The 274,568-nt window shown below is 51.6% G+C and overlaps 14 protein-coding genes, 4 long non-coding RNA genes and 1 pseudogene across 39 annotated transcripts; 9 read left to right on the forward strand and 10 right to left on the reverse strand.

Moving 5' to 3' along the window:
* The first annotated feature begins 1,287 nt into the window (after positions 1-1,287).
* Positions 1,288-12,159, forward strand: Rtn4rl2 (reticulon 4 receptor like 2). Of its 2 annotated transcripts, none has more exons than XM_003464320.5 (3): positions 1,288-1,702; positions 5,944-6,419; positions 10,928-12,159. In XM_003464320.5, exons 1-3 carry the CDS (start codon positions 1,303-1,305, stop codon positions 11,702-11,704), a joined length of 1,653 nt encoding a protein of 550 aa, XP_003464368.3. In that variant the 5' UTR covers positions 1,288-1,302; the 3' UTR covers positions 11,705-12,159. The 2 variants fall into 2 exon arrangements, with proteins under 2 accessions (XP_003464368.3, XP_063084199.1); XM_063228129.1 differs by lacking the exon at positions 1,288-1,702 and adding an exon at positions 2,600-5,147.
* Positions 12,160-15,647: 3,488 nt separating this feature from the next.
* On the reverse strand, positions 15,648-29,742 carry Slc43a1 (solute carrier family 43 member 1). 3 transcript variants are annotated; one of them, XM_063228131.1, is made up of 14 exons: positions 29,325-29,742; positions 24,396-24,573; positions 24,253-24,308; positions 24,081-24,157; positions 21,916-22,008; positions 20,946-21,079; positions 20,439-20,617; positions 19,566-19,733; positions 19,454-19,489; positions 19,203-19,341; positions 17,735-17,876; positions 17,382-17,455; positions 16,863-16,986; positions 15,648-16,252 (listed from the first exon to the last, which is right to left on the reverse strand). In XM_063228131.1, the coding sequence occupies exons 1-14, from the start codon at positions 29,476-29,478 to the stop codon at positions 16,106-16,108; spliced, it is 1,701 nt and encodes a 566-aa protein (XP_063084201.1). In that variant the 5' UTR covers positions 29,479-29,742; the 3' UTR covers positions 15,648-16,105. The 3 variants fall into 3 exon arrangements, with proteins under 3 accessions (XP_063084201.1, XP_013001934.1, XP_063084202.1); XM_013146480.3 differs by having other exon boundaries at positions 19,566-19,712; positions 29,325-29,735; XM_063228132.1 differs by lacking the exon at positions 29,325-29,742 and adding an exon at positions 25,377-25,599.
* A 6,521-nt stretch (positions 29,743-36,263) lies between these two features.
* On the reverse strand, positions 36,264-38,503 carry Timm10 (translocase of inner mitochondrial membrane 10). Of its 2 annotated transcripts, none has more exons than XM_003464223.5 (3): positions 38,367-38,503; positions 37,898-37,996; positions 36,264-36,548 (listed from the first exon to the last, which is right to left on the reverse strand). In XM_003464223.5, the coding sequence occupies exons 2-3, from the start codon at positions 37,966-37,968 to the stop codon at positions 36,347-36,349; spliced, it is 273 nt and encodes a 90-aa protein (XP_003464271.1). In that variant the 5' UTR covers positions 37,969-37,996; positions 38,367-38,503; the 3' UTR covers positions 36,264-36,346. The 2 variants fall into 2 exon arrangements, with proteins under 2 accessions (XP_003464271.1, XP_023418389.1); XM_023562621.2 differs by having other exon boundaries at positions 36,264-36,584.
* A 36-nt stretch (positions 38,504-38,539) lies between these two features.
* On the forward strand, positions 38,540-40,447 carry LOC111755303 (uncharacterized). The gene is made up of 2 exons (XR_002789874.2): positions 38,540-38,691; positions 38,852-40,447. It is a non-coding gene; the product is annotated as an uncharacterized LOC111755303 (long non-coding RNA).
* Positions 40,448-45,753: 5,306 nt separating this feature from the next.
* LOC134470972 (uncharacterized) lies at positions 45,754-47,519 on the reverse strand. The gene is made up of 2 exons (XR_010040266.1): positions 47,224-47,519; positions 45,754-46,583 (listed from the first exon to the last, which is right to left on the reverse strand). It is a non-coding gene; the product is annotated as an uncharacterized LOC134470972 (long non-coding RNA).
* On the forward strand, positions 46,912-54,823 carry Smtnl1 (smoothelin like 1). 6 transcript variants are annotated; one of them, XM_063228128.1, is made up of 8 exons: positions 46,912-47,059; positions 49,962-50,860; positions 51,084-51,231; positions 51,308-51,359; positions 51,855-52,010; positions 52,119-52,233; positions 52,310-52,461; positions 54,565-54,823. In XM_063228128.1, the coding sequence occupies exons 2-8, from the start codon at positions 49,964-49,966 to the stop codon at positions 54,707-54,709; spliced, it is 1,665 nt and encodes a 554-aa protein (XP_063084198.1). In that variant the 5' UTR covers positions 46,912-47,059; positions 49,962-49,963; the 3' UTR covers positions 54,710-54,823. The 6 variants fall into 6 exon arrangements, with proteins under 6 accessions (XP_063084198.1, XP_013001933.1, XP_013001929.1 ...); XM_013146479.3 differs by lacking the exon at positions 46,912-47,059 and adding an exon at positions 47,487-47,625 and having other exon boundaries at positions 54,527-54,700; XM_013146475.3 differs by lacking the exon at positions 46,912-47,059 and adding an exon at positions 47,488-47,625.
* A 1,708-nt stretch (positions 54,824-56,531) lies between these two features.
* On the reverse strand, positions 56,532-62,725 carry Ube2l6 (ubiquitin conjugating enzyme E2 L6). The gene is made up of 4 exons (XM_003464222.5): positions 62,571-62,725; positions 60,126-60,221; positions 58,116-58,302; positions 56,532-57,065 (listed from the first exon to the last, which is right to left on the reverse strand). The coding sequence occupies exons 1-4, from the start codon at positions 62,595-62,597 to the stop codon at positions 56,914-56,916; spliced, it is 462 nt and encodes a 153-aa protein (XP_003464270.1). The 5' UTR covers positions 62,598-62,725; the 3' UTR covers positions 56,532-56,913.
* Positions 62,726-72,221: 9,496 nt separating this feature from the next.
* Positions 72,222-86,491, forward strand: Serping1 (serpin family G member 1). Of its 2 annotated transcripts, none has more exons than XM_063228134.1 (8): positions 72,222-72,610; positions 72,982-73,060; positions 74,632-75,118; positions 77,255-77,389; positions 79,515-79,718; positions 79,825-79,961; positions 83,073-83,292; positions 86,015-86,491. In XM_063228134.1, the coding sequence occupies exons 1-8, from the start codon at positions 72,237-72,239 to the stop codon at positions 86,266-86,268; spliced, it is 1,890 nt and encodes a 629-aa protein (XP_063084204.1). In that variant the 5' UTR covers positions 72,222-72,236; the 3' UTR covers positions 86,269-86,491. The 2 variants fall into 2 exon arrangements, with proteins under 2 accessions (XP_063084204.1, XP_063084205.1); XM_063228135.1 differs by lacking the exon at positions 72,222-72,610 and adding an exon at positions 72,746-72,888.
* A 19,684-nt stretch (positions 86,492-106,175) lies between these two features.
* Ypel4 (yippee like 4) lies at positions 106,176-108,176 on the reverse strand. The gene is made up of 4 exons (XM_003464221.5): positions 107,811-108,176; positions 107,657-107,700; positions 107,137-107,245; positions 106,176-107,026 (listed from the first exon to the last, which is right to left on the reverse strand). The coding sequence occupies exons 1-4, from the start codon at positions 108,174-108,176 to the stop codon at positions 106,937-106,939; spliced, it is 609 nt and encodes a 202-aa protein (XP_003464269.2). The 3' UTR covers positions 106,176-106,936.
* Positions 108,177-114,094: 5,918 nt separating this feature from the next.
* On the forward strand, positions 114,095-117,338 carry Clp1 (cleavage factor polyribonucleotide kinase subunit 1). Its single transcript, XM_003464220.5, has 3 exons — positions 114,095-114,239; positions 114,846-115,473; positions 116,104-117,338. Exons 2-3 carry the CDS (start codon positions 114,868-114,870, stop codon positions 116,773-116,775), a joined length of 1,278 nt encoding a protein of 425 aa, XP_003464268.4. The 5' UTR covers positions 114,095-114,239; positions 114,846-114,867; the 3' UTR covers positions 116,776-117,338.
* Positions 117,339-121,547: 4,209 nt separating this feature from the next.
* Positions 121,548-125,702, reverse strand: LOC134470974 (uncharacterized). Its single transcript, XR_010040267.1, has 3 exons — positions 125,166-125,702; positions 123,641-123,792; positions 121,548-122,979 (listed from the first exon to the last, which is right to left on the reverse strand). It is a non-coding gene; the product is annotated as an uncharacterized LOC134470974 (long non-coding RNA).
* On the forward strand, positions 122,971-148,241 carry Zdhhc5 (zinc finger DHHC-type palmitoyltransferase 5). 2 transcript variants are annotated; one of them, XM_003464219.4, is made up of 12 exons: positions 122,971-123,298; positions 126,220-127,304; positions 134,454-134,575; positions 141,694-141,851; positions 142,246-142,418; positions 142,523-142,625; positions 143,140-143,231; positions 144,366-144,498; positions 145,397-145,520; positions 146,003-146,115; positions 146,188-147,050; positions 147,161-148,241. In XM_003464219.4, exons 2-12 carry the CDS (start codon positions 127,201-127,203, stop codon positions 147,324-147,326), a joined length of 2,151 nt encoding a protein of 716 aa, XP_003464267.1. In that variant the 5' UTR covers positions 122,971-123,298; positions 126,220-127,200; the 3' UTR covers positions 147,327-148,241. The 2 variants fall into 2 exon arrangements, with proteins under 2 accessions (XP_003464267.1, XP_013001922.1); XM_013146468.3 differs by having other exon boundaries at positions 126,220-127,007.
* A 1,227-nt stretch (positions 148,242-149,468) lies between these two features.
* Med19 (mediator complex subunit 19) lies at positions 149,469-154,505 on the reverse strand. Its single transcript, XM_003464218.5, has 5 exons — positions 154,241-154,505; positions 150,279-150,535; positions 150,085-150,178; positions 149,890-149,984; positions 149,469-149,758 (listed from the first exon to the last, which is right to left on the reverse strand). The coding sequence occupies exons 1-5, from the start codon at positions 154,455-154,457 to the stop codon at positions 149,690-149,692; spliced, it is 732 nt and encodes a 243-aa protein (XP_003464266.1). The 5' UTR covers positions 154,458-154,505; the 3' UTR covers positions 149,469-149,689.
* Positions 154,506-154,838: 333 nt separating this feature from the next.
* On the forward strand, positions 154,839-161,402 carry Tmx2 (thioredoxin related transmembrane protein 2). 2 transcript variants are annotated; one of them, XM_003464315.5, is made up of 8 exons: positions 154,847-155,092; positions 159,056-159,116; positions 159,322-159,435; positions 159,834-159,910; positions 160,011-160,117; positions 160,204-160,269; positions 160,370-160,499; positions 160,979-161,402. In XM_003464315.5, exons 1-8 carry the CDS (start codon positions 154,904-154,906, stop codon positions 161,105-161,107), a joined length of 873 nt encoding a protein of 290 aa, XP_003464363.1. In that variant the 5' UTR covers positions 154,847-154,903; the 3' UTR covers positions 161,108-161,402. The 2 variants fall into 2 exon arrangements, with proteins under 2 accessions (XP_023418387.1, XP_003464363.1); XM_023562619.2 differs by lacking the exon at positions 160,979-161,402 and having other exon boundaries at positions 154,839-155,092; positions 160,204-160,258; positions 160,370-160,462.
* A 221-nt stretch (positions 161,403-161,623) lies between these two features.
* Selenoh (selenoprotein H) lies at positions 161,624-162,316 on the forward strand. The gene is made up of 3 exons (NM_001257969.1): positions 161,624-161,745; positions 161,985-162,130; positions 162,216-162,316. Exons 1-3 carry the CDS (start codon positions 161,624-161,626, stop codon positions 162,314-162,316), a joined length of 369 nt encoding a protein of 122 aa, NP_001244898.1.
* Positions 162,317-163,386: 1,070 nt separating this feature from the next.
* Positions 163,387-170,620, reverse strand: Btbd18 (BTB domain containing 18). The gene is made up of 3 exons (XM_003464314.2): positions 170,480-170,620; positions 168,974-169,144; positions 163,387-165,755 (listed from the first exon to the last, which is right to left on the reverse strand). The coding sequence occupies exons 2-3, from the start codon at positions 169,095-169,097 to the stop codon at positions 163,852-163,854; spliced, it is 2,028 nt and encodes a 675-aa protein (XP_003464362.1). The 5' UTR covers positions 169,098-169,144; positions 170,480-170,620; the 3' UTR covers positions 163,387-163,851.
* Positions 170,621-180,520: 9,900 nt separating this feature from the next.
* Ctnnd1 (catenin delta 1) lies at positions 180,521-225,820 on the forward strand. 10 transcript variants are annotated; one of them, XM_013146459.3, is made up of 21 exons: positions 180,521-180,759; positions 202,693-202,809; positions 204,283-204,565; positions 206,884-206,955; positions 207,873-208,025; positions 208,270-208,805; positions 211,728-212,191; positions 213,622-213,805; positions 214,319-214,436; positions 215,015-215,168; positions 215,514-215,531; positions 215,954-216,022; positions 216,720-216,847; positions 216,943-217,093; positions 217,580-217,772; positions 218,291-218,405; positions 218,858-218,945; positions 222,129-222,191; positions 222,951-223,051; positions 223,416-223,502; positions 223,783-225,820. In XM_013146459.3, exons 3-21 carry the CDS (start codon positions 204,371-204,373, stop codon positions 223,792-223,794), a joined length of 2,901 nt encoding a protein of 966 aa, XP_013001913.2. In that variant the 5' UTR covers positions 180,521-180,759; positions 202,693-202,809; positions 204,283-204,370; the 3' UTR covers positions 223,795-225,820. The 10 variants fall into 10 exon arrangements, with proteins under 10 accessions (XP_013001913.2, XP_063084208.1, XP_013001916.2 ...); XM_063228136.1 differs by lacking the exon at positions 180,521-180,759 and adding an exon at positions 192,923-193,278; XM_063228138.1 differs by lacking the exon at positions 223,416-223,502.
* Positions 225,821-226,924: 1,104 nt separating this feature from the next.
* LOC134470975 (uncharacterized) lies at positions 226,925-229,088 on the reverse strand. The gene is made up of 2 exons (XR_010040268.1): positions 228,907-229,088; positions 226,925-228,128 (listed from the first exon to the last, which is right to left on the reverse strand). It is a non-coding gene; the product is annotated as an uncharacterized LOC134470975 (long non-coding RNA).
* A 28,696-nt stretch (positions 229,089-257,784) lies between these two features.
* Positions 257,785-274,568, reverse strand: part of LOC100734605 (olfactory receptor 2J1-like) — a 25,887-nt pseudogene continuing 9,103 nt past the window's right edge.

Below are 274,568 nucleotides of genomic sequence, written 5' to 3' on the forward strand. Positions count from 1 at the left end.
GCCCCCAGTTCCCACCGACCCAGGGACGCAGGAGGAGGAGGAGCCTAGACCAGCAGGGGGCGCCGGAGCGTGCCCGGCAGAGGCTTGGGAAACGGATCCAAAGGGGAAAGGAGGCCGAGACCGAGAGCCAGAGACAGCGCAGAGTCGGAGAAGCGCGAGAGGAGAAAGGAAGGGGCCGGAACTCTAGAGAGGCTGGGAAGACAGCAGCTGATGCAGGCAGGAGGAGCGGACCGAGCGCGGGAGCGGCCGGAGACGGAGATCATAAAATATGGATAAGCGGGGGGAGGGGGCGAGCGAGGGAGTGAGGACGCGCGCGGAGGACGCGGCCGCAAGCGCGTTTATAAAGCGCCGACTGTGTGCCCCGCCCGCCTGCGCCCCCTGGTGACCGTCCCCAAGCAGCCCCGACGGCTCCGCGCTTCTCCTGCGCCCGGGCCGCCCGGGCGGCTCCGAGAGCAGGGTCAACCCGTGTGAACCGCAGCGTGGCCCGGAAAGAGGGGCCGAAAGTGCCCAGGAAGAGGCCACGAAGGGCACGAGTCTTCGGAGACTACAGCCGTCCCTCCTAAAAAAGGGGGGAGCCTCCTCCCCACTGCGGGGTCCTCTCCTGTCCTGCTGCGTGGGGAGACTTGTCCTTGCCGCTGGGACCGACACGCACGCACAGAGCCTCACGTGCGCCGCGCTCTGTAAACGCCTAGGGGCGCACACTCGCCGCCCACCCCTCGAGCAGCCTCGTGTTCCCCATGGCGAGGACTCGAACGCCAGCAGGCACTCGGGGGTCCCCGCGCGCACACTCACGCACACCCGGTTGCCAAGACCGGAGTACAAGGCTGTGCGACATTGCCCAGCACTCCGGCAGGAGCGGCCGGCGCGTGCACGTTCACAGGCGCCCGCTCCTGCGTACAAGAACTCCTGCACCTACTTTTTTTTTTTCTTTCTTTCTTTCTTAAGCAAGGTCTCCTTGTTGTGTAGTCTAAGCCGGCCTTGAGCTCACTGTGTAGCCCAGGCTGGCCTCCATCTCATAGCTGTGCTCCTGACAGCCTCCAGGGTGCTGGGATTCCAGGTGTTTGCCATCACGCCCGCTTTCCTCTACTGTTCTAGGAGTCGCGCACTCCACGTGGGGCCTGGGTCTAGGAGAGTGACCTCCTGGGGCTTGCCCACCCGGGACACGGCCGAGAAGTGTGCGCGTGTTGGGGTGCCGCCCATCTGCTCGAGAAAGTCGGCAAGGGATACTAGATTAGCCCACGGGGCGCCCCAACCCTCCCTCCCCAGAAGGGGTTTTCTCAGTGGCGCCACCAGGGCGCTGGGATGGGGCGCGTGGCCGGTGGCCGTGGCGCCGCCCGCGGCCAGGAGAGGGTTAAGCGGGCGGTGCGCCGCGGGGGCGGAGCCACGGCGCGGGCGGGGCCCGGGAGCCGCGCGGTCCCCACTCTGGGCGCGAGCGGCGGGGCGCACGGACGGACTACACGTTCAGCACGGCGGCTCCCGCGCCGGCCCCGTCCCTGCCGTCGGGGCCCATGGCTCCTTCCGAGCCCCACGGCCCCGGGGGCGCAGGGTAGCGGCCCAGCCCGGCCTCGCCGCGCGGGGCACCCTGCCCCCCCCCGGCCTCGCGAGTCCTCGCCGTCCGGCCGCGCGCCGTGGGAGCGCGTGGGAGCCCCCGCCCTCGCTAGTCGGAACAAGATGCTGCCCGGGCGGCGGCATCGGCTGCAAGGTAGGGACCCCCGGGACCGGGGTGGGCCCCAAGATGGGACCGCCGGGCATCACCAGAGCGAGGACAGCAGCGGAGCGCCCGGCGCGCGCGGACCTCGTGACCGCGAGGGCCGGGGCGGCTGCCAGGCTCAGGTTCCCGGTCCCGGCGCCACCTGCTCGGGGACGCGGAGGACTCGGGTTGGCCGGGAAGCGCCGACTCAGCAAGTCCTCGGGCGCCTCAGCACTTTCGGGTCACCCGCGAGGACGAGCGCCGTGGGAGGGGGCTGCCCGGGGAGGAGTCCAGATGGCTCTGCCAGGGGCACCGGCGGAAGGGGCTTCCGCGGATGGAGCGACCCAGCAGGGCGTGGGCCGGTGGGGGTGGGGTGGGAAGGGGTCCGGGAGGGGGAGCTCGGATGGAGAAAGTGACAGGGGAGGTTGGGGGAGGGGACGCGGAGGAGGGGCAGTTGGACGGGGAGCTTCGAGGGCAGAGGATGCCCCGGTAAGGGAAGCCAAGCCGAGGGGAGGTTGGGCCGGGCCGGGATGCACAGCGGACAGGGATGGGGACCTGGCTCGGCTGGAGATGCCAGGAAAGGAGGAGGAGGAGCGCGCCTGGCGGGGATGGGGCAGAAGATCGGAACCGGAGCCTGGTGGCCTGGGCCGGTGTTGGAGACGGAAGGAGGAGCCCAGGGCTGGGACGAGGTTAGGGACACCTCCAGATGGTACGGGGGGCTGAAGCAGGGGGAGGGCAGAGGGAGGAGCACAGAGGGACGAGGTGGGGCTACCCGGGGTTGAGACAAAGGCTTGCTCCGCTGGGCTGGGCTGGGCTGCACGTGGGGAGCCCCGTTCCCACGGCGTAGAGTGAGGTCCCCTCCCGGGCCGGCTGTGTGGACCAGGAGTGAGGGACAGGGTGAGTACCCTCCAGCGAGGCGACGGCCGCCTGGGCACGCACCGCTGGCTCAGGGCTGCCGTTTATATCCCCCCACCCGGCCGGCGGGCGGCATCGTCGGTGCCACCCCACGGCGGCGGCTGCTTATTTTGGAGTGTCACATTCTGGCAGGGTGCGAAGCTGTCTGCAACGACTGTAAACCCCCCATTGCCGGCATCGGTGCCTCCCTGGCCCCTGCGTCACTGTCACCGGCATCTCCACCACCTCCACCCAGCTCCCCGGCCCCCTCAGCATCTGCCCATCTACTGGGCAGCCCCGGCTGGTCCCGTCCGGAAGCTGCCCAGGGAATGTGGAGACACCAGTGTCTCCCTGAAACCTGGGCACCCTGGCTCCTGCCCACCTCCCCAGTCCACCAGCCCCTGCCCATGTCCCTTCCAGTCCTCCACTTCAGGCCCACCGGGTAGCACAGGCCAGGATCCTATCTCAGAGCATGGGCTTCAGGCTTGGTGCCTGCAGTTCCCACGGTGGCCCAGGGGAAGGGACACTTCTTAGCTCAGCCTTCCGGTATCACCAGCCTGCCCTGCCCTCTCCACGCCCTCCCCTGGCCGGCTCCAGCCAGCTCGCTGGACACTGGTCACCTCTCCTTGATTCCCAAATGTGCTGACCCTCAGAGTGGCCACCATGGAGAACCCAGAAGAAGACAGCAGCAGCAGGACCCTGGGTCTCTCTCTGGTCTTGACAATAGCCAGCTGTGACCAGGCAGCTGGGTACCCATGGGCCCTCCCTGTCCCTCAAGTGCAGCTCTGCCTGTGTCTGGGTGCTTTCTTGGAGGGTGGGGAGAAGGCTCCCCAAGTGAGCTTCAGTTGTCTCCCTGGAGGACAGAGAAGCCTGGAGGGTTTCTGCTGCTCTAGAACCCCCAAACCATATTGCCATTCTCCGGCTTATAACCTCCCCTTGCCTGGCTCCAGCCCCTCGTTCTGCGCAGTGGCTGGGACATGAAACTGGCCGCCTCCAGCGGCATTGTGTGGCCAGCAGAGTTGCTGTGAATGCCCAGGGCGCCAGCACCCAGTCAGTCTCAGGGCCAACACGGGGCTAGGGCCACCTGCTGACCACGAGGGCCGCCTCTTCTTCCTCCTGGATGGAAGTGGAAGTGAGAGAGAGGCTCCCAAGAAAGCCACCATGTGGCCAGAGCTGGGCCGGGCCTGCTCCTCCTGGCTCACGTTACCCATGACATGAGGGCTGCTGAGGCGCCTGCCATTCAGCCCTGGCCTCACACCTCTCACCCCCAGTGCAGCAGAAGCTGGAGCCAAGGACACGGGCAGAGGCCAAGGTGGCAGGCTGTGCGAGAAGCTGGGCTGGGCTGGAGAGGGGATGCACAGGCAGGAGGCAGAGAGGGCCTGTGCCCACGGCTGTCAGGCTGGGGACAGCAGGCCGAGCCCTGCGGCCCCGCCTCCCGCCTCCAGCACGGAGCCGCAGCCTGAATTATGGATGAGGCTCCTTGGGTTACAGCTGCTTCACGCGGCCAGAAATGGCAACAGTCCCCAGCCAGCAGCAGCTGTCACAGAGGGGCCAGCAGGGTCCCCCTCTGCCTTTCAGGGGCAGCAGGATGGCTGAGATGCTGCGGCCAGCAGGGGCCCAGGGCAGCCAGGGAGGTCTGGGGAGGCGCCTCTGCCCGCCCTGGCACTTTGGCCCAGCGGCAGAGGAGCCCAGACCAGGGCCCCACTCTGGGGCACCTGGGCTGCCTCAGGGGGTGGCCGTCTGGCAGGAGCTGCAGGAGCTCAGGATCCTCGTCGTCGTAGCACCCCCGCACCGCGTGGGGATAAGGCCGGCATTAGGGGATCAGAGAAGGATTTGGCTTCCTTTGGTGTTGGTCTCGGGAAGGAGGAGCTGGAGGGCAGCTGGCAGGAAGGACAGTGCCCTGGCAGGGCACCAGGGGACGCTTCTCCTGGCCCCAGTCCTGCACCACTTTGCTGTGTGACCTTGGCAGGCCGCCTGCCCTCTCTGAGCTCCAGTTGTCCCTATGGAGAACAGAGAAGCCTGGAGGGTTTCTGCTGCTCTGGAACCCCCAAACCTCAGCACTCAGCACACCCACCCGCTCGGGGCTCGGGTGGGGACGAGTGATGAGAAATGCGCCCCTCCACCCCACGCGGGTCTGAGAAACTGGAGAACGCTCTCGGGAAACGCTCCGGGGGGAGGGGAGCGGCCGAGAAACGCAGAGGCGGTGTGAGGGGGGAGCAGGGCGCTGTGTCACCATGTATGACATCACACCCCACCCACACACACGGGGCCGCGGCGCACGCACACACGCACGCGCCCGCAGAACAGCAGGTGCCATCCACGCACTCACGGGTCTTGGGGTGGCACCGCGGGGTCACTGGCCTGTGCCCCAGAAGAGGCCTCCCGCGGGGTGTCCTTCCCCACGCGGCTCTCGCACTGCCCTGTGTCACGCAGAAGGGCACACAGTGCCACACACAGCCGGGGGGAGCAGGGTGCAGCCTCAGGTCTGGGGCTCACCGCGCGTCTCAGGATGGCTGCTGGCTCTGTGGTACGGCTTGGAGTCTACCAGGCATCAAGACAGAGGGTAAGGGTAAGGTCAAGCCAGGAGCAGGGCACTGCCCATGCACACCCTCCACTCACTCTGGGCACCTGCAGCCAAGGTGGCGTGAGGAGCGCGGGCACCGCTGGGGAGCTTCACTCTTGGGGCCATGGCAGTTGATGCTGTTTAGTCATGGCTGGTGGCCACAGGGGAGGCTCCTGGTCCCCGAGGCTGGTCCCCTCCCCGACGGTGACAGCACAGCAAAACGGGGGAGGACACCGTGGTCACGGTGCTGGCCTGGGCCACCCCAGCTCGAAGGGGCCTGAGCATGGCACTCTGGCGAGTGGGCTGCAGGGACATTTGTCGACGTCTGGAGACATTTTGATGGTGACAACGGGGGCTGCTGCTGAGTGGGGCACTGGGGCGGGGAGCCTGGAGCCATGTCTGACATTAATCTTTGAGTGGGGTCGCACCGACATGGTGAGGACAACAGCAACAGATGGCATTTGTCACCGCTCCAAATATGTCACCATGCTTCTGTGATACGCTCCTGGTGAAGGTTTTGGTTTCCTTGGGGTTTCATTGTTGTTGGTGTGGGGGGCAGCACTGGGGGCAGAACCAAGGGAACTTTTTGGGGGACCTGGGGAGTTGAGACGAGGTCTTGTGGCTTTGGACTCCAGGCAGTCCTCCGGCCTCAGCCTCCTGAAACCCAGGATTTCAGGAGTGCCCACCACGCCCAGTGCTACTTTTTAACATTGGGCCCCCCAAAGAGCCTCAAGGGAGAAGCAGGAGACTGGTGGGCCTCCCAGCCCGTATGCCCCTCAGCATGCTGTCCCCACAGGTCCCCCGGCCTGTCTGCTGCTGCTGCTGGCCCTGCCCACGGTGGCACCCAGCTGCCCCATGCTGTGCACCTGCTACACATCCCCGCCCACCGTCAGCTGCCAGGCCAACAACTTCTCATCCGTGCCCCTGTCGCTGCCGCCCGGCACGCAGCGCCTTTTTCTGCAGAACAACCTCATCCGCACGCTGCGGCCCGGCACCTTTGGGCCCCACCTGCTCACGCTGTGGCTCTTCTCCAACAACCTCTCCACCATCTACCCGGGCACCTTCCGCCACCTGCAGGCCCTGGAGGAGCTGGACCTCGGTGACAACCGGCACCTGCGCTCACTGGAGCCCGACACCTTCCGGGGCCTGGAGCGCCTGCAGTCGCTGCACCTGTACCGCTGTCAGCTCAGCAGCCTGCCCAGCACCATCTTCCGTGGCCTGGTCAGCCTGCAGTACCTCTACCTCCAGGACAACAGCCTGCTGCACCTGCAGGTGAGTGGAGCCCTCCGCCTCAGCCTCCCTGGCCCTCTTTCCCCACCCCTTCCTTGGGTTTCTGCCCCCCTTTGCTTCTCTGACTCCCCAGCCCCTGTGCCTTGGCCTGCCGGCCTGTCTGCCTGCCTTTCTGTCTGTTGTCTGTCCCTCCCTCCCCCTCCTGCCTGACCCCTTCTCTTCCCGTCTGTCTCTCTCCACACAGTATCATCTCCCCATCCCAGTGTGTGTCTGAGGTGGGCGTGTCTCTTTATTTTACTCATTTACTTTGAGACTGGGGTCTCCCTGTGGAGTTCAGGCTGATCTTAAGCTCACTATGTAGCCCAGGCTGACCTCGAACCTGTGGCAATTGATCCTCCTGCTTCGGCCACACCCGTGCTAGTGTGACAGGTGTGCGCCACCACACCCACCAGTGTGTGTCTTCCTGAAGTCTCTCCTTGTTTGCCTTCAGGGGATCCTGCCTTTCCTGGGAACCCCAGTCCAGAGCCCTCTGGAGCTCCTTTTGTCCCCACCCACCCCATAGCAGCTATCGGGGGCGGAAGGCAGAGGCATTGCTGCTGGGCTCTCCCTTTTTCCAAACCCCTGGGACCCGGTGTGGGAGACCCCACACTTTCGAGCGCCCTGTATCCCAAACCTGCCAGCTCCAGACCAGTCGGAAACAGATGCAACACAAGAAGGAGGCGATAATTGTTATTTATTATTATAATTATTGATTTGATTACTGTTTATCCTGGCTGTGATGCACAACAGGCCTCCATCCTACTTCCAGAGGAAGCACTCCTTCAGGAAGCCTTCCCAGCTGGCACAGCAGTGGCAGGGACAAAGACACAGCGCCCTCTCCAGCCGAGATGCGCTCCCCCCTCACACCTTGGGACCTGCTGGGTGGCCAATGGGATTCCTGACGCCATTGCCTGGGGTGCCAGCCATAGTGAAAATCACTTAGCAAGCACCCATGGAGCACTGAGCACCACCCTTCGATGCGGGGTGCTGAGAGTGCAGTAGCAGGACAGACATGGAGGCAGTGTGGTAGCATCCCAGCAGCAGGCTTCCTGTGTTGTCACTGCTTAAATCAGGACAGCCCTGTCGGGCTGGCAGCCCACACTGGAATCCCAGTACTTGAGAGGCTGAGGCAGGAGGATCCGTGTGAGTTTGCAGCCAGCCTGGACTCCGGAGCAAGAATCTGTCTCAGAAAAGCGTACCGATCACGATGACCGTGGTGGTTGGTGGTCACAGAGCCACCACTCCAGACCAGGCCCTGTGTGCTTTATGGAGCCGCAACCCTGCCATTCACAAGAGCATCCAGTTCCTTAACCTGGGCCTCAGTTTACCCTCCTGTGAACCAGGGACAGCAGAGATGCCCCCTCCCTGGGATCCCTGAGCATTCAACACATGAATAATTTGTAAACCACTTAGAATAGAGCTTGGCATCGAAGAGCACCAGATAAATGCTTGTTAGAGAGAGAGAGAGAGAGAGAGAGAGAGAGAGAGAGAGAGAGAGCGTTATTTACCTCTGGCCTTGAAGTGCCCTGTCCTTGTGGAGAGTGAGGGCCATGTCGGGGATCTTCCCGAGGCCGGGAGGGGGTGGAACACACCTCCTTTTTTTCTTACCAGATTTGCCTGGCACCACATGATTTACAAAACGCTCTTGGCGCCTCTCCTCACACCCACGGCTCTGTTGGGAGAGTGGTTTTTTTGGTTTTTTGTTATTTGGAATTTTTTTGAGATAGTGTCTGACTATGTAGTCCAGGCTGACTTTGAATTCACAGCAATGAACCCTCCTGCCTCAGCCTGCCGAATGCTGGGATGAGGGGTGGGTGGCTGGGTACAGCCCCAGCCTGCTTTGTTGGGGGAGCAGTTTCACTTTGTAGTGAACCAGGAGGAACCAGGGGCCAGCGCCTGCACATTTGCTGTGTGTGCCAGGGACCCTGCCTGAGCCTCATGGTGGCCCAGCCTCAGGGATGCTCTGGGATGTGGAGCTGACTCCAGTCCCCCAGGGGCTCCTTCTTGAAAGCATTACTCCAGAGCCCACCTAGTGGCCTAGTGGCCCAGTGCAGCTGGCCCAGCCCACACCTCAGCTTCCTTGTCCATCACCTGGGAATAGTGAAAGCCTTGCTTCCCTCGGGGATCTGACGGGATTGAGCAGTCATCTAGTGCCAAGCAGACCATGAGGGCATGGAGGACTTGACCTGGGTCAGCACTCGAGGCCAGGGCCTCAGCAGGACACAGGCGGGGGACCTCAGGAGTATGGGCTCCCACTCCAGGCCATGGGCACTGTGGGCAGCAGCCTCCACACCCAGGCCTGAGCAGAGGAAGCAGCCAGCTGGGCCCCTGAGCACTAGGGCAGGTGAGGGCTGCGTGGGCTGGGGTGTGATGTGGCAAGCGTGTGACCCACAGGCTGTAGCCGGCTCTGCTGCTGGAGTGCATCCAGAGGAGGAGTGGGGGCGGTTGTCATTGTCACAGGCATTGGGGTGTTGAGCTCTTCCTCCATGAGTCCTGCGAATGACCTTTGGCGGCCACAGGAGATCAGACTCACAGTGGGCCCAGCCGGTGTCTGACATGGGGTGGCCACTGTGGTTTAGTTTCACAGACTCAGCAAAGGCAGGCAGAGACCACCAGCTGTCAGGGACGCGGCTGGCACTGTCCCCAACCAAGCTGCTGAGGTCCATGGCCTGTCAGCTGCTGGCCCTGTCCCCCCACTGGCCTCTGGTCCTGGAATCCCTCCCAGGATTGTGAGGACCAAGCTGCTCCCACAGAGCCTGGTGAGAGACAGGCAAGGGGACACCCGCTGCACCGAGCCAGTGTGCTGTGCTAGGGGGTTCCTCGAGTCCACCACACACATTCACACACAGAAAGCCCAGGCCCAGAGAGGCCCTGGTGTGCCGGAGGAGGGGGCGCTGATTGCAGACTCGAGGGGACCAGCTGCAGGGGAGCGTGGGGAGGAGGATGCTACAGGCCCTGAGCCGAAGTGGCTGCTCACTAGCCTGGAGCTGGAGCTGGAGCTGAGGGAGGGCAAGGATGAGGCTGGCAAGCCAGGCTGTGAAAGTCGGGCTCATTAATGCACTGAGAACCACTCCTCCTGCTGGGGTGGAAGCTTGGAGGGGGAGGGGACATCCCAGTTTAGGGCTCAGAGGGGGCAGGGCTCTGCAGAGACACAGAGAGGAGTCCGAGGTCAGGGCACCTGGGGGCTGTGTGTGTGTCTTGCTGTGGGGACCAGGGCTCAGGGTGCCCTCTGTGTGGCCCACAGGATGGCAGCATGGCCAGGGGCACCATGGCAGGCTTGGCTCTGGACACCAGGTGAGCAACAGCCAGGCTGGAAGGGCAAGCACAGGAAGTAGGGGGCCCTCCCTGACCTGGCCAAGATGGCAGAGCACAGGCAGGCCTCCAGCCACCACCTGGCTCTTCAGGGCATCCAAGGACCGCAGGGGAGGCAGATCCTGCCTAGGCACCAGCTGCTCACTGCCACCCCCAGCCCACTGGCCTTACTGCAGGGCTCTGGACAATGGGTCCCCACAGCCACAGTGGTGCAGGCGATGCCACAGTGCCACCCAGCCCTGCAGCTTGGGCCCCTGTAACCCAGCCTGGCTGCAAACTTCTGGTCCCCGGGGATGCTCCCGGGAGGAGATGGGAGTGGGCTGATGACCAGGACGGGTGCACTCCTACACTGCTCAGGCTGCTTTCTAGTGCCAGGTGCAGCCCCACATGTCTCTCCCTGTCGGCCACACTGAGGCAGCTGAGACTGGATGAGTTTAAAATGTGCCCGAGTAACCTGATGTGGTAGTGGACGCCTGTCAGCCTAGCACTCGGGAGGCTGAGGCAGGAGGATTGAGTTTGAGACCAGCCTGGGTTACAAAATGAGGTCAAGGGCAGCCTGAACTACATAGCAAGATCCTTTCTCAAAAAGACAAAACACACACGGGGTGTGTTTAAAAGTAAAGGACATGTTGCCAACCTTCACCAGAATCCTCCACCTCCCCTCACACACTCCTCCCATCATCCTGGCCGCTTTCTGCAGCAGCTCTGGCATGCTCTTTCCTGAGGCCTGATTAAAAATGCAGCAACTGCCTCGCCATGCAGCAGGAGGGCAGCTGGGAACCAGTGCCTGCCCTCCCCCTCATGCACCAGACACAGAACTGCGGGGCTGCTGGGTCTTCCCCAAGGTCAAAGTGACCTCGAACAGAAAACATTTTGAACCAGTTGTGGATGTGCCGTGGCCACAACAGCTCAAGTGAAGACCCTCAGGAAAGAGGACTCCAGAGCTGCTGCAAACAGCACCGCAGCGAGGAGCTGGATGGAGGCAGAGGCAGGGTTCGTGGGGATTTCCTGGCGCTGCGTCTTGCTATCACTGTCTTCAGTGTAAAGAGCCTTCACGCAGGACTTTGTCATTACGCCTTGTAGTGGGCAGGGCAGACAGAGACAGTCCCAGACCCCCGTGTGGAGATCACCCCTTCCTGCCCCTTCCCTTCCCAGCCCATGCCCACCACGCTCAGCCCCCTCTCTGCCCTCGCCCCCAGGATGACCTGTTCGCGGACCTGGCCAACCTGAGCCACCTGTTTCTGCATGGGAACCGCCTGCGGCTGCTAACTGAACACGTATTCCGCGGCCTGGGCGGACTGGACCGGCTGCTGCTGCACGGGAACCGGCTGCAGGGCGTGCACCGCGCGGCCTTCCGCGGGCTGGGCCGCCTCACCATCCTCTACCTGTTCAACAACAGCCTGGCCTCGCTGCCAGGGGAGGCGCTGGCCGACCTGCCCGCGCTCGAGTTTCTGCGTCTCAACGCCAACCCCTGGGCCTGCGACTGTCGCGCGCGCCCCCTTTGGGCCTGGTTCCAGCGCGCGCGGGTGTCCAGCTCCGATGTCACCTGCGCCACCCCTCCCGAGCGCCGAGGTCGCGACTTGCGGTCACTGCGCGAGGCCGATTTCCGCGCGTGCCCGGCGGGGCCGCGGCCGGGTGGGAACGGCGCAGGCACGGGGAGTGGCGGGCGTGCGCGCGGCAACAGCTCCTCCAACCACCTGTATGGCGTGGCCGAGCCTGGCGCGCCCCCCGCCCCCCCAGCCACGCTGGCGCGGGACCTCCCAGCCGAGGATGCAGACGCTCGTGGGCGCCATGCCGGGAACGCCAACGAGGACGCGCCCACCGAGGACGACTACTGGGGCGGCTACGGCGGCGGGCGCACGTGCCCGGGACCCTCGTGCCGCGCGCCCCCGGGCTCGCGGGGGCCCGCGCGCACTCCCGTGCTGCTGCACGCCCCGCTGCTCTGCTTGCTGGCCCTGGCGCCACGGCACTTCTAATGGGCACGGGCCCGCGCCCCTGGCCTCGCTGCCTCAACTTTACTCTGCTGCGTCGCACTGCACCGCGTGGCCTTGCCAGGCCTCGCAGGCTGCTGACTCGGCGCGATGTGGACTTCAGCCATCCACTCTCCGTCCCCAAACCGGGGCTGGGCGTCTCCAGGCAGCCCTGACCCCCGCCCGGCGCCTGCCCGCAGGGTTCCCGGGGACTGCTGTCCGCAGAGCATCTTCCACCAGCACAGCCTTGGGCGTTCCCGGAGGGCCGGCCTGGACCTCGCTGCCTCGGCATCCTGCCGCCGCCGCCACCGCCGCCACCAGAGGAACGCTGTCCTCCTGAGTCTACCCAGGACACTGTCTAGGGTCCCCGTGAGAGCTTTCTTTTCCTCCACGGCCCCTGTGTGGTGACGACGATCAGAAGTTGTTTGAGAAAAAAGTTTATTAAAAATTCTATTATTTTACCTGGAAGACTGTTTTGGCTCAAGACGTCAGAAGCAGGAAATAAGCTTTGACCTGCAAGGACAAGGGGACTGGGGAGTTGGAGGAGAAGCCTCCTGGGCACGGAGCCCTGCTGGGGGTTCCCTCAAACCCAGGCCAGGGCAAATCTGGTAGCTGAACTTGGGGAGCAGAGTGTGCTTGGGCAGTGTGCAGCTTGCCCAACTGTCCTCAGCCACCCTGGGGACACCCACTCTGCCCTGGCTCCTGGGTGGGAGAAGCATTGCCCAGGCAAGGGAGAAGAAGCAGCTCGGGGGTGGAAAAACAGGCACCTTCCCAAGGGCCAGCAAGGATGACTTGCAGGCATGTGGCCAGCCCGGTCCCAGGACAGAGCAGCTGAAGTTTGGTAGTTTGCTTTAGGAATCCAGAATCTAGCTTGGGGCCAGGCATGGTGGCTCAGGCCTGTCCTCCCACCACACTAGGAGGCTGAAGCAGGAGGACGGCTAAGCTGCCCAAGCAGCTTAGCAGGAGCAGGTCTCAAAGTTAGAAAGCAGGGTGGGAGGTACAGCTCAACCAAAGTAACAGAAGTTGCCATCATGGGCCTCAAGCTCGGGAGGCAGGAAATGATGGGATGGAAGAATGGGAGACCTGGGGTGAGGCTGGAGGTGGCTGCTGAGGTCCCTGCTACCTACACATGGGAGTCCACCTTCCCTTTGTGTCCCTGGAAAAGCACCATCCCCACCTTTTTACATTTCGTTTTTAAATTGTGCAACAAGGCCTTGCTAAGTCATTACATGGCCATGGCTGGGCTGGAGCTTGCAACCCTCCTGCCTCAGCCTCCCAGAGTGCTGGGCTGACAGGCCCAGCGGCGGCAGGGGTGTGGGGTAGTCGCCAAGGCCAGGGTCTGCTGAGCTTGCCAATGGGACAGGGAGCCGAGGCAGGCAGAGCCCTGGCGGAGGAGGAGGGAGAAGAGAAGGAGGAAGGGCTGCTGGGAAACGCAGCCGTCCAGGTCACGGAATTAGCGCGTGAAATATTCATGGGCCGCGCGCGAGTCCAGATGCTATTTGGAGCAGCGGAGCGGGAGGCGCGCGCCAGTCGGGAGAGAGCCTCCGCCCCCAAACAGACCCGGTCGCCGGCACGTGCGCACCCACGCGTGGACACGCGCGCACACACACGCACGTGCGGGCCGCCCGCTCACGCCGGTGCACCGCCGGGCACGCACACCCCGCGCCCGAACCCATCCCAGCCCCTCCCCACCGACCCAGATTCCCAGTTTTGTGCCTGAATCCGCAGCAGCCGGCGTTCAAGGCCACTCAGCCGCGCCCGCCCGGCCCTGCGGGAAGGAGCGGGAACCCAGCCGCCACCGCCTCCTGCGCGCCCGCTGCCGCCAGACTCCGGGCGGTTGTAGCAGCGCCTCCCCCACCTCGCTTGCTTGCGCGGCTCCCGGCCTCCTCCTGGCCCCGGTCCATTCTCGGCTTCCCATCCCCTCCTCCTGCTCAGTTCCGCGCGCCTGTGGGAGTAAGGGAGCGGCAGGGATCGCGCGCCTGGCTTCCCGCTTCGGGCCCCGGCCTCCGTTAGCCGCGGTGTCGCTCCAGAAACCTCCGTGGCTCCGTTGTGCACGGGTGGAGGAGCATGGCCCGGGGCCAGGCACCCGGGACCTTCGTCTTCTCCTTAGCGTCCTCTCCAGCAATGTTGGGGTCCCCACGCCCCGCGAACACCCCGCGGGTGCTAACCGGAGTTGCTCAGTCTCCCCCAACTAGGAAGCCGCCCTGGGCCTCAGACCTCAGATCCCTGCCCCAGGACCGGGTGTCCCAGCTCGGGGTGTCACCCGCGCCCCCGCCCCAGCGCGCGGATCCCTGCGCCCCCTGCCCGCCGTGCTGGGAGTCGCAGCTGGGCTGAGCTGCGGGCGAGCATCGATCGGATCGGTCCGTGCGGGCGCCAGATGCCGGGCCTAAGCCCTTAAGCCGCTCGGGCCGTGGGGGTGGGGTGGGGCGATTGTGGCCCCTGCTTCCCAGCTGGCCTCTGCGCGCGACGGGACCACCCCCGCCGCGTGCTGCGGGGGTCTGGGCCGGGACCCTGCCTTCCTGGGACCCTGTCCGCCCAGTGCCGGCGGGGTCAGCGGGTCAGGTAGCCATGCATCTTTAATGCCCGGCCCGGCCGTCAGACGGCCCGAAACCCGAGCGCGGGGCTGTGCCCTGAGCGCGGAGTCCTTGCCAGCCCGTGGCCCCAGGGACAGCAGGCGGCAGGCAGCCGGGACTGCTCCCCAACGGCCTCCAGAGGGGCCTCGTTCCCTTCTGCTGACCCGGTTGTGTGTCCTCTTTGGTCATCGAGCAGTTTGTTTTCTGTTTTGTTTTGGAGACGCGCCCTCGCTGTGTCAGCCATGCTGGCCCTTAACTCGCGGTGATCCTCTTGCCTCAGCCTCCCAAGCACTGAGATTCTTACCTCTCCCTCGTCCATCCCTGTCCCTGTCCTGTGCCACGTGCCACCCTGCCAGAAGCCACCCTGAGCTGGGGACAGGATGGGTGGCCCCCAAAGCTAAGCTGCCCATAGGGGAGGACGCAGGCAGCCGAAGCCTCATGGAGACGTCTGCTGGACGGGAGGATGGAGAGGGGGAAATGAACCTCGAGAAGCCGGGCGCTGGGGACTCTTGCTGGCTGCACCCCACTGAAGCCCCCTGGAGGGCGCGGGGCCAGTCAGCCCTTTCTGGGGGAAGCCTGGACACGTGCTGGTCTCCCCTCCTTTTGACAAGCTGCTCCCTGCCCCCGACCCAGCTCATCTGCATAAGGTTCCATTTAACACATTTATCCTCCACTAACTGCGATCCCTGGACTCGCTTCGCGCCGCCCCTCACCCCAATTAACCAGTGAGACCCAAGGTCGTGACCCCCGGCAGCGCGGACCACGGTGGAGCCCAAGGGCACATGCCAGGGCTGCACACCGCTCAAGGAGGTCAGAGCGAGCGGCTGAGACGGGGAGGGAGGGGGCTTCTCCAGGGAGACTCGGGGCGTCGAAATTCCTGTTCCTCATCCTCGGGCCCCCGCCCCCCTCCGCCTCCTCCCCAGCCATCTGTTCCCTCCGCAGCGCCGCGACAAACACGGCTCGGCTCGCTTCCGCCATCCCTTCCCCCTTCTCCCTCCCCCTCGCCCCTCTCAGTCCCCGGGTGGGAGCGAGAGCCTGGTGTCAGTCTCGTCCCCGCACGCACGGGCCCAGCTGGCGGGGTCGTGGGGTCCCCGCCGTCCAGTTTGTCCCCGCGTTCCCGCAGCGCCACCTGCCGGACGCTCCGAGCTCCGCGCACCCCGACCTGCAGGTCTCGCGCCCCAGACTGTGGGGACAGCACTGGACAGGGGCTGGGAACGGGGGTCAGCAACCGCAGAGTCTGCGGGAGTGAGCGCAGCGCGGGCACGCAGGCTGTCCTGCAGCGCAGGGAGGCTGAGGCGGGAGGATCACCACCAGTGTGAGGTCAGCCTGGACGACGGTGAGAGACTGTGTCTCAAAAAGCAAACGTAAACCCAGTCTACCAGGAAGCTCAGTTTGTGTGGAGTTCGAACACAAAGTAGGAGGCGCTAAAAGGCGCGCCCAGCGGGGTCTGGGGCATCCAGTTTAGCGCCTTTGGGGCACCTGACACCCCCCTCCCCCAGCCCCGTGTGCCAAAGCACAGGCGCCCTCTGCCCAGGGCAGGGGACAGCCGGGCTGGATGCAAAGAACGGTGCCGCCCTGGCTCAGGCCCGCCTCAGCGTCCCTTTTCACTTCCTCCAAGACCAAGGAACAGCACCAGGAGGGAGCCTGCCTGGCCCCCTAGATCAGGACACTGCACCCACTGGAGGGGTGGCACAGTCTGGCCAGAGGGATGGGGACGTAGCTCCGTGAGGGCCCTGTGTGAGTCCTGCAGAAGCTCTGCCTGGGGCTCTGCGCCGGCATGGGACCCGGTGGCTCTGGTGGCCCCTGGCCTGAAGTCCTTGGCTGTGGATGGACATCAGGCTGCCACCTTGGGAACACAGGGAGCCGTAGGGGGTCCCGGGCCAGGCTTGGCCAGCTGCCTCTGGACCCGGGCTCGGTAGTGGAAGAGGTAGGCAGGCAGCAGGAAGCCCAGCAGCGAGCACAGCAGCAAGCCCAGGTTCACCTGTGGGCAGGGAGAGAAGCTGAGTCAGCGGCTGGGCCACCACACTGGGCCTCCCTGAGGTGGGCCTGGCCCGTGATGGCCCAGTGTCCCACTCAGCCTGGGAACAGGAGGTCTCTGACCACACAGAGACAGCAGCCAGGCCCAGGACGGCAGCCCCCAAGGACCACACTGCTTTCGAAGAACCAGGCATGTGTCCATCTCAGGAAGAAGCTGCCAGGCATGGTGGCCACTGTGAGCCCAACACTTGGGAGGCTGAGGCAGGAAGGCAGCCCCGAGATCAAGGCCAGCCTGGGCTCCAATAGTGAGCTCAAGGCCAAACCATACTGCACAGCAGGCCCTGTATTACAAAAAGGAGCAAACAAAATGCCGGACACCTGCTGAGAGAGGAGGGGAGTTTGGTTTGGTTTTCATGTTGCAACAGGCAGGACTAAACTCAGGGCCTTTGCACGGAGCTGCTGCACCCCCACCCCTTATATTTTTTATCTCAAGACAGGGTCTTGCTAATTTGCCCGTGCGGGGCTGTGGCTTGTGATCCTCCCACCTCAGGTTCCCAGAGTGTGGTGACGTGTAGGCCGCCTCCCCCACCCTGCCCCCTGGTCCCAGCTCTCACCCAAAAGGGCTTCCCGTGCAGCGGCCCCAGCATGACCATGAAGAGTGGCTGCTGCAGCAGGGCGAACACGGCACTGATGAGCGACTGCAGGCCGGTCAGTGTCCCGAAGTGGCTGGACGGGAACCTGCAGGCAGCCCAGCATTAGGACCCTCGCACCCCACACCCACCCTGTCCCTGCCCTGGCTCCTCACAGGGCCCAGCCCTGACCTTGGGATCTCTGGAGTGGGCCCTGTGGGGGCGGTACATGCCCATCATCAGCCCTCTGAGAGACTGAGGCAGGACAGTCCCAAGCATGAATGGCAACTCAGCAAGACCTTGCCTCAGATTCACAAAATACTTGGAAAGGGTTGGAAATATAAATAATTCTGTGCTAAGGCTCTGTGTTCAATCCATAGTACCAAAAAATAAAAATAAAGAAGGTCGCCGGGTCAAGAACAGGGTGGCCCAGACAGCACCCACAACCAGCATCTGGGGCAGGGAGTGGGGTTCAGGAGGCCCGGGCCCTGTGCGGCTACTCACACGGCGGCGTACAGGCCCCCACAGGCTGAGTGGAAGAAGCCACGGACCATGGTGTGCAGGATAAAGGTCACAAACTGAAACCAAAAGGAGAGGGGAACAGTCAGGAGACCCCAGGCTGTGGCTGGCGCTCACATCTGGGAGACTGAGGCGGGAGGATCCCGAGTTCGACCAGCCTGGCCTGAGCAATGAGGGGAGACCCTGTTTCAAAATAAGAAAGGGTTCCTGGTGTAGCTGAGTGCGCAGGCCCCAGTACCATTGAATGTGGCAAATCTAAAATGCTCCCCAAACCCCGCAGGGGTAGAAGGCCCGAGTCTGGCATATTTCCTCATGGCAACGGGGCCACAGAGGGCTACCTGTAGGGGCAAGCTGTCGATGAGGCAAGTGACCCCAAAGCCCACAAGCAGCAGGTTGGTCAGGACGAAGGCATTGATGGCATTGGTGAGCTTCTGAGTCCTGCAGTAGCGTGGCCTGGAGGACTTGGTGGCTGATGAGTCCCTGGGAAGAATCAGAGGTCACCCACTGCCTCAACCTCCCCTGGCTCCTAGCTCTGCCCCTGCCAGTGAGCAGAAAACCTTTCCTCTGACTGGCTCTCAACTACTAGCTACGAGCAGCACCCGGGGGCTCCTGAAAATGCAGATTCAGAGACCTCAGATTCTCTGGAGTGAGCCAGGCAGGTGACACACAGCTGTCATCAGCAGTCTGGGAGGCTGAGGCAGGAGGACCCCAAGTTCCAGCCCAGCCAGGGCAACTTAGACCTTACTGAGACCCTATCATAGAATAAAAAATAAGGCATGGTGGTGCATGCCTGCCATCCCAGCACTCAAGAGACTGAGGCATGAGGATCACTGTGGGTTCAAGGCCAGCCTGAACTACATAGCAAGACCCTGTCTCAAAAACATTAAAAAATAAAGTAAAACGGGCCAAGGCTGCAGTCCCATGCAGAGCTTGGGTTCAATTCCCAGAGAGAGGGAGACAGACAGACAGACAAACAGACTGTCACCCCAGAAGCCCACCTTTGTGAAGTCCCTCCTGGTGCCACCCAGGTCCTCTTGTGAGGGACAGTGTGCAGCCTTAAGTGGCCTGGGCTGCTGCAAAGACCATACTGTAAAAATCCCTGGCCTCTGCCTGCCCCACTGCAGCACCTAGGATCCCTGCAGCCCTCGCCCTGGCTGGGCACAATCTGAAGAGGGAAACTGAGGCAGAGATGCCTCAGTGACTGTGAGATGGAACGCAGCTATGTTTGGTTTTGTTCTGTGTGCTGGGGATGGAGCCCAGGGCCCCCACACACACTGAGCAGGAGCTCAGACCCACGCTCCTCCCAGCCTGGATGCCGGTGGACAGGGACACTTTTTATGTAGCAGTGCACAGCTGATGCAGCCCAGGAGGGCACTGCAGCCAACCCTGCGGGTGACTGGCTGAGGTCCTCACCCTTGTGACCTCTATCAGCTGCACAGTGAGGGCAGGATGGAGTAAGACCACCTGGGACCCCACCAGCACCACCACCAGCTCTTCTGCATTTTTTGTTTGTTTTTCCAGTTTTGGGTTTTGTTGTTTTTTGATATAGGGCCTCTATATGTTGTTCAGGTTGGCCTTGAACACACAGTGCTCCTCCTGCCTGGGCCTCCTGAGTGCTAGGATGACAGGAGTGTTCCACCACATCCAGCTCTTCTTATCCATAAGCAAACTGTGCCCCTCTGGCCTCAGTTTCCCCATCTGTAAAATGGGGAGAAAGCCCTGCCACCAGTGTCCAGGGAAATGAGAGCTGCATGTGCAAGCACAAAGGACATGAAAACCCCTCGAGGTCCCCAGCCCATGAGTCACCTGGCCTCTCCATGGCCAGAGCCTCTGGCTGGGGCATCCACACAGTCCTTGATCTGCCAGTCCATGACGTAGCCAATGAGGGGGCAGGTGACGAGGCAGAGCAGCTGCATGGCCCCGAAGACAGATGAGTAGAAGCTGACTGGGGGTGGGAAGAGTGGTTTGAACCACAGGCAGGGCCTTCCCACCCCGACTCTCTGCCCCAGGTCTTGGCCACAAGGGTGACAGCAGCCGTGGGCCTGGCCAGGTTCTACCTGTCTCAGTCGCCTTCTGTCGAAGCTCGCTGGTCTCTGTGGATTGGAAGGCAGGCACCGTGAGTGGTGGGAAGGGGACCCCAGCCCTGTCCTGGCCCAGCCCGTGGCTCACCATACTCCGGACCCCCGGTCACCAGGAACTCCAGCATCTTGTTCATGGCAGCCATGTAGAAGATGACACGCAGCTGCGTGATGCCCATGGTCAGCAGACTCCACAGGAAGATGGGGGAAAGCAGGCTCTTGCGAAAGGGGATGGCCTCTGGAGACAGCAGGGCTCCCCCTGAGCCCCAGAACTTTCCCTCTGCCTGTGCCAGCACTGAGCTACATCCTCAGGCCAGGTTCCAACCTGCAAACTTGAGCCCTTCCTGCTTCATCCTCCCGGGAAGACTGAATGACAGGTACGAACCACTGCACCTGGCTAGCTCGGCTCCTAACTGTCTCCACGGAGCATCTTTAAGGGCGTTGTGGATTCAAACCCTACGGGGCATGTGTAACAGCTCTCTGAGACAGGACTCAGCGATGTTCCCCAGGCTAGTGTGAACTCCCTAACCCCGGTGATCCTCCTGTCTCAGCCACCATCTTAGGGGTGGGGGTGGGGGTGACGGCCCTCAGGCCTGTGTTGCTCACCACCGCCTTCTCTCGGGCAGCCGCCTGTCGCGGGGGCAGGGCAGCCCATCCTCCCCGAAAGGCTTAACACATGGGCACAGTGCCTCTTGTGGGCAGCAGGGGGCGCTAAGCACCAGAGGCCGAGCCTGAGCATTCTAACCAGGTTACACCTGATTCCCTGCCTGGGGTCAGCAGCATCCCGGTTCCCCTCTCCACCTGGAGTGCTCCCTGTCCTGAGCCTGAGCCTGCACCTGATTCATGAACGTGGGGATCTCTGGTTCTTGACCTGTGGGCGGACAGTGCACCCCAGCCCCCAGCCACACGGGGGAGGGGGGGAGGGAGGCTGTGGGGACCACAGAGGGGCTAGAGGGACACTTACTCTCAGGCTGGCCGTGGGAGGCGCCCGTCCCGTCCCGGGGGACTAGAAAGGCATCAGTCCCCTTGTCCAGGCTGGGCACTTCCTGGCTCAGCCGCTGACCCACAGCGGTTGCGTGGCTGTAGAAGCGGTCGCCAGTGACCTTGTGGTCCAAGGCCAGCCCTGCGAGCTTGACCTTCTGCCTGCGGAGCAGAGCCTACCCTCAGCCACCAGCAGCCAACCCAGCCAGGAGTTCCTGTGTCCTCCTCCGGGCCGCTCCAGACCCACACACCCAAGGCGCTTGCACCCTCCGCTGAGGGTCCACGCAGCATCTGATGCCAGTGCAGGTGACCTCCTGTTCTGATCGCCACCAAACCCGGAAAGGAAAATCGCTAGGAGGCCAGCACTGCTCGGCCAACCACCTCCAGAAGGAGGGGGCCAGGCCCGCGGCACCCGGAGCTTCCACCGCTCTCCTGCCCGCAGCTCCCCTCCAGCAGGGGGCGCCCCTTCGCCCCCAGGCCCTACAGCCACCTGTAGTCCACTTCCTCGGGGGCGGGGAATGGCTCTGACGGCCAGTTGAGGGCGCAGTTGAGGAAGATCAGGCAGGCAAGGCCGGACCACGCGCACATGATGCCCACGAAGGGCACGCCAGCCTCGTAGATCAACTGCAGGGACAGAGAGGCCGTGCTGGAGGAGGCTGCCTGCCGCCCCCTGGAGGCAGAGCTCGGCCTGCAGGGCCTCTTCACCCCGCTGCCTTGGCCTGGAAACCAAAGCCAGAGACAAAGAGCCGCACCCCGCAACCCCACGCTGGCTCTTCCACCCGCACCAGGGCCCCCCAGGAAGGATGCACCAGGCCCCCGAGTGCTGGTATGGCTGCCCCTGCCCCAGGCGTCCTGATTTTTCTCATGATTTTGTTTTGTTTTGTTTTTTGAGACAGCGCCTCAGTGTGTAGTCCAGGCAGGCCTCCTGTCCACCCCACCATAATCCTCCCAGAACCCTAGGACCTGCCCCTGGACAGCTGTGAACCCCTCTTGCTGCCCACCGCAGCTCTGTGGAGCAAACCTCCACTTTTCCCTCTTCACTTCTTTTTTTTTTTTTTAGTCACTTTTTGCAGTGTAGCCCTGACTAGCCTCAAACTGCCAAGGATCCTCCTGCCTCAGCCTCCCCCCAAGCATTGGGATGATGGCTGTGCAACGTGACTGGCTCTTTTGTTTACTCTTGTCATTGCCTTTTGGACAAATCTGACTTCTGTTCTCTTTGAGTGTCCTGCTTAACTCTTTGCAACTCCTCCAAAGACTGCCCCCCAGAAACGTGAACACTGATTAGAGAGTGGGGAGCAGCAGATCAAATCGAGCCTTCAGCCCCAAGGGAGGAGGAGCTGTTCTGGGTACTCGGGGCAAGAAAGCAGCATGAGGACGAACGGACCTCACAGGAGGCTGCCCCTACCGGCCCCAGCCAGGTTCACCTCGGCCCAGGGACCTCACCGCCCCCAGCTCCACACCTTGATTCCCGGGAAGGTGATGGCAGAGGAGGCATAGGAGCCGATCATGAGTGCCATGAACGTGGAGCGCAGGTTCCCGAACATGTTGGGCAGCTGGGGAGGAAATGGCCATGAGCAGGGGATGGGGTGGGGTGCTCCCAGTGCCACCAGGGGCTCCCTCACCCAGTGCTTGGACACGGGTAACTGTTTCCTCCCAGGGCTTCCCCAGCAAGTTGTTTGTGGAGCACTTTACTTTCGGTGGGGGCCTGGGGACCGGACCCAGGGTCTCCTGACACTGCAGATGACCCCCGTCCCGGACCAAATGCCCTGATCATGTGACACCCCATTGCCACACCAGCTCAGATCAACACTGATCTGTCTGGCCCCAATCGTGCCCCCTCCAGCCCACTGTCCTTCCCTGGTAACTGCATCCCCCAGCTGGGTAGGACCGCAGATGCCACGCAGAACCCATCCCCTCCGCTAGAGGGATCTGAAGCTGAGTAGATGGAGCTCAAATAGCTCTGAGCAGCCGGGCCTGGTGGCATGTACCTGTAATCCTAACACTCAGGAGGCTGAGGCAGGAGAATCATCATGAGTTCGATGCCAGCCTGGGTTATATAATGAGCTCAAGGCCAGCCTGAACTACAGATCGAGACCCTGTCTCGAAAAATTAATTAACTAATTAATTTTTTAAAAATCAACTAGCTCAGGCTGGGGGTTTCGCTCAGCGGCATAAGCTCCTGCCTTGCAAGCAGGCAGTCGTGAGTTCGATCCCTGGTACCGATAAAAAAGGAAAAAGACCAAAAAAAAAAAAAAAATCAACTAGCTCTGAGAGAGTAGGTGATTAAACACGGATCAGAAAGGGAGAGAGGCCCCAGGCAGCAGTTGGCCTTCAGCCTCTGCCAAGGACAACAGGTAAGGGTGCCAGGCTGTGGATCTCTGCCCCCCAGGGTCCTTGGGTACAGTCTCAGGCCAGCATCCTGGGGAGGGTAAGGCTGGCCAGGCTAACAATGGGCTGACCGTGACTGGTATGCTAGGAACATGGAGGATGACAAGTGGCACCTACCCAGGTGGCACTGTTAACAATGACCAGCCTGCTGGAAAGGAGCAACTGGTGGGGGCGTGGCCTGCGAGGGGGTGTGGTGGGGCAGGGCTGGCACCAGGCCCTACTATTGGCTAGAGGTTACAGCCAGCTGCCAGCGGAGGTGGAGCCTCTGAGGGTGGGGTGGGGTGGGGCCAGCACCAGGCCTTACCATTGACTGCAGATTATAGCCCCTGGGGGTGGAGTTGACAGTGGGGGTGTGGCCTAAGACAGTTGGGCAGGGCCACGGAGGGGTGGGGCAGGGCGGGGCCGCCATGGGCCCCTATGGTTGGCTGGAGATTACAGCGGTGGGCGGAGCCCCTGTCATTGCAGCAGGGCAGTGTTCGAGGTCAAGCCTCTGGCCAGGGAGAAATGATTAGGGAACTGAGCCAAGTTACACAGCCGGAGCTGGCCGAGGAGAGGGACTGGTAGGAAAGGATGGCTTCCTTAGAATTGTGAAATGTCCCCAGCTGGAATTAAAGGCGGCTGCTGGGGTGAGGAGAAACCGCCAAACACCCAGTTTGGCCCCATCAGAGATAAACAACCTTGAACCTTCCCTCCTCCTACCCTGGCCACCCGCCTAGGCCTTTAACCCTTACACTCACACACATAAACACACACGCACAGAAAGACACACACGTGCACACCTGGGTAGATCAGCCCCGAGAAGAGCTCCAGCCACGGGCGGGCTGGGACATCACCACACACCCCTGCCCCAGGCGGCTGCCCCCGCCCCCCAGGACCCTGTGCAGGTCCTGGCCTGTTATCCAGTTCTCCCACACTTGGACTACTGACAAAACTTAGTTTACTGCTTCCAGGGCTGCCTGTGCTCCCTAACCCTGAAATGGGAGCTCCTGGAAGACAAGGACATGGTGACAGACCTGTTTGTACTGCAGAGTCCCAGTGTCTAGAGAGAGCTCAGCAGACACACGCAGGCTTGGTGTGTATGAGTACACACGCGTGTGCACACACAGTTTCATCCACAAGGGCACAGTCCACTCCCCTACCTTAGCTGCCACATGCAGATCTCACCCCTGCACCCCATCTGCACCTACGGATCCCCTCCCCCCCGTCCTCCCTCCTCTCTTGCCCCCCACACACTCACCGTGAGGGACGTGAATGTGAGGCAGATGCCAGCAAAGCCATTCAGGGACAGTGCCAGGAAGATCAGCTGGGACAGGGCTGCGAGGGGAGCAGGGCAGAGCAGGGTGTGGAGTTGAGGTCACCCTGCACCTCCACCCACCCGGCTCATCCAGCAGAGGCCCGAAGCAGCTCACCTTCTGGGTTCTGCGTGGCCAAGGCCATGAGGGCACAGGATGCTGCGAAGCAGGCACTACAGGAACACAGGAGGGGGTGGCACTGAGCCCCATGCTCCCCGTCCCCCACCCTGCCCGGCAGCTCAAAGACCCAACCACCTCACCTGCCCACCATCCGCAGGGGCCGAGGGCCGAAGCGGTCCATGAGGATTCCCAAGGGCAGGGTGGTGGCGCTCAGCAAGAAGGAGCCCACCGTGAAGCCCAGGTTGAGCATCTCGTCCTGCTGGTCACAGCTGGGCCACTGGCGCTCTGCCACCTGTGTGGCATTGGTGGTGTTCTCCGCTGAGAGAAGCAGGAGGGGTCAGCACAGTAGGGCATGGGAAGGGGCAGCCCAGCTTGGGGGCCTGAGGTCCACCCCAGCCTCACCCTGCAGCCTAGAGCCTAGCAATGTGGGTCGATGTGGGGCACTCTGTAAACAGGAGGATCACACACACCCTCGGCCCAAGCGCCAACACCACACAAGCGTGGGCTATGCTGCCACCACCCTCAAACCCAGCCTTGTGGGAGGCTGAGTGGGGAGGATTGAAACTTCCAGCCCAACCTGGCAGTTTAGCAATTTAGTGAGACCCTGTCTCAAAGTAAAAGGTTAAAACAGAGCTGAGATGCGGCTCAGTGCAAAGGCCCTGAGCTCAGTCCCAGCATCACATCAAAAGAACCTAACTCAAACAAAATAGTGGGCATTCAAGTGTAATAACACCTTTATGCCCAAGCTTGTGGGGGACGGAGGACCCCCAGCAGGGAGCACCCCCTCTTTGAAGGGCACAGTCCATGTGGTGCTTGTCACACTGACTCCTGGCAATCATGGGAGCTCGTGCCCACCAAGCACTTCACTGTCAGAAACGATCTCTGTCCTCAGTCACAGCAGCCCAGGCAAGAGCCAAGGATCAAGGTGTCCCCTGCCCTCCACCACCCTCGTGAACCCAGCCTCAAGGTAAGCCGCCAGCCTGCAGCAGTGGGACATAGGGAGTCTTGGCTGAGTCACTGTAGCTGTCCCCACCAATACCCTCTGTCTGCCCAGTACTACCCAGGACAAACTCAGGGCTTTCCCAGGAGGCAGGCAAACAGGGTCCCCGCTACCACCACACCTTAGGAGCTGTGTGTCCTGGGCCTGGAGCTGCCGGTTTGTGCCTCAGTCCCTCAGCCATCAAAGAGGGGCGAAGCCCAAGCCAGTGGACAGCAGTTCCTCAGGGGGCTGCCATAAGTGACCAACAGGAAACAGCAGGGTGATTGAGAGAGTGGGGCAGCTGGCACAGCCCCAGCGTCCATCACAGAGAGCACAGAGCCTGGCTGCCTGGAGCAGGATGCTGCACACAGACACCAGCCGCCACCTGGGGGAAGAGCCGGGGCTCAGATAGCACAGCTTTAGGGGCCACAGTGATGGCTAGGATGGCTGCTCCTCCCTCCATTGAGGTGTGTTCACACTCCACATACTCTTGGATGCTTGCTGGATTTAAGCTCGAGGCTGGGACAGGGGCAAATCAAGAGATGGAGAGAGAGGCACGACAGTGGCGGGCAGCACCCCCACCAGTGTGTGGCTTGGGGCAGGGTTGACCCTGGGGGCGCTGCTCATTGTAACTGAATACCAGTTTAAACTCAGCAGTCAGCACATAAAACCCGGATTGCTGCATCTTTACACAGTTAGCCAGGCCCGGCTGAGGCAGAGGGTCCCCCTAGTCCAGGAGTCCAAGGTCAGCCTGGACAGCGTAGTAAAACCCCATCTCAAAGACAGGGTTGGGAAGATCTGGCCTTGACAAGCTGGCAGAGCTCCCCCCACACCCTGGCCAGGCCCTGCCTTCTCCCATGGGATGACACCGCTCTCTTTGGCTCTGGGCCTGGGCTAGCTAACACCTGCCGGGTGGTCCTAACCTGCCTTTGGGTTCAGAGCCCCAGAACCAGACATCATCCCTCCCTCCAATTCTTAACACAGTCAAGCGACAGCGTCCCAGCAGCTCACAAGAACACCAGCCTCTTCCACGTGTTCCTTACCACACCCTAAACAGTGAATAGAACCCAAGCGTGGAGAGTGGCGCTGGGCTGAGGCAGGAGAACTGCAAGTGTGAGTCCTGCCTGGGCAACTCAGTGAGAGAGCTTCTCCCCTTCACTGGGTTTATCGTCTCCCCACAACGTTCTCCACCCCTCCCCCCAGGCAGAATCTAAAAACCTGCACTTCTATCTCTCTATTCACTGGCCACTAAGTAAACTGTAATCTCTTTTTAAAGCTCTGGCTGTGAGATACGGAAGGAAAACCGGTATCTCCACTGGGGCGCACTCTTGGGAGAGGGGCCAGCGAGCTGGGTGACACATTCGGCAGCTTAGTGCTGAGGTGGACTCCGAAGCAGAAGCCAGGCCATCCGGTGGACCTGAATGGCATAGGGGCAGCGAGTGCCTGCAGTGTAGGGCTAGGCACGCAGACAGGAGGGAGTGTGCAATGCACAGACACGAGGGCATGTGTAATGAGCATCCTCCCAAGAGCTCAAGGCCACTGTGCCTTAAACAACACCTGTGCACACAAAAATGGTTAAGCTGCGTCAGGGCCCCAGGTCTGAGAAGCTGCCAGGACTTGGGTCCGCCAAGCAGCCTCCTGGGGTCAGTGCCAAACCTGGCACCCATAGTTGCTCCAAGAGGTGCTGGAGCTCTGCGTAGCCCCTCTATGGGGGGAGGACAGTGTACTCTGCCACCGGGAGGCTGCTGAGCAGGTCTCTCTGCCAGCCTCCCTTCTGAGCCCCTGAACCTATGTCAATGACACCTCAATAGTGAGTTCCACACTTGTTGAGCCCATATAAGACCTGCTCGATGGCATCACTGAACTCTCGTTCTGTGCCAGTAAGGTGACAACTGTCTGCTCTGTTTTACAGACTGGGAAAGACACAGAGCTCCAAAGAGGGCACTGGGGCTGAAGCAACATCCCCACCCCCTCGGCGTTATCAGAGCTGTCCGTTCCCTCCATTCCTGTCCACAGCATCCCTGGGTGGTGGACACCAGGGGTCCCTGTGCCCACGCGTGGCAAGTGGCTCAAGTCACGAGACCAGCACATAGCAGAGCAGGAAGCCGAGCCACCTGCTCCCAGGACAGAGATTCCTGATCTGAATCTGTGTGCTGGGGTCACTGCAGAACGAGGCTCCAGAGAGCCCCCGTGCTTGGGCAGCATGGCCAGGAACATCACCCTGGATCTGCTGGGCACCCCAACAGGTGGAGAGGGCAAGAGCAGATGACAGCAGAGGCAGCTGCCAGCTGGGGAAACAAGCCCTGGGATGCTGCTGCCAGTGCCGGGGAGAAACCTGGCAAGATCCTGTGTCAGGCTTTAAAAACAGGATGCACATGCAACTCAGGCAAAGGTCTTGAAGGCCAGTAAGTAAACAAATATAAATAAAAAGAGCGGGGCATGGCGGGGCACTCAAGTGATCCTAGCAATCTGGAGTCTGAGGCAGGAGGATTGCTCTAAGTTCAAAACCAGCCTGGGCTACAAAGTGAGCTTGAGGTCAGCTTGAACCGCACAGCAAGACCCTGTCTCAAAAGGACCAAAATAAAGAAATAAATAAATAAAATAAACTTATCTGGACATAGTGGCACCCACATGTCCAATTCCAGTACATGGGAGACTGAGGCAGAAGGATTGACATGAGTTCAAGGCCAGCCTAAACTGCACAGCACCCTGTCTCCAAAAGAAAGCAAGGAAGTCAGTTGTCTACTGCTTTAAAAAGTGTAAGTGAAGGGATGTAGGTCAGGGGCATAGGTCCTGCCTGCCAGCATGAGGTTGGGAGTTTGATTCCTGGTAACAATAAAAACAAGTTACAGGTGAAGGAATGGGCCCTTAAAGAGGAGGCAGGAGTTTTGGAGTGACACAGCATGTTAAACAGTGACTGGTCCCTGTTCCTTGGGTGTGCTGACGGTTCAGCCCATCTCCAAAGGGATGATGTAAATTCCTCTGCAGCAAGGCCTTTAGGAAAACACCACCTCCTGCAGCTGGAAGAGGCAGGAAGGGGCCATCAGCCAGGTGCACACCAAGGCCATAGGGCCATTGGGCAGCAGAGGCCAGGTCCGTGGCCCACTCCAGGGACAGCTCAGGGCATCTGGGCCTCCTGTGGGTTCCCGGGGCCCTATCTAAGGCCCTCAGGCCTCACCTCTGGCGTCTGCCCCGCCTTCCTAGGCAGCCCAGCCCTGGAGTTGGGGCTGCAGGCATGGGCAGGAGGCCATCTCTCACTGCCACCTGTTGCCTCCCCACAGATGACCCTGACGGCCTGGGGAGCGGTTAGACCAAGACCTCCCGCCTCCGCACAGGGCAACTGGGTTTCCCCACACCACAGCCCAGCTGTCAGGCCAGCACTCGGGGCTTGCCCAAGCCCAGCCACAGAGGAGCAAAAGTTCAGCGCTTAGGGCAGAGTGGGTGGGATAGCCTGCCAGGGCAGGGGAGGGCACGATGGCCCTCTCCCGGGGAAAGCACAATGTCCATGGACTCAGGCAGCCCCTTCCTGCCTGGCCCTGCAGACAGCCCTCAGCTCATAGCCCGCTCCCTCCCGGTCAGGGCCATTCCCACAGGCCAAGGCCACTGGAGCGGGAAATCACAGTCCTTTTCATACCCAGCCTGCAGGAAAGGGGCTCCAAGTGCAAATGGGGGCCCAAGGAGGGCACTGCACATCCATCTTCTCTGGGGAGCCTCACAAGCACCCATCTCTTAATCCTGAGGCCAGGGCTAGGGCTGACCCACTGCAAAGAAATAAAGAAAAAACTTCTCAACCAGCAAGGTGCCCCACTTCTGTTTGGTTCTGCTTTCTGAGTTTTGAGTCAGGGTCTCAGTAGCCCAGGCTGGCCTTGAACTTGCAATCGACTTGCCTCAGCTTCCCCAGTGCTGGGAGTGCAGGTGCCCTGAGGAGGTGCAGCTGCACCCTGCTCTGACTGGAGGTTTTCACTGCAGGATCTGGGCGCCCAGTAGGATAGCTGTAGTCCCACGTGAATCAGAGCAGAGGTCAGGGCAGAGACCGCCCTTTGCCAGCACGCTGCCCGCCGGCTGCCCGCCCGGCTTTTCGACTCCCTACCTGGGCACAGGCTGGAGTAGACGCCCTCCTGCTTCAGCATGAGGAGCAGCGAGCCCCAGCCCAGCAGCACGGCGGAGAAGAAGAGGTTCTCCAGTACAGCGGTGCTAGCCATCCACCAGCGCCTGCGGTACGCCCGCGCCAGCGAGGGGGCCATGGTGCGGCCTGCGGGGACTCGCTCTCCGGCCGGGTGCTGCAGCCCCTCCGGTCGGGCGCTGCTGCCACGTGGAGCGCGCGCGGGCGGAGGAAGTAGCTGGCCCTAGCGGGCGGGGCGGCGCGCACACCCGGGGAAGGCGCCCTGGAGCTGCACCGGGGGCCGGGCTTGTGACCCGGCGGTGGAGGGTGACAAGTGTGCCCGCTCGGCTCCGTACGAGGAAGTGGCCTGGCAGGAGGAAGGGGAGGGCCGGGCGGGGCGCACCCCGCAGCGCAGTCCGTTCCCCTCGCGCCCTCCGCCTCTGCCGGCTCGGGTTTCGCGCGCACGTGACTTGCCGGCCAGGGGATGCTGTCCCCGGGCGCCCGCTCCCCGACCCGCCTCCCCTTCGGGTCAGAAAGAAGGCTGCCCTCTGGCGGGTGAGTTTGGGGGCTGGAATCCGGGGTGTCCGGGTTATAGCGGACCAGCCTGGGTCACTCTGGACTCCTGCCTTAACCTCTCTGAGCTCCTGTTTTTCTTCTCTGTAAATGCTGGGAGAGACGACGGTTACCGGCCAACCTGCTATGGGCATCGGGATGCAGGTAGGTGTGGCGCACGCCTGTGATCCCAGTACCGCGCAGGCTGAAGAGGAGGATCCCCATCATTTGCACCCCAGCCTGGGGGACACAGTGATTTCAACACCAGTTTGTACAGCGGAGTAAGCAGCATAAATGGTCACTGCTGGAGCACCTGTGTTATTTCAAACCTGGTGACTGGAGGATTCCAGCTGCTAAGTGACTGACTCGGGGTGATTTCAGTGTTGGCATCATGAGACATGGGAGGGTCCTTGAGGTGATGGCAAGTAATCTCAGGTACAGATGTGCATCTCCCGCCACACATCTGGAGAGCAATGGGCAGCCCTGAGTCCTGGAACCTGAGCAAAGGCACAGGAAGCTCCAAGGGGTCCTGAGACAGGAGGCAACAGCACAAGCAACCACTGTGTGGTTCCCCAAAATGTACACATTAAATCCAGAGGACTCTGGGCCTCACTGAAACACCAAGGACAGCCTTTGACAGTTTCACTTCTTAAAATCCAGCACTTGGTGGTTAAGATTAGATAGAGTCCAGACTAGGCGGCTTGCCCAGAGAGTGGAAAGCCCTGGGATGCATCCCCAGGACACAAAAAAGCCCCCAAAACTTCCAAGTCAAGATCAAACTCCTTGGCCAGGTGTGGTGGTGCATACCTGTAATCCTAGCACTTTGGGAGGCTGAGGCAGGAGGATCACAAACTTGAGCTCAGTCTGGGAAACTTAGCAAATGAGTGAGACTTCATTTAATAAAAGGGAATGAGAGCACTGCAGATGGAGCTCAATCCACAGCCCCAAGGGAAAAGAAAAAGACCTCTTCCTCAACACTGCTGCCCAGGTGGAATTCTCTGGGAATAAACAGCGCTGCTAATACGCTCTGAGCATGCACATGGGAACCTGCCACTGCACCACTGTGTGCCACTGCACACAGGCTTGGGTGGGGTCAGCCTTGCCCTTTACGCTCCGCTGCCTCTCCTATACCCCCCCTGCCTCTCCTATATCCCCCACCCCCACCCCGGCTGTGCACACAGGCTGTGTCCCCGGCACATGAGCAGGTGTGCAGTGCAGAGCTGGTGGGAGAGCTGGTGTGCAGCCGGCTGACAACCCGGCACCCTGCTCCGCACCTGCTCCAGATGACAGGAGCACCTGGCCGCCAGGCCTGAGTTGTTCCTGTCCTGAAACCTCAGGGGCTGGGCTGGGGCCTCTCATACCTGCCCTTCTGCCTGCATGGAGCCGCATGTTGATCTGGAAAGAGCCTTGGGTCCTCCCTGCCCAAACCTAGGAGCCGCTGCGTTACAGGTGACAGCGTGCCTGCTGCAGTCACAGGACCTGCCCTGAAGCAATCCATACATGGTGGTTGAGTGAATGGGAAGACAGTGGTGGCGACCAGGCTGAACTTGCTGGCCAGATCACCTGGGAATGAGCTGTGGGAGGCTTCAGACTCCTCCATTGGGAGGCAGGAGATGCAAATTCCTGAATTCCGACTTCTCCCTGCACCCCCACGCTAAGCTGTCACTCGTCCCTTCTCCTTCTTTGCACTTTGAGACAGAATCTTGCTGAACTGCCCAAGCTGACCTCGAATTTCCAACCCTCCTGTCTAGCCTCCTGAGCCACCAGGATTACAGGCATGCATTGGGGCACCCAGCTGGTCGTTTCTTTCTGACAAAGGGAGCAGATACGCTTGAGTTTGTGTTCCCTAAGCAGAGGAGACACTAGAAAGCAGCAACTGAAGCCGTTTAGGAGGACACTGATGTAGTTTCTACTTAGAATTTTAAAAAGAAGCTGAGCGTGCTGGCACACGCCTGTCATCCCACAAGGTAGACTGACAAGATGGTCAGCTTGTGACCCCAGCTGACCCGAATCAGTGTGCTGTTGGGTGTGGAGGGCCCAGACAAGGACTGTTGTCAGCATGAAAAGGAGACATGAGGAGAAGTTTGGGTTAGTTTTCCTGTTGCTGTAGGTTCTCACTTTGAGCATTGCTTTTTGGCCCAAGGGGAAGATGTGTGTTGTCCAGTCTCCAGGAGAAGCTTGTCACGGTGGCTTCTTGATAAGAACTGTTATCATCAGAGGAGCTCGGGATCTGGTTGTCACTGAGGATGGCTGTGGCACTTCTCAGTGGAGCCCTGGTCCTTATTTTGAGCATTGCCTTCTGACTCCAATAGAGAACCCTCAACCTAAGGGCACAGCTCCTTCACCCCAATGGCACAGACTTTCTGGCTTCCACTGCTGAACTTTGGGCTTGCCTTCCCAGTGCAGATGCATGAAACAGACTTGCATGAGTCCTTGTCGAGTGCTCTAGGCCTCCAGTTGGACTCAGGGTCACTGTTAAGAGCACTGGGTCTTAGGCTGGACTCTTGCAGGACACCACTATGGGCTCCAGGCCCTCAGCTGCATTCCTTGGGTCTTAGTGTATGGACAGATCTCCTGTACTTCTTGTATTTAATTCTTTGGTTATAAAGTGATTCTGTAAATTATGTGTCTTGTATTATATTGTTTGCCTTGCAAACCCTGACTACATCCCAGCACTTGGGAGGGTGAGGCATGAAGGTTACTGTGAGTTTAGCTGAGGGGTGGGGGGCTGGTGACTCCGAAGGAACTCCACAGCTTCCCACCTGGGCCCTCGCAGCCAGGCACTGCATCTCCTGCACCCACTCTCCAAGACCAGTGCCTGACTCTGGGCCGTGTAGTGGACCCAGTCCAACAATCACACGTCACATACCACACATGAAGAATGTAAGGTGGACTGCGGGCTGGGACGCCACTTGGCGCTCCTCACATAGGGACAAGAGACTGACCTCGAGGGCCTCCCAGCCCACGTCCCCAGCAGCACAGAATACAAGCAGCCAGTGTATTCATCTGCTGGGAGGGGACTCCGAGGCTGGCCCCAGGGAGAAATGAAGAGGGAGGACCTCAGAACTGCACGCTGATGCTGAGCCCACAGAGCGAGCTCCACACCTTTTGTCATGGTTTTTTTGGTTGATTGGTTGGTTGGGGTCTTTTTTTTTTTTTTTTTTTTTTTTTTTTTTTTGAGACAAAGTCTCACTGTGTAGCCGAGATTAGGCTTGAACTCATAGCAATCCTTCTCCCTCAACCTCCTTGGAGCTGGGAAGTCAGGAATGCACCACACCTGCAAGGGTCTTTTTTTTTCCTGGCAAGGGTCTTGAAACAACATTTTTAATCTCAGCTCTTCTGAGTCTCATGGGTTGGGTCTCTGCAGAAGTAGGTCAGGGGCCAGGGATCGGCCTCCCTCGAGCAGCAAGCAGGGTGGGCACTGATCTGCTCAGGCTGCGGCTGGAAAGCATCTGGGCTTTTGGCCTCAGTACTTGGAGCTCGCCTCAGTACTTGGCTCCTGCAGCAGGAGATGACAGAGCAGAGACCCTGCAGTCTTGGCTCCTATGGCTGCTGGACTCGTTCTCTCTGGTTGCCCTGGAGAATGCAGGGCCCCCAAGGCTGGCTGGGGCAGGCCCGCCTCTCGATGTGGGCACTCCCCACACACCCGCACGTGGCAGGCCGACAAGTCCTGCAGATGACAGGTGATGTGCTGGGACTGGGCCCCCCACCCCGGAGTGGTGGCCGAGGTGACCTTGGGTCCCTGGTGCCACTGCCTGCTTCCCACCTGACCTCAGGAAGCTTCGAACTTCCAACAGCTTCAGTTCTGCGTTTATGAAGTGAGGATTGTCAGGCCCACCTTGGTCGTGGTGGCACATGCCTGTCAACCCAACTCTGTGGGCAAGTTTGCCAGCCCCAGTCTGAAAACAGACTAAAAATAGACAAGTTACAGGGGGTAGCTCAGGACAAAGGCAGTGAGTTCATTGCCCGGTCCCGCTGGGTAAGTTACCCGAAACAGCCGTTAGCATTTAGCGTGCGACTGTGGCGCTAGCTCGATCTGCTCCTGCGAGCCCTCCCTTCCTCCTCCGCAGCTCCCCCTCCAGCCCCATCCTGGGCCACAGGCAGCAGGCTGTGATTTGAATCGGGCGGCGAGAAATGCTCTCCGCGTGCAGACCTGGGCAGACAGCGCCACCTGCTGGCCCCAGGTTGAACTTCGGGCTTGCACAGGGCCGTTCCTGTGGTCTGCCTCCTGGCTGGAGTTACCGCAGAAAGGCCTGACCTCTGCTCACTTTTTTGATCCTTGGGATTTGCATTGGGATACATCCTTAGGCGTTTAAAAAAAATTTTAAAACAAAGTGATAAAATGGCCCCAGCTGGGCTGGATTCTCCTGCCTCAGCCTCAAGGCTGGGATGACAAGCGGGCACCACCACGGGCACCACCACACCCAGATGAGCTGTCCTTATGGGTCAAGGCACTTTCCCAGGTGCTCTACTTAACCCTCCCAGCCAGCTAATGACAGGTACCTGGACTCTGATCTCACGGATAAAGAAACTGAGGCATGGAGCAGCCAAATGCCTCACCTGAGATCATACGGGAAGAAAATCTTGCTGGCGACTGTAGCCCACTTGTCTGGCTTGAACCTTCACTTGAGCCCAGAATAACCCCAAGTTACCCCATCACCATGCCCGCCTCCATGGCCACTTTGAAGGTTCAACTACCGGAACCCCAGGCGTACCCAGAGCCCATCAGGCGCAATCCCCATTGCATGCCAGGGTGGCAGGAGACCTCTCCCCCTCGGGACAGCGTGTGCAGGTGGCCGCTCCCCTCCTGAGACCCTGGCCAGCAGCCGAGGTTGGGAGCACAGGCTGTGATCACCTCAGTGCCAGATGCAGTGATGGGGTGGGGTTGAATGACAGCGGCAATGCTCCGGCCCTCTCTGGACTGTGTGCCTCAGAGCTGGGCCCCCAAACTGTGCTGACGTAGCACCATTTAGAGCCGGACTCCCGTCCACCTGCTGGGACCAAAAGAGCAGGAGTGCACCCAAAGCCCAGCTCAGCGGAAAACCAGTGCCTTGAGTCCTGCCAAAGTCATCCCCTCATTCTGGACACACTCAACCCACTGTGCTGGCCACCGTCTGCCACAGCTCTGAAGTCCTCTTTCCCAAGTTATTTTGTTTCTGAGGCAGAGTCTCACTGTGCAGCCCAGGCTGGCCCCAAACTCATGGTGAATCTCCTGCCTCAGCCTCCTGAGTGCTGGGATAACAAGCATGCACCACCATGTCCAGCTCAGTCTTTACAAGGTGTGAGGAGATCCGCTGCCACTGAGTGCCATGCAATGGCAAGACAGCTCCTAAAAACACAACCCTGTGTCCTCATCCACCCCGTCCCCAGATGAGACACCAAACGATTTCAGTTCTTCCCTAGAGTCAAAGTGACCCTGAAAGATCAACATTGGGAATCAACTCAGGGCAGCCCAGCTGAAGACACTCAGGAAAGAGGACACCAGAGCTACTGCAGAAAGTGGCCAGGACAGTGAGAGGCATGTGCTCCCACTGAGGGGAAGATCTGGAGAGGAACTAATGGCACCGCACCTTGTCTTACAACAAAACCTTTAAACACTTAACCATTCACTTTGCTTTCCAATCCCACATACAACTTTCCATCCCTCCTCTAAACTGCTCCTGTCATCTATGGAAATAGTCACCTACCTCCAAGCTGGTTGTTCGGTTGGTCTCACCATATAGTGCATGGTACAAAGTTGCAGTGATTCTCCTGCCTCAGCCTCCTAGGTCTTGGGGTGACAGGTATGCACCACCATACCCAGATCAAGTTTTTAAAAATATTTATTTAGTGCTGCCTATTATCCAGTCATTATGCTACACTCAGTAAATATTTTCATGTGCTTTACTAACTCATGTAATCCTAACAGCCCTGTAATTATACCCCATTTTACAGTTGAGGAGGCTGAGACACATAGAAAACCCACATTCAAGGCCACACAGCAAGCAGTGACCTCAGGTGCAAAAAGGAGGCTGTTGTACCAGTGTGTACTCTTAAAATACACTGGACTGGGGCTGGGGATTTAGCTCAGCGGCATAAGCGCCTGCCTTGCAAGCAGGCAGTCGTGAGTTCAATCCCCGGTACTGATAAAAAGGAAAAAGACAAAAAAAAAAAAAAAAAATACACTGGACTCCCTCTGCTGGTAGAGACTATGCCTGATTTTTTTCCTTTTTTGGAGACACGGTCTCACTATGCAGTCCAGGTTGGCCCTGAGCTCACTACGTGACCCTGGCTGGTCTCAGCCTCTCAAGAGCTGGGATTACAGCCTGCACCACCACACCAAGCTGTGTCTCACTTCTTTGTTCCCAAACGCCAAGCACAGTGCTTTGCACACACTAGGCATCAAAAGCACGTTTAATATATACACATATACACAGAAACTCGGCCACACTCAGGCCACCTGAAGCATACTGCTGGGCTCACGCGGGCCCTGAGCTCTGCTGCACCCTCTTCATCAGCTCCTCATCCTGCATGGACAGCTCGGTCAGCTTCTTGCCCATGCGCTCGTGGATGTCCAGGTACTTGGAGACACACCGGTCCAGGCACACGGACTCACCCTTGGACAGCTCTGCCTCCTTGTAGTGGGGTGGCACACACTTCCGGTGGCAGGCGTTGGTCATTCTGGGGGAGGCGGGGTGAGGTGGCATCAGCAGCATCCTAGGGTACCCCAAGACCCTCCAGTCATCCCAAACCCCTGCATGATTTCCATCCTTAAAAGTCTGTAGCCCTGCTGTCTTGGATGCATATGTGAGCAACAGGAGAGAAGCAGCAGGCACCCCCTGCTGTCCACCCAGGAACCCAGGCACTGCCCTTACCCTCCTTTCATGGCTGCAGAAATGAGCCTTGGGAACTCACCGAGGCCCATGCAGAGTCACAAGGTGACTTCACAGCTACCCAGGAGGCGTGTCCTGATTTAGATTTGTCAAGATAAAACAAGGGACACGGGGAGCTGAGCACAGATATCTGCTCCCCACTGGTGGAGCTCGCCTGCATTAGTATCTGTGTCCACAGGAGCTGAGATCCGCTAGGATGTCTTGTTTCCCAGATGAGGAAGACGCTCAAGGATATATTGCTGCTGCCTGGGGCAGACACAACTTGCTCCCAAACCTGCTCAGTGGTCACAAGTAGTCATGAGGGGTGACACTAGGTACTGCCCCACTCCTGCAGAGGTAACTGTGCTGTGGATGCGAGGAAGTTATTTAACCCCTATTTCTTCCTCTCAAAATGGCACAAAACCACCACAGTACCCTGAGGGTTGAAAAGGTAACACTATACATGGACTCCAGCCCTGCAATGTGAAAGGAGCCAAAGAGGGTGCTGGAGAGTGAAAATCATCCAAGTATGTTATGTGCCTGCACCAGTCTACCAAAATGAGACCCAGGAATCTGCATTGCTAACGTGCATTAATTAAAAAAACAAAAATAATGCTATGAATAGGTTAAATTTTAAAGCCAAGGGCAGTGACAGATGCCTGTAATCCCAACTCAGGAGGCTGAGGCAGGACTGCCACAAGTTTGAGGCCAGGCTGGGTTACATAGTGAGTTCAAGGTCATCCTGAGCTACAGTGAGACCCTGTCTCCAAAAAAAAAAAAAAAGAAGAAAAGACTCCATGTTTTACCTATTGCAGAAGTTCTACTATATTTCCCTGCATGTATCTCACATAAGACATGTTATCATTTCTGTTCTTGATGGACAAGTGTTGTTTCCATCTTGGAGCCAGTAAAACCACTGTTGCTATGTTTGAAAACAAAAACAAAGCATACAAAATGCTTGCCAAGGGTCCAAGTTTACAAAATGTTAACTACTAAACGGGTAGTGTCACAGGTAAACGCGCACCTGTAAATGGAAAGGAACAGAATACGGGCTGGCGTTGCTCGTCCGGCCCTGCTGGGCTCCTTCACGGCGGCAGCCCCTGTCCTGGGTCCACTCGGCCCCATCGCGGGCTCCCCCATGCCGGCTGCGCTGCTCACCTGTTGTACATGTCGGCCATCATCTCCACCTCCAGCTCCGCTGCCAGCTGCTGGGCCCGGAGCGGGTCCATCGAGCCCGGTCCCGCGGGAGACCTGGTTCTGGACAGACACTGCCGTGAGCAGCGCGCTCGTCCCCGGCTGGGCCACCGCCAAGGAGAGCGCCGGCCACGCGCTCAGTGGGAAACTGAGGCCGGGGCGCACTGCCCGGCCCAAGGTCACACGGGAAGTCCCGCGGGAGCAGCTGGGACTGGAGTCCCGGCGCCTGACTCCCGTTCCCCTCCAAGGCAGCCTCCGCCGGCAGATCGGGAAACCGAGGCTGCACACTGAAAGCCGCGCGCGTCGACCTCCGGGGGCCCCGAAATTCGACCCCGACTGAACAAAGGACCCCACAACCCGACGCAAGGTGGCACCGCTGCAGTGGAGATGTCGTCACTGGGTCCCCGGGAGGCCTGAAGCAGGGCTCACTCACCACAGCCTGGAGCGGGCCACCGCGCCCTGGGCACCACCGCGGGCAACGTGACTGTACCAACTCTTCAGGGGCCCTGGTACACCACGACGGAAGCACGTGGATCACTTCCGGGAGAGAAGTCCCGCCTCCTCTCTGACCCGGAAGGAAAGGCCAACGAGGCGGTGCTGAGAAGTCGGCTACCATAGAGAGGGTGCTGAGCGCCGGCCGAGGGAGAAACCGACGTTCAAATTGCTAGAGGGGATCCGATGTACCATAGAGGCCTTGGGTGGGGAGCGAGCGTCTCAGCTGGTCCGCTCTCTGGGCGCCAGGGTTGTCACGGAGATGGGTGAGCGTGACCGGCTGGGGCCGGGGTGTGGCCGAGGTGGGTGAGTTCACCCTCCCGGTGAGGGCGCGGGTGGAGCAGGCAGAGAGGACTGCCCCGGACGTGCGCTGCTCTCAGCTTGTGTTGCGCGTTAGATGCACTCCGAATGCTTTCACGCGTCTAGGGCTCAGACCTTGGCTCGCGGCGATGAAATCGGAATCTGCGAGCCGACCCGGCGGGCAGTGTCTGCGTGCCCGGGGATCCCGGCCTGCGGCTGCACTTGAGAACTGGTGCCCGCGGGACTCGGCGTGACGGCTGTCGGGCGTGGTCGCCGGCCCCACTTCGCAGTCCTGGGTGCCCTCCTGGGGTATCTGCGAGAGGAGCCAAAGGACTTTGGGACCCCTTTGGGTCCCTCCATCCGCACCATTGCCCGCAGGACGAAGAACCCTCAGACCTTGATTTTTCACGTAATTTATCAGTTAAACTAAATTTGCAACGTGTAGATTTATTTTTGAGACAGTCTTCTCTATGTAGTCTAGAGTGGCCTTGAATATTGGACCTTCCTGCTTCAGCCTCCAGAGCGTCGGGATTCCAGGCTTGCACCAGCACACCAAACCTGTAAGATGTAAATCGATGATGGGAGATTACACAGCCCAGCCCAGAGTGGTGGTACACACCTGTAACCCCAGCATTCAGGAGGCTGAGGCAGGAGGATAGTTGCGAGTTGGAAACCAGCCTGGGCTACAAAGTGAGCTCATAGTGAGACCCTGTCTCAAAAAGCCAAGTAATAATAATAAAATAACAATAATAATCGTAAGAGAGATAGCGCATGAGAGAAGGGGGCTGCATGTTTTATGAAGGGACATCGCTATTTTTTTGTAACCAAGCCACACCCCCACCCCTGCTGTCTCTGATCTGAAGCTTCAGGCCTTACTGCCCTAAGGACTTGTTTGTCAAAGCCTGTGTCCCGATTCTTTTAAGACTGGAGTGCAGGGTTGGGAAAATAGCTCAGTGGCACAGTGTCTACCTGGCAAGTGAAAGGTTGTGAGTTTGATCCCTGGTATCAAAGGGGGGAAAAAATGAAGTACATTTGTACAGTAAAGTGTGTAAAATACACAAATCTCGGGCTTAGTTTTAGTTTTGTGCTGGGGATTGAACCTAGGGCCCCATTCATGGTACACAAGTGTTTAACCATTAAACAACGACCCCAGCTCCATTAAAATTAATCTTTAAGGGCTCGGGATTTAGCTCAGCGGCATAAGTGCCTGCTTTGGAAGCAGGCAGTCGTGAGTTCGATCCCTGGTACCGAGAAAAAGACAAAAAAAAAATTAATCTTTAAGATACTTGCACATCAAGCTGGGCATGGTAGCTCACGCCTGTAAGCCCAGCACTCGGGAGGCTGAGGCAGGAGGATCATTGTGAGTTTGAGAACAGTCTAGGCTACAAAGTGAGCTTAAGGCCAGCCTGAACTGCTTATCAAGACCCTGTCTCAAAAAAGACAAAAAAAAAAAAAAAAAAAGATACTTGCACATTTGTAAATCATACCCACAGCAATTTATAACATGCTTCCTGCACTCCAAAAAAGTATTCCTTGTTTCTTTCCAGTTAATACCCCCTCTTGTGAAGTTACCACTCTCTGACTTCTGCCACTAACAGTTACTGTACTGTTGCCTGTTTGGGACGTTTATCTAAATGAAAATACGCTTTTTTGTTTTGTGCCTACCTCTTTAGCTCCAAGTACTGGCTGTAAGATTTCATCCATATTATTGTGTATATCTATTATTCGTCTTTATGTTTTTTGAGAGGGTATCGGTATGTAATTCAGGCTGAACTTGAACTGGTGATACTCCTGCCTCAGCCTCCTGAGTGATAGAATTACAAGTGTGCACCACCACACTCAGCTCTAATTTTTGCCATTGAAAATACAGTCACTATATTATGGAACTGCTCACTAATTAAGAAACGCCATGGGAAAAAGGAGGTATTGTTATGGGAGGAATCTACCCCTTAAATGGGGTATTTACTGAGTGTTATGAAAGGCTGAATACTATCTGAGTCTATAACAATCTCAAAATGACAAAATTATACAGACGGAGAGGAGATCAGTGGCTGCGTGGGTGAGGGCCGCTTGAGGGAAGAAGACATAGTCTTTGTGGTGTGAGATTGGAGCCATATTCTGATTGTGGTGGTGGTTACAAGAGTCTGCACATGGGATGGGATGTTACAGAACTAGCTGGACCTGGTGGCATTCTTAATCCCAGCTCTCTGGAAGGCCGAGGCAGGACAGTCACAGGTTGGAGCCCAGCCTGTGCAACTTAGCAAGAGCCTGTCTCAATAGAAAAAAAAAAAAAAATTTAGAACGGCTGGAGATGCAGCTCAGTGTGAAGGCCCTGGGTTCATTGCCCAGTGTGTCTCTCTGTGTCTCTCTCTGTCTGTCTCTAGCCACAGACCTGTAACCCGTATCGTACCAATGTGGGTTCCTTACTGCTTTGCCATCACCCGTGCTGTAGCTCTGTATGACTTCACCCTTAGAGAAAGTGAGTGACAGGCCATCCAGGGCCTCTCTGTAGTATACTTATTTCAAAATAAAATGCTTAAAAGCTCATTACAGAAAGGAAATCAAATCAAAAAGACAATGGGATAGAGCACCTACTCCATGATACACACTCAATAAAAAGCAGTCACTGTCCTATCTTTCCAAGGATTTGTAGGAATATTTAGAACATTCAGGAAAATGAAATGTACAGTCGATTGAGCGTCCTTAGATATAGCACCAGGACTGAACAATCATTCTCATCCGGCCACAGTCTGGGTCTATTTTTATCTCTAACAGATGGAGCGTTTTTATTCCCCCAAAACTACTATTTTCATACCCTCGAAATTATAGTAATTTCTTTCTTCCTTTTTTTTTTTCAATACTGATGACCAAACCCAGGGCTCGAGTACCTTGGCAAGCATCCTACCACTCAACTACACCTCAGCCCCAGAGTAATTTTGCAATGGAACTGAATACAGATTTCTCTGATCTCTGACCTCTCCAGAAGGTCTGTTTCTCACATTGTGGTAAGAATACTCAACATGATATCTGCCCACATAGCAAATCTATAAGCACACAATACAGTATTGTTGCCAGGCAAGATGGCATGTGCCTGTGGTTCTAGCACTTGGGAGGCTGAGGCAGGAGGATGGCCATGAGTTCAACGCCATCCTGGGCCATATAACAAGACTGTCTCAAACCAAAAACAAAAGTGAGCAATATAGTATTGTTACCTCTATGCATCGTGTTGTACAGCGGATATCTAGAACTTGTGCACCCTGGACACAAAGTGGCACACACTGGACAGCCAGCCATTTCCCTGCCCTCTGCCCCTGGAAATCACTGATTCATCTGCGATAGTGTCATTGTCACTACGACACTATGAGACCCTGTCTTACATGCCAGCATTGGGCAACCTATAAGGCAGAATCCCCAACTGTCCTTGTGAAGTTTTTGCTTGTTTTTGTTTGTTTTTTGAGACAGGGTCTCACTGTGCAGGTCAGGCTGCCTTTGAAGTCACCTTGAACTCACAGCAATCCTCTTGCCTCAGCCTCCCAGGTGCCCAGAAGATGGAAGACAGGTGTGCACTACCAGGTCCAGATAATTTCTTCTTTCAAAGCTTAGAGAGCAGCCGGGCGTGGTGGCTCATGCCTGTAATCCCAGCACTCAGGAGGCTAAGGCAGGAGGATCGTTGTGAGGTCGAGACCAGCGTGGGCTACAAAGTGAGCTCAAGGCAAGCCTGAACTGCATAGCGAGACCCTGTCTCAAAAAGACAAAAAAAAAAGCTTAGAGAGCTCCAGCTTTTGAAAACACCTTGGGCTTCCAGATCTGTGGCCCCCACTGCACATACCTGTCCCTCTGTGGTAATGGAGGTTTTGCCCTTCCTGCCTCACTGGGGCAGGTATGTGTATCACACAGTGTGTCAGTGCTTTGGACGGTGGCAGGTCGTCACCCTGGGGACCCGGCTGCTCACAAGAGATAGAGAAGGCAGAGCCAGGTGTCTCCCTGGACCACAGGTGCGTGAGTGTCTATGGCCTGAGAAAGCAGGCTAGCCACCCCACCCCACAAGGCCACCTACATGGTGCTCTGTGCATCTCCCACTGTCCCCTTCACATGCAACACAGCCAATAGCCATGTGGTCACCAGCCACAGGTGATGCCAAGCACCAGGGTCCAGCGTGGCTGAAGGCCCCACAGGATTCGTGACCCTGCGATGGCCTTTTCCCTGAAACCACTCTGCCCCTGCATGGCCCACCATGCCAGCCTCCTCCCCAGCCAAGCTCCAGCCAGCCTTACCCCCTGCAGTCATAGCTTCTGTCTTCTCTCCAGCACCGCCCCCTCATTGAGGCCTCCTATCGGGCCCCCCCATTACAACTATGTTAATCCATATTTGATTTTTCATGTCCACTAATACCTGTTTTATTTAGTTGGGTGCACTAGTATTTGGTGCATGTATATTTATGATGGTTTTCTCTTCCTCACGGACTGTTCCCTTTGCAAGGATGTAGTGATCTCTTCTCAATGTGTCTCGGCTTGAAATCCACTTTCTCTGCAAATAGGTTTTTTTTTTTTTTTTTTTTTTTGTCTTTTTCGTTTTTTTTATCGGTACCAGGGATCGAACTCACGACTGCCTGCTTGCAAGGCAGGCGCTTATGCCGCTGAGCTAAATCCCCAGCCCCCTTTCTCTGCAAATAGGATAGCTACTGGGCCTAGAATACTGCTCAGTGGTACAGCACCTGCCTGGCAAGCACAAGTGCTATAGTCAGGAGTCATACACAGAGAACAATTACGATTAAGGCATGGAGTTCATAATATAATTTTTATAATGGTCACCAGGAGTTAACACAGGAAAATGCAGGAAATCTATCCACAACACCAAAGACATAGATTATTTAGTCAAGAGCCTAAACCCCACAGCACATGTCCCACATGAGTCCAGATAAAAACCCAGAGCTCAGGAAAATGCCTCCCACGAGTCCAACTGGAGACCCAGAGCCCACAAGAAGGACTCATGCCAGTCTCTTTGACGGATCTGTGCTGGGAAGACCCAAGGGTCAGCGGTAGAAGCCAGAAAGTCTATACCAGCAGGATGAAGGAGCTGTGCTAGTGGGATGAGGGTTCTATGCTGGAGCTGAGAAGTCACACTCACAAAGACCAGGGATATCCTGAAAGGCACCACAGCGACATGGAGGCCCAGAGCTCCTCCAACAACAAGCACAGTTGGGTACATGCCAGGAAGCAGCGTGACGAGTTCATCCTGGAGACCAAGTAGCACACGTCTTCCCCTCCGGAGCCAGGAAGCAATGCTCAATGTGAGGACCAAAGTCTCTCCAGAACCAACAGCTCAAACAGCAACTCGTAGGACAACCCACAATACCTCCTTAACCCCTCAACACCTCCCTTCTTCTCCACCTAGTTATCCTGGCAACTTTCCTCAGGTGGAGCATCTTCACTCAATGCCATGCTGATATAATCCAGCTGGCATTAAGTTGACCACCAGTTCTCAATCCATAACAACAAGGTTGTGACTTTAATCCCCAGTACCAAAAAAGCCCTCAAATACAACAGCTTCCCCTTCTTTTCTCTGGATTTCTTGTCACATGGAGTATTGTTTTCTACCTTTTGACTTTTAGTATGTGAATTTCTTTTTGAGTTAAAAGTGCCTCTTGTATTCAGCATATGGTTGGATCTTGCTTCTTGATCCACTCTGCCAGTCTGTTTCTTTTCATTGAATTGAGACAATTGACATTGATGGTTATAGCTCATAGGAATTGACTCTCCTTGCTGTGTTATCTTGGTGTTGTTGGTTCCCTTTTCTCCCCTCTGTTTGTTTGTGTTGCCTCGTGGATTCATATTGTTGGGGTTCATGGGGTTTCTTTTAACATTCTGTTCTTGTGTTGAATTTCTGGAGTCTAGAGTTTTTTTTAAATCACAGCTAATGGGAGTTCTATATGCCTTGCTTATCTGTATATCAAGTTCTTTTTCCCTGCTTCAGAAGTTTTCTGCCATTACGTCTATGAACAGTTTTTTTTAATGTGGGTCACACTAGTTCCTGCTTTTTCACTGACTTCAATCAATCTTTGCATCATCTAGCAGCTGCTGGATTGATTTCTTGTGGTCCCTTGCTATTTTTAAGAAACCTTTCTTTTCATGATCACTAACCACAATCCCCTCTTCTATATCTGATACTTGGTCCTCACACTGGCTCCTTCTGCTGTGTATACTTTCACTGGAATTTTTAATCTCTTGCATATGTTTGGATCTGTTTCATGGATTCCATTTCTTTCCTGTGTTGGATGTTCATGGTTTCCCTCACTTGCCTAAAATCCTCTATTTTCTTATCTGTATCAGCTCTAAAGTCACTAAGCATACCTTTCATTATGGTTACCATCTCTGTAGTTATCTGAGAAATTCTTTCTGATTCAATTTTTTTCTAGAGCCTCATTGGTCTGCTTTGTTGCTTTGATTCTCACTTCGGAGACTCCAGCGGGGAGGCTCCTGGATTGCTCTGCCTCAATGACCCCTGGCTTTGCCTTTGGTGAGCTGGAAGTCCAGGGCTGCATCTTGCTATGGGTCTTCTCACTTTCTATTTTATTTTAGTTTAATTCCTGGGTTGAACCTGGGTAAATTTCTTATGACAGGTAACTTTATTATTGCTAATAGAACCCTTAGGAAATGATTACTTCCCAGAGATGCCTTCCAGGTGGAGCTGACTTTCGGGTTTTGAGTTTGTTGTAAGATGCTACCTCTTCAAGGGCCAGGGATATAGCTCAGTGGCACAGCGCCTGTCTGGCAATCGAGAAGTTGTGAGTTTGATCCCTGGAACCAAAAAGAAAGAAATCCTAGTTCTTCAATCTACTGGGGATGAGAAGCTGCTGTCTGGCCCAGCCCTTGGTTCTTTGGCACTGGCCTGTAGTATTTTTTTATGACGTTTAGGCAATCAGCCTTGACACACAGGAAGAGCAATTGATTGTCACCTTGGCTAAAGTAGTACAATCAGCAATCACAACAGCATCAAACAGCCTACAAAACGACAAACTGACAGAACTGTTAATCTGCTACCTTTAATGCTATGAACCAGATTTGTGGTTATAAACAAAATCTAAAACAAACCAGAAAATTGTACATAGTTAAATAAACTTTCAGTATGGCAATTTTATCCTCGGGGAAAAGTTTAAAAGGGGTTAAGGGGAGAAAAATAGAGAAACTGAGAGAAGAGGAAGAGATTAGAAGCAAAGCTGAGAACAAGGGAAGATGGTGCAGACTTTGGAAAACTGGAAAGAAGACGAGAGGGGAAAAGAAAGGGAAGAAGTAAGAGGAGAACAGAGCAACAACAAGAGAGCTAGAATCCATGTTCACACACACAGAAAAACAGGATCAAGAAAAAAGGAAAACAGAAGAACAATGTCCACCCGAGGCGAGTCTTTGCTGTCACTGGTGGGCGCCATGGGCAGACAGAGTCCAGACCAAGCTGATTAACCCGGCAGGCCACGGTTCCGCGGCGCTCAGGCGATTTCTGGTGGTGAGGCGGAATGCAATGTGCTCATCCGTGAAGCACCCCCACCCCCAGTGTCTCCTGCAGGCTTGCTGGGAGAGCCGCCACAGTGCTCTTGAGTTCCCAGCTCAGTTGCCCCCTCTCCTGGGGGATCCTGAACCCGAATAACTCGCCGGTCACTGCAGTCTGCCTCCTCTGCTGCTCCAGCCAACCGAGCATTTCTCCATAGAGGCCGCTTGGCCACCAGCAGTCACCATGCATCTGCAGGTTCAGGCCGCCCCTCCCAGGTAGCGAGTCTGACCCCTCTGTCTAAAAGTCTATCCTGTCATCCAGTACTTGGGAGGCCGAGGCAGGAAGATTGCTGGGGTTTGAGGCCCAACCTGGGCTACACAGGAAGACAAACAAGCAATCCTGGGTGAATGCAGAGTCCCAGCTCTGGAGGTGGCAGCAGGCATCAGTGTGTGGCTGTGGACGCTGGCACCAGGCCTGGCCGTGCACAATGATCTCCCCCAGGCCCTCCGGGCGCAGCCCCTGTCCCTGTGCTTTGTTTCTGTTGCTGGCTCACTTAGCAGTGTCTTGTCTAGCGGGACCCATGTGGGTGGCAACGTCCCGGGGCCTATAGAATTCGGGGCTGCCGGGGAGGGTGGGTGAGGAAGTTGAGCCTGATAAGCATATCACCTCTGACCGAGAGGGGGCAGCGCCACCACTGTACAGGTGGTGATCGGAGCAGGGGCTCTCAAAACAAGAAGGAGCCAGGCTACAAAGACAGCAAGGAGATGGAGGATCCCTGTCCTCCCAGCACTCCAGGCTGAGACAGGAGGATCACAAGTTCAAACCCAGTCTGAGCAACTGAGGGCCTAGGTGAGACCCTACCTCAAAATAGAAAATAAGACTGGGCTGGGGACTTGGTTCAGTGCCAAGGCCCTGGGTTCCTTGGATCCCAGTCCAGCCTGAAGAAAGCCATGTGTGCCCTGAGCCTTGGGGGACAAGTGTCTCCTAAGTGCCCATCACCCTCCATCACATACCTGCTCCGGGCCTGTAGGCCTGGTGTCCCTGCAGCTGCTTCAGGGAGATGAGCAGAGCTGGGCAGGGGCTAAGCACATGGGGTCCAGACTCTGGAGGGGTGGGGTGGCCCCAGGGCTGGGGCTATGGCTCCCTGAGGTTCACTGACTGCTGCCAGAGTTCAGGAAGGAGGACTCGGGGCCGGTGCGGCCAGGTCGGACGGGAAGGACATGGCGTGATTGAAAGGTGGCACCTGTCCCCACTGGGAAACCCAAGCTGGCTGGGCCAGGGGGGAGGGGGAAGTGTTGTACCAACAGGGCCATAAACAATGCTCAAGCAGGGCCAGGGGGTGGGGGGCCAGGGCCACAGCAGTGAGGCCACAGCTCACCACACAGAGGGACTTGAGGACGCCTGTGGAGGCCCAGGTAGGAGAAGCCTGCGGCCTTTGTTCCCGCACCCACCCCACCGACACCCTGCCTCCCACACCTCCCCTGCCCCGTGAGCCGAAAGCCCAGGCTCCTTGTGTATCTTTTTCTCTATAGAGACTGAACACAGGGTCTTTGCACTGAGCTGCACCCCCAGCCCTTTGTTCAGTTTTCATTTCAAGACAAGGTCTCACTGAACTGCTAAATTGCCCTGGTTGGGCTGGAACCTGTGACCCTGGGCCTTAGCCTCCCAGAGTACTTTCCGATTCCCTCCACCACTTGGTTAACTAACTCTGCTTTGATGCCCCAACAGTCCTTATGCTGAAGGTCATCTACAGAGTGGCCTGCAGGTGCACCTTCTGGGGCTCTGGGCACCTCACTTGTCTGAGGAATGGGGGCCGGGACTTGGGCTCCCAGCTTCTCCCTCCCGTGGGGATGTCACGGCATGACCAGAGGCTTCTTGGGCAGGGAGGGGGACAGATGCAGAGAGGGAGCTGGGAAGGAAGACAGAGGAACCTTTGTGAGGCTGGAGTGCACTCACAGGCCTCACCTCTGACACCTCCTGCGTGTCAGCAGGGTCCCCCATCCTGGCTGGAGTCTTCGAGGGACCTGGCCAGGAGCTCACAGCAGCCAGGTCTGGGTACCAACTCCAGATTAGTATGGTTTAGTTAGGAGAGCTCAACGCCCTGATCAACCCCTGACCTGTAACCTACCTGCTCTTTAGTTTATGTGCTTTGGGTTTCTCATAGAGGAGAACCCACGTGGTATCTAAGCGTGTGTCTGAGTTACTTCACTTGGCAGTGTGGTCCCAACCTGCATCCCTTTTCCTACAAATGACTCAGGTTTATCCTTCTTCACAGCTGTGTGGTATTCCATTGACAATAACGCCTTTTCAGGAGAGTCAGAGTGAGGTGGGGTGAATCTGCTTTCCTCATTTTTAAACTTCTCTCCTGGGTCTGTTGATCGAACACCTAGGGGATGGGTGGGTGAGGGGGTGGGCCTGCAGGAGCACCTGCCCTGCCTTTTACCCCCTAAGGGGGTACAGCTGAAGAACAGATGGGGAGCAGCACTGCCTCAGCTGGAGGTAGGAGGGGCTTTGCTAGCATCTCCCCAGTAAGTGTGTGGGTGGCTGGGTCAGGGAGGCCCTGTCGGGGGCTGGGCATGCACGGGCCTGACCCTGGGGCCCTCCCTTGTACCACAGCCGTCCCCTCGGGATGGGCTGCTTTCTGAGAGGTGATGGGGTGTAGATCAGCGAACACGGGGTGGTGCGTGGCCCTGCAGAGCCATGCAGGGAGGTGCAGCTGGGGCTGCCTCGGGATGAGGGCACCTGGGGTGCAGTCTGGGGAGTGGAAACCCCTCCTGGGCCTCCTCCCAGTCCCAGGTGGCCTGGGCACCATCCCCACAGTGCAGCCGAGGTCGGCAATATTTTTAGCTGGTGACAGGGGTGCACACCTTTCTGACCCTCTGAGTCATTCCCTCAGCCAGGCTAGGGTTGTTTTCTTTGTAACTGGACCCCAGGAGGGGCAAGGGAGGAAGAAGCTGCCTGAACCCCACCTGTTTGTAGATGCAGTACTTAAATCGGAGCACTTAAACACACTACTTACACTGGAGTACTTAACACAGTATTTAATAGCACCCCCCAGAGCTGGGTCCCAAACCTCCCAAGCCCTGCAGAGCCAGATGAGAGATGCCTGCTAGTCAGCAAAGCAGGGTCTCCCAGGTCCCCCTCTTTGAGGAACACAGGCCCGATGTGGGCGGCTCAGGGGCCCACGTGGCTGACTCCTTGCCCCACACTTGTCATTTGACCGCATTGGCCTGAGGCCGCCTGCCCCGCTGCCCTTGATGCCGCCTCTGAGTTACTTTGTTTTAAAATTCAATAACGTGGTCTTTAAAAAGAGGCTTTCTATCATGGCTGGAAATGGAAACTCAATATCACTCGCCAGAAATAGAAAGTAGCTGTAAAAATAAACTCTCGGGAGACAGCCATGCTGTGGGAGTCCACGCTGCTCCTCCAACCTGCTGTGGGTAGAGCAGGATTGCCCTCTCCTGCCCCAGCTGCCCGGGACCCTACTGTAAAGTAACCACCTTGAGGATGTCATCAAAGAGGCAAAAGCAGGGGGAGGCTGCGGTGTGGGTCCAAGCTTCTGGGGTCAGCTCAGCCGGCTGGGCAGCCTTCAGCCTGGCCCCCTTGCAAGTGCTGCCCCTTCCTATTGCCATGGCAACAGAGGATGCTGGGGTGTCCAGGTAGCGGCACAGGGGACCAGGGCGGGGTTTCTGAGGCTGTCTTCACCCCAGGCACAGACAGGGCATGACCAGGTCCTTGGTCTTCCTTCTAGACATGGACCCCAAGAAAGACCAGTTGTCCGAAGAGGGGACCACTGTCTCCCCAACCACAAAGGAGTCTGGGATGTCAGGGGCTGGAGCAGAGGAGACCAAAGACCAAGCAGAGAAGACACACACCAAGGACGGTGTCCCTGAGGAGGGTGTCCTCGAGGATAGTGTACCCAAAAATGGTGCCCCTGAGGATGGTGTAGCCAAGAATGCTGTCCCCGAGGACAGTGTCCCCAAGGAAGGTGTACCCAAGAATGGTGTCCCTGAGGATGGTGCACCCAAGAATGCTGTCCTAGAAGACAGTGTCCCTGAAGAGGGTGTACCCAAGAATGATGTCCCCAAGGATAGTGTACCCAAAAATAGTGTCCCTGAGGATGGTGGACCCAAGAATGCTGTCCCAGAAGACAGTGTCTCTGAGGAGGGTGTACCCAAGAATGGTGTCCCCAAGAATGGTATCCCTGAGGACAGTGTCCCCACAGGGCCAAGGGGGGAAGCCATTGGGCTAGCAGAGGGGGACCTGGGGAAGCCCCAGAAGGAAGCCGGGGGGAAGGAGGAAGCTGAGGCAGAACCTGGAAAGGAGAAAGGTGGGGAGGAAGAGGCCACAGCAGCTTCTTTGGAGGTGACAGCCAGGAAGGATGAGACCACATCTGAACCCAGGGAGACCGAGGACACGGAGGAGCCCACGCTGGCCTCACAGAGGCAGAAAGCTGACAAGGAGGCAGCCCCAGGGGAATCTGAGGAGAAAGATGGAGGGAACAGCAGAGATAAATCCATGCCCATGGAGGCCAGTGGGGACCAGGCTGCCAACCATGAGGCCGAGGCAGGATCTCAGAAGGCGGCTGTGGATGGTGAACCCCAGGAGGCTGATGGAAAGGAGGAGGCTGAAAGTGGTGCAGAGGAATCGGTGAGTGGGGCAGAGATGGGAAGAACACTGCACCCCCCCAGAGACAGACTCTATGCCCCTGTGTAATCCCAGCACATGGGAGGCTGAGGCAGGCTGGTCTCTGTGAGTTCCCTCAGGAAGGCCTGGTCTCCCTCCTCGGATCTCTTGAGCATGAGCAGGGTGGGGAGCTGGATGTCAGCCTCACAAGGCCTGGGCAGATGCTAGTGGGATTGGGAACCCACAGGCACCCTGTCCGCTCCAGAAGCCTGGAGACACTGAGGAAGACCAAGAGCAGGAAGATAAGGAGCCTGAGGACGGGGCTGTGGGGGTCCCCAGCTCCCCTGAGGAGTGGCCCGAGAGCCCCAGCGAAGAGGGCCCTGGCCTCAGCCCAGGTGAGCGGGGCAGGGTGCCCAGGCTGCTGGGGGGTAGAGAGTGACCAGGAGTCCAGCGTCCCCCTGTGTCCTGCAGATGGCGTGGGCCTGGAATCTGAAGCCTCAGGAGATGCCAGTACTTCTGCCAGGTGAGGGGGGTACAGCGCCCACTCCCAGCCTGCTGGCCACAGCCTCCCAGCCCCTGGTGTTGGGAAGGGAGTCGGGGTTCCTGGTGGGTAGTCCTTCCACCCACAGAGCCCAGGATGCCAGGAGATGAGAGGTGGAGCCCAGCTCACTCCACTCCTTCCCCAGGGGACCCCAGCCAGAAAGTCAGACCCCAGACCACAGCTCTGCTGGTTACCTCAGCCCTGTCCCTTAACCTCTTTTTCATTTTGTTTTTGGGGCCCAGCAGGACACAGCATCCCCCAGGGCAGCCATTCAGGGTCTGGCTGTGTAGTTCAGGCTGCCTTGGACTCATAGTGATCCTCCTGCCTCAGCCTCCCAAGTGCTGGGATGACAGGCGTGTGCCTGGCTCCTCTATGGGTGCTTTTGGGTGGCAGTGGCCCCTGCCCATGACCCCAGCTCCCTCTGAACCCCTGGCTGGGGTCCTGGCCCCTCTCATCCCATGCCCACCTCTCTTGTAGTGAGTCTTCACCTGGCAATGCACCCCAGGGTACCACAGAGCCCCCTCGCCTGAAAGAGAAGAAGGAGCCTGGCCCGGAGCGCAGGGTGTCGGCCACAGCCCGGCCCCGGGGTCCTCGGGCTCAGAACCGCAAAGCCATCATGGACAAGTTTGGCGGGTAGGGGTGGCAGGCTCCAGGCCAGGTGGGAGGCATGTATGATCTGGTGGGAACAGTGGGGGGGGCTGCAGCCTCCCAGGCCCAGCTGGACACAGTGGTGTCCCCCAGGGCGGCCACAGGCCCCACGGCACTGTTCCGGAACACGAAGGCAGCCGGGGCGGCCGTTGGGGGCGTGAGGAACATGCTGCTGGAGTGGTGCCGGGCCATGACCAGGAAGTATGAGGTGGGCATGGCAGGCACGGGGGCAGGGGCTGCGGGGCCATGGGGGGCATGGCGCTCAGCGGCCCCTCTGCCCATAGCATGTGGACATCCAGAACTTCTCATCCAGCTGGGGCAGCGGCATGGCCTTCTGTGCCCTCATCCACAAGTTCTTCCCTGATGCCTTCGACTACACAGCACTGGACCCTGCCCAGCGCAGGCACAACTTCACCCTGGCCTTCAGCACCGCAGAGTGAGCCGGGGCCCAGCAGGGAGGGCAGGAGCCAGGGCAGGACCCGGGTGGAGGCAGGGAGCCAGGTCCATTCGGGACCTTGGTCACTCGTCAGGCACTCTTTCCAAGAGCCGAGGCTTGAACATGCAAAGGACCCTGCTTATTTGGGGTCACCTTTTAAATGGACAGGCAGCAAGCATGGTGGCACACACCTGAGGTCCCAGCACTCAGGAGGCTGAGGCAGGAGGATCACTGTGAGTTTGAGGCCAGCCTGGGCTACACACTGAGTTCAAGGCCAGCCTGAATGGCATAGTGAGATCCTGTCTCAAAAAACACAAAACAAAACCAAAAAATGAATACCTGGAAAAACAGATCACGAATACACACAGAGGTGAAATACAAAGGGTGGTCAAAAATAAGGTGAATATTTACATGTTTTTCAAAAACGTGTCACAGTAAAAGCTAACTAGCCATGAAGTCCCTCCAACCCCATCCCCATTCCCACCCCCATCCCCATTGAACACACGCATCCCATCCCATCCTTCTTGCCCCAGCAGCTCTGGAACCCTCCTTCCTAGGGGTCTTTAGGAGGTGCGATCAAATGCACAGTGAGGGCCACTGCTGAGCACTTCACAGGGAGAGGCAGCTGGGAAACACCAGCGGATGTGGCAGCCTCATTCAAGGGCGCTGTGTGACCGCTGGCTCCTCTCGAGGGCCAAAGTGACAGTCAAAGTGGACCATTTAGCATTGATCAGGGACATGGAGGGGGCCATGCTACAGGCCAGGAGGAGGAAGATGAGAAGGAGGAGGAGTTGGCAGCGCAGGAGGAGCAGGAGCAGCTGCTACAGAAAGGGCCGGTGGGGGGATGAGCCTGCTGGAAGAGAAGGGAACATCCCATTGGCGTGGGATTCACGCCAATGGGCCTTTTACTGTAGTAGTCATTCTACCCACAGATCATGGTTGGTTTTGTTGTTGTTGTTGTTTTTATCAGTACTGGGGATCGAACTCACAACCATGCTCTTGCAAGGCAGGCGCTTATGCCCCTGAGCTAAATCCCCAGCCTCCAAGGCTATGCTTTTTAAAATCACACCTTGTGTTCTGTCAGGATGGTGGGCACAGAGGATCTCCACAGGGCTGGGGCATACCAAGGGGGCTGGGAGTTTTGGGGAGGGGTGCAGCAATCTGGGTCAGACTCCACCTGCACCATCTGCCAGCTGCGAGACCCCAGACAAGCTCCTTTACGCCCCTGAGCCCCTGGATTCCCCGAGGCTGCCTCAGGGGCCTAGAACTGGTTCCCTGCAGCAGTGGGGCACTGATGCTGCTGCCGGGTCAATGGATTCTGAGCTTGGGAGGGGGGACTGAGGACAACTGCTGGTCACTGGAACCTCCCCATTGGGGCCCCAGCCTGCCTGCTGGGCCTGCAGGTTCTTCGAAATCCTGCAGGGCCCGCCCTCCCCTGCCCTGGCCAGTGCGGCTTGGATGCTGGCCCAGCCTGTGGCCCAGGATGGCCTTTCCCACGGCACGCACCTCTTGTGCCCGTGCCCGCGGCTGCCTTTGGCACCAGGCAGGTCCTAGTTGTCCCTCACTGGGCAACCACCATTCTCCAAGGCTCGGCTCCTCCATGAATAAGCTCACGGCCTCAGCAAAGGGGGCACAGAGAAGTTAGAGGGAAAAGACTGGCTAAGTTCTCTGCAGGTCTGTATCACCCAGCACGGCTGCCCCAGGGCCATCCTCCCTGTAACTACACAGAGAACCTTGCTGGGTTTGTCCTTTTTCCGATTTTCCCTACAGAACTGGGGACAGAACCCAGGCTTTTCACACTGAGCTATATCTCCAGCCCTTTCTATTTTTTATTTTAAAACAAGTTGCTAGGTAGTCCAAGTTGGGCTCCACGTTGCGATCCTCCTGCCCTAGGCTCAGCCATGCACCACCAGAGTTAGGTTTCAATCCTGACTCCCAGCCGGGTCTCAGTTATCCATTCTAAGCAATGGGGTGATGGCTGAGCCACTCTCCTGCTCCCACACACGATCTCTCCCCACCCACCCTGGATGGGTGACCTACCCACTTCCTGACTCCACCTCCTCAGCTTTGCCACTCCCATCTGAATCCCACCCCGCCGCACAGGAAACTGGCAGACTGCGCCCAGCTGTTGGACGTGGAGGACATGGTGCGGCTGGCGGTGCCAGACTCCAAGTGTGTCTACACCTACATCCAGGAGCTGTACCGCAGCCTGGTGCAGAAAGGCCTGGTAAAGACAAAGAAGAAGTGAGGCTGAGACAGAAGGGTGCCCAGGGACTCACTGCTGCTCCTTGGGGACAACAGAGCTGGGGGCTGGGCTGGGACGGGGTCGCAGTCCTGACTGCATTAAAAGGACTTTTGCAAAGCCCTGTCTCAGAGCTCAGCACTCTTCCTCCTGGCCACAGGCACACTCCACAGGTGGTGGCCACAAATAAATGAGCCGGCATGGCTGGGGTCTCTAAAGCCCCCCAAAGGCTTCTGGGCCAGTGGTTTGGCCCCCAGTGCTGCCATGTTGAACGGTGGGGCACCTGGAAGACATTGGGTCAGGGATCCTAACTCCCAGATGGCACAGATGGGCTGGGGACTCGATGGGGTCACTGGGAAGACACAGCAAGGGAGTGAGGCTCACACAGGGTGGGGCCTTGAGAAGGCTCCCATCCTTGCTCCTTCCTCTCTGGTTCTCTGTCACCCCCTCTGCTTCCTGGTCCCCATGAGACAAGCAGCTCCACTTCCCAGATTCTCACGCCACGGAGGTTTTGCTAAGGCAGACACTGGGCTGAGTCTCTGAAGCAAGGACCCGGGTGAACCTTCCCTGCCCACACTGTCCCTTCAGTGTTAGCTCACAGTGGAGGGCAGCTGGCCAGCACCCAAGCTCTCATTTCCAGCCACCTGTGGCACGGTTCTCTCCAGTTCTATGCTTCCTCCTGCGAGAGGGCTCCGAGGCTGGAATGGGGTGAAAGGTTCCCCATTATCTCACTGTTGGGCTTGAATCCAGATGTCTTCCCAAAGGCCCGTGCACTCATAGGTGGGGCTTTTCAGAGCTGGCTGATCTAGGGGGTGTGATACTGGGGCTGTGGGTGGGTGGTACTGAATTGGCCCACTGGCTGGAATGAGCACCGTTGTGGCTGTGGCTGGATAGATTTCATGACCACAGAAGCCCAAGTGTGGGTGGCACCGTCTAAAAGCTTTGTAGTCTGGATAGAAAAAAAAGGGAAAGAGAGGCTGCTACTCATGGCCTTCTGCCAGCCCTGCCATGAACTGTTTCTCCTCCGTGATGCCTCTCTGCCACACCACCCTGCCTTGGGACCAGCTGCCTATGGGACTAAGTCTCTGCAAATTGTCAGCTAAATAAACCTCTCCCCCTTTAATTTTGGATGGCAGCACTGTCTCAGCAATGAGAAAAGCAGCTAAGATGCTCACCCAGACAAGGCCTGGGGCTAGGTGCTTCCGAGAGGCCCTGCGTCCTGTCTCTGAGACACTGGCATCTCTCAGCAGCTTCTGGCAGTAGCACCTACACAGCTGTTCCCTGCTTCCTTTGCTCAGAGCTAACCCTCCATCCCTGGTGGGAACTGAGGCCTCTTTCTGCTCCATGCATGACAGGACCTGTCCTGATCTGGTTGTACTGTCCTACAAACAACTCAGCTCAGCCAGGTACTGGTGACTGAACCCAGGGCCTTTGTATTGAGCTACATCTCCAGCTGTTTATTTTGTAACAGTCTTGCTAAGTTACCAGGGCTGGGCACAAATGTGGAATCTTCCTGCCTCAGCCTCCAAAGTGCTAGGACTACAGGCATGCCCAGCTATGATAGCATATTCTTTATTTTTTTTTTTTGATAGCATATTCTTTTATGGCCATTCATCCTTCCCATGCTCATGGGAAATGGGCCCAGTTAAATCCCAGCCCCTCACAGGGGATTTAGCCAACTCCAGGATTCTGTGATCATAATGGCCAGGCAGGTGCATTGCTCTGTGGATCTCCAGACTGGCTCTGGGGGGCACAAGCCATTCAGTCCACAGCCTGGTCCCTTGGAACCAGCAACCCATCAGGGAAGCAGGGAGGTCAGATTCCAGGATGGAGGTTGGAGTCTTTATTTTGTGATTTATTGGTGATTTGGTGCCAACATCTGCCTACACCTGAGGGCTTCGGGGACTTCAGTCCCTCACATGGAAACACAACACCACCATGCCTCTGCTCCCACCCAGACCCCTGACTTCCCCCTCCACCGCCCACCCTGGTGCCTCAGTCTAAACTGTGGGCTCAGTGGAGACCAGGGTGGGGGAAGCTCTGCATGCCTGGGGGGGGGGGGGCGAGTCCACACACCTCACACATGTCCTCCCACCTGTACATAGACTCCACATTGGTGGTGAGAGAGGAGCCTAGATGGACTGCCAGGGGACTGCCAGGGGCCTGCAGTCCATGAGGTTTGTAGCCCATCAAGTGCAGGATGGGTATGATCAGGAAGGCCGGTCCTCCCCAAACTGTAGCGTCATCTCCTCAGCCCTCCTCCAGAACAGATCCGGGCTCTGTGCCAGCAGCTCCGCCAGGTCCAGCTGCATGGGCTCTTCCAGGTTCGGCCTGTTCACCAGGAGACTGAGGGCCTCCAAGACTGGGGAGAAGGGTGGGCAGGACATCAGGGTGACCAGACGGGCGGGAGCAAGGCAATGGCTGCCCTGCCCCCCCTACCCTGCACATAATCTTCACTTATCAACAGTGATGAGCCAGCCAAGTGTGGAGGCTCATGCCTGTAATCCCAGCACTTGGGAGGCTGAAGCAGGAGGATCACCACAGGTTTGAGGCCAGCCTGGGATACATAATAAACTCAAGAGTAGCTTGAACTACATAGCCAGACCCTGTCTCAAAAAAATAATAATAATTCAGTTCCTCAGCCGCATTAGCCCCATGTGGCCTGTGACTGCTGGACTGGGCAGTGCTGTGGAAAGCTCTGTTGGACACTGTCTGCCACACGCTGCCCCCTGTCCCCCCACTCTTTGTGCCTCAGTGTTCCCTCCACTCCCTGGGACCAGAGAGGGCGCTGCCTCGGGGCTGGCGGAAGTGCAGGATGAAGTGATGGCGGTCATCACTGTGCTCTCACCCTTCTGGGCACTGAGTCCCAGGAAAGGGGCCAGGCCTCCTCCACCACATGCTCTGTGACGGCTCCTGTCTAGACATCCCCTAGGCTGGGTCGGAAAGGTGGCTGCAGGCTGCTCAGAGCTGATTTCCTGTTGGGGGTGGGTCCCGGGGGCGTGGCCTGGAAGGTTTCATCTCCCTGGCTCCGCCCTTGGGCCCTCTACTTCCGGTGAACCTAGTCCTGAGCAGCTCTTCACCTCCAGACCCCTCTGCCTTGGAGCCAGGCGACCATAGACTGAACCCTCTATAAACTGTGAGCCGAACAGGCCTCCTCCTTGAAGCCGTGGCTATCGGTACCGCCTCCCAGCACCACAAAACTAAGATGCATCTGCTCTGCAGCCGGGTGCTTGTTCTTCCCCAGGCCTACCTGAGTCCCCTACTCCCACCCCCACCCCAGCCTGCAGATCCACGTCCTCCTGCCTTGGCCTCTGAAAGCTGGGACTCAGGGTGTGCCGCCATGCCTCGCCGAGGCCCTTCCACCTCTGTCCTCTCCCTGAGGGGTCCCTAGCTCCGCAGCGGCCAGACTCACCCTGGCGCGCCTTGGTGTGAGGTTTCCAGTTCTGGCTGCTGAGCAGCGGCAGGCAGACCCGGCCCTGCTCATCCACGTTGGGGTGGTAGATCCTGGTGAGGAAGGTCACCGTGGGGGGCAGCAAGGGGTACTCCCTGGGGAAGTCAAGGCGCAGGTGGAAGGCTCTGAGGCTGTAGGGAGGCTGCTCCTGTGGGGTGGGAGCCATGGAGTGGAGACTTAGAGCGACTGCTGTCCCCAGCTGTCACCACCGTGCCCAGGGAGTGACCACGGGGCCCTCTTGAAGGACACAGACTCAGCTTCTCGGGGACTGTGGGTCCCCTGCACCTCCGTCTCACGCCCATCAATGGAGGGGGGGCTCTGACCTCCCATCACCCTTCTCCTGCCCTGTCTCCTCACTCCCTGGCTCAGAGCTGGTCTCCATGGTGACTGCATCCTTCAAGCTCTTCCCTGAGGCCCTGGCCCAGAGCCCAGTCCCTGAATTGCGACATCGGCCCCCTGCGGACCTGAGTCAAGCTTTTCTCCATGTGCCTGGACCACGGGTCAGCACAGACAGAAGGTGGTGGCCAGGCCACTCCGAGCAGGAGGACACCATTTCCTCCTCCCTCGTTCCTCTGAAGAGCTCCGGCTACACAAAGCCCAAAGGTCTTCACTGAATTCCCCAAGGAAAGTGAATTTAGTCCCTTATCCCCGGAGGACAAACTGGCCTGTGGGAGGACTACTTTCAGAGGGAGACTAACAAATACTGAGCAGAAGCCAGGGCAGTAGAGTCAGCGGTCTTGGCTGTCAACACGTAATGATGATTTCCCTGAAATAAGACCTTTAAAAGAAAATAGCCAGGGGCTGAGAATTTAGCTCAGCAGCATAAGCACCTGCCTTGCAAGCAGGCGGTCGTGAGTTCGATCCCCGGTACCGATAAAAATGAAAAAGACCAAAAAAAAAAGAAAGAAAGAAAGAAAATAGCCAGGCATGGTGATGCATGCCTATAATCTCTGCCTTGGGTGGCTAAGACAGGAGGATCACTGTGCACTCAAGGCCAGCCTGAACTACATAAAGAGACCTTGTCTAACCAAGGGAAAAAACATACATATAATGTGAGATGAATAAAAGTTCTCTGTGACAGAAGAGGAGATGTAAACCTATATATATATATATAGGTTTATATGAGTTTTTCTCTTTTTTTTTTTTTCAGTACTGGAAACTGAACTCAGGACCTTGTGCTTGCCAGGCAGGTTCTGTGCCTCTCAGCTATGTCCCCAGCCCAGGTTTATATGATTTAAAAGAGCAGAGTCTACCACCCAGGATAACCTAGAAGTTAGGCACTATTTCTTTAAAAATATTAAGATATATGGGGCTGGGGATTTAGCTCAGTGGTATAAGCACCTGCCTTGCAAGCAGGTGGTTGTGAGTTCAATCCCCGGTACCAATTAAAATATATATATATATATATATATATATATATATATATATGATGTGTTTCTTTTTCCTTTATTTTAATTAATTGATTAATTAATTAACTTTTGAGGCAAGATTTTGTTCCAGGCTCAGGGTGGCCTGGAACTTGTGGCTACTCTCCTGCCTCAGCCTCTAGAGTGCTGGGATTACGGGCATGCACCACCATGCCCAGATTTTTAATTCTTTCTTTTCTCTGGGTGAGACAGGTTCTTGATGTGTTGCTGTGGCCACCCTTCCACTCCTGAGCTCAAGAGATCCTCCTGCCTCAGCCTCTCAAAAACCCAAGGTTCCAGGAACTGGTCAGCATCCCGGCTCCTCCTCCTTAGACCTGGCTGCCCTGGACTTCTGTGGGGCTTAGTGGCTGTTGGTTTGTCTCCTACAAAGTCTATAACCTTTGGCATCATGATTTGCCTGCCTGGGCTTGGAAGCGAAGGTCCTCCCCAATGACAGCCTTGGTGAAGGGTGGTCCCCACTTGGGTCCCCACCCACACACCCTGCCCAAGTCACTGCCCAAGAGCACCCCCACCCCCGCCAAAGCCACAAGCCAGGGACACTCACAGGCAGGAGGAGTACGTGCCACACCAGGACGTTGGCATTCTCTCTGCGCAGGTTCCGCAAGTATGGGGGTGCCTCCTGCTGCAGGGCTTCCAGCTCCTGTGGGGTGCAGGGTCTCACTATGGAGCCAGGTGGGCCTCCATCTGGCAGAGATCCTCCTGCCTCAGCCTCCCAGATGCTGGGATTACAGGCCTGGGCCACCATGCCTGACTTCTCTCAGATTTTTTTTTTTTTTTTTTTTTGAGACAGGGTCTCACTGTGCAGTTCAGGCTCGCCTTTGGCTCACTTTGTAGCCCAGGCTGATCTTGAACTTTCAAATGATTCTCCTGCCTCAGCCTCCGAAATGCTGGGCCCAGCTCCTCTCAGATATAGATGGGGTATAAATGTGTAGGACCTTTGTTCCTGAAAGCAAAGTGCTTAGTGCTTTCTTCTTCCCATAAAGTCTCAAACCTCCACCTCCCAAAAACATCCGCTGTACTCACAGGCCATAAGCACCCCAAAGCAGGTGGCCCCTGCCCCTCCTCTCTGTGTACCAGGGATAGGGAAGGAGAGGTCTACACCACAGCCAGGACCTGAGGCCCCTTGCCCAGACACCACTGAACTCTCCAAACAGCCACACACAGCGCGTACTGTGCTGAACTCTGACTTGAGATCAAGTGCAGAGAACCTGGGGTGACTGTGTGGATAATGTGGGTCAGGTTAGGAGAAGGCAGCACAGGATGCACATTGGGAGCTGGGCCATGTGGGATGAATAGAAGTCCTCTGTGATACATAAGGAGAGGCATCCTGGTGCCCCTCATCAGTCACTACAAGGGAGGGTTCTATGGTCAACTATATTAGGGAAAAATGAAGCCGAATGCTGTCTTCCCAAAGGACTCCTCAGGGCCTGCCACAGCTGTGATGTGGAGGTCACCGGGTGGCACAGGGTCCCCTCTCAAACTCGAGGACCAAGGAATCGGTGCCCATTACTCCCTACCTGTCAGCTAGGAACAGAGCCTGCTCCGGGTGCATCAGGGTTCGGGGAGTTGGGGAGCCGTGGTCCTGGGACTGCTCCTGGTTCCCTGCTCTGCCTTCCACAGCAGTGGCTCCTGGAGCTGAGTAGCTGCACTCAGCCAGGCCCTCCTGCCAGGAGGGTCCTGCCTGGAGCCAGCGCTGTGGATCAAACCCTGCTAAACAGTCTGAGCCCAAGGAACTTCCCTCCTGTCATTGTGGCTGTTTCCTACCGGACCCATTTCAGAGACCCGTCCTGAGACTAGGGAGGGGGTAGCAAGCATTCAAGGGCGGGTCCGCATCTTTTGGGCAGTGCTTCTCACCAGGGTGACTGTGTCCTCCTGATGCCTTTCTCTCTGTCAACATGGGAACAGTGCTACTAGACCCTAGTGAGTAAGACCAGAGACCTGTAAACATCCTACAAGAGCTGCAGGGCCAGCCGAGAGAGTGCAGTACACATCTGTAATCCCACTACTCAGGGGGCTGAGGCAGGAGGATCTCCACAAGTCCGAGGCCAGCCTGAACTGTATAGTAAGTTCAAGGCCAGCCTGGGCTACACAAAACAAACAAAACAAAAACCTCTCTGGCTCCAGCGGTGAGTTGTAGTTCAGTGGTGTGTGCTGGCCTAGCAGGAGCCAGATTCTGGCTCCAACCCAGCAGTGAAAAAAAAGAAAACAATTTTCTGGCCCTAAAGTTTAGCAAGGAGGAGGTTGGGACACCTCCAAAGTTCCTCAGAGGCAGGCCATGTTCATAGAGGAGACTCTGCTAGTGTAGAGTCCGAGATCCAGGATCCCCCAGGCTGGAGGGACCCTCCAGATGCTGCAGCCTAGGACCGGGCAGGAACCAAGCCCAGAACTGGACAAAGACTGTGGGAGGGGCTGCGAGGTCAGTGATAGAAATCACCTGACTTAGAGGAACCGAAACTAGAAGCAAAGGCGCGTCCTGGCGCACCAGGTGTTTCACCCCCACCCCCCACCTTCCCAGGGAATCGCCCGCCCCACCTTCCAATGTGTTTCCAGCTATGTCCCTGGTAGCACCGAAAGCTCAATGGAACCAGGGCGTTTTCTTTTCTTGGTGGGGTCGGGAGGTGGGGGAGTAAGACAAGGTCTCATCATGAAGTTCCGGCTGGCCTCAAATTCCAGAGATCCCCCCGCTCAGCCTCCCCAGGGCGGGGACCACAAGCCTGGGACACCCTGCCTGCCGCAGCCGGGGGTTTTTATCTCTGTCCCCACTTCCCAGCTTAGGGAACGATTCTCCCACAGACCCCAGACTGTGGTCACAGGTTTCCGCAGAAGTAAAACCGAAAGCGTTTTGGGCAGGAGAGGGGGGGATGCGGCGGAGGGTGATGCGGGGGTGGGGGGAGGGGGCCTGGGCTCCCGGCATCCCCACCCCTGGCTCCAGTGGGTCGTAGACTCTGGCCTCCTTGAGGGACGGGGAACAGGGGAGAGCGCCCCTCACCTTCGCCACTCGCTTGCTCGCCGACATCTCGGTCCCGGATCGCAGACGCCTGCCGCGGAACCTGCTGCTAGACAGCACCTTCGGTTTGAACTCGTGCCCCGCCTCTACCCGCCTCTAACGCGAGTGGGCGTGTAATCATTCCCAGCTTGGGAAGTGAATGCCCTCTGGGTGCCTTTGGAACAAGCAAAGCCGGGAGACAGCCCTGGAGCCTCCCTTTGGCTTGTTTGTTGTTTGCTTTTTGTGTTTTGTGTGTGACAGTAGCCCAGGCTGGTTTTGAACTCCTGGTGATCCTCCTGCCTCAGTCTCCCAAATGCTGGGATTACAGACCTGCACAACTACATCTGGCTGTCTATCTATGAGCTTTTTGAGACAGGATCTCTCTTTGTAACTAGGGCTGGCCTTGAACTCCTGGCAACCCTCCTGCGTGCAAGTGCTGGGATTATTTTATTCCTTACAAACGGTGGACACTGGAGGTGCGGCCACCCGCACCAGGATGCCCAAGGCAGACACCTTGTCCCAGCCTGAGGCCTGCACCCCAGTAGCACTTGGGGAAGAAGCCTTTTAGGGAAGAACATGGACACGCCCTCTCCCATGTCCCCACCTCCAGTAGCTGCTTTTACTGTGAAAAGCAGCGGCAGGCAAACCCTGAGTTCTGCACGCATCCTTTGCAGAGTCTGTGTGCCAGAAAACTTGGATCTCTGTACTGTTGACCTCCCTGTACTGACCCCTGCACCCTGGAAGGGGAGTCCAGGTCCCTGGGCACCGGTCAGAGGGCACCTCAGACCCCAGCGCAGTGGCAGAAGCCAGTGATCCCTGCACACAGGAGACTGATAAGGGATTGCCTCGAGTACTAGGCCAGCCTGGGCTGCCTAGCAAGTTTAAGGCCAGACTGAATTAACTACACGGTTAAACCGTGTCTCCACCGCATCCCCAGATAAAAACCGTGTATCTGGCCCTGTGCCTTCCGTTTGTGCCAAAAGATAATCTCCCATTAGCTCATTTGTAAATGCACCCTGTTCTGTGTGATCGAGGTTCTCTGTCCAGGGGCTGCTGTCAGCAGCACAGTGAGTGTCTGTGTATTTGATTATTTATGCTTTGGATCCCTCATTCGGGAGAAGCCACGCACCATCTCAGCTTGTGCATCTGATTCACTTCACTTAACTTTCTGGCCTCGAAGTGAGTCCGTTTTCTTATATGATTAAAAAGCAAAATAAACGACAGAAAGCAGGAATTGGGGAGATCGGAGGGGTACAAGAGGGGAGAGAGGGGTGAAAAGGGATTAAGATATGTCACAGACACTGCCCAGTCCACTTAAGGCCATGAACATCATGCACTGAAAACATGGACTAATAAAAAAAATTAATGCAACGAGGGACTCGACATCATCTAGAAAAAGGACTGAATTCATGAGCATGCAGCACCCAGACTGTCCTGTCCCAAAACTGTGGCTGCTTCTCTGAAGTTTGGGGTCCCCCTGCAGTCTCGGGCACCGCCCTCTCCCCATCATTGAGACAGCAGCCACCCTGGGCTCCTGTAGAGCAGCTGCAGGGTCCCAGGCACAGAAACCTTTGGACCTGCTTCCCAGGGCCTGCTGGGCGGAGAGGGTGGGGGGCATCCTGGCAGAAGTTTGTGGAGTTGCAGCCATGCCTGGCGTCTTGACAGGAATTTCGCAGGCTGGGAAGGGAGCCAGAATCTCCCAGAGGCACACGGGGGTCCCACCCTGCACCACAGCAGGCAGAGCGGGCACCTCCGAGGGCCCCCAGTGCAGCAGCTGCCCTGGCACTCCCTGCCCTGCTGGCTAGTTTGCCCTTCTCCGCGCTCAGGACAAGGGTGGAGAAGGTTCCATTCACCCCAGCGGTTTCCCTTCTAGGTATCTCCCCAAGAGGGTTGAAGACATTGTATGACAGCGATCCATGCACACCCCTGTTTACAGCAGCACAGTTCATAACGGCTGAATCTCAGAAGCAGCCTATCTGCCCATCAACAGATGAATGGATAAAGAAGGTGCGGTGCACCATGGACCACTACTCTCCCGTAAAGAAGCACACACTTAAGCCTTTTGTAGAAAAATGGATGTACTTTGAGACCATCATGTTAAGTGAAGTAAATCAGAAATAAGCCTAAAGATCACAGGGCTTCTCTTATAAGAGTAACCCAGCGTAAAAGTAATTTAAAAGGCAACATACAAGATAGATAGAAGACACCGAGATAGACCCTTTGCAAACGGAAGGGGATCAGCGAGTTCTGAGCTGCGCTCCAGGTCTTAAGCACAAGACAGCAGCGGGGATTCCTGGGTGAGAACTGACAGTGTTTGCTCTGCTGGGGCACAGACCAGCGCGGGGAGCAGATGGGAACGAAGTAAACAGTAAACTGTGAGCGTCCTTCTCATGGGAGATGTGGAGAGGAGATCCAAAGAGCCAGGGGTTGAGGTATTCGGGAGCCTGGGACAGAAAGACAGCTGGAGCCCAGCTATGTAGTGACAACTTACAACAAACAACAGAAACTCAAAGAAAGGAAAACCCAAGGGGACACAAGGCTGGCGCATAACCAGGACAGGGCAGGACGGTTTCTTTGAGAAAGAACATTAAGGGTCCCCACCGCGGAGGGGGCGCTGAAGACCCCAGGAGGGGTTTCCCTGCACTCTGAGCAGGGGCTGACAGGTCTCCGCACACCCAGCCGGGGACAGGAAGAAGCCGGATCCGGGTCCGAGAGGGGAGGCCTAACCCAGTCCCGCAGGGGAACAGAACTGAGACCAGGGGCCTCTCAGGGCTTAGCCCTACAAGCCGAGGAGGAGGGGCGAGAGGAACAGAGTGGGGATGCTGGATGGGGTGCTGAAAGGCGTGTTGTGTTCACCAATGGAAAGTGACAACAAGCATCTTGAGTTGACGCGCCTGTAATCCCAATACACAGGAAGCTGAGAGAGGAGGACTGCAAATTCAAGGCCAGCCCAGCCTCAGAATAAAAAGACTGTTGATGTCACTGAGTGGTACAGCAGTTGCCTTGCATGGAGGAGGCCCTGGGTTCAGTTCCCATTAGCAGACAAAGTGAATAGAACACTACGTTAGAATAGAGCCCAGGCTGATCTCAAACTTGTGATAATCCTCCTGTGTCAGCCTCCTAAGTGCCAGGCTTACAGGCATGTATCACCACATCCAGCTTGTATGTATGCATGTATTGAGAGATAGTGTCTCACTGTGTAGTTCAGAAAGAACATTTGTTTTGTATTTTTGAGACAGGGTCTCCCTGTGTAGTTCAGGCTGGCCTTGGACTCACTGCCTAGCCCAGGATGGCCTGATTCATGGCAATCCTCCTGCCTCAGCCTCCTAGGTGAGTGTGTACCACTGCACCTGACTAGAAAGAAAACTTCAAAATAAAAAGCAAAGACCTGGTAGAAGATAGGGCAAGTACAAGTGTAGATGGGCTAAGACCTCAGACAACCATCCCGAGGCTCTTCCCTAACCACCATAAGCTACAGATGTCCATCTCTTGCTGGGGTCACCTTAGACACTGCTGTCCCTGACCGAGGGGTTCTCTGCTCCAACCAACCATGCAGGCAGGTGGACCTGGTATCACTTGGACACCAACATCACAGTTCCTCGGTGGGGAGAGTTTGTGGGGAGAGTTTTCCATGCCAAGCACAGCCCCAGCACCATCACCTTCTGCAGCATGGCCAGCGGCCCAAGATCTGGCCTTGAGCAGCCAGAAGCCCTGCACACAGAGGTGCTCTGCTGCAGGCCAGGCTGGGGCCTCAGGAGCAGTGAGTCGAATGCTGCTGCTTAGAGATTAGCAGTGAATGCCTGGTCCACTTGACACGGAGATGAGGTGACAGCGAGGATCCTGCCTGAGGGCCATGCAAGATGTCCAGGAGGTTTGGAGAGGCCACAGTTTGACTCTGGTGGCTGGGGAACCCCTCCTCATGCATGGGCACGGATTGGCAGCCCCACACGCAAGATAGGGGCTCCCCTTGGCTAGGCCCCCCATAGGGAGCCTCAGCCAGGAAACCCTGAGGTCATAGGGCTGAACAACGGTGTGCTGAGGCTCCACTCAGACTCAGGTGCACACTGCACCCTGCACGGTGCTTCTGCAGAGCACCCTGGGGCAGGGGTTAAACACTGCACAGTTGAACTGAGCATGGTGGCACACACTTGTAATCCCAGCACTGGGGAGGCTGAGGCAAGAGGATCGTTGTGAGTTTGAGACCAGCCTGGGCTACCCAGTGTGCGCTCAAGGCCAGCCTGAACTGCATAGAGAGACCCTGTCTCTAAAAGACAGAAAAGGTGCCAGGGATATAGCTCAGCAATATAGCTCCTACCTGGCAAGTGCAGGGTTGTGAGTTTGATTCCCAGTATCTAAACTAATTTTTAAAAAAAGACAAAAACACTGCATGTTTTCTCTCGTATGAGAAGTTGCACATACAAAATGACTCATTGCACGAGACAGAAAAAGGACAGTGGGCTGGGGGTTTAGCTCAGCAGCACATGCGCCTGCCTGGCAAGCACGAGGTTATGAGTTCAATCGCCAGTACCCCCCCCCAAAAAAAAAGAGAGAAAAAAGGAAAAAAGAAAGAAAGAAACAAGAAGGACAGTCAGAGGCGGGGTAGGGAAAAGGGGACTTCAAGGAGACAAAAGGGTTTGGCGGAGGTGGTAGGCAGGGAAGGGACATGGCTGCCATTGTGGGTACCCAGTGCCCCCACCCGTGGGTTTGATTACCATGGCTCTTAGAACCAGACCATTTTTTTTAAATGCAGCAGGGCAACCCTCTTTGGAAGCTGGTAGAAAAGCCAAAGCTGCCTGCCTGTGTAGATGCCTTAGGTGCCTGATGCTGACAGGCAGGAGCCAGAGGGCAACAAGCCACACACACCGGCCACTATTCGTGCAGAGCAGAGTGGCTTGGCACCAGAAGCCTGAGGTGTCCACCGATCGTGGACTGATGCACCATGGAATACCCCGGTGTTGCTGAGATGGGTCTTGCTATGTAGCCCAGGCTGACCTTGAACTCACAGCCTCCCGAGTGCTACACCATGCCCAGCTAGCATTGCCTCTTTGAGCCCTAGCTGTGGTGGCCCACATGCCAGCAGCCTGCACCCTGTATTGCTAGATAGTGCTCTGTTGTACAGATACACACTGATTTGCTTAACTGCCATCTGTTGATGGGCCTTTGGGCATTTCCTAATTTTATGAATACAGCTCTTCTGTCCCCTGGAAAAAGGACTCATCCCAGCCTTCAGCAGTGACCAGGATGGTCGTGCTCAGGAAGGGAGGAGCACACGGGGCAGGCCTGGTCCTGTGCCCAGCCGAGCTGTATGTGGATGATAGGTAGCAGGAAGGCAGGAAGGTGGACTTAGCATCCTGTCTGCCAGCTCCCAGGCGTAAGAATGCATGAGGGACTTTACGCAGCCCGCATATAACTGTGGAGAGAGCTGTGGAAGAATGACAGAGACTGTCTGTATCCGTTGGTGCTTACTAGACATGGATTTACTGCAAGGTCTGCAGATGTGTGACAATTCCCACAGCCAGCTCAGGAGTCTGGTGAAGGAAAGTGCAGAGGGTCCCCGATCCCGTGGGGGCCTGAAGCTCACTGCAGTGTCCTGTGAGGTCATCGGGAGCCTGAGGGTCCAAGCAGGAGCCAGGAGAGGCTGTCCGTGGCACAGCCGCAGCCTTGCTTCTTTCCCCTGTTACAGACACCTCGAGGCCACAGTCTGCCCAACAGGGTCCTCCATCTGAAAGGTTCCCTCTGCCACACGCAGCGTGACATAGACCTGCTGAGCAGGGCCCTTCTTCCTCAAGCTCATGCCGTCAGTTAACTATCATGCCCCAAAGCTCCAGGAGTCCAGCCAGAGGGCCCCAGTGTCCACATTGGCTGGGATCTGATCCTCTTGTCCCCAGCCACTTGCTTCAGCTGCTGGACACAAAGGGCAGGGAAAGAGAAGGTTTGAGCTGAGGGCATGTTGGGCGCAGGCGCTCAACATACCAAACCCCACCCGGGACTAAGGACCACGCCAGCTTCCGCAATGCGCTACGTCCCTCCTTAAATTAGCCAACCCGTGTGCACTTCGTGCTCACTCCATACTCTGTGGCAACTCCTGATTGGCCACAGCTGGATATAGTAGCCGGAGCCTACATCCCATTCCCGCCCTGCTTCCTTGTGGCAGCCTGTGATTGGTCACGGCCGAATATATAAACCAGAGCCCGCCTAAATAAACTAGCAGTTAACTGTCGTCCACAAAAGCGTCTCCTGTCTCCTGTTTCATTGGAGCTGCGCCGGTCAAGGGCATGAAAGGATTCTCTAGTGGGGGGACCCAGCACTGCAGAGAAAGCCTGGAGCAAGCCATGTGTTAGGAATCAGGAAGACCCACCTGGCCTGCACTTGTGGCTGTCAAACCTGTGTCCTGTATGATAAGGACACAAGAGAACTGTATTGTAGAAAATAAGAGCCAAGTCTCAGCCGGCATGGTGGCAGTTCCCTGGAATCTTACATTCTGGGAGGCTGAATCAGGAGGATCTCAAGTTTGAGCCCATCCCGGGCAACTTAGCCACTGTCTCATGGGGCTGAGATGTAGCTGAGTGCAAAGGACCTCAGTTCAGTCCCCAGTACTGTAACAGAGAGGACAGCTCTGGTGAGTACACACCTTGATAGCCACAGAGAAGGAGGCCTGGGAACATAACTCTCTGAAAGGTAGTGGTGTCCTGCTCACCTGTAGACCATGAGAACCTGCAGGAAGCCACACTCTGCACTCAACACTGATTCAGAGAATGGCAAGAGTCACAGGGCCTGTGTGTGTGCATGTGCTCAGTGGGAAAGGAGGCTGGAATGACACAGCTAATTAGTCCAGAGGATGACACATCACCTTTGGGTTGCCATTGCCTTCTTCAGATGGCTCTGTCTCTCCCAGACAGAAGCTGTGGTGGATTGAAAACTGGTGGTAACTTAAACACCGGCTGAGCTGTATCAGCATGGTGCTGAGTGTAGACGGCCCCCCGAGGACTGCGGCAAGCACAAATGGAGGTGTGGAGAGGAAGGGTAGCGTTGTGGGTCTCCTAAATGGTGCTGTTTGGAGCTGTGGATTCTCCCGGAGGAGGTCAGCAATGCTGGCTCTCCTGGTGTGTGTGTGTGTGTGTGTGTGTTGTTTTCCAAGCAAACCCTGACTATATGTTGCATGTTGCCCATGCTAGGGAGGTTGGCACCCAGCACTGCAGGAGCTGGGCCCTGACCCAGCTCAGCACAGGCCTGGATATACTTGGTCGCCAGAACAGTCTCTCAAGTTTCAGGGGCCTGCTCAGCCTGGCATCCAAGACACTCTGTGTACTCGTGGGTCCCCTCTCTACTTGTTGGGGTCTGTGCCTAGATCCCCAACCTCCCAAATGAGAGCACAGCAAAGGCCCAAATGAATGAGACAAGTGGCATGATCTTTAGGATCTAGGACTAAAATCCTCCACAGAGTTTGTAAGCCTAATAGCTGTAAGCCCAGCTGTCCCTGGGTGGCTCATATTTATTCAAAACAAGGAAGGCTTTGAGTGGAAAACACAGGAAACTTGAGCAGGACCTCAGGAGGGGTTCAAGGACCTCTCCAAGCAACAGACTATGCTAATTAGGAGAACTATCTTAGGAGAAATTCTCCAGCTGGACTCAGCTGTGGCCTGTCTTGCCCCATCTCAGTTCAGCCATGTCCAGGCCATACCACAGCCTTGCATGTGTATTCACCTTTATCAGCTCCAAACACTGCAAGCCAACCAGGAAGCAAGTGGCCATGACTCCTCTGCCCTCCCTATCTCCAATCTGCGGATAACTGTTCTGAGGAGGAAAAGCTCCAGAGGTCTGGGGTGTGAGAAAACTCAGCCACAGGGCAGGGGAGGAAGCCAGCGGTAGAGCCATCATCTAGCAAGAGTGAGCTCCAGGGTTCCACCCCCAGTGCCTTAAAACAAGAAAACTGGGCCACAGCAACTTCTGCCTTCAGGGGGAAAAACCTGCTAAAGTTCAGGGTCCAGTGGTACTTTAGTTAAAGCACTGAGCCCTATCTGCCAGCCGGGAGAGAAGCTGGGCACGCCTCTGCAAGGAGTAGGGTCTCTGCCACCCCATCCTCTCACCTGCCACATGGAAGGTGGTCCCGGGTGGAGAGCAGCCCAAGATTGCCCCAGGCGGGGAAGGCTGAACCCCATCCTACATTGATAGGCTGTGTGCAGGGCCTTGCTGGGGATTCAGCCCACACTGGACTGAGCCACTTGTAGCTCAAGGGAAGGGAGTCCCCACAAGGCAGAGCCACCCTGACTGTCCAAAGCGTAGAGGCTGCAGCGCCAAAGGAGGGGAACCTACAGGCTAGGACACCCACGCTGGGTCTTGTCCTCCCTAAAACTCTGGCCAGCCCTGCCATGGGACCCAGAACCAGCCCTAGTGTGAGCTGGAGACTCCCAAGGGTCCAGGAGCCACACCCGAGCCAAGCATCGGGCTTCAGGCTGCATTGCAGGCTGTCCTGGCTCGACATGCTGCAGGGTGGGTCAGATGGTTTCCCTGTCCCTCAATTTTCTTTTTCCCTCCTTGAGATGGGATCAGTGTGGGATGACCATTAGTGCCCACTTTCCAGGCATCATGAGTCTCGAGGAAACCGCAGGGAGCACAGCACATGGATGGGCTGCTTCCCTCCACTCGCTCTTCGCTGGCGACCCTGAGCCCTCAGCTCTAGCCACAGGGTTGGAGAACCAGTGTCTGAGTGTGCAGCTGTTCACCCCAGGATCCAGAGTCACAGGATGTCCCCTGGGCTGTGGGCTCCTGCTGGAGGGGCTACAGAGTAAAGTGCAAAGTGGGTGGGCTGTCCCTGTCCTCCTCAGCCAGGAGCAGACCTGGAGCTAGCAGCAGTGTTTCCTGAGTGGGCCCATCCCCACTGGAGGTCACAGCTGCCTGCCTGCCTGCCCGAGGGAGCCATCTGGGACATCTGTGCACATCTGCGTAGGCACCAGAGACTGCCTCCTTTCAGGGCTCAGACATAGCAAATAAAATACCAGGTTCCTGCTACATTTCAATATCTGATGCAAGATGCATTCTTCGTACAGCCTCTCATCCAGGAGATTTTTTGTTGTTGTTGTTTTTAAAGCCTCTCATCCAGGAGATTTTTTGTTGTTGTTTTTAAAGACAGGGTCTCACTATGTAGTTCAACTTGGTCTTGAGCTCACTTTGTAGCCCAGGCAGGCCTCAAACTTGCATTAATCCTCCTGCCTCAGCCTCCGCAGTGCTGGGATTACAGGGGTACACCACCAGCAGCCCGTGTAGTCTTGAAATATACTCGTGCTCTGCGTTTCTGTTGCAGTGTTTCTGAAATCCAAATTTAACCGGGTTTTCAATATTTTTTCTGGTGACCGGAGAGAACAAGTGTGGAGGAGAGGAATCTGCCGGGGTCTCCTAGCAAGCCACATCACATTGGGCTACTACTGTCAGGCACACTCCTTGACTGCCAGTTTTTTTTAAGATTCTTGTTTGGTGGATTGGGTTTTGGTGTAGGAGTGTTGCTTTGTTTTTGCTCTTGTTTGCAGTGCTGAGGGTCAACCCGAGCTCGGATTTTGTTCAGGGCGCACGCTGGCTGAGCTGGAGCCTCAGTTTCCTGCTACCCACGGGCAGAAGCCCTGGTTCTGATTCTTGAGGCGGAAAATCGAACAACGCCCGAGGCGCAGGATAGGCATGGGACTTGGGGACCAGAGCAGGTTCAGCTTCATCTCCCAGGAAGGGCTCCAAGGGGGACCGGTCAGGCCGACTTCCAGGGCTACGCTGCAGATGGCAGAGACGGGCGATTCCAAAAACAGCTCCTCCCTCGGAAACGCCTTCCGCGCGCTGTTTTACACCGCGCGTGCAGACCGCGGGAAGCACCGGTGGCGCAGGGCTCTGGGCTGGGTTCCCGGCCTAGCCCGCGAGGCCGACCCCTGTCTAGCGGGACTTTCGGGAATTCGCCCACGATCCAGTGCTGCGCTCGGTAACGGGGCGGTCCCGCAGCCCGAGGCCGCGCCCCCTCCGGCCCTGCGCCAGGGTGCAAGCAGTGCGAGGCTAGGCGGGCTCAGGTCTGGGGCGGGGGTCGGGCAGGGTCCCCAGCTTCTGGCCTGGCCGCGGGCCGGGGCGCAGGCCTCTGTGTTGCTATCTCCAGCGGCCCTCCTCGCCCCTCCCCTTCTCTCCCCCTTTCCCTCTCCCCTCCTGGCTGCCGAGCACCCCCTATGTGCACCCCCTGCGACCCCCATCCCTGTCGCGGGCCTGAGGCTGGGTCCCCCTCCAGGCCCCAATGGACAGGGCCAGAGGGTCGAGCCGCGTGGGAGGGGAGCGTGGCCCGCGCTGCCGGGAAGAGGCGCGGTTCTGGGAAATCAACACGGGGCGGGGCGGGGTGCGTGGACACGGCCCCCTCCTGGCTCCCAACAGCCTGCTTCTCCTCGGTCCGCAGGTCCAGTGTCACGATGTCGCCCAAGCAGGCCCCGCGCGTGCCCTGGATGCTGCTCCTGCTGCTGCTGTCGCCGGCTGCGGTGAGGGCACAGAGGGGACAAGAGGCTGGGTTCATGGTTTACTCCCCTTCTGGATCTGGTCGGATCCGAGTCGGGTGGGGACAGGACCCAGGAGTGCCCTGGCTGGCCCCAGCCTCCAGGTCCTGGTTCACAGAAGGGAGAGAAGAGGAGCCCGCTGTTCACCGGGCCTAGCGGGGAGCCCCGAGGATGAGTGGGGAGCAGGCTCAGGAAATGGGGCTGCCTGGCTGCACCCCGCTGTCTGTCCTGGGCTGGGTCCTCAGGAAAAGGGGTGCTGTCCCCCATCAGGATCCCAGGAGTCCCCAGAGCCAGGTGGGGAACCAGGACCCACTCCACCCCCAGCAGGCTGCATGTTCACTGGCTTCTGTCACAGATAAGGAAATTCTCAGAAAGAACTGGAGAGGCAGAGGGGTTGGGGAGGCAGAAGTTTAAAAGGGCACTGGGAACACAGTGCGGGGTGGAGGAGAGAGACAGACAGACAGCCGTGGGGGAGGTGCCAGGGCTGAGCAGTGCCTTCATCAGGAGGGTGCCAATGGTGAGCCATGGAGGCCGCGCCAGAGTCTTGGTCAGCCCCATGGTGGCCCTGTTAGAGGACACAGCTGGCCAGGCCCACGGCCCACTCACAGGCCCGTGGCTTCTCAGGCCCTTTGTTATAAGGAGGGGGAAAGCCGGGTTGACTTGTATGTCTGGAAGCCACCCTTTTGTTTAAAAAGTAGTGTTAACACAGATGCCGTGGCCAGGAGCAAGGGGGTCAGCTGTGGGACCCTGCTTCCCCCTGCAGTTTCTACCCTCCCATGACACCCAAGGCTAACTCCTTGACACGTCTGAGCCCCAGTTTTCCTAGTTGAGAAAGGGGGTGAAACACAGCTTCTCAGCCCAGAGCTGCTGGTGGTGGCCCGTACTGGATGACACGCCAGGGGGTCGCTGAGCTGTGTCTGGCTTCTGTCCTCACCATGGATTCCAGTCCTTCCTCCTCCCTGACCTAGGACAACCTGAGGGCGACCCCCAGGCCTGCCGGCTCTCCGGGCTCACTTTCCCCTCTCCTCTCCCCACTCCATCTGGCCCACTCTTTCTCCACCCTCTCCCTGGGAATGCTCCTTGTAATGGTGCAGCCCACAGTTTGAAAAATCCCCCATCCTGTACCAAAGGCCCCAAGTTCAAAGGGCTGTTTCTGGCCAGGAAAGTGAATCCATGCACACAGATAAGTACACAAAAACAGCCCAGCATGGTGGCACATGCCTGTCATTCAGCACTTGGGAGGCTAAGGCAGGAGGATCCCTGTGAGTTCAAGGCCAGCTTGGACTGCACAGCGAGACCCTGTCTCAAAAGAAAAAAGAAAAAGGAAAGGAAAACTTTCTTCTCGGCAGTGGTTGGACAGAAATAGCAGAATTCAGGATTCCTCCTCCTGCGTGGAGGGCCCTGCACTGCCCCCCCCCCCGTCCCCCCAGCACTGTTCCCTCAGGAAGGAACCCTGGTGGCCTCAGGGTGGCCTCTCGCCCCACACTGTACCGGAAGTGATCCTTCCCGCGGGGAGTCTGCGGGAGGAAGACTGAGCCTGCCCTCTGGTACCCCAGGGTGAAACCTTCTCCGGTCCTGCAATTCCTGAGTCCAACTCCAAAGCTCTGAAGCCGCAGCAGCAAGAGGGCGGAGGCGCTGAGGGCCCCGGGACGGTGCCCACCCGAGGCTTTGCGCACTCGACCACTCAACCGGCAGCCAGCGCCACCACGCATGAGGCGGCCACCATAGCGAGGAACACCAGCGGCTCCCTGACCCGGGCCCCCTCGGGATCCCCCACCCTTGCTCCCACGGGGTCCCCCACCCAGCCCCCCACACAGTTCCCCAACCCTACGGAGTCCCCCGCCCCCACGGAGCCCATCTGCCCCCCACCTGCCACCCCCTGCTCCAAGGCCCAAACTCAAGAGGCGCAGGAAGCCTTAGGGGAGGCGCTGACCGACTTCGCCCTGAAGCTGTACCAGGCCTTTGCAGCCACGAAGAACTCAGAAAGCAACATCGCCTTTTCCCCGTTCAGCGTGGCCAGCCTGCTCACACAGGTCCTGCTGGGTAAGGCTCCCCTGTGCTGCCCAACCAGGTGCCACTTAGGAGGCTGCACCTGGGGAAAGCGCTGGGGTGGTGGAGGCACCTTTCATCCCTCAACATTCTTCTGTGTAGCGTGATTTATACACGCTTTAAACCCTACCAGTCTTGGAGGCTGAGGCAGGAGAGTCCCAACTTCAGGCCCAGCCAAGAGGCTGGCTCAGCATGAAAAATTAAAAAGGACTCGAGGCGTAGCTCAGTGTGAAGGCCTTGGGTTTAAAACCCTGTACAAAAATTAAAGAACGATGACTTCAGGCACTATTATTTGAAAGTAGTTTAAGGAGAGGTCAGGCAAAAGGGAGAGGAATTGTACCGGGACTGCTGGACTAGGGTCCTGGCAACCAGGCTTCCCAGCTGCGTGGGCGTGGGCATGAGTGTGCCCCTTAGCCTCCCAGAGCCTCTGCAGAGATGGTGAAATCACCTCAGGCGATGGGAAGCATCGAGCTCTGCCCGGCTCAGCCAGCGGTCAAGAGAATGATAAATGCTCTGCCTTCCCGAGGGGCTCGTTACCCCAGGAATGGCACAAACACATGCCGCGCGCAGTGGGGATAGAGCTGTCCCTCCCCATGGGCTGCAATCCAGGTGGCTGCCAGAGACAGTACGGTGCTCACAGAACTTCCTTCGGAGCCAGCGTGGGGGCACACACCTGTCCTCCCAGTGCTCAGGAGGCTGAGGCAGGAAGATTCCCAGGCAGGAAGATAGCCAGCTTGGACTATGTAGAAAAAGCCTGTCACAGTAATAATATTTAATAATAATAATAAATAATGGTCTAGTGGCCCTTGCCTGTAGGGTGAACCTTTTCAAATCCAATCCAACTAAACAGTAGTTTGTGTGAAATAGGCAGAGGTCAAGCTTGACTTTGAAAGATGCATGAGATTTGAACAGACACCCACGTGGGCAAGGAAATTCACTACTCTGGTGAAGCTAACCTTGGGGTTCCTCAGGTTTCCCCATGCCATCTCTCACATGCGCTGCAGATTCGCTCAAGCTACAGTGAATGTTTACATCAAAGTGTTTCGCAGTAACAGACGTGCTCCTCCCCTCACCCAGTCCCCTCAGTCCTCCTGCTCCTGGCCTCCTTCTGATGGAGTCCTCCTTCCTGGATATCTCTATGAGGTCAGGTTAGAGGTCCCGGGGTGCTGCGGCCAAGCACCATCCAGCAGGAAAGCAGCTGGGGGACACTGGACACCCGTCCCCCTCCTCCTTTGTCACCCATCCGGCACCTGGGCCTTCCAGCTCTTCCCGAGTCAAAACAAAATGAGGGCGGCACAGCCCAAGGCCCTTGGAAGAGACCCAGAGCTGCTGCAGACAGTGGCTGGGACCATAGCACACCTGTCAGAAGCCAGGGGAGCGTTTTGGGATTTCTTGTTTTTGTTTTTGTTTTGTTTTGTTTTTTTTCCAAGTCAATAAATGGGGGATTTAGCTCAGTGGCACAAGTGCCTGCCTTGCAAGTGTGAGGCCTGGTACGAAAAAAACAAAGTCAACAAATATCTTTATTTTTTTACTTGGAATTCTAGCGTGATGACAGTTCTAGCATGATTACACCTCGAGGTTACTTTTCAACAACAAACTGTACAGTTTTCTACAAAAATACAGTGCAGGAGATCTATCTCTTCACCCTTGAAATGGAATTTAATATTTGGATAAAAAACTAAACTTTTGATTGCATTCAAGAGAAAACTTTTTTTTTTTTTTTTTTGAAGACTTAAGTGTCTCGAGGTGCAGGCAGCTGGAGCAGAGATGAAGGTGAAGTTTTAACAGCATGAACATGCCCACCCCCTGCCTGGAGGAATAAGAGGCTTCCCGTGGTGGTGGCTGGGTGAACGCCCTGGTCAGATGGACCACGCGCCCCTGGCTGGGCCCTGATTTGTGCAGAGATCTTTTTGAGCTTTTTACAACCGACGGAACTTTTGAAAGCCAGGTGTCTGTCCTGTGGGATGGATCTTAAACCTGACTCAGGCGCCAGGAATGATAGAGCCTGGATGCTGGAGCAGGGGCCCCGTGGAAACCGGAGGGGTTACCCTGAGCACCCCTCTCTCTTGCCCTGTGCCCCTCACCATCCCCACTCTGCATCCAGCAAGCCCCGTCTGCCCTTTTCTCCAGGGGCTGGGGACAGCACCAAGAAGAACCTGGAGGTTGTCCTCTCCTATCCTCCGGGCTTCGTCTGTGTCCACCAGGCCCTGCAGGCCTTTGTGTCCAAGGGGGTCACCTCTGTCTCCCAGATCTTCCACAACTCCGGTGAGTGGTAGGGGGTGCTGGGGAGGGTAAGGAGGGGCTGCTGAGCTGGGTACCTGGGTTCAGGTAGCTCCAGAGCTGGCCAGCTCTCCTGGCAGGACTTAGGCCAGGCATTTGGTTCCTGCCCAGACTGTACTTAAGGTTACGATGCCCCTGACTCAGCCTCCCTGGGATGGCAAAGCCTTTTTGACTGTTTAAGTCACAGGAGTCAGGCTGGAGACTCATTCTTTTTACTTCTGTGTTATGGGAATTTGTCATTTGTGGGTGGGTGTTGTGTTAGGTGGTTGAGAGGTAACAACAGATAATCAGAATAAACTTCTGTGGTGACCAGGCACCATTGCTCCTGACTTGCTCCCCAAAGCCCTAGGGTTCTGCAGATGGCTCAGGAGTCGGATGTGGGTGGGGTGTGAGCAGGAGGACCACTTCCTGGGCCAAGGAGGTGACCAACCACACCCCACAGAACTCATTGAAGTTACCTGCTTCCCGGGTGACTGAAAATGCAGTTTGGCTGGTTTTTTTTCTTTTTCTTCTTGCACTGGGAATCAAACTTAAGACCTTGTGCTTGCCAGGCAGGCGCTGTGCCACTGAGCTCAGTCCCCAGCCCAAGTTCAGCTGTTTTAAACATTTCCAATCTCAGATCTTAGTCCTCTGTGTCAGTGGGCAGAGGCTGCCCACACGGCTGTCCACACAGGGCTGCATGGCTGGCTGTGTGTCGAGGCCTCTGCCCCTCGGGAAGAGCCGGTGCAGAGGGATTTCTGGTTGTAGTTTTTTGAGGAGCCTCCTTGGTGAAACCCAAAGTATACAAACTTTGAAAAATAAATAAATAAAAAATAGAAAATAGGAAATAGAAAACAAGAAGAGACATGTTTTGCAAATAGGAAGGTGACAAAGAGAGGGAGGGGGAGGGGAGGGAGGAGGGGCCTAAAAAGAATTAAGATGCATCCTGTGTGCCCATCCCCAAGAGGAAAGCAAGCATTATGTACTACAAATGTGTGCAATGAAACAGTCACAGAGCCTGTCCAGCCTCCTGTAAAACAAGGAGAACTCAGGGGGTGAATCTGCCAGGATGGATTTGTCCATCTGTAAGACCACTAGGCACTCAGAAGAAAAGATGTAACTGCTGGGCGTGGTGGTGCACACCTGTAATCCCAGCACTCGGGAGGCTGAGGCAGGAGGATGGTTGGGAGTTCGAGACCAGCCTGGCCTACAGAGTGAGCTCAAGGCCAGCCTGAACTGCATAGAGAGACCCCATCTCAAAAAGATGAAACAAAAAAGTTAAATGAACCAAAAAAAAGGAAAAGATTGCTTTGTGCCTTGTTTTAACTACATAAGTAATATTTACTGTAGAAAACTTAGAAAGATATAAAGAAGAAAAAAAAAGGAAGGGAAAAAAAAAATACTGGCCTAGAAGCTTTCTCACATGACAAAAAATGGCTCTGAGGTGTCATAAACGTTGCTTTTATGCACTTGCTGTAAACCAGCGGGGTCCTGTGTCAGCCAGATTGGTGGAAATAAACAGTGTGCCAGGTAATAGGGTTTTGGGTCCCTGGGTAGTCAGTCCTCTGGTTGTGTGAAGGTCCCGGGTCTCGCACCGAAATTAAGCATCATCAAAGCAAGGAGAAGTATCTGTGGCCAAAGTTTTTGTTGTTTTGTTTTGTTTTGTCTTGAGGCAGGTAGTCTTTGCTTAGTAGTCCTGACTGGCCTTGAACTCACTGTGTTGCCCAGGCTGCGTGAGAATTTAGAGGCCCTCCTGCCTCAGCCTCCTCAGTGCTGGGATTATAGGTGTGCATCCAGCCTTCTGATCTATTCAGTTCAGGGAATTTTTTGTTTCAAACACTGTTTCCTCCGGTGGACAAGGGCTCCGGAGATTAAAAACCTAGACATCTTGTCAGGAACCGCCTGAAGCAGAGCCAGGCCACAGAGGCTGATGGCACAGTCGCCCTGCCCGGCCACAGTCGTATGCCGGGACCCTCCTGCAGCAAGTAGCTTGGCATTTGCCTTCTTTGGGGCTCAAGTCTGCCCTGTGGCGGAGGAGCGGCGGAACCCCGCACCCTGCGCTGGCTTCCCGGGTGCATGGGGCCTATCCAGGAAGGAGCCGGGCCTCACCGCCTTCCTCCGCTGGCCACAGACCTGCCCATCAGGGACAGCTTCGTGAACGCCTCGCAGAGCCTGTACGGCAGCAGCCCCCAGGCGCTGGGCAACGACTCGGCCGCCAACCTGGAGCACATCAACAGCTGGGTGGCTGAGCACACCAGGCACAAGATCAGCCGGCTGCTGGACAGCCTGCCGTCCGACTTCCGCCTGGTGCTGCTCAACGCCATCTACCTGAGCGGTGAGGCACCGGTGGAGAGACCCGGGGGTCCCCCATCCTCCCCCTCCCCCTCCCGGTGCCCAGTCCCCAGCGTCCACATGCTCACTCCGGGCCCGTCCACTCCCAGCCAAGTGGAAGCAGCCCTTCGACCAGAAGAAGAAGATGGAGCCCTTCCACCTGCGGAACACCGTCGTCCAGGTGCCCATGATGATGAGCAAGAAACACCCGGTGGCACAATTCATCGACCACAACTTGCGGGCCAAGGCGAGTCAGCTGCTCCCCGCCCGGCCCCTCCAAGCCCCTCCTCTACCCTCCCCACACCCGTCCCTCCACACCTTCCTGGGACCTAGCTCTGGCTCCTCTTGGGTCCTTCCAAAGAGCCCTGCTACCTCAGGCTGCACCCTGGCACACCAGCTTTTCTGTCTTCTTCCTCCGCCCTGCTTGTCTTCCTCCTTCTCTGTCGAGTCTCTGCCCAGCCAGACCCTGGGTGTCTCAGGCCAGAAGTCCTAACTCAGTGTCCCCACTGCCTCTGCTGCGCCCAGGGCAAGAGTGAGCCCGGTTTCTGTTCTTTTCATCCTGCTCTCTTGCCATCACCCTGCCGGGGGAGTCAGGGCTGCTCAGGCTGTGTGTGCGCACCAGTGTGTGTACTGGCGTCTGGCATGCGCACACGCGTGTACAGTGTCCTTGCACGACCCGCATGCAGTGTTTCCATGTCTTAAGTGGTCTGAACTGAGCAATGTAGTGGCAATGGTTAGAGCTGGGATGGTGGCACACACCTGCCAGCCCAGGGCCCTGGGAGGCTGACAGGAGGGTGGCAAGTTTGAGGCTATTTTGGGCAACTTGGTAGCTTGTGAGACCCTGTCTCAGAGTAAATGCAAAAATGGGCTGGGGGTGTAGCTCAGGGTGAAGACCCTGGTTCAACCCCCAGAACTGCAAATAAATGAAATAAATAATTTCAGTGAGTGGGGAGAGAGGGAAGAGAGAGAGTGGGCCTCAGAGATCTCCAGGGAGTAAAACACCAGAACTTGCAGAGGAGCAGATGCAGGGCGAGGAGAGAGAGCTGCCGGGGAGGCCTGGAACCCTCAGAGGCTAAGGACCCCCAGTTATAGGAGCTGCGGGCTCCCCTCCCCAGGGCCTCCTAGGTGCAACCCTGCCTGGGCCCTCTCAGGCTGCACAGAGAAGCCATTCCCCATCATGTGGCTGCCTGCTGCTCTGGGGTTACACCCATGTATCACCTCCTGGTCCCTTTGCTAGCTGATCTGTCACACCTGAGCCATCAAGCCGTGGTCTCCTGCCCTGAGATGGGGCCTGCATTCCTCCTGTATCCTTGGGGACTAGAGCAGGGCCAGGTACAGCCAGCGCCCTGCACTGTTTGTTGAGTGAATAAATAAATCTGTGAAACAGAGGGACTGACAGAGAGACTCACTCCGCGTGAGTGGCTGGGAGCGTTTCTGCCATTCTTGGGGTTTTTGAGACAGGGTCTTGCTATGTCGTTCAAACTATGATTCTCCTGCCTCAGCTTCTTGAGTGCTAGGATGATAGGTATGTGCCACCATCCCTGGTTTATCACTCCCAAGCATAGTGAGACTATCCTGTGACTTTGTGCTTAACAGCATAAAACTAGCATATGAGAGTCTTTTAAAGATTACAAACATGGGCTGGGGATTTAGCTCAGTGGCTCAAGCGCTTGCCTGGTAAGCATAAGGTCATGAGTTCGATCCCCAGTACAAAAAAAATTATAAATGCTATTTTATTCATTTATTCCTGCTAAGATACTAAATTGCCTAGGCTGGGCTCAAATTGATAATCAAGATCCTCCTGCCTCAGCCTCCCAGAGTGCTGGGATCACTCTGAGTTTAATATCTGTTGTTAATATGTTGAAGTTAGTTTCCTAAATCTCCCTGGGATTTTAGAATATTTACCCAAGCAAGGGGGTTAGGTTTACTGAAGTCCCTGGCATGAAAATTCAAGACCACTGTGGCAAACTTTGTTTTTGTTTTGTTTTTATAACTTTTTTTGGAAAGTAGTTAAATACAACAGAACAAGACAGAATAAAGCCAGCTGAGACCGTGTAGTGAAATTGGTACAGAACTTCACAGCAGGTTACCGGGATAACAGTAATAGGTATCAGAGTATATTTCATTATCTTTACAATAGTTGTTCTTTCAATCACGTGTATCAAAATAAAATGAAATGCAAACATTCCTGAACAACTATTTCTAAGATGACAATATATAACTTATCAACTAGTGATTTCTTACTGTTTATTTTTCTGTAATTCTGTATTATTTCTACCCTTTTTTCTCCATGTTTTGTTTCTTTCTCTTTAAATTAAAAAAAAGGAAATACAGAACATTATAGAACTTCTCAAAACAGAATATTGAATAGAGCAGTACCATTAATCAGAATAAAGCAAGACAGTAATAAAAATATTGGCCTTCAAAGAGATGGTAGAAGGAAATCCCCCTTATTTGCTATGGTCAACCTCTCAGGAGATGCTCAGGTTTCTGGTTCCCATTTGCTAACGGGGGGACAGGAGAAGGGGGTGTGGGGAAGTGGGATGTTTGACTCTAGGCCTTGCACCAGTAGGCTCACTATTGCTTAGCAGGGAGGAGAGCTGTTTGCTAGGTTTCCCAGCGTCCTAAGTTCCAACATGGCACGGATCTCAGGAGACACTGGTGGCTCTTCCCCTGGAAGGGCAGCAGTCTGCCCACTGTGGCAAGCTTTTGGTCAGAGGTTACAGTGAGCCTGTGGGTCCTGCGAGGCCCACACACCGGGTCCCTGAGGTCATCACTTCAGGGACCCCTTGTTGGTCTTCCTCAGTTAACATCTGTTTGTGCCCAGCTTCCTCAGGGCCACTCTAGCCAGACTCCTGGCCAGGCCACTTTCTCCTCACCCCACGTTGAATTCCGCCTTCTTCCAGATTCTGCCTGTTCCTCTTTGCTCCGCTGTGTGGCTGTTTATGTGGTTTTCAGCCTTGCCAGTGTGGCCCTGCTACGTGACTCTGCTGTGGGCGTGGGGGCTGTGCAGGGCAGGGCTCTCCATGGCCTTCAGTCCGCTCATTAGGCGCCAGGAGCACACTTTCTAGGCCGCCAGCTGTGGCAGCTGGAGCATAGATGTCACCAGATGTCCTCTAGGGGGCACGTTCACCCTGGATCAGGAACTCTTGAATTAAACCCTGGGTCCTGACCTGGGTGTGGCCCACCATCATCCTAGCACCTGGGAGGCTGAGACCAGAAGATTGCTGTGAGTTTACTGCAAGCCTAGGCTCCATAGTGAGACCTTGTCTCTAAAAATCGATGAAGCTAGCAGCCAGCTCAGGGCCAGGGAGGGCAGGAGAACTGGCAAGCTGACTGGTGCCCCTTTGGTCCCCAGGTCGGGCAGCTGCAGCTCTCCCACAACCTGAGCTTCGTGATCCTGGTGCCGCAGACCCTGGAGCAGCCCCTGGAGACGCTGGAGAACGCACTCAGTCCAGAACTCCTCAGGGCCGTCATCAGGAAACTGGAGATGTCCAAGTACCAGCCTACCTACCTGACCATGCCAAGGGTCAAGGTGGCCAGCTCCCAGAGCCTGCTACCCATCATGGAGAAGCTGGGTGAGGCCTTTGGGGTGCTTCAGGTGGCCGGAGGGCAGTGGCCATTCTGGAGTGTAATCTTGTTTTTTGTTTCACTTATTGGTTGATTTATCTGGGGAATTTTTGAGACAAGGTTTCACTATGTAGTTCAGGCCAGCCTTGAATTTGACAGCAATCCTCCTGCCTTACCTTTCAAGTGCTGGGATGACAGCTGAGCACCACCACGCCCGGCTGTAGAATGTTTTTGCATCCACAATCTCAGGCCACACTCCATCCTGTGGGCTTTAGGGCAGATGTCGATGGGTCCCTGAGGAAACTGAGGCTCAAGGACTTTATGTGGCTCACCCCACGTGTCCGAGCCAGACCCTTGGCCAGGTAAGGGCAAAGTAGATGGCCGCACCTCGACATTGCTCTTACTCAAGGATGGGGTGGAGTGGATGCTTGTTGGGAGACATATCTGTGATCATCCCCACCCCACAGATGTGCCAGGGGCCGGCTGGGGGTGTGATCTGGAAACCTTCCGGTTCAGTTTGGTGTGGTGATTGAATCCAGCATCTTCCCGCTGAGCTACTTCCCCAGCCCTTTCTTTTTTCTTTCTTTCTTTCTTTCTTTTTTTTTTTTCTTGTTGTTGTTGTTTGTGATAGGATCTTGCCATGTGAACCATGGCAAGACCAGCCGTGAACCCACTATGTAGCCCAGGCTGATCTTGAACTCATGGCAATCCTCCTGCCTCAGCCTCCTAATTGCTGGCATTATAGGTATGCACTACCATGCCTAGCTCTGTTTCTTATTTTGAGAGAGCTTCACTAAATTTCCCAGAGTGGGCTTGAATTCAAGATCCTCCTGCTCCAGCCTCCCAGACTGCAGGAATTACAGATGTGTGCCATGCCTGGCTGAAACGTCCCAGTTTGGAGAAGTGATGAAGCCCCCATTTCCTAGCCTCTGACCTGAGGCCTAGAACCTCCGTTTCATCTACTGCAGGACTTGCCCGCTTAGCACAGGTCTCATTTCCTAGTAGGAAAAGTTTCTCCCCTCATCTCTGCTCTGGCCATGGCTGTGTTTGGGTGCTTTCCCTGTTCCGTGCAGACACACAGCAGGCTCTCTGTAATTCCAGTTGATCCAGACCCAGAATTGGAGGCGTGGCCCACAGGCCAAATCCCCACGGACATTAGGCACAGATTGGGTGGGAATCGGAGCTTCCGGTGGGACCTTCTGGGTCAGGCTGCACTGGGAAGGCTGGCAGAACCCAGGGAGCCACATTTGAGTACCAGTGTGTTACATGTTACTCAAGCAGCGAGCCACATGTGCGGTGAATGTCTCAGTGTGTTACAGTAAACACATCTGGCCGTGAATCCTCAGAGCCCTGCTTCTACTCAAAAGCAGTCGTCCCATCCTTGCCACCTTCTGCAGCCTTTCTGGAGTCCCCTCCCTGAGTGTCTTTGGGAAGTGCAAGCAGAAATCCCTGAATGCTCCCGCCAAGCACCATCTAGAGGAAAGGCAGCTTGTACAATAGGACACTAGATCCTCGTCCACCTTATTCAGTGTATCTGGCTCCTCCCCAAAGTCAAAATGACCATGAAAGAGAAACGTTTTGGGAGGAAAGAGAGACAGAAACATTTTGGATCGATTCAGGACACTGAGATAGCCAGGAGAGCGCAACTGAAGACCCTCAGGAAAGAGGACTCCAGAAAGGCTGCAGAAAGCAGCCAGGATGGTAGGATGAGTGTGTGCTAAGTGATGGTGTGTACTTTTGCTATAGTCTTCAAATCGAAGCACCCAACGGCTTTTTCTTATCACGCCTCCTGTAACACAGCTAAGCCAGGAGGATCGGGGCAGGGCAGCATCACACACTGCAGGAGGCACACTCCTGCTTCGTGGGCCGTGCATGTGGGGAGCTGGGGATCTGCACGGGGCATCGCATGCAGGCTTTCATTCACCCAGAGGCTACAAGCAGGGCTCGAAGCCCCCAGCTTCCAGTCACCAGCTGGTCTTCTGGGTGCTCAGACCTCCTCCAGGATCCCAGTAAGAGCAGTCTCCCTGGAGGAGAGATAAAGACAGCCCTGCCCCCAATCCAAGGGACGCATGAGTCCCTGACCAGTGACTGGGGCAACACCAAAGTCTAGAGCCACAGATGCCCCTGGTACCCCAGCTCGAGGGGTCCCTAGGGTTTCTAGGGCTCTTGGCAGGAACTTTCAGGCAGACCACTTCCGGTTTCTTACGTCTTCCCAGCACCTTGCTCGGTAAGTGGCCTTGTTATGCAACACATAACCTAGCTCTGATAGGTGACTTCTCAGCCACCATTGCTGGAGACCTAAAAGACTTGAGTCATTATTCAGGAGTTTTGAGGGGTTGGGAGACACTCAGCTCCTGAGAGACAGTGATGGTTCTGATTCAGGGGACCCACAAATGGAAGAAGGCTAAGCCAGGCATGGTGGTGCACATCTGTGATCCCAGAATTTAGAAAGCTGAGACAGGAGAATCCTCATGAGTCCAAGGCCAGCCTGGGCTACATAGCAAGACCTCGTCTCAAAAAACAGAAACAGGCTGGGGATTTAGCTCAGCGGCATAAGTGCCTGCCTCAAAAGCAGGCAGTCGTGAGTTTGATCCCCGGTACTGATAAAAAGGAAAAAGACAGAAAAAAAAAAAAAAAAAAACAGAAACAAATGCAAGGCAGAGGTCTGCATCACCAGCGAGGGGTTTCATGCAGGTCTGTTGACTCTGTTCACCTCCTGCTTTGCCCTAGAATTCTTTGACTTTGCCTACGACCTCAACCTGTGTGGGCTGACAGAGGACCAGGACGTGCAAGTGTCGGAGATGCGACACCACAGCGTGTTGGAGCTCACCGAGACCGGCGTGGAGGCCGCCGCGGCTTCTGCCATCTCCGTGGCCCGCAACCTGCTGGTCTTTGAGGTGCAGCAGCCCTTCCTGTTTGTGCTCTGGGACCAGGAGCACAAGTTCCCTGTCTTCATGGGCCGGATCTACGACCCCAGGGCCTGAGAACCGGGTCGAGGTTGGGACGGGTCCATAAACCCAGGCCTCAGTTTCCCCAGGACAGCCCACTGCACCCGTCTGCTGGGGACTTGCCCGCCATCACCTCTCTGCTGAAGGCTGCCCTGTTTCCATCCCCTCCCGTGGCCCTGCCATGCTCTACACACCACTTTTTGTAGCCTTCTCTGGTTCAAGTTCACCAGCCCCTACAATAAAACCTGGCTAGCCATGACTTCCTGTCTCCTTTGTCTTTGCATATCAACTGCCTTGAGTGTAGAGGACGGTAAACCAGGTGTAGGGGTGCAGAGGAGGACTGCAAGTTCAAGCTCAGCCCAGGCAATTTAGAGAGACTTTGTTTTAAAATTAAAAAAGGGCGAAGGAGGTAGCTCAGTGCAAAGCCCCTGGGTTTAATCTCCAGAAAAAACAAAATCAGAATAGGAGCTATTGTACCTCCTGTATCAACCAGCTATTGCTGTGTAACAAGTTATTCCAAGTTTAGTAAGCTTAAAGGGCCATCGTTTCTTGTTGCACAGAAGCCTCAGGCCTGGCAGAGTGCAGGGCCTGATCCCTACTGGAGCTCTGATGCCTCCCGGGCTCCCACACACACCTGTCATCATCAGGCTGGGTGTAGGTGGCCTGTCGCTCTGCTGGTCCTGCTGCTGCTCCTCAGCTGTCCTCACAGCTGGCTCACAGCCTCTCCCCAGCTGACCTGCAAGGGCCGGGATCCCAGCAAGAAATCAGGAGCATACAGTCCCTGCCACATCACTGTGGGCACCCAGTTTGCCACTGTCCCTTCCCTGGCTGTGACGGTGGTAATACAGGTGACTGGGCCAGAAGTCACACAGGCATTCGGCTGAGCACCCCCCAGCAGTTCATCCTAACTCAGTAAACTCAGGTGTGCGAAGTCCTGTTCAGAGTCCTGCGGTCGGGGTATTGGCAGAGGAGAGTTTCAAAAAGGATCTGGGGACCGAATGAACCCAGGGCCTCCATCTGCAGCTCCAGGCCTTAATTTTTATTTTTTTATTTTAAGACAGGGTCTTGCTAAACTGGTAAGCTGCCCAGGTTGAGCTTAAATTTGTAGTCCTCCCAGGCATGCAGTAGCATTCCCAAGCTGACTTCGTACCTTATAAATCTAATGGACATCTGCTGTTTTCTCTCTCTGGCCTTCTCCCTTAAAATCCTTCCTTTTCTTAATATATTTGAAAAACTGTTACCGTGTATCTTGGTCTACATTAAGCACTGAGGATGTAAATGGGAAGCATCTCATACCAGCCTTCAGCCTTCAGAACCTGCATCCTGCTGGGCATGGTGGCCCACATCTGTGACCCCAGGACTCGGGAGGCTGAGCAGGAGGAGCTTCATGAGTTCAAGGCCATCTTGGGCTACACAGTGAGTTCAAGGCCAGCCTGAAATACGTAGCCAGTCCCTGTCTCAAAACAACAGAGCAGGGCCAGGGATTTAGTTCAGCGGCTCAAGCACCCGCCTGGCAAGTGTGAGGTCATGAGTTCAATTCCCAGTACCAAACAAACAAACAAACAAATACCCACAGCTTGGCAGGACAGAGGGGCTGTAGCAGGAAGAGTTCCTCTGGCCTCTGATAGGCCTGGAACCTGGAACGCTGTTTTTTCCTGTCTTGCTCCTCTCTGGGATGCACTGCTGCTGCCCTGTTCCAGGTCCCTCCTCTTCCTCGGGCTCTTTCCCTCTGCCTGTGTCGCTGTCTCTGCCCCCTCACACTGTGTGCCCTGAGCCTACAGGACTGTGACTCTGGGTCCAGCCCCTCCGCTTCCCCCGCTGACAGGTCAGGAACCTGGGCCAGTCTTTCTCTGCATGCTGAGAGCCCTGGGCTCCCACGCACAGGAGTCTGGAGGTGCGAGGCTACACACCTGGCCGCAGATACCCCTGCAACACCGGCATCTTCCGAACAGCTCAGGATACACTGAGATGTTTCTCAGGGTGGGACTTTCCGCAAAGGCCACCACATCTCAGGATACACACTCATAGCAAGGCTGCCCACGCTCCAGGACTGCAGCCACCTGCCACTGTGGGCTGGGCCCTTTTTCCGCGGCCCTGGTCTGGGGCTACAAAATCAAGGCTAAATGCATGAGGGCCAAGCTTCCCAGGCAGGATAGGCTTAGCATGGAATCTTATTGATCAATTGATTGACTGTTTTGGAGACAGAGTTTCACTATGTGGTTCAGACTAGTCTCGAACTCACAGGGATCCTCCTGCCTCGGCCTCCTAAGTACTGGGATTGTGCCACCCTAACAGCTCAGTGTGGATATGGATTAGCAAGCAGCCCTTTTCCCCAGAGCCTCACCTTTGGCTCCTGTCCTTTGCTGCCTCACACGCGCCCAGCCCATGGTCAGGGCATCCCGAGGGAGGAAGAGGACATCCAGGACACATTGGCAGCTTCCCCCACACCAGGCTTGTGCCTGACCTTAGACCGCAGGGACTGCAAGCCAGGACCAGCATGTATGCGCTCAGAGGCTGGGGCACAGTCAGGGCTGAGCTCCAGGCCGAGGCCTGAGGCCTATGATGAGTCCTGGTCGGACTGAGATCTGCATGCAGGGGCAGGAGGGCCAGGCTGTCCCCCCACCCCGGGAAGATGGTACCCCTGCGCCTGGCCCGCAGGAGGCTCTGCACCCGAGGAGCAAACCAGAAGCAGAGGCCCCTGCCCTTTGTCCTTGTGATCCTGCAGGATGGCACCATCCCCCACTTGCGTTAGTGGCGCGTGCTGCTAGGCAGGGCTGTTTTCCAGCTCTGCGGGCCACGTCCCCAGCTCAGGGACTCACAGCTCAGCAGCCCAGAAGCCACCACCCTGGGTCCTCAATGTGATCTATAGAAGGAAACCCAGAGCTCCCCCAATGCCGCAAGCTGATCTCTCCCCGTGACTCGGTGAGGATGGTGCTGGACCCCATGAAACAGGAACCAGCAGAAAGGGTGCTGGCCGTGGTGGGCACCATGCCCTGCAGACTACTCAGACCCTCCAGGCCTGCCGAGGGCTGAGCACCGGTATTCCTGCCTGGGAAAGTGGGGCACAGGCTCAGAGAGGTTAGGTGACTCCCCAGAGGTCACACAGCCAGAAAGCGACCCATGTCGGCTGGATTTGGATTTGGGCAGACATCTTTCCTTTCTACCCAGACTTGAGTTAAGTCAGATCTGTGTCTTCTCAGGCCCCATCCCATGTGGCCCGTGAAGCCACTGGGATGTCTCTGCTAAACAAGAAAGAAACGTAGTGAAGGAATAAATGATGGGCGATCGCAGGCAGGCAGAGGGGAGAGGAGACTCTCACTCATCTGGAAATGGAAACTTCAGAAGAGAACTAGAACAATTCTGCTCTGAAGGCGTCCTTATAAAAGCGGGCAGCGTGTTCCCTTCCTTCAGCCTGTGAGGCCACAAGTCCACGGGCTGAGGCTGCCACAGGCGCAGGGGGGGACAGGGTGAGCTGGGCCTTTCCTGAGGACCCCACCAGCTGATGCTCTGCACAGAGGCCCCTCCTTCCGGGAGGCCGATCGGTCAGATTTATTTGTGTGTCTGTCTCAGTCCCCACAACTGACCTCAAGGCCCCACGCTGAGCCAGGTCCCATCCCCTCCTTTGAAACAGGGACTCACTAAGTCTTGCAAGGATGACAGGTGTGACCATAGCAACTCACTGCTCTGAGCTTTCCTCAAAGAGTGAAAATGTTCTCTTTGTCTATGTCACTATAATATTAGAAACAAATTTCGCTCAAGTCATCCTTTTCTTCTTCTTCTTCTTCTTCTTCTTCTTCTTCTTCTTCTTCTTCTTCTTCTTCTTTTTTGTACAAAGGATTGAACCCAAGTCCTCCAGGACCAACCCACAGCCCAAACTCTGTTTATTTTTTATTTTGAAACACAGTCCCACTAAATTGTACAGGCTGGTCTCAAGCTTGGAACCCTCCTGCCTTAGCTTACTGAGTAGCATGTACCGTTTCCTCTTCCTGTACCATCTCTGTGGCATACCTCCTCTGCGTGTCTCGCGAAAGACGGACACACAGCCTTGGAGACCCCCTCCCCGGGATGCGGAGTCGTGTTCTGGGCAGGCAAAGCCTGGTGTGTTTGCACACCTAGTTCTGATGATCGCTGCAGCTCCTCAACCACCCCAGCTTCACCTGGATGAGGTTCTGAGAACCCAGCAGGTGGATTCGGCGCCCGTGCAGTTCGTCTTTCCGCCGCATGAGGGCGCTGAGGGAACTCTGTTCTGCATAGCCTTGTGGACCGGACCCTTCCTGGTTCAGCTGTGGCGAACCTATGCCGCAAGAGGGCTGTTTGTATGCTTGAAAGCTCCCAGAGGTTTGCCAACTCCTTCCTACCTTCCTTCCTTCCTTCCTTCCTTCCTTCCTTCCTTCCTTCCTTCCTTCCTTCCTTCCTTCTTTCTTATCTCCATCCCCACCTTTTACAGTATTCAGGGCCTTCATACTGAGCTACCCAGCCCTATTTATTTATTTGTTTTTGGTAACTGGGGTCAAACTCACGACCTTGCACTCGCCAGGCAGGCACTTATGCTGCTGAGCTATATTCCTGGCCCTTTTTTTTTTAATTTTTAAATTTTTAAGTTTTTGGTTCTCTTGAGACAGGGTGGCCTTGAACTCAGTATGTATCCTGGGCTGGCCTTAACTTGTGGTGATCCTTGTGCCTCGGCCTCCTGAGTGCTGGGGTTACAGGTGTGTACCACTTATCTACCTGGCTTTTTTTTTTTTTTTATTCTGAGAGAGGATGTCCCTAAATTGCTACATTGCCCAGGCTGGATTTGAACCTGTGATCCTCAAACTGTCCCATGTGAAGATTTAAGTTTGGACTCCAAACCAAGTCTGGAGTCTATAACATCAGTACTTTGGGAAGCTGAGGCAGGAGGATAGCAAGCCTATGTCCAGCTTGGATAATTTAGTGATTTAGCAAGACCCTGTCCAAAATAAATTTTAAAAGGGCTAGGAAACTGGGCATGGTAGTACACGCCTGCAATTCCAGCACTCGGAAGGCTGGAAGGCTGGAAGCAAGAGGATTGCTACAAGTTTGAGGCCAGCCTGGATTACATAGTAAGACCCTGTCTCAAAAAAGAAGAAAAGCTGGGGCAGGGAGCTGGAGACAGCTCAGCGCAAATTCCCTGGGAAAGGTCCATAGTTTGTGCTTGTTCAGCTGCTGTTTCCCAACGGTGAATGGTGAATGCCTTCAGGATCTGTCTGGGCTCCAGAGCGCTTTAGGCTGCAGAGCACCCAGGTCCCCAACCCTGAGAGCCTCCTCGTTTTGCTAAGTCGAATCCTTAGCCCTGTTATTTCTTCTCTCTCTCTCTCTCTCTCTCTCTCTCTTTCTTTTTTGACAGGGTCTTGCTGTGTCATCAAGGCTGGCCTTGAACCCACTAGGTAGCCCAGGCTGGCCTCAACCTTGTGGCAGCCCTCCTGCCTCAGCCTCCTGAGTGCTGGGATGACAGGCATGAGCCAGCACACCAGCCAGCACACAAACTCACTCAAGGCCAGGCTGGGCTGGAACTGCGGTTGGCAGCTGTGACAGCAGCAATGCCACACAGCCTGTGTGAAGCCTGCCTGCTGCCAGGCACTGTGCCCAGAAGGCTATGCAGACCAGGTGCTTCTAGGTGGGGTTAGGGCTCCCTGGTGGCCACACCGGGGAGCTGGCATGGGGCCCACAGCCGGAGGGGTAAGGGCTGCCTTCACAGGAGATTCCCTCTCCCTCTCCCCAAACCCTGGAGTGAGGGCATCATTCTATGTTCGCTATCAGAACACAGATTTCCACTGGGTGCACACCTGTAATCTCAGCACTTGGGAGGCTGAGACAGGAGAGTTTTCACAACCTTGAGACTGGTGTTGGCTATAAAATGAGACTCCATCTCAAAAAAAATAAAAACACCCATTTCCCCCACCTTCCACCTCCAGAACTTACCCATGGTGCCCTGTTCTCAGATCTTTGGTGGGATCTTTTTTTTTTTTTAATTTCTTTTTTTTTTTTTTTTATCAGTACCGGGGATTGAACTCACAACTGCCTGTTTGCAAGGCAGGCACTTATGCTGCCGAGCTAAATCCCCAGCCCCTTGTTCTCAGACTTTTGGCCTCTGTGAGTTTCACCATTGGCTTCCAAGGCCTGTGACTTTGGCCTGAGCACTGTGGCTTGCTGGGTGTGCAGCTTGTGGAAGGCTGTCCTGGGGCCTCCCACGCCTCTCATCAGATGCACCAGCCCCCTGATCCCCACTCTGGTTTGTGTACCTCCTCCCATCTAGCACCCCATCTAATTGGTTCTTCGTGTGGTGTTTGGGGTGGAACAAAGGGCCTGTACATGCTAGGCAAGTGGTCCGCCCTGGAATTCCACCCCAACCCTAGTTCTGTTGTTGCACTGGAAAACCCTAATACAGATTCCATCCTTTTATTTAAGCGGAAAGCCAGCCATGGTAGCACACCTATAATCCCCATACCCAGGAGGCTGAGGCAGGAGGATCCCCAAGAATTCAAAGTCAGTCTGGGCTACAGAGTGAGTCCAAACCCAACCTGTACTCCCTAGCAAGGCCCTGTCTCAAGGTTTTAAAAAAAATTAGAGAGAGATCACATGTCATGTAAAAAGTATACTACTGAAGACACTGAATAATTAAAAACAGATTGCTATGCTAATATCCATGAGAGAGGGAATCTTCAAGCATGCTAGACTATTTTTGTCAGCATGTTATTTTTTATTCACTAAACACTAAGCTTGCTGGCATTCTTTGGCACAGACTTCTCCTAAATTAACTGCTTGCATGTCTCGATAGTTGTTTGGGTTTATCACACCCAGCTGCTGTTGCAGAGCTGCTGGCTTGGGGCACGTTTTGGCAGGAAAGCCACACTTGGTGAGCTCTGAGGTGAATTTGTTCTGGGATGCAGAGGATGCTGGGGACAGTGGTGCTGGGAGTTAAACTCGCAGCCCATGGGTTGGGCCCATCACCGTCAAATGTGATAATGCACAGAAACAGCTACTCTCTTTGAATGGATGATGGATGCGACCATTGATGACAGATTTTTAATTTATTTTTTTTATTGTACCTGGGATCAAACTCATGACCTCACGCTTACCAGCCAGCTGATGACAGGTTTTTGGTTTCAGTTTGACTTTGTGCTTCAAGGGAACTTGAACTTGCTTTGTAACCCAGGCTGACCTTGAACTTGGGGCTCCTCCTGCTTCAGCCTCCTGAGTGCTGGGATCACAGGTATGCACCATCACACTCAGCTCAAATACCAAGTTTCATGACTTTCAGAGACATCAAAGACCAAGGTACAGCAGTGGTGGTGCAGAGAGGAGACCTTTGAATCAAGCTCCAAAACCTGCTCTCTGGATCCAGGATTCCTTTCCTCCTAGGGCGATTCTGTCTTAGAGAAAGCCCTGATATTCCTTACTGTGATCCTGGGAAGAGATGTAATCCTTTGTTGATCCCAAAGAAGAATTTTGAATTTTAGAAAGAAATGTCAAAAGTCAGGTATAATGGCATATACCTGAAATCCAGGAACTTAGGAGGCTGAAGGAGAAGGATTGCTGCAAGTTCAAGGCCAGCCTGAGCTAGTGAGGCTGTATCAAAGAACAAAACAAAATAAAGACAGAAACAGGGAAATATAGATTCCCCAAATCCCAGAAAAGCCTCATGCAGATCCCGCCCTGGACCTGCACTGGCTTCCAGAGACCCAGATGGCAGCTGTCATAGCAGGGTGGCCTCTCCTGTCTCCCAGCACAGGGTCACCCACTGTCTGTGACTGCAAAGGACATTGGGTGGCTCTTCTGAAACAGAAACTCTGCTTCAAAGGACAGGAACCACAGTCTCGGCCTTGATGCAACCACACACACACACACACACACACACACACACACACACGCGCTGATGTAGACACAATACACGTGGTGCTCAAAAATACAGTGAAGGTTTAAGTTTTTCAGAAAGGTATCCTGGTAAAAGGCATGAGTCCCCCTCATGGTCCTCCTCCTTGTCTTGGACAAACTTATCCAAGGCAGTTCTACAAGTGCTCTTTTCTAAGTGTGAAGTGTGATCAAAAATGGTGAACGCTGCATGGCGTGGTGGTGCACTCCTGTCATCCCAGCTTTTGGGAGGCTGAGGCAGGAGAATCGTTTGCAAGTTCGAGACCAGCTTGGGCTACAAAGTGATCCCAAGGCCAGCCTGAACCGCATAGAAAGACCCTGTCTCAACAAGACAAAAAAAAAAAAAGAGGCTACTTCTGCTTCCCAGCACCCTCCAATGGAAAGGCAGCTCATAAAAATGTGACACTGGGTCCTCATCCACCTTGGTCACCAGATCTATCGCCCTGTGACTTCTGGCTCTTCCCCAAGGCCAAAATGACCTTGAAAAGTAAATGTTGAAGCCAGGCATGGCGGTGCATGCCTATAAGCCCAGCAATAGAGATGCTGAGGCAGGAGGATCTTTGTGAGGTTGAAGCCAGCCTGAACTAAATAGTGAGACTCTGTCTCAAAAAAAAAAAAAAAAAAACAAAAAACAAAAAACAAAAAACAACGAACAAACAAACAAAAAAACCAAAAATGTAAATGTTGAGAGTTAATTCAGGACAGCTAGCACAGCGCAGTGAAAGACATTCAGGAAAGAGGACCCCAGAGCAGCTGCAGAAAGTGGCAAAAGCCACGGGCAAGTGTGCTCAGAGAGGATGAAGATTTTGAGGGAGACCCATGGCAATGTGTTTTTGCTGTAATCATTTTTTAAAAATTTAAACACACATCCTGTTTGTCAATCACATCTGGTTCGTGCATCTACTTCCTATAACACACCTGCAGAAAAGTACACAAACAAACCCTCTGGACACCAGCCTGGAACTGAGGGGCAAACTTTATACCCCAGCCCCAGCTGCAGCCACCAGGAGACTTGCAGGGCACTGAGGGAGCAGGGACCCCAGCCAGCCCTCGGCCACATAACCTCGACCATTGCTCCTTTTCAGGTACCCCAGGTTGACTTTATATTCAGTATTTCATTGCAATTTTGTATATTCCTTTGGCTTGGAACTGTTTTTGCTAGATTTACAAACAAAAAGGAGCCTCTAAGAAATAGTTGGCCTGGGGTCCCCCAGGTAGAGGGACTTGAGAGGGTGCAAGGTCTGCCCTTGGTAAGCCCAGATCCAGAGTCCTCCTCTCTCCAACCCCCCCTCCACACAGGTGACCTCAGCTAAATTCTGGGCATGAAGAGCCGTCCTGGCCGCCCCTGCCTGGCTCCTTCTCCTCATGGTGTCTCTCCTGGGTAGTTTAGGAGCCAGAAGCTGCCTTAGACCCACAAGTGGTCCATGGGTAAGAAGTCCAGCAGAAAATGCAGGACAGGGAGGATATGGAGGCACACACCTGTTATCCCAGCACTCAGTAGGCTGAGGCAGAAAGACCAATGCAAGTTCGAGGCCAGCCTGAATTACATAGTGAAATCCAGTTTGAAAAAAGTCAGTTGGGAGCCGGGGATTTAGCTCAGCAGCATAAGTGCCTGCCTGGCAAGCTTGTGAGTTTGATCCTAATACAAAAACAAAAAACAAAAAACAAAAAACAAAAAGTCAGTCAGTGGTATTGTTCAGACAATTGAATGCAGATGTCTTGTGCTCTGGGTGAGTAATTTGGGGATGACAATGTGCAATCTATGTAACAATGTTAAGCCAGGTGTGGTGGTGGATTCCTTCACACTCAGGAGGCGAAGGGTAGGTGGATTTGCAAATTCCAGACCAGCCTGGGTTACAAAGTGAGCCCAAGGCCAGTTGAACCACATAGTGAATCTCTGTCTCAAAAAGACAAAAGGAAAAAAAAAGTATGTTACCATTGTTACCCCCTGGGGGGGGGGGAAAAAGACAGTCATGAAAAGACAAATACTGCATTATTCTGTCACCAGATGGGATCCTAGCAAGTTCCTAAACCCATCCTCATAGGATTAAGTTGTAATCTCTCTAACTCTCCTTACAGAAAAAGAATTTTTAGGTGTTTCCATCCTGAAAGATTTGTTGGGCAGAAACTTAAAAAAATATATATTCAAAGAAACATAGTGCAGACCTGGGAGAGAGAAACAGACAGACCCTGTAAGCCAGAGCGGGGTCTATGTATGGGCTTGGGTGCCCTTAGGATGGGAACCCAGGCTATGGTTTGCTGAGCCCCAGAGGCTGCCGGAGGCAAGCACTCACCTGTGTGAGGCTGAGACCCGTACCTCTCATACTGCAACCTTGAGGTACAGTCTGGGGAATGAGGTGTAATTCACAGATGAAAAGCTCAGCCCTTGCCCAGTGTACAGATCCACTGTCTATTTAGCTTTTTGTTTTGAAACAGAGTCTTGTATGTAGTCCAGGATGACCTTGGACTCACTATGTAGCACACAGCTGGCCCAAAGTTGTGGAGATCATCCTGCCTCAGCCTCTGGAGTGCTGCAGTGGGCCACCATATCCAGCTGTCAAGATGTCCTTTTTGTAGGGACATGGAAGTCATTCCCTCCCTGGCTTGTCTTAAAGAACGGGACTGGATCTCGGCTACAACTGGAAATCAATAAATTCTCTCAGGGACCCACTCATGGCGCCTTCTGTAACTTTCTGCAGAGTCAGAGGGTCCCGGGTACCCGAGGTAACCTTGGCACATGTGTGAAATTCACTGGTGGGAGCCACATTTTCTCAATGTCTGAGAAGCCCCCTGAGCTCAGGAGTTATCAGAATTGAAGAGTTGTGAAATCAGAACTCACCCTGAATTTCCATTTAGGGCACAGGATGTGACAGCTGTCCACAAGCCGTAACACTGGGCTCCCACAAGCCACAGAGATTTTGAGAATGACACAGTCAATAATGGTGTCACGCTTTGGATTTGAAACGGCCCCCAAAACCCATGTGCCAGAAAGGCTTGGTGGTGGCTGGTGGGCTTTGCGGGAAGTGGTGGAAACACACAGGATCTGATGTCACCAAGTGAGTGTGTTCAGATGAGACTATGGTGGACAGCATTATTGGACGTGATGGGGACAGGGGAGGGCTTGGATAAGGAAATGGTTCTGAGCTGGGACTCTGTGGAGGATGTCTGGTCCTCAGCCCTTTCCTGATTCTCTCCCTCTCTCTCGCTCTGCCTCCTGGTGGCCATGAGGTGAGCATCTCTTTGCCGCTGCACTCTTTTCCTATGATGTTTCTGCCTCACCATAGGCTTAAAAGCGAGGGAGCTGGCTTTCCATGGACTGAACCTTCCGAAACCAAGGCAAAATAAATGATGACTTCTTCCTTAAGTCATTCATCTCAGGAGTTAGTGACAAAAAGCTGACTGGACAAATGGCAAATGCTAAGCAGATGCTGTGGGATGGGAACTGGGACTGGATGCATCATGGTCATAGATGCCCTGGTGGGAACCACCTTGTTGGAAATCATGGGCAGAAGCCCAACCATGTGTGTTTCTTTTGAGTGAGAAAGTGAAATATGCCAGACACAGAGGGGCAAACACCGCTTGTTGTCTCTCCTGTGAGAAAGCTAAAAGCGTGAACCTCAGCTGGCATCCCATCTCCTGGGGCTATCATCACAATCTCAGCTCCACATTGGATCATCAGGCACTCAGCTCTCACCAGAAGTGTGCAACTCAGGGAGCTGGGGATACACCCAGTGGCACAGCAACTGCCTGGCAAGTGCAAGGTCCTGAGTTTGATTCCTGGTACCCACACATACACACAAAGGTGTGCAACCTGGAGTCCTTACACATGCAGCTCATGGCAGCATCTGTTGCAGGGTGACACTCAAGGCCAGCAGGGTCCCCAGAACATGAGCATCGGAGAGAAGCATGGCTCCTCCGCCCTGGGAAGGGGGCTGAGGGCCACAGAGGGCTGCAACTGAGGGGCAGCTGTGGAGGGGCAAAGCCTCCATGATGTATCCCAGCCCTGCCTTTCCTTCACAGCAGCTCTGGTTCCTGCTGCAACCCCAGCAGTCCTCGCACAGCCTGGCCCACAGCCCAGCCTCTGTGTCCTCATCCCCTTGCCCCCGCCTCCCTGGTCTGGGTCCTTCCCACTCCTACTCCCGGGAGCCCTCTTCATGCCCACCCCTGCTGCAGCCTGTGGTTCCCTCTCCAGCTCTCCTTTCCTTTTTCCCAGCAGGGAAGCCCCTGAGCCACTGCAGCTCCAGGTCACACAGAAGACAGAAGCATCTTCCTTAGTGGCTCCACTCACCCAATGTGACCGCCAAGGGCCACCAAAGCCTGGCCATCCTTCTCTACTGAGCTCGGACAGGGCCCACAGTGCCATTCTGCCCTGGCTGCCCCCCTAGTCTGGTCAGCTTGGTGATGCATGAGCCTGGTCAGTCCCGGTCCCGCCCTGCACAGGATGACAGCGCCATGTGCACTCCTGTCACGCTGACCTGGGAAGAGGGTGCTGGGGTTTCACATCCTGACTGGAGACCTCTGCCACCTCCCGGGATGCAGCCACCCTCAGTTCCAGCCGCAGCTGGTGACCGGACCCACACAGAGATGGGGTTATAGAATCAACTGAGGGATGCATGTGAGTGGGGGTTGCCCAGGAGCTCCAGAGAGAGGGGCTTGGTTTGGAGGGGCACACTGTCCCTTGGGCAAAGTGAAGGACCCCGAGTGCCTGTACACAAGCAGTGTCTCTTAGCTCCACCGCGGAAGACATCTGAGTGCCATCCCTGAAAGAACAATAAGGTTAAACCGATCTGAAAACTGCCCTATAGCCCTGACCTTGGTAGTGGACCTGTGTATGTTGGAGGCCCCTGTCAGAACAAGGACATCTGAACTTGAACTCATAGAGATTCTCCTGCCTCAGCCTCCCAAGTGCTAGCATCACAGGTGTGTCCCCCAATGAAGGAAAGGGTATTTGAGCTTCAAAGAATCCAAATCTCATTTCCTATGCAGGGCCCTGAGTGATTGGGTAGGCCTGGGGGGTGCAGCTTCAGAACTGAAGAGGAGGAGAAAGGATATTTTCACCCCCAATAAGAATCATAGACTATTAGCTGGGATGTGGTGGTGCACACCTGTCATCCTAGAACTCAGAAGGCTGAGGCAGGATCACAGAGAGTGTGAGGTAAGCCTGAAGTACATAGCAAGACCCTGTCTCAAAAAACAAAGCAAAACAACAAAAAACCAAAACACAGCCACAGACTGTTACTCATTAGTTGCTCCTCCAGAACGCCAGCTCTGTGCTGTTCAGGACATAGCCAGTGGTCACACAGGCTATCTGGAAATAATTAAGATTAAACACATGCAAAAGCCCGTTCTCCGCTGCTGCAACTGCATTTTAAGTGCTAGTGCGCCTAGCAGCTCTCAGAGGGGTGTGCAGATACGGACAGCATCTCCACAAGGGGCCTTCCACAGACCTGCTGCTGTTCAGGAGCTGTGTGTGTGTGTGTGTGTGTGTGTGTGTGTGTGCGCGCGCGCGCGCGCGCGCGCAAATTCTGAACCCATGGCTTTCACACTAAGCTACATCCCCAGACCTCTTTTATGTTGAAACAGAATGGTGCTAAATTGTCCTGGCTGGCCTTGAACCTGTGATCCTCCTGCGGCATCCTCCTTCTGGGACTGCAGGCTGGTGCCATCATGCTGGGTGTAGACCAATCTTTTGCACTCAGGGAAACTGAGGCCCAGAAAGCAGAGTGACACCTCCAAAGAAGATCTGGCCTACAGCCACAGCTCTCTGGTCTCAGCCAGCCTCCCTAACCCCTGCTGCCCACTTCCCGCTTCCGCGGTGGGCTCTGGGGGATGCACAGCGTGTGGCCAGGGCATCCAGCTCTGTTTGTTTCTGCCTGTCCCGCAGTGCTGGGAATCAGCTCTCTCTGGAGCTGCCTGCCTAGTCGGGAGCCACTCTCGAGGGTGGGGGTGGAGGGGCGCTTTCTCAGGGCCTGGGTGAAGGGAGAGATTTTGGGGAGTCTCAGGGAGGAAGTATTGCAGGTCCCGGCGGAGTTGGGAGCCATAGCCAAGTGCACCCCTTGCACTCTGCAACGTTCCCAAGCCTCGGCATGGGGACATCTGGGACCCAGGAGGGCTCTGGCCACCCCACCTCTGGGTCGTGTTTGGCGGGAACGGTCTGTCCCGCGGCCACCTGCAGCCGGGCGGCGGCGGCAGGGACAGGGGCGCCCCCGAGCGGGGACCCTGACCGCGGGCGGTGGGCGGGGGTTGGGGGTGGGGCGCAGAGGGGCTTGGGCGGCCAATGGGAGGGAGGATCTCGTTTCAAAAGGGTTAACCGCAGCCAATGGGAGGCGGGGGGAGCGGATCCTGCTCGCTCCATTCAAGAATCCCAAGTATTCAAGATGGACGGCAGGGAGTGTGGAGGAGAAAGGGGGCGCGGGGCGCGCGGCGCAGGGGCGCGCGGCCGGGGACCCCGAGGCCGGCCCGACCGGGGACACTGGGGCGCGCGGGCACCCCGATTCCGGCGTGGGGGTGCTGGGGACCCGGGGGGCGCTTGGAGGGGTGAGCGTGGGGCGGGGCGCAAGGACGCGCACAGGAGCCGGGGGAGCGCGCCGTGGTCCCAGGCGCCCGGACGGTAACGCCGCGGGTTTGGGTTCGCGCTCTTGGGGGATGGGTGGGCTCTTTTCCTCCTCTGTCCCCTCATTCGCGGGCATCTCTTTCGGACCACCTCTTTGGGAACTATGTATCTGGGGAGCCCCCGGTACGGGCGCCCTTCGTTTCGAGGTGGCCGTAGTGTCGCCTTGTGGCGGGGGGCGTGGTGGAAAGGGTGGGGGCCTGGGGCACGGCCGAGGCCAGACCATCTGTCTAGGTGTGAGGGTGGAGGTTTCAGGGACTTGGGGAGCGCGGGGCAGGAGTTGTGCATTCCCAGAACTTGGGGGCTCGAGACCGCGCCCACCCCTGGGCTCGCTGGCAGTAGTGGGATGCAGAGGGCGCAGGGAGGTGGGGGCCGCGGCGCGCCCCGCACTGAGTGCTCAGGGAGGGCGCTGCGAGGCGGAGTTGTGCGGCGCGTGTGGCTGGAGTTTGTGCGGGCGCGCGCGCGCGTGGTCCGCTCGAGGGGTGCGCGTGTATGTAGGGGGCACGGCCGGTGCTGCGAGATGGGCGCCCCTCACCCCAAGCTCTCCGCCGCTACCGGGATCATCCCATTCACGGACCGGGTTTTTCAGGACCCTCCAAGTCTCCTCCTCCGTCGCCATGGCTGCGGGCGGGGCGGGGACAGCTGGGGCCACCCCTGCCCCGCTCGCCCCACACCTGCCCTTTCTCTTCCCGCCGCGGGCTGGGCCCCATCCCCTGCTGCTCGGGGGCAGAGGCAGGAAGATGGTGGCCAATGAGGAGGGGGAGCCAAGGGAACTTGAGCCAAGGCATCCCCTCCCCCATTTCCTCTGTCTCCACCCGCGTCTGGAAGGAACGGTGGGGGAGGGTCCTGCGGCCGGGGGTCGCGGCCTGCTCCTCCGGAAGGAGCTATGCTGTGGGGCTCGCCGCCTTTCCCTCCCGAAGGAGCAATCCGGGAACTCCTTGGGGGTGATCCTCCCTAGCCCCTGAGCCAGCTGGCCCCTGTGCCCTCCTGGTGGCCTGGCTCGCCTGGCCTCGGGAGTGGGCAGGCCTGGCCACTGACCCTAGCAAGGCCTCGGTTTCCGCCGAGCAGGCTGTGGGGCAGGGCCCTGGGATTGCAGGCTGCAGCACAAACTGCCTGGCGAGGCGGGAAAGCCGCTCTCCTGCTTCCTGCGGCGGGAGGAGGCTGGAAGGGGAGCCCGGAGGACGAGCTCCCAACTTGAATACAGGCTTCCGTGCTGCTGCAGGCCGTGGACTGGACTGAGGAGAAGCATGAGGCTGCTGCCGGATAGGGGCGCGAGAAGTAACACCCTGCAGCTGCCCCTGGCGCTGGGGCTGGAGCCACCTGAATGGCGCTCTACAGGGCCCTCCATCTACTCGCATCCTGGTCACCTCTGGGCTGCATGTAGCCAGTCTCCAGTGTGGAGCTGGGATGGATGGATGGGGTGAGCTGGTAGGCTCCTCGAGTCTTCATTCGGCCAGAGTCCCCAGTCTGGTCAAGAAACTCTGATACTCACCCACTGCTCAGATCATCCTGAATTCAGCTCAAGAGGAGTCACCTTGCGACTTCCCTTGAGGTCAGATCTGAAAAGTGCTCTGAAGACTCTGAAAGAGGCTGTCATCCCAATGCTTGGGAAGCCGAGGCAGTAGGATCACCATTCCAAACGAGCCAAGGCTACATAGTAAGTTCAAGGCCAATCTGGACTACATAGCAAGATCCTGTCTTTAAAAAAAAAAAAAAGGAAAGGGGGTCGCAGAGCTGGGGGCTGACCAGCAGCTTCTGGCTCCTGGAGGCCGCCCTCTTCTTGGGGACTGTCAGCCACTCGACTGCTTCGCGGTGCTGAAGGTTCACCTTCGATCTGCGTTGTGGACCCCAGAAGTCTGCTTCATCTGAACTCAGAAGACCACTGCGTGGTTGTGAGGAGTAGGACAGCCCCTCTGCCAAAGGAGCACTGAACCCAGAAAGACCGCCTCGTGCGTGCCAGGGGCCCGCAAGCTGTAGAGCCTCTGGGCACTGCCAAGCCAGAGCACCTTCAGCCGTCTTCGGGCTGCCCCTGCCCGGGCATTCGAGAATTCCCAGGAAGAGGGGTGTTGCTGGGAAGGGGGCGAGTGAGAAGGCGATGGGTGGGGAGGGCTCCTGGGATACGGAAAGCGTCTCCCACTGAGCACTCACCCAGGGGGTGCAGCAGCAGGCACTCCTGCTGCCGGCCGGCGCTCTTTTCACATTGTGCTACTGTCTGCACTCGTCACAAGCAGTGCAATGTTAAAAGGGCATCGGCGGGCAGTGCTCCAGCACCGCCTGCCCCCCCCCCCCCCCCCGTGCTGCGCCCAGGGACGCTTGGGACCTGGCCCTGGGCTCCTAGCTCCCCCTTACGGAGCATGGGGTGACTTGTGTGCTGTGCTCTTGGCTGCGGCTCTCTGCACAGGCGCCCCCACTGGGCAGACGAGAAGACCGAGACTGGAGGGCCACTGTGGCTTGGCCTGGAAAGAAGCCTTGGCGCCTGCGCTCTCACGCTTGACTCTGCAGTGTGGGGTTGAGCGCACCTGGGAGAGGGCTTCTGACTGCCGCGTGGATGGGGCACCGCGAGGTGGAGGAGATCGGAAAGATGCTCCCTCAGAAAGACCAGGAGCTCCCTGCTGCCCCGGGACACAGGGGACTCACCCCACCCCTCCCGCTCTCCCCAGAACCCCTCCACAGCCTCTCGACTGAAGGGTGCTGGACAGTGATGCTTCTTGCCGCCCACCTGTTTGGATTGTGCAGTGCTGCCCAAGACTTTATCTTGGGGATTAAATGTAAATAGAATTTCTGGAGCTGGCCCAGTGGTGCACAGCTGTGATCTCAGCACTCAAGAGGCTGAGACAGGATGATCCCCATGAGTTCCAGGCTGGCCTGGACTGCATAGCAAGATTACGTCCCAAAACAAAGGCCAAGGCCTCCGAATGATTCTTCCAGGGGAGATTATAACGCGTATGAGGGAATAACTGCTTTGTCTCTCACAGTGCCGAAGTGGCTTTGTAACACCTTGTTACAGTAAGTCCAGAGTTGTTTTGGGGAGTTCTTTAGAAGACTTCTAACATCTGAGCGCAGTAGCACATAGCTATAATACAAGCCCTCGGGAGGCTGAGGCAGGAGGATCCAAATTTTGAGCTCAAGCCGGAGCAATTTGTGAATTAGACCATGTCTCAGAATTTAAAAGTTTTAGAACTAGGAATGGGGGCACACCACCTGTACTCCTAAGCACTTAGGAGGCTGAGTCAGGAGGATCACTGTAAATTCATGGCCAGCTTGAACTACACAGCAAGACTTTTTAAATAAAAAAATTGGGCCAGGGATATAGTTCAGCAGTACAATACCTGCCTGGCAAACTTGAGGTCCTGAGTTTGATTCCTGGTACCCAAAATACAAAACAAAAAGAGTCAGGGATATAGCTTAGTGGCAAAAGTCCTGCCTGGTCAGTGCAAGGTTCTAATTTTGATTCCCAGTACCAAATAAAATAATTTAGAAAGGCTGGGATTGTGCCTCAGTTTAAAAGCCCTGGGTTCAATCACCAGCACTAAAAGGTAGAAAAAAGGAAATTACGTAGTTCATAAATAGGCACAATGCCACATTCCTTTAATTCCTCTAGTCAAGGCTGATTTGAGAAGATGACAAGTTCCAGGCCACCTGGGACAACTTAGTGACATAACAAGACTGTCTCAAAACCAGATGAAAAAATACCCAGTAGCCAAAAAAAAAAAAATCAGTAGCTTATTATTTTATTTTTGGGACAAGGTCTCACTATAGTCCAGGCTGGTCTTGAACTCCCTGGTGATCCTCCTGCCTCAGCCTCGAGTGCTGAGGTTGTAAGCATCCACCACTTTGGGCTGCCTCGTCTTCGAGAGCAGAATTTGGGATTGTGGGGGCAGAGTGAGTGCCCCGCTAAAGCCCCGGACTGGTCTTGTCATTAGCATATAGGAAGTGACAGACAAGGGCCCCAAGCCTTGTGCCCTCCATTCCTGCCTGGCTGGCACTTTCCCTGTCCAGTCTGCTGACAGTATTGGAGGTGGCACCCTTGGCTTCATACTCCTACTTCTAGCATATCTTCCATCTGGGCACAGACGTGTGATGGCCGTCACTGTGAATGAACAGAATTCTTTGGTTCCCCCATGTCCTTGGGTTGGAACTGAGACTCCTTTGATGGTAGGCCAGAGTCCCTGCTTAACTTTTTCCCCCAGTATTGGAGTTTTGTTTTTGAGACAGGGCCTCACTATGTAGTCCAGGTTGGCTTTGAACTCACAGCCATCCTCCTGCCTTGGCCTCTTGATTGTGGGTGTTACAGGCATGCATTATCACACCCAGTATCAGTACTAGAGTCTGAATGCAGAGCCTTGCATATGCTAGGTAAATGCTTCACCACTGAGCTATATCCATTTAATTTTATTTTGAGGTAAGATCTTGCTAAATTAGTTGCTTAGGTTGGGCTTAACTTGGAATCCTCCTGCATCAGCCTGCTAAATAGCTAGGCTCAAAGATGATCATTGATGGGCCTGCTTGTCACATACCATCTCTCATCCGCTTGCTCCTGTAATCCAACCATAGTAAATGCACTTCTTATAGTTAACTAGATTGAGCCAATTGACCAGCTGCCTGATTAGTTCTCAATCCTGCCCCTTAGTCACCTAGCTTTCCATGACTTTCCTGAGACAAGTTCTCTATGTAGCCCTGGATGGCTTCAAACTCACATGGATCCTCTTGCCTCAGCCTCCTGAGTGCTGGGATTATAGGTGTGAATCACCAAGCCTAGTGTATAGAAGGGGATTTTTAATCTGAGCACTATGGGGCTGAGGCAGGAAGATCTCTTGAGTTCAAGGTCAACCCAACAACCTAGTGAGTTTAAATCCTACCTGACAAGACTTTAAATAAATACACATTTAAAAAAGGACAGGAGAAGGATTATTGCAATGGGCACATCTCCCCTGTAGAAGAGTTCAAAATAATAGGAATGTCAGCTCACCACTCCCCAAAGTGTTTCTTGGGTCACGAGGGTGCATTGAGGCATTCTGTCCCCTCTTGGAAACAAACAGGCAGGCACCCTGATGAAGAGGCTTAGATGTTAGCCAGACATAGCTCCAGCCAACCCTGGGACTGGAAATGCTGGTTCCAGGATGAGCCCCTTCCAGCGCTCCACACAGACTGGGCAGAGGTAGCCCGGTGGCTGGTGTCCATGAGACACAGGTGTTTCTGTTTTGGTTCTTGAGACAAGATCTAAGTGTGGTCCAGGCTGGGCTTAAACTCCCAGTGAGCCTCCTGCCTCAGCTTCCTGAGTGCTGCAGTTACCAGCACATGCTACCATGCCTGGCTGGCATACAGTTCACCAAAGCCCATCTCTTCAGGAAGCAAAGCCTCGCGCAAAGTCACCCCTGGTGACAACTGGGGACGCATCCTGGCACACACCTGGAGAGGGAAAGTCGGTACAGAGCGCCTCACAGTGGTTTTTTTCCCTTTCTATTAAAAATAGACCCAAACGCTTTATGTATCATACAAAAATTTCGTTCGCTGGTGGCAGCCACGGGACGCCCCGTGGCCCTGACGATCCAGCTGCCCTCCAGGGGCCCGGGTCGCAGGGAGCGGTGGCCGGGCCCTGGACAGAGCCTGCAGTGATCGCTGGCTCCGGACCCAGCCGGCGGGGGTGGGGCTGGGCGCGCTGTGTCTCCTCCGGCCCGCTAGTGGCAAGGACTCGAAACTCAAAAGTACCTCTCCCGCGCCATGGTACACAGTGGGGTGATGTGGGCCTGGACCTGGGGAGTCCTTTTCCCCACCCTCAGACTGGCATCCGAGGCCAGGACTCGGAAAAGCCCGGCCTCCCCGCAGCTGCCGGCGCGGCGGGGGTCTGCAGGCTCGGACCGCGGTGAGTCCTCCTAAGGAGGCCGGGCAGAATCTGGCTCCGCCCCTGGTCCTCTGCCCAGTCCTCACCCTGCCATCTACATCCTGGAACCTCGGGGACGCACTGTCCCCAGCCATCCTCTCTCCTGGTGCTGTTTCCCGACAGCTGCTGCTGCTGCCGCCCCTGGGCCTTGAACACCCCGGGGGTCCCCCAGACCCCTGCTGCCAGGGGGCGCGGTGGGGGGGGCAGGGGGGGCGGTGGTGGAGCCGGTCGGGGTGGGCAGTACACATGCTGGTATGGGCCTCGCAGTGGGGCGGGGCGGGCAGGAGGGTGGGGCATGCGAGGGGCGCAGCCGGCCTGAGCCCTCAGTCCCAGCCGTTGTCCTTCACCATGTGCGACATCTCGATGATGTACTTCCCCTCCTTGTACTTCTGGCTGGTCTCGAAAGCTTGCTCCTGATAGGGAAGGGACTGGTGATTATGCAGGTCGCCCTGCACTCGGCCTTAGGGCACGCCTGCCCACCAGGCCAAGGTCCCCAGGTCACAGAGGTCTCCCCGGCACTCACATATTTCCAGCCCAGAGTGGTCTTGCAGCTCTCGCAGAAGATGTCAGCTACAGAGTGTAGCCCGGTGAGCAGCAGGCGCTGTTCAGCTGGCCCGCAGCCCACGTTGACCCTGTCCAGGGAAAGGAGATGGAGCTGGCACCCGCCAGGCAGCTCCATCAGTCCAGCCTGGGGTGATTGGACAGAACCTGCAGCAGCTCCCACCCCAATGTCCGTGGGGAGTCCTTGGTTCTGTCCACACCCCTGAGAGGCCGGTGGACCAACTCTGCATTGGAGCTCTTTGCCAAAGGCAGAGCCAAAGAAAGGCATGGGACTCCTTTCTTTGAGGGTAGGGGAAGGTTGAGACAGGGTCTCCATATGGAGATCCTCCTGCCTCAGCCTCTCAAGTGCTGGCATGACAGGCCTAAAGAACTCCCTTCTGATGCCTCACCCTGCTTGTCCCCAGAGCAAGCAGTGCGCGCGCGCACACTCAAACACACAACACAGAGGCATGGGCACATGCGTGGCAGGGAAGTGGACTCACACAGAGTTAAACAGGTAGGCTCGGCCATGGCTCCCTTGGAAGGACTGTGGAGACACAGGGCGCCCAGTGACCAGTGAGCCATCCCCACCACCCTTGCCCGTGTCCTAGCTGGCCTTGCGCTGGGCCCAGCCAGACCTTCCCCCTGCCCGCCTACCTTGGAGATGAGCTCATCGTGCTTGGCCAGGTGGGCACGGCAGTGGACGCAGCTGTAGGTACGGTGGCAGCGCGGCAGGTAGCTGCGGAAGGTCTTGGCGGGCAGACAGGCAGGGGCTGGGCCCGGCTCGCAGCTGGGCATGACGGGCTGCAGCACAATGCCCGGGCGGGCCGGAGGGGCTGGTGCTGTGCAGCCCCCGCAGAGCCGGTCGCAAGTGAAGCAGCGGAGCAGGTTGGCTAGAGCCGTGTTTCGGGGCGGGCGGGCTGTGGGGGGCTGCCCGGCCAGGGCCCCCCAGACAAGAAGTGGGGAGAAGCAACACCTGGGGGCAGGGCCAGGCAGTGAGGGGCACCCCAGCGTACCTCCCATCTCCCAGCCCTCAGCCACCCTGGGTCCTGTCCCGCCATCCCCTGAGTCCCTCCTGCCCTGGCAGCCATCGAGGCTCCTGCTGCTGGTTCGGGGAGGCAGTCGGCATCTCTCCTGGGGCTGCAGCCGCCTCTGCTAGTCTCCACCGAGAGCGCAGTGCTGGCACCAGCGCTACCATGGGAGCCACGTCATCAGCACGGGCCTGGCCTTGGTGCTTAGGGCTGCGGTGACAGTGCTGTGTGGCGGGCACAGGACTCTCCTAACACTGGGCTGCCTGCTGCTTGGCTTTTCCCCACCTCCTGCAGGGCACAGGCAGCAGGTGCACCTTGGCACCTGCCCCCAGCCTGGCTCCTTGGCTGCTCATCCTGTCTCTAAAGAGGCACTAGCTGTGTTCCCCGCTTCTGGGCCCTTCTGTCTCCACTCGGCACTCTGTACTCGGTGAAAGGCTCCGGCTTACAGCCCTGGGGGCGAAGACTGCTTTCCTGGGGCTGATCTGACAAGTGAACCAATGGGAGAAGCCAGCATCCTGGGCAAGGCTGCATAGTACAGTGTGAGATCAATGCGTGCAAACAGTCAGGGAAGCGATCTCCTGATTTTTAGAAGCCATGCTTAGAGCTGGTTGTGGTGGTACATGTGTGCAATCCTAGCACTCGGGGAGGCCGAGGCAGGAGGATTACAAGTTTTCAAACCTAGTTTGGGCAATTTAGCCAATCAGCAAAACCCTGTCTGTAAAAAGTGAGAGAGTGCTGTGGGATGTAGCTAAGTGCAAAGGCCCTGGCTCCAACCTCTGCTATCTCAAAAAAGTATATAAATAAAGCTGTGGCTTGGGGTACAAGACAGTGTTCCCTTCCCCCGGAGCCAGGGACAAGCAGCAGTGTCTCAGGGTGACTGAAGGTGAAACCATTGCTGCCCCACGCCAGCCTGGAGTGGTGGAGGGGGCTGGAATGGAGGATAAGATGGGAGGTGGCCCCTGTCAGCCTGGATAAGCAGGTGAAGTGCAGCCTTGTCCTTTGTGGGCCATAGTGGGCGGCTCAGACCAAGTCTGCCCCAGCAGAGCCAGAGTATTGAGGCACAGAAGTACCAACTGCCAGGCAGACTGGCTGCCCTGTCTTGTCTTCTGCAGGGCCTCAGTGCCCTAAATGTGCTGCTCTCTCCAAGGACCACCTGGCAGCCAGAGCATACAACCCTCCACAGTGACCAGCACTGGGCTCAGGAAGTTACCCTGGGCTGAATCCGAGTGACCCCAGCTTCTGGTAGCCTTTGTTGCTACATCCAGCAGTGGCTGTTCACTCTGCCCAAGTTCCCCTCAGACACTGCCACCTTGGAAGGCCTCAGGAGCTCAGGTCCCCCTCTTTCGGCCTGGGTTCCCAAGCTCGGGCCAACTGTCACGCCTCCTTCCCTGCACCCATCCATGGAGGAGAGGCTGCCCAGAGGCTAGCAAACCCCTGAGGGACACCAGGGGTCACTGCTTCTCTCTTGGCCCCCTCCCAGCCAGTAGCAGGTTGGCCAGTGCCTAGGTAAACAAAGGCCAGCTGGAGCTGGAGAAGCTGTGTCCCCGAAGTGTGCCACCAAGCATGGGCTGGACCTGGGGTGGGGGGAGCTGCTGACGGCAGAGGCTGAGCAGCCAGGTGCAGATCCCGTGCTTCTCAGGAAGCAGGGGCGGGGGAGGGACACCTGCTGGGGATGGTGTCTGCTTGGGGACAAACCCCCTCAGGCTGGCACTCCTGCGATGGTATCGTCCAAGGATGGGAGCTCGGGCGGCTTCCGGGCCAGACTCTGGGGGTCTGCACAGCAGCCCCACAAGACACAGTGACTCCCGGATGCCAGATGCTGCGGCCGAAGTTGCGGGGGAAATAAGTGCGGACGGAGGAGTCGCAGCTCAGAAGAGCCAGGCAGCGGGGGAGGGGAGGGAGGACAAAGGGTGGGTGAAGAGCACTCCTGCAAAGGTGGGGAAGAGGCACACAGCAGCGGTAGCAGCGGAGGGGACATCGGCAAGGAGGGGATCCGTGCGGAGAAGGTTGCCCCCTCACCTTGAGGCCAGCTCCTGAGATCTCCGCCTAGCTCTCTCTAGCTCTCCATCTCTGCTCGCTCTTCACTTTCGGCTCCTTCAACTGGGGAAGGAGGGGTGGTGGCTGGGGGCTGGAGGCCGGGGCTGCAGGGCTCGGACAGCCGCTGGGGGCCAGAGGTTGTCCGCCAGGCTGCACCTCGGTCTGTGGGTGACTGTGGCTGTGTGTTGTGGAGCTGCATCATAACACTGTGACTCATCTGTCCCCCGCCCCCTCACCTCCCACGTCAGAGCAGGGCTGGGAGACACAGGAGGCGGTGGGGAGGGGGGAGGGCCGAGGGTGGCGGCAGGGACTGGGCAGGGGACGCAGGCTGCCGGTTTGCACAGGAGAGGACAAGCAGGCTGCAGAGGGGCCAGGCAGTGCGGCCAAGGAGATGGTGTGGCTGCAGGAGGACAAGGGCTGGGTGAGGTGGCCGGTACCGAGGGCGAGATGGACACAGCAACAACCAGGAAGCGCACACTCGCTCATTCACCGGGCTACGTCTCCCCCCTTGGGCTCAGACGCCAGCCCTGACGCAGGGAAATGGTCACGGTTGCAGGCTTCGCCCCAGGCACCTGCCCCACTGGGCTCCCAGAGGCAGCCTTGGTGACACAGGACAGCTGGTGGTGGACCTCTGCTCAGCACTCCTGTCCCTCAGGTGCATGGGTGAGACCCCCCGTGATACCCAAGGTGCTCACTGGGCTGTGAACCTTCTGGGCCAGTCCTCAAGGAAGGCTCCCCCTGGGCCCCAGGACTTTGGAGCCCCGCACAGAGCCCTGGGGACAGGCAGGTTCCCTGGCCTGTAGGAAGGACAAGTGCCCAGCTGCAGCTTCCTACACCGACCGAGCTGGCTCTGGTCTCGAAGTCACCTGAGTTGGAATCTCAGTGCCTATTCCTTGCCAAGAACCCCTGGGCAAGTGTCAGACCCACTGTGCACTTCTGAGTCCCTCTTCTGACAGGTAAAGCAACCACACTTAGCTTACAAGCTGAAGATAGTGTAGCAAGATCCTTGCTCAGTGCCTGGCGATGACAAGTACCTTGTAAACATCAGCATTCTCAAATGATCCAGGTGCAGTATGTACCAGGTCTGGTGTCCCACAGCTGAAGTCTCAGCACTCAAGAGGCTAAGGCAGGGGGATCACTGTTGAGTTGGAGGCCAGCTTGGGTTAAATAGTTCAAGGTGGCCTGCTAGGCTACATAATGAGACCTTGTCTCGATCTCCCGACATTGCAATATGTGCATGTGCCAATTCTCCAGGATAAGTGTGACTATTGTGTATTGCAAACTTTTTCTTTTTATACAATAAAAAAGTAAAAGTGCAATGACAAAAACAGCACTGTTGGGGGCTGGGTACCGGGGATCGAACTCATGACTGCCTGCTTGCAAGGCAGGTGCTTATGCCGCTGAGCTAAATCCCCAGCCCCAAAATCCCTGACTTTTAATGGCAAGCGAAAGATGAGGTCTGACAGAGCTGGAGGCTCCTAGAAAGCAATGCTGTCAGTGGTTCATTGTCTGCAAGGAAGTCGAAAAGTTAAAGCAAGGAGTTCTGAATATTTTTTTTTTTAAAAGGAATCCTGAATATGTAAGCAGAAAGGATTCTGAGACTAAAGGTAAATTCTGAAAATACAGTGTGGGTATTTGAGGGATAGAGGTCTGGAATTGAGGGTAAAAGATGGGTAAAATAAAAAGAGGAAAATGGTACTTTTTGATAACAGATAAGGGAGATTGTAAACAAAGGACGAAATTTTTTTTGAGACAGGGTCTTACTCTGCAGTTCAGGTAGGCCTCGAACTCAGTGATCCTCGTGCCTCAGCCTCCTGAGTGCTAAGATTACAGGCCTGTGCCACCATACCTGGTTTAAAGGAGGAATTTTTGAGGGAAAAATAATTAGTTTTTAGGGCACGGATTTAAAGTTTGGTGAAATGGCTACCCATGAATTTATGTCAACTCAGGAACAACATGATCAAGGGTTTAGCTGGTAGGGAGGATGAGGACAGTGTCATTTGGGGGTGGTTTGGAGAGGCAGAAAATGCTGGGTGAAAAACAGTGAGAAAAGTGTAGGCAAGCACAGATGCTTTAAATGTTGTGCCCTTTTCTTGTGCTTGAGAAACAAAATGGAGCATGTTCTAAGGGAGAGAGGATTCTTCCTAAATTCAGCTTGAGATGGTTATACAATATCCAAAGAAAGATGCCCTTCAGGTAAGTGGGAGAAACTGCCTCAAGGGAAAGCGTGTGGAAGTGAAGAAACAGATCACATGGGAATGGGAACCTATTCACTCACCCAGAAACAAAGTTTGGAAATGGAAACCGCAATCGAAATTTTGCTCCATTGGTTTTTTGAGACAGGGTCTTGCTAGGTAGTCCAGGCTGGCTTTGAACTCACTAGGTAGCCAAGTCTGGCCTCAAACTCCCAGTGATTCTCCTGCTTCAGCCTCCCAAGTGCTGCGGTTACAGGTGTGTACCACCGCATCCACCTTTGAATTGAAAGTGTGCATAATGGTAAAAAGATCAGCAGAGACCAGAGCATTAGTGGAAGAATTAACGCATGCCTGGAGAACAAACGCAATCACAGAAGGAAATGGAAACCAGCAAAGGGAAGTGTGAAAGTTATGCTTGAAAAGTGGGGACCAAGCAGGGCCAGCAAGAGAATCTATGGTACGGACCAGGGACTCTGGCTGGGACAACAAAAGTACTCACCTGTCTAGAGACAACAGGAAAATGGACAGTGGTGCCTACTGCAGGGGGTTCTCGCAGGGCGAAGGACCTCACACCTGTAAAGCCCGCGGAACTGCGCCTGCTCCTGACTCAGCATCTCTCTCCCCAAGACTGAGCCTCCTGCAAGCTCCGCCTCAGTCTCCTCCCCCAAGTGAAACTGGAGATAATAATGACTGTGCAGCGGGCTGTGAAACAAGATAGCTGCAAGGACTTTGAAAAAATGTAAAGCGTTGTATAAATAGATATTATTATAGCCCCCCAACCTATCATCAAAACTTAAAAGCTACCATCAGATCTTCTCGGTCACAGACTCGGTGCTGGGCTACGTGGCGCGCCATCCGTCCGATCTTCAAAACAATTTTAAGAGGTTGGATACTGTCATTATCTCCATTTTAAAGACCAGAACCGTCTACCCCAGGAAGCCTGTGATTTGCCCAGTGCCACACAGGGAGCAGGCAACACAGGATTCCAAAGCCTAGCTTGTGCAAAGAGGATCATGCCCCGGGCGGAGGAGGTGCAAGACTGACCTTGTACAACTGCCAGAGATTTATGGAGGAAAAAGGCCCAACAAAAGGCCCAGCTCAGTAGGAAGGAGCTGTGACCCTCCCACTGTTTTGAATCAGGTTCACGCTATCACAATCCAGGCGGGCCTGGAACTCACTTTGTAGCCCAGGCTGTTTTGGAGCGCACGGTGATTCTCCTGCCTCAGCCTCCCGAGTCCGGGTATTACAGGCGTGCACCACCAAGTCCGGCTTGTGACTAAGAGCTGGAAAAAACATTGGACTTTTATTCATTTGGGAAAAAAAACTTTGTGAATGCCTGGATGCCACAGAGCATGGCGTCAGGCAGAGCCGGTCAGCTTGGCTTGGCCTATTTTCCTCCACTTTTCCAAACCTTTGGTCTTTTCCTGCCCAAACGGGGTGTTGCTAATTTCTTCCACTTGGGGTTTAGGCACGCCGAACCCCGCGGGTCATAGCTAACCGTGCCTCTTAGTTTCTACCCAGAGATCAGTACTAAAACCCATCCGGTCTCGCAGAGACCCCGCCTACCACGTCACGTGCGCAATAATCCCCAACTACAATACCCAGAAAGCTAAGCGGCTACCCGTGTGTACCGTCCCTGCCCGTTCCGGCGCAACTACATGTCCCAAGAGGCACCGCGCGCCCTTGCGTCCCGGCACTGCGCAAGAGCGGAACCGCGTGCGTTTCCTGTGTGCCTCTGGGCGGGTGCGGATTGCAGTTGGGTTTGGGTCCTGGCCTGCGGGGCGCCGGCCGGGGTTTACTCTTTTGGGCGTGTGGCTCTACAGGTGAGATAGTAAGATCCAGGACGCAAAGGTCATTTCGCTGGGGCCTGGGCAAATTTTAGTGTTGGGATGGCTCAAACAGACGCTGGAGTGAGAGCTGAAGGTGTGACGATTCCTCGATGTTTCCCGCTTACGAATTAACGATCCCTCCCCCCGATTTTCCCCAGGGCAACTTTTGTTAGCGAGAGAGCGGAAGTGCCTCCTCTTCACAGCGGAGAGCCGGGCTTTAGGCTGTTGCCCGAGTCCAAACCCGGTGTCCCCTGCTTTGCATCCGGGTTGCTGATGCCCTTTTCTTGTTGACTGGGAGTGTTGGGGAGGAGCTATTTGCTTCCTTCTTCCTCTGGAGCAGATCAGTGATGCCGGGATCGATGGGGAGATTAGTTTGTGGTTAGTGTTCCTCTTTGATGTCATACGTTCATCCATTAGGGTAACGGTAGCAAAGGAAAGTGCCCAGCCCTGACGCTCTAGTAGGCGAAGGTGGACAGCAAACATACTGAGGCAGAAGTAGTTAAAAAGGTAGAGAAGAAAGTAAAGTAAGGGGGAGCATTGGTGAAGGGTTTGAAACAGACCTGGCATATGAGTGGATCTGAAATTTCATTTGTGTCACAGCTACAACAACCACCCAGAAAAGATGAGTGAGGAGGCCAATGATGACAAGAAGCCCACAACCAAATTTGAACTGGAGCGAGAAACAGAACTTCGCTTTGAGGTAGAGGCGTCACAGTCCGTTCAGCTGGAGTTGTTGGCTGGCATGGCAGAGATCTTTGGCACAGAGCTGACCCGAAACAAGAAGTTCACTTTTGACGCTGGGGCCAAGGTAGCCGTTTTCACTTGGCATGGCTGCTCTGTGCAGCTGAGTGGCCGCACTGAGGTGGCCTATGTCTCCAAGGACACGCCTATGCTGCTGTACCTCAACACTCACACAGCCCTGGAGCAGATGCGGAGGCAGGCAGAAAAGGAAGAGGAGCGTGGGCCCCGAGTGATGGTTGTGGGCCCCACGGATGTGGGCAAATCCACTGTGTGTCGTCTGCTGCTCAACTACGCAGTGCGTCTGGGCCGCCGTCCTACTTATGTGGAACTGGATGTGGGCCAGGGCTCCGTGTCCATCCCTGGTACCATGGGAGCCCTGTACATTGAGCGGCCGGCAGACGTGGAGGAAGGTTTCTCTATCCAGGCTCCACTGGTCTATCATTTCGGCTCCACCACTCCTGGGACCAACATCAAGCTGTATAATAAGGTCAGAGCTGGAGCTGAGGCGGGTGGAGGTAAGGGTTGCTCTCAGGATAGGAAGCGGTGAGAGTTTGGCAGCTAAACTATGCTTTGCTCCCTTTCAGCTTATTGCTTCTACTGTCCCACGCTTTCAGAAAACACAGTTTCAAGTGTTAGCCTCAGATTGCTAAACACTTTTGTGGACCTATTAGTAATCTTTTAAATCTGCATGTAGGACATAAAACAGGAAGCAGAAACAACATGAAATAAAAATTAAATCCATCTGGTCAAAACAACAGGGATTAAAATTGTGATTTGAAGCCCAGCATGATGGCACATGCCTGTAGTCCCAGCACTCAGGAGGTCGAGGCAGAAGGATCATTGTGAGTTTGAAGCCACCCTGGGCTGCATAGTGTGTCCAAGTCCAGCCCGAAGTGTCATTTGGGGGCCGAGGGTGTGGCTCTGTGGTAGAACACTGGCTTAGTGTGTGTGAGTTCCTGGGTTTGCCTCTCAGCACTGTTGAAGCACACACACACTAAGCCATTTTTCTTCCACCCATTTAAAGAGGGACACAGCAGCCTCTAATCAGTCTGAAAATTTCCCCCTCCCTCTTCCTGATCTGGCATTTTCTATTCTCATCTTAGTCCTTTTATTGCAGATTACATCACGCCTAGCAGACGTGTTTAACCAGCGGTGTGAGGTGAACCGGAGGGCCTCTGTGAGCGGCTGCGTCATCAACACTTGCGGCTGGGTCAAGGGCTCTGGGTATCAAGCGCTGGTGCACGCGGCCTCTGCCTTTGAAGTGGATGTGGTCGTGGTGCTGGACCAGGAGCGACTGTACAATGAGCTGAAACGCGACCTGCCCCACTTCGTTCGCACAGTGCTGCTTCCCAAATCCGGGGGTGTGGTGGAGCGCTCCAAGGACTTCCGGCGGGAGTGCCGGGACGAGCGCATCCGTGAGTATTTCTATGGCTTCCGGGGCTGCTTCTATCCCCATGCCTTCAATGTCAAGTTTTCAGATGTGAAAATCTATAAAGTGGGTGCCCCCACCATCCCTGACTCCTGTCTGCCACTGGGCATGTCGCAAGAGGACAACCAGCTCAAACTGGTGCCTGTCACCCCGGGCAGGGACATGGTGCACCACCTGCTGAGTGTGAGTACAGCCGAGGGCACAGAGGAGAACCTCTCGGAGACCAGTGTGGCCGGCTTCATTGTGGTGACCAGCGTGGACCTGGAGCACCAGGTGTTCACCGTGCTCTCTCCGGCACCTCGGCCACTGCCCAAGAACTTCCTGCTCATCATGGACATCCGGTTCATGGATCTCAAATAGAGGGAGGCAGCAAACCTTGCTCTATGCAGGGTGGGCTCACCTTCCGGCTGTCACCAGGGCCAGATGGGGTACGAGGAGGTGCGAGGTCGACTGCCCCAGAAGCAGTGCCAAGGAAGTGTGTTTTCTCCCTCCAGACTCTTCCAACATGGAGCCAAAATTGGGACTGTGGGGCTGGGGATTTAGCTCAGTGGTACAATGCCTGTCTAGCAAGCTGGAAGCCCCTAGGTTCAGTCCTTAGCACCAAAAAATAAAACAAAAAAAATCTAAAAAACAAACAAAAAAAGCAGGGCTGAGAAAACGTGCCTGCCTTTTTGAGATCACCCAAGATGCCATTTGAAACTCTTAAGACCTCAGAGAATTTCATCTTGCTTAGGTGCTTCTGTGTGGACTATTTTTGATTACCACTTCATAGCAGTATATACAACTGACTGTCTTTCTTATTTAGGATAAGAGTGTAAATTGGACAGATTCTTTTCAATAAACCAAATTTAAAAATTATTTTACTATGTTTGCTATATCATGGAAATGTGATTAAAAAATAATTTTTCTCAGAGTTGCACAAATGTTATTTGAGTGATTTATTTATTTTTGTATTGGGGGTTGAACTCATGACCTCGAGCTTGCTAGGCAGGCACTTACACCACTGAGCTAAATCCCGGCCCTGGAGTAATTTATTGATCAAATGTTTAGAGAAGGAGTAAATTGAGAACCTACCTATGAGCCAAGTAGGGTTTATGATTTCCTCTCCACTGTCCTCTTTGTGTTTTTGATTTTTTTTAGCTCAGGCTGGCCTCAGACTCACTGTGATCCTCCTACCTTAGCCTCCCAAGTGCAGGCCTGCACTGCCACACCTTGATTCCTTTGTTTGGGTTCTGTTGAGCTATGTAGCAGAGTGACCTTAGACTTGTGGAGATCCTCCTTCCTCGTCCTTCTTAGTGCTGGGATTGCAGGCTCTGCACCGCAGGCTGATTTCCCATTCTTCCATAGATAGGTAAATGGTAGATCTGTTGTCAGTGCTGATTACTCTGAGGAGTTAAGGCTGCTGATAATCTTTGGATGAGATCTCAGATCTCGTTTCCTAGAAATGGTTCATTGTCTCTTTTGCAGTTACCTTCGTGTCATCTGTGTGTTTGGAACCAGGTCCTAAGTCAGAGTACTGCTTGGCCTTTGAGGTGGGAAGAGACTGTGACAGCCCATTTTCGCTGTCTTGCAGGTGACTTGAAATATCCGCTTTGGACTTGGAAAATAAATATCTGACACCATTCAGCCATGCTTCCTTAGGAAACTTATTTTTTGTGGTACTGGGATTCAGCATGCACACCGTGCCACTCCTTGTCAGGAGCCATCCTCAGTGAGGAGAGGCAAAGCTGTATGTGCCTTGCCATGAAGATCAGACCGATTTAACAAGGCAGATGCTGGGCAGGGACTTGACTGGGGATAGGAGCCAGGAGGCTGCGTGAGCCTGCCTGGTCAGTAAAGACCCTTCCTGATTTTCTCTGGTTCTAGGGACTGAAGACAGCGCCACCACTGGCCCTTTTTATTTTGAGGCAGGGTCTCTGAGTCGCAAAATTGCACAGGCTGAGCTTGAACCTACGACCAAGGCCTCAGCCTCACACAGTGGCAGGGTCAGGCCTGTGCTACAACATCCAGCTGGCAGACCAGGAAGGCAAAGTGATAACTGCTGCAAAACTACTGAGGAAGAGATGATGCGAGGCCCTCAGAAGAGTGTGATGATTTAGTAAGAGAGGAAAGTGGCAGAGATGCAGCTGGGGTGTGGTGGCACTACCAGCAGTCCCAGCACTTGGAGACTGAGGCAAGAGGATTACAAGTTGGAGCCCAGCCTGGACATTTAGCTATGTGCAGGATCTTGTCTCCCAGGGAAACATAAAAAGGGCTGGGGATGTAGCTCAGTGTTAAAGCCTTGGGTTCAAAGTCTAGTAACAGCAAGAGGGTGGGGTTTTTTATAAATCTGGGTGAAGGGTGGATTTGGTCCTCGGAGCAGTGTCAGGCAGAGGAACGAAGTGACCTACTTTACACTTTGAAGAGCTCGCTGCTGTGGGGGCGGCTGGGAGCAGCAGTGCAGCAGAGAGGGGACAGGTGAGAAGACTGCCGTGTTGGAGTCCAGGTGAGAACTGCGGGGGACTGGATGACAGCAGCCTGTAGAATGGTGAGAGTTGCTGTCAAGCTTGGGCTATTTTGGATTTTAGGGACAGGGGTCTTACCGGGTACCCAGGCTGGCCTTGAACTCATGATCTTCCTGCCGCAGCCTTTGGAGTACTGGGGTTATACTGGTAGGTGTGCCCCACCATGCTCTCATTAGAATATTTAGAAAGTAAAATGGGTAGGACTTGCCGAAAAGTGACTAAAGAGAAAGGAATCCAGGTTTTTTTTTTTTTTTTTTTAAAGGAACCAAGGGTCTAGTTTTAATTTTAGCAACTAGATTGGTTGTGACTGGGGAGGAAAAACAGGGACTACCAGGAATGTCCCAACATGCTGCAAGTTCTAGTTGTCTGTGAGTCATTCCCATTGGGATGGAACAGATGGCTTGGATTGAAAAGTACAGAGCCCCTGGCCTGTGGAGGGGTTTGGACTGTGGAAATGGAAACCAGGAAGAAGCAGAGGTTGGAAGGAGTGGTCAGGCAGGTGGTTGGGACCTGCTGGGAGCAAGAGAGCCCTTCCCAGCATGCACTGCCCTAAGCTTGCTCCCAGCCGGGGGCCAGGGGAGGGTCAAGCATGAGGTGAGCTAGGCCACGGAGTCACCCAGGCTCCGCTCTCCAAGCAATGATGTGTTTCAGTGCTCACTTGAAGAATGTAGCCTCGGGCTGGGGATGTAGCTCAGCTGTGTAGCCCCTGCTTGGCAAGCCTGAAGCCCTGAGTTCAATTCCTGGTACCCCAAAAAGAGAGCAGTTTTTAAAAAAAGACCAAAAAAAAAAAAAAAAAATGTAGCCTAACCTTGGAATGATGGGGATGGAAGCTCTACTGAAACAGACTGAAGAGATGATACTGATTTAGGAAGTAAGTATAACTATAGGTAAATCTTATTTATATAGGTGAACTTTTTGCCTTTTTTTTTGAGACCAGGTCTTGCTATGCAGTTCAGGCTGGCCCTAGGCTCACTTTGTAGCCCAGGCTGGTCTCGAATTTGCAGCGATCCTCCTGCTTCAGCCTCTCAAGTACTGGGATTACAGGAGTGTGCCACCATGCCTAGCAAATCTCTTCAACAGTATTAACTGGGTGTGATTACTCATTCCTGTAATCCCAGCACTCTGGAGGCTGAGGCAGGAGGCTCACCATGAGATTTAGGCCAACCTGGGCTACGTAGCAAGACAGCCCCTGCCCACCAAAAATGCTTTACTAAGGAAAAGAGTATGGTGTGGTAGGAGTTAGACAGAGTGATCTTTCTCGGAGTCTAGATGGAGAGGAATTAACGTTGTGTGTGTGCATTCTTGTGTATATGCTTTAAATTTTTCAAATGTCTAAAGGGAGAAAATGCAGGAGGATGGGATCCAGTGCATAAAGGAAAGACCATGGTGTAACATAGGCAGAGACCCCACCTTCCAGCTCCCAACAGCCCATGTGACAAAGACAGGAGAGTGCAGGTACCAACGGCTCCCATGATGAATGGGACCATCACGTATTACAAGTATGTAGCAATAAAAATTTAAACATGAGGACAGGAGAGAAGAGGAAACACAAAAAGGCCTTAAAGGACTGAATGAAAGCTGGGTGTGGTGGTGCACAACCTGTAATCCCAGCACTTGGGAGGCTGAGGCAGGAGGATTGTTTTGAGTTTGAAACTATCCAAATTCGAGACCAGCCTGGGCTACAAAGTGAGCCTAGGGCCATCCTAGTGGATGGTTTCAAACCTACAAAACCAAACCTACAAAGTGAGCTCAAGGCCAGCCTGAACTGCATCGTGACACCCTGTCTCAAAAAGACAAAAAAAGAGAAGTGAATGAGTAAATAAATTCATTGGTGGTTTAGGGCAGACAAGAACATTCATTTCTCTCTGATTGTTGGGTTGAACTAAAAGTGATCCTGTAGTGTGTAATGCATAGGCACAGGAAAATGCAAGTGAGAGATTTGAAAAAAACAGCCAGCCAGATGTGGCTGCAGAGGCCTGTGCTCCCAGTGCTTGGGAGCCTGAGACAGGAAGGTAACCAGTTCAGGGCCACCCTTCACTACACGTGAAGACCTTGTCTCAAAAACAAAGGGAATGGTGGCACATGCCTGTGATCCTAGCACTCCAAAGGCTGAGGGAGGTTGAGGCATGCATTGAAGGCCAGCCTGGGCTGTATAGTGCGACTCTGTCTCCAAGAAACAAAACAGATGAAAACATTAGATAATTACAAGTATTCATAGACATATCAAAATAAAATTTTTAGCACCATGATCTGCTTATTTTTTGTTTTAGGCTAGATTTTACTCTAAACTACTACTTAGAAGTGACTAGCAGTTTAAACCTTATGTTCTGTCCAAAATCCGTTCCAAGATACACTTTGCCTGATCCGATGGAAAACTGGATAAGAAAACCGACTCTAAATGTTGAAATAGTAATTATGCCTCGGTGAAAAAGAGCTGGGACAGTTCCGGAGCCTACTGCTGCTGCCGGAGCCCAGGGGTGGACAGTGAAAGATGGGGGGCCATCGGTCTTTTTCCCTGAGCCCCTCTCACCAACAGACATCACGAAGCCTATAGGTTCTCAGCCGAAGTGGAAAAATAAAAATGCCTGAAGTGCAGGCATGAAGTGGAGGAAATGAAAAAGCTTCATATCTAACAAAAAACTGAAATTCGATTTTATTTTAGGGAAAGATTTAGAGGTCAAAGACACACGATGTAAACATTTCTACTTCCAGCACTACTTAAGTTTATCTTTTCTACTATCTAAAAGTTTTTAAAAATACTAACAAAAACTCAACTATGTTGCAATACACACTGGGTTGAAGTCCATAGCAAGAATGAATTAGAACTAAGTCAGACATGGTGATGCATTCCTGTAATTCCAGAATGGAGGCTGAAGCATGACGATCAACATCAGTTGCTGGCCAGTTTGAGCTACACATCAAGGCCCTTTCTCAAAAAACCAAAACCAAAACAAGAATGAATTAGAATTCATACTAAATGCGACGTCAGAGAAGAAAGTTGGCAGGACCCCAGGAAACAGGGCGGACGCCTCCGTCCTCTGGCTGCCTGATGCTAAGGTGTCAGGACCACAGTCACACCTTCGTCCCCAGGCCCGACCCGGGAAATCAGGCCGAGCGCGCTAGCAGGACGGAGGTAGAGCCCTTCCTTTCCCAGGTCTATTACATAACCGCCAGCGATGCTGTCGGACGGGAAGCGGCCCGAGCCGCGCGAGGAGGGCCCATGTGGCATCGCCGTGGGCTTAGTCGCCGTCCCGGGCTAATTAGGGCAAAGCGCCGCGCTGCGATCTTCGGGGACTCGGCCAGCAGCTCATCAGAGACCGGAGCTATTCTGGAGAGCCCGGCTGTGCGGCCGGGAAGGCGGCGCAGGGCTCTCAGACCGGTACGGCCCGCCGCCTGCCCTGTGTCCCTCCTGCCCGGCTCCCCACTCCTGCCCCTCTGGCCTCCCAGTCTGGTCGCCTTCCAAGTCCGAGCCGCAGCTCAAAGCGTTCTACATCCAGAGATCAGGATGAAACCCGGGATTTGCCAACCGGACTAATTCAGCAAGGTGTTTTAAATAAAGTTTCCGCCATCAAAAAAAAAAAAAAAAGTGGGGGTGGAGGGCGGCTTCCTTATCCTCCACGCGGTTGGCCAATGCTTGAAGGGGCGTGGCAGGAAGACGCAGCGGTCCGTCCGTAATTGGCTATGCTAGAAGCCAGTCTGGACCGTACCACTTTATTTGGGGGGGCTATCTGGCGAATCTAAGAGTGGCCCTTGTTTTGGAGTAGTTCGAGTACACATGAACACTTTTTTAAACTTTAAAGTTTCTGCTTGGATACTGAAAGAGTGCAAAGTAGGACGCAGGAAAAGGGAGGACTCGTTCCATTATTTCCCCATTCCCGATATTTTGCGCAGTTGGCCAGCCTTCTTCGCCCAGTCGTCCGCGGAACTCGGCGGCCCTGCGGGCGCGCTCCCGCCGCCCTGCGTGCTAAGATGCCGTGCTCCCCTGCAGCCAATCACAATGCGAGGTCGCCGCGGTCGCCGGCGTTCCCGCGCACGCACGAGAGCGGCGTGAAGGTGGGGGCTGTGGGTGAATGAGAGAGTGAACGGAGGCGGGCGCGGCGGCGCGAGCCTCATGAATGAGAGGAACGTGCTCCGCGAGAGACGCCGCGCGCGCCCGGGCTGGGGAGCCAATGGAAACGCCGGGAGGACTCGAGCCCTGGCACTGAGGGTTGCGGCCGCGCGCCTGCACGAAGGCGAGTGTCGCGCGCGGGAACGCTCAGGAGCGGGGCGGGCGTGGAGCGTGCGGGGGCCGCGCGCTGCCTCTTCTCTTAGCGGCCGGACGGCACTGCCGGGAAGCGGCGGTGACAACGAAGGCGGCGGTGACGGGCGCCGCGCCGCGGGTAAGTCCCGGGGACGCCGGCCCCTGCGGAACCGGAAGTGCGGGCCGGGGAGGTAGGAGGGGGAGAGTGACCTCTAGGGAAGGGGGACCGCGGCAGGGGGTCGGGGGCCCGGTCCTTCTTGCGGGCCCGAGGCGGACAGGCGGACGGCGGGTCGAGGCGTAGTCCGCGGCCGCCAGCCCGAGCGGCTCCCGCTGGGCCTGACCTAGACCCCGTGCTGGGCACTGGCCGCCGCCCTGTCGCCCCCGGCCCGCGCCCCGCGGCGTTGTCCCCTCCTGGCCCCCGCTACCCCAGATCCCTGAGTCCCGCCCGCGGGTTGTCCCTCTCCGCCGGACCGGTCCGTACCTGGCTCGGGCTCCATCCTATTATCCGGTCCCGGCGTCGGGCCCGGGGCTCTGCCCGAGTACTTTGCACTTTCACAGGCTGGGCTCCACGGTGGTGGCCGCGTTTCACATGTAGGAATCCTTTTTGGGGGCAGGGGCTGAAAGCGTTGGCCCCTTTGGCCGAGATGAGAAGTGAGGAAGTGACTTAGAAGTTATTAAAAGCAGTTCTAGGATCCTATATATGTTATGGCTGAGGCCATTTTTCTGCTTTGGATTTTCACTTCCTGGTTAATGCCGCCTTGTCCAGGGTATTCCTACATTTGCGTCCCCATCTTTGTGTCCTAGTACGCCTCTGAACTGTATCAAAATTGCTTTATTTTCCCACATTCTATAAAAGCAGTTTATATGACTTATTTTGCTGTATACACTTTGCTGCCTAGGTCTATAATGATAGTACTCGAATTAAGCTTATGTCTGACTGTGATACCTAGCTGTAGCTTGTTGCATGGCCTCTCGAATTATGTGTATGCAGAGTTACTGTATTGTAGTATTATGCTAATTGATTTCAGCAAGCCAGCAGTTGTGCTGTCAGTGATACTGCGCCTGTACATTCGATTATTTAAGGAAGTACTCATGTTAAACCTTGTTAGAAGCCTTCAATCAAGAAAGTTCAGAGATACTGAGAAACCTGTGGACAGGGAGATCTTTGGAGCTCTGCCTTTTTTTTTTTCCTGAGACAGACTTTCGCTTTGTAGTTCAGGCTAGTATGGAACTCAGTAAGTGGCCCACACTTGCCTCGAACTTGTGGCAGTCCTGAGTAAGCCTCCCAGTGTTGGGATTACAGGTGTGTGCACTCTTAAAATCTTAGAAGTTATTAAAAGCAGTTTCAGGATCTGCTGTCTGCAGCACAGCCTTGTGCTAAGACTTGTGTATTTATATCCAGTAGGTTCATAGATTTTCTGTATCCCTCAGCCATCACAGATTCTCAAAATGTTTATATCTCAGGAGCATACTCCCAAAACTGCTGAGCTTTTCCTGACCCTACATTACTATACCAATATTTAACCGTGTGTAGCTTTTCTTGTAGAAATAGAATTAAAATAATGTATGGTGTCTAAATGATACTCTAGCTCAGATAGGAAAACCTTTGTTTTAATAGTAGGTATACTACCCAAGACTTTGCTGTTTTTTGTTAACAAAGTTACTTAAGGCCTTAAATTCAGGAGGCTGGGCTTTGTTCGTTTGGGAAATTGAGGATTAAGTAATCCTGAAAGCAGGTACTAGAGAGGTCATGTGTGTTTTAGCACTGTAGTAATTTTTCCTGTCTCGGGGGACTTTATTGTACTCCAGGTGGTGGTTGGCCTTCTGAACCCTGCTGTTAAGGGTAGGGGAGTGGATCTGGAAGGTGGGCGCCTGGGCCTTCCGTGAATTCTAGAGTTCATTTATATTTTACTAGCCAAAGCCTCTGATACGTTTAATCCTGCCTTTGGTTTTAAGTAGTAAACTGCTAAGGGAAATGAAACTCTTGCTGTCTGATAAAGTCCTACCTGGAATAAAATGTCTGGTCTGCAGGTCCAGGTTTTTCTCTTCAGGCGTGTAGTAAGGTGGATGGGAAGGAGGCAGGCAGGGTTTGTCAGCACAGGGCTGGGGACCGGCCTAACTGCCGTTCAGGTGAGTCAGAGGTGGCCTCAGGCTCTTCAGTCTTCAGTTCTACCAGTAGGATAAGGGACTGTGTCACCAGATAATGGGGGTAGAGTGCTTTGAGATCCTTAGATGGAAAGCACCTTATAAAATCAAGTTGCTGGTATTATTTTGCTACAGTCATCAACAGGAGCAATTGTTACTTTTAATCATACTGAGTTAGGTGGGGCTTAATTTATTTCCTAGTAGGCCAGTGGAGGAATAAACAGCTGTTGAATTGGGTAGAAAAAGACCAGTTCCCATGGTGAATCCAGTTCCTCTTAGAGGGCCTTTTACCTTTAACCCAAGAGTGTGTCTCACCTAGCTCCTTTAGTAGGTGATTCTGGAAGGCCTGAAATTTGGCTTCTGTCTCTTCATGGATATAACTGAAAAGCATAAAGGGGTAAGAAACACATACAGAAAGAAAATGAGATTTGCTGCCCTAATTTTAATGTTACAGTTTTCGTTGTAGCAATAAATAGTTTTTTCATGAAGGAGAGATCTCTGTTCCAGGACTGCCCCTCAAGCCCTCACACTGTGTTCTTGCTTGGCTTTATGTTTTGCTTTTTGTATTCATGGTATTTGTCACAGGTAAGACAGGCCCCTTGGGAGAACCAGTCCTTTGATGACCTTAGGCCAGGTAAACCCTTGCTCTCCTCTATCCTTTCTCAGGTGGGCAGAAGGAAGAGGAAAATCATTTTGTTTCTGAAGGAACTTCTTTTTTTTTTTTTTTTTTTTTTTTAATCGGTACCGGGGATCGAACTCACAACCGCCTGCTTGCAAGGCAGGTGTTTATGCCGCTGAGCTAAATTCCCAGCCCTAGAAGGAACTTCTTAAGCGAGTAGCCTGTGGGGTTGGGCCTTGGTGTTGTTTAGAAATGCCCGGAAGACTTTTTTTGGTAAACACCTTGTTTTTCTCCAGGTAAGGCACCGTAACCCCGCACAGCTCTGCATCTGCGAAGAGGAAGATCAGAGACACCGAGAAACCTGGAGACTGGGACATCTTTGGAGCTCGACCTTTACCCACAGTGCCCTGTTACAATCTCATCAAGTGGGAGCTGTTCCTCATCTGTCTGCTCACTGGGCAGAGCATGGCTTCACGGATTTTAAGTTTCCCTTTAGTTTTGCGTGAACTCTGTGGGAAACAGAGCCCTTGAAAGGATCAGGAATAGCAGGAAGAGTCTGAAGACGGCTGGGCTCACTGTTTGTCCTCCCCCTTCAAAGAAAAGGATTTACAACTCAGCCCTGGAACAGCTGTTGTCTAGCATTGGCCATCAGGAGAGAAATAAATAAAATTAAGGCCCTGTTGCCAGACGGCAGCCCTGGTAAAGTCAAGGTGTGGGAGCAGCGGCCACAGGAAGCCTGCCCAGCCGAGACAAGGGCTGAAGTCAAACGAGTTCCTCCTGAACGCCTTGGGTGCCCTGGCTTCGCCTTGAGTTTCAAGGTGGGCGCAGCTGTAGGTGCCCTGGCTGAGGAGTTCCCACTGGGTCTGCTGTAGATTGTGTGCGGAGCTGACACCCTTTTCTCCTGAAGCCCAGCCTTGTCCATGCACTGGTCCTTGTGTACTTGACCTTCCATCTCGGCCACCTGTGCCTCGCTGCGTGAACACAGCCTGCATTCCCAGCCTGAGCTTCCGACCACCTGGATCTGACCTGCCCCTCAGCCTTACTCCTGGGAACCACGCAGCTCTGCAGCCGCCTTTGCCCTCCCGTGCGTGTGTGTACTTTCCCCGCTCCGGGACCTCGGACCGCAGTGTTCCCGGGAGGGGAGGGTGCTACTTTGGTGTCTCCGGGCTTTCTGGGTTGGCGCCCTCTCTGCCACCCCGTGCCCTGTTTCCTGTCTGTCCTGCCGCCGCGCGTGCCTGGGCTATGCGGCAGGGCAGCTCTCCCTTCACAGCTCCACCATGCCCTCAGAGTCTGGAAAGAGGTTCAAACCCAGCAAGTACGTCCCAGTCTCCGCAGCTGCCGTCTTCTTAGTGGGCGCCACCACTCTCTTCTTCGCCTTTACGTAAGTTTCCTAGGGACGAGAGACCCTGGGAGGTGGACAGGGCACTGTCCCAGGTTCTGGAGCCTCCGGAGTGAGTGACCTGGCACTTGGCATACAGAGAGGTGTGTGGAGAGCAGAAGCCTCACTTCCGGCCTCTGTACTCCCTGGTTCCTGAGGCTCTGCTTCCTGGCTCCCTGTTTGCAGTGTTGAGTCCCCACACCCTCATTAGGTGGGTGAAAGAGGTGGGAGGAAGCCACTGGAGAGACTTTGTGCTGGTTGAAGGAGCCAGTTCTTGGGGAGGAGGAGACGAAAATCTTCCCCTGTTGCAATGGGTTTTCCCCGGATGTCTGGAGCCTTGGCCAAGGTCATGAAGGAGTGCTGGATGGTCTCAGAGAGTGTATAAGGCGCATGCACCCACCAGCTGGCATGGCTCAGGGCTGCCAGGGGATCTTCTTTGTTTTCCTTTTTTTCTATACTGGTGATTGAACCCAGGGCCTTTATACTTAGCTTATGGCCTTTATACTTACTTATGGCCACAACCCCTCTTTAATTTGTGAATTTTGAGACAGGGTTTTGCTAAGTCATTGTAATTACCCACACTGGGCTTGGACCTGTGCTTCTCCTATCTCAGCCTCCCAGGCTGTGGGAATTTTAGGTGTGCCCCATATCTCTTCTCTGTAAGTGCTGAGGCCTCCTGGAGAGGTGAAGTCATCTGGGAAAGGCCCCGTGCCTGGTATGGGACGTGTACCCTGGGTTGGTTCCTGTGGAGGGGAGAGTAGTTCCCATTCCTTGTTTAGTTTGGGAAAGGCAGGAGGCCTGGGAGGAGGTCCTGCTTAGGTTCAAGGGCCTGCAATGGTTCCTAGCTGGGGCCTCCAGACTTGGCTCTGTCAGCTTGTTGCTGCTTACAATGTGGCAGTGGACCTGTGCAGGCCCTTCAAGCTTTAATCTGTTGAGTCACCGAGTTAGCACTCTAGCTGCAGCTTTCCGAGGGATCAGAACATGCTGGCTTTTCTGGAAAGTTCAGTGTGGTGTGGTTCCAGCTCCAACCTAATGATGAGGTGCTGTTGAGCTGCTCCAGGTTGCTGGGAAAAGGGAGAGACTGAAGTGACCAGGCAGTGACAGAGTTTGGACTCGGTGAGGCAAGACTCAGTGGTGTGGACAGCTCCGAGATAGTTGGTCCAGTGGGTAGAAGGAAGAGGGAGTTGCTGGTGTCCTCTCCGGGTTTTTCTTATTTTTTGTCTTTTTGAGACAGAATCTCATTATGCATTTAAGATTGGCCTTAAACTCACTTTGTAGCCCAAACTGATCTTAAACTCACAGTGATCCTCCTGCCTCAGCCTCCTAAGTGCTGGGATTATAGGCAAGCACCACTGCACTCAGTTTTTCTCTGGTTTTGAAATGGGAAAGCAAATCCTTCCCTGGTGCCTGGCATCAGCCTGTTCCTCCCAAAGTGCTGAAGTTGTGGGTGTTTTGGCCCGGGTCTGGGTCCTGCCCATTCTCACCAGGTGCCTCAGGGATTAGAGGCAGCCCTGCTCTTCTGTCTGGCTTCTGTTTGCTTCATTATCTTTTGCAGTGTGTTCAGCGTCCTGTTCTCCTCTGTGCATGGACTACCAGGAGAAAGGTGTGAGCTCCGTGTCAGGACTTGTTTCTGCTTTTACTGTCATGACCAGGAAGCATAGTCAGACTCTAGACCAACAGGCACTGTTAGGTGTCTTGGTGCCCTTGTGCAGTGTGGGGCTGGACCAGGTGGCTAACCTGGATCTGCCACACCTTGGCTGCTTCCACTGGGTGGCTCTGCTGGCCTCAAGAGGCAGAGGCTTGGGCAAAGCCTGGGGAGTTGGGCGTGAGTGGCGGCTGTCCTTCAGGGCGTGGAGTCCTTGTTCTTAGCTTGCCGATCTGAAACCATTGCAGGGCCTGGCTGGTTCTACCAGTTTGCCCACAGCACTGTACGGATGGAGGCATCTTCTCAACTGATAGTTGAAGCTGCTTAACCTACTTTTCTCATTCTCTGGTGCCAGCAAAATAGGGGCCCTCCTCCCTTCTGTGGTCTCCTAGCCCCAGGGAAAAAGATCTTGGAGATGTTTTTTTTACTATGCTGTGTTTGCAACACGTAATACGTAATTACATACATCTTGGTTTGGAGGAAGTTACTGACTCAGTTTACTTTATTTTGGGATAGAGTCTTGCTGTATAGTTCAGGTTGGCTTGGGACTTACTGTCAGTCCAGGCTGCCCTTGAACTGGCCACCATGCCTGGCACTGACTTGTTTAGAGCGGGTCCTCTGATCCACAGTCAGCGGAGCCTTGGGTTTTGGATGAAGTTCTCACTGGCATACTTTCCGGCTGCCTTTCCTCCCTGCCCACCCCACCGAGGCACAAATGCCCTACTTGTCCTCTCTCCCTCCATGCTATGGCTCCTCTTTCTGCTGGGTTGTCGTGGCTCTCGAAGCACATGTCTGGGCCAAGGCGCTGTTATTCTCCAGCACTGCTGCTCTGTGGGTTCTACCCCGCTTGAGGTCCAAGTCCTTATAGAGCCCCTTGGTGAAGACTGGAGACAGCCTTCGAAGGCAATGCTGTATCAGGTGAGAGGCCTGAGGTCTGCCCTCTGTCACCCTACTGTTCTCGCCCAAGGGTGGGCTGAGGTGGGACCTGGAGGTCAGGGAACAGGAGGAAGGGTGCCTTAGTGGTAGACATGACTGGCGAGAGAGGCAAGTGTCAGCTAAGTAGGAACAGCTACCCTCCATGCTCCTTTGTTACATGCGGAAGGCCCTGAGTGGAAGTTAGCACTGGGCTTGGTCACCAGAGAAGCTAGGCTTTTCTTCTGCTCAGTGAAGTTTGGACAGAGCAGTAGAAGCCTCCCCCAGAGCTACCTGTGCCCTGCTCTTCCCAGAGTTTGTCCAGGGCCAAAACCAAGCAGGAGCTAGGGGTGCTGCCCTTACTCACTTCCTTTCTCCTCTTTGGGGTGCTGGGATTCTGCCCAGAAGGGGAAAGGAGAGCAGGGGAGAGGAGGCTCAGCTTGGCCGCGGCTGTCCTCTTGCAGCATTCAGGTGACTGCTGGTGCTGGCAGTGGCAGTGCTGAGGGAGTGGGTTTGTGTGGGTGTCAGGGGTCTGTTCACCCTTGTGGCCTGGGGTGCTTCCTCTCCCAGTAGGAAGCCAGTGGGGGAACCGGCCGTTCAGTGTGTCTTTGGGGGTCCCTTGAAGTTTTAGGGCTCCTGGCAGCCCCCTCGAAGTCACTGAGCTGCTCCTGCGGCGTCTTCTCCTGCTACGGGTGACATCTTTCCCAACCATGTTTGTCCTCCAGCTGTGAGGGAAGGGTGTGCCTTGGGTGAACCCGGAGGCTAGAGATCAGGCTGGGCCAGAAGCCTGAGCGCCTTTCCAAGGACCTCATCCAGGTGCCCTAGCTTTCAGTTTCTGTCTTTGGCTCCTTCTGGCCCTCTTACCTACAGGGCTTGGCAATCAGAGTCTCCCTAATAGCAGAGGTTCTAGTGCCTAATCCTGGTGGGTGTGGCTCAGGACATAGGCTCCCCTCTTGGGCAGTGGCTGTAACTGCTGTTTTCTCTCTGCTTGGTGTTTATATCCAGGAGTAAGTGCCCAGGCCTTGCCTGGGGCACTCAGTTTCTGGAAAGCCTAGATTATAGAAGCACAGAGCAAGTTGTCTCTGGGGTAGGGGTATTGTTGCCTGGTTTTTGGTTCAGTTTTTTCAGATTGCATCTCACTATGTAGTGCAGGCTCACAATCATCCTGCCTCAGCCTTTCAAATCCTGGTGTAGGCCTGCACCTGCTTGGCTTTTTTCTGAGGCAAGGTCTTGTCCAGCTGGTTCTAATTTGTGACTGTTCTGCTCTGAGTACTGGGGTTATAGGTGAGCACCACAGTGCCTGGCCTCAAGGCAACGCTTCCCGCGTGAGGAGAGGGTGTTTTTTCACAGCAGTGGTGGCGAGCTGGTGGTCTGTGTGCATCATCAAGAACTCCACAAAATTCCCATCACTGTGACAGAGTCTTGATGGAGCCCTTCTAGATGAGGGTCACACAGGGCAGGAAGTGAGCCTCCTTTGCAGTCCTGGCCTCTGGTGCTGGCCTGTGTCTCAGCGCCCCTGAACCCCTGGCACCGAGGCCAGGGAGGTGGAGTTAGGGGGGCAGTAGCAACTGCAGGCACTGGTGATGATTGGTGATCCCTGTGTCTGCAGCCCTCAGCCAGCTGGCCTGAGACATGCAGAGTCTTTTCAGGCATCTTCCTTCGCTCTCCAGTTTGTCTTGTGTTTTGGAAGTAGCAAGCATGAGGATGTGTGTGGGTTATGCACGGCTGCAAGTGAAGCGTTATCTGAGGTGGGATTAACAGCCGTAGTGCCTCCTGTCTTGTTTTGCCTTTCTTTCTAGGAACCTTCTTGTTTTCACTTGGGAAGTGTTGAGGGGCTATTGGAGCCCCTCGAAGATTGCCTCTGGCCAAGGGGGCCCAGTGCTGAGTGGGTGGACAGAAAACCCTGTTCTGTCTGGACGGTTTGGCCTGGGAGCCTTTGGGTGACTCAGCCTGCCTTCCTGGCTGGCCAATCCCTGTGCCCTGTGCTTACCCGAGGCTGAGGACAGGTCCCAGCAGCTCCTCTCCTTGCCCAGGATCGCGCCCCCCCTGCCTCAAGGCAGCAGACTCACAGTCAACTCCATGCATCAGAGCGCAGGGGCAGCTAGTGGGGACTTCGGCCCAAAGAGGCTCTGCTGGCTCGGGCCCAGGGCAGTACGCGGTCCCTGCCAAGTGCTAGGGGTAGAAGATGCCACTAAAGAGCTTGAGTCACCCTGTCACTTGTAGATCCTGCCACAAGGGAGGCAGGCTTTATTTTGGCAGCAGCTATTGGAACTGGGTTCCAGGATCACACGCTTGAGCTGGGATGAGCTGGGCTAGAGAGCCCTTTGGGTTGGCTTCCTCATTAGGGCTGGCAGTGCACCCAAGCTCGGGGCGAGTTACTGTGTTTGGAGACAAAACTGCAGGACTAGTGGGACCGGAGATCTGTGCTGGGGTTCCAGTGGGCTGACACCTCGTTCTTGGCCGCTTCAGTTTTGCTCTGGGCCGGAAGGTTCCCCTGCTCGTTTCGGCTAGTCCTGGTGGTCAGTTCTAGGAATTTGAAGTCACAGGCAGCTCTGTGCTCCAAGGATTCAGTTTATTTTCCTTCCAGTTATCTTCCTAGGCTGTGGGTGGGAAGTGAGTCACCCTTTCTCCTCTTCCCCAGGTGGAAGCCCAAGGACCCTGAGCGTAAGGGCGGGGCTCTGACTTGGATGACTGGTTTCCAGTTTCTCTCTCTCCCTCCCTAGAGGGGTTTGGGAGGTCAGGGACTGGTGTGTCCATCCCAAACCTGCCTTGGGTCAGGGAGTTGCTCTGGGACCAAAGAAATCAGAGAGGTGGACTCCTTGGGATGCGAACTGGTGACACAAGGGTAGGACCATCTGGCACTGTGCTTTCTGTTAGATGAGGCCTGGCTCCAGCTTTACCGTTCTGTCTCCTGATACAACATGTATCAGGAAAATCAAAGCCTTAAGCCTCAAGATGGTTTTGAATGAATGTGGCCTGGGATTTGGTAACAGTGGCAATGAAGAGCAGCAGTGCTCTGTGACATTCTGTCTCTGCTCCCTGATTTTTGGTTCATTAGTGTTTCATTAGGGAGCTCAGGGCCTCCAAAGCTCCCTGACTCTGTGTGCCTGGTTCTGCTTTCGGCCCGAGGGGCAGATCACTGTCTAACTCGGACCAGGGTGCAATTGGGGCATGCCAAGCTTCTCCATCTTTCTTCCGGCTGGTCCAGACCCAGCGCCCAAGGCCAGATGCTGCCCTGAATCTGGAGATTAAGTTCTCAGCTGTAAGCAGATTAGGGCATTTGCCCCATCTTGGAGTGGGAAGTTCTTTGCAAGGCCGGAGAAGGGGCATTGGCTGCTCCTGAACCCCACTCCCATAGGCAGTTCTACCACTTGGGCTCCAAGAAAACTGCATGGGCAGCCGAGTGTCCTGGCCTAACTGGGTGAGGGTGTGCTTTTTCCTAATCAAAGTAGAGGTGGCTTGATTCGAATGCAGTGGACCTTGGAGATGTTCAGTGGGTCCCTTTGCTTGTGGGCCTCGTGGGGCTTCGAATCTGTTTTTGTCCCCTTCCTGTGCTCCAGTGTCATGGGAGTGGGAACTGGATAGTCACCCTTGCCTGCGTTCTTTAAATTTCCCAACTTGAGAGTAATCTTGCAGTTGAGTAAGACCTGGAGACACCTGACACAGTGGGGAAACCAGGGGCAGTTGAGGGCCCTGTGAAGCCATGGGCAGTGCAGGCAGGTCAGTGGGCCTGGGCCAGGGGCTAGGCACCCTAGGCTAGGCAGAGGAGTGCAGCTGGTGCACTCACCTCCCCAGTCCTGTTCTCACTCAGGGCCAGGAGGAGATAAGGACACACGGCCAAATGCAAAGCACAGGCCTGCAGTGGGGTTGGGGGGTTTGCAGGCCTCTGCCTGTCAGCCCTGGTCATCCTGAATCCTGGATAGGCCGTGGAGGGTGAGTGGAAGGTGAGAACAGGGGAGCAAAGTAAGCCACATGAGATTTACAAGAACAGTGAGGGCCACGTCTGTCTTTTTTTCAGTGCTAGTGTCTTACATTTCTCACTGTTGAGGCAAAATACCTGACGCCCAGAGCTAAAAGAGGTTTATTTAACTTAGTTTGGAGAGGTTTAGTCCAGAGTCGGCTGGCTCCAAGGTAGGATGTCGTGGCAGAGTGGCATCACATAGGTGAAACAGTCTGTGGTGGGAGGCAGGAGGCAGCAAGCAGCAAGCAGTGACCACAACAGCTCCCCTTCTGCCCCTTCTGTCCTATGCAGGCTACCTGTAGGGCAGACAATGCTCACACCTGGGCAGGGCAGCCCCAATCCCAGCATCACACCCTAGCCACCTCTGGAAAGCCCCACCTGTAGCTGCATGTGGCTCTGGGGAACATCTTGACACAGGCCGTAACAACCGGTGACTGAACCCAGAGTCTTTACTCCGAGTTACATCCCCAGCCCCTTTTATTTTAAGACAGGGTTCCTACCTAACTTGCATAGTTTGGGCTTGAACTTCTGATCCTCCTGTCTGCCTCAGCTTCCCAGCATGCTGGGGTTAAGGTGGGCAGCACTGGGCCTAGTATAAGGTTTCTACCCTTCACTGCCTGTATTCTCTGTGCAGGTGTCCAGGACTGAGCCTGTATGTGTCACCTGCAGTGCCCATCTACAATGCCATCATGTTTCTCTTTGTGCTGGCCAACTTCAGCATGGCTACCTTCATGGACCCAGGGATCTTCCCTCGAGGTAAGGCCTTGGACACTCCTTGTCACCCTGGGAAGACAATCGATTGTAGAGTCCTAGGGTTGTGGGGTGCTTCTGAAGCCTGAGGATAGAAAACAGGGTTGGGTCTGGAGGAGTATATGCCATCTCTTCTTACTGTATAACTCCTTTTGTGTCAGACCTGCATTTTTAGTTCTTCGTTTGATCAGAATGTGTAGAAGGCCTGGGGGCCAATGGGGTGGGGTTGTAGCAGCTCCAGTGATGTCTGGGGCCCTGATCACAGCAGGCACGGATGAGCAGAGCACAGGGAGAGGCCATGGCTCTGCTGGGGATGTCAGCTGCACTGCTGAGATTGGTCCATGCTTGAGGGCAGGCAGAGGCCCTGTTTGGTTTTTGAGACTGGGTCTCGTGGTATACTTCAGGCTGACTTTGAACTGTTCATAGTGTGGCCATGAAATGGTGAATTTAGTGAGGTGGTGAGGTCCAGGGCAGGGCGGGCCAGGAGTGGCGGGAGGAGACCGAGAGCTGTGCTTCAGAGGGCTCAGTGGGCTACGTTAGTGTTACATGGTCAGTTACACAGATGATGTTTCCTTCTGTGCCAACTTGCGCTATCCGAGTTCAGGGATCTCAAGATCGGATTTCCTTTCACAAACATAATTCTTGTAAGAATGGACAGGTACCTTCTGCTGGCTATGGTGTGATAAATAATACAGACCAGGGAGAGCTCAGCTCACGGCTGGGTTTGAGACGTGTCCCATGTGGACTTGCAGAATTGCTGCTTGCTTTGAGTTGCAGTGAGGCAGAATTGGCCCCTTTAGGGTTTGGGTAGGAGAGAAGGAAGGAGTTGTCTCATGGTAGTTTCAAGGTTCCTAACTTGTAACCTAGGTTGGGTGCTGATTCCCTTTTTAGCAGCTACAGTGAGAGTTATAGGACAGTTGAACAGATGGGGAAGATAGAATAGTCTTGGGCATATTTAAGATTTCTGTCTTTTTGTGGTATGGTACTTGGGGTTGTACCCAGGTCCTTTTCTTGGACTTACACCCTTTACCCCACCTTTCAGTTTTGAGATAGCCATACATGGCAGCACATCCCTGTAATTCCAACACTTAGGGCTTAGAACCACGATTTTGTGGCCAGCTGGGCTACATAATGAGTTCAAGGTCTGCCTAGACTGCATTGCAAATTCCTGTCTGAAAAAACCAAGAAAGAAAAAAGGAATTTGAGATAGCGTCTCAAATTCCAGGTTGGATTCCAGGTTGGAATCATCCTGCCTCGGCTTCCCAGAGCGCTGGGGTTATAGATATGCACCCCACATCTGTTTATTTAAAACTTTTTTTAGTACTGTGACTTGAACCAGGGCCTTACGCATGCTAGGCACTGTGCCACTGAACTATATTCCACTCCCTTTTGGTGTGTGTGGGTAGGTATGTGTGTCATGTTAGAGACCTCGGACATGCTGGACTGTACTTGCAGCCCCAGAGACAGACAGCCCACATCTGTGGTACTCAGGTGACATCTAGGTAGAATTCCTCAGTGGACAGTCAAGCAGTCGTAGTCAAAGAGCAGGTTTTAAAAACTTTCAGCCAGGCTGGGCGCAGTGCCCGCCTGGCAAGTGAGAGATCTTGAATTTGATTTCTGGCACCAAAAAGTAAATAAATAGCTTCAGCCATGTGGCATTTGAAGGGCCAAGGTGAGATGGTGTAGAGAAAGTGGAGGGGGTTGGGGTGCTGAGGTTGGCCTGGCCCTGTGCAGTGGAGGAGGAGGGGCGGGTATGACCCAGGCTGATTCCTGGATCAGCAGCTTCTGGATGGTGGTGTCAGGGTTACAGAGCCACTCCCTGGCTGAGGGAACAGAGGTACTGACTGGGTCGTGACAGGAGTGTGGTGACAGTGTTTGTGAGTGGAGAAGAAACACACCAGATTCCAAGCTGGCGATGTGGAAGGCAGTGAGTGGGAAATGGGCACTTGGGATTAGAGTCCTCCCTGCAGCATGGAGACAGAAAAGGGAAAGGAGCTCCGGGAGAAGCAAGGGCTTTTTCTGGGTGCCGGACCTCAGCAGGTTGGTAAGGTGAGGACAGAAGCAGCGAACAGCCAGAGGAGAGGTGGCAGGGGGAATCAGGCAACTGAAAGTGAACCTGTAGAGAAAGGGTGTGTACCGAAGGCCAGGACTGTCCTCAGGAGTCGAGACAAGGGGTGTAGGCATGGAAGGGGTGCGGTGGCTCCTCTTCTCACAGGGCAGGCTCAGCACTGCCCGTGGGACTCGTGTCCGAAGGCAGGAGCCTTCTGTCCCTGTAACAAGGACTTCCGTGTTCATCCATTGTGCGTGTAGTGACCTACCACACAGGAGGCACTGGGTGAGTGCTGCTGAGAGGTCACTGCATTCAGGAGGGCACGGATGGGATAGATGCCCTGTGTGAACAGCTGTGACTCCAGTTAGCGCACTCCTAGGGAAGGCAGTCACTGCCAGCAGAAGGGTCAGAATGTCAGCATAACTAATGTTCGAGTTTTCTCCTTCCAAAGAAAGGCCCTGGATTTAAAGATTTGTCTCTGAGCTGATGGACAGTTGTGGTCAGTGAGGGGGAGGTAGCAGCGGGTAGACTGCCCAAGTTAGGGTTAGGCCAGCCTGGGCTGTGCAGGGAGGCCACCTCCCCAAAGCCAGAGATGGAAACAAGTAGTGAAGTAGTGACGTAGTCCCTGACCCTATTAGGAAGTACTGAGAAGAGCTCACTGATCAGAAAGAGCCACCGTGACATTGTCCTATGTTTTCTTCCAATATTTTGTGGTGGTTTTTCTCTTGTTTTGGTTTTTTTTTTTTTTTTTTTTTTTTTGCTGTACTGGGGATGGAACCCAAGGTCTTTGCACCAAGCTACATTGCTATTTTAATTTAATTTAATTACAGTATTTTTAATTTTGATACTCAGGTATGATGCCAGTAATCCCAGGATTTAGGAGTATTTCTATTGATTATTAATTCTAATTTTATGAGTTTTATGTTGAATAGTGAGTACTTAGTAGGAAAAAAGTATTACAAAAATAAAGTATTAAGTTGAATAGTTCTTGAGTGTTTATGAAAAGCATCATAATTTTCAACATTGGCTGTTTTTTGTGCACTAGGTCTAAAAAAATAATACAAATTCTTATGTGAACTACAATGAAAATACCAATAGCATGCTACCAAAAAAAATCTTTATTTATCACACTAAGGCACTGCATACATGACAACAGCACATTCCATACATACACAGTTTACACTGACAGCCCATGTGTTTTGCTTCCCTGGCCTTTTTGTAGGACATACTTGACATCTCAGGGCTGTTTTGTCAGGAAGTTGTTATTATATAATACAGTGTGTAGCTTACAGGTACATAAACTGTCAATAAAATAAAGTATTAAGTTCTTAATTTGTATTGTGTGTTTAGAATAGACATTAACATTTTCTTTTTTTTTTTTTTTTTTTTAATTTTTTTTTGGTCTTTTTTCCTTTTTATTGGTACCGGGGATTGAACTCACGACCGCCTGCTTGCAAAGGCAGGTGCTTATGCCGCTGAGCTAAATCCCCAGCCCCGACATTAACATTTTCACATCAGATATGTACTGAATGCAAAATCTAAAAGATAACTTGAGAATTGAATTCCTCTATGAACTACAATGAAAATACCGATGGAACTCTGCCACAGAAGTAAGCTTTGGTTTAACTGCCACACCCAAGGCAGTCTTCACACGTAACCGCTGCATGTGCCCTACACAGGTATCGCCTTCACTGATAGTATGGTTTGTTTTTCTGTCTCTTTTTCCTCTCTTTGTGATGCTGTGCCTGCCTGGCCACCATGAGCTCACCGGTGTGCTCCACAATTTTTATACATAGTTCCCTGGGCAGAAGCCTTTCGTTTTTCCTCTGCTGTAAATGATCTCTTAGGAGCTCCAGTCCAAGTCCTCTAAGAAAATTTCTTCGTGACAGTTTGCATGGAGAAATTTTTTCTTTGCAAACTGTCAGACTTTGCATGACGCACATATTTAGGATCAAGTGAAACACAGCCCTAGGCCAGTGCTTTGTGTTTCCAGTGACATTGTAGTTGCTGCGTAACTCATCAACATTACCCCACTTCCGTCCTGTTATAGGAAGTCTCCCTCTCAGCCTTCCATTTGTCATCAAGGTTTCCCTATCACTGTTTCTGTCATGGTGAGATGTTGATATCAGCAGTACAAGTTTGCATTCCTCTGCCATATACAAGACCAGTGTTTCATCTTTATGGAATCCAAGGATTGTACCGTACAGTTGTTTTGAAATTGGAACATTTCATTTGGAATTTCTGCTTTGTTTTTGAGTACAGTTCTTACCTGGTCACCTTGTTCCCTGTTATTGAATGTGACATGGATTGGAAATGTAACCATTTGTTGAATCTGACATTCCAATTAGCTTGAGAGGTGGGAGCAATAAGTCTGTTCACAAATTCATTGCGTTTGTTACTGTATGAAGAAGGTGGTGGCTGAGGTCCAGGGTAGATGTCTAGATTGAGAGAGAGTACGTCTTCATATCATCAGGGGAATAAATTTTTATGCTATATTTTGACCCATTGCTTTTCTATAGTCTTTTCCATTCCTCCAATCACAGTAAGAAATCTGTGCTAAATATAGCAGACATATAAATACTTCAAGTTCAGCTAGTGAGCTGTCATAATAAATATGTTTTCGAATGTGGCTATTGGTGCATTCAGAACATTTTACTTGCATTTCAGCCTCTGTGTATTTCATAGCATCTTGTAGCATTTGATTTGTTACAGTTTCCAACATTGAATGGCAGTGCTGGCATTCTGTCCAATATATTTCACCCATCAAGACCTTTACTGCCTTTTTTTTGGTGGGGGGGGTTACCTGGGATCAAATGACCTCACACTTGCTAGGCAGGTGCCTAAGCCATTGAACGACCTCTCCAGCCCTGTACTACTTGTTCCTACCTAGTTCTAATACTAGATCATTACATTTGGTTGCATGGCCATTTCTCAACATTTTACTAATTATGTACTCACATTGCTATTTTCTTTGTCACCTGAGTCAAGGATGTCTGTATTCCCTGTGTCTGCATCAGTTGATTCTTACTCTTTTTTGAGGTTGAGGGTAGGGACAGTGTTTCACTATCAACTTTATACCTGCCTCATTCTCCTAAGTGCAGGAATTATAGGTGTGCACCACCATGCCTGACCTATCAGCCGATTCTCGCTCCATTTCAGTGTCACAGGAACTTTGGCTCACATGCCAGAGTTATCATTATCATCATCATCATCATCATCATCATCATCATCATCATCATCATCATCATCATCATCTACCCACGCCACTCTTCTGTTATGGAAACACATGTTTTACCATAATGGATCATCTTCGTCTTCCATGCATGAGTAATCTGATGATTCACTTTTGACTTCCTCCAAAACTTTCAAACCTGATTTTTTTGTGCCATTTTATTGAAATAGCCTGCTTATATCAAAAAAAATTCAAAAGCAAAATGTCTTTTTTTTTTTTTTTTTTTTAAACAAATCCTGAATTGGCAGGGGTCTGTTGGACCCTGGGGGATGCTTGGTTAAACATACACAAAACTGGCTGACCAGAATGTAAAAGAGGATCCAAATACTGTTTTGCCACTTTTGCACACAAGCATACTGCTTGCCATTTGTCATACTGGAATACACATAGATTGCTTCCTGTATCCTTCAGGGAAAGGTACTGAGATTCACAGCCAGCTACTGTAATACTAAAGTACAGATCTACACTAGAAAAGTAAGGGAAGGGTCCAGTGGGCCTAGTCTTATGGCCCTGTATAGCTGTCTTAGTTACTTTTCTCATTGCTGAGACGAAACACCCAACACCTGTTGGGCATGGTAGCACACACCTGTAATCTCAGCATCCAGGAGGCTGAAACAGGGATTGCTACCAGTTTGGGGCCAGCATAGGCTACATGGTGAGTTTAAGACCAGCCTTCACTGTAATGAGACCCTGGCTCAGAAACACTAAACATAACAGAAAGTGGCCTGACACTCAAAGTTAAAGGAGGAAAGGTTTATATTTAGCTCTTAGTTTGTAGAGTTTTCAGTGCATAATTGGCTGGTTCCAAGGCAGGATAGCATGGCAGAGGGCATCCCACAGGAGAAAGAGCTCATGCAGGACGAGCAGAAGAAGGCAGAGTATTGAAGAAGTAGCAGGGCTGGAGGTTTAGCTCAGCGGCATAAACGCCTGCCTTGCAAGCAGGCAGTCATGAGTTTGATCTCCGGTACCGATAAAAAGGAAAAAGACAAAAAAAAAAAAAGAAGTATCAAAGCAATAAGCAATGAGCAGTGGCAGCAGCACTATTTCTGTCTTTTATGTTCTATCCAAGCTGTCTGCCCTTAGGCCCAGAGAGGCAGTCTGAATCCCAGTGTCGCTCCGTGAATCAGTCTCAGAGTCACACACCCGTGACGGAGCCATCTCCTGAAGTCCCCACCTGTGCCACGTGAGGGCTTGGGGGCCATCAAGGTACAAGCCAGAAACAGTGGCCAGATGTGGTGGTACACATGTGTCTTCACGGCATCTGGGAGGTGGAAGCTGGGAGATGATTGAGTTTGAGGCTGGCCTAGGTGACACCCTGTCTCAGTAAAACAAAACTGGAGAAAGATGGTGTGTATGTGTGCAACTCCTGGGGCTGTGGGAAGAAAGTACCCCTGCAGTGCTGCATGATCCTGCAGGCTCGCCCTGTTTGGACGAGCTGTTTGGACATGCCAGTGACCGCCGTTTTCGGAGTGCATCCGTGCATCCGTGCATGTGGGGTAGAGGTGGCAGTGCCCATGTGGCAGAGTGTCCTTCCTTGGGATCGTTTTCCCTTCAATATCGGTTCCCAGTGTAAATAAATCCTGCCTGGGTGCACAGCTGCGCCCAGGTGGGTACAGTCCAGTCCCTTAGCTTTTCCGGAAGTCCTCCAAGGCACACCCAGATAGCGCCTCTTTTTCCTGCAGGCCACGGGTCTGCTCAGAGCATCCATCTCCTTTCATGCATTAGGTTGTCATTACCTGTCTCCGGCCCCTGATGTTGCTGCGTTCCTCATGTGTGGTTCAGTCCCTCCTAAGCTTCCTCGTGTTTGGCTGAGCTGTGTTAACAGACCTTTCCTTCCCCTAGCGGAGGAGGATGAGGACAAAGAGGATGACTTCCGAGCTCCCCTGTACAAAACAGTGGAGATCAAGGGCATCCAGGTGCGCATGAAGTGGTGCGCCACCTGTCGTTTCTACCGGCCGCCGCGCTGCTCCCACTGCAGCGTCTGTGACAACTGTGTGGAGGTGAGTGCAGGCCCAGAAGTGCCCATTGTGGTGGTGGGGGACTCCTGAGAATCCGATGTGTGGCAGAGGGCATGCACTGGCCATAGTCAGTCCTGCCTCTCTTCCTGGCTCCCTCTGCATCCCCTTTTCTGTTTACTCATATCTTACCTGGCCGTGAGCAGCTGTCTGCTAGCATTCCTTCCAAAGCCCGTCTCCTGAATTTTGACTGATGTACAGAGCCTATAACATGACGATCCTGGAGATGCAAGAACTGGCCTCAGCCTCCACCTTGGCACGCCCTCCCACAGGACCACAGGGGTGGGGGGCGCTGCTCTGGCCTGCATTGGTGTGGCGACCTTGGGGCTCAGTCCATACCAGCTCCTGAGTGCCCCTCAGGCTGAATCTCTCTGCCTAGGAGTTCGACCACCACTGCCCCTGGGTGAATAACTGCATCGGACGCCGGAACTACCGCTACTTCTTCCTCTTCCTCCTCTCCCTGACGGCCCACATCATGGGCGTGTTTGGCTTTGGCCTCCTGTATGTCCTCTACCACTTGGAAGAGCTCTCAGGCGTCCGCACGGCTGTCACGTATCCTTCGGGCCTTGGTGTGTGGGTCGGGCAGAAGAGCCTAGGAATTGGGACTGGGAAGGCGGCTCAGGACTGGGCCGTTCTCCTTGACTGCTTGGCATCAGTATGGCAGTAATGTGTGTGGCAGGCTTGTTCTTCATCCCCGTCGCGGGCCTCACGGGATTTCACGTGGTGCTGGTGGCCAGGGGACGCACAACCAATGAGCAGGTGCGGAGCCGCGGCAGGGTGGTGGGCAGTGCCAGCTGGGGATGCTGCCATGGTGGCCGTTTCCTGCTGAGGCGGAGGAGTGTAGGCAGCAGTCTTCGTAGCTTGCCCAAGATGCAGTCAGGCGCTTCGGAGAGGTCGTGTGTGTGTGTGTGTGTGCGTGTGCGTGTGTGTGTGTTCGTGTTCGTTCCTTGGGTGGTTCCCCGGGCGATGACTGCAGGTTTGTCAGGTGGACAGATGCTGTGCCTTGGTATAAGGGGCTTGGACAGCTGCAGGTGACTTGACACCTGGGTATATGGGAAACCAGTGTTGGGGTCACACACTGTCCCTGCAGACTCTGGAGTCCCTCTCACAGCCCTCCTGAGTGGAAGCTTGGGATGGTTGCTTGGGTTTTTGCTTCCCTTTGCATCCCTGGATAGCTGCAGAATAACCTGCGACGGAGACGCTTTGGCCTCCACCCTGGACTGTCCCACCATGGACTCCACCCACGACTGGTCTATCCTTTTGTCTTTTCTAGGTTACGGGTAAATTCCGGGGCGGTGTGAACCCCTTTACCAATGGCTGCTGTAACAATGTCAGCCGTGTGCTCTGCAGCTCGCCAGCGCCTCGGTATGTTGCCGTCGCCACCACCACTGCCTCTGGCTGGGTGCTGCCCTGGCCCACACTTTCCCTTCTCTGGGTTCTGGGGTCGGGTCTTGGTGTTGGTCTCAGAAAGGTCAGAACCTGATGGGGGGGCAGAGGTATCCACACTTCCAGACCTTGTGGGTCCTGCTGGCTGAGCTTATGTGAGTGGACAGTACATGAGACCCTGAAGGCCTGGAGCTAGTGCCTGCTGCCCGGCCCAGCATGCTGCAGTTTGTGATGGAACCGAGAACCTCTGCTGCCGCCCCTCCCACTGGCAGGCCCACTGGCCCCAGCCCCTGGCAGGACAGGTGTTTTGGTTTGCAGGTTAAACCCAGGGCTTTGCTCCTGGCTGGGATTATGTCATGTGTTTGGCAATAAGTAGGGTCTTTTTCTGTTTGTTTTTGTTGTGGTAGTTGCTATATGTTAGTGTTCAAATAAAACTCCTTAAAAATATTTACAAGCCTGCTTTTAAGTCTTTAGGTGAGCACGCTTATTTATATGGCTTTAAAAGTTATAACACAAGCGCTTGCCTTGCAAGCAGGCAGTCGTGAGTTCGATCCCTGTTACCGATAAAAAGGAAAAAGACAAAAAAAAAAAGTTATAACACAACATCTTTGCATTCAGGTTTGGGGTAAAGCTTCAAAACAAAGTCTGACATATACATGGCTTTTGTTGTGGTTTATTTTAAATACCTGCTTTTTTTTTGAGACAAGTCTCTTGCTAAATTGCCCAGGCTGGCCTCGAACCCATGGCAGTCCTCCTGTCTTGGCCTCCCAAATGCTGAGATTATAGGCATATGCTGCCATGCTCAGCTCTGAATACATTAGTTTTTAAATGATCATTATTTTTTAATCTGGTGATAAAATGCCTTATTGGTGCAACTTTTCATCAGAAGTGGACCACAGATGTAACTGAATTTTCCCATTTGGAAACAGCCCTTCAGCCGTTATTCAGCGAAAGTCCCCAGCCTGACTGAACTGAGAAAAGTGGTGACCTGACAGGTGGCCTGCAGCATGCTCCTGCATCACCTGACTGCTCTCCCACCCAAGCAGCAGGCAGGGGGTTCTAGGGGGAAGGCAGGGGCATAGGAAGGACGCCTTTTTTCTCTCTACAACTCAGGTATTTGGGGAGACCAAAGAAGGAGAAGACGATTGTCATCAGACCTCCTTTCCTTCGGCCAGAAGTGTCGGATGGGCAGATCACGGTGAAGATCATGGATAATGGCATCCAAGGGGAGCTGAGGAGGACGAAGGTGAGGGCGCGGAAGGGTGAAGGCCATGAATGCTGAGTGTGGGCTCTGCCGAGGCACAGGTCTGCGGGAAATCTTCCCTAGGTCTGCAGCTTCCTCATGGGGCCACTGTGAGCTCACAGTCCTTGCAGTCCCTGTCTTTTCACTAGACTCTGAGTTCAGGCAGTAGAAGTCCTGTACAGTTGTTTGGATGTCTTCATGGGAAGACTTTCCAGCTTGCAGGTGATAGGAGCGGGACGTGTGTGTGTGTGTGTGTGTGTGTGTGTGTGTGTGTGTGTGTGTGTGTGTGTAGTGTGTGTGTAGTGTGATTGAAATGGACAAGTAGGTGACAGTGGGGTGGGAAGCTCCGTGCGCTTTGTCCACAGTCCTGGGTGAGAATGCCCGGTAACACACACACATCTAATACTGCATTGCTTCTTTGGTGGGAGAAATGCCTCACAGACAATAGAAATGGGAGGGGGAACTGGAAGGCGAGAGGGAGGGAGAAAGGAAGGAAGGGAAAGAATAGAAAGAAGAAAATGGAAACAAAGCTTTTGTGCAAATGAGAAGAGGGGTTGAAGGGAGGAAAGGGAAATGGGGAAAAAAGTAAGAGGTATCCAGCCACAGCTTCCCTAGCATGTATATCTGAAATGTACCAATAAAATTAATTAAAAAAAGCTGGGTGTGGTGGTGCATACCCGTAATCCTAGCACTCAGGGAGGCTGAGGCAGGAGGATCACTGTTCGAGACCAGCCTGAACTACTGAACTACATAGCAAGACCGTGTCTCAAAAACAAGAAAAAAACAAAATTAAAAAAAACAGAAACAATGAAAGGACTGATACCGAGCTCCACGGAGTCCATGTGGGCCCTGCAACCCTAAATGTCTTTGCCTCCCTCCCTCCTCCCTCCCCTCCATGTAGTCCAAGGGCAGCCTGGAGATCACAGAAAGCCAGTCAGCAGATGCAGAGCCGCCGCCGCCACCCAAACCAGACCTGAGCCGCTACACAGGGCTGCGCACGCACCTCAGCCTGGCCCCGCATGAGGGTGAGGGCTGGGGCTGGGGCTGGTGGGAGGGTGCCCCAGGGCATCACTTGAGCAGGTTGCTTTGGTGGGGGGCTGGCGGAGGACAGATGCCATTCACCCCTGTCGGCTTCTGGGCAGTCCAGGGGCCTTCCAGAACTGCTGGTGTGGTGCCTCCCCACCGCAGTGCACTATGTGCCCCCAATGTTCCTTCTCTTGTTTTGGGGTCCTGGGGCTTGGCCATAGGGGCTTCACACTGAGCTACATCCCTGGCCTTTTTTAATGTTTGAGACGAAATCTCATTAAGTCACTAAGTTTCAACCCAGACTCGACTGGAAGGCAGGTTCTTTCTGTCTCAACCTCCCAGAGTGCTGGGATTCCAGGAGTGCACCACCACGCCTGGCACCTTTGCTGGGTGGACCTGTTCCTGCTCGGCCCCTACCCTGTCCCTTCAGGCTGTGGTCAGAAGAGCAGCTTGGGACCGGCCCCTGGCTCTCTCCCTGCAGACAGCAGCCTGTTGGGTAAGGACAGCCCACCGACGCCCACCATGTACAAGTACCGGCCGGGTTACAGCAGCAGCAGCGCATCGGCTGCCATGCCGCACTCCTCCAGCGCCAAGGTAGGGTAGCAGTGAGCACCAAAGGGGGGCTGGAGGAAGATGGGCACCGCTGAGTAGTGTCCTTCTCCTCAGCTGAGCCGTGGGGACAGCCTGAGGGAGCCCACCTCCATCGCGGAGAGCAGCCGCCATCCCAGCTACCGCTCGGAGCCCAGCCTGGAGCCTGAGAGCTTCCGGTCCCCGACCTTTGGCAAGAGCTTTCACTTCGACCCTCTCTCCAGTGGTTCCCGTTCCTCCAGCCTCAAGTCAGCCCAGGGCACAGGCTTTGAGCTGGGTCAGCTGCAGTCCATCCGCTCTGAGGGCACCACCTCCACGTCCTACAAGAGCCTGGCCAACCAGACACGTAACGGCAGCCTGTCCTACGACAGCCTCCTCACGCCGTCGGACAGCCCCGATTTTGAGTCAGTACAGGCTGGGCCAGAGCCCGAGCCACCGCTGGGTTACACCTCACCCTTCCTGTCTGCGCGCCTGGCCCAGCAGCGTGAGGCTGAGCGGCACCCGCGCCTGGCGCCCACTGGCCCACCCCGTGAGCCATCCCCCGTCCGATACGACAATCTGTCGCGCCACATTGTGGCCTCGCTGCAGGAACGGGAGAAGCTGCTGCGCCAGTCACCACCACTGCCGGGCCCAGGCCGTGAGGAGGCCGCTGGTGTGGGGGATTCTGGTGCACAGCCAACGCCGGGCTCCGGGCATGTGCCACGTACCGGTGTCACCCCTGATGAGGCCAAGCACTCACCGCTGGCCAAGACTCCATTGGGCCGCCCCACTGCGCCCCGCTTCGGGAAGCCCGAGGGGCACCGGGGCCGTGGCTTAGGGTCTCCTGATCCGGGTCCAGCCGCCCCATTCCTGGGCAGGTCCACTACTTACAGCAGCCAAAAAGCTCCAGCCGGCGTCTCGGAGGCGGAGGAGGTGGCTCTGCAGCCCCTACTGACCCCCAAGTAAGTAGGCTGGCCTGTTGGGGAATGGGGAGCCCCAGATAGTTGAGGGGGTGGCCCTGGGCAGAGGTGGGGTCATGCCCTTCTAACACCCACATGCCCTCCTCTTCCAGAGACGAAGTGCAGCTAAAGAGCGCCTACAGCAAATCCAATGGGCAGCCGAAGAGCATGGGCCCGGCCTCACCCGGCCCAGGGCAGGCACCACTCAGCAGCCCCACTCGGGGCGGTGTGAAGAAGGTGTCTGGGGTGGGCGGCACCACCTACGAGATCTCTGTGTGAGCCGCGCCACACCTGCTCGCCTGCCTACACCAAAGGGCCCTGCCGCCTCTCTGCGGGCGCCCTCGCCCATGTGCAGTGAAACCTCGGAGGGCGGACGGGCGGATGGACACATGGAGGGCCGCCCCCACCAGCCTCAGTGGACTTGTGCAATGCTCGCTCTGGAGGGAACCAGATCATTTTTAAACCAGAAATTTTTTTTATTATTGTTACGGATTCTATTTTTTTCCTCTTCTGCGTTACCAGGTGTGTGTGTACATATATATATATATTATATATATTATAAATATCAAAGAAATTATATATCTATCCTGGGCTGGGAAGATGGGGAGGGCTCTGTACGTCGGGGTGGCACTCTGCCCTCTCCTCAGCCGGCAGGAAGACAGTTGCCTTCTTTCTTGCCGAGGCTCCCTGCCCCCGTCACCACCTAGGAACCAACATCCTCAGTGGGTGCCGTGACAGGCAGGAGCAGGGCCTGGGCCTGGCAAGCGTAGGTGAGGTGGGACGAGGGGCTTCTGGGCCCCCCTGGGAAGGGCCACAGCTCTGGACACACGGCTGGCAGGGTGCGGGGTCCGGTCTGCCCCTTCTGGGGAGAGCAGGGGCTCATGAGCCCCTCCAAAAGCTCTCCAGCTTACATGGTTAATGTAATTTTAAATCAAAGGACAGGAGTAAAGAATCCAAAAAGCAATATTTTTAATCACATGCCAAAAACTGGGGATGAGAGAAGGAGTGGCAGGCCCAGGCCCTTCCGTCTTCCCCGGGGGGTTTGCCCCTCGGTCCAGCCCAGATGTGCTGGGTAGAGAGGATGCTGGGTTCTGACTCTACGAGGGAAGGCCCAGCCTCCGCACAGAGGCCCATTTATTTTTTATTCTGATTAGCCATTTTAAACCAATGAGGAATAAAGAAATCCTGCTCTCACCAGCGCCCGCTGTGTTGTCTGTCTCGAACCGGCGGGCTGTGCTCGGAGGGCGCAGGTAGACAGGAGGTGACTTTTAGCAGCAGGCCCTGCTTTAATGGGGTGAATAGTTTTGTTTTTGAGACAGGATCTTGCTATGTAGTTCAGGCTGGCCTTGAACTCACTATGTGGCCCAGGATGGCCTAAAACTCAGCAGTCTCCTTGCTTGAGCCTCCAGGAGTATGAGGGGTATAGGGGTTTGCCACCCTCACAGTTTAAAATAATTACGATTTCTGGGAGAAAAAAAGCCAGGCACAGCAGTGCAAGCCTGTAATGCCAGCTACTCAGGAGGCTGAGGAGGGGGACCACACATTTAAATGCAATCTAACAAGACCTTGTCTCAAAACACAAGTTCAGTGGCAGGGCACTTGCCCAGTGTGCAAGCCCTGGGTTCAAGCCCCACGATGAAAAAACAGAAAAGCTCAAGTCTGGCCTAGGAATCTGACTCCTGCTGAGCTTGGGGGTGGGAGGGTGGGGCTTGCCTCAGGTCTTAGTTTCCCCAGCTAGGAGAGGTGCGGAAACCCCCTCTCCCCACCGGGAGAGCGCTTGGCAGATGGACTGCGGTTCTGCTCAGGTCCCCTACCCAGCAAAGAGGTGGTGGCCCTGGTGTGGGGAGGGTGCGCCTGGCTGCAGGAGCTCCAAGTCCTCAATCTGAATGCACGCTCCCACCTGGAGGCCTGGTGAGCCCTGAGGAGGCTGAGGCAAGGCCTGGGTGTGGTGGGGTCCCTGCAGGCTGCTGCCCCTGGCTAGCATTTGTGCCCTGCTGGCTCCAGCCAGGCCAGCCGTTGGTGTTTCCCACTGAAACTGAAAACGTGGAGCAATCAGCCTCCATGCTGCGGGGCCAGACTCAGCAGGTCTGATGGCCCGGAGCACGCAGCAGGCGTCTTCCCTGCTGGAATGTACCACACAACTTTTCCTGAAGCCCCCACCAGACCCCACGGCAGAGCCACTGGTGTCTGCAGGGAGAGGGACCTGGCCCTGGCCCTGCCTTGCCACCTTTTTTAAAAAAATTTTTCTGTGGAACTTTGTGCAGGCCAGCCCAGGTCGCTTATGCCCTGCTGTAGGGGAAGGCGCTTTTCCCCTTAGTACCCCCAGCCCTCTCTAAACCCGTATTTGGAGACAGGGTGCTGAGATCATAGGCTATGCCACCACCCCCACCTAACTTCTTACCAGGCAGATACTGGAGCCAGTTTGATAATTCAACTTTTTTTAGTGAAAAATCCTAACAAGTCAAGTCCTAAAATCAGACAAATTGCACAAAGGAAAGGAAGAGACACAAAACGCTTCCTGGGAGAGGAGGAGGTCCGACAGGAAGTGGCTGGGCAGGTCTGGGTCTGGGTCCGGGTCCTGCCCCGGGGCCGGTGCCACTCCTCCTGTGGGTCCTTGCCTCGCAGGAGGGTCACTCGTCCCGTCAGCGGAGGCTGCTGCTGCTGCTGGCCTGGGAGCTGCCCATGCCGGGGTGGTCGGGGCTGTGCCGGCTCTGGGGCACAAGGAAGGCGGTGTAAAGACCCTGGGTCGGGTCGGGTCAGGAGACCCCGCAGCACCCCTCTCGGGCTAGCACCTGGCACGTGACCAGGAAGCTCCTGGGCTGCAGGCACAGGCCTGCCCTACCTTCTTCTTCTTTTTCTCTTTCTTCTTCCGTTTCCGTTCTGGGTCCTCCTCTTTTTTCTTTTTCTTCTTCTTGTGATCTGAGTCTGAAGGTGTTTCTGCGGGACAGGCAGGGCTGGCACCTGGTGGCCCCGGTTCCTCCCTCCCCCTTTCCCTCCCTCTCCCTCCTGCCTCCTCCTTGGCCCCCAGGCCACACACCTGGGGGCACCGGGTCCTGCGCGCGGCTCTGCTTGTGCTTGTGCTTGTTCTTCTTGGGAGGCTGGATGTGCATGAGGCGGCACTGCTCGGGCAGCTGCAGGACACGGGGCAGGGTGGGGGCACAGGGGATGCTCAGTACACCAGGAGGGATGGGCGGAATAACACCCCACCTACCCTGCGTGGGGGGGACTCACTGGGCCAGTGTGGAGCCGGAAACCGGACAGCATGGTCCCTGTGATGGGGTTAAAGGAGCCGCCCAGGATAGGGGGCTTCTCAATGAGGGAGCGGAGGCTGCTGTTGTCATGGGAACCAGGCAGGTCAATCATCCCAGGCAGGTCGGGCAGGAAGTTGCTCAGCTTCTCTTTGACTTTCTTCCCGCAGAATTTGTTGTAGGCCTGCTCCAGATTGTAGTGTGTGATCAGGTTGGTGCTGCCCGTGAGCTCTGTACCGCCTGCAAGATCAGAGGGTGGAAACAGTGGTCAGTGCCCAGCAGAGAGGCAGCTCACTACCGAGATGCAGGCTGTGCTGCCACCTAAGTGCAGATGCTTTTAAGTGGGAACTGACAGGCTTTCAATTTCTAAAGTAAGAAATATAGCAAAAGTAAACACTGTCTGGGATACAGCTCGGCAGAACAGCGCCTACCTGGCAAGCTCGAGGTCTTGAGTTTGATTCTGGGTACCAAAAACAAAAATGTCAATACAGGTTGACCAACCCTAATCTGAAAATCTGGCATCTAAATGCCATGGAAACACTGAATTCCGCCATAATGCTCAGTTTCAGATTTTAGCTGGGTATAGTATGTACCTCTGTAATCCTAGCTATTCAGGAGGCTGAAGCAGGAGGATAGCAAGTCCAAGGCCACCATGTGCAATTTGGTGAAAGCCTATTTCAAAAGAGAGAAAAGATCTGGGGATGTAGCCCTGGATTCAATCCCCAGAACCATCAAAAAAGCAATACATAAATGTGGATATTAAGCAATTTATCAGGCAAATAGCCTGAAATCCAAAACATTTTTGTATTTATTTATTTATTGTCTTTGAGACAGGGTCTCACTATGCAGTTCAGGCTGACCTTGGGCTCACTTTGTAGCCCAGGCTGGTCTCAAACTTGCAAGGATCTGCCTGCCTTAGCCTCCTGAGTGCTGGGATTACAGGAGTGTGCCACCACACCCGGCTTCCAAAATACTTTTGGTCTCCAGAGTTTTGGATACGGACACTTGAGCTGTGATAACATATAATAAACAAGAACAGACAGCCAGAGTAACAACTATTCTGTACTAAACACTGGCGTGTGCGCTTTTCAGAAAATGTCACGTGAATTCTCTCTGACATCAACAGGATAATGGCACCTCACAGCTCAGCAAAATGACCCAAGGCTCTGGTCCTCAGGGGCCCAGGGAGAAGAAAGGGCTTGTTTTCTGCAGGTTTGCGCCCTCAGGGTCATCTCCTCCGCCTGCCTGCCAGCTGTTCCGGGGTGACAGTCCATTCAAGGCAAAAGGCACTCCAGCGAAAGGCTCCCCAGAGTTTTAATTGTCTGTTTCAACTTTTAGTTCTGTGAAGGTGAGGTACATACCTGGCTCCCAGCCCTGACTCTTGTTTACCAATTCTGGCCGTTCAGAGTTTCTGGGAGGGAATTCCTGATCCTGCTCACATCCCTCACGGCTCTTTTCCTATAGTCCCTGCCACTCACATTCCCAGGTAGTTTCATAACACCGAACTCCTCAGCTCAGAAATCTCCAAGGCTTCCTCCTGGCCCCAGGGGAAAGCTCCCATTTCTGACTGGCACCAAAGCCAGACCACATTTCACTCCAGCTTCTGCTGTGCCACCTACTGAACTCTGGGTCCATCCAAGTGGTGTACATGTCTCTTGGTGTGGAGGGCAGGTTTACTGCTCCATTTAGGAAAATTCTTCCTAACTTTCTGGCTCTGTAAATTCTTCATGATTCTGTTCAGATGACACCTTACTCTTACTATCATCTTGGACAACGCATTTTGAAAACTGTCAGACAAATTTTTAAAATTATTTGCTAGGATACTGGTAACTCCTATATGCAACACATAACCACCAACTGACAAGAGTGGCATTGACAAATATAATTGCTATGCATAAACCACTTTTTTTTTTCTTTTTTGTTTTTATTGGTACCGGGGATCGAACTCACGACTGCCTGCTTGCAAGGCAGGCACTTATGCAGCTGAGCTAAAACTCCCCAGCCTCTAAACCACATTTTATATTCTTAACTAAATACACTTTCAAAGCAAAGACCAATCTTGGAATAGTGATGCATACCTATAATCCCACCATGAGGGAGGCTGAAGCAGGGTAATTACAATTTTTTTTTTGTCTTTTTCCTTTTTATCGGGATTGAACTCACGACTGCCTGCTTGCAAGGCAGGCGCTTATGCCGCTGAGCTAAATCCCCAGCCCCTGGGAATTACAAATTTGAGTCCTGCTGGAACAATTTAGAGAGATCTTTTTTCCTAAATAAATAAAAGGGGGCTAGGAATTTAGCTTAATCAAAGGATAGGCAACCTTGTTATGCCTCAGTTTTTTTCAACTATAAATGGAGATATTCCTACTTCCAGAACTACTGTATGCATTAAACACTATTATACCATTGTGTTGTGCACTTCCAAGTGCTTTTCCAATAGTTGTCACTTCCCTTAAATCATGAAATGAATTTAAGGGAAAAGAAAACTTGGAAAGAATGTGGCATGCTGGCCATGCATGTGATCCGAGCACTCTGGGAGGCTGAGGCAGGAAGATAATAAATTTGAGCCCAGCCTGGGCAACTAAGACCCTGTCCCACACTTAAACACATTCTGGAGACTTAACACATCCAAAACAATCTGACTTCCACCTCCTCAAACTCATTTCATCATTCACAATCTGAAACTCCAAACCACCAAGTATTAAAGCTCAACTCGCACAAATCACCGATTCCTCCTATGTTTATATCCGTTTCTTCATTACTGGCAGCAGACCTGTATCCTACATGCATTCACAGCCAATCATAGCCTCTTCTTTGACTACTGAGCAGTAACTTCTCACGACTGTCCCCATTTTGTGCTTTAGCTGTTTGAATAATTAAAAATGCATAAAATCAATCATTTCCCTCCCATGTTAAGACTGCCTTTGAGTGTGGGCCTAATCTGAATGGCTCCTTGCCGGCAAAGGCCTGTGCCTCCCCACCTGTCTCGCTTTCTGTCCCAACACCCTTGCCTTGTTCTCATCACTGGGGTTGCGCAGGACTTCTGTCCAGCAGTCTCCAGGCTTTTCTCCCATCCAGACTCCTGATACAGAGAGTATCTCTCCCTCCTGTCTGTATGTTCCCAGCCATTTGTCCACACCCAACTGACTCAAACGTCCACTGCGAGACAGTTCTGTGGTCACTTTATAAAGTCGTTCTATACTCTGAATTATTTACTGTTACTCCTTGTACTGGTAACCACTATCTAATGTTCCCTTGTTTACATTTTACCTCCTCTGCTGATTTGCAAACTTCCAAAGGTAAGGGTCTTATCAATCTTGTTCACAGTATAACTCCAGCGTTCCTGTTCTTTTGCGGCATCGAGGATGGAACCCACAGCCTTCACTGAGCTACATCCACAGCCCTTTTGGTGTTTCCTATTTTAAGACAAAGCATTGCTAAATCTCTAAGTTGCCCGTGGTGGACTCGAACCTCCTGCCTCTGCTTCTCAAGTGCTAGAATTACAGGTGTGCTCTCCCAGGTCTTTTTCCAAATATTTTTTTGGAAAAAAAAAAAAGATTTGGTTCAATTTTTAGCCCCACCTTACCTCTGAACAGATGAATCATCGATTCCCTGAAAAGACAGCTTGCGTCACGCCAACAAATTTGTGGCACACTGGAAACTAAAACTTTAGGTTCAAACTCAACCCCTGGATCACATTTTTTTTAAAGAAGCCACACAGTGACAGGATCTGAATTTAAAACCAAAGACTTCCCCAGAGACGCCCACCTACCCACTCCAATACGTCCTTATCTTCAAGCTAACCGGCAGTGACTCCTGACAATCCTCTTAGAAGTACAGGAGCTGGTTACGTGTTGCCTAGGTTACCTCGCACCTCATGGTAGCCACGCCCATCACTCCTAGCTCTGATCCGATTGGCTGGCTTCCGCAAGGCTCAGTACTCACCTGGTAGTTCCCTCATTAGGTAGAAGGGGCCACAGCCGGCCGCTGACTTGTCTGCACCTGGAGGAGCCGTGGCCGCGGTAGGGGGCGCGGCCGTGCCGGGTCCCCCGCCCGGAGGAGGCGGAGGCGGAGGTGGAGGCTTTCCTGGTCCGAAACTGAGTGCTGTTGGGGGCGGTGGTGGGTCAGTTTGAGCTCCGAACAGCGCGGTGAAATTCTCCATCGTCCCAGCGGCCCGGAGCTGCTTGTGTGTAGGGCGTTAGTGATTTTCATTGGGCAATCCTTTGACTGGGTGCCGCCCCCTTCCTGTAGGGACCTCAGGTCATTGGATACCTCGGGCACGCCTAATTTCTTCCGGCGACTACTTCCGTCGCTCTTTGAGAACGTTCAGGAAGTTCTAGCTGACCTTATTAAACTCGTCTCTCATAGGGTCTCGTCAAAGCTACATCTTCAATTAAATGACTTAGGTTACAAAAGCGACAGCTATTGTGACCAATGAAGTTTTGCATCTCTCTTTCAGTGCGGGCCTAATGTAACGTCCAATCAAAGATCTACTTCTGGGCCCAAAGGCCGTGCCTTCGAGTTTTGGCCCAATAACATCTCGGGGTATGGGGGCGGGGCCGGGCCTATTGAGACTGCAGAGCGGCGGGCGCCGCGAGGGCCGGAAAGATGGCGGTCCTCGCCCCTCTGATTGCTTTGGTGTACTCGGTGCCGCGGTTGTCACGATGGCTGGCCCGGCCTTATTGCCTCCTGTCAGCGCTGCTCTCTGCCGCCTTCCTACTCGTGAGGAAACTGCCGCCCCTCTGCAACGGTCTACCCACCCAGCGCGAAGACGGCAACCCGTGCGACTTTGACTGGGTGAGCGCCCCCTGTCTCTGCCGTCGGCGACCTTGACGGTCCCTGCGCGCAGGTGCGGCCGGGCCGGGGCTCCGGGCGACTTAAAGTGCAGGGCGCCCGCCGTCAGCGAGCTCTGGTGTTCGGAGGAGAGAACACCGATCCAGGGTCGTAGCTCCTGCGGACTACTAGGCCGTCTGGTCTTGAGCCCATCCCTGCGCTTCTGGGGCTAGAATCAGCCTTCTCCAGCTGAACCGCATCCCCTGCCTTTTTAAAAAAAAATTTTGAGGGGGCTGGGGATTTAGCTCAGAGGCATAAGCGCCTGCCTGCCTTGCAAGCAGGCAGTCTTGAGTTCGATCCCCGGTACCGATAAAAAGGAGAAAGACAAAAAAAAAAAAAAAAAAAAAAAAAAGAAAAGAAATTTTGAGACAGGGTCTCGCTAAGTTGCCTGGTTTAAGATGAAACTTGAAAGCGTCCTGCCTCAGCCTTCCGGAATGCTGGGATGACACAGGCTACGTGTACTTACATCTCATCTTCGTGCTAAGCGACAGTCCTGCATCTGCACAGCACTTTACAGTGCCGCTTATTACGTAATGCCCCCAGGAGCCAGGCGGCGAGGTCGGTAGTGCCCCCATCTTCAGCACAGTAGCTGCACACACTGTCGTACTTACTCATTTCCAGAATCTACAGTCTCCTAACCACTGTGCAGGATGCTGGGGATGCAAAGCTGAGTCACATATTGAGATACATTTTTTAAAAAAGGCTAAAAATACATTGTAAACAAATCCACCTTGCCCAGCTCAGCGCCCAGGCCTGGAAACCCACTACTGCAGTGTCTGAGGCAGGAAAATCCCAAGGGAAGCCTAGGCATTTTAGTGTAATCCTACCTCAAAGTACAGAGGACTGAGGCTGTAGCTCAGTGGTGGAGCACTGTGGGTTCAGTCCCCAGTTATGGAAAGAATGAAGTCAGTCAGTCTGAAACCATGCCTTGGCGGGAGGGCTAAGAGGGGCACACAATGAAGCAGTTCCCTAGGATTGCTGTCCTTTTCAGGCACCCAGAATGAGTCTCGACTTTTACCAGAACGTATTCTCTTAGCTTTTCTTGGCTCCTCCTCTCTTGCCACTGCTAGCCTTTTCCAGACAGTATTATTTGTTAGCTAAAAGGTAGCCATGCTATTTCAAGAGATTCTCTGTCACAGTAAAGATGAGACTCGAAAGTATACATGAATAGTAATAAAGATTTTAATAAATGTAGGAGACCTTTTACAGAATTAATTTCTCCATTAGACCCCCTCTCCCCTCCAGTACTGGTGGTGGAACCCATGGCCTTGTGTATGCCAGGGAAGAACTTGTATGCCAGGGAAGACATGTGATCCTTCTGCCTCAGCCTCCCAAGTGGAAAGCTGCTGCTTGTGCCTCAGTGTGAAGGTTTCAGGCCATGACTGGTTGGCCCTGAGCCTCAGGCTAGTGGTTAGGTGGCTCCTCAGCAGGAAGCTGGAGCACAGAAAGCAAGAGCAAGGAGGGGCCAGAGTCCCACAGTGGACCCCAGGGTGTTCTGTCTGCCCAAGAGGCTGTACCTCTTGGCTCTATCTTGGAGGCCAAGCCGTGTAAAGCCCTTGAAGGACATTTAGGACTTACATTCTGTGCCAGGCACAGTGGTGTGCACCTATTGTTCCAGCTCCTGAGGAGGCCACAGTGGGCAGATACCTTCAGCCCTGGAGTTCAAGACCAGGCTGGGCAACATAGTGAGACCCCCGGCTCCAAAATAAACAGTATCTAGGAGGCTGAGGCATGAGGATCATGCATTCAGGGACTGCATGGGTACATAGCGAGACCATCTCAAAAAACCAGAAACACAAGAAGAGTAGATGGTACACACCTGTAACCCTAGAACTTGGGAGACTGAGGCAGGGAGACTGCCAAGTTTGAGGCCAGCCTGAAACTAGTCAGCTCGGCTTTGTCCCATGCCTGGACTCCCTACTGCAGAGAGGCAGCAGGTGGCCTGTGGGCTACTACACACTACACACTGCACGCATCTGGCCTATCCTGGTTCCTCATTGGCCCAGCAAGCAGGAGCTGAGGCCTGTCTAGCTGTGGCCTTTAGGGAGGACCTGAATCCAGTCTAGGGTCTGTCTAGCTTGTCTATGCTTTGAGAATGCAGGCCCTCAACCTGCATTTGGCCTGCCAATTGTCATTGTCTTCCCATGAGGGTCTCACCCAGGGCCCACAAGCATGTTTTACTGCTGAACTGTACCCCAACCTTGAGGCTCCTGAATTCAGACCCCAACAGCTGTGTTAATGAAAATCCTTCCTCATTTTTACATCAGTTGTTGACCTTCACTCCCATTGTGCATATTTTCACCTGAAGTTTTTATTGCAGATTAAAGCTCAAATTCTGATTATTTCTAGTTTTGTCTGAAATAACAATGCTCCCCTCCATTATAAACAGGATGTAGAAAAGACAGGAACAGTGGTACAGGCCTGTAATCTTAGAATCCTCGGAGACTGAGGCAGGAGGATTGCAAGTAAGAGCCCAGCCTGGACAGAGACACTGTCTCGGAATAAAATTTTCTAAGGCTGGGAACAATGGTGCATGCCTGTAATCCCAGTACTCAGGAGGCTGAAGCAAGATCACCACAGGTTTGAGGCCAGGTAGCAAGACCCTGTCTCAAAGGAAGAATTTTTTTTTTTTAAAGGACTGGGAGCGCTGGGGATTTAGTTCAGCGGCATAAGCACCTGCCTTGCAAGTGCACAGTCATGAGTTTGATCCCCAGTACCCCCCAAAAAAGGGCTGGGGTGTCGCTCACTACAGAGTACCACAAAATGAATAAGTAAAAGAAGGAAGGAAGGAAATCCTTTGAGAGTCCAGTCTGTATTCAGTCCAGTCTATCCGGAGGTTTTGCTCAAATGGTCCTTATTCTGTGTGTGTGTGTGTGTGTGTGTGTGTGTGTGTGTGTGTGTTTTTCCTTTTTTTATCAGTACCAGGGATTGAACTCATGACTGCCTGCTTGCAAGGCAGGCGTTTATGCCGCTGAGCTAAATCCCCAGCCCCAAATGGTCCTTATTCTTACAGCCTTTACTCTTTAAAACCCTGTTGGTTTTTTTTGTCTCACTTGCTGGCTATCTTACACTATAAAAGATAGAACTGTGTGCCAAGGGTTGAAAAGGCTTTCAGGAGTTCTTATAGCCTTTTCGGTTCTCAGATTATGCTAGAAGTATGTGCATTATTATTCTAAGTATGGGGTGGAAGAAACAGTTTCATTTAAGCAGAGCCACACAAATGCAACAGCCAGATCCTGGTTTTTGTTTTGTTTTGAGAGATAAGGTTTCCCTGTGCAGTTTTGGTTGGCCTTAATTTCTTATTCTTCTGCCTCACAGGCATTAGGTACTGTGGGAAAATGTAGGACACAGATGTAAACTCAGCACTGTGTAGGCAGAGACAGGAGGACTGCAAGTTCAAATCCAGTCTGGGCTACATAGTGAAACCATGTCTTGAGAAACCAGCACCAAAAAATCAAAACCAGATCCACTTGGGAGGCCGAGGCAGAAGAATAATCTTGATGAGTTTGAAGCCAGCCTGGGCCACACAGTGAGTTCAAAGTCAGCTTAAACTGCACAGTGAGACCCTGTCTCAAACAAAACAAAACAAAAAAACTGAACAAAAGGCTCCCAAGCACTCAGCATTTTTTTTTTACTGGCTTTTTTGAGACAGGGTCTTACTGTGCAGTTCAGGTTGGCCTTGAGCTCACTTTGTAGCTATGGCTAGTCTCGAACTTGCAATGACCTTCCTGCCTCGGCTTCCCCAGTGCTGGGTGCACTCAGCTCTTCCGACTGGCGTTTTTCCCACCATCACTCAGCTGAGTCCAGGTTTCTGCTTTTCACTTTTAATCTGGTTTTTGAGACAGGGTCTCCTGTGGAGCCATGTGGCCTGTGCTGACCATAGCCTTCTGCCCAGGCTGCTCACAGCCCCCCTGTGCTTTGTTGCAGAGGGAGGTGGAGATCCTCATGTTCCTCAGTGCCATTGTGATGATGAAGAACCGTAGGTCCAGTGAGTGCAGCCTGGATGTGGGCTGGGAGCTCCCAGGTCGCCCTTCCTGTTTTCCTCCGTGACCTGAGATGAGCTGTTATGCCAAGGCTGAACCTGACCTTGCACCCTGTCCCCACCTTGTCCCCTTTCCCAGACTCTGGGAGGAGGGGTGGTCCGGGCTGCTGCAGGAGTGGCCAGCCAGGCTGACCACCACCGTGTGTTTCAGTCACCGTGGAGCAGCACGTGGGCAACATCTTCATGTTCAGCAAGGTGGCCAATGCCATCCTGTTCTTTCGCCTGGACATCCGCATGGGGCTGCTGTACCTCACACTGTGCATAGGTGAATCATCATCACCCCCCCCCCCCACTCCACGTGCCTTCCTCCTCGGCCCCTACTGAGGTGCCGTGTAGCTCAAAGACAAAACCTAGGTGGGCTGTGTTTTAAGAGGAAGAGACAGTGCCAGCTGGGGTGGTGCAAAGCTGAAATCCCAGCACTCTGGAAGGCTGAGGCAGGAAGATCACAAGTTCAGGCGCAGCCTAAGTAACTTAGTGAGGCCCTGTCTGAAACTAAGCAATAAAGAGGGGCTGGGGAAGCGGCTTAGTGTGAAGGCACTGGGTTTGCTCCCTGGTACAGCAAGGGAAAAAGGAAAGGACCGCCAAGGTTGCCTTGTGTGGCACTGGAAGCGAGTACCTTGTGCAGACGCAGGGCACGTCCCCACGGCTCTGTTCTGTGTCTAGTGTTCCTGATGACCTGCAAGCCCCCACTGTACCTGGGCCCTGAGTACATCAAGTACTTCAACGACAAGACCATTGATGTGAGTGTTCTTTGTAACCTGGGTCCCTGGGGCTGCTGTGGGGAGAGGACTGGGGCTGGGGCGTGGTGGGATCCTACCCACTGTGTCCTTCTGGTGGCAGGAGGAGCTGGAGCGGGACAGGAGGGTCACCTGGCTGGTGGAGTTCTTTGCCAACTGGTCCAGTGACTGCCAGTCGTTTGCTCCCATCTATGCGGACCTCTCCCTCAAGTGAGCAGTGCCCAAGGTCTCTGCCAGCCCTTCCCCTCCTGCCCGCCCCTTTTGTTTTGGGGATGTTAAGCTGCCCATTCTCCCAGGTACAACTGCCCAGGGCTGAGTTTCGGGAAGGTGGATGTGGGCCGCTACACGGACGTCAGCACACGGTAGGCAGCCTTGGCCGGGTCCGGTCGGGCCGCGCGCCAGGCACCGCAGAGCCCTTGCATGACGGGCACATCCTCGCTGAGCCCCTCCTCCGGCCCACAGGTACAGGGTGAGCACGTCACCCCTCACCAAGCAGCTGCCTACGCTCATCCTGTTCCAAGGCGGCAAGGAGGTCATGCGGCGGCCGCAGATTGACAAGAAAGGGCGTGCTGTCTCCTGGACCTTCTCTGAGGTGCTGGGTTTAGGGACTGCGGGGTATGGGGGACCCCTCCAATCTGAACAGGGGCTATGACACCAGCTCTGGCCCTGGTCAGAGCTGGGAGGGGTCACAGGCTGGGCCCTGCACTTCTGGGCTTCGGCTGGAGCTGAACCCCTTAGAACCAGGTCTCCACCACCCCAGGGTGGTCAGTGTGGGGGTCAGAGCCGGGCTAGCGCCTAGGACGGTCCTGCGAGCTTGCACGGACTTGCTAAAAACCAGCCTAGTTAGGTTTGGCTTTGCCTCTTGGCTCCTTTCCTAGACGCCCAAATACGCACGCCGGTTACCCAGCGTCAGGGGGGCTGTGGCTGGAGAACTGTTGGCCGGCGGAAGTCCAGTTTCTTCATAGAACCAGAGCGTAAACAGGCTGGGTGCTGGGGTGCTGGGCAGAGGCTGCGGCTCAGTCCTCAGGGCTGCAGGAGGAGCCTCCCGACGTGCTGTTCTCTTTGGTGCAGGAGAACGTGATCCGCGAATTCAACCTGAACGAGCTGTACCAGCGGGCTAGGAAGGTGGCCAGGGCTGGCGACAGCACAGTTGAACAGCGGCCCTCGGGCCCAGAGGGGGAAGATAAGAAAGTCAAATAGGACCCCGTCAGCGTCCAGTGCCCGGCGCCCCCTCGAGGCATGAGCTGGCCCGGCCCTGGGGCTGCGCGAGTGGGGACCTCGTGAATTGGACGCAGGCTCGGGCCGGAGTTGCGGTCTCCTCCCGGCACTGGGGCGCTTGGCCCTTCTATCCGGGGCTGCTTTCGCTGGAAAACGGTCTAATGGAGCCGGGCAGCAGGGCGCCCGTCCCGGGAGACGCAGACACTTGAAGCCTCCTGCATCGGGGAGGCGGCAGGGAGACCCCGCGTTGTGCAATAAAGACACCCGCTCCTCTCGAGTGCTTGTCTCTCTGGCCTCAAAGCGTCCACCCGCTCTCGGTGCTGTCGGGTCCTACTGCGCCGGAAGGGTGCCCTGGAAGCTTGGGCCCCGCCCCCGGAAGTGGCTTCACCCCGGGAGTTATGGTCCCGCCTCCGGAAGTTATGGTTCTGCCTCCGGAAGTTTGAGCCACGCGCTTGCCTGAAGGGTCGCCCGCAGACCACGCCGTGCTGTCCTGGCGCCATGGCCCCTCGCGGGAGGAAGCGCAAGTCCGAGGCCGCCGAGGTCTGCCCTACAGGGAAGCGGGGGGAGCCGGCGGACAGCGGGGAGGGTGCGGCGGAGCCCCAGGTGGTCATCGAGCACTGGTGAGGCTCGCAGGGGTGCAGACCGGGCTCGCCTCTGGCCCTAGCTCCCGTTCCTGCGCCCCCGACTGCGGGTTCCCGTCCCTGCTCCCCATTCTCCTGATTCCCATACGTGTCCCCCGCGCCCCCGGCTCCTGGTTCCTGTGCCTTCTGTCCTGCTCCCCCAGCCCTCGGTTCCCATCCCTGGCCCCCACCACCCGCGTCCTCCTGGTCCGGCGCTGAACCCAGCCCTGTACCCGCAGCACCAGCTGACGCGTGTACGCGCGCCAGGCCGCCCTCCTGAGCCAGGCGCTGCGCGTGGCGGCCCCGCAACTGGCGGTGGCGGTGAACCCGGCGCGGCCGCGGAGGGGTAGTTTTGAGGTGACTCTGCGACGCGCGGACGGCAGCGGTGAGTGGGCTGGGGCGGGCTGGGCTGGGCCGGGCCAGGCCAGGGTGCGGGGTCCCGGGCACCTCTCGTACATGGTCCCTCACAGGTGCGGAACTCTGGACCGGAATTAAAAAGGGGCCACCGCGCAAACTCAAGTTCCCGGAGCCGCAGGCGGTGGTGGAGGAGCTGAAAAGGCATCTCGCGTAGGGGTCCGGGCAGGCGGCCTAAGCCGAGGTTCGTCAGTAGAGGGCTTCGTGTGGGGCGGGCCCTTGTCGGGGAGCCCACGCGGTGACCACCGAACCCTGCGGGGAGCTTAAGGCGAGCTCCATCCCCAGCCGTTTTACTTGTAAATGTGAAGTAGGGTCTTGGAAAGTTGCATCTGACCCGAGAGCCCCACGATTTCCGGTGGAAGCGCGAGTCTCTGTGAACCTGCAGTTTGGGTCCTTTGGAGTTGGCTGGTGTTTTTAGTTGCCGCGGTGGGATGGGGTGGTGGAGCAGTTTTTCATTTATTTGAAAATTCATTTCTAGTGGCTGTTTTATTTGCATGATTTACTTTTAAAACTTATTGGTCCTTAGTTATAAGTGAGTATGTAAGCTAATCTTTACTGTTTTGGTATGCTAATGATTTTTCTTTGCAGGTGGCACCTTTTCTGAGACTTCTGTACCTTCCCTTACATCCTTCGGGGTTTTATTCTCAACGTTTTCCGTTGCTTTTTGGAGAATAGTTTCAGCTATCCTTGAGCTCACTCCCTATACATAAATCTTCCTGCCTCGGCCTTCTAAGGGGGTTACAGGTGTCCCCTCCTGCGCTAGGATGGTGATTCCTGGCTACCAAGTTTTGTCCCCAGCGCCTCCCACAGTCCTGTACTGGGCTGTCAGGCCTTGTGCTGGGAGCTGCAGAGCTGAGGTAGTTCTCCAGCTCCTGGGCCTGTGAGTGCCTGCACATCTTCTCTAACCTCCCTGCTCCTTTTTGCAGCGTTTCTGTTCCTGGTCCTGTTGGGGCGTCTGTGATGGGACATGGCCAAACTAAAGCCATGGCCCTGAAGCCATGGTCTCTAGCATCCCAGGAGTGAGCGCTCACCCGAGGCACTGTAAACTGTTTGGATTTGGTTGTTATAATAAAAGGTGAAATAAAGTGTCTGAGTGAGAGTAAAAAATCACGCTAAGGGATGTCGGGGTTGGTGAGCCTTTTATTTTTTTTTTTTGCAGCCCAAAGTCCTCACCTGGCTGGGAATTCATAGGGCCACAGGTGAAGCATATAAAGAAAGTACTTGCAGAAACTAAGACAGCAAAGGAAATTAAGTTTAAAAAAGCAACTGTACCTTTGACTCACTTCCTGGAAATGATGACAAGTGGATCTCCCTGGCCCTTTGGTATGCTACGGAACCTGTGAGCAGTGCTGGCCATCTGTCTGTCATGGTGTGCCTAAGGCCCCAGTGGAGCCCTGCACAGAGGGAGGACACTACCTGCAGCTCCTCCTACTTGCCAGGCCAGACGTATCCTAAACTGGTACCTAGGGCCCACTAGACTTGGGGACAATTTATTGACCTGTCACTAACTGGGAAATTACAAAGAATAAAAGTGTGTCAGGGTCCTAGCTTTCCACCTGTGATTCTCCCTGGACTTCTGCCTGGCTTCCAGGGCCCAGGTGGCGGCTCCAGGCGAGCCATCCTGTGCTGTCAGGCACTGGCCATGTGTGGGAAGGGGCCTCTTGCTGTCCAGCACTCCCTGATCCCCCTCCACTATGTGAGGATGTCCACCTCCGTTTCTGACTCCGAGGATGGGTCGGGCCACACTGAGGGGAAGCTGGTGGACACCAGCCTGGCCTCTGCTGTCCAGTCCCCCACGTCAATATCCTCATCCTCAGAGTTGGGGGGTGGCTGGCCAGGGTCTGTCCCAAGAGCAGGACACAGCTCCTCATACACAGCCAGCCCTGTGTCCAGCCCACCCCCTGTCCAGCTTGAGCCTGGTGTTGAGGGGTTTCCAGGGGAACTGGTGTGATCATCCGTCAGCTGGGAGATGGTGAACTTGAGATCTGGAGTCCAAGTGCCGCCTGATGGAAGTGCCTGGCCTTCCCTCCCCTCGGAAGGCATGGTGGGGGTGTCTGGGGGGTCCCCTGGCTCTCTCTGCTCACTGCCAGGCTCCTTTTCCAGTCCCTCCAGCTCTTTGGACCACAGTTCCAGATCTGGCAAGCACCATTCTGCTGCTTCCATCCAGTTCCCTCCGCCTGTCAGGTGGTAACTCGGGGTTCTGCAGCCCTCAGCCCCTGGGCTCTCAGGGGACCTGACAGGTGGCCCCATGTCTGAGCTGCACAGCACCAAGTCGAGGATGTCCTCCAGCTCGCTGGTGGCCACGGAGTTTGAGATGCCGTCACAGCGCTGTCCACGCAGGGTACCCCCGAAGGCACAGGGCTTGCTGCGGTCACTGCTCAGCATGGGCTCACTGCTCAACAGTTCAGGGCTGGACCCAAATGCCCGCCCCACCCCAGGCCGATCTGGGGAGCGGCCTGAGGCCAGCATGACGTCCAACACACCAGTGCCCTCAGGCGAGTCCTGATACAGCTCTATGCCAGCAGAAGACACCTGCTGCTCACTGGTGGGGGACAGCCAGGCTCCTGAATGCTGCCCCATGTCTCCAGGAATGTGTGTCTGGGGGCTCTCTTTGGGGCTCCTGGGGGCCCGGGGTGGCTCCTGTACCACCTCCCAGCAGGTACCGTTGACCACTTTCCGCAGCTTTACTCTGCTGACCTGGCCCTCCTCTGCAAGCTCTGGGCCTGGTGCCAAGGCCTCAGGGCTCCGCTTCTTGCCCCCACCCAGCCTACCAGGCGTAGAGGGTGTGGGGGTGTTCTGCAGAGGACTGGCCCTGCCTGGCTTCTGCCTGTCCTCTACCGCTTCTCTGTTCACCCTGCCCCGCCAGAGTCGCCGGCCAGGGGCAGCAGGCAGTGCACTGGGAGCTCCAGCAGCACCACCACTGGGAGGCGGCTTTGAGCGGCTCAGCCTGATTTTCCTGGGCAGCAGCTGCTGCTCCACAGGATACAGGCAGGCTCGGGCCGGTTCCGTAGGCTGGGGCACGGGGTCCTGCTTGTCAGCCCCAGGTTCTTGGCTGAGGCCTGCCGAGCCTTCCCCCTGTGGAACTTGGCCAACTCTGGCCTTGCCCTGGAGCAGCAGTGTGCCTGGGACGTGCTCTGCGCCCAGTGGGGTGCCCTCTTCTGGGGGACCCTCTGCTTTCCCCCGATGCTCTGCCCTTGCTGCCCTGGGAGGTTGCAGAGAAGGCAGTGGTGTTGAAACAGAGCGGCCAGAAGCTGGCATCCTGGTGGAACTGGGCCCGGGGCTGGGCTGCAGGCACTCCCGGTTCAGCCTTCTGCCTGCTGGGGCCTTTACCAGCTTTCCCCCCTCTAGCTGCAGGGACTCCAGCTCACACACACGAAGCTGGCGGGCGGCCAACAGCACGTCCTGGGCCTCCTCCCGGGACACCTCCATCTCTGATGTATACAGGAAGTCTATCAGCTTTCGCAGGGTCTGGATCTTCAGACCCCCCAGCTCCAGGACCACCTTCTGCCCCGGTGCAGGTCTCTCCTGCTCCAGGCGCTCTGTGAAGAAGGGACTGCAGGCTGACAGGACACAGCAGTGTGCTGGGACCACCTCACCTGGGGAAAGCCACACACTTGTCACACTTAGGGCCTGGCACACAGAGCCTCCAAGCAGATCCGTGCTCCCCTAGTGCCTACCCGCCCTCCCCGAGGTTCCCCACCTTGCAGACCCCAGGAACAGGAGACTCCTGCCGGCCTGTACCTCCTGCCACTCCCTCTGGTTTAACTTGTTCTGTCCTGGAACCAGAACTGAAGCCTCCCTCCAGCCCGGGCTAGGAGAGTACCAGCCCTAGGTCCTCTGCAGCCTGGGCTGTACTTTCCTAGCCCCTGCCTTTGGAGGACACCTGGCCCTGGAAACCAAGCAGCTCGACGCGGTGCCTGCCAGTCCATTTTTATAGACCTGCCTAAGAATTCAAAAGCTGTCCCAGCAGCAGCTCATAACCTAATGAAAACGGAGGTCCGTGGTGGCTGATGGAAGGCTCCCTTCTGAGCTTTAACCCTGCCTGCTCCAAGCCACCTTTTTGTTTCGTGGGCACGCAGGCTTGTCTGAGGCTCAGACGCTCCCCCAGCCCAGGTCCTCCACAGACGGCTTTCCTCAGAGCAGACATGTCCCCTTCCTAGAAAATGACTCAGGCACACACCTGTAACCCTAGGACTTCAGAGGCTGAGGCAGGAGGATTGTGACTGAAGCCAGCCTGGGCTACACAGCAGACCAGATCTTGATAAAAAGAAAAAAACAGCATGGTGGTGCATCCTTGTAATGCCCGTACTTAGGAAGGTGAGGCAGAAGGATGGCCAAGATTTCAATGCCAGCCAGGTTACATAGCAAGAACTTGTCTCAAAAAACTAACAAAAGAAAAAAACCTCATCGTATCATTCCCCCAAACTTCCCCCATTTTCTACCTCAAAGCAAGATACCACATTCATCCAGTAGTCCAAGCCTGAAAACTAGAAGTCAATTCTTCTCTCCCTTACTCTCCATGATACCTTTTTTGTTTTTTAGATAGCGCCTCTAACTCAGGCTGGCTTGAATTCATGATGCTGCATCAGCTTCCTGAGTGCTGGAGGTGTATGCCGCCGTACCTAGCTCAAAGAGCAATTTTAAAAAGACTATCATATGTCCCTAGGCACTGTCCTAAGGGTTGCACCAGAATTAATCCAATCTGTTTGCACTGTGAAGTAGCTACTAGTACTGTAGGGCAACAAACCGAGACACAGCTGAGTAACATGGCCATTCTTAGGTAGAAGCAGGTGTAAGCTTTGAAGTCCACGCTCTTAATAACTCCAGTAAGTTTTATAAATTCTCTTCAAAAGCTCACACATTTCTCTCCACTCTCAGTGCCTTACTTCTGGTCACCATCCTCTCCTGGATTCCAAGCAGTCTCCTTTTTGGGCTCTGTGACCTTGCAGTGATTCTTAATCAGCCTGAGTGTCATTTCTGAATGGGAATCTGACTGGGAACTCTGGCTCACAGCTCTTCTGAGAGCAAGACCTCCTGCCTCAAGGCCAGCAGGACTGCTGGCTCCTCCAGCCCTCACTGTGACTTGCCTCCAAGTGTGTTCCGGCCACAGTGAATGGCCCACAAGCCTGGAACACAATTCTGCATCTCTGTATGTGTCTTTCTCTTGGTCCAGAGAAATCCTTCCTATTTCTGCTTGTCCTTCACATTACCATAACGGGCTTTTTCCTCCAAGAAAGGTTCCTGCACCCTTTCTCTAGCTGCCTCAGATCTCTGAAGGGTGCTCCTCTGTGACCCTATTTCAGCCTATATTTTTCTACCAATTAATTTTTGTATGTATTGTAAGTTACTTGCCTGCACTGCTTATTTGATGTCTCCCCTTTAGCAGAGTGTGTAGCATCCAACAGGGAGCTGGTGTGTGTTTTGTTTTTTGAAACTGTGCAGTCCAGGCTGGCCTCAAACTTCTGGCAATCTGCCTCAGCCCCCCAAGAGCTGGAGTCACAGATGTGGACCCCTACACCTGGTGATTATTGTGTTTATTTTGAATGAAAGAAATGAATCTGGGCTGCATACCTACTAAAAGAACCAACAGACAATTCGTTTAACTGAAGACCTCAATTCAATCTCTAGAACTAGAATCATGTAACACTACTTACCTCACACAGCTGTTAGATTCAAATGAGTTACTACACTGTATAGATTCTGCAAACTGAGGGTACTATATAACGTCATAATCCTTTTGTTTCTTTCTTATTTTTAACTTGGAATTTCTCTTGCCTCAGCTTTCCAGAGTGCTGGGGTTACTAGTGTGTGCTACCATGCACAGAAGATGAAGAAACTGTGCTCCACAGAGATGAATTTACTTGCTCATTTGACAGTAACTAAGTAACAAAATAGAAAGTAAATCCAGGGCCTCTGACTACTAATTTTGAGTCTTTTACAGTATACCATGGTCTACTTCATGCTGATTTAACATTTTCATGTGAAGAGAAGGGGTGGAAATAAGTTATACATTTTTTGCTTCATCAACAAATAAGAGTCACCCCATTTAGAAATAACAAAAAAAATTTAAGCAACACTGTGCAAAGAAAACAAGAAAATGTAAGTGTCATCTAACATTTATATTGTGGTTAGTACATTAAAAGCACTGTTCTAACTGCTTAACATATGCTAACCTACTCTTTACAACTACACCACTAGGCTATTAACCACATTTTAGAGAATTTTTATGCTTACAGAATTTTCTTTCTTTCTTTCTTTCTTTTTTTTTTTTTTTTTTGTCTTTTTGAGACAGGTTTTTGCTGTGCAGTTCAGGCTGGCCTTGAGCTCACTCTGTAGCCTAGACTGGTCTCGAACTCGCAACGATCTGCAGGGCCTCAGCCTCCCGAGCGCTGGGATTACAGGCATGAGCCACCACGCCTGGCCCTATGCTTACAAAATTTTACAATTAATTTCATTGTAAAAAACACAACAAAACAAAACAAAGCCTGATGTGGTATAAGCCTGTAATCCCAGCATTCAGGAGGCTGAGGCAGGAGAACTGCAAATTTGAGCCCAGTCTGGGTAACATAAGTTCAAGGCCAGCCTGGAGTATGTATTATGAGATACTGTTTCAAAACAAAAAGAAAAGAAAAAGAAAAATCATACTTACAGTTTCACTCTTGAAAACAGTAACTGTCCTAAAAGCAAAAAGCTCTTTACCAAATAGTTTATAGCACTGGGGGGATAATAACATTTCTCTGCCTTTGCCCTTTACCCTGGCCTTAAACTCATCCCATTTCATGCTGGTTTTGGCTAAGTCCCGCCACAGTCTTACCTTCGGCCTGCAGCAGGACATCACAGAACACACCACTCTGCTGCTGGTGATGGAGCTGCAGAAAGGCCAAGTGGAGAAACCGGGGGTTCCTGTAGAGAATTTTGGAACTGGCAGGAGAGCACATGTTGGGAGTTTCTGAAGATGATATCTTGGTTTTTACAGATCAGATTTCTGCAGGTGAAATCATATATTTCAGAGGCATAGTTATGCTTTACTTTGACCTTTGAAATAGTAGGGAAATTCTGATAGACGGTAATAGGATGAGTTGAGGAAACATCAGAGCAGAAGTTGTATTTCAAGGAAAAAACATTCCTGTAGAAATTACATGTGGGAAAAATAAACCTAGATTTGAATCCAAAATGTTTTTTTTTTCTGGGACTGAACCCAGAGCTTTTACACTGAACTCTATCCCTAGCCCTTTTAAATTTGAGACAGGACCTCAGTAACTTGCTAAGTAGCCCAGGGCTCCCAACTTCTCTTGCCTCAGCCTCACAAAATGCTGGAGTGACAGGCATGTTGTCACCGGGCCTGGCTTCCAGGTTGTTAGCCTGGCTGTATAACACATGTGACCTAACGTCTTTGAGTCTCATGTTCCTTATCCATGAAACAGGAATAATAACAGAGCTTACCTGTAGGAGTGTTTTAAGAATTACGTGTGCTAATATAGGTAAGATCACTTAGCACAGTGTGGGGGGGGCTGCTATTATCATTCATCTTTTCTCACATTTTTGCTGGCTCAACTTCCCATTCCATGGGTCCGAACCTCCATTTGGCATTTTGTATGTGTGCGACACTGGGGACTGAACTGCGGGCCTTACACGTGCTAGGCTCCCACTTGCCCACTGAGCTAGGTCCCCAGCCTACCACTGAGGATGTGATACTGGCACTGGCCTCTAGAAAGTCACATGCACTCTCTTATCACGGAGCTCGCTCCACACTAACCAGCAGAGGGTGCACGTGAAAGCTGTAAATGAAATAAGGACACCTTCATCCTTGGTTCATCTGTTCAGGCTCAAACCTTGCCTGATCAATTCCTGGGTGGCAAAAGTATGTTCTTGCAGTCTGTCTACCTGGTTAATCACCCAGCTACTGTGGAGCCAGGCCTGGAAAGCACCGTATTGTGGAACACAAAGGAAAGCCTACCCCTGGGTCTCTGGCCTTTCTGGAGCTTCAGCACCAAGGCCCACACTCACGGGAGGGCTCTGTAAGGTGGCACTTGGGGCCCGCACAGATCCTGCCCACACCAGCAGGAGACAAAAGGGCAGAAAGGTAAATTTAAAAGGGCAGGCTCAAGCAAAATGTGGCGGTGGTGCACACCTGAATCGCAGCACATGGGAGGCTGAGGCTGGAGGGTTGCTGCAAGTTCAAGGCCAACCCAGACTACACGGTGAGATTCTGTCACAGAAACAGGCTAGACTCGATTCTGCTGCCCTCCGCGACGCGGTGCGAGGCACCGTGCACGGCGCACTTCCAGGGGGTGCCCAGCCTAGCCGCAGGAATGCCCACCTGGAGTCGCTCTGCAGTGGGCGCGCCCTGCTGTCGTCCGGGGCTGGGGCTTTCGTTCCGCCTAGCTCAGCCCCGTGCCCTGCCGCAGGTCCCACCCCAGCACCCGGGCCGGGTGGCTGGAAGCGGCGTCGGGGCCGCACGTGGCCGCGGGCGACGCGGCGCGAGCAGCGCGAGGGCTGCCGGGAAGGTTGGGTCGCGAGGCCCGAACACAGGGCGCACCCTCTAGGCGTCTCTGGCGGCCACAGGGTAGTGCAGTGCCTTCCTGAGGCGCTGGGTCCGCGTGGGCCTGGGGAAGCCCACGTCCTGTCCTCGCGGCCCCTGCCACACCTCTGCCGTGCCCTGACACAGTGTGCGTCACGGGGTGACGTTCTCCCTCCTCCACGCGCTGGTGCGTCCACCTAGCTGCGCCATTCCCATTGGTCAGGGTCTCCTGGGAGAGCCAATCAGAGCGTAAAGAGGGTTTTGGGCGGGAGGTGCAGCGCGAGGACACAGAGCGTGGAGAGAAGATGGCAGCACCGGGAGAGGTAGGGTAGCTGCCTGGTGAGACGGCTGTGGCAGGAGCCGTCCCGTGTCTCTTGGCCCTCGATGGGAACACCCTGGAAGGGCAGGACACCCCAACAGAGTGGGCTCCAAGGCTGTAGAAGGACATTTCCGACAGCGCCCGCAAAGAAGTGCCAAATGACCTTGGCCCAAGGTCAAGTGAGGCCTCAGAGAGGCCAGGTTCCCTGGCCGCCTCCACTTGCACTTTGCCCCTTATCTCCAAGTTAGACCTTCCAAGGCCAGAGGTGCAAGGTCTTTGGATGAGTGTCTGAATTCAGGGTTCTTTTATTTATTTTGTGATGCCAGGGTCACCCAGGGCCTCCACCACTGAACTACACCCTGGTCCTAATTCAAGTTTTCTTTTTCTTTCTTTCTTGACAAAGTCTTGCTATGTAATGCAGGCAGGTTTGGAACTCACTTATATAGCCAAGGCTGGCCTCTAAAGCACAGCAGTCCTCCTGCCTCAGCCTTCCCAGTTCTGGGATTACAGGCCTCTGCCAGCACACCCAGCTCAGGTCTTCACTAACTGCCTTCCAGCCTCCAGTCTCAGAGAACCCATGACTCACAGAAGTAGCAGAAATCTCCCCCCCACCGTGATAATGATAATTTAATTAATTAATTTTTTTGGAGACGTTTCTGACCAGGGATTTTCCTCAGTGGCATAGGCACCTGCCTGGCAAGTGCAAGTTCGTGAATTTCATCCCTGGTACAAAAAAAAAAAAAAAAAAGACAGGGTCTCGTCCTGTAGTCCAGGCTGGCTTTGAACTCCCTACGTAGCCTAGGGTGCCCTTAAACTAATGGATATCCTTCTGCCTCAGCCTCGTCAGTGCTGGGATTACAGGAGTCCATCACTGTGTCATCCACACAGATGGTTTATTGAGTACAGGTCCTGTCTGAAAGTAGCTGTTTTTCAGAGGTGATAATAAAAATTAAGTGGTCTCAGAATAAAACATTTACAAAGAATGCGAAGCCTTGGTACATATGACAGCATTCTTCTCCCATGTGTCCCTCCGTTAGAGGTCCAGTGACATCCAGCTGTGAGCCACGATGACTGAATCTACAGCCCTGCTGAAGCCATCTGGAGATAGAAAGGAAAATGCCTCAAAGAGGATGAGCAAGGAACTAAAGGTACAGGGGTGAGTAGTATGGCATACTCAAAGGGGCGGGGCCCCTAGTACTGGGCTTGAACCCAGGGCTTCACACTGAACTACATCCTCAGCCCTTTAAAAACATTTTATTGTTGTTTTGTTTTGAGGCGGAGATTTTGCTGAGTCCCTAAATTGTCCAAACTGGGCTAGAATTTGTGATCCTCCTACCTCAGCTGTCCAGAATGCTGGGATGATAGGCGTGCGCCATCTTTCCTGGCTTCTAGCATGTCTTTATTGATATCTGACATCTTTTCCCCGAAGGACTTGAAGGTTGGAGCTATAGCTCAGTGGTTGGGAGGTTCTACGTCTCTGTCATGTCTCCTGCCCCCCAGAAGAATTTGAGTGGGTCGGCTGAACTGGTGAGCACATTTCCAAGTCATACGGTCTTTTCCTTACTTTAAGGTCTCACTTCTTAAAATGAAAAGTAAACAGGAACAGAAGACATTTTCCATTGCAGTTGTCATATTTTGAAGAGGAAGGATGTAAAACTTACCAGAAGGGGGACAGACTTTAGATGTCAGCAGTGGCAACACACATGTGTACACATGCACACAAGGAAAACAAGTCAGAACAATTGTTTGTTGATTCATCTGTTACTCTCAACTCAGGAACAGCCTGAACAGGTGGAATTTCAGTGTGGCTCATTCTGTGACAGAACAAGGAAATTCCAGTATCACTTCCCCTCATTAATGTATTGCTATTGAGGTTCAATTGATTGTCAGGTGATAGAGAGGCCTTGATTCTTGGTTTGGGCTATTTTTTTGTCTTTTTAAAAATTTGACACTTTCTTGTGTCTGTAGGATTTCTAAATGGAATGATAAAACTATTCTTTTTATGGCTTCAGTCTTGGAGCTGGGAGTGGTGGCTCACATCTGTCATGGCAAAGAGATTCCAAGTTCAAGCCCATCCTGGGGAATTTAGTTTTAGTCTCAAACTGAAAAAGTAAAATTGAAAAAGGGTTGAGATATATCTCAGTGTAAAACTCTAGTGTTCAATCCTGAATACTGAAAATGGCATTCAAAACAACATAATAAGGAAAGTTCCTTAGATATGTAGCCACCAGAGGGTAGAAAGGAGTAAAGATATTTTGTTTTCCTTTGTACACATACAGATGGCCAGTGTGTTTTTGAAGTTAATTTTTTCATTTCTTTTTTGTCTTTTATAGTTTTATAACTAGAATCATCATGGCACAGCTCTCTGCCCTATGTGATTATTTTATTTTTTATTTATTTAGGGTGCAGTTGAACTGAGCTTATTGAGCCATGTGCTTGCCTTTTAAATTTTATTTTGAGACAAAACCCTGCTAAGTTGCACAGGTTGGCCTTGAACTTGTGATCCTCTTGCCTCAGCCTCCTCAGTAGCTGGAATTACAAATATGTACCCTATACCCAGCTCTCCCCCTTCCTTCATCCCTCCCTCTTCTCTTTCTTTCTTTTTCCTTTCTCTCCCCTCTTTTGTGTTTTTGAGACAGGGTCTCACTATGCAGTTCAGGCTGGCCTTGAACTCCCTTTGTAGCCCAGGCTGATCCTGAACTTGCAGTGATTTTCCTGCCTCCGCCTCCAGAATGCTGAGATTACAGGTTATGCCACCAAGCCCAGATCTCCTTTCTTTCTTTCTTTCTTTCTTTCTTTCTTTCTTTCTTTCTTTCTTTCTTTCATTCATGGTTCTAAGAATGAAACTCAGGATCCTGTTTCTTCGTTAAACACTGAAACACAGATTTTTAAAAAAAATTCCCATTTCAGTTCTTCCCTATTCTTACACCATTTTATGGTATTTTGATTTTCTGTGTTTGTAATGTGGTTATGGTTATGGGTGGGGAACTTAAACTTTTAAGTGTTTTAAGACCTAGCACTGAATGTAATGTTCCATGTGTACAAATAAAAGAGAAACAAAGAAAACAGAAAACATAACTGTATGTCTGAAACCTCTCTCTCTCTGAGACAGAATCACTCTTTAAATTAAATTGCTCATGCAGAATTTCAGTTTGGAATCCTTTTGCCTGAGCCTCTCAAAGTGCTGGGATTATAAGTGTGCATCACTGTGTGTGTGTGTCTGTCTTTCTTTCGAGATAGGGTCTTGCTATGTGGTTCAGGCTGGCCTTGAATTCTCTATATAGCTCAGGCTGGCCTTGAACTTACAGTGATCCTCCTGCTTCAGCCTTCGGAGGGCTGGGTCACAGGTGTATGCCACCATGCCTGGCCAATTTAAAACCTACTTTTAGTTTATTGACTTCTGCCCATCTCAGTGGTACCTGCTTGTGACTCCCTATCACTGCAACTTGACCGGTGCAGTGGCCTTCCCATCTGTCTTGCTTTCACTCTTTCCTCTTTAGTTCATTTGTTGCATAAATCTGTTTACAAACTCTTTCAGATGGTGATTCAGATAATGTCATTTTTCTATTTAAAACTCCCAAAGAGCCAGTGTGTTGGAGCACATCTGTAATCCTAGCACTCCAGGTGGCTGAGGTAGGTGGATCACAAGTTCACGGGTTTAAGTCCAGCCTGGGCAACTTAGCAAGACATTGTCTCAAAATAAAAACTAAGAAAGGGTTGGGGCTGTAGCTCAGTGTGAAGGCCCTGTATCACCAAAAAAAAAAAAAAAAAAAAGCAGAGGCCTTTTCTCTCCCTAAGAATTAAGTGTTCCAACTCCCTTCTCTGACACAGTGTCCTCTGTATCCTAATTCTCCCCACAGGCAATTCTGCAGAGGTGTGAGGAGGGTATAAGTATGATAGCCCTTATTCCTCTCTTTCCCTCAGTTTAAATACATTTGTTGGTTTGGCTTTATAGACTGGGTTTTATGGTGTAGTTCAGAATGGCCTTGAACTCATTGTATAGGTCAGGCTGTCTTTGCATTCCCATTTTCTGCCTCAGACTTCCAAATGCTAGCATTATGGGCCAGTGCCACCACCCTTGGCTTTCTATTAATTTTCAGAGAAGTAGTGGACTCACTTTTTTTTTTTAAATCTAAAATCCTTTCTTGTATTGGTTTACTTTCTCTAGGGAATCGAGGGCCACCCCTCCATCCTCATTTTCAGCACCCTCTGCTGGGTCCAGTGTGATTCAGCCCTATACCTGGGGTCATCACTGCTAATACTTTCTCACTCTTTGGATTTCAACCGAACTGTCACTTTTGTAGAGTCTGTCCCTGACATTTAATACAGAGCAAACTCGAAGCCACTATCTTTTTAAAAAATGTATATTTTGGTGATGGGATTGCATCCAGGGCCTGGATCATACCACTAGGAAGTACCGGTCACACCGTTCTGTTTACTTTTCCTTGGAATGTAAGCTTTATGTGAACAAGAAGTTGGTCTGTCTTATCCTTGCCATTTAGTAGAGGTCCTGGCTCCCAGAAGATACTCAGAATAGCTCTAGTGGAACCAGTTTTATTTCCAATTCACTGTGTATAGTTTGTCTCTCAGGGAGCATTAATGATTAGAGATAGCTGTTTCAGGTACAGTTAAATTTTAACATCTTTTTAACTGATATGTTTTTGATTTATGCAGTTTGCTTTGGAATGTTAGCCACAGGTTTTTCATGTTAAATGACTTACCCAGGATTGCATAACTACTAGACAAAGAGACTTCACTCTCTTACCCAGCTATTGCTGACTACGAGGTGCAGGGGTGTGCTCTAGAGAGACACTATGTGTAAGAATGGGCTGTGTACAGCCTCGAAGACCTTACCTCTTGGTGAGATGGGTGTGTGCGCTTGAGCGTACACCCACACACACTCAAGAAAAAAGCAAGACACTTGCAAGTTGCAAGCAGTCTTGTGGAGTAAACGAGGTCACTCCATCTCTGGAAAATCATGGAAGGTTCTGGAATACGACTTTAGGCACCAATGAAATCAGCAAGCATTTCTTGTGCTGATGTCATAAGTCTGGCATTCATCTTTGTGTGTGTGTGTGGTAGGGTTTTTTTTTTTTTGTTTTGTTTCTGTTCTTTTTGTCTTTCTGAGACAGGGTGTCACTATACAGTTCAGGCTGGCCTTGAACTCACTTTGTATCCAAGGCTAACCTCCAAATTGAAGGGATCTTCTTGCCTCAGGCTCCCAAATGCTGGGATTACAGGTATGTGCCACCACACCCAGCTATCTTTGTCTTTTTTAATTTTAACTTAATTGTATGTATGTGTGTATGTATGTATGTATGTATGTATTTTTGCGATGCTACAGATTACACCCAAGGCCTCATGTATGCAAGGCAAGAGCTCTACCACAGCCACATTCCCAGCCCTGAGTTTTATTTTATTAGTCCCTGTTTGCAGTACGTAAAGGTTGTTTTACTTGTGAGGAGTTGGTTCACATACATAGCCATCTTGATTCATTTTATGTTCCCTCTACCTCCCTTCTTCCTTCCATCTCTTGGTTCCTTTCCTTTTGCAAAAGATCTAGCTCTCTGTTTTTTCTATTATGTTTTATTTTACTCTTCATTTATACTTTCTATTTTTAAATTTTTTTTTTGAGACAGGGTCTTGCTGTGCAGTTCAGGCTGCTATTGAGCTCACTTTGTAGCTGGTCTAAAACTTGCAGTGATCCACCTACCTCAGCCTCCCAAGTGATGGGAGTATAGCTGTCCACCACCACACCTGGTTCATTTATACTTTCTCGTGTAAACTATACGATATTTAAGCTTGTGTGTCTGATTTAGTTCACCTAATATTGTTAGTTCATCTAATACACCTGTTTTCCTACAAATGACTCGTGTATCGTTTTTTATGGCAAAGTAGTGTAAATACCACATTTCTTTATCCATTCATCTGTTGATAGGCACATAGGCTGCTTCCAGGATTTAGCTATTATGAGTTGTGCTGCTGTAAACATGGGTCTATATGGTCTTGGGTATAGGATATCTGTAATTCTCTTGGAGAGATACATAGAAGGGGAGCAGCTGGGTTGAATGGAATTTTTAGTTTTATTTTTTTTCTCAAAGCTTTTACTTTTGCAAAAGGTTGCAAGCACACCCCAACAATGAGGTAGCAGATGCTGTGAGCTTTGAGAGAAGCTGGGGTTTTAATCTCTGAGGCATAGGAAGCTGCTTTTATTGTATATTTTTGCCCTTAACATTTTTTTTCCAATTAGATTTTATTAGTACAGTTTAGATATACATAATGATTGTATCCATTATAGAGAATTTGTTCCTGTACATAATGTAACTTGTTTCTTTTTTTCCCCATCTCTCTACCCTGCCCTCCACCCTTCCTGCCTTCCCCACTCACAAAGGAATTTGTAGTTTTAGTTTTTGAAGGAATCTCCATACTGCTTTCCATAGCAGTACTAGCTTACAGTCCCACCATCAGGGTGGACAGGTTCCTTTTCAGCTGGGCCTGGTGGCTCATGCCTATAATCCCAGCACTCAAGAGGCTGAGGCAGGAGGATCCTTGCAAGTTCGAGAACAGCCTGGACTACAAAGTGAGCTCAAGGCCAGCCTGAACTGCATAGTGAGACCCTGTCTCAAAAAGACAAAAAAAAAAAAAAAAAAAAAAGAAAGGTTCCTTTCCCCGACAGAAGCCTTGCTAGAAACCTCACCACGTTTTTTTTTTATTACTGCTTCCTTGCCCTTTCCTTTCCTTTCCTTTCCTCCTTCTTTTTTTCTTCCCTCCCTTCCTTCCTTCCTTCCTCAGTACTGAGGATTGAATACAGACCTTGTGCATGCTAAGCAACTGCTGTATCACTGAGCTACATCCCCAGCCCTATTATTTGATTTATTGATAGTCATTTATTCTGGAGTAAGATGGAATTTCAGTTTTTTTTTTTGTCTTTTTCCTTTTTATCGGTACCAGGGATCGAACTCAGACCGCCTGCTTGCAAGGCAGGCGCTTACGCCGCTGAGCTAAACCCCCAGCTCCTGGAATTTCAGTTTTAATTTACATTTCTTGAACGGTCAGCGATACTGAGCATTTCATGTATTTCTTGGCTGTTTGTCTTCTGAGAAGTGTCTCTTCATTTTAGTTGCTCATTTTTGGATTTAGTGATCATCTTTGGCTTTTGAATTTGCTTTGGAAGGAGAGAAGAAGTAAAGGATACCTAATAAAAATAATAAAAGATTCTTGGGTAATGAGATTTAAAAGTTATTTATTATCTTTGTAATAGTGTATTCATTTCCCATTCTAATTTGTTATCAGACCCATCAGACAAATGCTGTAATGCTTGTCTGGTGTGTAGTAACTGCAGATAAGTTGGGTCTTTTTTTTTTTTTTTTTGAAACAGAGTCTCACTATGCAGGTCAGCCTGGCCTTGAGCTCATTTTGTAACCCAGGCTGGTCTTGAACTTACAGTGATCCTCCTGCCTCAGCTCCGAAGTGTAGGGATTACAGACATGCACCACCACACTCAGCCAAGTTGGGCCTTTAAAACCATAGGTCAAGCCAGGCTTGGTGGTGGATTGCTGTAAACCCAGCACTTTGGAGGCTGAGGGAGAAGGGTCACTGTAGGGTAGAGGCCAAGCTGAACTATATAGTGAGACCCTGTCTCAAGTCTCCCCCACCAAAAAAACCCACAAAAAGTCTATAGACCACACAGGAAGAGTAGATACTGACTGGGTCAGCCTGACAGGTGTGTTCCTCATATGTGCTGAGGTGGAGGGGCTTCTGGGTTAGATGGGTAAGGACCAGGCACACCAGGTTAGTGCTGCTGTAATGCATGGTGAACATGTATGCTGCCTTGAAAGGAACAAGGGATTCTGCCCTTATCCTGATCACAGAGGAAGGTGGCAGGAAGAGCTGGACTTTGGAGTCAGACTGGTGTGGGGGAGAAGCCCATTGTGTTCACAGTGAACTCCTATTATATGCATGTTTTATGATCTTAATACGCATTTTTTTGTCTTTTTTTTTTTAAATCGGTACCAGGGATCGAACTCACATTCATGACCACACATTTACACACTTGCAAGGCAGGTGCTTATGCTGCTGAGCTAAATCCCCAGCCCCCTTAATGTGCGTTTTAATCCTTATAACAGTCCTTGTTTGTTTGTTCCTTGGTCCTTGGGTTTGAGTCCTGGGCTTTTTGCACAGATCTGTATCCCCAGCCCTTTTTTTGTTGTTGTTATTTTGAGATGGGGGTCTCACTAAATTGCTAAGTTGTCCAGGCTGGGCTCAAATTTGCAGTCCTCCTGTCTCAAGCTGTCAGACTGCTGAGATTTCAGGTGTGCCACAGCATACCAGGCCAAGACAGACTTGTGATAGAGATACAGTGATTATCTTGCTTCATAGGTAAGGAAAGCAAGGGTCAGAGATTGTCTGACGTGGCCCAGGGCACACAGCAGCGCATGCCCCTGAGTCCTGGCACGGGCAGAGGCGGAGTCTGAAGCCAGGCCATCTGCCTGCAGAACTGTGCTTGGCATCACAATCCTGGGTTATGAAAACTTCATGTAGGCTTTAGATTCTCAGCACATTAGAAGACCACTGTACCCTGGATCCTCCTGTGTGTGTGGTCTCAGCTAATCGCTGTACAGTACTGGTGGTGTTGGCAGGTAGAACATACTCTCCTGTGCTGCATGGCCTGACAGTTAAAGGACACAGCAGAAGGATTCCGATTCTGCGATTCTGCACTCAGAAAGAACACGCCCAGAAGGTCTTTGTTTAGGAGCTTGTGTGGGAAAAGGTGTGAACCAGCGAGTCATAAGCCCGAGCTGGCAAAGAAACCGAATCTTCTGCTGTAGGACTTCCTGGACCTGTGTGTTACCTGTTCTAGGCCGACTGCCTGTTCATTGGATCCCATGTACTCTCTCCCATAAATCTGCCTTTTTTCGCTCATTTGGGACCAGTGGGAAGACAGCGACTTTCTTCAGCAGCCGGTGGGGTCCGATTCCCTCAAGTTCGGATTACTGATGCTGAGGCTGGTGCCGAGCTCAACCCTGCTTTCCTCCCTAGCTCGGCTGCTCTTTACCATCCCAACAACCCGAGGGAGGGAGCCCCCACCTTGGGGTCTCTTTCGCCTGCCTTTCTCGCCTTCCCTTGGGAAAATGCTGTGGAGTAGAAATCGACCAGGCAAACAGCAGCCGGCAAATACAGCAGCTCTGTTGCTGGCTGGGCTGGGCCGTGGGAGCAGCGGGAGTCCTGTGGCAGAGTAGCTGGGTTCCGGGGCCACTCTGAGAACGCTGTGCCTGCATTCCCACCTGCCGCTCCACAGTGTCTCTCCGAGACCATGGGGTCCATCCTTTAAATATAAATAAATAAATATATATATATATATAAAACTTCCTCCTGTCGCCGGCTCACCTCCTCTTTTTTTTAATTTCCTATAATAAAGTTTCCTATTGGATACAGTCAGCTCCCTGATTTATGCCCGGCTCCTATTGGAAGCTCGTAGGGGCTGACATCACTTAGGAAAGCGAGGGGGCAGGGCTGCCAGATCAGTTTGTCACCACCCAGGCTCCCTTGCCTTTGGCTGGGTGCAACTTCCATTTTAGGTGTTGGATCTGAGGGGAAAAAAAGACAGAGGGAGAGGGAGAAAAAGAAGATCAGGAAAGAGCCTGAAAGGAGGAAGCAGTGGTGAAAATCAGCTGCCTGGCTGGATCTGCCTTGCTCAGCACATTGGCTGCGCCTGGGGTTTCTTTCCTAAGGGACCGGCATTTAGGAGTCCACATTTGAGGTGTGTGCCTTTTTTATTTTTATTTTATTTCTTTTTGATGGGCGTACAGATGGGCAGAGAAGTGAATTTTTGTCTGCCGGTAACGGGAGGGAATTTAAGGACGGGAGTGAGTCTGTTGTGCTGATGGGTGACTTTGAAGCAGTTATTTTTCCTTTCTACTTTAAATACTCTGGGGGAATTTTGGTGTTTTATCGTTTTAAACAGAGATAAAATTTTCTAAATACTCCATCTAATACAAGGAGAAGAATAGAACCAGAGGGTAAGAAAAGTGGTATAAATGTACATTTTGGTGTGTTCTTTTATGTTATGTATTTTTTTCTGGATCAAACTAACACTTTTGTTTTCACAGGCCAAATCAAAAGTTGTTTTTTTTTTTTGGCATGTTGCGTGTGGGTTGGGAAAGGAATTTGTCCGGGTCAGTAGCTCGTTATACAGATGGCTCTTCATATGTTTCAGAACTTGTTTTCCTCTTACCATTGCTTTGTGGAGAAGGAAAGTTGCGGGGAGCTTGGCAGCATGGATATACAGTGCTGCCTTTTCCTCCTGAGAGTTTGCGTGGCCAGATGGGGTTCAGCCCTGGTGCTCCGGGGTGGATCCTTCTCTCACTTCTCCAGGTGCAGCGGGTGGGAGCCTCCCTGCCCTGTTTCATAAAGGAAAACAAACTGCCCTGTGTTCGCTGAGCGGCCACCGGAGTCCTCCACTGCCGCCTCTCCTCGGTGGCCAGGTGTGTGGATGCGTTCCAGGTTCAGGTGCGAAAGCCAGGAGCCTTTGCTCTCTGTGCTTACAGGAATAGGAAATCTGCTCACACTTTTCCTTACCTAGGAAAAGCGTCAGCACACTTGGAGATATGTCCAGCCCGTGGTCTGAAAGGGCTGTTAGGCTGAGAGAAAGCACAGATTTTGTGTTTTAGACATACTTGACAAAGCATGAGGGGAGTCTTTTATTTTTAAACCAACCGAAAGTTGTTTTTTGAAGGCAAGGTTTTGTTTTGTTAATATACCACAAATCATAAATCTTTTAGCACCAAAGGCAGTGCTGTCGTATCCTGCATTTAACCTGAAGATGTGTTTGATTTTTGTTTCTGTGAATACATTTTTGCAAAAGTACTGATTCTAGATAATTATATAGTCCACTCATGGGTCGGTGGAAACTAGGGTGTTCTCTTCCTCCTTTGAAAATTGTAGCTGGAAGAGACACTGCTCTAGCCGTGACTAGATGAGGTTTCTTGGGTAAGCTGCTCATTTGCTGTAAAGTGCTGTGTACCTTTAATAATCTTCTGATTTGCCCTCCCTCCTGCCCCCAGTCTGCCTCAGCTAGAACACTTCCTTGAATTTCTCTGGGTAGCATGAGAGCATTTCTTGAGAGATGATTTCATCCTTGCGAGGTTGTGGCTTCAGGAAAAAGCAGAACTTTGTTTCTTTCAGTATAATCTAGGCTAGAGTACAGGAACATTTCGATGGCTGGATCTCAGAACAACTCAGTTAAAAGGAAAGAAAGAAGGCAGTGCAGACAGTGTGCTGGGCTACAGCTCTGGTTTAATTTTCCTCAGATTTCCCTTTGCCTGTTATCCCTACCTTGTCCTCGGCCAACTGGGGACAGGAGAGGTGTCCCGGTGGGGCTGGGGTTTGGTCCTGCTGCTGCTGCCGAGCATCGGTTTCCCATTCCACCTTTGGGGGGGGGGGCAGGAGTCTGAAGGAGGAGTACAAAGGCAGTTTGAAAATAGGTTCTGGATGGCTGAGTGATGGTGATTCGGGTCCAACTGTCGACACCGGGCTTTGTATGGCTTGAGCGTTGGAGTTAGCACCGTCTCCCCGAACTGAACTGAGGCATTGTTTTGATTGGTGCGGAGGAGAAAGCCTTGGGGTGATAAGATGGAAGATTTATCTTTTACCCAACCTCCAGCAGTTCTTTCTGAAATTGATAAGAAGGGCTGCCAAGTAAATCTTTTATTTTGTAATCTAAAAATTTTGCTCCTCACTTTAATTTGGGGTAAAAAAATGATGAATAAAAAAAAGGGTTTGAGTTGTGCAGTTTCCCCTATTGCTTGCCTCCACAGGAACAGTGTTGGTTTCTTTGTTATGTGGGTAAGGTGGAGGTCTCTTCCAGGTGGAGTCTCTGGGCGGTGGAGTTGCAGTTCCTTTCTCTGGATCCGGTGATGGGCAGGCAAGGGGCAAGAGCACGTTCCTTCAGCTGCTGTGAAATCCAGACTGTTGGGGAATTTAAAAATGAAAGCTCTGAGTAATTAATTATCAACCAGTCTGGATTTATGAAGTAGCTGCTCTCCAGGGATGGTGAGATAGGATGGATGCAAATGAAGTAAGCGTAGATTACTGTCACCTGCAATAACAAAGTGATCAGCTCCAGTAAGTGACTGCTTTCTGTTTTGGGGCCTGCTGGCCCTCCTGTCCTTGGCCTCCCCCTCTCTGATTCTGCATTTTGCATAAACTATTTAATTTCTGAAAAAAAAATTTTTTTAAAGGGAATTTGAGACTGAGAGAAGCCTGAGGTTTGCTGAAAATCTTACTGTTTATGAATGGTGGTAGCCAGGATGTACCCTGGTGACTAACTACAGAGTCCCATGGACTTAAACAGTGATTTAGCACAGACCTTGTTCAGAAGAAATGGAAGTAACAGCCCGAACTAAAATGAACCCTTGCAAGATGTGTCATAGCTCAGGAAAGGTCATAGATTTCCAGCCTTCTACCTCTTGGGTTGGGATAATGTATATAAAAGATCCATTTCCCTTAGTGCCATGGGGAACTGACTGTGCTCAAATGGATATTATTTTAACCTTTAGAGAGGGATCTTCCCATATATGATACCCATGTCCCACTGATCCTTGTGTCTTTGCACAGAGCTACATCCTTAGCCCTTCATCCTTAACCTTTTTTAAATTTTAGTGACTTGGGAAGTACTGAATGGCCTAGGTAAGGCTCAAACTTGGAATCCTGCCTCATCCTCCCAGTTTCTGCCACTGCACCTGGCTTTTTAATAGCATTTTTTTTTTCCCTTGAGGTGCTAGGGGTAGAACCCTGGGCCCTGTGCGTGCTAGACAAGTGCTCTACCACGGAGCTTTATGCTGCACCTCTTTTTCTTCAACTTCCCTACCTACCCTAATTTCTTCAACTTCCCAGAATTGTTTCAGACTTCACTTGCTTATCAGTGAAATTTCTTCCAGGGAAGTTTCAGGTATTTTCTTTGGAATTGTGTTATTGCTGCGCTGTGTTCAGGGATGTGTTTGAACACAAGGATCAATTTGAACTCAAGGGGCTTGTGTTCAAATAATATATTGTCGTAGTGTGTTAGAATTGTCTGTCTTACTTTGTTGTGTTTCCCTCCTGACTGAATTGCCTGGGTGTGATACTATCCTGTATCTGCGTCCTTGTAGCACATGTCCCAGTGTCCCTGAGCAGCCTCCTCTCAGTTACCCGAGGCGCTAGATGGGAATCTCAGAGACTGGTGTAGACGGCTTGGAAGCAAGCTGAGATAGGAAGCAACACAATGGAAATTAGTAAAATTCCCATGTGATGTAAAGCTTTGTGGGAGGCAGTGCTTTCTGCCCTGACTGGAATGCATGATTTTGCACCTGTTAATAGAAGTATAAAGAGCTTGCCTCTGATCCCAGCACTTGGGAGGCTGAGGCAGGAGGATCACCCTGTGTTTCAGGTCAGCCTGAGCTACATTGAGAGATCCTGTCTCAAAAACAAAACAACAAACAGATAAAAATATAAAGATGTTGAGAGTGTTGAACATTAATAAGCTCAGTGTTTTAAAGACAGTGTATTATTATTGTTGTTATTATTCTTTTTTCTTGTGGTGCTGGGGATTGAGTTCCAGGTCTTGTGTCTGCTAGGCAAGTGCACTGCCACTGAACTCATCCCCAGGCACTGATGTCATCATGTATGTATATATGTATATGTATGTATAGTTTTTTAATTATATTTTTCTAATCACTGCTTCAGCCATGGAACTTTGGGAGCTTTTGTTCATGAAGTATATTGGGAAGTTTATGAGTTTCAGAACCACACTTAGTTTTCAGAGGTAATTTAGTACCAGCAGGGAATTTGCGTAAAAGAATGCACCATGGGTAGCTGGGCTACCCCTCCTCAGAGGAGGGCTAGGTGTCCTGCCATGTGGACAGGGCACCAGGCCTCTGGCATGCTGCTCTGAGGGTTCCATGGAGCTTGGAAAGAAGCCTGACTGGAGGTCACAGGAAGAAGAGGAGAACTAGGGTGTGATTAATTTGAATTTTGCTGTGATAATGCAGTTTTTGAGTTAAACCCCTCCCTATCATTTGGAATTGTGTATTGTTGATTATTGGATACTAAGCTCTGAAGACCTGGCCTAATTTGGGGACGATGCTCCTCAGAGTGAGAGATTCTGATCTCCAGTGAGCCCTGTGGTCTCAGTTTGCCCAGGGGATGGGCAGTTCAGATCAGGCACATAGTAGAGCGATGTAGGGATCCAGAGAGTTTTTATTTTTTAAAATTTTTTGTCATTTTGAGGCAGATTTTCTTTCTTTCTTTTTTTTTTTTTTTTTTATTGGTACTGGGGATTGAACTCATGACAGCCTGCTTGCAAGGCAGGTGCTTATGCTGCTGAACTAAATCTCGGAGGCAGATTTTCACTATGCAGGTCAGGCTGGCCTTGAACTCTCAGCGATCCTCCCGCCTCAACCTCCTGAGTGCTGAGATTACAGGCGTGTGCCACCACTCCCACCATCTGAAGATTTTCTTTCATCATGCTTTCACTGTGTTGTCCACGCTGGTCTTGAACTCCTGGGCTTACGCAGTCTGCTGTGTTAGTCTCTCAAGTAGCTGAGACTATGGTGCGTACCCCTATGCCTGGCTCTGAGTTTTCTTAGGGAATAGGTGCTGGTAGCAGTGGGTAATTTGGTTGTGATTTTCAGAAAACATGGCTCACTGTGTGATGCTAAAAGTGATTATTAAGTTTTAATTTCAGGTTTGCAGCAGAGTTGCAAGGGCAGCACAGTAACTCTGCTCACCTCTGTGTACTTAGATGCCATGTAGTATTTTGCCTCCAGTGTTGGATCATTATTCCCCTTCCTCACTGTGCTGACCCCAAGGTGATCTCTAATTGGAAAGCTGCACAGTGCAGGGAGGTGGGTTCTGAGCCTGGCCTGCGCTGAGTTTAATCCCTGTGAAGTGGTGGCAGTGACACTGTTTCTGTTGTGACAGTGAGTTGGTGAAGTACGTAAAACTCATGAGCAGTGAGCAGCTCATAGTAGAACAACGAATGGGCTCAAACTTTGTGTGCTACATGTCTTTTTTTGCTCTTGCCTTTGAGATGGTTTTGTGATGTGGGCTGGTCTCGAACTCAAAGTTCTCCTGCCTTGCCCTCCCAAGTGCTGGGATTGCAGGAGTGTGTCACCACACCTGGCTTTGAATAGCTTTTAAATTCTTTTAAAACCCAACATTTAACTGGGCATAGTGGGGCTTGTCCGTAACCCCAGGTAGCTGGGAGGCTGAGACGAGGAGGACGGCAAGTTCTAGGCTAGTTTGGGGAACTCCATGAAACCCTAGGTCAGAACTGGTGGGGTGCAGCTCTGTGAAGCTCTGGGTTTAGTCCCCAGTACTGCCAAAAGAAAGCAGCAGCAACAAAAACTGAGATTTAAGAGAAAACAAAACAGCCAAAAAGGGAAAGGAAAAAAAAGGTGATATTGACTCTGTCTCCCAAAGAAGCCCCACAAAATTTGCCATTTGGGGCTGGGGCTGCTGCATGCTTGCCCAGCATGTGCAAGGCCCTAGGTTCAGTTCTCAGTGCCAAACACCAAACGGTGGGAAGCCACCAAAACCTGGGATTCACTGATCGATGTGATCCTTGAAGTGTAGAGTAATTTGGCTACCTGCGTGGGTAGGTCAATGTGTTTCTCCATGGGAAGAATTTCATTTTTAGTAGGAGTTATGTGGGTGGAGTTGTCCCAAACAGTGGTGATATGAGAAGGGATAACTTGTTCTTTTTTTGAGACTGGGTCCCTATTGTGTAACCCCCATTGGTGTGGAGTTCTAGTTCATTCTGCCTGTTTCCTGTGGTCTGAGATTACAGGCATGTACCACCACGCCCAATTTGAGAATGAGTAACTTTTATTAATGTAAAGTATGAATGTAGGGGAATGTAGGGGAAGAGAAACAGGTGGCAAAGCCTGAGCATTTTACTTTTTTTTGGTGCTACAGGAAATTGAACCCAGGTTCTTTATATCCTGCTGCATTCACAACCCATTGATCATTTGATCAATTGATTGAAACAAGATCTCACTGCATAGTTCAGGCTGGATTTGAACTTGCTATGTAGCCCAGGTGGTCCTCAAACTCTTGGCAGTCTTCCTGTCTCAGCCTCCTGAGTGCTGGGGTTACAGCCCCATGCCTGGCTCCTTGACCTCCATTTTGAGGCAGGAGCTCATTAAACTGCCAAGACTGGACTTGAAGTTGTAATCCTCTTGCTTCAGCTTCCCAGAGTGCTGAAGATTACTGGCATGTGCCACCATGCCCAGTTCTTAATGATTTCATGAGACTTAGTTTAGAAGAAAAATTAGCAATACTAGTTGATTCCTACCATTTGGTACCTACACTATAGGAAGAGACGCTGGTATCCAACAGACCTTTTTTTAGTTTTCTAATTTTGCCATTCATTGGGTTTAAAAAGCTTTTGTTTGGGTTTACTATTCTTGATTTGGAACCAGATTCTTTACCTCAAAGCCTCACTTGTGCAGATGAGTTGGTAGGATAATAGTTATGAGTAGTTGTACAGGAAACAATCACATAGAAATGAAGGGAGGTTTTTACTATCTCTTTTCTTGAAATAAATTCCCTTTTTTGTGTTCAGGAAACATTTATACATTTACAGAACTGTGCCATGTAGAAGTTTTGAGTTTCATGAATAGTACTTCCTGTGCTTCTAAGAAAAGAATCTGCTCTTGCGTGTGCAAAAGCCAAGCTGTGGCCTGTGGGATGTGTGTGTGAGAGAGGCAGCCATGCCTGAAATTTTCAGCTTTCTTTCAGCCTGGAATTTCCTTCTTTCCTGTCACCTTTTTTTTTGGTACCAGGAATTGAACTCACAACCTCAGGCTTGCCAGGTAGGCACTTAAGCTGCTGAGCTAAATCCCCAGCCCTCTCGTCCTTTTTTTTCATACTAAGAACCCATGAAGCCGGTGTTCTGAGTGGTGTTTAAAATAATTTCTGTTGGCTCTCCATAGCCTTCTTGCAGAGCTCCCTCACCCAGCATTTTTTTTTAGTGGGAGGAGTAAGGATTGAACCCAGAGCCTCCCGCTCACACTTGTTCTGACGCTGTGCTGCTGAGCTACATCTCTAGCCCTTTTATGTTTGGAGCAGGTATCTATAGATTGCCCAGGCTGGCTTTGAATTGGTCATCCTCCTGTCTGAGCTTCACATGTGGCTGGAATTATAGGTGTGTATCATCATACCTGACTGCTTCCTACATTTTTTTTATCCTGCATTTTCCTCTCCAGATACTCCTTATAGTTTTCTCCTGTTTGTCTGCCTTCCTGAGTCTGAGGTGTCTCCGTTTGTCTCTCTTTGCTGCTTTCCTGCTCTATCATTTCCCACTTTGGTTGGTGGTTTTCATGGGTATCACTTTGCCTCAGTAATAGTTTGATATTGGAGCTTTCTGATTCTTATTCTAGAATAATACTTACGTGCTGCAGTTAGGATGGTTGGGGTATTGCTTCTGGCTTATTTCTGTTGGATCTGTATTAGGGTTACCGTTGTAACTCAAGGAGATCGATGTCCTCTTGTAGTATTTAGATTAGTTTTCAGCTTTCATGTGCAGTGCTCCTCTTCATTCCCTAACTAATCGCTCACTGTGCTTCCTGACGGGAGGGGAGAGGAAGCGGCTTCTCCAGGATGCACGCTGAGTGTTGTGTGTGCATGCCTGTTGTGCGGCCTTGGAGTGCAGTGCAGCATCAGGCGTTCTCTTTGTGGAGCGAATGCTGTTGTCTTTAGGGAGCTTGTGTTTTAAGAAACCAAAATTTATTCCAATGGTCTAGGACATGGGACACGGTTATGGAAACTAGGTCAGCTTTTCATTTGCTTTATCGGAGCACCTGCAGTTCCCATTTCATTGGAAGCAAAGTAAATCTCATTGAAATGAAGTGGCTGCTGTATATTCAGTACACTTTTAAAATAGAGGAATCTATTTTAAAAGAGAAATCAGTGCCAATCTGATTTCTTTCCTGCCCCTTTGTGAAAGTGGGGGAGCTCTGTAACCTTTGCGCAGCTCTGCTCTCTGGTGACGACTTTGTAAACTGGGGCACTGTTGCCACTTGAGTGTCTCCTCTGGCTGTCAGCCACGTGGGCAGGTGAGGCCGCGGGAGATGCCAGCTATGGACTGAGATCACAATTAGGAAAAATGTGTAGAAATGAAAATGAGAGCTGATTTGTTTTTCTGGCATTTAACTCTTTGTGTTTATTTGAAGTAAAACATCTTCATTCATCCAAAAGGAATTTGAAAGCCTGCTGTATATGGTGCCCTGGCATAAAATGAGCCAAAGAGACCTAATCAATACTTGTCTTTGCAGACTTTGTACCATTGTGAGAGGCAAATACGAGTAAGCAAAGAGGCTTGTCAGTGTTGGTGCGATGCTGCTGTCTTCAGGTGCTGGCTGAGCATCTGTGGAGAGCCTGTGTGTGAGGTGTCTGGAGACCAAGGCCAGGTGGGCAGTGCAGCGCAGAGACCACGGAGGCACCTTGTTGCTGGGGAGCAGGATACGGGGAGAGGGTAGAGGCCAGGCTAGAGAGGGCCCACCATGTGCAGGGAAGAGGGAGCAGTGTGGGACCTGGCTTAGCATCAGTCAGCACCAGGAAAAGCTATCTCCTCGCCTCAGGCCCCATGGCGACAGCTCTTCCCACTTGTTGTGGGCTGTCCCTGGGTTGAGGGAGTACCTGTCCAGTCTCCCCCTCTGTCTCTGCCTCAGCTCCAGGAGAGGAACTCTCAGAGCCATGGGTTTTGGACAGGCTGATGACCTTGTTTTGGAGGACAATGACATTATAGCTACTGGGAATAGGTTTACATGGTTGGGAATGGAGAACAAATTTCCTTTTCTTAGCCACATACTTTTCTCCAAACAGGAGGAGTGACAGCTGAGAGCTGGTACAGTTTCTTTTTGAGGACAAAGGTGTTGATTTGACTAAGTATCATACTTTGCTCCACTTATCTTCTGCTGCATTTATTCAACCAAAAGTTCTTGCCTTTTTTTGGTACCAGGAATTGAACTCAGGACTTTGCACTTGCCAGGCAGGTACTGTGTCACTGAGTTATATCCCTGGCCCTCCTGCTTCTTTAAAGCTCTGTAATCATTGGGATTTGAAGGCTTCAGGGACTGATTTTCTTTATTGTTTCTCATTCTTCTGTTTTCCTCCCTCCTTCTTCTTTCTCCTTCCGCCCTCCCTTCTCCTCTCTTCCTTTTCATACTGGAGATGAAGGACCAGTGGACAGGTTACCATACTTAATGTTTTTGTCCTGCACATTGTCATCAGTGATCATTCCTGACCAGCAGGTTTTTATTTCCCCTGTTTATGGGTATGTTTATCTCATTAGGGGTCATCAGAGTACCTGCTGGTTTTGGTGGAGTTGAGAAAGGAGCATCCACTAATCAGTGATTTGATATTCTGTGGCAGTGCCATCTGGGAAAGTGAAAGGATATTGGCTTAGCAGAGGACCTATGTCATGATTTACCTACTCTTACTTTCCTCTCAGGACTTCTGGTTCCACTGGTCTGTCACCTACTGAAAGAATCTCTGTGTGTGTCTCTTTTTCTTGGTTGAGAGTTTTTAGCCCTAGTACTTGACCTGGTTATCCTCCTTTCTTCCCTTTAATTATACTTAGCTAGTCCACATCCTGTTACTTAATATCGTCTTTGGGAGATGACCTTTATCAGGAGGCATTTTTTCCCCTTCACTTTTCTTCTTTGGTCCAGTAACTAAGTGTATCATCTTGCATGGGAAATATTCCAGGCAGTCACAGATTTCCCGAGATTTTAAAGTTGATTCAAATAATTGGTTGATATGTATTACTTAAGGAGGTATAAATGAGGCTGAGATGTTTGTGATTATCATGGTAGTATGTCTTTTAAGAAAATGTTAAAATCTCTTTCTGTTTTTTTGAGACAGGGTCTCAGTATGCAGTTCCTGCTGGCCTTGAACTTGCTGTTTAGCCCAGGCTGGCCTGGGCCCATGGCAGTCTAACTGCCTAGTGCTGGTGTTACCGGCCTGTACTACCATGTTTGGCCATGATAATATCTTTTGATGCCCTTTTTGCTAAGTCTTCAGTGACATGTGCTTCCTTATGGAAATATTTTTTTGCATGGCTTTTTGTTGTTCTTTTTGCAGTGTTGAGATCAAAGCCAGACTTGCACACATGTACTCTACCACTGAGCTCTGTCACTAGCCCCTCATCTTCTTCCTAGTTCTTTGAAAGACAATTTGGTTCCATGCTTACTTATTCTTAGTTAAGCCAGAAGTTAAAGTAACCTGCTTGGATAAATGTCAAGTAACCCGTGAATCCAGATTTCTGGTTATTTCTCTTATACATTGTCAAATGAATTAGAAACACCTGAGTCTTGACTGCTGGATTTATTACTTCAGACTTCTTTTGGCATATTATACAGAATCAGGCTTTGAAAACATGGCACAGCTCTTTGTTCCTTGAGGGAATTCTTTGGTTTGGTTTTTGAGACAGGATTTCCTGTGTAGTAGGCGTCTAACCCTAATCCCTGGCCACTGTGGAGGGTTTTTAAAAACAGGAATTTCCAAACTCGGGGTGTGGTGGTACGTGTTTGTAATCTCAGCATTATGGAAGGCAGAGGCAGGAGGGTGCTAAGTTTGAATCCAGTTTGTCTCAAGACAACTCAAGAAACAAAGAAACAAACAAAAGGGTAGGGAATGTAGGTCAGTTTGGAGGCCATGTGCACTGCTGACAAGCAAACAACCAAAAAATGAGCCTAACACATAAACTTCTAGCCATCCTCTCCAGCAGCTGAGGTGAGGAGACTTTTTTTTTTTTCCTTTCAAAAAGCTTCCTTGGTGATTGTGATGGGTCAGCTCTGAGGACCTCAAAGCCTGAATGTTTGAGTTAAGTTACATGTTGCTTCTCAGGTGGTGGCTATTTCAGTAGTATGAGAAGCACAGAAGCCTTGTGGTTTCTGTGGTAGATGTGGTGAGAGGTGGTTAGAGTGAAATTTTATTTTTGTTGTTGTTTTTTTTTTTTTGTTTTTTGAGACAGAGTCTCCCTGTACAGTTCAGGCTGGTCTTGAGCTTACTTGGTAGCCCAGGCTGCTCCCAAACTTGCAATGATGTCCCTGCCTCAGGCTCCTGAGTGCTGAGATTACAGATGTGCATCAGCATGCTGACTAGTGTGAATTTTGAATTCCAGGTGTTACCTGCGATGTGGAGGTTATGTATGGTATGGAGGAAGGGAAACTTGTAGACTGTGTCTCCATTTTGAAATTGTGCAACAAACTCAGGAAAGGATGTTAGCATTGAAATTCAGCTGGACAATTTGTTTAAAACTGGACAGGAAAGGCCAATTTACTTCCTGTCTGAAAAGGAAGTGCTGGCTTCCTTCACTTCCTCACCCAGCTCTGGCCAACTTGGAACTGGGGTGGGGGAGAACTGGTTATGCTGCTCTCAGTTACTGGGCCTTCGGAAGTTACGTCACATCTTGTTGAGGTGTGGCTGTCCTTGTCCGCTCGATCTTACACAGGAGCCCTGCACTAGTTTGCTTTGGCAGTCCAGGAAACCTAATCTCCCACATGTCATTTTATATACTCCTCCTTTATATTCCTTGATATTTAAAAATAGGACTGGAAATTTAGCTCAGCGGTGTAAGCACCCTGCTGGCAAGCATGATGTTGTGAGTTTGATCCCCAGTACCAAAAGAAAGAAAGAAAAAAAAAAAATAAACCAAGTAGTTGTGGAGAAGGAATTGAAACCCATTGGACAACTGAGAATAAGCAGCAAAAGTTTCTCAACAAAAGTTTCTCATCTTTCGGTTAAGTGGGGCATTTCAGTTGTGCTCTGTGTTTGAAATGGGTCTGAACTGCTGGCCGGAGACAGGGTGGGGTGGGAGGAGCAGGGGAGGTGGGCGAAGCGGGAACAGCTGGTGCCTGCATCAGTCCATCTCAATGACCCTTCTCTGCAGCACACAGGAGGAGGCTGGAGGGACTGGAAGCGCACAGCCTCATCCCAGCGCAGCTTGGATTCCCAGGCATCCTCAGTGCTCTGTGGGATGTTGGTCAGCTGGAATGTAGCTGACTGCTCCCAGCCGCATTCTTTCCCTGCCTCCCCTTCCTCCAGCCCTGCCAGCTCTGGGCCTTGTTTGGAGAGGGTGGTGAGAAAGCTGGACAGCCAGCGTCCTGTCCTTCCCGAGGTGGTGCCTGGTGCCCTCTGAGACTTCTTAACCATTGGTCCTCCTCTGGTCGGCTTCTCCACATCATCTGCTGCCTGCTCGAAGTCGCCCTCCAGTGAGGCTGGGTCATGGTCGGAGGTAGGCTCTTTTCGGTCTCCTTCCTCCTCACTGGCAGCCTGTGTTTCTGAGTCGGAGCTCTGTGTGTCTCACCTGCCCAGTTGGACGCATAGAACTTGCCAGGCATCCTTTGCAGCCACTGGCAGCACTCCATGTGGGGTCTGGGGTGTGTCTTCTGCAGCTTTCCCTATTTGAAAGTGTCTCAGAAAACTCTGCTCTCTTAGATGCTACTAGTTTTAGTTCTTGTCTGCTGGCATCTGGTGCTTGAGTCTGATTGATTTGGTCTGTTGTAAGTAAGGGACATAGGGTGAGAATGCTGGCTTTTTATTTTTTTGGTTTATTTGAGACAAGATGTTGCATTGTTGCCCAGGCTGGCTTCAGACTTTAAACAGTACTCCTGCCTCAGCCTCCTGAGTGCTCTATGACAGGGGTGCGCCCCCAGGCTCAGCTGCAGCATCCCTGAGAGGACAAGTAAGTCAGTCTGCTTCTGTCCTGGGTAGGAGACCTTAAAGTTTGGTTTCTGTGTGCTTCAGTGCTGGGCTCCTGCTTGCTGCAAGAAGTGGTGTTGTAAGTGGATTACTCTTTTGCTAGCTATTGTTTTACCTCCAGCCTGTAGTGCTGACAGTTGTGTATTCCTGCCCTACCTCCCTGCCTTGTTGTACCAGGTCCAGATAAGGACTTAATCTTCCTGAATTGTATCCGTTTAGATTCAGCTCCTGTTGCCTCATGGATTGCTGAGGTTGGGGTTTGGTCCACAGTGCTTTTAGCAGGTCCAAGAAAGGGATGTGGGAGGCCCAAGAGGATGGGAAGGAGAAGATAGGGAAAGAGAACATGTTGCTGGCTAGTGGCTGGAATGTCCCTGTGGAGATTTCTGCTGATAGTACTCTTTATGCGTGGGGCGTCCAGCTCTTTGTATTTAGGGCTGCTTCCAGTGGCCTCTTTAAGATCATAGAAAAATGTATCATTTCTCTCACTCTTTGACCCAGCTGAGGTCCTTATTAGGAAGGGAGGCTTTCTTTTTCTCGGACTGGGTTGCAGATCTCTAACCCAATTGGAAAGGCTGAGGTTGCTGCTGTGACCTCTCAGCCACAGGCTACACTGCAGCTCCCAGCAGTGCTCTCCTCCCCTGGAGAAGCAGGGAACTTTGCCCCAGCACTGGATCAACTGCTGCTTGCCTGGGTGGAGTCTGCTGCCTTTGTTTGTTCTCGGTGGGGCCTGCTCAGGACTCAGCACTGTGCTGCGGGGAAGAGTCCGAAGGACTCTGAGAGTGGCAGGACTGGGTGATAGCCGGTTGACAGAGGCTATGACCCTTGTAGTTCCGGTAGAACTGTTACATGACTGAGTGCAGGTAGGTGATCAGATTTCAGGGAGGACACTGCCTTGGGGGCGTGTCTCATGTGGCTGGACTGAATTTGACCGAGTATTTTAAAGCCCTCTGTGTTACTGTCTACTGTCGGGGCCTGCTAGGTAGGAAGCTTCTAAACCCCTTCCCCTGAAAACCCCCACCTCCCACCCCAGCTCCCAGATCTGTCGGTTCTTAGCTGCCTGAGCTTTGTCCTGCCCAGCCTTGGTTTGGGGCTGGGAGGAGGGTTGTTTTCCCTAACATGATAAGGAATGGAGTGGGGCAAAGCAGGAGCACGGCTGGTGATTGGTAGATGGGATGCCCTGGAATGCGGCTGGCCCGCAGCCCAGAATCCAGCACTTTGTATTTGTTTGTTTCTGGGAGACTGTGGTCTGGTGCTACTGTGACAGGAAGTGAGAAAGCTAGGAGTGGAGGGGTGCTGTCTTTGTGGTTCTCCTGTGAATTCTCTGTCCCTGGAGAGCAGTTCCGCTGGGGCTCTGCTGAGAAGAGAGTGACCTCTGTGGGTGTCATGGGTCTCAGCATTGCGCTGCCCAGGACCAGAGGGTGTGAGTTCTGATGCAGCCCAGTAGTCCTCCATTTGGTGATGTGTATTACTGTTATTTATGGATGGCCAGGGGGATTTAGTTAAGGAAGGGGATTCTGGGAGAGAAATGTTAAATGAGGTTCTCGGCTCTTTGTTTTGCTCTTGCTGGCCGAGACAGGTGATAGGCCCTGTGTCCTAGTGCTCACTCTTTAGCATGGCCTCTGGCTGCTGCAGGGCTGAGAAGTCTGCCTGTCCTTTGGCTTGCCCAGAACCGGGGAGTGGTGTCCTGGAATTCCCCTGGGTCTGGACTGCGGTAGCACCTGTTGCATCCTTTGTCCCTGCCTCCCTCTTTGCTTCTTGCTCTGTTTTTTCTCCCTGTGTTTCAGCAGTGGTGAGGCTGGTGACTTCTCTCACTTGGGGATCACGGGGTCCTCGCTTCTCTCCCAGCCGGCCTGCCCCAAGCAAGCAAGCAAGCAAGCAAGCAAGCCACACAAACCAGCCTTTGATTGCCCAGGAGGGCAGCTGCCCTGGAGGCAGATTGCTGACATACCTCAAGATTGCAGAATAATTCCTCCACTCTATGGTCTCAGGCTTGCTTTCCCACTCCAGCCTGCCTTTGCTTTGGGTTTGGTGAGATGTGACATTAAGAATGAGAGAAGGAACATCTGTATTTTCTCCCTTGAGTTGGAGGTGATAAGAGAACAGGGTAGGTAGCCATGTTTCTGAGCATACTGGCCTTGGAAAGGTGGGTGATTGTCCAGAGTGGGACCTGTTTTGTCCCTAGCACCTTTCCTGGAGTACTGGTTCTTTGATCTTTTCTTCAGGATTAAGGTCTTTCTCTTTAAAGTGAAGCTCAGGAGCCTCTTGTGGTGCTCACACCTATAATCCCTGTGTTAGGGAGGCTGAGGCAGGAGGATCTCTGATAGTTTGAGGCCATCCTCAGACACATAGTGAGTTCAGGACCTGCCTGGACTACATTGCAGACTCTGTTTCAAAAACAAAAACCCAGAGATCTGTCTGTTTCCATCCCTTTTTTCTTATTGTCCTTTCTTTCCATTAGACACACAAAAAGCTTCCTTTTGTTTATTTCTCTTTTGTACTTGGAATTGACTACTCCGTGGAAGCATAGAAATCCGTACTCCTCTTCCTGCTGCGTCAAGGAGAAGATCCTGGGGTGGGGTGGAGTGGAATGTCTGTGTTCAAACTGGGCACGGTCGTACACACCTGATATCAACCAGCACAGGGGAGGCTGAGGCAGGAGGGCGTGTGAGGGCACCCTGGGCTTCCTGGCCTAGATGACAAGGTAAGATCCAATCTGAATTCACCAAAAAGTAAATCAGAATAGAGCATCTGTGCTTCTGCTTTCCTGCCCATGGCCTCGGGCAAGATACTAATCACTCCTGAAGTGTAGTTTACTCACCATAAAAAGGAACTTTCGCTAGGAGTGGTGGTGGCTGACCCTGGAGCTGAGACTGTCCTGGGCCTGTAGGCTTCACATTTGAGGGTGTCGCGAGAGGGGAGGCTTCACATTTGAGGGTGTCGCGAGAGGGTTAAGTGTGATAACTTCTAGGGGAATGGGAAGATCAGGAATAAACCACTTTTCTTTCCTTTAGAGTTGGATTTGCTCTTTCAGTGAAGAGAAATACTGATTCCTGCAGGGCGTGGTCGGAGACACTTGCCGTCTCAGTGCTCAGAAGGCCTGAGGCTAAGGGATCAGTCTTCCTGAACAGTTTAGTGGGATCTTGTCAAAATTAAAAAAAAAAAAAAATTAAAAAGGACTGGGAATGTAGCTCAGTGCTAAGGTCCTGAATTCAATCCCCATACTTTAAAAAAAAAAAAAAAAAAAAGAAAAAAAGAAAAAGGCATTTTCTCTTTACCTGGACTTTACCACTTCCCCCATCGGCCAGGCGGTGTCGAAAGCCCTAGGATTACTGTGAGTTCCAGGCCAGCCTGGACTCCATGGTGAGTCCAAAGTCAGTCTAGACTCTAACAAAACCCTACCTCAAGAAAACAGATACTCCCTTGATTTTTTCCTCCTGCTATATGTGGCTTGAATCTAGGGCTTTTGCCATGGGCTCCAGAGCTCAGCCTCTTGAGGTTTTTAATTCTGAGACTGAATTAGCCAGGCCAGGCTCATGCTCGCTGTTCTCCCGATTCAGTCTCCCAGGGTTGGGATGCCTGGTCCGTCTGTACCACCATACCTCTGTGCCTAGCCTTGTAGAGTTCAAGTTCTCATCAAGCCGCTAATTGCCTAGGTGGGGGCTCAAGTTTGCAGGATTCCTGCCTCGTCCTTTGGGAGCACTGTGGTCACAGGCATGTGCCACCATGCCCACAGGTTCTCGGTGTTTGTCCCTAAAGGGCAGCATGTCCCCTACATGTCCCCTATGCCTGTCAGAAGGCAAAGGACAGTGTCTTGCTGCTTGACCCAGTAAAGAGGATTGGGCAAAGAGCTCGGTGCCACCGGTGGGAAGTAAGGGGTTTGTTGAGAAGCTGCCCCTTTAAAAAAAAAGGAAAATGCGCTCAGACTGTGGTGTGACCTCAGCAACCCTATGGTTCACAAGCCTTTCGGTGATCATTTTCTTTCTAGCCAAATGAGGGGAATTCAAGAGGTCCTAGTTATTGTAGGATTTGTCTTTTATGACCAGAGACTCAGCCACGGCATACCTTCCCATTTCCGCTGGCGCTTTCTCTCTTTCTCTGTGTACCTGGCCTCCCTTTCTCTGCCTGCCTTTGTGGGAGGAGAGAGGCTCTGGCCTCTCCCCTTACTGGCTCTGACACCTCCCTCTTGTGCTCCTACCTCTGATCTTTTGTTTCCTGATGCCTCTCCCAAAGTCCTGCTTCTCCTTATAAGGCCAGGCCAGCACCTTGGCAGAGATGCCCGACCCAGGTGAGTGACTGCCGACTGTGTGTCTTAGACCTTGGGATGGAGAGGAGACTGAGTGCTGCCATCCCAAAGCAGGCCCGGAGAGGCATGTGGGCAGGGAGACCCGGAGACCAGAAGGCGGCCCCTGAAAACCCAAGGACCCGTCAGACCAGTCCTGGGTGTCACGTAGTGCCCTGGAGAAGCAGGTTTTGTTTCTTTGGGCCTGGGCCCTGGCTGGCTGGGAGCCTCACTCTTCCTCACTCTGAGTCTGTCCCACGGTCACCTCAGTCAGCTCACAGTTTGTGGTGGGTTTGGCTCCCCCCACATTGCTGGTGGGGCAGGAGAGCAGGAAGTGCCTAGTCTAGCTGTTACGTTACAAGTGTGTTTTCTTCAAGATGGGTCTCTCTGTTGTCCAGGCTCATCCTGGACCTGTGAGCTCAAGTGATCCTTCTGCCTCAGCCTCCTGCTTGCTTATTGGGACCACACGTGTGTACTACGGAGCCCCAAAGCCCTGCTCTTACAGTGTTTGGGGTGGAATCCAGGACTTTGAGCATGCTGGGCAGGTGTTCTATCACTGAACTGCATCCCTGCCTCCCCCTGAAAAGGACTTGTGATCCTCCTGCCTCAGCTACCTCCTGAATAGGTGGGATTATACATATGCATCTTTCTTTCTTTTATTGATTTTTAATTTTGAGACAGGGTGTTGAAATGTAGCTCAGGCTGGTCTTAAACTCACTGTGTAGCCCAGGCTGGCCTCAAACACCTGGGACCCTCCTGCCTCAGCCTCCTGAGTACGAGGGTTACAGGTGTGTGCTGCCACTCCCCCTCAACCTCTGTTTGAGTTTTTCTTGCTTTTGTTTTTTAAAGAGCTGGAGTCTTCTAGCTTTCCTTGGGCTGGGCTCAAACTCCTGAATACAAGTGACCCTCCCAGATCTTCCCACTTCTGCCATCCAGTCGCAGGGACCATGAGTGTATGAAGAAACAACTTTGTTTATTACCCTCGAGTCTGGTGGAAGGTGGTTTGCCCAGAGACTTCCTTAGCTCCCTGGAGAGGCTCGGGTGGGCTCAGGAAGTGCTCCAGGTGGAAGGGCTGACCCTGCAGTGGAGCTAGGATGGTGGGGTGAGCAGGCTGTTCTTGGGATTTCTTTTCTGGATCATGGCTTCTTGCCCAGGCTGGCGTGAGCACTTGGGCTCAGGAGATCCTCATTCCTCAGCCTCCCAAGTGGCTGAGACTGCAGGTGTCGCCTGTGCACTGGGCTCTGGTGTTGTGACCGAAGGTCAGCTCTGTAGGCTAGGTGAGCCAGCATTTCTCCCAGGGCAGTGAGGAACCTTGTGTTTCCGAGGGCCAGCAGAGTGGCAGGCTGGGGTGCAAGGCACTCAGACCTTGCACTCTGGTGGGAGCAGTTTTTCTACCAGGAGTTGCAGGAGAATGTGGACAAATACATGCCTTTGGAGCCAGGTTGGGAAGCTCACGGCTGTAATCAAAGGACTCAGGAGGCTGAGGCAGGAGGGTTGCTTCAGTTGAAGGCCAGCCTGAACTACATAGTAAGACTATCTCAAAATAAGTAAACAAATAGTAAATAAATGAATAAATATATATTCATATTATATATATATATATATATATATATATATATATATATATAAAACAAGTCAAAATATATAACAAGTCAATTTTCTGCCTGTGGGTTTGTGATTGGACAGGAATAAGTGACTTTGACTTTTCGGAGCAAATCCTTTCTGGCTCGAATGTTGTGTCCTACAGTTCTATAGTGCTATGTGTGCTGTATTTTATTTCTTTAAAGCAGGTCTGTGTATTCCAGGCTGGCCTGGAACTCACTGTATAGCTCAGGACAAGTTCAAGCTCACAGCAGTCCTCCTTCCTCAGACTCCTAGTGCAGGGTTATAGGTGTGCACCACCATGTGGTGTGGCTTTTACTTTTACTTTAAGTTGAGGCCTTGCTAAGTTGCCAGTGCTTCATACTTTTGATTCTCCTGTTTCAGCCTCCAAGTAGCAAGAATTAGAGGCATGAGTTACCGTGTGTACGTCAAAGCCTACATTCTTAGCCTTTTAGAATCATAATTCCAAAGTATATTTCCACCAGTTTATGGTACAGCAGGTCATTCTGGCACGATGGTGGGGGTTGAGACGGCCTTGCTGTGTAGTTGCTGTGAGCTTGCTGTGTAGCCCAGCCTGGCCACGAGATGGCAGTTCTCCTGCCTCAGCCTCCTGAGTGCTGGGATCACAGGGTGCCCCTTCCCACCCTCCTGCTCACTGCTCGTTTTGCTTTTGCTGTGCTGCCTGCGTGGCATCATCGCGTCATGGGTTCTTCCGGGCACTTGGTTCAGTGTAGTGGGCTTTGGTTTGGAGCTCTGACAAGGGACAGATGCTTCTGGTCATTGCAGGAATGAGGGACTGTTTGTGGGTGCGGTAACTGCAGAAAGGGGTGCAGTGGGTGCGATCCTGTGACTCAGCACCTAGGCTTCTCGAGAGGAAAAGCAGTTATTCCTGGAAAATCCAGCTCCAGGAGAAGGACCAGGCTGGCTTCCATGTCTCTCTTCCGACCTCAAGTCCTTTGATGCCCCTTACCACTGACAGCGACTGTGGTCCACTTGAGAACCCTCAGAGATGGACCTAGATGGGACTCACAGGCTTTGCTTGCCTTGCCTGCCCTCAGCGGTCCATGGTCCGTGGCTCTTTTTGTGGTGTGTGGCCCAGAAAAGAGGCATTGGATCTCAGTGTTAGGCCTTCATATTCCCCTCATTTTCTCTCTTCTCTGTCATGTGTAAGTAGGACTACATAATTCTGTGAACTAAAAAGAAGGATAGCAGCCTTCTCCTCTCTTGTCATGGTGAAAAAGAAAGATCCGAGGGGTTGTTGGGCCTATGACCTGGCCTGTGATATCTTCCTGCCCTTTTATTTGGACTGTGTAGTCTGTAGGCTTCAGAATGGTGTACCCCTAGGTGTAAATTCATCGTTTGTGGCTTGGACTAGTGATACATATCTATAATCCCAGCACTGTGGGGGGCTGAGGCAGGAGGTCACAGGTGATATGTACTTACGTACGTGTGCCAACTCCCTGTGCAGTCAGTACATACTATGTGTACTAATTAAAATAAAAATTTTAAAAAGGGGCAGCGCAGTGTGGAGGTGTGGGTTCAGTCCCCAGACAGCGAAAGACAAATGTTGTGGTATGTGGTCCCCAGAGTGGTTCTTTCCTCTGCGAGTTTTTCTCCTTGCTGTAAGGCCCAGGCACCCCGCACCCCGCCTTGTTGGCAGGGTGCTGAGTGTGAGTTCCTGGGTACTCATTAGCTCCTTGGTCCTTGGTCCTCACAGGCAAGGCCCAGCAGGGAGTTGTGCAGCAGATCCGTGGTGGCCTGGTGGCTGGGGACTCTAGAGGTGCAGGTGGGACCCACTAGTGTGGGGAAACCTACCTGGCCACTCCCTGTAGTTCGCAGATGTTCTGCATCTGGCTAACTTCTGCTTCTGCTTCACTGAATAGTTTGAGGCTGAGACATCCCTGTGAAGTAATGTAATTGGGAGGTAGAAACCAACCTTGAAACAACTGACGACCTCACCTCTGTGCAGCTTGCACCGTTGCCCTGATGTCGTGGTAGCCCCCTGCCTGGCCTGCTGCTCCTCTGCCTGCTATAGGGACTTCTCCAGCCAGGACCAGGGCCAGGCTGCCCTGACCCTGCCAACAGAGCCCGGGAGTTTCCTTCCCACCCACCCAGTCCCTCTGTTGAATTAGAGTTTTGGGGCCCAACAATGATCCCTGGGGCAGGGTGCTGCCCACCAGCAGTGCTGTTGCCCCAAGTGCCCATAGTGGTGGCAGTCTGGGCTCTGGTCACAAGGAGGATTGTAGGGTGGAGCCGCATGTGTCCATGAGCGTGCAGTCCTGGGTGACCTCGGTATGGGAGGCTCCCGGGCGTGCACAGCACAGAGCAGGGTTGGGCTAGGGTGCAGCCTGAGAGGTGGTGATGCGGGAGTGCAGCAGGAAAATGGTGCCAGCCGAGCAGCTGTGGGAGTGAAGGATGGAACAGGGGAGAGTGGCCTTGAGCCCTGAACTGGAAGAGCAGGGTGTGACAGTGGTCCCTGGGGCCCAGCACTGGGCAGGGGATTCTGGGAAGAGCCATGGTCAGGGACCGGGCATCAGCAGGAGTTAGCTGGTCTCCTGTGGCTGCTTCTGCTGCTGCTGAGCCTGGCGGGCTGTGGGGCAGACAGGCCTGGGCCCTGGCGCACGGTGGGGCCCTCGGAGCGTGGGAACTGGTGCCGGTGCCGGTGCTGGAGCAAGAGGCCCTGCCTAGGCTAGTCCTCACTTGCCTGCTGTCAGTTTCCCAGTGGTTTTTCGGGCGTGTCAGGACTGGGCCTGCCTGCCTGCCTGCCTCGGAGGTTTCTGCCTTAGGGCAGGAAGGAGGGCCGCAGCAGCGTGGGGAGTGAAGCCTGCTGGGCCTGCTGCCCCTGGCTGTGGTGTGAGAGTCCATGCTCCAGCAAGAACCATTTTTGTGGGCCTGATGTCCAGTGCAGAGGCCAGGCCAAGAGGCCAACTGTCCCAGGAAGCCACCCTGCCTCTGTTCTCAGTGACTCCTTTCATTCCCGACACCTCCTCTTGCTTTCTTGACTGCATGTATTGGGTATATTTTATTTTCTCCTCATTCTCATTTTTCCTCCAAATATTTCTGCAGCTCTCTCCCCTGCTTCCTCCTTGCTGTGGTGCTGGGATGCTTCTTCATGATTTTTCTGAATCTAGAGTGGGCTGTTGTCTGTGTTAGACCAACCCATTACGACCCTTCTCTTAACAGGTGTGTATGGAATCTATTTATTAAGGTTACAAGTATTTTAAGTGCTTTTTTTCTTTAGGGGTTGGTGAGAGGGTGGGGAGTAGTTCCCCAGCCTGCCTTTCACCAGCATGTATTTTGGACTGGCCACAGCATCTCCTGGAGCTTGCAAAGTGGGAAATAGACGCACACGGCCAGCAGTGTGACTCCAGAGCACCTGCTCTGCTAGCTTAGTCCCACACGGTGTGTCCAGTAACTGCCATTCATTACCAAAAGCATGTGCACAGGAGCCCCCAGGGGCCTGGGTGTGTGCTGCGTTGGAACCAGCGGAGAGACCTCTGTTCAGACCTCCCTGGGGAGCTTCAGCTGGAGGGTTAAGGTTTGAACTCCTTGACAGTGCCAGCGTTGCATTTGAGCTTAGCCCTCCTTTTCCTGCTCCACAAAGCTGAAGAACCATATGCCTGGAACCTCTGACACATGTTTCTGTTGTCTCAGTGGAGGTTCACCTTGGCCCTCAGTGTAGTATAGAGCTGCGGAAGGCAGAGTGACCTTTTTGTCTTCCACCTTTGGTGGTAGGAAGTTCTAAAGTATTTCTCCTTGTTTTGGTACTGGGGATGTACCCAAGGGCACTCTGTCACTGAACTGCACCCCCAGCTTCTCAGTTTTGAGACAGGGTTTCACTGAATTGCTCAGTCCAGGCTTGAGCGTGAGTCCTCCTGTGCCAGCTCCTGAGTAGCTGGGATTAATAGTTGTGTATCACCATCCTAGCTAGTATTTTCCATTCATTCACTCGTTCATTCATTCATTATTTCCTGAGGATTAAACCTGGCATCCTTTGTGCTGAGCTACATCCTCAGCCTTTTTGTTTGTTGGTTGATTAGTTAGTTTTAAATTGTGAGACAGGACCTCCTTAAGTTGCTAAACTGCCTAGGCTGAGTTCAAACTGGCACTTCTCCTGCCTCAGCCCTCCACAGCTCCCCGGAGCTCCCCAGAGCTTGGGACTCCAGGCACGTGCTGTCATGCCTGCTCAGCATGCCCAGTTCTTACTTGGCTTGTTAACAGTGTATTCTGCCACTACTGCGGCAGTGTGGGAGAATTGAGGAGGTCTGTGCCCATGGACTCCAGGGCAGCCCAACCCTAGCACCTGGAGTCTTGTCTGGACCTTGGAGCTGAGGCTTGGGTTAGGCAGATACTAGCACACTCTGCAGGGAAGGAGAGTGAGTCCGATCTCTTGCGCTGACCCACGGCGCCTAGCATGCTCTCACTGTTGCTTCCCCCACCCGGAGGCAGCACCGTCTGGGACCCAGGTGCCTGTCCTGGGCACCAGTGGGGCTGTCTGGTGTGTGTACTGGTGGTGGGCTCCTCTGGCTCGGTGGTGGCTGGCCTTCCGCACTGCAGGGAACCCTTTGAGGGTGGCGGCTTTGGCTCTGGGGGTGGTGATGCACCTGTCTTCTCTGACCTGTGCTCTTTTCTCTCCTTTCCCTGCCCTCCCGATAGTGTGAAGTGAGGGGCCTCCCCCTCTTCCTCTTCCTCTGGGCCACCTTCCTCTTTACCCTGCTTTGCGGCGGCTCCGCCCCTTACCTTCATGGACGACTCAGAGGTGGAGTCGACCGCCAGCATCTTGGCCTCTGTGAAGGAGCAGGAGGCCCAGTTTGAGAAGCTGACCCGGGCGCTGGAGGAGGAGCGGCGCCACGTCTCGGCGCAGCTGGAGCGCGTCCGGGTCTCACCACAGGATGCCAACTCTCTACTGGCCAACGGCACCCTCACCCGCCGGCACCAGGTAACCCCGATGCAGCGGGCCCGCCGGAGGCTGCCACCTTTCGCGGGTCTCTGCCTCTTGGTCATCGTGATCAGCGTATTCTCCAGCGATGGCACCGAGTGGGTGGGCTGCTGCTCTGGTGGGCGTCCAACAGCCCCTCGCTTAGCTGGAGTGGGAAGCAGTTCTGACAGCAATGCACAGTATAGTATGGGCCATGCTGAAGTGAGCTTTGGTTTCCTCCTCGGTGTCAACAGTTACAGTTCGGGAGACCAGGGTGAGCACCCCGGGGAGAGTGCCTGCGTGGAGGTGTGATGCAGTCTGCTCCGCTTTGTCCTTGTGTCCCCTCGTGTCCTCTTCTGTTGGCTTTGCTCATCCTGTGTTGGAGGATGGGGTTGTCCTTCCCTGTGTGGCTGGAGTTGGAGAGTGGCATTGCTGTGCTGTCCAGCCCGATGACCCCAGGAGCTGGCAGACCTGTGCGGGCCGACCCTGCTGCAACTTGGGGAGCCTGTGCTAGGAAAGAGAAGTGATTGTTTCCTGAAGTTCATCCACCCAGCTCCACTGTGCTGTGCTCTGCTTGAGGGTTACTATGTGTGTGTACACTTGTCTGTGTGCGAGAACTCTGGATCTAAAGCAGAACAGCACTTGGATTTTTTTGTTGTTTCTTTTTTATGTTCCTAGGGATTGAACCCAGGGCTTTGGCAGTGAGCTTTTTATCCAGACCTCTTTTTTTTTTTTTTATTTGTTTTTTTGAGACAGGGTCTCATGTAATGCAGGCTGGCCTTGAACTCATGGTGATCCTCCTGCCTCAGCCTCCTGAGCACTTGGACTACAGGCGTGTACCACCATGCCTGCCTTCAGCCTGTTCTATTTTTGTTTTCTTTTAAAAATTCTGATACATGGCTTCAGTATCTTGCCCAGGCTGGCCTTGAACTCTGTGTAGTTCAAACCAGTCTTGAACTGTGGCCATCCTGCTGCCTTAGCCTCAGGAGTGCTGGAATCACAGGCCTGTGCCACCATACCTGGCAAAATGTTTGTAAATTTTGAGACAGGATCTGGCTAAGTTGTTCAGACTAGTTTTGAATTTGTAGTCCTCCTGGCTCAGCCTCCCAATAGCTAGGATTACTCATGTAGTTTTTACGAAAGTTCCTTGTGCTGATGTGTCTTGCAGTTACTTGGGCAAGAGAACAGAATTCTACTTGGGTATCACGCACTGGAAGGAGGCTGTGTGTCTGCAGGGTCCCAGGGATTTACATGGATGCTGGACAGTGGGCTCGGGGTGCTTCGTATATGTGTGAGTGTGGAAAGGAGAGAGTAGGCTGCTCAGGAATGAGCTGGTGGGGAATTCCAGGGTTCAATACATGGTTTCTCTCTCTGGTGCTTATTTTTAACTTCTCTTCAGCAGTGAAGTCACACCCTTCCTCCTTCCTGAAAGTACTTCCTCTCCTGTAGCATTTCCCAGCTGAAGGGGACAGGGTGGGAGCAGGGCCCACCAGGGCTGGGCCTGGCTGTCTGAGTGTCCCCTCCTGTGGCACAGTGTTGTCCAGTTCCTTCTTGTGCTGGGGACAGCAGCCTCAGGATGACTTTCTGGAGTGTGTGATGTGCGTGCATCCTCAGTGAGGAGAGCATTGAGACTTCTTGACCCTTTAGGAGCCAGTGTCCTTGGTGTTTGCAAAGGGATTCTTCTGTCTGTTGCTGCTTTCTTTAAGGTGTCCTGGGATGGGAGTTTCCCCTAGGATTAGAGTGTGAACACTTGAACAATGAAGAAGCCTCTTGGAAACTTTCAGAGCTAGCCTTCCTAGCTCTCCTGTGAGGGTTTCCCAAAACAGTTACCTATGGTCTCTGTTGTTTATTCACAAATAGTTTTTTTTTTTTTTTTTTTTTTTTGTACAGGGGCTTGCTATGTAGCTCAGGCTAGGTTTGAACTTGGGATCCTCCTGCCTCAGCCTCCTATGTGCTAGGATCACAGACATGGACCACCATACCCAGCTAGCAAATCATTTTTTTTTTTTTGTCCTTTTCCTTTTTATCAGTACCAGGGATCGAACTCATGACTGCCTGCTTACAAGGCAGGCGCTTATGCCTCTGAGCTAAATCCCCAGCCCCAGCAAATCATTTTTGAATATCTGTTCTATGCCAGGGAGAAGGGGCTTGTTCTTAAGCAGAACTGGTCAGAGCCAGAGGTCTGGTTCCACTTGTGAGGAGAGTGCTAGGCCAAAGGGGTCCTACACATCTTTTCCTAGTGCTTACACCAGGATTTTCTCCTGTGTGGGGAGATCTTGGTGTGTGCTACAGCAAAGGAGGCCAGGAGAATGAACTGTGTTCTGTGGGCTGTGTTTCAGAATGGCCGGTTTGGGGGCGATGCTGACCTTGAGAGACAGAAACTGTCAGATCTGAAGCTCAGTGGACCCCAGGTAATCCTCCGCACTCTAGGCTGGGGCTGCTTTATTGCGCCTTTCTGCCTCCACAGCTGGCCCGTCAGGCACACGGGTGTCTTGCGTGGTGCCTGGCGCCTGCTGAGCACCCATGCTCTAGTTTCCTTCACTTTGGAAGGTGAAAGGGTGGGGCTCAGTTGTCCCGTGTTCTGAGGGGAGGTTTAATGACCACGATATTGTCTGCTGCCCCCTTCCTTGCAGTCCAGTCCGTCTTTGGGCTCTGCTCTACCTTTTTAGGGCGGAAATGATTCTGCATTGTGAAAACTCTTACCTGAAATCTGACTGGTCTTGAGCCTTAGACAGTAAAGGAAGATCTACCTAGACAGAGGCAGCTGAAAGATGGTGCTTTGGGGGGCTTCTGGCTTATCTTAAACCGTCCCTGTTGGGCAGGCAGCTCTTTTGAAGAGTCCCTTAGGTGGAGGAGGTAAGCAGTCCACAAGGTCCATGCTCCTTCAGATGTTGAGAACTGGAAATTAAACTTGCTGTCTCTGGGCTTTGGGTGTTGACGTGGCTATGGTTACCGTGGTTCATGTTTGTTAAGTGACTGGGATTTGGAAATGTCGTGTGCCGTCCTTTGTACAAGCCCCAGAAAAACCCCCCGAGTGTGACCTGGGCATGGTACCTGTGCCTGTCATCCAGCTCTTGGGGAGCTTGAGCAGAAGGATCACAAGTTCAAACCCAGCCTAGGCAACTTGGCAAATTAGCGAGACCCTGTCTCAAAAAATAAAAGTGGGGGATGGTGCAAAGGCCCTGTGCTTACTGCTCAGAAAAAAGTCCAATTGCTGAGTCCTATGGAAAAGGCCTGGACGTCAGCTCTGTCCCTGAGCTCTGAGTAGGAGGACACGGTAGACCGCAGGGCTCAGTGGTCGTTTCCTGCTTGCTGTCTTTTCCGCTAGGATCACAGTCACCTTCTGTACAGCACCATCCCCAGGATGCAGGAGCCAGGGCAGATCGTGGAGACCTACACGGAGGAGGACCCTGAGGGAGCCATGTCAGTGGTCTCCGTGGAGACCTCGGATGACGGGACCACACGCCGCACAGAGACCACAGTGAGCTCCGGGAAGGTTGGGGTTGGAGTGGGGGGCAATCAAGGGCCTGGGGCAGTGTTGCAGACCGGGGCTGGCTTGGTCTACGGCAGGTTCACGGTGTGTGTGGGGGAGGCAGTGTCCTTCCTGGAAGGCTGCTACCGACGGTCTGTGGAGGGGAGCAGAGGCCGGATAATCATTGGGCAGTGAGATGGCCTGGCTGGCTGCACGTGGCGACCTGTTAAGCAGTCCACTGTCCTTGACACAGGTGAAGAAAGTTGTAAAGACAGTGACAACGCGGACGGTCCAGCCACTCCCTGTGGGGCCTGATGGGCTGCCAGTGGATGCTGCTTCGGTTTCTAACAACTACATCCAGACTCTGGGCCGAGACTTCCGGAAGAATGGCAATGGGGGCCCGGCTCCCTACGTGGGACAGGCGGGCACTGCTACCCTCCCTCGGAACTTCCACTACCCTCCTGACGGCTATGGCCGCCACTACGAAGATGGCTACCCGGCTGGCCCTGATGGCTATGGCAGCCTGTCCCGGGTGACCCGCATTGAGGAGCGCTACCGGCCTAGCATGGAGGGCTACCGGGCGCCCAGTCGGCAGGATGTGTATGGGCCCCAGCCCCAGGTGAGGGTGGGTGGGAGCAGCATGGACCTGCACCGCTTCCACCCTGAGCCCTATGGGTTGGAGGATGACCAGCGCAGTGCGGGCTACGAGGACCTGGACTACGGCATGATGTCGGACTACGGCACGGCCCGACGTGCGGGCACGCCCTCTGACCCCCGCCGCCGCCTCAGGTGAGCCAGGGGTTTGTTCTTCCTTCTCCCTCCCTGGCAGGGAGGCCACCCTGCCTCGAGATGCTGTGGTCTCTGTGATGCTGGCTCAGATCCTGCCCTTCGGGTACCCTGTCCTGAGGTCTCCTCAGCCTCTAATTGTGACAGAGCCGGAAGCAGAGGCCTTCAGAGCAGAGTGTCAGCCAGGGTGCAGTTAAGGCCCCGGTGGTGTTAGAGGCACTTTCTCTCTCAGGAAAGTGTGCTGTATCCCAGAGAAAGGGGCGGATCCCTGGTGGGGCCTCAGCAGTACTTTGGGCCCACTGAGTTGTGCCCTGATCTGATCTGTCCCATCCCTGGGCGGTCTTTGGTGGTGTAGAAATGGAGTGATTGGCATAGGGAAATGGTTTGCCTTGTTGCCCTGAGGAAAGGCTTTTCCTATGGGATTGGCAGACCTTTTCCACAAGACATATCCCAGGCTCTGTAGACCATGTATCATCATCATGTTTATCTCACATTCTTCTGGTTTTTGTTGCTTTTTTTTTTTAAAGATATGCTCTCACTATGCAGTTCTAGTCTTGAATTCTTTAGTATTCTAAGTGACCCTCTGGCCTCAGCTTCTTGAGTGCTGAGGTAACAGGTGTGCACCACCACACCCTGCTCATTCATGTTCTTTGTTTTTTTAAAACAGCCTGTGTTTGAGTGCAGAGGCCTGTGCTTGAAATCTCAGCTTCTTGGGAGATAGCTTTTTTGCTAAATTGCCCAGGCTGATGTCTAATTTGAGTTTTCCTGCCTCAGCCTTGAATTAGGTAGATTATAAGTGTGGCCTACCACACCCAGCTAAAGTATGAAACCAGTTTTTAATTCTTGGGCTGTACAAAAGCCAGTTCATTAGCCCATGGGCTACAAACCCTATTCCAAATAAATCTGAGCATGTGCCTCAGGCTCGGAGAATAAGAACTAGGAAGATTTATGGCTGACTGTGTGGCGAGGTCCCTGGCAGCTGTTGTGGTTTCTCTGTGCAGGCTGTGACCTTCTGCAGCCGATGTCTGCATGCCTGTCCTCCTCTCTCCAGTGTTCCCAGCAGAGAACACAGCCCAGGTTAGGCAGGCAGGGGCTGTCTTGCAGAGCCTTAGTCACTCACCTTCGTTCGGGTGTGCTGGTCGGTACCCCATTGACTCATGTAGTCCTGGAGGCCTGTGGGCCCCAGACCTGGGTGGGGCTGCCCAGAGCAGGAGATAACAGCTATCAGTGAAGCTGCCCGCCCAGGCCTTGGCTCTGGCTTTCCCCGACTTCCTCATTGGAGCTGAGTGATCGGAGTGATAGAACCGGAACCAGGCGGGTGGTATGGTGGCTGGGCCACTCTGCCACCCCGGCCCAGTCAGTTGACTGAGAGGGCTTGAGGCCTGGTTCTTGGGCGGCTTCCAGGGCAGTGCTGGGCTTGGAAACCTGCTTGACGGGCAGGAGCTGGGCTCCTCCTGTGAAGGCTGGAGAGGAGCCCAAGGTCACTTGGGCAGGCAGGGTCAGTGAGGACCTGGGGCTTTGTCTGGGTGCCCCGCCCCTTGCCATGTCGATTAGATAAGTCACTTGGTTTTTCTGGGAATAAAATATTCTTGATCCTCGGTTTATACAAGAGGGAAATAGAGCCAATTTCTTGGAGTGACTATAATTTGAGTATGATAATTGTTTTTATAATTACTCGAAATAATGACAAGTAAGGTGTGCTCAACACTGAACTTAAAACTCTGGAGCACACCATTCACATGTAGAGAACACTGCGAACGTTTTGGTGTGTAGCTTTTGAGTTCTATTTCCTGTGTCATACAAAGATTATCCACTCCCTCCCGCCCCCCCGCGCGAAAAAGTTAAAGCATAGCCCTCATTTTGTGTCCATGCAGATTTACAATGGGGCTGGTGTTCCTATGAGTGCTTTGTCTCTGAATCACTGAGTGCTCTGCTGTACCTGCTAACCTTGAGCGCTTGGTGGCAGTGGGAGTGGTTTTGTGAGCACACAGCAAGTCTGATCTGATCCACACAATGGATACCCCTCCTGTGGGAGTCACAGAGCCTGATGAGCTCACTAACTGGGCTCTTCCTTCCTGGCAGGCAGAAATAAGTACAGCGTGGCAGACCCACCCTCTAGTGGTGGTCGTTAGTACTGAGACAGGAAGAATGTCGTTTTTTGAATTCTTTCTTTTTAGTTGCTTTGTTCCTAGTGGTCGGGTGGCCCATATAACAATATTGGTCCTAGTCTGTTTCAGCTGAACTGGGGCTGTGCGGGAATCAGAGGGTGAGATACATACCTCTCACAGAGGTGTTGAATGGCACAGTAACACTGAGGTGAATGCTGACAATTACTGTTCAGGTTTGTGCCCAATTAGTACCAAAGCCAGTTTTTCCTGTGATGTAAGAAGCACTTTTCTGTTTTTCTGTAACAGTATTTTTATAATTTCTAAAGTACAGTAAGGGGAAGCTTAACTATGAAGTGTGTTCAAGGGTTTTATTCCACCAGCTGTTTCCTGTACATAAATGCCTCATTTCCTGTTTAGCTAAAGACCTATAAGAATTGCTCTCAGGCTTTTTTTGCTGACTTTTGTCACACTGAATCAGTTGCTTTGGTTAACTCTGCCGTCTGAAGATTTATTTAATCTCTATCCAGAGAAGTTAGTAGCTGTCTGGTATCATTTAGTAAAAGTACAGTAATCAGGATTTAGTACTTTCTTTGTGGTTAGGTTTTGCAAATGTTACTTTCTAAGCCAACACACTTCACAGGGGAGAAGTCATTTTAATCTTGATTGTGGGTGCCTTTGCAATGACTGGAACTGATCAGTGCGTCACTCTGTGTGTCAGTGCTGGCCTGTCCTGCAAAGGTGCAGGAAGTGCCTGGAAGCCAGGCCCACCTACTTGATGGGGCGCTCCTTTTCCCTTGGTTTCCCCTCAACTTTGCAGGAGCTATGAAGACATGATTGGTGAGGAGGTGCCACCAGATCAGTACTACTGGGCTCCTCTGGCCCAGCATGAGCGAGGGAGCCTGGCGAGCTTGGACAGTCTGCGCAAGGGAGGCCCGCCGCCCCCGAACTGGAGACAGCCCGAGCTGCCTGAGGTGATCGCCATGCTGGGCTTCCGCCTGGACGCTGTCAAGTCCAATGCAGCAGCGTACCTGCAGCACCTGTGCTACCGCAATGACAAGGTGAAGACTGACGTGCGGAAGCTCAAGGGCATCCCTGTCCTGGTGGGCTTGTTAGACCACCCAAAAAAGGAGGTGCACCTTGGAGCCTGTGGTGCCCTCAAGAATATCTCTTTTGGACGGGACCAAGATAACAAGATTGCCATAAAAAACTGTGACGGTGTCCCTGCCCTTGTGCGGTTGCTGCGAAAAGCTAGAGACATGGACCTTACCGAAGTCATCACTGGTGAGTTCTAGGCCCAGGGAAGCATTGAGAGCCAGAGGCGTTTTTGGTCCTTTGCCTGTGGATTGTAGTTTCTGAGTGGGTGGCCGTTGGGTCAAGTCCTAAAGCATTGTTCATTTGTCGCAGTATGGGGATTAAAAACATTGTAAAGACTTGTTTGCTGATGTATAGAGTTCAGTGGCTGTCACCTGAAATGGTAGATTCTTGGCTTCTGTGAAGACATGGACTCCTGATCAGGACAGAGCTCTCCTCTTGGCAGTGTTGGGGCTGAGCCAAGTGGGAGCTTCCGTTCTCTGGGTCATGGTCACCTCTAACTTTTGTGTTAGTGCTGACCAACCGCGGTCACAAAGGAGATGTCTGTCACCCTCAGTCACTGAATGTCAGTTGCCTTTCCCAAGTCTGCATGGTCATTCAGACACTCAAGTTTGGTAGAGTTTTAGAACATGGGCTGTGATCCATTCTTGAACTGAATACAGTTTCACGAATCACAGACACCACTCTGAGAAAAAGAAAGAACAAACAGTAGCATAAGCCAAGGGATCTGAGGCCGGGGAGATCTTTCTCACCAAAGGATGTTTGCTGTGTTAGTCACATTCTGGGAGGAGAAGAGTGTTAGTGACACCCTTGGCATGAAGGTAGGGACAGTCTTGTTACCTTTCTCTTATTGCTGAAGCAAAACACATGACACCCAAAATTAGAGATAGAAAGGTTTACTTAGCTCACAGTTTGTGGAGGTTTCAGTCCATAGTCAGCTGACTCCAACACAGGGTGGTGTGGCATGGGGGCAACACTTTAAGGCAGCAGCCAGGAAAAACACCCAGAGGAAAAGGGGAAAGAATAAACCTCTTTTCCTCCCTTATACTGTACACAGGGCCACCCCAACCCCACTTCCAGGGCAGGTATAGCACTCACATATTCTTCTTACCCTCTTGCACAGAATGAGAATATTTACAACTGTAAAACCTTGGCTCCCTGCTGAGTCTCTTAGTTAAACTTCTAAACTGCTCAAGTTGACACAGTGTATCAATAGTAACAGATACTAAAGGCCAACCCACAGCAAATACCCTGTGGCCCAAATGGCAGTGGCGCTGAGGCAGAGAAATTGGTAGATATGTGGGTGAGCATTGCTGGGAGTATCATGTTGTGACACTTTTTCACACTGTGTGTATATGTGTTGATCTACAGTGTAAAGTACATTTCTTACCATGGGCTGCAGACTAAAGCTTGAAGGTCACTACAGTGTATTCGGTCACTGAGGGAGACTGAGAAGTGGTGGAATAGCGCAGTGGTGGCAGCCTCATGGCACACATTGTGCCACGGGCTATTTGTAATTTCCAAAAGGTCCAAAGGGGTTCGCTTTCACTGGGATAAGGTGACAGTCTTCTGGGGCTCTGGTGGGCCCTGGAGTACTGTCTAAGCATTGTCTCCACCAGGAACACTGTGGAACCTCTCATCCCATGACTCCATCAAGATGGAGATTGTGGACCACGCGCTGCATGCCCTGACAGATGAGGTGATCATCCCACACTCCGGCTGGGAGAGGGAGCCGAGTGAGGACTGCAAGCCTCGCCACATTGAGTGGGAGTCGGTGCTCACCAACACCGCTGGCTGCCTGAGGTGATCGAGAGGCCTTTGTAGGCTGATACCATGGTTTCTTTAAAAAAAAAAAAAAAAAAGCCAAGATCGTTTAGCCAGTTATTCGACCTCACTCTGTTTTTTATATAACATGCAGCAGCTCTAGCCTGTCTGGGGTCATCATGGCCCCACACACCCTCCTTGCTTCAGTCTCACCCTGCTTTGACCAGCTCAGTTGGTTCCCCCTGTTGAGAACTCCAGCGTGTGAGGTTCTGGTCCTGTGTGTGTCATGTCCTGAGTTTCCCACATTCCAGTAGACCATGCTCTGTTCTATGTCTGCACTCTGCACATTGTCCATGTGTTCTGTCTTGAATCACTGTTGTTAGTCCATGGCGTTCTAGAAGCTGAGAAGGGGGGCAGTCCTCCCCTCAACCGTAGGGCCTTGTGCATGGCAGTGAGTGGCAAAGGCGTTGAGGGAGCCTGTGGATGTTACAGGATGGTCAGAGAGGACTTCTGGGCTTGGGTCCTCATAAACATCTCCTGGTTTCCCCTCAGGAATGTGAGCTCAGAGAGGAGCGAAGCCCGCCGGAAGCTTCGGGAGTGTGATGGTCTGGTTGATGCCCTCATTTTCATTGTTCAGGCTGAGATTGGGCAGAAGGATTCAGACAGCAAGGTGAGTCCCTGCATCTGTGAGGTACCTGCAGTGTAGACCAAGCTACCACCTCATGTTTTCAGACACCAGCAAACACCTCAAGTGCCCCTTCCTGCCACAGTGGGTGTTCAGCTTGGAAGAAACGACTAGTTCCTTTCTACTATGTTGTGTATAGCTGCTTGCCAGTCTTCCAAAACTGTATTTTTTTACATAGGAAAAAAAAAGCCTGAGTTTTGGGTCACATACCAGATTGTGGCAGAAGCTATGAAATTCATTCCTGGGTCTCTCTCTGGCCTGCAGACATACGGGTACTGAGAATCACGGGCATAGAGGAAGAGGCATCCTGAGACTGGGTGGCTGGGGCTATGCTTATGGAGACAGACTTTGGTTTGGTCTGGTGTTTTGAGATGGTCTCACTATGCAGTTCAGGCTGGCCTCCAACTTCTAGCAATTCTCCTGCCTCAGCCTGCTGAGTGCTGGGGGTGCAGTGTGGCTTTGAGGATGGACATCCTAAAGCCCCAGAAAATGATCCCTGCTGGGAGACAGCTGCAGATGCTGTCGGGTCTCACCGGCCTCCGTCTTTCTCTCCCTGGCCCAAGCTCGTGGAGAACTGCGTCTGCCTGCTGCGGAACTTATCCTACCAAGTTCACCGGGAGATCCCGCAGGCAGAGCGCTATCAGGAGGCCCCACCTGCTGTCGCCAACAATGCTGGGCCCCAGGCTGCCAGCTGCTTTGGTGCCAAGAAGGGCAAAGGTGAGTGTGACTCCTCAGCCTTGCTCTCATGCATGATGTGGCGGGGTGGAGAGTGCGAAGCGGTAGGTGCGGGGTCTTTGCCGAGTCTGCCGGGCTTCTGCTGTGCCAGGCTTCCCCTGCCATGGCTGTGGTTGTGGCGGCGGCAGTGGTGGTGACTGGGATGCGGAAGGACGACAGCTGTGCGAGTCCGGGGCCTTGGTCCCCTGTCCTCCTGCGTGTCTCCTGCATTTTTTCTTCTCCATGCTCTCCTGCTTTTTTGCCTGTGATGCCGTTGACATCTTTCTCCTGCATTTTTCTTCCTTCATTTCTCTCCTCCGCTTTCCACTTTGGGTGACGCACGGGAAGATGAGTGGTTCTCCAGAGGTGAGTGGACTCTTGTGGTGCTTGTCTGTATGTCGTCTGCATGTTTTGGTTTTGGCATTCCTCGCGTCTCTTGCCTGACCCTTCCCTGTGCTGCATGTAGGAACTGTTGTGGAGGGCCACTGAAATAGACTAGCTCTTCTGAACGCCTACTCATGGCATGGTACACCTGGGCAGTGCTGCCTGTCACCAGAACCCAGGTCCACGGCACCGAGCATGGTTACCCTTGTTCCCTGCCTGCTGCCTGCTTCTGTGCCCATTTCTACATAGCCCCTGCTGGGACTGGAGGGAGGTGATTCTTTTGCCCTTTTGATGGAACTCTGGAATTCGAAAGATTCTGTGTAAGGAATGGCAGTGTACCAGATGAAAGCTTTCTTTTTTAAAACTCTTCCTCTGTTGTCTCCCCTCTCTCCCCATTTCTGCAGGGAAGAAACCTATAGAGGATCCAGCAAATGACACAGTGGACTTCCCTAAAAGAACCAGTCCTGCTCGAGGTAAGCTATTTTTCCTTTTCCATCTCCAGAACACTCATAAACCTAGTCGTGGTGTTTGATGGCCAAATAGCAGACTTTATGCCACCTGCTTACTGTCGTTCTCGCCTCTGACTCATGGATTTGAGGTGCTGACCAGTGCACTGGAGAACTGCAGGGCTACAGCAGTAACTTGCAAGGACTGCCTGGGACCTGAGCGGAAAAGTAGTTTTGGGGCCTTGTATCCTACTCTTAGAAGAAGCCTCTTGGTTGTAGATTGGCTCTTTGGGCTCGCAATATTGATGAGTGTGAAGTTCACAACTCTCCAAGAACATGACAGGTTTAGATATTGTTAAACCTGTGATTCTCCCTTTTACTTCCTGCTTGCAAAAGTTGGAGGAATGACTGGGTTACAGTAACAGTGATTTGTTGGAGATGAGTTTTTAATCTTGAACATGGTCAGTGAGCGTGGTGCTTATAGTGCAGCTGAGGCCGAGGGAGTTGTAGGGGCAGAGAGCGGGAAGGTGATTGTGCTGCCCAGGATGGCCTGACTTGAGCTGCAGAGCCTGGCCTGAGTGTGCTGCTGCACACCAGGGGCTTGCATAGCCCATGGTCTACAGGGCGAGTGTGTCACCCCCGAGTCTGAAGGCTGGATGCCACCAGTCAGAGCCAGGTTGTTGGGACCAATAACATCCTGTCTCCTCGCCTTTCCCTGGTGCAGGCTACGAGCTGCTGTTCCAGCCAGAGGTGGTCCGGATATACATCTCACTCCTCAAGGAAAGCAAGACGCCTGCCATCCTGGAGGCCTCTGCCGGAGCCATTCAGAACCTGTGCGCTGGGCGCTGGACAGTAAGTCCCTTTCAGAGAGTGAACCCAGAAGGGGGAGGGCCTCAGATACTCGCTCACTGCCCTTGTACTCGGGTTCATATCTGCGCTCCTCCTAGTATGGCCGGTACATCCGCTCTGCCTTGCGGCAAGAGAAGGCGCTCTCAGCCATTGCAGACCTCCTGACCAACGAGCACGAGCGTGTGGTGAAGGCGGCCTCAGGAGCGCTGAGGAACCTGGCTGTGGACGCTCGCAACAAAGAGCTCATAGGTGAGGGGCCAAGCACCTGTATCGTCTCTCTGAGATCCCCAGGGAGTAGGCTAGCCTTCTGCGGTGATGCTTCTGGGGTGGAATGGGTCTCAGAAAGTCCAGTGGTGATGACCGCAGAAACAGACTGTGTGCGCATCTGCTTGCTCCTGAGTGTTATCATGCATTTTGTGTTTCTATTTGATGGGGTCTGTGTTGTGTTTTAATAGCATCAGGAAACTGAAGTTCACAGAAGTTCATGTAGTTGGCTAGTGGCAGAGTCATGGGTGTTGTTTTTTAAAAATTTCTGACTGTTGTATTGAATGCGTACCATAGTGAGCATTCTGTTTCCATGGGGTCTCACTTTAGATTGTTTCAGTGTGAGTGAAAGTGGGGGCAGTGGTGGATGGACAGTGAATTCCTGGCTGTCCCAGTCCTCTGTCCCGTGGGCTGTGAGGGAGATTCGTGAGGATGGTGCCTCATGATGGTCCCTCTGCCTGGCTGCTGTAGGTAAGCATGCTATCCCTAACTTGGTGAAGAATCTGCCAGGAGGCCAGCAAAACTCCTCCTGGAACTTCTCTGAGGACACTGTTGTCTCTATCTTGAACACCATCAATGAAGTTATTGCCGAGAACTTGGAGGCTGCCAAAAAGCTTCGAGAGACACAGGGCATTGAGAAGCTGGTGCTAATCAACAAGTCAGGGTGAGCTCACACATAGCTTCCCAGCTGGGGGCTGCTGGGAAGGAGTGTCCTCTTGAGCTTTCTGGAATGTTCCCCTTCACCTGTGGGATGATGGGACAAAGTATTGCTCCATTGTGTCTTAAGATCCATGAGTTGATAATAGACTTTAGTGTGTGTGTGTGTGTGTGTGTGTGGTACTGAGGATTTAACCCAGGGCCTTTGTGCTGAGCTACATCCCCAGCCGCCCTTTTATTGAGATTAAGTCTCAAAATGCAGGCCTTAAACTCACTTATGTAGCCCGAACTTATTCCTTCTGCCTCAGTCTCCCAGCTTTTAGGCTGTTTCTTTAGACTTGAGACAGGATTTAATTAAGGTGCCCGACTGCTCTCAGATTTGCAATCCTTCTGCCTCAGCTTCCTGAGTGGCTGGGGTTGCAGGCAGGTGCCCCTGCGCTGGGTAGTGTTCTGAGAGGGTCCAGGTTCTAAGCTGCTTTTCCGGTCTCGCATCCCCATTTCACATGGTAGTATTTTCCTTCCAAGGAACCGCTCGGAAAAAGAAGTCCGAGCAGCAGCTCTGGTGTTGCAGACAATCTGGGGGTACAAGGAACTGAGGAAGCCCCTGGAGAAGGAAGGGTGGAAAAAGTCAGACTTTCAGGTACTTGGAGTTCTTTAGCCCCCCAGCATCCATACCGGGTGGTGCTTCAGTCTCTGGCTCCTTTTCCACACCCTTTAAATCTCCAATGAGGAAACATGGTCCTCTTTACTCCTCTCGGAGCAGGGTCTCCAGCCTGCCACCATGGAGATGGCCTCTCCCTCTTCCCGCTTCCCGCACCTTCTCCAGCCTCTGCTCTGCCTTGGAGGGCTGACCCAGCCTGACGATGCCTCCCTATGTGGGTGCGCCCAGGGCACAAGGCCTGATGTTCCTGGCTGTGTGCATCAGCCTTGTGCAGTACCTCTTCTGAGACTGGTGTTGGGGAGGAGAGGGAAAGCAGGGTGGGAACCCCGGCTGGGAGAGGGGCGCCTGGAGAAGGCTGTGTAGAGGAGGAGGGGTGAAGGGATGCGGGTGAATAGAGGGCTCTGTGACACTGCGTTTCCTCTTTGTCCCAGGTGAATCTGAACAGCGCCACTCGAAGCCAGAGCAGTCACTCCTACGATGACACCACGCTACCACTCATCGACCGCAACCAAAAGCTAGGTATGGGTGCGCTCTGGCTTCCTCCGGCTTCCTGCGGCCACGCCCCGGCCAGGGCTCTGCTGTCAAGGGGCTGAGAATTAGAGAATTTGAGAAATGTGTTTGTTCCCCCAGCGAGTCTTTCCAGGGTAGGGACTCAAATGTTAGAAACGAGACAGGCAGGCTGCCTGTGTTTGCTGCCTGAGCCCTCACTTCCCTCTGTTTGTTTCTTCCTTTTTAAAAATTTCTGTGTAGTGCCAAGTAGTGTATATTTACTGTTAAAATTAGAGAATAGTCAGCTAGAAAAATAACAAAGCCAATGATTTCTAGTACCCAGCATTAATCACTATGCTTTTTAAACTCTTCACCATGTGAACAAACGCATCTTCCCCAAGAAATGAAGTTTTTCCTTTTCTCACCAACCATGTGCTCCCCCACCCACAGCAAGCATGGCTTTGCTTGCCTGCAGGCCTCCCGGCTCCGGGTCACGCCAAAGCCCAGTGACCTCGAGCAGCCTTCTTGCTGCAATCCTGAGCTGAGGATGAGCTTTGTGGAGCTGTTGGCATTAGTGTTCTCATTTCTGCCTGTGAGTGGACATCTACACACCCAGCGCTGAGGAGAGTGGTACTGAGCTCCTACCTGAGGACATGGACTGGACTTTCACAGGACGGGGAGCCCCATGTCTCGCTGCCCGTTCATGCAGTGCCATTTTCCTTGGAAAACTGACTGGAAGAGGAACTGCCAGTGTTTTGACAGAGTGTTTGGCTGATGGTTGCCAAAAATGAATTCAGGAGCCAGGCATGGTGGCATATGTTTTCAACACCAGCACCCTGGGAGGCTGAGATAGGAGGATTGCAAATTTGAGCTCAGGCCGGGCACCTTACCAAATTTAGTAAGACCCCGTCTTAGACAGGGCTAGGATGTGGCATGACGTGAAGACCCTGGGTTCAATCCCAAGGGTTGCAAAAAAAATTAATAAGTTAGCACTTGGGTGCAGTAAAATAATGAATGCAGTGAGCTTGTTGCTCTGAGCAAAATAATAGTATTTTCTGCCTCAGCTTTGAAGTGAAAATCAAAATCTTAGAAATTGGAATCTGCCTCTGTGAGTTTGCTAACTTCCTAATGCTTAAGACTTTCTAACGAAGTCAGTGGTAGCATTAGTGCATGTAAATTTTAAAAACAAAATATATGAAACAAAGGGTGTTAATATCTGGAATATCCACATGCTTCTGTGAACTAAACTTTTGTTCTTTTTCTTTGGTGGTATTTTTTTGTTTGTTTTATTTTGTTTTGTTTTTATGAGACGAGGTCTTCCTATGTAGTTTAGGCTGGCCTTAAACTCAATATGGAGCCCAGGTTAGCCTCATGGCGACTCTCCTGCCTCAGCCTCCCAGGTGCTGGGAGTACAGGCATGCGCCTCCAGGCTCAGCCCTTGGGCTTTTTTTGAGCAGGGGTGGCTTTATTTTTTGAGACAGGGTTTTGCTGTGTAAGCTCACTCTGGCTTTGGAGTCACAGTGATCTTCCCAAGTGTGCTGGGATTGCAGGTGTGCGCTTGTGGTACAGTTGATTGGTATCCCAGTACATCTGAACTATGCTGGGATGATCTATCCATTCTAAATGCATGATAGGCAGGTGGATTTTAATTTAACAGGGTATAAAGTAATTGTTTTCATATTTCACACTGCTGCTAATCCTTTAAGAACCTTTAAGTTTTGGAGCCAATGGGATAGTGCAGGTCTGTAATTTCAGTACTGAGGGAGACTGAGTCAGGAGGGTCACAAGTTTGAGGCACGCCTGAGTAATTTCTCGAGATCTTACCTGGAAATAAAAAAAATGATAAGGTTTGGGAATATAGTATAGTGTGAAGAAGGGTTCAGTCCTCAGTACTGCAGAAAAAGAAAAAGAAACCACTGCTGGGACTGAGAGCATGGCTCAGCAGTAACGCTTGCTTAGCATGTGGGGCCCCTGGACATGATCCCTGGCACCATGGAAGCATGGTGAGGGAACAACGGAGCAGCTGTGGGTACTTCCATGATACCCAAGAGTATCCATTCTTACCTGAGCAGCTTTGCATATTCACCTTTTCCCAACTTTTTATCTGTGTGAGGCTGAATTTTCTTTACTGCTCGTCACCCAGAACAACATTATCACAACAGTTTGAAGGCAGTTTGAAGACAGATGTGAGAGTCCAGCGTTCTTTGATTAAGCCAAAGTTCAAAGCTATGTGCAAAATTGTATGTGGTGCCCACCTGTGATCCCAGGACTCAAGAGACCGAGACAGGAGGCTCAGTGAGTTCTAGGCTAACTTGGACTGTATAGTGACACCCTATTTTAGTAGCAACAAAAGCAGAGGCAGAAGTCAAAATGTATTATAACACATAGTAAATTTATTTATTTATTTTGTATTTTTACCGGTACCAGGGATTGAACTCACGACCACAGGCTTGCAAGGCAGGCGCTTTTGTTGCTGAGCTAAATGCCCAGCCCCCATAAATTTATTTTTTAAGTGAAACAATTTAAGTTTCTCTGTATAGTAAGTGCTAATGTACCTGACCCACCGATGAAAGCCCACCGTTTAGTTTTTTTTTTTTTTCTTAGACAAATCTTACCAATTAGCATCTTCTTTTTTTTTTTTTTTAATTTTATTTAAAAGGAAAAAGAGAAAAACACAAAACAAAGTGGTGTAAGGGTACACATAATACAGAACTACAAAAAAAAAAAAAAACAGTAAGAAATCACCAGTTAATAGATTACATATTATCATCTTAGAAATAGTTGCTCAAATCACAGTATCAAAGAATACAAAGTGGACATTCAAACGGTGAGACTGCAAACAGTTGTGTTCAATGATCCAACCCAAAACATTAACATGGTCAACTATTTGGCTGGGGATTGAACCTAAGGCCTCACCCATGGTAGACTAATACTCTGTCACTAAGCGACATCCTCAGCCCAGCCCTTGTATGTTTTTAAGACTGAAAAGAGGCCTGGAGACCAAGGAATAGGAAAACCTGTAAGTCCGAGTTACTTGTTGCCTGTAGGAAGGAGATTGCTTGAGCGTTGGGCTTTGTTACCGCTGTGGTGCTTCAATGGGTGCCCCCCAGAAGGTGAATGCAGGAGGGGCAGGAGGATGGGCCAGAAGCAGTTGGTGATGCAATGATTTCAAAGAGCTGGTTCTGACCTGCATCACTTTCTAACTTCATGCAGATAAGAAACCCGACCGGGAAGAGATTCAGATGAGCAGCATGGGATCAAACACAAAGTCGTTAGGTAGGTACTGAGCTCCTACCTGGGGACATGGACTGGACTTTCACAGGACGGGGAGCCCCATGTCTCCTGTCACCCTCCTCACCTACCGAGGGGGCGTGGAGAGTGCATCTCCTTCCTGCACATGCTTGGAAGCCCTCACAAACCCTTCCTGCCACTCCCCACTGCTGCAGCCCTGCTTGTGTCCCCTGACTGAGCCCTCCAATGGTCTGAGCCTCCCTCTTCCCCACTGTTTTCTACAGGCGCTCAGCCTTCCTGATCTCTACGTTCTCAGGCCTTTCTCTTTCTCCTTTCTGCACTGTCTGTCCTTCCCATCTGCTTTTTTTTTAATTTAATTTTATTTTTTTGTCTTTTTCATTTTTATCGGTACCGGGGATCGAACTCACGACCGCCTGTTTGCAAGGCAGGTGCTTATGCCGCTGAGCTAAACCCCCAGCCCCCCCATCTGCTTTTTAAACTTCTCTTCATCCCCAAAGGCTTAACTCAAGTTCCACTTTCCTTTGTCAGGTCCTTCGTGCTGCAGCACACGTCCCTCTTTTTTCTCTCTCAGTCCCCGTGAGACTGGCCTCTGTGGTTCACACCATTGTCGCCCGTCAGCTCTGGGTGTTTTGTCTGTCCTCTCTTCTGCTCTATTCACATTCCTTTGACTCCCTAAGCCCTTGGCAAAGCTCAGTTCCCAGCAATGGTGCCTGATTTGCACTCAAGACATGGTGCATGCTGCATGTTCAAGGGTTGCCATGTGTCTGTGTGCTTTGTTTGCAGATAACAACTATTCCACACTGAATGAGAGAGACCACAGCAGAACACTGGATCGAAGTGGGGACTTGGGTGACATGGAGCCGCTGAAGGGAACGCCCTTAATGGTAAACCCCCTTTACATACCACTGCCCGTCCAAGGCTGGCTCTATTCTGAGGCCTGCAGGTTGTATGGAGTGGGAAAACACAGGCGAACGACAGACCCTTTTTCTGGTGGGGGTTTGTGGGAAAGAGTAAGGATTAGAATCGTCATAGGTTTCTGCACAGGCCAGGCTGGGAGAAGGAAGCCCGTGAAGGGGCTGCTGACAGGACTAACACTCACTGCTCTGTTCTCAGCATTCACTGTCCTGTATCCCTCTTGCCCTTTCACCTGGCTGGTGTGAATGTCCTCTAGAGTTTCCTGAGGCCTGGTGTCCCCTCAGGAGGGCCTTCTCGCTGTCCATCGTACTAACCACTTGCATGTGTTCACAGCAGGACGAGGGGCAGGAGTCTCTGGAGGACGAGTTGGATGTGTTGGTTTTGGATGATGAGGGGGACCAGGTGTCATACCCCTCCACGGTATGTCCTCCAGCTGCTTCCAGGCTGTCCCTGAGCAAGGAGGCACCCATGTGCCCACGGTGTGCAATTGCGCTCTTCTGATCAGGCCAGGGACATGTATCCTGGCTCTGCGGCCTGGGTTCTGCTTTGTGATGGCGACTCTGAGAGGCTGCATCATGCAGCTGGTGATCTGCTCTCTGCCGTGTGCTGCTTTTCTCCCTCTGGATTTGCCCATGTTTTCCCCGTGGCCTTTTCTTATGCTCAACCTGACTCATGTCCTCTTTCTCTTTTTTCCCTGCAGCAGAAGATTTAGCACCACTATCTCCGCTCCATCTGAGCTTATAATATATGTACTTTTATTTTTGGTGGTGAAATGAACTGATCTTTTCCTTTCTTCGCTGGACTATTGTGCCAACTGCCAGGCTGCCTCCTGCCCTTCGAGCCCAGGCTGCCTTCATTCCATCACCTCCCAGCACCTCACGGTGACTCGGGATTGTCCCACCCATTCCCAACCCCACTTGGCCCCTCCAGTTCCTGCCTGCAAGAAACCTGACTGCTGAGTGCAAATCTGGAGAGACTGCTGCAGATGAGCTCTCCTGGCTGGCTCTCTTGGGCCTCGGCCTTATGTGGAGGGAGGGAGGGGAACCTTCACTGGAAGCCGAGGAGTGTGGGAAGCTCCGTGCTGTATATGCAATGTCCAGCGATCTGCTACACTGATGATTCTTAATCAAAATTACATTTCCTGGTGGGGAAGGGACCTTTTATTTTCTTTTGGAGAATGGGAAGTGAATTCTTCCTTATTCCAGCGGCTATTTTGGAGCAAGAAGGCTGACGACACGGCACATTCCTCCTTGGCAGGGCCCTTGAGTCACAGAACGTCTTCTCGCACTCTTGCTGTCCTCATCTCCAAGGCAGGGACCACAAGGGCCTCTGGACCCCATCTCGTCGATGAGCCTCATGCCAACCTAGGCCGCAGCCTCCGGCCCTCAGTGAGGCTGTCTGGCCTTCTGCACTCTGCGGTGGGTCTGCTGGCCGCCTGCCTGCAGGAGGCTATGTGAAGAGGAGACTCTTGAAGAGGCTGGTGGAGGAGGAGTGGAATGTCTTTTGGGAAGAAGAATCACCTCTGGGAGGAGCTGGAAGGGAGGTACATGAAGTGGTCAGTTTGAAACCGGCAGGAGGCCTCAGAGTGGCTTCCCTGCCCAGTTTCTCCTCCTCCTGCCCTCGCGAGCCCGTCCTCCCTGCCTCTCCTCCCTGGACTGGTTGGCACCTGCAGGACTCAGTGTACATAACTGCTGCCCCTTCCTTACAAGGTGGTGATCACCCGGCTTTGCCTCCTCTCTGTGCCTTTGGCCTGGGTGTGTCTCCCCCCTCCACGTGCCTTTCTTTGCCTCTGCCATCTCATGCTCATGGTCTCGCACGTTGAAGTATCTCATTGCGTCCTTGCCCACTGGTGGCCCTCAGTAGTAGGAAGGACAGGAGAGGGACTGGAGAGCCTCAGGTACTCTCCTGGGGCCTGACATGGCTCTGTTCCTGCTTTGGAGTGCTCTTCCTGACCGCGTGGGGTGGGGTTTGTGACAGTCCCATTCCAATGGGTCTCACAGGGAGGCTGGTAGAAGAGGGAGCAGTGTGGCCCATGTTCCTGAGCTGCCCAGCATTTGCTGTCACTGGGGACGGGGTTCTGGACACGGCCCCTACCCCAGGCCCCCTGTTGCTCTTGTGTGTCAGCAGGGTGGCTATAGGAACCGGATGCCATGTGGGTTGGATTATTTTTCTTTAAACCATTTTCCTTGTTTGCCTTCTGCTCCCTTTAATCCAAGAACTCTGTTCAGTGCAACTGGAATTCTTCCTCCCACTTCCCCTTCCCTGCATATCGAGGCTGTGGGGAAGAGAAGTGCACAGTCCGGCAGCTCCTTCCCAGGCCTCGCAACTCCTAATTTACCTGCCCTGCCACCTCTCCCCCCTGCTCTCCACCCTTTTCTGGCCAAAAAGAGCCTCTCACTGTCGGGGCCCTCAGCTCCCTGCACAGGGGACCCTGCCCACTCGGGCCTGGCTCTGCCAGGCTCCTCTTGTCCTCTTTTGCTCTTCCTGGTGCTCTTTCTCGGTGGAGTGTGGGTAATAGAATAGCCATGGGCTTCGGGGGACCTGTAACTGTTTCTGTTTTCCCATTTTCATTTATAAACACTCTAGACATTCAGCTCCAGAGAACCAAAAATCCCACCTACCCACCGAACACTACTTGGGGCACATCTTATGCCCCACCCATTTGCTCTCTCTTTTTCTCTCGTTAATGCTTTTAAAAACAAATTGAGTTTTTATATAAATAAAGTTTTTAAAGTGTGCGTGTGGAAGGTCTGTGTCATTTCTTAACTTGCAGCTGTGTTTTCCTCTTCACCCTGGCTCCATCCACAGAGTCACTGCTCTTTTTCTTTTCCAAGCAGCCAGAGGGCGCCTGCGCCAGGGTGGGTTTATTTCCCACTCAGTCTTGCCTCTTATTAAGCAGTGCTCTTTTTAATTAGATAGGAAACACGACTTTGCCTTGGAAGATTTGTGAAAATGACACACGGCTGCCGTGGGCTCAGAGCTGGGAAGCCGGGGTGTGAAGACCCCATGGCTCCCCGTCCCTGGGATTCGTACTGGCAATTAGCAAAACTAGTGTGGAATAAAGTCTTCCATAGCGCATGACCCTCTATCAGGCAAACACTGAGCAGATTAGAGCACAGGACACTGCCCCAGCTGCCACTCTCAGATGTGCAGGTGTAAGATTCAAGTCCTGTGGGCAGAGGACTGTGGGGTCATGGTATTGCTTCTCAGGCCATGCATGGTAGGGTTATGTATTGGGCGGTCCATACTGCTTGATAGGACAGAAAAAGTTGTCCTGCCAAGTGCTGTGGGGTGTGTAGCAAAAACTCTTCAGATTACCTGGGGTTGCCTTTCCTCAGATGCTGAGGATCATGATCTATGGAAAGAGATCATTAGTTTTTGGCACCTTTACATGCTGTCCTATAACTTAAAAGTCTCCAGAGCACTTATATAAAAAATGCTGTATGCCTGAATTTTTAGGTTTAAGTCATGTAGCTGTTCCTGACAAAGGTCTGTGTCATTATTGAGCCAGGATTTAGGTTAGTAAACTTTATTGGGCTCCTGAGCCCTGGAGGCTCAGTACTGTAGCTGTGCCTCTAAAAGCCTGATTCATGCCTGTGGTCTCAGCACAAAGCCAAAACACTAAGAGTTTGCTTTCCAAAGCAGTTTGGGGTATGTCCACTTGAGATTGTTATTATCTGTGTGGAACAGCTGGCTCTACTGGTTGGTGGCCCTTTGTTTCCCTCTTTTTTACTCAGCAGTGTTGAATGAGGTACAAACCTTACCCTGGATATGTGCATGAATTTGTCATGTTCAGTAAATATGCTGGGTGTTACTGCAGAGAGCATCTTACGTGGCCGAGGTCTTTTTGACATATCTCTTGCCTTTATTTAAAATGAGTTGAGCAGATTAACCTGTAAAAGTTTGTGGATTTCCAATTTTTTGTGGATTTTCCAGGATTTTGGTGCTGATTTGGTGATGTTTTTGAAGCCTCTTGATACCTGTTGCTCACAGCAACTTGAATCTTTTGGGTTTTGTCGAGATTCACCCATATATTCCCATATCCTGTAGGGCCCGAGTTTTTCTGGAAGTGCTTAAGGATGCTGGTTGACTACCTGCACGGCAGCAGCCAGATGATTTCTTGAGCGTATTCGCGTGACAGCTGTAGTGAGTCTTGCTGTGACCTCCCTTGGTCACTGGTTCGTTCTTGTTAAATTGTTACTTTGCACTAGAACCATTTCATCCAGGAAGAACTGAGGACCAGACTTCTTACATTATTTCTTATCATTTTGTCCATTTTATTGTCAGAGGTACAAGTTCTTGGTACTTGGTATCATAGATGCAAGTGTGGAGTAACTAGACTTAGGCTCTGTAGATCCAGGAATTGCAAGGGGATCACCTGGCTGTTTGTGGAAGTTCCAGATTCCAGCGGTCAGGGTGGCTCAGTGATGAGTATGTGCCCTGTTGGAGTGATGTCGAGGTTCCCTCTCCCCTCCCAGAGGTCAGTTCTGTTGGGGACTGGGAGTCTGAAATCTTGCCAAGTCACCTGGGTGTGCTCAGTTAATTAACTTCTGAGGCAGGGATCAAGTGACTTGCTTAAGATGACAGCCTCAAAGTGGAAGTCAGGCCATCAGCAGTGTTGCTGCTGTTGGTGGATGCAGGTGACGTGGTATGGTAACCTTTTGAGGAGAATTTGGAAAGGAAGCAGGGTATGTGTCAGAGGAACTGCTTGCTGGGTAGTTGATGTAGGGAAGAGAGGCTGGGGTGCGGCATCCTGCAAGTCACAGAGTGTTGGTCACGTCCAGAAGCTGAGGGGAAGCCAGCCTCTTACGTGGCACTGCAGGGCAGAGAGAATGCCCTGGGCATAAAGGGATACATCGCTCTGTAAGCAGGTGACTGCACTGTCCCAAGCCAGCAACATTACTCCAGAGGACTCACCAGTCTCAAGAAGGTACAAAAATACAAGCCAGTCTAGGAGCAGGTTGTCCTAGAGCCGACTGCTTCCTGACCAGCCGTGGCGCTTGGAGCATTCATTCTTCAGATGTACCATTCAGTTTATGGGCAGACCTGGATGGAGAAAAAGCCACAAAAAGTGGTGTGGTAAACATCAGTGGAAACTCTTTTATCTGTCCATACTGTCCTGGCCTGCCTTAGCTTTTCTCCTTTCATGTGGTGTGAAGTCACCAGGGCCAGCTAGCCATGAGTGGGTGAGTCACAAAAGTCTCCCTGGTTCCGTAATTCTAGGAGCTGTGTTTGTGTAGGCCTGTGATGGCCGTCTCCTCCATACCTGAGAGGAGTCCTCTTCACATCTCTCCACAGACAGCTCTCTCTTGCTGTTGAGAGGCAGGCTCTTCTACTTTCCCTGGTGATGCTTGGATTTCTGCCTTGCTGTCTGTCCCGTATCTGGGGTGTGATGGACAGACAGTCTAGACACCTTAAGGCCTTTATGCCCAGGGAGAAGAAAGTGGTTGTATTGTAGGTGCTTCTTACCACTTTTGATTCAATTCTTTTTTTGGCTTTGCGTTGGTCTTTTTACAGTTTTTGTCAGAGTTGGAGTCCGAGGCAGAAGAGAACAGGGTATGTGTTTAGAGCTAACTCAGGCTCTAGTTTTGGTGGCACCATGGATTGCATACTCTGAAAGTCAACTAGGATGCCAAGTAACTATTTACTAAAAGTCTTTACCCTCCCTCCAAATCTTTTAACTCATTACTAAGGAGGCTTGAAAGAAACCTACAGATCCTGAAACTAAAGCAGAAACTGAAACCCTACACTGCTAATGTCAACTGTTGCCCCACTTAGCAGGCCTTAAGCTTCTATAGAATATAGGGCATAGGAAATGGCAAACCTCGTATGTTTGTTTCCACACCCAGCTGCACACCTCAGACGAGAGGGTTAGAAATACCGGCATGCCTCACATGGTGACCGCAGCCTTGGTGTCACATGGAAGAGAAGACATGCAGAGCACTTCCCCTGTGGATTCCTCACCACGGAGCTCACCATCCAGCTCAAGGCCACGGTTGGCCCAGAACCCTTAGGAAAGAAATCAGAAACAACTCAGTTTGTCTTGGCTCTAGATGATTTCCAGAAGCCAGCCAGTGGCATTGTGGAGGACTTGGAAGCAATCCTGTAAACACCAAGGGTGGATCAAAGTTCACAGAGGAATAAGGCAGCATGATCAGGGCTTAACAGGTAGAAGTCATCCTTCCATCCTTAAGATGTTGGCAGCTCTCACACCGTAACAGAACCACTTCATCAGGGAGCAGAAACGGGCTTGAGAACGCGATTTTAAAAGCCCAGAAGATCCAGATTTCAAGCAACCCTTTAGAGACACTTGCCCCAAGTACAACCAGAAGCTCATCTATTGAAAATGCCAACACTGCAATGAAACCCGAATGTAGAGGCGTTTACATAAATAATGCCTACATTATCATCTTTTGTCTTAAACATAGCATGTATGTCATAGGTTTGCTACCACTAGTCTGGAGGGAAAAGCTTTTGAAAAAAGTGGATGGATTAAATGGCCATATCGAAAGGGTAGTGGAATGGAAGTTCTCCAATTACCTGCAGTAAGAAAAAGGAAGTAGGAAATTGGGACATAGATGAAGGAGTGAGAATGTATGTTATTTGGAGCTTTGAGAAAACATAGGAGGTGGTAACTTTTATTTATTTACTTTTATTTTGGTACTTAGGGTCAAATTCACAACCTCATGCTTGCCAGGCAGGCACTTGTGCCACTGAGCTAAACCCCCAGCCATAAGGAGGAGATAACATTCAGAGAGAATGGCTGATAGGGTTTTCAGTTTGACGAAGGCTCTAAACCTCAGGTTTGGGGAGCCCAAGTCAGGTGCAGTGCATGTACATAGTGCAAGATCCCCGGGAGGATAAAGCAGAGTTGCCTCAGAAAATGACTGCTTGAGTTCAATTTTTGCTACTGACAGACCAAAAACAAAAATTGAGAAGCCTGGTGGTTCCCAAGCAAAGGCAGCCATTAAGATAAGATGTGGAAGGACTGGGGATACAGCCGAGCAGCGTAATGCCTGCCTGGCAAGTGTGAGGTACTGAGTTTGATTCCCTGTATTGAAAAACAAAAAAAGATGTGGAAAGTTAGAAGATGATTATCTGCAGAAAACAACCAAGGTAGGTAATGTCAACATTGACAGTGAAAGAAGACAGTGTCTCTGGCGCTGGGAAGAACTGTTCCCAAGGAAGCATGTATCTAGGGATGCTGCCTGTGCAGAGAAGGTGAGCCAGGCACAGCAGTGCCCCTGCACCCCAGCCCTCGGGGAGCTGAGGTGGGAGGCCAGCCTGGAACATAGCACAATCCTGCCTCATAACTGCCTGCTCCAAAATGGGGGTGGGGGAGATGACACGGATGGACTAAGACAGACGTTCTCAGGAAGCGGTTTCCCCTCAGAAGGGAGTCCTGGAGGGGAAGAAAAGTGATGTCACATGGGTGGATGGTCAGAGGCAGGAGGGGGCAGTGAGCAAAAACATAGTAGTCTGTGTGTGCGTGCGTGCATGTGTGTGTGTGTACATAGAACCAGAGACGGAAATGCTACACAAGTTGAAAAGGTGACTACAGCACTGTGATTTTCAGCTTCTAAGATTTGAAAGCCAAAGTACTGATGCAGACTGGTGAAACCAAATAACCACTACAGAACAGGTGCAGGGTGTGCATCCTGTGTGCAGGTAGAGAGGGAAGGACAAAGGGGAGGTGGGGAGGAGCAGTGGGCCAGGGAGGGAGATGTGCGCTTCCATGAAGGCCACGTTAATGACCCAAAGAGAAGCACCCCATGCTCCTCAGACAGGTTTGGTGGAGGAAGGGTGGCACTTAAACTCTGTCTCCTGCTGACTTTCCTAACTTTGACTCTAGGTGCAAAGCCTGCTGTGCCCCTGGGGAATCTGTGGGTAGAGTGTCGGTTTGTCATGCCCATCTTGTACCAATCGTCTCTTGGGCTCCATGAAGGCTTTTCTCAAAGATGCTGACTGATGTTTTTGTTACAGCACCATGGAGACATTTGAGTAAGATTTCCTCTTTATGATGCACTTAAAGCAAATGTACAATGCCTATTGCTTAAACTTTTCTTTCTTGCTATTTATTTTTTATTTTATTTTTTTTTGTGGCCGTGGGGATTGAACCTACGACCTCCACACTGAGCTTCATCCCCTGCCTTTTAAATTTTTTAAATTTTGGGACAGAGTTTGCCTACGTCACTGAGTTGCCTAGGCTGAGCTGAACCTGCAATCCTCCTGCCTCAGCCTCCCAGAGTGCTGGAATCACAGGCATGTGCTGCTTCCCCATTTTTAATCCTTTTCTGTTTGTTGGGATGGTGTCTCTGAAATCCATTCTGGATTTTGAGATGGTTTGGCATGATAATGTGCATAAATACTCTGCCAGAAGCTGGGGCTCTGGGAGGAGACTGTCCCTTAGCCATGTGACCTTGAGCAGAGGACTTGAGCCTTGGGTGCAGTGTGGGACTCAGAGGAGCAGCGGTGGAACGGTGTCCCTGCACGGCACTCTTCTCCATGTCCAGTACGTAACGGGGATTTGTGTCTTATTTTGTAGTGATCTGCTTGGTTGTGTCCAGGGATCCCAAAAACAAGTGGACCAGCAAGTGGAGCAGATCCTGCCCGTGCACCAGGCAGCTTGGACCCATGCTGGGTCCAGCCCTGCCTTTTGTGGTGTCAGCACCTCCAGGACACCCAGGTGGGAGTTACAGTGAAGGGTACGGAGACTACTTGTACATACCCATGCAGAGAGAGGGCCAGAGCAGAAAGCCAGGGAGGTCCGGTGGTGGCTGAGATCTCAACATGGCTGGGAAAGGGCTCCCACACGAGTTACTACAGTGGTGGTGTTTGTGAGCTTTTGAGACAGGGTCTCGCTATGTTGTTCAACCTTGGTTTGAACTCACTATGGAGCCAGGCTGGCCTCAAACTTATGGTGCTCCTCCTGCCTCAGCCCTCTCAAGTGCTGAGATTTTAGGTATGCACCACCAAGTCCAGCTGCACTAAAGTTTTTTAAAAAAACTAATCAATGTAAAAAAAAATAATTTCATGCAGAGCCCATGAGACAGATGAAGGGATTTAGTTGAATGAAAAAAGAACTATGTACATGTATTGAGTATCTTGTTACATGGTAGGCGTTTTCTAGTAATACAGATGATGTAGTGACCACAGGACCTTGTACCCAAGGAGTAATTACTTCACCAGGAAGAGAATTAAGCAATGAGGTCAGCAGTCACTAGTGTATCTGAGAGGGAGAGACTGGGTGAGCAGTGGGGGGAGCTGCTGGTCTTAGGTGAGGTGGGCTGGTGACTGAGACTTTACACAGTTTACCAGTGTCAGGTCTGTGTGGCGGAGGTGCTAATAGCTCACATCTGGTGCTCATCACATTCTGAATACTCAGACTGCATTATTTTTGATCTTCACATCGGCTCCATTAGAGGGAAACAGCACAAACGTTTATAACAACAGCGAATATTTTTGGATCGAGCTGTGACCTAAAGGCTTCCCATATACAGTTTCTGTGAAATATTTACCATGACTCTATCCCCATAAAAGCTGAGAGTTGTGGGGCTGGGGGTTTAGCTCAGTGGCATAAGCACCTGCCTTGCAAGCAGGCGGTCATGAGTTTGATCCCCAGGTACTGATAAAAATGAAAAGGACAAAAAAAAAAAAAAAAAAAAAAGGAAAAAAAAGCTGAGAGTTGTTAAGGAACTTGCCTTGACTTACACTCAGGTGAAAGCCGGTCCTTGATCAGAAGGGTTCACATCCGAGGACTTTGTGTTTAAACCTCCAGCCCAGGCTGCTTCCCATGCACAGAAGGTGGAGCTGGTGGGACCCAGGTCAGGGCCTGAGGACACAGGGATGCTGGGATGATGACCTGGTGTCTGGCTGATGTGGGCTGTGGACAGAAAGGAAACGGAGGTGAGGGAGCGCAGGGATGGGGTGTGCGAGTTTGCATCTGTTGGGATTGGGCGCTTGCGAGGTACCAGAGCAAGCATGCTGAGCTCCTAAGGGTCTGGGCTCTGGGTGAAGCCCTGGCCCGGCCCGGTGAGGCTATGCTTTTGGGCTCTTTGAGCTTGCTCTGTCCAGGGGTGGTGTTGGACCTTGGGTCCCACCAGCTCCACCTTTTGCGCAGGTTGGACCTGGTGGCACAGCAGAGTTTAAGGGGGGAATGAGGCACACAAGAGTCTCTTTTTTCTCTGTTTAGAGAGGTCCGAGTGGCATCAGATGCCAAGGGTGGCAGGGCCTGTCAGCAGGCTTCCTCTGTGGGGGCTCCTTGTCCTTGCCATCTGGCTCCCCCACTGGGATCTCACTGCAGGGCTGCAGTGGCAGAGGGCATGGACCCCATTCTCCACTGAACTCTTTTCCACTGGCTTCAAACTAGGGCTCGGGATCCCCAAGGGCCAGCTGGCAGCGGGTGCAAGGCTCCTGCTGACTGGCCTGGCTCCTCTTTTGCCCTAGCGTCTCTTCCTTGTTCCTGGATCTCTGTCTTGGCCTGAGAGCCCATGTCTGCCTTGCTCTCTCTGCTTCTGTCCCTTTCCCTGTGGCTCCCCATGGACTCTACCATATCTGCTACACCAGCTCAGGCCTCGAAGGGTCATGTGGGAGGAAGAGGTAGCTGGCACTAGGGCAGGTGCGAGACCCAGCGCTGGCCTGGGACGATGGTGAGAAGGAGTGGGTGCCCTTTGCCAGCAGAGCCAGCTCCAGCAGGCGGCTGCCTCAGCCCAGCCTCCTTGGGCAATGGGGTCAGGCTGGGCGTGGAGCTCAGCCCGGCAGTGTGCTTAGCATGCATGAGGCCCTGGGCTCAACCCAGCATAAAGAGATCTTAAGAGAACCTGTGTAGCTTTTTAGAAACAATTGAAGACAGCACAGCTCAGAGTTAGAATTCCCCCTGTCCTTCAGGTCACCTCAGCAGTAGATACTCTTAGCCTGTTTTGTTGCACATCTTTCCAGATGTCTTCCTCCAGGTGCCTCAGCCACACAGACTTATCCTACTGGAATGACTCCATGCACAGCACTGGCTCCTGCAGTTTGTTTTGCTCATGAAGATGCATCACGGATGTCTTTCTGTTCTGCTGCCTGTCCCACCCTGTGGTCCTCATGGTTGCCTATTTTAGCACCTGAAGTCTGGGCACAGCTTTATTTAGCCCTGGTCTTCTCCTGCTGCTGGACCACTGCTTGCGGCCACCGGGGCGCCATGCAGCCCACTTTCTCAGGAGACCCATCTCCTGTGGGAATCTCAGTCAGGGGCCCCTGGCCCCATGGTGAGGAGGAGTGGAACTCATAGCTGCCTTCTCCCCGCTGTCTGCCTGTACCTCCTGATAAGATCCAGAAGTCAGCCTCTGCTCTTGTGCGTGAGCAGAGAGGCTACCCATGCCACCCCACCTGTCCTTAGAATGCACTGCAATGGCTTTGGGGCTTTTCTAGTGCACTATGAATCAGAGACAGGAGGGTCTTTGCCTGCCCTCTGCTGCCACGAATCGGATGCAGACAGGAAAGAGATACCACTGGCTTCGGATCCTGGCTGGCACTGGAAGGCCGCCCTGCCTGTAACCTGTTTCAAAGGGAATTCATCCTGAAGAATGGGCCCGCCTCAGCCCGGTGGTCCATAGGCTTCTCTGTACTTTCGAGGAGTCTGCTCCAGGTGCCCCTCCCTGGGCCCGGTCAGTGTCTGACCATGGGCACTGGACTTGGCAACTCAACTCTGACTCCCCCTCTACCTCCTGCAGAGCACTCTGAGTTCTTGTAACTGGCTCTATGGGTGGTTACCCCATTTCAAGGGGCTCTGTGACTTGCATTCTGCTCCTTGAGTACTTCATTCGTCCTGCAAACGTATTCAGTGACCATTTCATGCAGACACTAGGGCTTCTGGTGCTTCTTGTTTTTGAGGTGTTCCAGTTCTGGGGCTGGAGGCTGCACACTAATGGGATTGTTGAGATGAGCATTGTTGTAAGGGTGCCTTTTTAACGTTTGGAAGAGGGGTGAGCTCTGTCAGGAGGGAGACCAGTCCTCCTTGGGGCGCTACTTCAGCTGGAGAGGGTGGGAGCCCTAGAGTGCGATGGAAGGCAGTGCCCAGGAACAGAGGTGCCCAGGAAATGGGCTCCTGGATGTGCGTGAGGGTAAAGGAGGGCCTCTGTGCAGACACCTGGTGTGGAGTGACTGAAGCGTGACTGCGAGAGAGCACCATCATTTCCAAACCCCCAATGCATGGGCCCTGGCATTGAGTGTCATCAGTGGCTGGCATCACAAAAAGAGATGGGGAGCAGTTGGGCTGGGCTGGGGAGTCTGGCTCAGTGGTGGAGTGCATGCGTAGCACATGGGGGTTCTTTGCAAAGAGGGAAAAAAATTCAAGTCTTGGTCTGGGTCAAGCCTCGAGCTCCAGCAGCTATTTAATAGAAGGTAGAGAGGGTGGAGAAATGAGCTCTCATGGCATGGTCAGGGAGGACACCTAGCCCTCAGCAGGGAAGGAGGAGGGGACAGGGCAGGCATGGGAGTGACCAGCTGAGAGCTGAGATCACAGCTGTGCTGGGAACTTCATGCTATTTGGTCTGATTTTTATGCAGATCCGAGGCTCCCTGTAATGAGACTTTGAACGGTAGTGGCATTGAGAACAGATAGCTGTGTGGGGCTGAGGAGGGTGGCTACTGGCACAGCAGGTGCAGGGTGGAGCTTGATTGGGAAACCAGCAGGTAGCTTTTAAACTGCTGAGGAGTTAGGGCTGGGGCCCCCAGCAGCCACAGAGAGGAGAGGCTCTGACCTGCAGGGACACTGAGTCACATTTTTAACTGGATCAATTTTGCTCCTAACTTCTGCTCTCTTTGGCTTTGGGATAATATACTTAAAAACAGTATTCTGGAAGATGTAACCATTTTCCTCTCTTGCCACTGAGGGATCAGGTGAGCTGTCATGGGGAAGTTTGTAGTCTGGAAGTTCCGAAGGTGGAGGAATTACCCACTTCGCAGCCCCGAGGTAATGGAGGTTATCTCAGGATCACAAATGAAGTCTGTCCGGAGAAGAAGGTGCCGATGGAGGTTTGGTTCATGGGTGAGCATTCTCGCTGGTTTGTGCATCCCTGGGCACCATCCCAGGCAGGCCACAAGGAGAGGGTGCAGATGCACTCATGGGTCTTCAGAGGGCAGAGCCAGTGCCGGCTCCTCCTCCCCATCTGCTCTCAACAGGGTGGCAGCTGTACCGGCCCTCACTGTGGTCTCCGTGTCCTGGGCAGAGTGTCCAGTCCAGTCTCCTGTGCACACAGCCACCCATGTCAGCCAGTCAAGATGATGCCAGCAGGTTGCTCATAGTGGCTGCTTCTGTCATGGTCACTCCTGTCTCAACTACTACTGATGCTTCCTGTACACAGAACTGTATCATCATCATCATCTTCTTCTTCTCCTCCTCCTCCTTCTTTTACTTCTTTCCTTTCTTCTTCCTCATCCTCATCCCCCCTCCTTTTCCTCTTCCTCCTTCTCTTCTTCTTCTTTTTCTTGAGTCAAGATCTTGCTATGCTGTTCATGTTGGCCTTGAGTTCACTTTGTAGCCCAGGCTGGCCTCAAACTCATAGTGATCCTTTTGCCTCAGCCTCCCAAGTGCTGGGGTTACAGATGGATGTCACCACACCTGGCACAACTGTATCTTCTTGACTGACCTTGCCTTCCTTAACAGTTCCATTTCCAGACAGAAAGACTCCAACAGTTTACCAGTTTTTTGTTTTTGTTTTTTTTTCTCTGAAACCTTGGAGTTGGTCCAGCTATGGAAACCCGCTGACCTATTGTCCTGTTAATCTCTGCCTTGGGGTGTGCTTCCCTGACCCCAATTCTTTGTGCATAAAGAGTTGTTTGTGTGTAAGGAAAATCAGCTGTTAATGCCCAAGACTTAAAGGTGAAAATCTCTCCTGTACATTCTTGGGAGTCTCCACTGCTTGCACTCACTTGTTTGTGCATGTGTGTGTCTATGTGTACAGGGGTATATGTGTGTGTGTCTGTGCCCACTGTGTGTGCATGCATGTGTCTGTGTGTGCCTGTGTGTTTCAGCCTTTCCACTTGAGGTTTGAATGAAGCCTCCCTAGCTTTGATCTTTTTTGCTGAAGACAGTTTTTAGCCTTCTTGGGTTATGGAACTTTTATGGAATTCCTTGAGAATCTGATAATATTTTTGGGCCTTCTTCTCAACAACCACAACAGATCCAACCAAACAAAACAACCTCAGTTGTATTTGGCAGGCAGTTTGGAAATTTCTAGAGTTTTGCATCTGGCACACTTGGGAGTGGAGGATTGCTTGATAATATAGCAGTATTCTTTGCCCTATCCAGAACTATTAAATCAGAATTTCTGGCAGGAAGACCAAGAATTTAAATAAGCTTCCTGGTAATTATTTTTCTTTCTTTTTTTTGAGGCAGGGTCTCATTATAAAGTTCAGGCTGAACTTGAACTCACTGTGTAGCCCAGTTTGGCCTCAAACTCACAGTGACCCTCCTGCCTCAGCCTCTGGAGAGCTGGGATTACTGGTGGAGGCCACAATGCCCGACCTTCTTGGTAATTCTTTTTTTTTTTTTTTTTTTTTTTGTCTTTTTCCTTTTTATCGGTACTGAGGATCGAACTCACGGCTGCCCGCTTGTAAGGCAGGTGCTTATGCCGCTGAGCTAAATCCCCAGCCCCCTTCTTGGTAATTCTTAACTACTAAAATCTGAGAAACTCTGCCGGAATGCTTCTCCTCCACCAATTCTCTGCCCCGCCCCACTTGACCATGGTCATGGTGTTGTCTTCCAGGTGGGGCCCTCATCCTGAGAGCACCTCCTCCCCTCCTTGCTTGGAGAAGCTCTGGTGTCTGCAGCAGGCCCAGGCGTTCTCCACCTCCAGGCAGCTGTGAATCTGCAGCCAAGGCTCCCCTGTTCCTGTCTTCCCCTGTCCAGAGGAGTGGGTCCTCCAGGCCCGATGCTTGTGTGTTGGTGGGTTCGCCTCTTCCTGGGCATTGCTCCTGCAGTGTGGACAGCAGGCCTTCCGAGTGGGGTTAGAGGGGTACGATGAAAAGCTTTGCAGAATGAAGTCTGCATGGTTTAGGGGGTTGTGTGGTGGGGAACACTGGGGAGTGAACCCAGGGCCTTAGAACTGAGCTATATCCCTGTCCTCCCACCACCCTTTTTTAAATTTTAAGGCAAGGTCTTACTAATTTGCCCAGGCTGGGGTCAGCTTTGAGATCCTCCTGCCTCTGCCTCCCAGAGTGCTCGGATTACAGTTGTGAACCACTGCATCTGGCTGTCAGCCTATAGTTAGCAGGTCCGGCTACTCTCAGGAGGTTCCAAATGGGTAATAGTCAAGAAGGTCATAGTTCTTTTGAGTCTTTTTCTTTTAATTGAGTCTTTTCTTTTTTACTAGCTGTAAACTTTTAAAAAATGTATAACAAAGTAGGTTAGAAATTTAGCCTTTTTCATAGCAGAGTCAATTATCTTGCATTGATTGACCTTTTAGCAGCAAACTCAGTTAACACTTTGGCAGCCATCTATTTTTTTTCTATTTTAAAAAATGACACAATGGAGTTTATACAGCGTATGTACTCACTGCCTATCCTTCTTGTCTTTGTCGTATCTCTAAATCGCGTCTTGGTAGCGTTATATGACGGCCTGGGTAGCCCGGTATTTCCTGGGCTCAGGATGCACTCAGGGCAAGAGTGTTGGCTGCAGCATTTCTTTCACTTGGGCGCAGTGGTGCACCCTTTGATGTTACACCAGGTAGAACAGTGTGGAGATGCTGTGACAGACATGCTCGCACTGATGGCTTTGTCTGGAATGACTTCCTTCAGAGAGGGAGTCGCTAGGTGGGAAGCTACGGTCCTTTTTAAGGCTGGGGAATATGGAGTGTTTTCCGCAGGGTGGGCGCGGAGGCTGCGAAGGTGTCCCGGACGCGAGGGGATGGGATGGAGGCCAAAGCTCCCCGCACTGCCCAGGCCCGGGTCAGTCTTGCTGGTCCAGGCCGCGCTGTGCACTCAGCGCGGCATCTTCCAGGGGCCTTGCGGGTCGGGCCAGAGGCGCCACTGCCGGGACCCTGCGTCACCCGGTTCGGCTTCTCTTCTACTTTGGCTTCTTGCCCAGCCCAGCCCAGCCCAGCCAGGCCCAGCCCAGCCCAGCCCAGCCCTGTGCCACCCGCCTGCACTGCGGAAGGGCGCTTGGTTCCGCACTCACCGCTTGCAGTTCCTCGCCTTCCCTGTATCCCAGTATGGAGCACGATTCCCCGGGACCAGGCTGGGGTGATGGTGACGCTCCCCCCTCCACCGTTCCCGCCCTCGCACTGTGAGAAGCCGACCTGCTCATGCTCCCTGTTCCCCGCCGTCTGTTGTCCCCACGGAGACGCCGAGGCTGGTGCAGGGGACACTGGGGTTGGGGTTTGGTCCACCTCCCCTCATTTCCAAAGGCGCCATCCCATCAAGCTCCCCCGACATGCTGCTGTGTGAAGAGTGAGTTGTGAGATTAACTTCTGACCCAGGGAAAAATACACTGATACTTGTGCCATTTCCTCCTTTAACCAGATACTTGAGTGAGACACTAGTTTTTAGTTTTTTCAGATTTTGGTGATGTTGAGGTTTCAACTCAGGGTCTTTCCACTGAGCTATGTCCCCAGATCAGGCTGTCAGGCTGGGGAATTTGTGATCCTCCTGCCTCAGCCTCTTAGCCTGCTGGGATGACACGTATGCATCCTCACGCCCAAACCAATCATTTGATATATATATATATATATATATATATATATTTTTTTTTTTTTTTTTTTTTTTTTTTTTTTTGAGACAGGCTCTCACTATGTAGTTCAGCCTAGCCTTGAACTCATTATGTAGCCCAGGCTGGCCTTGAACTCATGGTGATCCTCTTGTCTCAGCCTCCCTGAATGCTGGGATTATAGGCATGTGCCACCACACTTGGCCTGAGCACCATACTGTTCAGGTAACTGTCAGCTTGGAAGGTACATCATCTGAAAGAAAATTACTTTAAGATTTTTAAAAAATTTTATTTAAGGAGAAAAAGAAAAAAAAAAAACAGAAAAAGGGTACAAGTAATACAAAATTTAAAAAATAAACAGTAAGAAATCACTAGTTAATAGATTACATATTTTCATCTTAAAATAATTGTTCAAGTTACAAAATTAAAGCATATAAAGTGGACTTTCAAACAGTGAGACTGCAAAAAGTTTTGTTCAATGATCCAACAAAACTCAGTAATATGGTTACCTATCTTATACACTTAAACATATATGCAGTTGGGGCTGGGGATTTAGCTCAACGGCATAAGCGCCTGCCTTGCAAGCAGGCAGTCATGAGTTCGATCCTTGGTACCAGTAAAAAGGAAAAAGACAAAAAAAAAGTATATATATGCAGTTATAACCTTTAGAGCACTTTCTTTTCTTTTGTACAATGACAATTACACATTTTGGGTTTTATTGCTCCCACAGTTCTTATTACTTTTTTTGAAGAGAGTAAAACCAAATGCGACATATCAGAACAGAGTCAGTCAAATCAAAAGGATGGACATAATAGATAATGTAAAAACAAAATACGAGGTGATCAACAGTGGTTACCATACTGCCTCTTGCTATCTTAAGAAGAATTGCTTATATCATCAGTTATAATAAAATTGAATAAAACAGTAAAGAATAAAACCAAAACATTGGAGACATTACAGGACTTTAAAAGAAGGTAATAGTCAACCAGAATGGGAGTCATAATAAATCTTATTGTCTTCACAGTTGTTGCCTATACTTTCGAACTTGGTACTATCAAGCTAAGCAGAATAGGGGAAAATCAGTCAAAACAAGATGGTGAGGACTATACAGGGTTTCAAATCAAGTTAATAGGGAATCAAAGTAGGTTACTATAATGTATCCTACTATTTTGATGTATTTTTCCCTTAATTAAAAAGATAAAATAGTAAATAATTAAAAAAAGGAGATTGAGATGAAAGAGGCATAACAACAAAACAGCGCAGGTCAAAACATAACCATTTAAGCAAAATAGTGTTTCACCACAAGATATCCTGACATAAAAGTAGTTACCATAGTATCTCTTTCCTTGAAATCTTTGAGTATAACTTCGTATACTGTAGCACCAAACATATCCAGACAATGTAAAACCATTCAAGAGAATGATAGTATTACAGGGTATTTAGAACCAACTAACAGAAAATTAACAATGGTTTCTATATAATCTCCTTGCCTGTAAAAGTTTTTGCTTATATTACCACATATAATAAAATCCAATAAGATGCAACCCGTTAAGACCGATGGAGACAGAATAATAAAAGCTTCATGGGACTTCAAAACAAGTTGATACTAAATCGGCACTAGCTATTATGATGCCTTGTTTTCTCCAAAATAGCTGTTACTACCATCCAATCTTCTCTGCTTCATTTCTGAGCTCTTTTTCTGTCGTTTGTTGTCAGTTTGTCTTCTTCATTTCACTTTCTGCTCCATTCATTGTGGCCTCTCTGCCACTATTTCTGGAATCTTGGTATTTTCCTTTTTTTAGAATATCCTGCAGTATTCTCTATAGAGTTGAATTGGTGGTTGCAAATTCCCCTAGCTCCTCTTTATCCTGGAAGCACCTTGTTTTTCCATCAATTTCGAGGGACAGTTGTACAGGATATATCAATCTTGGCTGGAGGTTATTATCTTTCAAAACTTGAATTATTTCCCCCCACGCTCTTTGTGATTTGATGGTTTGTGCCGAGAAGTCTGCTGTAATTCTGATGGGTGTTCCCTTGTAAGTGATCTGTTTCTTGTCTCTTACAACTTTTAATATTCTGTTCTTATATTGGATTTCTGGAATTTTGATTATTATATGCCTGGGTGTAGCTCTGTTTGGGTTGTAGGTGGCTGGGGTCCTGTATGCCTCATACATCTGAGTATCTTTACCTTTTGCTAAATCAGGAAATTCTCTTGGATTATTTCTGTGAATAGCTTTTGTAGTTCATTTGTTTGTGTCCCTACTTCTTCTATGTTCTTAATTCTTAAGTTATAGATCCTCTTATCTTCTTCTAGCCTTTGTATTATTGCTGTTTGTTTTCTTGTTATTTTTAAGAAGTTTTTCATTTCATGCTCCCACATTACAAATCTGCCCTCCAGTTCAGATAATCTATCCTTAGTTTCTTTTAAGCTGTTATGCCAGCTTTCGATAGAATTTTTAATTTCTTGGTAATCTCTTTGAACCTGCTTCATGTATTCTGTGTTTTCTCTATTTTCTCCATCAAACAATTCTCCCCTTTTTTCCATTCCACCTTCTATTTTTTCTTGGGCGGTACTTAGCATTTCTCTAACTATTCTAGTTATATCTTGCTTTAGGTCGTTAATAAATTCATTCCTGAACTCGTCTATGAGGCTCTGGAGATATCGCTTTATGTCTATTGGTGCCATGTCTGATATTGCATGTTTCTCAGGATTGGGGGCCGAGGACCCTTTCTTGTTGCTCCCTCTTCCAATATTTTTGTTCCTTCCATACGAGCATATGTAGGAGGCCTAGTTTCTTTCTTTGTCGGTTACAGTTAGTTTGAATTGCTCTGGCTAGGTGTTCCCGCCCACTGTAGTGTACCAGGGAGACACAGACCTGGGCAGCCTATGCTGGGCCTGCCCCTCCAGATCAACCTACCGAAGGCTTCACTGCTAGGGTGCACCTCCAGGCGTTGGGACCTGGTTTGGGCTAGCCTACTGGGTCTTAAGTCAGCGGTGACACCCAGGCCTGGCACTCCCCACCAATCCCACTTGAGAGGGGAATATGCAACTAAAGACACTGCAGTATCCTGTTCTGCTAGTCTGCCTGGTCCCAGTATGTCCTTTGCTGAAGCCTCCAACTCTATGGAAGGGTGCCTGATCCGCTCACTCACTGCAGGTCGATGCAGGGCTCCCAGCTAGTCCCGCTCTCAACTCCATTTGCCGCTTCCGACTCTCAGAGCTTTCGTGCCTCTCTCCTTACCATGCCAATTGGGATGCAGCAGTGGCTGCAGGGAATTTAAATTGCGGCTTCCAGGGACACAGGCTCCAACTTCTGTGCTGAGACCTTATCTTTTTCTGTTATAGCACCGGGATTGCATTTCCAGTTGGTTTCTCTTAGTTTATTTTTTCCAGTTGGTTTCTCATTCCTGGGTTGGCAGGGTACATCTCCCCCTGCTTAGGTCTTCTCATCCCGCACCATTCCTGGATTTTAAGTGCGGTTTCTCAGAGAGCTTCCGTAGCTGCTGCTATCTATCTGCCATGTTCTCCCAGAAGAATTACTTTAAGATTTGCTGCAGAAATCACTATATTCTATGGATTTCAATAATATAAAATGGTGAGATTTTTAATTTAGGATACTTCTCTTTTTAATTTTATTTATTTATCTATTTATTATTTCTTAATAATCAGTGATTAAGTAAGGTGGGACAGAATAAGCCAAACAGCCAGCCTTTCTGGTAAGCCGCTCAGGCCATACCAGGTCTAGGAAGAGAAAAGTCAGATAGTTTCCCGGGCTGAGAATCACCCACCCATCCCTTGCCCCTACCTCCTAATCAATCAGCTGGTTCAGAGGGCAGCCTGAGTTGATAGCAACTGAGGTACCAAAAGCAACTGAGTGCTTGTATTGTTTGGTTGATTTTGCAGGCCTGGGGCCAGTGGTCTGAGCATCTCTTGGGAGGATGACAGTATGCAATATAGCAAAAACAGCGATTTCCTTCAAGCTTGTCTTTGAAACCCAATGTTGTTCTCACTGTTTTATTCTGATTGATTGTTTTGCTTTATTCAGTGTTCTATTTTGATTGGTTTTTATTCTGTTTTGTTTTGGTTTGATTTCGCTATACCTGATGGAATAGACAACTATTGTGAAGATAACAAGATACATTATGGTAGCCACTGTTGTTTTCTTATTGTCCTGCTTGGAAGTTCTGTACCACTTTCACTGCTTTGTTTTGATTGGCTTTATTCAGTTTTGTTTTGTTGGGTTTTATTATCTTTAAGATAAAAAAGAAAGGTGGGAGATAAAAAAATAAAGATATTTATTACTTACAGATCCTGCTGGAGTAAATAACATGTCTAAAGGACACACACACCCATACCCACACCCCCACACACACTCACACCCATGCACACACACTCTTACATACACACATAGGTCAAGGAATAAATGGAACGAAAGAGAGTGGGAGTGAGGAGAGAGAGATCAAGCAGGCCTACATGTGCCAGGTCTTTAGATTCTGTCTCTCTCTCTCTGCAGTGCTGAGGACTGACCTTAGAGCTTTGTCTATTGATGTCTCTTCTTACAAGGGCACTAATCCCATCATGAGAGCCCTACCTTTCTGACATCAACTAAAGCTAATCATCTCCTGAAGGATCCCTCTCCAAATAGCATTCTGTCAGGGTTTTTTTTTTTTTTTTTTTTTAATCGGTACCGGGGATCGAACTCACGACCATGCACTTGCAAGGCAGGCACTTATGCCGCTGAGCTAAATCCCCAGACCCATCTGTCAGGGTTTAATGTGTTGACAAATGGATCCAGTGGAGGTGGTAGGGTAATTCAGCCCATATCCATAGATAAACTGGATTTCAACAAAAGGAAAGAGTTTGGGGCATCAAAGAGACAAAGAATAAAATGACAACTTACGGAATGGGAGAAATATTTGAAAATCATATTTGTTAAATGAATTATATATGGATTATATAAAGAACTATTTTTTTTTTGGTACCAGGGATCGAACTCATGACCTCATGCTTGCCAGGCAGGCACTTATGCTGCTGAGTAAATCCCCAGCTTATAAAGAACCCTTAATCTCAGTCATAAGGAGACAACTCAATTAGTAGTGGATGCAAGAGCTGAACAAAGAGTTTTGCCAAAAAACACGGTCAATAAACTCACAAAAATGTGCTTGTGGTTTTTAATAATTAGAAATATACAAGTCAAAATCATAACAAGACATCATGTCACATCTGTTTAGATGCTGATGATTCTGAAGGGCAGATAGTAAAAAAAAGTGTTGTTGAGAACATGGGGAAATTGGAACTCTCGACACACTGCTGGTGAGACCATTAAATAGTCCATGCACTTGGAAGATAGTCTTGCAGTTCCTTAAAAATTTTAAAACAAAGCATTTCTATGGCTGACAATTCCATTGCTAGATACACAGCCCAGATCACTGAAGATGTACGTTCACACAAATCATGATCATTCCTATTTAAGAGGTGTAAAGATAGGTGATGGGAAAAAATTCAATCAAACGCAATTGATCATTAATTTTGGCAAATGCTTTACTACCAAACCACACCCTGGCACCCATCACTGGCATTTTCATATATTAGATATCAACTCATCTAAATTTCCTTTCCATACCAAATTGATTTGGCCTCAATTGGTAGCCAAATAGATACATCTGATTTTCCCATGGTACCGTGCACGGCATTATTCACCATGGCCATCTATCTATGGCAATGTTCATGCAAGCACTCGACATTTTATTGCATATTTGTCCTCATTTATAAAAGTAAGCAGAAAACAAATGGAAAAACAAAATGCTGATGTTAATGATTTTACAACCGAGACAAAGGAAGAGATCATGACTAGGCCAAAAGTAGTAAATGTGGTGCTTATTGAACAGGAGCAAGTCTGAAACTGTGTTCAGTTACAAAGGAAAGCAACAAAACTCGGAGTGTTTCTGCGCATACACATTTTGTGTCCTAAACACACTGCCAGCATTTGTGGCTGAGGTGAGGTGCAGCAGTGGAGCACTTGTGAGGCTCCTTAACGTGGTGCACAGTAGCTTTTTATTTTGATGTGCTGTTTTTTTCTGACAATAAATTTCTTTTACTCAAAATTCTTCCTCATTCAAATTTGACCTTTTGGTGACCATGCCCTTGGGTAGGGGATTATAACATAGCACAGATACCGAAAAAGTCAATCCTTGGCCTTTGAGGTTTAAAATATGTTTTGGAAACTCAAGGCAGAGATAAAACCTTTATGATTAAAAAGCTTTTGAACTTCAAAAGCTAGAATCATCAATAACCCGGAGCAAAAAGTCATGCCTTAACCACAAGCATGTTAGAAAATGTGACTGGTCAGAGCCAGTTTCTCCAGTGCTTCCTTTTCTCTCAAAATCTTTATAAAATTCCTTCAGCTTGTAAAGTGAAATTAGTTGGGAGTTTGACGAATCCCCAGGCCAGAGTCTTGTGGCTCACCTACTGAAATTTCTGTACCTCTTAAGAAGAAGAAATGGCTCTCTCTGTGTGTGCGTATGTGTATGAGACAGAGAGAGAGAGAGAGAGACAGAGAGAGAGAGAGAGAGAGAGAGAGACAGAGAGAAAGAAAGAAAGAGAAAGAGAGAGAGCTACAACCAGGAGGGTCCAGCTACTTCTCCAGCTGGTGACAGACCTTGGCATCATCCACATGGTGCGGGTTTTAGGGACAAGCAGAATGCAAGAGCTGTAGGGCCAGGGAGGCTTCCACCCCAATTTCAGAAAGCCTGGGAGTCCAGCAGTGTGCCCCTGTGAGGTCTGTGTATAAACATGCAGTGGAGACTCCAGGAACTTGGAGGAGCCGGGAACACAAGAGCATCTGAGGAAAGCCACAAGGAGGGAGCAAAGCTGGCCTGAGAGAGATCACGAGAGCAGAAATGCCCTGCAGTGCCTCAGGGGTGGGGCTGCCCAAGCCCTTTGGAGTTCATTCTTTTTTTTTTTTTTTTTTTTTTTATTTAAGAGGAAAAAGAGAAAAACACAAAACAAACCAAAGCGGCATAAGGGTACACGCAATACAGAACTACAAAACAAAACAAAACAAAACAAAACAAAAAACCATAACAGTAAGAAATTACCTGCTAGTAGATTACACACTATATTCTTGAAAATAGTTCCTCAAATCACAGTATCAAAGAACACAAGGTGGACATTCAAACAGGGAGACTGCAAACAGCTGTGTTCAATGTTCCAAAAACATTGATAAAGTTAGCTATTTAACACCCCCAAACACACTTGCTGTTATATCCGTTAGAGCTCTTTTTCTTTTTTTTTTCCCCTCTCTTTTTTATAACAAAATTTACACATCTTGGATTTTATTACTCCTTAGTGCTTATTACTTTCTTTGGGGGGGGGGGAAGAATACAGTCAAATATGGCAAAACAAAGCTGTCAGTCAATACCAAGGATAGACATAGCACATGGTGTAGAACAGAGTACAAGTTTATCAACAATGGTTATCAACGTTGTCCCTTGTTTCCTTAAAAAGAATTGTCTATCTTATTAGATATTATAAAGTTGGACAAAACAGTAGAGAACAAGACCAATAAAACTTAGGCGTTGTAAACATTACAGGACTTCCAAAGGAGACAATAGTCAAACCAGAATGGGTATCTTAGTGAATCTTATTGTCTTCAAAGTAGTTGCCTATGTCTTCAAACTTGATACTATCATATAGAATGGAACAGAGTCTAATCAGTCAAAACAAGATCGTGGGAGTACTACAGGACTTCAAAACAAGTTAATAGGAAATCGAAAAGAGTTACTATTTATATATCCTAATTTTTTTGAATTTTTTCTTTAATTAAGACAAACATAAGAAATGACTAAATAATTTTTTTTGAAACAATAAGGGGGAGATTGAGATAAAACAGGACATAACAATATAACAATAGAGGTCACAGCATGACTGTTTCAATAACCTAGTACTTCACCACCTTATAACCTGACTTAATAGTAGTTACCATAGTGTCTTTTTCCTTGAAATATTTGGGTAAAACTTCATATACTCTAGCTTCAAATATTTTCATATCAAGAAGCCCAGAATAAAGCCTTTCTAATTAATGAGTGAAAACTTTATAAGGCTTCAAGGCCACCTAATGGGGAATCATGATTACCACATATTTTTATATATTTGAATCATTACTTACATTAGGGAAACTATTCGGTATTCACACATGCGAGATTGATTTATTTCACTTATGAGTATGGTCTCAAGCTGTGCCCATTTATTGATAAATATCTCAATGTGATCCTTCTTTATAGCTGAATAATACTCCATTGTATAGAAATACCACAACTTTTTTATCCATTCCTCAGTTGATGGGCACTTGGGTTGTTTCCAAGATCTGGCGATTACAAATTGTGCTGCTATAAACATAGGTGCACATATATCACTGTGGTATGATGCTTTCAGTTCTTCTGGGAATATGCCTAGAAGTGGAATAGCTGGAATAAATGGGATTTCCAGTCCCAACTTTTTGAGAAATCTCCAGACAGATCTCCACAAAGGCTGTACCAGTCTACACTCCCACCAGCAGTGCAGGAGAGTTCCTTTTTCCCCACAGCCTCTCCAGCATTTGTTGTCGGTTTTCTTGATCCTGGCCATTCTTTCAGGAGTGAGATGGTATCTCAGTGTGGTTTTAATTTGCATTTCTCTAATGACCAATGATGATGAGCATTTTTTCATGTATTTATTTGCCATTTGCATTTCTTCATCTGAGAATTGCATATTCATCTCAGATGCCCATTTTTGGATTGGATCTTTGAATTTCAGAGGTCTGAGTTTCTTTAATTCTTTATATGTTTTAGACAAGAGGCCCTTGTCTGAGAGAGAGTTCACTAAAATCTTTTCCCAGTTTGTGGGTTTTCTTTTCACTATGCTGGAGATTTCTTTTGACATGCAGAAACTTTTTAATAAGAAGTGGTCCCAGTTATTGATTCTGGGAAGTATTTCCCGTGCGGTTTGAGTCCTGTTCATGAATTCTTTACCTACTCCTATGTCTCCAAGGTTTCTACCTATTTTGTCTTCCAATAGATTTAGTGTTTCTGTTTTAATATTCAGATCTTTGACCCATTTAGATTTTAATTTAGTACATGGTGATAGACATGGGTCTAGCTTTAGTTTTCGGCAAATGGAGAGCCAGTTTTTCCAGCACCATTTATTAAAGAGACTGTCGTTCTTCCAGTGAACCTGCTTGGCTCCTTTATCAAAAATAAGGTGGTTGAGTGTGTTCGTAGCACTGATCTTCAGCTCTGTTTTGATTCCAATACCATGTTGATTTTACTACTGTTGCTTTGTAGTATAACTTCAAGTCAGGGATTGTGATGCCTCCTGCTTTGTCTTTGCTGCTTAGAATTGCCTTTGTGATTCTAGGTCTCTTCTGGTTCCAGATGAAATTTAGGAGTGATTTCTCTAGATCTATAAGGTATGTTGATGGTATTTCTATTGGGATTGCATTGAATCTGTATAACAGTTTTGGGAGAATAGCCATTTTCACAATGTTTGTTCTTCCTATCCATGAGCAAGGGATGTCTTTCCATTTTCTGAGATCATCTTCAATTTCCTTTTTCAGTGTATTATAATTTTCACTGTATAAGTCTTTCACTTCTTTCGTAAGAGTAATTCCTAAATATTTCATTTTTTTGCTTGCTAATGTGAATAGTCCAGTTTCTCTTATTTCCCTCTCTGTAATTTTGTTGTTCGTGTATAGGAATGCTATTGATTTCTGAGTATTTATTTTGTATCCAGCCACATTACTGAATTTATTTATTGTATCTAAGAGTATTTCAATGGAGTTTAGGGGGTCTTCTATGTAGAGTATCATGTCATCTGCAAACAATGATAATTTAACTTCTTCTTTTCCTATCTTTACCCCTTTTATTTCTCTTTCTTGCCTAATTGCTCTGGCTAGTACTTCCAGTACTATATTAAATAGGAGTGGTGATAAAGGACATCCTTGTCTTGTACCCGATTTTAAAGTAAAGGCTTTCAATTTTTGGCCATTTAGTATGATGCTGGCTGTTGGTTTGTCATAAATGGCCTTTATTATATTGAGGTAAAGACCATTTATTCCAATTTTCTGTAAAGTTCTTATCATGAATAAGTGTTGGACCTTATCGAAGGCTTTTTCTGCATCTATAGAGATGATCATGTGATTCTTATTTTTGGCTTTATTGATATGGTGGATTACATTTATTGATTTGCGTATGTTGAACCATCCTTGCATTCCTGGGATGAATCCCACCTGGTCATGGTGTATAATCTTCTTGATGATTTGCTGGATCCTATTTGCCAATATTTTATTAAGGATTTTTGCATCTGTGTTCATTAGGGAGATCGGTCTATAGTTCTCTTTTATAGTTGGGTCTTTCTCAGGTTTTGGTACTAGAGTAATATTTGCTTCCAGGAATGACTTAGGAAGGATTGCTTCCCTTTCAATTTCATTGAATAGTTTGAGGAGTGTCGGCATTAGGTCTTCTTTATATTTCTTGTAGAATTCTGCAGTGAATCCATCTGGGCCTGGGCTCTTCTTGGTGGGCAAGGACCCAATTACATTCTCAATTTCATTAGCAGAGATTGGGTTATTCAACAGTTTTATATCCTCTTGATCTAGCTTTGGTACTTCATATGCTTCTAAGAATCTGTCTATTTCTTCTGTGTTATCAAACTTTTGAGAGTAGAGGTTTTCGAAATAGGTGTTGATGATCCTCTGTATTTCTATTGGGTCTGTAGTGATTTCTCCTTTTTCATTTCTTATTGCATGAATTTGAGCTTTTTCTTTCCTTTTTTTAATAAGGTTGGCTAGGGGCTTATCGATTTTATTTATTCTTTCAAAGAACCAACTCTTTGATTCGTTGATTCTTTGGATTGTTTTCTTAGTCTCTATTGCATTGATTTCTGCTCTGATTTTTATAATTTCCTCTCTTCTTTTGGCTTTGGGCTTGACTTGCTCTTCTTTTTCTAGCTGTTTGAGGTGTAGCATCAAGTTATTTATTTGTATTCGTTCTGTTTTCCTGATGTGGGAACTCAGTGCAATAAATTTTCCTCTCAGAACGGCTTTCATTGCATCCCACAGATTCCGGTAAGTTGTATCTGCATTTTCATTTTCTTTTAGGTATTGTTTAAGTTCTTCTTTAATTTCTTCTGTGACCCACTGATTACTCAAGAGTGTGTTAGTTTCCATGTGTTTGCGGAATTTTTGCAGTATCCTTTGTCATTAATTTCTAATTTCAGAGCGCTATGATCCGATAATATGCAAGGGATGATTTCAACTCTTTTGCATTTGCTTAAATATGTTCTGTGAGCTAATATATGGTCTATTTTAGAAAATGATCCATGTACTGCTGAGAAGAATGTGTATTCTGATGTTGTTGGGTGGAACATTCTGTATATGTCTATCAAACCCATTTGTTCACAGGTGTGATTCAGTTCTGTTATTTCTTTGCTCATTTTCTGTCTGGTTGATCTGTCCCTTGGTGTCAGTGGTGTATTAAGGTCTCCTGTTACAATTGTGTTACTGATAATTTGAGTTTTCATTTCTGTTAATAATTGTTTTATATAACTGGGTGCTCTGGAGTTTGGTGCGTATATATTTAAGATAGTTATCTCTTCCTCTTGGAGTTTTCCCCTTACGAGTATGTAGTGACCTTCTTTGTCCTTTATGGTCATTGTTGGTTTAAAGTTCACGTTGTCTGCAAACAGAATGGCTACTCCTGCCTTTTTTTGGATTCCTGCTGCATGAAGAATTGTTTTCCATCCTTTGACTTTCAGTCTGTGAGTATCCTTCTGGGTTAGATGGGTTTCCTGTAAACAGCATATGGTTGGATTTTGTTTCTTGATCCATTCTGCTAGTCTGTTTCTTTTGATTGGTGCATTGAGACCATTTACATTAATGGTTATTACTGTTAAATGCTGGTTAATTGTAGGAATGTTATCTCTCTGCTGTTGCATCTTTATCTTTCGGTTCTGTTTAATTATTTGCTTTGCTTAGTGGTTTTTTCCTTTGTGTATCTAAACTGTCTTTCAATATTTTTTGCAGGGTTGGTTTGGTGTTCATGAAGTTCTTCAGCTGTTCTTTGTCATGGAAGTATCGTATTGCACCATCTATTTTGAATGATAGTTTTGCAGGATATATCAGTCTTGGTTGGAAATCATTTTGCTTTAGGATCTGGAATACTTCACTCCATGCTCTTCTTGACTTTATTGTTTGTGCTGAGAAGTCTGCTGTGATTCTGATAGGTTTTCCTTTATAAGTGATTTGTCTTTTCTCTCTGACAGCTTTTAATAATCTATTCTTGTGTTGGATTTCTGGGATGGTGACTATTATATGTCTGGGTGTAGTTTTATTTTGGTTATGACTATTTGGAGTTCTATATGCTTCACTGATCCTGATGTCAGTTTCTGATCTCATGCTTGGGAAATTTTCAGCTATTACTTCTCTAAATATCCTCTTGACATCCTTTATGTTGTCTCCCTCTCTTTCATTAATCCCTATCATTCTTATGTTATTCTTCTTTGCATCGTCTTGCAGTTGTTGAATTGTTGTTTCCTGGTTCCTTGTTATTTTCAAAAGATCTTTCCTTTCCTGTTCACTAGCTGCAATCCTGTCTTCAAGGTCTGAAATTCTATCTTCACTTTCATTAAGGCGGTTTTTACAACTTTCAGTGGAGTTTTTTATTTCCTGTATATCTCTGTGCATCTGCATTATGTATTCTGTTTGTTTCTTATATTGCTCGTCTAGGGATTCTATCTTTTTGTTTAGTTCCTCCAATCTTTTATCTGTGTTTTCTTTAGATATATTTAGAATCTCTTTCATTTCTTTTATCATTTCTTCTTTTATCTGGGAGATTATTTCGAGTTTGAATTTCTTTAAAGCTTCCTGGAGTTGCTTGTCAATTTCAGTGGCTATTGTGTCCGATATATGAGGTGGATGGGATATATTTTCTTCTATATACATCGCTCCTAGGGTTTCTTGAGATGGGCTGGAGGTTTGAGGTTGTAATTTGGTCTTTCGTTTTGTCATTTTCCTATATTTCTGTGTTTCAAGTGTTATTTGAAAGCTTCCTCAGGATCTGTTGAAGATCCCCTTCTATGTTTGGAGCTACTGGGACTCTGGCGCCGCGCTACTCCAAGCCATTAGGCCTACAGAACCAGTGGCCCTCCTCTTCCTGCTCAGAACTCCGCAGTTCCAGACAAGCTGGGCCTCAGGGACACTGTGCGTCCACCTGCCCCTTGGAAGCTCCACAGTTCTTCAATCGCAGCCGGGTTAGGGTACTCACCATAGGCTGCAGTGCTTCAGGAACCTGTGGACCCTCCCTGGTTGCAGAGATATCCACAGTCCTCCAGACACGCAGAGAGGCCGGTGAGGGCACCCCAGATCTGCCCAGCTCCTCTCTGCAGACCTATGGCCAGGCGCGGCAGCTAAACAGGCTGGGCTAGGCTGGTAGTGTGGGCCAGCCCACCTATCGGGAGCTCAGCAGGTCTCCAAATGAAGCCGGGAATGGGGAGGCTGATGTGGAAGCCTCAAACCCACCTCTCCCCTTCACTGCACCTGGAAGCCTGAGGGAACTCTAGCAGACTGGGCGCAGATATCCAGAGTCCTCCAGACACGCAGAGAGGCCAGTGAGGGCACCCCAGATCTGCCCAGCTCCTCCTCTGCCTGGAGTTCATTCTTGCCAGGAGGACACGGGACTGTGCGATTTAATGTTTGTCCTGCTAGGTTTCTGTCTTGCTGTGGTCCCGTTGGTTTCTATCTCCCTTTCTCCTTTTGGAATGGGAATGCCGGCCCTGTGCCATTGTATGTCAGCAAGGTTTAGCATCCTTTTAGTACTGACAGGAGCATCTGGGGGAATAGCTCCTCACCAAGATAGTGGCCAGGAGGCTAGGAGAAGCCAGGGTAGAGCCAACAAGGGAGATGCGACCTTCCGGGTCACTCATAGTGACCCCACCCCTCACAGCAAGTCAGTGAGAAGTCCCCATGATGGGGTTCTCAGGGACATCTGGATGTAAAACCTACCAGGGCGTGGCAGAGATGACCAAGATGGCCTCCACATAGAGTCAGGTGTCTGCTGCCCTCTGAGAGAGAAGGGGCAGTGGAGAGCCCTGACAGGTGGAGTCCTGAAGGTGACCTTCATGATCTGGCCTTGGAGGCCAAAGGCACCAGCACAGAGGGGCATGGCAGATGCCTGGCTGTAGCCCTGCCTGTCCCACTGTTCTTCCTTGTCACTTGTGAGAAAGGGAAGAAAAATGTGCACACAGGTGTGTGTGTGTGTGTGTGTGTGTGTGTGTGTGTGTGTGTATGTGTGTGTGTCTGCATGTGCGTGTGTGTGTGGGCAAACTGTTCAATTGACTGACATGGCTCTGGACTGTCAAAGAGTACATTTTTGTCATCTAGTAGGCAAGGAGCTCAAGCACTATTCTTTAATCGGTGTGTTAGACATTTTTGCATGTGCAATCTATTCTGTAAGTAATACCAATTTTAAAATACTGTGTTAATAACTTTTTGCTGGTGATAGTGGTCCTGGGGATTGAACCCAGGACTTTTGCATTGAACTGTGTCCCCAGTCTGAGGCTTTGGGAGAACATCTAGACACAAGCCATAACACATGTCTGCATTTTTTTCTCTACAAAATTTTTGAGAGCATTGAAAGTCTCTTCACAGTTATATAGTCTCCTACTCTGTGATTTGCATAGGCATGAATAGCAGATTTTTCTCAGCAACATTAAAATTAATTTTTTCTCAGCTGGATGTGGTGGCATTGGCCTGTAATCCCAGCACTCTAAGAGGCTGAAATAGGAGGTTGGCAAAGTCAAGCCCAGCCTGTGCAATTTAGCAGTTTAGTGAGGCTGTCTCAAAGTTGAAAAAAGGGCTGAGGCTAGGAATGGTAGCACGGGGCTATAATTGTAGCCCTCAGGAGGCTGAGGCGGGGCAATCACTTTGAGTTCCAGGCCAGCCTCAACTACATTGTGAGACTGTGCATCTAAAAACAAAAACAAACAAAAAATCTTTACTAGATACTTCAACGAAACTGAATGATACTGAGTTGCAAGGTTATACCAGAAAGTAAAACTTAATTGTCCGAATGGAAATTACAATCTGTTTTAGATCAAATGAAGCCCTTATACCATGTTGGAAACTGTAAATTTTTTTTTCCTTTCTGGATTGAATTCCTTCCCTTTTTTCTTCCTCTCGCTCACCAAATAAAGCATCAAAATATAAAGTTTGAATTTCAGGCATTTGACTTTCTAACCTTAGCTAAAACAGAAAAAGGTAATGTGTCATCAAAGGTAGGGAAGGTCAGAATGGGAATTCTTGCCATTCAGAATATTCCCCTCGTAGAATACCTAACGAAAAGTGATCAAGCCAGTGAGGCTTTCATCGGTTTATTAATTTTGATCATAGTGCTGGTCCACGCAGTCACAGTGTGATCACGGAGATGCAAGAATTCTCCAGGGTCAGCTCACAGTCTACCTGGGAGCAAAGGCTCGGTCCAGCAGGAAGGCGCTGAATTAGCAGACTGAATGTCTCTGGTTGCTCGGTTCTTCGGTGGTCTTCACCTTTGTCTATACATATATTTAATAATATTATAAGCTAGGTTGGGGGGGGTGCATACCTGGAAACCCAGCACTCTGAGAGGCTGTGGCAGGAGGATCACAAATTCCAGCCCAGCCTGTACAAGTCACCCTGTCTCTAAAAAAAAGTCTGGGGAAAGTTCAGTGTGAAGGTCCTGGTTCAGTCCCCAGGAGTACTAGATCTCCACAAAAAGGAGTTATTCACACGGTATGTTTAAATCTGTATTAACTTACAGAACAGACTGTATGTGCAAAATCACTCTTGAGTAACCACAACTGGGCTGTGCATTACTGAGTTTTAAAATTCAAGGTTGCCGTGACCCTGAACTTCAGTTTAAGCAGGAAACTACTGAGAGTTGTTAGTTTTCCTGCCTATAGCGGGATCCCCCAACTCGAGAATGCAGTTCAAAAAAATGCTCAACAGAGACACGAGGAGCTTTATATGTCTCCACCTAAGCAGAGTGGACTCAGTGCCACGGACACAAGTCAAGCAGTTCTTTACTTCTAACTGATTCCATTGGTGTTTACTCCTCCCTCCAGAAGATGGTTTTAATCAACTGCTCAACTGGCCCATGGCAAAGTTATGCGTTTACTAAATTTCATGCCTTTTTCCTTTCTCTGAGTCCCATAGACTACAAGTTTCTAGTCTCCTTGGGGGGAAATGTTGAGGCCATAGAGTGGTTTCAGGCCAGATGTGGGGCAGAGGCCTAGAGCCACCTCAAGGGAGACCCTTAGAAGTACTGTACAGGACCTGGTACCTCACTGGTACCGTCTGGGAGGGTTTGGGTGGAATTGGAATTATTGCCCCATGACAGGGTCCGGGAACCATTCCATGGGATGGGTCAGTTTCCTTGGAGGGCCATCAGGTGTGTCCCAGATTTAGCATAGATGCAAACCCTTGTGGCACTGAGTTATGATGATTTGGGGTTTGTCACTGCGGTGTAAGCTTTGTGGCTGACCAATGTTCTGTACTCCCCACTTCTTTGGCCTCGCACCTAACTGCCACATAAGTATTTGTCCTTAAGGAATAATTAGATTGATTTCACCGGATCTCTTTATGACAATGTTCTAATCTCTAATTGCAGGCAACTCTAATTGCAGGTGTGTACTAAGCATGTAGTTTATAAATTAAAGGAATGTAGAATATAGGAGGAATTGCATAGATAGTTGCTGAAAGAGAGACACTGTTTTTCTTGTTTTCACCTAGTCTTAGACATAATTACTAATGGTTGCATCATAATCTCTTTAGGGAGTAAATCATTTATTTCCCTTTTGTCTCTTGAACATTTAGGTTATTTCCACGTTTCTATTTTCATGCATGATGCTGTGATAGATTGGTTTGTTTAGTAAGTTTCTGAATCTAGAATAATTTCCTTAAAGTAGATTTGGCAAAAAAGGCTTTGTAATACAGTCTTTCCCAAATCTCAAGCTATAGCTGACTCAATTCAAGTAAGATTTCGCATTCATTTCAGGGAATAGTTTCCAATCAGTGTTCAAGCCTGAGTGAGGTCTTTGAGTTCAGCTTCTCCAGTTGTGTGATTCTCTAAGACACATACTGTTGCCACATTTTATTTATATATGTATATGTGTGTGTATATATATTATATATATATATATATATATAGAGAGAGAGAGAGAGAGAGAGAGAGAGACTAAGCAAAATCTATAAAAATTTTTTGAATCATTTCCTAAAGTACAGTATGTTATATAATGCTGTAACTGCCCAAACATATCTCCTCCTCCTCTCTCTCTCTTTCTCTCTGTCACACACACACACCCTTGAGAATTATGAGCCATGTATAGACATCTTTCTTGAAAACAGATGTACAAGGGAAGTTCTCTCTTTTAATCCTGAGGTTTTAATGCAACAGCTCCACAAAACTCAGTCATAAAAAGATATATAACAATATCTTTTTCCTGAGCCAATTGGTATCCATTCAAACTTCATTAAAGCAGTGGCAAAATAGCAACTGTCCTGTCACCTCATGCCCAGTGTTTCTTGGCTGAGCATGAGAAGTTAGTGGAGTTGATCGGTGTCTGCAGCTGCGTGAAGCACCCCTGTTTTAGTGTGGAGTCTCTGATGTCAAATACACACTCTCTCAATGCACTTAGAGAATTGCACCTTTTATCTTTTCTTTTCCTTGGTACTGGGAATCTAACTCAGAACATCAAGCTTGCCAGGCAGGCACTTCTGCCTCTGAGCTACCTCCCCGGCCCTTTACCTGTCATTCCAGCATGGCCACTAAACGTGTGTCGGTGAGGCTGGGTGGAATCATGGCTGCTAAGATGCTCTCTAAACTGCAATTCTCTGCACACAGCATCATGTTTATTTTTCCTTCAAAAGTACAGTTGCTCTTGCTTACAAAAACCCATGGCCTAATGTGGAGGATGTTCCCCCTTCTCCAGCATGGTCACTCCCAGGACTCAGCAGAGCAGGGTGCCAGCCTTGAGCCTCCTCTGCCGGGCAAGCTGGACCTCGCTGCTCTGGAAGCTGTAGATGAATGGGTTGAGCACCAGAACCAAGATGGTGCAGAATACGGATACTCTCTGACCACCGACCTCCCTGATGGGGCTGTGGGGCTGGACATAGGTGGACACCTCAGTGCACTGGGAGATGGGAATGGCCAGAAAGTGGGAGGTCCACGTGGAGAGGGTCTTGTCATGCTTTGCAGCCCTCCTGATGGCTTCTGGGACTGAGCCATCAGAGGTGAGGATGACCAAGGTGGGCAGGAAGGTATCTGGGGTGGAGTAGGCATAGAGGACCATTTCTACTGTGTCTGTGTGGGTGTGGGTAAGGCGTAGGAGGGCCAAGATGTCACAGAAATAGTGTACCACCCCAGGAGGACCTCAAAAGGGAAGTGCAAAGACGTTCCCGATCTGGATGGTGGAGGTGGCACCACCAGCTGTGTAGGAGGTGGCCGCTAGCTGGAGACAGGTCCCTCTGGCCATCATGGAGCCATTATGGAGGGGTTGGCGATGGCTATGAAGTGGTCGTAGACCATGGAGGCCAACAGGGGCTCTCAGTGGTCACATGCATCACAAAGGTCAGCGGGACCATGCAGCCCTTGAAAGAGATGGACTTGTCCAAGGTCAGCAAGTTGTCCAGGAGCATGGGTATGACCACAGAAGGGTAGCAAATGTCGAGAAAGGAGAGGACACTGAGGAAGAAGGACATGGGGCAGTGGAGACAGGTGTCGGTGCTGAGGGCTGCCATTTCCAGGTTTCCAGCCACCGTCACCCTGTAGACCAGCAGCAAGGCCTGGAAGAGCAGCTCCTGCAGATGTGGGTGGTGGAAGGGTCCCAGCAGGATGAACCTGGTGGTGGGGGTGTGGCTGCCACTGGCCAGGACTAGCTCCCGGGTGTCATCTACAGAGGGGACAGGTGATCTTCACCCAGATCATCCTTCCTGCGCATGCTGCCGCCACTGAGCCAGTGAAATGAGGGTGACCAGTGGCCCTCAGGGCCTTACATCCAAAGCCAGAGCCAAAGGTCAGCCTGTAGTGGCGGGGATGTGGGCAGCAGTACTAGGAAAACTTAGCCTTAATCATCATCTGGACACCAACAAGTGTGTCCCCTTGCTCAGCTCTGTCTATAACCTTAGTGTCCTCATCTGTGAAATGAAGAGAATACATCTGCTTCTTAGGGACACTGTGTGGCCCAGGTGAAAAGAGAGTGTAAAATATTTGAGTATCTGGGACGCAGTAAGTGATCAATAAATCTGAGGCATCTCCCCAGTCACTTGTGTCTCTGTATATTTGCTTGTTCGTTTTCTTGAGACAGCGTCTCACGTTGTAGTGCAGGCTGGCCTTGAACTTGCTATGTAGCCCAGCTGGTTTCAGATGCTCTGTCACTCTCCTGCCTCAGCCTCCCGAGTGCTGGTATTACAGGTGTGCATCACCACACCTGGCTTACAGCACTCTTTGACACTTATTTCATTCTGCCATTTTCTTTAAGAATTAAGATAGCATCTGGACACCACAAAACTCACCTTTTAATGAAGTGTGAGTTCAGGGGTTGTTTATTCACAAGGCTGTGTGTTCACTCTCTCTATTTCATTCCAAAACATTTTTGACACTTGAGAAAGAAAACTCTATGCTTTTGAGTGGTTAGTTTCCCTTCTTTGCTATTCCCAGCTTCTGACCCATTAATTCACTTTCTGTCTGCATAGATTTGCCAGTTTTGGGCCTTTGATATAAAAAAAATTCATATACTACGCGGCCTTCCGTGCATGGCTTCCTCCATCCCTGTGCCAGAGGTGTCACTCTGCCATGCACTGAAGGGTCCTCCAGGCACCCCTCCCCAACCCAGATCACAGCCTCTGGTCCACAGCCAGTGTGCAGAGCCAGTTGACTGTGAGATTAGTGGTGGTGTACTTGTTTGTCTTCTGGGATGTTAGTTCATCAGAGGACTGGAAGTGCCCGGAGATTCATCCTTCCCCCATGTCTTCTGGTCTTTTCTGCTCCCCTTGGGCGATGTGGGTGGCCTTCAAAATGAGTCCAGGAAACCCTGTCCAGCTGGTCCTGTGTTCCTGAGCAGAGCCACTCAGAGAAGCCTCACTGGGCGGACGGATGAAGCTGCTTTTGAGTTCCAGCTCTGGAACCCCCGACGATTCCTCTGTTTCTGGGCCTCTGACCCTCATCAGCTAAGGCCCGGTGCAGCGGCATAGCTATCTGGGGGGAGTGCATCTCCTCTGGGCTTCCTGCCTCCGTGTGGGTCTTGGTGCCCCTGGAAGAGCGTGTGCACAAAAGAGAGTCTATGCCTGATCATGACATGCAGTTTTAGAGGGGCTCTGTCCAGCCCCAAAAGATCCAAGTGCCACAGCCAATCCCAGCAGGTCACCTCTGGCCAATGCTCAGTACATGAGACAGAAGTCCTGAGAAGCCTTGTTAAGAGAAACGGGGATGGAAGGGGTTCTGTGACCGTGATGCCACTGGATTCACCGACTGCTTAGTTACGCCAAGAGTCATGTGACAAGACGCCATCCAAAATCTTCTTAATACTTTATCATCTAGGAATTTGAAAAGATTCTCTCTCTTTCGCTGAAAGGTTTCCATCAGACCTTAAAGGATTTTATAGGCAGTGATTGCAGTCATTTACCTTCTGGACACCAGCTTCTCAGATTATATCTTGTAGTGCTGTTTTAGGAGACTGTGTACCCAGCACAGCACCTTCTGGGGGTTCAGGAGGGGTTTCTTTTTAGAAGTGGAGAAAGAGCAGCTGCAGAGGGCGGAGGAGGAAGAGCACAGTGTCTCCATCGCAGGTGTCACATCAAGGACATGGGTTTTAGGGAGGAGTAGAGAGAGACGCTGCCAAGCTTCTGGAAACCCATTCTCTTCAAAGGGTCCTGCCTGGGCGCCCTTGGGAGAATTGTCACTCATCCCCAAGGACACAGGATTCTGGCTGGGAGAATTAGTCAGCCGCTGTGGCTGCAGGACCACCCTCCCTGTTTGCTCCTTTCCCTTGAGCTGGGCTTGGGGTTCTGTGGGTGTTGGATTTTCCACACCCTCAGCAGCCCAACTCTCTACACTGCAAAGATCTGATTCTGTGACTCGTGTCAGGCTTGCTGGCTGAGTCCAGCACAGGATTCCTGCCTGAGGCTTTACCCAGCTGGGTCAGCGCCTGAGCCCCAGTTCCCTGCCCGGGGACCCAAGTATCACTTCTGTTTGCTCCTTCTTTTCTCATTTTCTGGGGTTTTTAGCTCTGTGCAAATCCAAATCTCTGCACATCTCTGATGCATGAGGAGTTCTTTTGCTCTCATTTGCTCTGATGGGTGACAGTCACCCACGGAGATGCACAGTCACATGCACCTTGGCGTCACAGGCAGTGCTTTTTTCGGGTTGAATCCCACATCCTAGCAGAGGATGAGTTTCCTGCTTCCTGCATCCACTCCCCTCCACTGTTCTCCCCATCCAGGGTCATGTTCCTCCTAACCCTCTGCTGTTCCCATCCGAAATCCAGACGGTCCTTCGGAGGCAGAGGTGCACAGAATCTTCAGTGTGGTGAAGCCTTATGGATGTAGAAGGGCTGAACACGGTGAGATGTGCTTAAATACAAAAATATGTTACAGTAAAAGGCAGATTGTCATAAATCCTCTTCCAAACATCCCCTCACCCTCATCCATCTTCTTGGGGCTCTCTGAAGCAGTTCTGCAAGTCCTCTTTTGTGAGTGTCTTTAGGGAATGTGATTTAAAAAATACAGTGAATGCTGCTGGTGTGGGATCCAACAGAAAGGCAGTGTCCTAAAAAGATTATGGAGCATCCTCATCCATCTTGGTCACTGGATCTGGCTCCTGGTGACTTCTGGCTCTTCCCCAGAGTCAAAATGACAGAGAAAGAGGAGCATTTGGAATTGGTTTAGGACATAGAGGCAGCCAGGAGGGTACAGCTAAAGACACTTCGACTTCCTCACTGCTTTGGAAGGGGGTGAGAGTGATGGGAGGAGTGTGGGAAGTGAGCGGGAGGGTTCCCAGGGCAATGGACCACCACGTGGCTTTCATGGGAACAGATGTTTAAGAACATAAACATTCCTTAAGTGTTGTGGTCGCACCTTGTAGCCTGGTCGGCTGTGAGCAACCTCCAGCTTCACTGCATAGATCTTGCAAAGCCTTTCTAGTTAGACCTCCCTACCCAACTGCATTCTCGTTTGGTGAGCAGTTAACCTAGGGGTTAACCACTCTCCAGGCGGATGCACTTAGAACTGTTTAAGAGTCCGTGCCAATGTGTTTAAGACTCTTTCCCCTCACCATTTTTTAAAAGCTTCTGTGTCACATTATACAACCCTTTTGATGGCAGAGACTGTTTTAAGTCATACAACAAGCAAGTATTTGGACAGCTATTCTCATTCAACTGTATTTGAATGGTTGCAATTGTTCAAAAATATCCGAGTGGTTAGATATTCAAACTATTTAAATAACCACTGTCCAGCTTGGCATGAGCTTGGTCCCCTTCCCTTTTGAAAAAGATCTATCTCCCTGTTTCTTTCTTTCGTTTTTGAGTCAGGGTCTTACAATGCAGTTTAAGTTGGCCTTAAGCTCATGTTGTAACCCAGGCTGGTCTCAAACTCATAGTGATCCTCCTGCCTCAACCTCCCAAGTGCTGGGACTACAGGCATGCACCACCATGCCTGGCTTTGTTTTTAACCATCTTTCATTTCACTCTGTAATTATTTATACTTTGGTTTTCTTAGAGAAACCATGTAATATTTAAGCTCTTAAATTATGGGCTCAAGGTGCATTCATTTTCCTATGGCTGAGTCACATTTAGCCTTCTTTATAGCAGAATAGTACTCCATGGTTTATAAATAAGACAGAGAGAGAGAAGGAGAAGGAGAGAGGGAGAGAGAGAGAGAGAGAGAGAGAGAGAGAGAGAGAGAGAGAGAGAGAGAAAGAGAACTGCTTTAAAATAATCTGCCTGAGAGGAATGATAAGATAAAGCTAGAAGTTGGCTGTAAGTTGATTCTTGAGGCTCAGTGATAAGTCCACGGGAGTTAATTTACTGTACTGTCTGCTTCTGCATAGATTTAAAGCTCTTTTTTCCAGTGCTGGTGAGCCAGGCCTCCAGCTTCGCATTTGCAACTTTTAATAATAAGCACTGGAACAGCACCGAAAAATAACAAGTTGACACAATTTCATCAGACTAAAGTCTTTGGACTTGGTATTGGGCTTAAGGAAATTTGTCAATGGAATGGGAAGTGCCCTGTTTTTTCAGGGTTTGTCTTTCAGGAGAGAGAGCTGCTGTTGAAGGAGTTGTGGTTCCCTGGACTCTGCAGCTGACGGGTTTCAGATGCAAACCTTTCATCTCTGTCCTCTGGATTCTGGTCCATGAATCCTTGCACAATCCGTTCATCCTGTGAATGGCCTTGGCCAATAGTTTAGGGTAAATGAATGCACAGAATTCCCTGTCAAACCCTAACAAGATGTGTAGGCAATTTATTGCTTCTGTTTTACATTTTTTTAAACATTGAAAACACATAATTTGATAATTTCTACTCTCATAGGCTTGATGACACAGAAGAAATGGAAAGATTCTTAGAAACATACAAACTACCACAGCTGGTCAGGAAGATGCAAAACTGCTGAATGACCCAGTTTCTATTAATGAAATTGAAAATGTAATTAAGTCCTTACCTACAAAGAAGAGCCCAGGCCCAGACGGATTCACTGCAGAATTCTACGAGAAATACAAAGAAGATCTAATGCGGACACTCCTCAAACTCTTCAATGAAATCGAAAGGGAAGCAATCCTTCCTAAGTCATTCCTGGAAGCAAATGTTACTCTAGTACCAAAACCTGAGAAAGACCCAACTAAAAAAGAGAACTATAGTCCAATATATTTGCATATATTGGCAAATAGTATGCAGCAAATCATCAAGAAGATTATACACCATGACCAAGTGGGATAATCCCAGGAATATAGGGATGGTTCAACATACATAAATCAATAAATGTAATCTACCATGTCAATAGAGCCAAAAATAAGAATCAATGATCATTTCAATAGATGCAGAAAAAGCTTTTGATAAGGTCCAACACTCAATCATGATAAGAACCTTACAGAGAATTGGAATAGATGGCCTTCACCTCAATATGATAAAGACCATCTATGACAAACCAACAGCCAGCATCATATTAAATGGCCAAAAACTTAAAGCCTTTACCTGAAAATCAGGTACAAGACAAGGATGTCCATTATCACCATTCCTGTACAACATAGTACTGGAAATACTAGCCAGAGCAATTAGACAAGAGAGAGAAATAAAAGGGATAAAGATAGGAAAAGAAGTTAAATTATCATTATTTGCAGATGACATGATACTCTACATAGAAGATCCCTCAAACTCCATTGAAAGACTTCTAGATATAAGAAATGAAATCAGTAATATAGCTGGATACAAAATCAGCACGTAAAAATGAATAGCATTCTTATACACTAACAACAAGATCACTGAGAGAGAAATAAGTGAAGCCACACCCTTCACACTATCATCCAAAAAACCGAAATATTTAGGAATTATTCTCACAAAAGAAGTAAAAGGGAAAATTATAATACCCTGAAAAAGAAATAGAAGAGGACCTCAGAAATTGGAAAGACATCACTTTTCATGGATAGGAAGAATACATATTGTGAAAATAGCCATTCTCCCAAAATTGTTATACAGATTCAATGCAATCCCAATCAAAATACCACTAGCATATCTTATAGATCTAGAGAAATCACTCCTAAAATTCATCTGGAACCAGAAGAGACCTAGAATAGCAAAGGCAGTTCTAAGCAACAAAGGCAAGGCAGGAGGCATCATAATCCCTGACTTGAAAAATTATACTATAAAGCTCCTATAAAAAATCAACATGATACCGGAATAAAAACAGACCTGAAGATCAATGGAATAGATCAGAAGATACAACTACAACTACAAACACACTCAGCCACCTTATCTTTGACAAAGGGGCCAAACATGTTCATTGGAAGAACGACAGACTCTTTAACAAATGGTGCTGGAAACATTGGCTCTCCATACGCCGAAAACTAAAACTAGACCCATGCCTATCACCATGTACTGAACTAAAGTCTAAATGGATCAAAGAGTTAAATATTAAAACAGAAACACTAAATCTGTTGGAAGACAAAGTAGATAAAAATCTTGAAGACATAGGGGTAGGTAGAGAATTCATGAATAGGAATCAAACCACATGGGAAATACTTCCCAGAATCAATAACTGGGATCATGTCCTATTAAAGAATTTCTGCATGTTAAAAGAAATCTCCAGCATAGTGAAAACAAAATCTACAAATTGGGAAAAAAGCTTAGTGAAAGATCCCTCAAACAAAGGACTTTTGTCTAGAACATATAAAGAATTAAAAAAAAATCAGACCCCCAAAATTCAAAGACCCAATCCAAAAATGGGCATTTGAGGTGAATACACAGTTCTCAAATGAAGAAATACAAACAGCAAATAAATACATGAAAAAATGTTCATCATCATTAGTCATTAGGGAAATGTGAATTAAAACCACAATGAGATTCCATCTTACTCCAGAAAGAATGGTCAGGATCAAGAAAACTGCCAATAACAAATACTGGAGAGGCTGTGGGGAAAAAGAAACTCTCTTGCACTGTTGGTGGGAGTGTAGACTGGTGCAACCTTTGTGGAGGTCAGTGTGGAGATTTCTCAACAAGCTGAGATTGGAAGCCCCATTTGACCCAGCTATTCCACTTCTGGGCATATTCCCAGAAGAACTGAAAACATCATACCACAGTGATATACGTGCACCTATGTTTATAGCAGCACAATTTGTAATAGCCAAATCTTGGAAACAACCTGAGTGCCCATTAACTGAGGAATGGATAAAACAGTTGTGGTATTTTTATACAATGGAGTACTACTCAGCTATAAAGAATGATCACATTGAGATATTTTAAAATAAATGAATGCAACTTGAGACCATACTCATAAGTGAAATAAATCAAACTCACATGTATAAATACTGTATACTCTCCCTAGTGTAAGAAATGGTAAGAATACATAAGATTTTATGGTAATCATGGTTCCCCATTACACCACTTTGAAGTCTTGAAATGTTTTCATTCATTGGTTGGAATGGTTTTATTCTGTTTTGTTTGATTTTATTATGTGTGATGGTATGAACAGCTATTTTGAAGAAAACAAGACATTATGGCAGCCATTGCTGATTTAATACCATCTTGCTTTGAAGTCCTACTATGCTTTTGTTTTCCTATTTCCATTGGTTCTATCATGTTGTGTCTTATTGGATTTTAATATGTGTGACAGTATAAACAAACTTTTTATGGAAAATGAGATAATATAGTAGCCATTGTTTGTTTTGTGTTATATGGTTCTGAATGCCCTGTAATACTTTCATTCTCTTGAATGGTTTTACACTATTTTGTTATGTTTGATAGTATTGTATGTGAAGGTATGCTCAACTATTTCAAAGAAAGAGACATTATGGTAGCTACTATTAATATCCGGTTGTCTTGTTGTGAAGTGCTGTGTTGCTTACATTGTTCTGTTCTGATTTGCTTTGTTATGTCCTCTTTTGTTTTATTCTATTTAAAATAAAAAATAAAATTTAAAACCTAAAAATTAATATAATAAATGGCCACATACACTATCTGCCATTTGACTTAATAAATGTGAGTAGTTTGTTATATAGTGTTTGAATAAATATATATTGTTATGTATTTTTTTATTTTATAGAAAAAATATAACAAAATTTCATAACAATATAGTAGAAGGGTAGCCATAGTTAATACATTGCATTTTTTATCTTTAAAGTAGTTATTCAGAGTATAAGACATGTGTATAAAAATTCTCTAGACATTATTAGCACAAATCTTTCTTTTCAATGAACTAAGAGGAGCTGGTAGTATACCTATCTTGTATTTTTTCCTTTTCCCCTCCTTACTTGACCCTGTCTCCCATCCTGGTTCCTTTTTTCCCCTGTTGAACAGTTTCTTCCTATTTCTCAATATCAGTGTGTAATTTGGACCTTATTTACTCTTTCAGTTTCTCACACTAGGCAGGAAATTCAATTTTGCCTATATTTAAAGAAATTTTGATTAGTGTATATTTGTAGTACATCATAGTTACATTCATGTTGGGGAATTGGTGTGTGGGTGTAACATCAGAAAAGCATGTTTGTTTTATTTTAAAGAAAATAAAACCAAGCAAAATAAAACAGAATAAAGCCAATCAAAACAAACCAGTGTAAGTGACACAGGACTTCAAAAGAATAGGAAATCAACAATGGCTACCATAATGCCTCTTGTATTCAAAACAGCTGTAAATACCTTCAGACATGGTAAAAATCAAACAGAAGAGAAGAGAATCAATGAAAATCAAACAATGAATGCAATAAAGGACTTCAAAACAAGAGAATAATGAATCCAAAATGGCTACCATAATATATCTTGTTACCTTTGAACAGCTGTCCATGCCAGCTATAATAAAATCAAACAAAACAAAATAGAATAAAGCCCCCTCCCAAAAAAAACACAATGAAAATGATGCAGAACTTCAAAACAAGATGATAGGGAACTGACAATGGGTTCCACCTTCAGAAGGAGATCCCTCATAGTTGCTACATTGTATTGCTGTCCTCTGAATAGATGACCAGACTACCAGCTTTAGACCTGCAAAGTCAGTGAAACACTAAACACTACAAGCTTTGAACTGTACATTACTTCGTCAGCTATCATCACAGCCGGTGTTTCTCCACATCAGCTGGTCAATTACAGTGGGCGGGGTCTCTTCTTGTTTCCCAGCTGTGGGCCAGAAGGTGAGTATCTGGCTTTCCCCTCAGCAGCCCTCACATGGCACCAATTTGCAGGGTGGGTGTGCTTCTTGGGCTCAGCCTGAGTGCCAATCTGAATAAAGAAAACGTGGTGGTGTAAACAGTGGGATAAAAAGAATGGCTACAAATCTGCTGGGATGGAGCCCATTGATCTATGTCACCAATATGCACTCATTCAAAAAATGTGGGACAAGGAAATACAGTCCTGTGATTTACAGTCGCACAGATGAACGTGGGGGACATTGTTTTAAGTGAAATAAGCAGGCACGGAAAGATCAACACATTCTCTTCTCCTGCAGTCCACAAATCCAGAAATGCATATTTTTTTAATAAGGGCAATAACACATTCTAGGTAGCTGAAGTTCTGTATTCTACCCCATTCCATCCTCTCTTCCTCGAGAGACAACTATTGTAATAAATTTGGCTTGAATTCTTTAGACTGAGAAGGCATAGTAAAAAGAATTCAAAGGTGCCCCATGCAAAAAAAAGGAACATGTAGCTGAGTTTATTCACTTTGTCAACAAGTGAAACAATAAAAAGTTAATCTGGTTCCAAAACTTTTTTTTTTTTTTTTAATCGGTACTGGGGATCAAACTCACAACTGCCTGCTTGCAAGGCAGGCGCTTATGCCACTGAGCTAAATCCCCAGCCCCAGGTTCCAAACCTTTTACAGGGATGGGTATTCTCAAGAAAATTAGTAAAGGAAAGTTAAGAGTAGGATTGCTGCATTTGGTGACTAGGTGGTTCTTGTCTTATTATATGACAATAAACCATATGCTTTAGGAATGTTTGTTATACAAGACAAATTATTTACATCTCCTCTAGACAAAAATCTGTAAGTTAATATGCAATTTCATTAAGTCTGAGGCATAGCAGTAACAGGGAGTCAAACCTGGTAGACCCTCCTAAACAATCCTCGGATGGTTTATTAACTTCCCGACATATGACACTGGAAGTGCATGCTGCTTCCCTTCCCCCATTTTTTCTAAATTTACAATAATTTTTCTTAGCAAGTCTATATTCTTACATTTTTCTACAGATCTGAATCCATAAATAATAACACTAGTGAACATATTTATTTTTGCTTTTTGGTACCGGGGACTGAACTCACCACCACACGCTTGCAAGGCAGGCGCTTATGCCACTGAGCTAAATCCCTGGCCCCTGAACATTTATTTGTGCCAAGCACTATGTTACAGGTTTTACATATACTAAGTGCACTTAATCCCTGCATAGTATTACGTACTATTACTATTTTCATTTTACAGATGAAAGCAAGATGCAGACAAATTTAGGAAATTCCCTGAGGGTGTACAGCTGGAAAGTGGCAGGGCAGATTCCATCCCAGACCGCACATGTTACACTGCAATTTGTTCTTTTGCTTTCTACACTATATTTTGAAGAACGCTCCAGGATTCATTCATTTTAGCTGTGCATTTCCCCAATGGGGTTCTGTGCACTCCATGTGCAAAAGTTGATTTACTTGTTTCTCTGTTGGATGACACAAATTGTCTTGAGCACCTTTTATAGTTTTAAATGAATCGACAGAAAAAATTGTATCTATTTATCTTCATGCATTACCTTGCATAAGTAGCATTCTGTGGAGCGAATGCTAAATATACTTAGCATTTTTGAGAATACTGTATTAACTCTGTCCCCATACTGCAGAGTAGTCACCTGTTCTTCCTCTCCAACTGTGTCTACCCCCTTTGATAAATAGCTTCCCTTCCCTCCACCCACTCCATCTTCCGATAACTGCTATTTTATTCTCCACTTCTGTGAAACTGATTTTTTATATTTTTCATGTGAGTGAGCTCATGTAGTGCTGATCTTTCTGTGCCTGCTTATTTCACTTAAAACAATGTCCCCCACGTTCATCTATGCGACTGTAAATCACAGGACTGCATTTCCTTGTCCCACATTTTTTGAATGAGTGCATATTGGTCACATAGATCAATGGGCTCCATCCCAGCAGATTTGTAGCCATTCTTTTTATCCCACTGTTTCCACCACCACGTTTTCTTTATTCAGATTGGCACTTAGGCTGAGCCCACACATTGGCTACTGTACACAGTGCTGCAATAACCATGGGGGTGCAGATGTCTCTTTTCCACACTGATTTCACTTCCTTTGAGTTATACCTGGCAGGGGCCCTGCCGGATCGTGTGATGGTTCTGTGTTTATTGGTGAAGCTTCCATGCTCCTTCCCATAACGTCAGCACTGGTTTACATTCCCACCAGCAATGTAAGGTTCTGTTTTTCCATATTATCAACACTTATCTTTTGGGGATCCCCATGCTGATAGGAGTGAGGTGAGGTCTCATTGTGCTTTTGATTTCTATCCTCCTGAAAATTAGTGATGTTGAGTATGTTTTTCAGAGATTGTGCTTTTTGGGCACTTGTATATCTTCTTGTGAGAAATTGTATTTAGGTCAGAGTGTGTGACTTGTGCTTGAGTTGGGTGGATTTCTTTTTATTTGGGGGGGGATTCACCTCTGTCAGACAGTGTGTAGTTTGAAAATATTTTCTCCCATTCTGTCTATCTCTTCATTATCGATCCTTTCCTTTGTTGTGCAGAAGCTTTTTAGTTTAATGAATCCCATTTACCTATTTTGTTTTTTGTTGTCTGTGAGGTCATATTTTAAAAAATCATTTCCCAGACCAAGGTCATGGAGCTACACCCTATGTTTTTCCTAGTAGCTCCATAATTTGACATCTTATATTTAAGTCTTTAGTCTATTTTGAGTTGATTTTTATGTATGCTGAGACAGAAGTCTAATTTCATTTGTCTACATGTGGGTATACAGTTTCCCCAAAGTCATCTGTTGAACAGAGTGTCTTCTCCCCATTGTGTGTTCTTGGAATCTTTGTTGAAAATTGTTTGGCTGTAAAACTGCACTCTTAGTCTTTCCCACTGGTCTTTATGTGTATTTCATGCCAGTATCATTCTGTTTTGGTGACTATAGCTTTGTAGCGTCTTTGGAAGTCAGGGAGTATGTTGCCTTTAGCTTTGTTTTTCTTCTTCCCCTCAAGATTTTACTTACTGTGGGTCTTTTATGAGTACATAAAAATTGTAAGATTTACAAAGATTTCTGTTATTGATAAGGATTGCATTGAATCTGTGAATGACTTTGGGAAATTTTGTTACTACAGTGTGCCATGAATATTCTTGGATGTGTCACCTTGTACAAGTATCTGAGGGTTTCCTTATATTGACTGCCTCAAAGTGGAATTACCACATTCTCTTTTTCACATTTAAGGGAACTAATGGGCCCTGCAGTGATCTTTCCCTTGCTCCTACCTGGCACTGAGGCGGGTACAGATAAAGCTGATAGGAGGCAGGTGATCTTCCTGTCTGTCCATTGGAAAGGACTGGTAGAGACCGAAGCAGACCCTTGTAACTGAGTCTGACTCATTTGATTCTTAAAAAGAAAAGATGTGTGGGCTGCTGTCAGACTGGGAACAGCCAGACACAAGCTTCTCTCTATCAGTCAGCCCTTTTGTGGACTGAGGGGAGAGAGAAGAAGGCCACACCGGGAAGCAAGCCCAGTCTGAGAACCAGTGCCATGTGCGAGCTGTAACCAGACTGGGAGCATTGGCTGGCAAACAAGAAGTACCAATCTCCCCCCCCCCGCCCCCCGCCAACCCCTGTCCCATAAGCGATCTGCTTATCTGGAGAAACACAGGCTGTGATGATAGCTATGGAGATGAAATGCAGTTGGATGCCTGTGGTGCTGTGGTGTTTCACTAACATTGCAGGTCAAGGGCCATGGTTTGATCATGGGTTCAGAGGATAGCAGTACACAGTGTGACATCGAGGGGGTCTTCTGAGGGTTGAACCACTGTTGACTCCTTATGGTCTTGTTTTGAAGTCCTATATCATTTCTGTTGTTTTGTTGGGTTGGGTTTTATTCTCTTTTGTTTTCTTTGATTATATCAAACCCAATGGCAGGAGCAGCTATTTCAAATACAGCAATATATATTATGGTAGCAATTTTGGATTTACTATAGACTTATTTTGAAGTCCTGTATTGCATTCATTGTCTTGTTTTTATTGTTTATATTCTGTTTGGTTCTGGTTTATTTTTACTATGTCTGAAGTTATCTGCAGCTATTTTGAAAACATCAAAAGACTTTATGGTGACTTATTGATTTCATAATGCTTTGAAATCCTGTATCACTTACACTGGTTTGTTTTGTTTGGTTTTATTTGTTTTATACTCTTTAAAATAAAAAAGACTGTCATTTAACTTTCAGAAAGGAAGATAATTAGTGTCGTGAGGAATTGGAGAAATTGGAAACCTGTTGCACTATTGAGGGATCATGTAAATAATGCAACTGCTGTTGAAAAAGGCGTGGTGGTTTCTCAAAAATTAAACATAGAATTAGCATAAGGTATGGAAATTCTGCTTACAGATATATTGCTCTCCTGCCCAGTTGAGAGCAGAGTGCATCAGTCTGCTGGGTCACCATAACAAACAATCACAACTTGTGATGCCTACATAATAGAATGCACTCCACCCCTGCTGTGGAGTCGAGGATGAGGTGGCTGAGCAGCAGATGGCTCCCCTGTCCCCATGTCTTCAGGCAGCTTTCCTCTCTGCACACCTGCTTCCTGCTGTCCTGTCTGTATGGGGCTGCCACTTACACAGACAGAGCCCATCCTGGAGACCTGGTCTACCTTCCTTAAAGTCGCTGTCTTTACCTGCACTAAGCTGGTGAGATGCTGGGAATTAGGACTTCATCATTCAAAGACGGAGATGACTCAGCCCATGACCCAGAAGCCCAGCAGGTGCGCAGTGACATCCTGAGCAGCCTCTTTAAAGCAGTGAAATGGGAACAACTCACTTCTCTGTGGCCAGAAGATGAGGTACTGAGATGTGCTATGCACACAGCGGGACCCATCTTACAAAACTGTGCCTAAAATGCATGGATTTACCATAACAGTCATATTTTAAATACATGTTAAAAGAAATATGTTAAGTCCCTGATGTATGAACATTCAAGTCTTGAACTTTCACAGATACCAGTGGACCTCGAGTTATGAATATTCATAGATGCTAGCACATCGTGGAAGCAGCTCGTGCATCTGCCAGATGCTGTCACGGTCATGCTGCTGTGTGCTTGCTGTACATTGTGACAGTGCCCAGCAACACAGGGTGCAGTCAGAGCCCTGGGTGTCTGGAAACGACAGGAAATGTAGTGGTGCTGTCAGGGTGTTCCAGGAAGGGCAAAGCAGTACCTATGGAAGAAAAGTGAAACCGATCAAGAGATTGGACTGAGGTGGAAAGATAGTAGCTCTTGCTTGTTCTTATAACGTGAACCATGTGACCACGGGCACAATTCTAAAGGGCAAGGGCAAAACCATGGTACCTGTAAAGTCTGCTATGCAGTGAGGCCCACAATCATAGTTGTGTACTTGTATCACAGTTGTGTATGACTCACTTTTTGAACTTATGAACAAATCCAATTTACCACATTCTCCTGGAGTGGAACTTGTTTAAAGGTTGGGGACTGACAGCATACAAATTTAAAAAATGAATTTGCTAACTTGTGTTTCACCCCAAACCCTCTTGTCAGTACTAACATGTTCTGGGAAATCACTTCAGTCAGGTGTAAATGCTGGCTCTGACATTGATGGGTAGTGTTGCCTTGGACAAACTGTTTACAATGATTGCTGTACAATGGATTGAAAATCTCCACCTCACAGGAAGTGTCTGGAGAACCAAATGAAAACCAGTCCTTGTGGTGCGTGTATTTGTATAATTCTCGGCACCTACTAAGCTCCCAAGGTATAAAAACATATTGAGTACGGACTGCACTAGAATTGCTGACTGTAACTTTGTTCGTGGAAACAAGGACAACAACAACAACAAAAAAAGAGTAATCTGTTTGATTGCGTTTCAGTAGAATATATTTTCCCTGGGTTGCTGGGTGCAGACTTTCCATTAGAGCCACTACTGAGGGCGGCTGAATTGTTGTGGAGACCGTCATTGGCGAGAAGGGAAAGAAGCCAGTCGGAGGCGGAATTGGGACAAGATGTCCTACCCAGACGCGGAGGAGGCAGAGGGAGGAGGAAGTGGGCAGCTGCTGTCCAGTCTCGAGGTGCTGAAATGATTCAACTCTGCAGACGGAGTTGTGAGAAATTCTGCCTGTGCACTTCTCTGCTTGCCAAGGATTGGGTCTCAGGTGTGCCTCCTCCTCACTGCCCTGCACAGTCTGTCTCCACCGCATTCTGCCTCCCACACCTCTCTCACTCAAACCTCTGCATCTCCCCGCGTGCCCTCCAGCTGGCTGTGGCTGACCTTTGTGCAAACGGTACTCATTGCGGCCAGCACTTGCGTCCATCCCAGGATGGTGCTGAGAGTGAGAAGCAGCTCTGGTGAGCTCTTGAAGGGTGGTTGGTTTCACAGCCTGCCTCCCCACAGTCATAAGCAGCCCCCACAGTGCACTGGATGACAGCCTCCAGGACCCAAGATGCTGAGAAGACAGCTTTTGGAAACAGGGTCCTGGCTGCTGCCTACTGCCTTGGAAATTTGTCAGTCTGTGTTGCCAGACTCAGTGTGGATGGCCCAGGGCTCTATCCAGCCAAACCATCACAAGTGAGACCTGGCTCGAACTTCTCCCTACTAGTTATTCCTCAAGCTTGCAACGCCCTTCTTTCTCCCAAATAAGATTTATCTTTCCTGCATTTGAATGTCTAATTTAAACATTCTTTTCTTCTAACCACCCCCACATGAAAGCAGTTATTTCTTTCTTTAGAAATCCTATGGCATTTTTGTTTTGGATGTGCCACTTAGCTCAGGGTTATAAACTTATTTTGCAGATTGTTAAACAAGTGATGGTCTTGTCTCTCCAGCAAACCTGTAGGCACCTTGGAAGGCAGGGTCCAA

The sequence above is a fragment of the Cavia porcellus genome, unplaced genomic scaffold (genome assembly GCF_034190915.1).
Source record: "Cavia porcellus strain 051 isolate PalLab524CR breed Dunkin Hartley unplaced genomic scaffold, mCavPor4.1 scaffold_17, whole genome shotgun sequence".
NCBI lineage: Eukaryota > Metazoa > Chordata > Mammalia > Rodentia > Caviidae > Cavia > Cavia porcellus.

Bases quoted from the DNA above. Each gene is read 5' to 3' on its own strand.
- Timm10 (XM_023562621.2), bottom strand. From the start codon at position 37,968: ATGGACCCGCTCCGGGCCCAGCAGCTGGCAGCGGAGCTGGAGGTGGAG. The intron at 36,585-37,897 runs GTGAGCAGCGCA...GGGGTACCCTAG, and splicing joins ATGGCCGACATGTACAACAG to GATGCTGCTGATGCCACCTC.
- Ypel4 (XM_003464221.5), bottom strand. From the start codon at position 108,176: ATGGGAGGTACGCTGGGGTGCCCCTCACTGCCTGGCCCTGCCCCCAGG. The intron at 107,246-107,656 runs GTGAGTCCACTT...TTCCCTGGACAG, and splicing joins GCCTACCTGTTTAACTCTGT to GGTCAACGTGGGCTGCGGGC. The intron at 107,027-107,136 runs GTGAGTGCCGGG...CTTCCCTATCAG, and splicing joins CCACTCTGGGCTGGAAATAT to GAGCAAGCTTTCGAGACCAG.
- Serping1 (XM_063228134.1), top strand. From the start codon at position 72,237: ATGGGACTTGGGGACCAGAGCAGGTTCAGCTTCATCTCCCAGGAAGGG. The intron at 73,061-74,631 runs GTGAGGGCACAG...CTGGTACCCCAG, and splicing joins TGCTGCTGTCGCCGGCTGCG to GGTGAAACCTTCTCCGGTCC. The intron at 79,962-83,072 runs GCGAGTCAGCTG...TTTGGTCCCCAG, and splicing joins ACCACAACTTGCGGGCCAAG to GTCGGGCAGCTGCAGCTCTC.
- Ube2l6 (XM_003464222.5), bottom strand. From the start codon at position 62,597: ATGTCGGCGAGCAAGCGAGTGGCGAAG. The intron at 60,222-62,570 runs GTGAGGGGCGCT...TGCACCCCACAG, and splicing joins CGAGCAAGCGAGTGGCGAAG to GAGCTGGAAGCCCTGCAGCA. The intron at 57,066-58,115 runs GTGAGTCTGGCC...CCTTCTCCCCAG, and splicing joins TCACACCAAGGCGCGCCAGG to TCTTGGAGGCCCTCAGTCTC.
- Tmx2 (XM_003464315.5), top strand. From the start codon at position 154,904: ATGGCGGTCCTCGCCCCTCTGATTGCTTTGGTGTACTCGGTGCCGCGG. The intron at 160,270-160,369 runs GTAGGCAGCCTT...TCCGGCCCACAG, and splicing joins TACACGGACGTCAGCACACG to GTACAGGGTGAGCACGTCAC. The intron at 160,500-160,978 runs GTGCTGGGTTTA...TCTTTGGTGCAG, and splicing joins TCTCCTGGACCTTCTCTGAG to GAGAACGTGATCCGCGAATT.
- Med19 (XM_003464218.5), bottom strand. From the start codon at position 154,457: ATGGAGAATTTCACCGCGCTGTTCGGAGCTCAAACTGACCCACCACCG. The intron at 150,536-154,240 runs GTGAGTACTGAG...CTGATCTTGCAG, and splicing joins CCTAATGAGGGAACTACCAG to GCGGTACAGAGCTCACGGGC. The intron at 149,759-149,889 runs GTAGGGCAGGCC...CTTGTGCCCCAG, and splicing joins AAGAGAAAAAGAAGAAGAAG to AGCCGGCACAGCCCCGACCA.
- Btbd18 (XM_003464314.2), bottom strand. From the start codon at position 169,097: ATGTGCTCTCCTGCCAGTTCCAAAATTCTCTACAGGAACCCCCGGTTT. The intron at 165,756-168,973 runs GTAAGACTGTGG...GGCTTTCCCCAG, and splicing joins TGTCCTGCTGCAGGCCGAAG to GTGAGGTGGTCCCAGCACAC.
- Clp1 (XM_003464220.5), top strand. From the start codon at position 114,868: ATGAGTGAGGAGGCCAATGATGACAAGAAGCCCACAACCAAATTTGAA. The intron at 115,474-116,103 runs GTCAGAGCTGGA...CTTTTATTGCAG, and splicing joins ACATCAAGCTGTATAATAAG to ATTACATCACGCCTAGCAGA.
- Ctnnd1 (XM_013146459.3), top strand. From the start codon at position 204,371: ATGGACGACTCAGAGGTGGAGTCGACCGCCAGCATCTTGGCCTCTGTG. The intron at 206,956-207,872 runs GTAATCCTCCGC...CTTTTCCGCTAG, and splicing joins TGAAGCTCAGTGGACCCCAG to GATCACAGTCACCTTCTGTA. The intron at 222,192-222,950 runs GTAGGTACTGAG...CTTTGTTTGCAG, and splicing joins ATCAAACACAAAGTCGTTAG to ATAACAACTATTCCACACTG.
- Rtn4rl2 (XM_063228129.1), top strand. From the start codon at position 4,694: ATGCGCCCCTCCACCCCACGCGGGTCTGAGAAACTGGAGAACGCTCTC. The intron at 5,148-5,943 runs GTAAGGGTAAGG...CTGTCCCCACAG, and splicing joins ACCAGGCATCAAGACAGAGG to GTCCCCCGGCCTGTCTGCTG. The intron at 6,420-10,927 runs GTGAGTGGAGCC...CCTCGCCCCCAG, and splicing joins ACAGCCTGCTGCACCTGCAG to GATGACCTGTTCGCGGACCT.
- Zdhhc5 (XM_003464219.4), top strand. From the start codon at position 127,201: ATGCCCTCAGAGTCTGGAAAGAGGTTCAAACCCAGCAAGTACGTCCCA. The intron at 134,576-141,693 runs GTAAGGCCTTGG...TCCTTCCCCTAG, and splicing joins CCCAGGGATCTTCCCTCGAG to CGGAGGAGGATGAGGACAAA. The intron at 146,116-146,187 runs GTAGGGTAGCAG...CCTTCTCCTCAG, and splicing joins CGCACTCCTCCAGCGCCAAG to CTGAGCCGTGGGGACAGCCT.
- Slc43a1 (XM_063228131.1), bottom strand. From the start codon at position 29,478: ATGGCCCCCTCGCTGGCGCGGGCGTACCGCAGGCGCTGGTGGATGGCT. The intron at 19,490-19,565 runs GTGAGCCACGGG...TCCAATCCACAG, and splicing joins GACCGGGGGTCCGGAGTATG to AGACCAGCGAGCTTCGACAG. The intron at 17,877-19,202 runs GTGACTCATGGG...GATTCTTCCCAG, and splicing joins TCTGGCCATGGAGAGGCCAG to GGACTCATCAGCCACCAAGT.
- Smtnl1 (XM_013146475.3), top strand. From the start codon at position 47,529: ATGCTCAAGCAGGGCCAGGGGGTGGGGGGCCAGGGCCACAGCAGTGAG. The intron at 52,011-52,118 runs GTAGGGGTGGCA...GGTGTCCCCCAG, and splicing joins ATCATGGACAAGTTTGGCGG to GGCGGCCACAGGCCCCACGG. The intron at 52,234-52,309 runs GTGGGCATGGCA...CTCTGCCCATAG, and splicing joins CCATGACCAGGAAGTATGAG to CATGTGGACATCCAGAACTT.